General features: G+C 36.4%; 1 long non-coding RNA gene and 1 pseudogene across 2 annotated transcripts; both read right to left on the reverse strand.

Annotated features, from left to right (window-relative positions):
* Positions 1-98,378: 98,378 nt before the first annotated feature.
* On the reverse strand, positions 98,379-203,449 carry LOC123330063. Of its 2 annotated transcripts, none has more exons than XR_006545771.1 (3): positions 203,113-203,449; positions 116,732-116,807; positions 98,379-99,027 (listed from the first exon to the last, which is right to left on the reverse strand). It is a non-coding gene; the product is annotated as an uncharacterized LOC123330063 (long non-coding RNA). The 2 variants fall into 2 exon arrangements; XR_006545770.1 differs by lacking the exon at positions 98,379-99,027 and adding an exon at positions 107,403-107,721 and having other exon boundaries at positions 203,113-203,447.
* On the reverse strand, positions 162,773-163,699 carry LOC123465040 (annotated as a pseudogene).
* Positions 203,450-288,358: the final 84,909 nt, after the last annotated feature.

Raw genomic sequence — 288,358 nt, forward strand, 5'->3', positions numbered from 1 at the left:
ATGAGTCACTCTAGGGATTATTATGATATTTGCCTATTATATATCCAGGAAATATCTTAAACAGTGCTTTCTATGTCATATTACAATTTAAAGCCCACTGTGTACATTGTTGTTTGACTCATCAATATAGCCCATGAATCTAGGAGGGAGCCTGGCATGTAAATGGCTACAATATTAATTAAACAAATGAAGGAATCTACTATGAACTGAATTCTGGCTATTTTCATTAATACTGTGGAGTGTTAGAGCTTATTTTCTTCTCAGGATGTCCAAATCATCTATGTCTATATATTCTGTCACAAACACAACAGGGGTCAGTTTTAAACATCTAGTGAGGGTACATTTTTAGGCATTAAAAGAGGAGATGGACAGGTATTGAGAACTTAGTAAGAAAAGGAAGGAGACTGAAAAGATAGCAGTGAATAATTCTAAGTAGAATGAGCTCTGAACACTCTAAGTAGAATGCAAATCAGTAAAGCTTGCTCAGTGCCTGCTCTTGCCTTTCTTGCCTTTCATTTTCTCATAATTCTAACCCTTCATGTTCACAGTCCTCTTCAAGAAAAGTGAATTCTCTGTCATTTTTAGACAGCCAGAGAGACTTAAAACAAAAATGATTGACTCTTTATCCCTTTTATTCCAAGAATGCACTCTCATTTTTATTATTATTGCCTATTATTCTGAACATATTCAGCTCTAGATTTTCTGTTATAAATCTCACTGTGTGTATTTTTAAATTCAAATGACTGAAACTTTGATCAAATCTACAACTTGTACACCAGAACATTAAGATGTTAGCTGATGTCTCTTCTCTTGGAGACTTCATATATATAATTTAAGAAAAAGAACAAAGCATTCTTATCTAAAGGGACATGTTTTTTATATACAAATCCTATTACTCTGAATAAGGGTTAATTGTATTTTTTCCTATTTGAAATTTAAAATGGAATCAACTATTAAGATGGGAAAAAATTATTCCTAGAAATGAAATACAACTAACATTAAAATGAACTTGAAATATGTGAATAAAACCTTAAAGGAAAAAATTACCTCCTTCTGATATCAAATATTATATAGACATCATGTGGAGCATTGAGATTAAATTAGAACAAATTAATGTAGCTTGATAAACAATTTGAATGGAAGCTGTATGTGTGTGGAAAACTGTACAATGCAAAAGGTTATTCTATTTTTTGACATTTTAGACATCTCTCTATTTGGCAGTTTTTATCATTTAAATTTTTTGCATTATTATCAACTAGACAATTAAGGAGAAGGCAATGGCACCCCACTCCAGTTCTCTTGCCTGGAAAATCCTGTGGACGGAGGAGCCTGGTAGGCTGCAGTCCATGGGGTCGCTCGAGTCGGACACGACTGCGCAACTTCACTTTCACTTTTCACTTTCATGCATTGGAGAAGGAAATGGCAACCCACTCCAGTGTTCTTGCCTGGAGAATCCCAGGGACGTGGAAGCCTGGTTGGCTGCCATCTATGGCACATCTATTGCACAGAGTCGGACACGACTGAAGCGACTTAGCAGCAGCAGGACAATTAAGAGTGTTATGATGCTTCCTGCAGGGGGATGCTAGCATGAAACAGCAGTTAGAAATAACATGAGTGAAAGGGTACTTCAGGCTTCTGAATAAAATTCCTTTCTGCTAGTTCAGCTCAGTCACTCAGTGGCATCCGACTCTTTGCGTCCCCATGGACTGCAGCACGACAGGCCTCCCTGTCCATCACCAACTCCCAGAATTTACTCAAACCAATGTCCATTGATTCGGTGATGCCATCCAACCATCTCATCCTCTGTCATCCCCTTCTCCTCCTGCCTTCAATCTTTCCCAGCATTAAGTGAAAGTGAAGTGAAATTGCTCAGTCATGTCTGACTCTTTGCGATCCATGGACTGTAGCCCACCAAGCTCCTCTGTCCATGGGATTCTCCAGGCCAAGAATATTGGGGTGGGTTGCCATTTCCTTCTCCAGAGTCAGGGTCTTTTCAAATGAGTCAGTTCTTCACATCAGGTGGCCAAAGTATTGGCGTTTCAGCTTCAGCATCATTCCTTCCAAAGAACACCCAGGACTGATCTCCTTTAGGATGGACTGGTTGGATCTCCTTGCAGTCCAAGGGACTCTCAAGAGTCTTCTCCAACACCACAGTTTAAAAGCATCACTTCTTCGGCGCTCAGCTTTCTTTATAGTCCAACTTTCACATTTGTACATGACTACTGGAAAAACAAGAGCTTTGACTAGATGGAAATTTGTTGGCAAAGTAATATCTCTGCTTTTTAATATGCTGTCTAGGTTGGTTATATGGAGAAGGCAATGGCACCCCACTCTAGTACTCTTGCCTGGAAAATCCCATAGACGGAGGAGCCTAGTAGGCTGCAGTCCATGGGGTTGCTAAGAGTCGGACACTACTGGGTGACTTCACTTTCACTTTTCACTTTCATGTATTGGGGAAGGAAATGGCAACCCACTCCAGTGTTCTTGCCTGGAGAATCCCAGGGACCGGGGAGCCTGGTGGGCTGCTGTCTATGGGGTCGCACAGAGTCGGACACGACTGAAGCAACTTAGCAGCAGCAGGTTGGTTATAGCTTTCCTTCCAAGGAGCAAGCATCTTTTTATTTCATGGCTGCAGTCACCATCTTGCAGTGATTTTGGAGCCCCCAAAATAAAGTCTCTCACTGTTTCCATTGCTTCCCATTTATTTGCCATGAAGTGATGGGACCAGATGCCATGGTCTTAGTTTTCTGAATTTTGAACTTTAAGCCAACTTTTTCACTTTTCTCTTTCACTTTCATCAAGAGGCTCTTTAGTTCTTCTTCACTTTCTGCCATAAGGGTGGTGTCATCTGCATATCTGAGATTATTGATATTTCTCCCAGCAATCTTGATTCCAGCTTGTGCTTCATCCAGCCCAGCTGGTTCAGAGTAGGCATCAAAGCTCTGCCTTGAGAAATGTATCTTTGAAATGCTACTCTACATGAAGTAAAAAGAGACTGACCTTAAATGGATTTAGTTCTCAAAGAAAAGTTAACATAGAAATAGAATCATCCACAAATCTCTAAATCAAGTTCTGTCATATAATTCTCTCACTTTTAAATGAATTAAAACCGTCTTGTATTCACAAATAGTTATGTTCACAGAATGCAAAGTAATAATGAAGGGACTATATAAGATGGATTAAAACTTATTTTGAAAACTAATTAAATAACAATAAACTTCAAAGTTTTAAATGTGAATTATCTTTGTCAAAAATTCAGACACTTAAAACAGCATTTTAACTTTCTCTGTATGTGCTATGTGGATTTATTTGATAATTATTTATCTGTGGTGTTAGAAAAATAATATAGTTTTAAAATTATGTAACTCACTTTGCCCACATACCAAATTATGCTCCATTAACCATTTTTCATTATTTTGATTTTTGTTACTTGTTGACGTTGGAGTTTTCTAGTCATCAACATCTCTCAAGTGTATGTTGCTGCTGTTGCTGCTGCTAAGTCACTTCAGTTGTGTCCGACTCTGTGTGACCCCATAGACGGCAGCCCACCAGGCTCCCCCATCCCTGGGATTCTCCAGGTAAGAACACTGGAGTGGGTTGTCATTTCCTTCTCCAATGCATGAAAGTGAAAAGTCAAAGTGAAGTCACTCAGTCGTGTCCGACTCTTAGCAACCTCATGGACTGCAGCCTACCAGGCTCCTCCATCCATGGGATTTTCCAGGCAAGAGAACTGGAGTGGGGTGCCATTGCCTTCTCCCTCAAGTGTATGAGAGCCTGTTAAATTCCAGACCAGCACATCTAACTGGCTTGTTAAGCATTTACAAACTTGAATGTCTGAAAACTAAAACTCACCTACAAATCTGGGCTCATTATCTTTTCCATACAACCAGTGTTTGCTCTCTTCTGTTCAGAAGTTGAAGCCAAAATGCAAAATATGGTGCTAATTCTTGCCAGTTCACTTTCCTTTGTAGACTAATATTTAATCCTAGATTGTATTTCCAGTTTTATCCCAAATGTATGAACTCTCCATTTCCACCTTCATTATTTGTGATCCACTTACCATACCATTTTTCCTGTACTGATGCAACATTATCCTCCATCCTTACCTTCACTCTTATCCTTTTCATTATATATATTACAGCTTGAGTTATTTTTCAAAATGAAAATCAGAGTATGTCACCCCATTGTGAAAACTTTAACTAGATCTCAATGCTATTAATATAAAGAGAAAGACCAAAAATTTTAACTTGCAAGGTTCTGCATGATATGGTAACTATGTAATGTATTAAATTAGGTCTCCTCACTATATATTACTACAATGTTCTGGATTTCCTTAATACAATATGTGAAAAGTTATACATACATAGCTGTGTGACTGTCTCATCTAACACTCTTATCACTTTCTGGGCAGACAATCCAGTCTAACTCAGCCTACTTTGTTTGGCATCTAGCCTGGCTGGTTCTGAATGAATCCACAAATCATAGGAAAATGAAGGAGGCCATGCATAAATGTAAAAATAAAAATAATAAAACAGTAGTTAATACTGACAGCATCAACTATGAGGAAATGAATAAAACATTTTATCTGACAATTAAACAAAGGTAACTTGGTAATGAGAAATTTATTTATTCGTTTATATTTGATGTCAACATACATTCCTTAGTAGTCTATAGTATTTTAGAAATGCAGTTGCTGACAAAGAACTCACCACTAGAATTGTATATAAATATGTAACTGAACTGAAATGAGAGATATTTTAATACAGAAATTCAGAAGAGGCATTAGAAACACAAATGAGAATTAGGGAAATAAGCACAAGTATTTGGGAAATGGTTCAGAATTTGACCACGGAACTTTTAGCAGTAAGTTCTTAAGAAAAAATTCCCAATACTGCTTGATGGTAATAACAATAAATATTCATGAATAGAGATTATTAACTTCAGCATGCTCTGGTCATACTAGAAGACACTCTGGAGCCATTAAACAGAACAAGGTTGATGGGTAGCACTGACCTAGAAATATATCAACGGCTTTTCTGTTGTTGAGAAGGTCGAGTTGCAAAAATATATATATGTGTGTGTGTGTGTCAAATATTCTAAAAGATATACAGAAGGAAAAAAAGTTTGAGTGCACCTTTGAGTCTTCTGGTTATAAAATTAAGAGAACTAAACTTTACTTTGATCAAAAATCAGTCTCTCTCTCTTTCTTTTTCTTTATTCATCCACCTATCCATTCATTCATCTATCCATCCATCTAACTGCAATGAACAGTAAACAAGTTATCAAACATGTTGTTCAAATATGTTGGAATTGTGTCTAGGAGCAAAAATTTGTATAGGGGATGAAGTTACCTTGTGAAATTAATGCTCAAAATCTATGCATGTCTTTAAAACTCAAATTTAAATTAAAACTACAAACAAAGGTATTTATACGTTATGATAAAATGAAGAAGTATTACATTTGAAAAATAAACTGGGAAAAATGATTACCAACAGAATATAGACATTATTTTGAAAAAAATAAGCTTATCTTGGAATATGTACCTAGAAAGCTTTATAAATATAATTTTTATTTATATTGGGATCATAGTTTAGTAACAATGTTACATTAATTTCAGATGTATAGTAAAGTGATTCAGTTATACATGCAAATATATTCATTCCTTTTAAGATTATTTTCCAATATTTTATAACAGATTAATACAAAATATTGAGTAGAGTTCCCTGTGCTATACACTGTGTGTTCTTAGTAGCAACAAGGACCTACTGAATAGCACCAAAAAAAGAAAATTAATAATAATTCTTAAATTACTAAGCCAATCTAAAGCATGGACTTAGAATATAAAGAAAGAATTAGTTAGAAATAAGTAAGTAAATCCTCTTCACAGACCACTGCCTTGATTTGGGAAGGCGCTGGTATAACCCAGTGAAGCTATGAGCCATGCCATGTAGGGCTACCCAAGACGGACAGGTCATAGCAGAGAGTTCTGGCAAAATGTGATCTACTGGAGAAGGGAATGGTAAACCACCCCCAGTATATTTGCCATGAGAACTTCATGAACTGTGTAGAAGAACCAAAATATATGGCACCAAAAGATGAGTCCTCCAGGTCTGAAGGTGTCCAATATACTACTGGGGAAGAGTGGAGGAGAACTACTAAGAGTCCCAGAAAGAATGAAGCAACTGGGCCAAAGCAGAAACAACACTCTGTTGTGGATGTGTCCTGTGATGAAAGTAAAGTCCAATGCTTCAGATAACAATATTGCATAGGAACCTGTAATGTTAGGGTCTATGAATCAAGGTAAACTGGACATGGCCAAGCAGGAGACGGTAAGAATAAACATACACATCTCAGGAATCAGTGAGCTAAGATGAATTAGAATGGGCAAGTTTAATTCTGATGATCTACTATTTAATTCTGATGTACTACTGTGGACAATAACCCTGTAGAAGGAATGGAGTAGCCCTCATAATCAACAAGAGTACAAAATACAGTACTTGGGTTCAACCTCAAAAATGACAGAATGATCTCAGTTTGTTTCCAAGGCAAGCCATTCAACATCTCCATAATTCAAGTCTATGCCACTACCATTGATGCCAAAGAAGTGGATCAGTTCTATGAAGACATAGAAGACCTCCTAAAACTAACACCAAAAAAAAAAAAAAGATGTTCTATTCGTCATTGGGAATTGGAATGCAAAAGTAGGAAGTCAAGAGATATCTGGAGAAACAGGCAAGTTTGGCCTTAGAGAACAAAATGACACAGGGCAAAGGCTAAATGAATTCTGTCAAGAGAATGCACTGGTCACAGCAAATACCTTTTTACAAAAACACAAGAGATGACCTTACACATGGACATAGTTAAATGGCCAATACCGAAATCAAATTGATTACATTGTTTGCAGCCAAAGATGGAGAAGCTGTATACGGTCAGCAAAAACAAGACCTGGAGCTGAATGTGGCTCAGATCATCAGCTTATGATAGCAAAATTAAGCCTTAAACCAAAGAAAGCAGGGAAAACCAGTAGGCCAGCCAGATATGATTTAAATCAAATCCCCTATGAATATGCAGTAGAGGTGACAAATAGATTCAAGGGATTAGATATAGTAAACGGTATGCCTGAAGAACTATGGACAGAGGTCCATAACACTGCACAGGAGGCAGTGAACAAAACCATCCCAAAGATAAAGAAAAGAAAGAAGGCAAGTGGTTATCTGAGGAGGCTTTACAAATAGCTAAAGAAAGAAAGAGAAGCAAAAAGTAAGGAAGAAAGGGAAAGGTACATCCAAATAAAAGCAGAGTTCCAAAGAAGAGCACGGCAGACAAGAAGGCCTTCTTCAATGAACAGTGTATAAAACTAGAAGAAAATATCAGAAGGGGAGAGACTAGAGATCTCTTCAGGAAAATTGGAGATATCAAGGGAACAATTTGCCCAAAGATGGGCACAATAAAGGACAGAAACAGTAGAGATCTAGTAGACACTGAAGAGATCAAGAAGAGATGGAAAGAATACATGGAAGAACTGTACAAAAAAAGACCTTAATGAACTGGAGTAGGATGGTGTGGTCAGTCAACCAGAGCCAGACATTCTGGAGAGCGAAGTCAAGTGGGCCTTAGGAAGCACTGCTGTTAATAAAACTAATGGATGCTATGGAATTCTAGTAAAACTATTCAAAATCCTAAAGGATGATGGAGTCTAGGTGTTGCATTCAATATGTCAGCAAATCTGGAAGACCCAGCAGTGGCCACAGGACTGGAAAAGGTCAATTCTCATTCCAGTTCCCAAGAAGGGTAGGGCTAAAGTATGTGCTAACTATCAGACGATTGTACTCATCTCCCATGCAGTAAGGCTGTGCTTAAAATCTTGCATGCTAGGTATCAGCATTATGTGAAACAAGAACTTCCAGATGTCCAAGCTGGGTTTAGAAGAGGAAGAGAAACCAGAGATCAAATTCTCAACATTTGCTGGATCATAGAGAAAAACTAGGGAATTCCATAAAAATATCTACCTCTATTTCATCGACTATGCCAAAGCCTTTTACTGTGTGGATCATAGTAAACTGTGGAAAGCTCTTAAAGAGACAGGAATATCAGGCCATCTTATCCGTCTCCTGAGAAATCTGTATGTAGGTCAAGAAGCAATAGTTAGAACCCAGGAACAACTGACTGGTTCAAGATTGAGAAAGGAGTACAACAGGGCTGTCTGCTGTCACCCTGTTTGTTTAACCTATATACTAAGTACATCATGAGAAATACAGGTTTGGATGAGTTACAAGCTGGAATCAAGATACGCCGGACAAACATCAACAACCTCAGGGGAAATGCAGATGATACCACTCTAATGGCAGAAAGAGAAGAGGAACTAAAGAGCCTCTTGATGAGGCTGAAGGAGGAGAGTGAAAGAGCTGGCTTAAAACTAAATATTAAAAAACTAAGATCATGGCATCCAGCCCCGTTACTTCATGGCAAATAGAAGGGGAAACGGTGGAAGAAGTGACAGATTTCCTCTTCTTAGGCTCTAAAATCATTGCAGATGGTGACTGCAGCCATGAAATCAGAAGACAATAGCCTCTTGGCAGGAAAGCTATGACAAACCTAGACAGTGTGTTGAAAAGCAGAGACATTACTCTGCTGACAAAGCTCTGTATAGTCAAGGCTATGGTTTTTCCAATGGTCACGTACGGTTCTGAGAGCTGGACGGTAAAAAAGGCAGAGCACCAAAGCACTGATGCCTCTGAACTGTGGTACTGGAGAAGACTCCTGAAAGTCCCTTGGACAGCAAGGAGATTAAATCAATTAATCTTAAGGGAAAACAACTCTGAATACTCATTGGAAGGACTGATGCTGAAGCTTCAGTATTTTGGTCATCTGATGCAAACAGCTGGCTCACTGAGAGTCCCTGATGCTGGGAAAGATTAGAGTAGAAGGAGAAGAGGGCATCAGAGGAAGAGATGACTGGATGGCATCACAGATGCAATGGACATGAATTTGGGCAAAATTCGGGAGATGGTGAGGGACTGCGAGGCCGGCCATGCTGCAGTCCATGGCGTTGCAAAAAGTCAGACATGACAGGGCAACTGAACAACAACAAATACATTTTAAAAAGCAGGATAATCTCATGTGGAATAAAGACCTAAAGATCTTTTTAAAGATCTTTTAAAAGAAGCCAGGAATCTCTATTACAAGGATTTCAAAATTAATCTTTGATATAATTACTGGTAGTTTATGCACATGTGCTCAGTCACTCAGTCATGCCTGACTCTTTGCAACCTTATAGAGTGTAGCTTGCTTGGCTCATCTGTCCATGAGATTTCCCAGGCAAGAATACCGGAGTGGGTTGCCATTTCCTCTTCATTGATAGCTTATATCTATATTAAAACTATGTAAGAGATTTGCTGATTATTAAAGTGAAAACTATTTCTCTTTATAAGTAAAAAACCAAATAATCAACCATGATTCAATCTAACCATGCTCAGAAGAAATACTTTAGTAAAATGTTGAGAATTATAAACCAGCTCTGTGGCTAATAATAACTTATTTTATTATGGAATTCATTCTTAGAAAATGGTACTATGCATTCATTTATACACACATATAACTTACCATATATCATATATTGATAACATAATTCCCTATCTATAATAAAAAATTAAGTCATTCTAATACTGTTTTCTTTCACCTTCTCTTTTCATTTGTTTTTACCTTCAAGCTAATAGCTGAATTTATTCTGTTTACTTTTTTTTTTTTTTTCGTTGAAGATTAAAGACTCACATAGCTTTGTACTGCAGTTGCCTGGGCAGTTGACAGCCCATTAAACTAAAATCTTACAAGCTGTACATTTTAACGTCTTGACTCCAAAGTGTAACCAAAGTGCCTTTTCTATATGTAAGAGCAGTGCATTTCTGAAACATTTTGATATGGATACATAACAGTTTCATAAGACTCTCTCGGCCTTTTGCCTTTTTTAAAAACATTGAAGTCAACTAAGCTGATTAAAGTCTTTTTTCAGTTGGAAACTCTGAAGACATTTTGGTGCATATAGAACATGTAATTCTGGTTTATAACTCTGGAATAACTTTGGAAATACCGTATATATAATTGCATAATCCTGAATTGACTATGGAACTGCCTTTTATGACTGAATGTAACTAAATCAAAAAAGTAAAATATCAAAACAAATAAACCTGGAGATGATCTAGCCTAATCACTTTATGTGATGATAAGTGTCATCATTCCAAATTCATGGTATTATTTGTTGTTTTCTTGTGAATTGAGAGAATCACAAGAAAATTGCCATTTTACATACATACTCGAGACTCCTTAAGTCATATTTGAATTAGTGGGGAATGTATTTCTCCACTCCATGTCCTAACACCTCACAGGAACTAATAGATCAAGATACTTGTAAAAGCACTATCCTATTGTATGATACTGTTCAAACTACCGCACAGTTGCACTCATCTCACATGCTAGTAAAGTAATGCGCAAAATTCTCCAAGCCAGGCTTCAGCAATATGTGAACCGTGAACTTCCTGATGTTCAAGCTGGTTTTAGAAAAGGCAGAGGAACCAGAGATCAAATTGTCAACATCCGCTGGATCATGGAAAAAGCAAGAGAGTTCCAGAAAAACATCTATTTCTGCTTTATTGACTATGCCAAAGCCTTTGACTGTGTGGATCACAATAAACTGGAAAATTCTTCAAGAGATGGGAATACCAGACCACCTGACCTGCCTCTTGAGAAATTTCTATGCAGGTCAGGAAGCAACAGTTAGAACTGGACATGGAACAACAGACTGGTTCCAAATAGGAAAAGGAGTACTTCAAGGCTGTATATTGTCACCCTGTTTATTTAACTTATATGCAGAGTACATCATGAGAAACGCTGGACTGGAAGAAACACAAGCTGGAGTCAAGATTGCTGGGGGAAATATCAATAACCTCAGATATGCAGATGACACCACCCGTATAGCAGAAAGTGAAGAGGAACTCAAAAGCCTCTTGATGAAAGTGAAAATGGAGAGTGAAAAAGTTGGCTTAAAGCTCAACATTCAGAAAATGAAGATCATGGCATCTGGTCCCATCAGTTCATGGGAAATAGATGGGGAAACAGTGGAAACAGTGTCAAACTTTATTTTTCTGGGTCCAAAATCACTGCAGATGGTGACTGCAGCCATGAAATTAAAAGATGCTTACTCCTTGGAAGGAAAGTTATGACCAACCTAGATAGCATATTCAAAAGCAGAGACATAACTTTGCTAACAAAGGTCCGTCTAGTCAAGGCTATGGTTTTTCCTGTGGTCATGTATGGATGTGAGAGTTGGACTGTGAAGAAGACTGAGCACCGAAGAATTGATGCTTTTGAACTGTGGTGTTGGAGAAGACTCTTGAGAGTCCCTTGGACTGCAAGGAGATCCAACCAGTCCATTCTGAAGATCAGCCCTGGGATTTCTTTGGAAGGAATGATGCAAAAGCTGAAACTCCAGTACTTTGGCCACCTCATGCGAAGAGTTGACTCATTGGAAAAGACTCTGATGCTGGGAGGGATTGGGGGCAGGAGGAGAAGGGGATGACAGAGGATGAGATGGCTGATTGGCATCACTGACTCGATGGACATGAGTCTGAGTGAACTCTGGGAGTTGGTGATGGACAGGGAAGCCTGGTGTGCTGTGATTCATTGGGTCGCAAAGAGTCGGACACGACTGAGCAACTGATCTGATCTGATCTGATTGTATGATAAGTAGCTTGCTTCCTGGCATATCTTTTATTCCCTTTAGCCATGCTTCACCTCAAAATAAAATCAACAATAGAAAATTTAAAAAGTCACATTTCCACAATTCTGAAGTGTTCCTGAAGCAACAACAGTTTTTCAACAGTGGGAACTTCAAGTGGTGCCAGTGGTATAAAATCCCCTTGCCAGTGCAAGTGATGCAAGAGATACGGGTTTGACCCCTGGGTTAGGAATATTCCCTGGAGTAGGAAATGGCAACCCACTCCAGTATTCTTGCCTGGAAAGTTCCCTGGGCTGAGGAGCTTAGCAGGCTACAGTCTGTGAGGCCTGCAAAGAGTCAGACATGACCGAGTACACATACACTCATTAAGATATCCCCATTTTTTCATATTTATTTTTAAAATGGGGGAAAATTGCTCCACAATGTTGTGTTAGTTTCTGTCATACAACAGTCGAAATCAGCCATAATCATACATTTATCACCTCACTCTTGAGTCTTCTTCACTTCCCCCCATCCTACCCCTCTGGGTCCTCAGAGAGTACCATGCTGGGCTCCCTGTGTTATACAGCAACTTATCACCAGCTATCTCTTTTACGCATGGGAGTGTATATATGTTGATGGTACTTTCTCCATTTGTACCACTCTCTCCCTCCTGCACTGTGTCCACAAGTCGATTCTCTATATCTGAGTTTCCATTCCTTCCCTATTCCTATTTTAAAGATTTCCAAAGTGTACATCCTGAACAAGAGCTGGCCTGATTGTGTAGAGCAGTGATGGATGCTTGTTGTCATGTGGTCAGATTGCTTATTCAGATCTGAACAAAATAGCAGTATTTCCCACCTCTCTTCCACTTAAACTTTCTCAATGAAGAATAAATTGCTTTGCCCTTTATGTGCATATTTTCCACTTGGAAGCAGCCTGCATCAATTCAAAAGTGTTAAATTTTTATGCTTTGGCACTACATAGATGAAAATTTAAATAAGTGGATAAAAGAAGCTGTTTGTTTTTTATTTAAATAAAGAAGTGCTAAGGAAACAAGCAAATTTGACATAAATAGCAACACTTGTAAATACAGATTTAACAAGACAAAATTATAATAGCATATTTTCCAAAGCAATTGAATGTAGAAATCATTTTTTTACAAATGCTCAAAGTAAAGTGAGGACTTGAAAAAATAAGCTAAATATTTTACAAAGAATGATCAAAGTAGCGGGCATCTATTTTCATTTTTATTTATTAAATGAATCAAATGGCAATGATGTAAAACTGTTAAACACTAAGTAGAGTTTAGTATATATGCTAATCACCACATGTTACTTTTGGCTTTGAAATTTCATTCAGAGAGACAGTATGTTTTTGCAGAGTAATTTTTTTTTCTTATTTGTTTTGTTTTGTTTTGTTTTTAATTTTATTTTTAAACTTTACATAATTGTATTAGTTTTGCCAAATATCAAAATGAATCTGCCACAGGTATACATGTGTTCCCCATCCTGAACCCTCCTCCCTCCTCCCTCCCCATTCCATCCCTCTGGGTCGTCCCAGTGCACCAGCCCCAAGCATCCAGTATCGTGCATCAAACCTGGACTGGCAACTCGTTTCATACATGATATTTTACATGTTTCAATGCCATTCTCCCAAATCTTCCCACCCTCTCCCTCTCTCACAGAGTCCATAAGACTGTTCTATACCACAATCCCACTGCTGGGCATACACACTGAGGAAATCGGAATTGAAAGAGACACGTGTACCCCAATGTTCATCGCAGCACTGTTTATAATAGCCAGGACATGGAAGCAACCTAGATGTCCATCAGCAGATGAATGGATAAGAAAGCTGTGGTACATATACACAATGGAGTATTACTCAGCCATTAAAAAGAATACATTTGAATCAGTTCTAATGAGGTGGATGAAACTGGAGCCTATTATACAGAGTGAAGTAAGCCAGAAAGAAAAACACCGATACAGTATACTAACACATATATATGGAATTTAGAAAGATGGTAACAATAACCCTGTGTACGAGACAGCAAAAGAGACACTGATGTATAGAACAGAGTAATTTTTAAAAGCAGTCAAATTCCTTTGTTTCCTTCAGTGCATTGACATTCATATATATTTTCATATCAATTCATTATATTAAGCTCAATTTAGGAATATTTTCTGAGCTGTTACTTTATGTATAAGATATAACATTCAGAAAATGCACTACCAAAATAGTTTTCCTATTTTCTCATTTCTGTTACAAATTAGGTAGCAGTTGCAATTAATGTCAAACATACTTGTGAGTCCACATTTTTGTGTGCAAAGAACAACATATCGCATTCTCCCTAGGTTATAAAATCACTTAGATTTTTTAAAATTAATATTTGTATTGTGACCACATTTTATATGTTAAAAGTAAATTTAAGTTTAAAAAAAAATGTATTGAACATCCTGGGATAATATATTTTCAAAATATTTATGGGAAGACTTTAGTAAATTTCTTAATTTTTATATGACTAGCAAATTAGATGCTACTAGTTGTTCATAATCATTTCCAAATGTTGAGACAAAAGCCCCCAATACAATAACTCATTACTTAAATTGATCACTTTGACATTATTTGATATACCTGTTTAATGCTATTTAATCGAATATATTTATTAATTACACAACTTTATGATTGTAATTTTGGTTATTTTTCCTCTATAATTATTATAGTTAGTGGTCACTGGTAACTATATCCTAAATTCATTCTTTTTTTTTTTTTTAATTTTATTTTATTTTTAAACTTTACATAACTGTATTAGTTTTGCCAAATATCAAAATGAATCCGCCACAGGTATACATGTGTTCCCCATCCTGAACCCTCCTCCCTCCTCCCTCCCCATTCCATCCCTCTGGGTCATCCCAGTGCACCAGCCCCAAGCATCCAGTATCGTGCATTCTTTTTAAACTCAAATCCTAACTTCATGTATTCTAAACTATTCAGCATTTTTTCCCTCAATTTTTAGGAATTTGACAAACCAACCAACTCAGTGATCAGTGCTTCTTTTAATGATGTATAAATTTACTTGCTAACACATTTCCTCCACAAGAAAAGCTAAAAACAATGTTTTAACAGATAACAGTAACTACTGTAGTTTGTGTGTTCATGTATACATTTCACCATGTCATCAGTTCATGACACGCACATAACTTATTAATTCAACTGAGCTATCTATTACCTACTGTTTGATCTCAAAGCTGCTCATTCTCTCACTTTATCATGAGGCTTTTGTGAGTTCTCTCATTTTCTTACATGATGCTGCTCCCTATACACCCATTACTTTCATCTACCATGGATAAGTCCTACCACTGCTAGAACATTACCCAAAGTTCATCTTCTCACTTTTTTTTTTTTTTTAATGAAACAAAGTAAAAGATAGGTCACTGTCTCTGTCTCTCTACTGGAATTTAAGGTATACAAAATGTGTCCAGTCTGAGGCCCTAAACCATCCAAGATAGGGAAGCTACAGAAAAACAGTGAGAGAGTTTTTAATCCATTTTGAGTTTATCCTTCTTAGGATAAACTAGGATAGGTGTTAGGAAATGTTCTAATTTCAATCTTTTACATGATTCCAGTTTTCCCAGTACTACTTATTGAAGAGATTATTTTTTTCTCCATTATATAGCCTTGCCTCCTTTATCAAAGATAGGGTACTCATAGATATGTGGGGTTATCGCTGGGCTTTCTATCTTGTTCCATTGGTCTATTTTTCTGTTTTATATCAGTACTATACTGTCTTCATGACTGTACCTTTGTAGTATAGTTTGAAGTCACGAAGTTTGATTCCTCCAGCTCCATTCTTCTTCCTCAAGATTGCTTTGGCTCTTTGGGGTCTTTTGTGTTTCCATAAAAATTGTTAATTTGTTCTTGTTGCTGTTCAAGTTCTGTGAAAAATGGCATTGATAGTTTTATAGGGATTACATGGAATCTTTGGGCTTCGCTGGTGGCTCAGATGGTAAAGAATCCGCCTGCAATGTGGGAGACCTGGGTTCGATCCCTAGGTTGGGAAGAGCCCCTGTACGAAGGCATGGAACCTACTCCAGTATTCTTGCCTGGAGAATCCCCATGGACAGAGAAATCTGGTGAACTACAGTCCACAGGCTCACAAAGAGTCAGACATGACTAAGTGACTAAGCACACACATATTGAATCTACAGATTGCTTTGGGTAGTACAGTCATTTTCACAATATTGATTCTTTTTTATTTGATTTCTTATTGATTCTCCATCTTTTTATGTCATATTTGATTTCTTTCATCAGTGTCTAATAGTTTTCAGCATATAGCTCTTTTGTCTCTTTAGGGACCAGAAATTCTTTGATACAAGTCACAACAAGATCCTCTATGACCCACCTCCTGCTGCTGCTGCTGCAGCTAAGTCACTTCAGTTGTGTCCGACTCTGTGTGACCCCATAGACGGCAGCCCACCAGGCTCCCCCATCCCTGGGATTCTCCAGGCAAAAATACTGGAGGACCTACCTCCTAGAGTAATGGAAATACAAACAAAAAGGACACAGTTAAACTTAAAAGTTTTTTCACAGCAAAGGAACACATGAACAAGATTAAAACATAGCCCTCAGAATGGGAGAAAATAATTTCAAATAAAGCTACTGACAAAGGATTAATCTACAAAATATATAAGCAGTTCATGCAGCTCAATATCAGAAAACTAACAACCCAATCACAAAATGGACAGAAGAAATAAACAGACATTTCGCTGAAGAAAACTTACAGATGGCTAATAAACACATGAAATAATGCTCAATATTGCTTATTATTAGACAAATGCAAATCAAAACTACAATGAGGTATTGCCTCACACCGGTCAAAATGGCCATCAGCAAAAAAATTTACAAACAATAAGTGCTGGAGAGGATGTGGAATAAAAGGGACCCTCTTCACATTGGTGGGAATGTAAACTGATACAGCCACTTGGAGAACAGTATGGAGATTTCTTTAAAAAAGGGCTAAAACTACCATATGATCCAACAAATCCACCACTGGGCATATACACTGAGAAAACCATAACTGAAAAAGAAACAGGTACCCCAATGTTCACTGCAGCTTTATTTACAACAGCCAGGACATGGAAGCCATAAAATGAATGAATTTGAGTCAATTCTAATGAAGTGGATGAACCTAGAACCTGTTATACAGAATGAAGTCAGAAAGAGAAAAACAAATATTGTATATTAACACACACATATACATACATATATATGTATGGAATGTAGAAAAATGGTATTGATGAACCCATTTACAGGGCAGGAATAGAGATACGGATATATAGAACTGACTATGGACACAGCAGTGGCAGAAGAGGATTGAATTGATTGAGAAAGTAGCAATAAATATATATACATTATTATATGTAAAATAGATAGCTAATGAGAAGTTGCTGTATAATATAGGAAGCTCAATCTGATGCTCTGTGACAACCTAGAGGGGTGGGATGGGGTGGGAGGTAGGGAGGAGGTTCAAGAGGGAGGGAACATATATATACTTATGAATGAATTATGTTGAGGTATGGAAACCAACACAACATGGCCAAGCAATCATCCTCCAATTAAAAATAAATAAATTAAAAGAAAAGAAAGAAACACTGAGACAGCAGGGTTTTGATAAGCAACAGAGAAGTAGGGGGTGAGAAACTAAAATTCTTGGTGTTGTAGAAGTCCTAGAGACCAACGATTGCTGAAACCAAGATGAATTCCTGACCTTTCCATAAATGTGCAAACTTTCCTGGCAATTCATAGGCATTTATGTCTAGGCTCATTTGAATTAGGTTTCTGTCACTTTTAGTATACCTACTATAACTTTTTCTATCCAAGTATTCTACTAACCGATTAATATCCCTAAAATATCTCCTTGATGGTGATGATTTTCTAAAATCAAACATTGATGATGGTTGCAAACTCTGAATATACTAAAAGTTGTGAATTTCACACTTAAAAGTGTGAATTTTTGGCAGAGTAATTTTATTTCACACACACACACACACACACATATATATACACATATACAAATATACATATCTCCACTTCACTACTTTGTTTCCTTAAGCTTGATATTTATCAGAACTTCACCTTTTCAGATAGGATTCAGAATTTTAATTTTGTCTTTTAATGCTCTTCTCCACAAATTTGATGTAACCTCCAAGTGCATATTTCTCTACTGTCCATTATGACCTTTCTTATTATCTTATAAGAACCAGATGCTATTTCCCATACCCTTTCTGGTCTCCCCACCAAACTTTATCCAGATGTTCAAGCTGGATTTAGAAAAGGCAGAGGAACCAGATCAAATTGCAAACATCTGTTGGATCATTGAAACAGCAAGAGAGCTCCAGAAAAACATCTCCTTCTGCTATTGACTACATCAAACCCTTTGACTGTGTGGATTACAACAAACTGTAGAAAATTCTTAAAGAGAAGGGAATACCAGACTACCTCACCTGTCTTCTGAGAAATCTGTATGCAGGTCAAGCAGCAACAGTTAGAACTGGACATGGAAAAACAGACTGGTTCCAAATCGGGAAAGGAGTATGTCAAGCCTGTATACTGTCACCCTACTTACTTAACTTATATGCAGAGTACATCAATTGCCAAGAGAAATATCAATAAACCCAGATACACAGATAACACCACCCTTATAGCAGAAAGTGAAGAACTAAAGAGCCTCTTGATGAAAGTGAAAGAGGAGAGTGAAAAAGTTGGTTTAAAACTCAACATTCAGAAAACTAAGATCATAGCATCTGGTCCCATCACTTCATAGCAAATAGATGGGGAAAAAAATGGAAGCAGTGAGAGACTTTATTTTTTTGGTGACTGCAGCCATGAAATTAAAAGATGCTTGCTCTTCAGAAGAAAAGTTATGACCAACTTAGCACATTAAAAAAGCAAAGTCATTACTTGCCAACAAAGGTCTAGTCAAAGCTATGGTTTTTCCTGTGGTCATGTATGGATGGGAAAGTTGGACTATAAAGAAAGCTAAGTGCCTAAGAATTGATGCTTTTGAACTGTGGTGTTGGAGGAGACTCTTGAGAGTCCCTTGGACTGCAAAAAGATCAAACCAATCAACCCTAAAGGAAATCAGCCCTGAATATTCACTGGAAGTACTGATGCTGAAGGTGAAACTCCAATACTTTGGCTACCTGATGCGTGTCCAAATGACTCATTGGAAAAGACCCTGTTGCTGGGAAAGACTGAAAGCAGGAGGAGAAAGGGATGACAGAGGATGGATGAGATGGTTGGATGGCATCACCGACTCGTGACATGAGTTTGAGCAAGCTCCGGGATTTGGTGAAGGACAGGTAAGCCTGGCGTGCTGCAGTGCATGGGGTCGCAAAGAGTCAGACACAACTGAGCGACTGAACTGAACCAAATCTTACTGATTTTCTATGATATTTACAATTATCAAAACATTAGGCACTTCTATGTCCATTTTTATTTATTAAATATATTTGACAGCAATAATTGAACTCCTGAACACTAAGTGTAATTTAGTTTAATTCTTACATGTTATTTTTGACTCTGAAATTTCATTGAAGGAAACTATTTTTTGGTTGAATAATTTAAAGTCAGTCATAGTCTCTTGATTTCACTAATACATTGACATTCAAATATAGTTTTATATAATTTCTTTTTGCTAAGCTCAACTTATAGATATTTACAAAATATTTCTAAGTTATACTACTTCACATTCATTTTTCTGTACTTTAACTGCAAAAGTACATTTATCTGTGACAATGTGTCTTGATAAAATGTAATTTATTATTTTTTAAAATAAGTGAAATCAATATGAGGAATTAATTTATTCCTCTATTTTTATCTCAGAAATTATTGTTAGACTCTTGTGACTAAGAGGGAGTTGGTTCCAGGTCAAATGCCTATGTGTGATTTTTTTCAGACTCCACTGTGGGCAATTAACAAAGGTTTTACCTGGCAAGTCTCATGGGGAAAAACTGGCTTCCCACATCAGGTTTTGTGCACAACCAGTGAAGTGAACTCTTAAGAAGTCAGTAGCAAACAAGAACTAAGGTCCTCCTGGCCCATAATCTTCTCATATGTATCTGTATTCCAAGCCCATTTGCCTCTATTTGGAATTCTCCTTATTTGAAGGCACTTGGCCAAAGTCTTTCTCAGGCGTCTCTTCTGATACCTTCTCATGTGGGAAAGGTGGGGAATCTAAAAGACACTATTTTCCACTCTATTTAAGTTTCCCCTCTGAGCCCTTCCTCTCCCTCCTGTTCTCTGAGCTGAAATCCATAAAATGAGAGGAGGCTTTTTCTTTTTCCCCCCAGGGTTGCTTCATCAGGGCAATGTTCTCCAGCTGTGCCCAGATCTTTAGCAATAGCTTTGCACTATTTCATGGAGGAAAATGAAATGATGGAGGAGGAGCTTTTTCCAGTTAAGCCTCTTATACTCCCACAGTGATTAAGAGCTTGACTGTTCTTTCCATTTTGACTTGTTGTTTAATCAGCTATCCCAACTCTCTCCAGCTCAGCTCTGTCTTGACAGTATCTTTCCATGATAGTTAATTTTATTTCCCAGGGTCCAAACAATAGCTGGTACTTAGCAAAATTAAAAAAAAAAAAAAAAAAACTTTCCAAAAAAAGTGAATGGAGAGTTTTCTAATTCTCTTTGTAAAGTCTTGCCAGGTAAAACCTTTGTAATTGCTAATCTTTCCCTGATTTTGTATTAGCTAGGCTTGTATATGGAGAAGGCAATGGCAACCCACTCCAGTACTCTTGCCTGAAAAATCCCATGGGCGGAGGAGCCTGGTAGGCTGCCGTCTATGGGGTTGCACAGAGTTGGACACGACTAAAGCGACTTAGCAGCAGCAGCAGCAGCAGGCTTGTATATCAGAGAAGGCGATGGCACCCCACTCCAGCACTCTTGCCTGGAAAATCCCGTGGATGGAGGAGCTTGGTAGGCTGCAGTCCATGGGGTCGCGAAGAGTCGGACACGACTGAGCGACTTCACTTTCACTTTTCACTTTCATGCATTGGAGAAGGAAATGGCAACCCACTCCAGTGTTCTTGGCTGGAGAATCCCAGGGACGGGGGAGCCTGGTGGGCTGCCGTCTGTGGGATCGCACAGAGTCGGACACGACTGAAGTGACTTAGCAGCGGCAGGCTTGTATATATAATACTGCTAAAGATAATATTATAAATTTCTTCCTTTCTACTATAAACACAAGTCTTAGTTGTGCTGCTAACTGCTACTGCTAAGTCGCTTCAGTCGTGTCCGACTCTGTGCGACCCCACAGACTGCAGCCCACCAGGCTCCCCCGTCCCTGGGATTCTCCAGGCAAGAACACTGGAGTGGGTTGCCATTTCCTTCTCCAATGCATGAAAGTGAAAAGTCAAAGTGAAATAGCTCAGTTGTGTCCAACCCTCAGAGATCGCATGGACTGCAGCCTACCAGGCTCCTCCTTCCATGGGATTTTCGGCAGGAGTACTGGAGTGGGGTGCCTTTGCCTTCTCAAATTGAGTTTTTAAAAATAATTTTGGATGCTATTTTAAGGAAATTAATTTATATTTGGTAAGTTACATATTAAATCTTATTTCATCTAAATAATTTAAAAGCTCTTATTTAATTAAAAAAATTTTAAATTTTGGTCTTCCAGTTTTTTTGAGATATTACTGATATATAGCACTGTGTAATTTTAGGGAATCCAGTATAATGATTTGACTTACATGCATCAAGAAATGATTACCATGGTAAGTTTAATTGACATCCATAACTTCATAGAGACACAAAATTAAAGAAAAAATATATTTTGCTTTGTGATAAGAACATTTAGCATTACTCTAACTTTCATATATAACATACAGTAGTATTGGTTATATTAAGCACATTGTACATTACATCCCTAGTATTACTTTATAACTGGAAGTTTGTATTTTTTGACTACTTTTACCATTATTTTATATAGCTAATATTAACTCAAGTAACCCAAATTAACTTATGTCCACTTATGATTGATGATGATTTTACAATTAAAATTATTTTGGTTTATGTTATTTATACAAAATATTTTAGTGCAGTTCAGTTATTAATTCTTTCAGAAATGTGTTGAACTAAATGTGTGATAGACCTGTACTTAATTGTGATCTACATATGATAGAAATAAAAAATTTACCTAAGAACACTACTGTTAGAGTTTTCTAAAATATATCTATCAAATTCTGGCTTTCACTCAGAATTGAAAGTTTTTTAAGTTGACAGTTCTGGATGGCTTACCAAGGGAAATAAAGTTTGAAGTGCCTTTGGTTAACACTTCAAGTTGAAAACTGAATGATACATCAATTGGTGCTATGCTTCGATAACTTGCCCAAATTCAACAAGAAACTGAATGTGAATAACTGCAAAGAAAATCTTTCAAAGAATCATTCAGTTATGTTGTTTTTAGCTCAACATGGCATGTGCTAAATAAAATCTTTGTGTCAAGCAAAATATATCCTGTCATCCACTTACTCAGTAATTCTACTAATCATGCAACATTTATCAAAACACAGCCACCAGTTCACTGCTGGCGCGTGTGTGCACACACACAATATCTAAAAACTCACAAAGCTTTACATATGCTCTCAAGCTCTTTGAAGCCTTTAAATTCTGCTTCATCTAAGCATTTAGGACAACTTTCCAATGAAGATTGTTCCCAGTTCTCGAGCTGACACCATAATGTGCACCTTATTTTGTGTGCTATTCAGCTGCCAGCACTGAGAAAAAAATCCCTGATTTCAAGAATTTCTTTTTTAACATTTGTTTGGCAATAGTTATGACAAGTTATCTTTGCCCTGGTTTATTTGATGTGAGCAGTTTTTTCATATATATGAAAAGCAATAGCAAAAATACTAATTAGAATTACATGATCACGTGTCATCCTTCCATCTTCATTATGTTTTAGATATTACTGAAAAAAAGAAAATTTATAACTAAATTTACTTTAAACATTTCTGATAAAGAATCTTTTGCTGTTCCTATATGTAAGTTCTGGAAAAATGAATGATCAAAGGCTGCATGTAAAATTATAACCATACAGTAATTTTTATAACTGAGTAATTGCTCATTCAGAATGAACTCTCATAAAATCAAATATTCTGAGTCCTAAGAAAGTATTTATTTCTTAATTGTTTCTCAGTGTTCCTCACTGAATGACATTAAAATGTTGACTTTTAAACATTAGACCTAGAGATCAAACTTAGAAAATAACTAAATTAAAAAATATTATTTAATACATATGAAATCTTGATGTCAAAAGTAATTGCAAACAGAACTTTTGTTCAAGATTCAGACATCAAACTGTACATATATTTTGAACTGTATACTTTCAGATTTTGTTTTATTCAGCCAATAACTATATATAATTTTTCTTTAAAATTAGTTAAGGGTAGAGTATATTAAGTATTACTTTTACACTTATACAAATTTGAGTCAGTACTTAGTATTTGTTAAATGATACACTCCACACAAGAAAGAATATACATTTGGATTTCCAATCACAACTTTGCCCCTTGGCCCTGTGTCACTTAAGCAAATTACTTTTGACATCTCCATGACTCAGTTTCCTCACCTATAGCTTTTTAAAACCAGCTATTTATTCTGACAAATAAAATACCACCTTTGTTCATTTATGCTGATACAGTCTAGAAATAACAACATAAAATGCTAAGACATAAGATTTCCTGTTTCCTTTACCATGCTTAAGATCTTTATACATACACACACACACACACACACACACACACACATACTGATCTAAACTAAACTTTTATCCAATAAACGCTAGGTGCTGTAATTGAACCCCTTTACCATACCCAAAGCAATGTGGCATTTCCAACAGTTTGTGGCCTAAACTGTAGCCTATGTACCATCTAACTGTAGAGAAAGAAAAAAATAAAACTATTGGATAAACATATTTATCTGGGCTTTAGCTAATTTTCCTGCTACCAAATATATCATACAATAAATACACTTTAGAAAACTAATGGACATTAGGTCTACTCACTGTGAGAAATACCCTACTTATAATAAATTAAAGTGTATCTTATAAATGACAGATTCCTAACTAAATATAGTTCATGAAATTCCATAGCATAATTCATAATTTTAGGACAAAGAAACTCATGATGAGAAAGAAAGCAGGGAATTTAGAACAACAACCAAAAAAAAAAGGATAGAGTAGGTAGACAACTAAGTGGTTATGATTTCTGTATGAGATGAACAGTAGAAAGGAATGGGATAAGTATATAACTAGTACTTTCAGAAAAAAAAGAAGAGATCACATGTAGTTACTCATGTTTGTAGCAATGAGCATCAGTCTGGAGCATCAGTTGCAAAATACATGGAAAGTGCAGTGACAATATGAATTCTTGCACTCTATCCCTAGTTGAATACACAAAAATAGATAATATGGACAAACTCCTTATGTAAAGCCTGAAAATTAAAAATTTAATTTATGTTCCAAAGTGAGTTGTTTCTTTAGGTATTACTGTGAATTGACAAAAAAAAAAAAAAAAAAAAAAAAACCTAACAGGTTAAAAAAATCAGAGAAATGTCTTAGCTAGCATTATTTTATTTTTTCTAAATGAACTTGTTTTTTGTCTAAGGCAACCAAAGAAAAAATAAAGGCAGTTTTGAACATTTGGTACTATACATAGTGGCTTATAAAAATCACAATTAATATACAGATAATGAGACCACCAAACTAAACTACTGCCTTTTGATTTAAAAGTCTGGTCAAGAAACAGGAAATCATCGAACTAATTAATAATAATTTCAGGAAGGCTGTGGATGATTTCATGTTTTTTAATCTGTGGATTAACTTAATTTAATTAAGTTAAATTCTAGATAGATGCTTTCTTGATGGTGTGATATTTTTAAAATGCACTTCATGGCCACCGATCACACATAATCTGACTCAGCAGATTTTATGTGGTTCTTAAGACCTGGGGAATTCTGATACTCTGGGTGATTTACATCTAGAAATCATAAATGTGTTAGCTGATCATACAGTAAAAATATTTCAGAGATTCTGGATATTAATGAATTATCTTTAATATGAATAGATATGAAGCTTTTGTTTCATTAGTTTTTGCTTTGTTTTTGTTTCTAAAGAAAGTGCTTATCGTAGGAAGAGTGACACAAATTTGTGTCATTCAAAGGTATGTCTAGATGAGGTAAAAAACATTACCATGAATAATTATTACCCTCAAATTTTGTGAGATTAGACCATAATCATCAACGCTTAGACTCTGACAAAGTTAGAAAATTTAAGCGGGGATCTAGAAGATGATCCACATTTTGAAATATGAAAATCAGTTCAGTTTAGTTAAATCACTCAGTCATGTCCAACTCTTTGCGACCCCATGGAATGCAGCATCCCAGGCTGCATCCTGTCCATCACCAACTCCCAGAGCTTACTCAAACTCATGTCCATCGAGTCGGTGATGCCATCCAGCCATCTCATCCTCTGTCGTCTCCTTCTCCTCTTAATGAAAATCAAGAGAGACAAAATTATCCTGTATTCAATTTTTTAAAGAAAGAGACTGAAGGAAAATGTAAACGGTCTTCAAATGGTGGGGGGGTGGGGGCGGAGGGGTGGCTATAAGAAGCTAAGCCTTTATTCTGAGTCTAAATTTTTCTTCACTTATGAAGTGAGATAATTGAAATAGGCAATCAATAGAACATTAATGATTGAGGGTAGGAGTCTGTTTTTCACTTTTGTAGTATCAGAGCCTAGTATATGGATAACACATCAGTTCAGTTCAGTTAGTTCAGTCGCTCAATTGTGTCTGACCTCTTTGCAACCCCATGAACTGCAGCACGCCAGGCCTCCCTGTCCATCACCAACTCCCAGAGTTCACCAAAACCCATGTCCATTGAGTCGGTGATGCCATCCAACCATCTCATGCTCTTTCGTCCCCTTCTCTTTCTGCCCTCAATCTTTCCCAGCATCAGGGTCTTTTCAAATGAGTCAGCTCTTCACATCAGGTGGCCAAAGTATTGGAGTTTCAGCTTCAGCACAAATCCCTCCAATGAACACCCAGGACTGATCTCCTTTAAGATGTACTGGTTGGATCTCCTTGCAGTCCAAGGGACTCTCAAGAGACTTCTCCAACACCACAGGTCAAAAGCATCAATTTTTTGGTGCTCAGCCTTCTTCATAGTTCAACTCTCACATCCATACATGACCACTGGAAAAACCAGAGCCTTGACCAGATGGACCTTTGTTGACAAAGTAATGTCTCTGCTTTTTAATATGCTATCTAGGTTGGTCATAATTTTCCTTCAAAGGAGCAAACTTTTTTTTTTTTTATAATTTCATGGCTGCAATCATCATCTGCAGTGATTTTGGAGCCCAGAAAAATAAAGTCAGCCACTGTGTCCACTGTTTCCCCATCTATTTGCCATGAAGTGATGGGACCAGATGCCATGATCTTAGTTTTCTGAATGTTGAGCTTTAAGCCAACTTTTTCACTCTTCTCTTTCACTTCCATCAAGAGGCTTTTTAGTTCCTCTTCACTTTCTGCCATAAGGGTGGTGCCATCTGCATATCTGAGGTTATTGATATTTCTCCCAGAAATCTTGATTCCAGCTTGTGCTTCCTCCAGCCCAGCATTTCTCATGATGTACTCTGCATAGAAGTTAAATAAGCAGGGTGACAATATACAGCCTTGACGTACTCCTTTTCCCATTTGGAACCAGTCTGTTGTTCCCTGTCCAGTTCTAACTGTTGCTTCCTGACCTGCATACAGGTTTCTCAAGAGGCAGGTCAGGTGGTCTGGTATTCCCATCTCTTTCAGAATTTTCCACAGTTTATTATGATCCACACAGTCAAAGGCTTTGGCATAGTCAATAAAGCAGAAATAGATGTTTTTCTGAAACTCTCTTGCTTTTTCGATGATCCTGCAGATGCTGGCAATTTAATCTCTGGTTCCTCTGCCTTTTCTAATATGAGCTTGAACATCTGGAAGTTCACGGTTCACGAATTGCTGAAGCCTGGCTTGGAGAATTTTAAGCATTACTTTACTAGCATGTGAGATGAGTAATATGTTCTTGACAAATATTTATTGAATAAGTGAAACTGTATATTGCTTAAGTACTAAAATATATGGTTCCATGTCTATCCAATGTGAGCTAAGGAAAAATGTATATATATTTGTTCTACATTTTGAAGATTTAACTTCTAGTCTAGTCTCTTCTAAGACAGAGTAATATAATTATTAATTATTTTATTGGCATTATAAAATTTAATATTAAGTGTTTCTTTCACAAAATATTTTGACATCCTTTCCTTGAAAGTTAATGAGATAAACGTTTGGAGGAGATATAAATTTATGTATTTATTTATATGTTTAACAACCTCATGTATTTATTGTTCATTCTATTAAAAATATTGACATTTTAAATGCCATTGATATTTGAAAGTACATTTAGAAAAGTCATTTGAATAAGATGTTTAAGCTAATATATTTACTTATTTCCAAATATTAAGTTTTACTAAGTAAACAAAATCTATATGCATATATTACAATTTCTAGTGAAATGATTAGAGAATTTGATCAGAAACTGATGAAGGATACCAATATTGCACATGCTCTGAAGGGTACCCCTCCGAATTCTTTCTAATGGCATTATTGTTAGCATTCTTTTTGAAAAACTGAATTTTTGCCTAGGTTAATTACTATAATGCTCTCAAGGAATAGCATATATTCTTTCACTGCCTGTCCATTAGCATGTTGAGGAACTGGGGCATGCGTAGACAGCTCAGTTGTATCGGGAGGAGTGGGTACCATTGCTGCTAAAGGATCTTTAAAGAAATTGTTCACTCTTTCCCAGTGCAGGAGACGTGGGCTCAATTTCTGGGTTGAGAAGATTCCCCTGGTGAAGGGAAAGCCTACCCATTCCAGTATTCTGGCCTAGAGAATTCCATGGACTGTACAGTCCATGGGGTCACAAAGAGTCAGACAGGACTGAGCAACTTTCACTTTTCCCATGCTTCCCAGGGCAAGCACAAATTTGGTTTATTTATAGAAATGTGTGTACTAGCAAATGTTTTAACATTTGATTCTCTGAAAGATAAGCCATGATTTATAGTGTTTGCCAATTTCCATGGTGAAAATATTCCCGCTATTCTTCCAAATCAGCCTCTGTCAAGCAAGCTTGCTTAAATTATGAACTTTTTTTTTTTTTGCAAATGATTGTTAATGTCTGTTTCTTATGCTACAGTACAAATGCTAAGCCCCAAGGTGGCACAACACAGACAACAAATGAAGAAGCACAATTTCATTTTATAAGAATTTCAATTAAGTGCTCATACATGTACATTATTATTTTACAGTAAGTTTTCCTTAAAGGTATTACTGAAAGAAATACAATTCTAGAAAAATATCCTGCAACACCAGCAGTACCTGAAGGAGATGGTATTAAAATGAAGAAAAGACTACACTATAGAATTTTCTACATATTAACTACAATAAATGTTTTCACTCAAGAAAAAAAATGTTATAAAAGAAAATCAAATAATTACTGAGCTGAAAACTTGTAGGCCATTTTTTAGCTGGGAGCAAACATGTAATACAGAGATACAGATCTCTCCAAAAGGGTGTTTAATGATGCAAACCCTTGGGGAAAACCTGCTGCACTGCATCATATTTTTAACAAATAGTGTCTAAAACGTTCAGACTTTTGTGAATGAAATGAGAAAAAAATAAGGAGACAGAAGTATATTTCCTTGGAATTCTATATAATTTATTACCTTTACCTCAGTATATAATAGTTTTGTCTTTATTATCTCTTTCTAAAGAAATTATCAAGAAAATTCTGGAGAGAAAATATGTAGACTTTGTGAAAAAACATACTAGCTTGAAATTCAGTCTAAATTATTTGCTTTATTACTTTGGCAAATTGTCTGACATCTTTGAAGTTGCATTTCCTTAACTGTAGAATATGGACAATAATAAAATGAATTACTACATGTTATGAGTATGTTTTTTGAGTTATGAAAAATAATTTTTCTTTTTAGACAGTAAGTGATCCAGGTCCTATTATGCCATTTGTAGCAGAAGAAAAATCCTGGAGGGAGAGGAGCTAAATTCCTTACTGAAAGTCACAGAGCAAACAAGTGCCATAGAAGAGACTGAATTTAGAAATCTGATTCTTAACCTCAGGCTCTTAATCCCCTCACCTACCTCATAATATCTGCTAGCAAATTAAAGGGATGTAAAAAGCTAGCATTGTGCTTAGTATGAAATTAATAACTTAAATCATTCATATGTTTCTAAAGGTTTTATGCTGTAAGGATGAATAGCAATTTTATTTTAAATAATCAAAATACTCTGCTGGCTCTTTTTGACCCTGTTCATGAGTTTCCCTTATGGATGGGGTGGAGAAAAGTAAAGGGATACAAGATAAAGAGAGAAAATAAAGTTGTAAATTGAACTTACATAAATAGTAGGATCTGTCCTTAGCACCAAGCCTGCTATTAAACTAAAAAGGTGCACAATGGATGCCCATCGATCTTTACTGTCACCTTCTACAAACTATGATTGAGTAATAGATGAGTATTTGCATAGAGAACTGTACTCCATCATTGAATGTCAACCCACAGTGCTGACTAAGTGAATTGTGTTGCTCACTGATTAACTTGAAATAAAGAGGACAATCATTCTCATCAACATTTATCAGAGCTTTGTCGTTCAGGCTAAATGGTTGGTGCCACAACTATTCTTGGAGGAAGTTTGTGAAATTCGACTATTTCAGCAGAATTAGTTTCCCAGTTTTTTTTTTTTTTATTTTCCACAGTTGGATTTTTGAGTATGTTTTCTGATAACTTCTGCAGAATATTTTTAAGTATGTTTGATAAAAACTTCCTCTTGATATAAAAAAAATACCTTCAAATTTTTACCAAGAACTAAATTATGCCCTTTTGCTTTTCTGATCATTTTATACTAATGAAGTTCTCAAAATAGTTAGCAAAGTATTTGCATGTTGCACTGATGTGAAGAGAACGGGAAAAAGTAAATGTGACCAAAGCTGATCTGTGTATTTGCTAACATCATCTGCTACTGCTGCTGCTAAGTCACTTCAGTCGTGTCCAACTCTGTGCGACCCCATAGACGGCAGCCCACCAGGCTCCCCCAACCCTGGGATTCTCCAGGCAAGAACACTGGATTGGGTTGCCATCTCCTTCTCCAATGCATGAAAGTGAAAAGTGAAAGGGAAGTTGCTCAGTCGTGTCCGACTCTAGTGACCCCATGGACTGCAGCCTACCAGGCTCCCCCGCCCCTGGGATTTTCCAGGCAAGAGTACTGGAGTGGGGTGCCATTGCCTTCTCCGGCTAACATCATCTAACAAAAGATAAAACACAGAATGCAATTTCAACTATAAAGAAACAATTTTCTTCTTACCTTTTCCAAATGCCTTATATACATGGTTTGTATGCCTATTTTGAAAGCAAAGTAAAGATAATACTGGGAGATATTTTCAAGATGGAAAGTGGGGATATGCACATTCTTCACATTAAGAGGTTTATGTTTCAGATAAAACAATATGCCCAATTAGAATCATAAAGTTGGGAATACTCCAAAATTCAATGTAGTTTCATAATAAATGATTAACTAAATTAAAGCCTTTTGTGATATATTTTTGAATTTTTTATTCTAGAATAATTAAATTAAATCTTCCTCCACTTAAGTCCTATGAACAATTCCTTTCTTTATAACTGTGAGGTACATCAGCTGAAGTCTGTATCATTTGTGGCTCTCAGTAGTAAAGAATCCCGGAGAAGGCAATGGCACCCCACTCCAGTACTCTTACCTGGAAAATCCCATGGATGGAGGAGCCCGGTAGGCTGCAGTCCATGGGGTCACAAAGAGTCAGACACGACTGAGTGACTTCACTTTCACTTTTCACTTTCATGCATTGGAGAAGGAAATGGCAACCCACTCCAGTGTTCTTGCCTGGAGAATCCCAGGGACAGAGGAGCCTGGTGGGCTGCCGTCTATGGGGTCACACAGAGTCAGACACGACTGAAGCGACTTAGCAGCAGCAGCAGCAGCAGTAGAGAATCCACCTGCAATGCGGGAGACTGAGGTTTGATCCCTGTGTCAGGAAGATCCCCTGCAGGAGGAAATAGCAACCCATTCCAATATTTTTGCCTGGAAAATCCTATGGGCAGAGGAGCCTTGAAGGCTGCAGTCCACAGGGTCACAGAGAGTTGTACATGATCAAATGACTAAGCACACACACACAAAAAGTAGGGTAAAGGACTTTTAAAAAATCATCTGATTAAATCCTTGTTAAATTTTTATAAATGCAATATTTCACAACAGGCCTGATATTGGCAATGAAGAGGTCTGGTTTATAATGAGGGATAAGATCTGCCTGTTAAGATCAGTGACAGCAAACAACTGGAAACAGTGGGAACCACTGAAGAAGAGAGTGCCCCATCTGAAGAGGATAATTATACTCAGGACTTGTCAATTGTTGGAAGAATCCAGATTCAGGCTATCCACTGTGGGATAAGCTATCTGAACTTCTCTTATGAGTATGATGCTGTATTAGACTGATTGTAATACAGTTTTAATTACACTAACAGGACTAAACCACACTTTAAAAACTCTAATTTACAGTAAATCTATTAACACCAGCTAAATAGAATAACACTATATACATATTCTAGCATAGATCAATATTGTGATATATTGTCATTTTTCTTGAATAAGAAAGTCAATATTGAATCTTTGGTTAAAAATAAGTTTAAAAGTAGATTTCTTTTAATGAGAGAGCAAAAAACAAAATTCACAGCATGATAATCCCTGTGCTATTGAAAACAAACAAAAAATGTTAACAATTGTCTGTGCTGCCCAAAGTATTTGACACACATTATGTAATTTAATCCTATAAGAACCCCAAGTGATTGGTTCTATTGTTATCTCCAATTGATGTATGAGAAAAGTAAGGCCCAAGTAAGACAAATGATTTGCCCAAGACTCAGTTCAGTCCAGTTCAGTCACTCAGTCGTGTCCCACTCTTTGCAACTGCATGAATTGCAGCACGCCAGGCCTCCCTGTCCATCACCAACTCCCAGAGTTCACCCAAATTCACGTCCATCGAGTCGGTGATGCCATCCAATCATCTCATCCTCTGTCGTCCCCTTCTCCTCCTGCCCCCAATCCCTCCCAGCATCAGAGTCTTTCCCAATGAGTCAACTCTTCACATGAGGTGGCCAAAGTACTGGAGTTTCAGCTTTAGCATCAGTCCTTCCAAAGAACACCCAGGACTGATCTCCTTTAGAATGGACTGGTTGATCTCCTTGCAGTCCAAGGGACTCTCAAGCATCTTCTCCAACACCACAGCTCAAATGCATCAATTCTTTGGCGCTCAGCTTTCTTCACAGTCCAACTCTCACATCCATACATGACCACTGGAAAAACCATAGCCTTGACTAGACGGACCTTTGTTGGCAAAGTAATGTCTCTGCTTTTGAATATGCTATCTAGGTTGGTCATAACTTTCCATCCAAGGAGTAAGCATCTTTTAATTTCATGGCTGCAGTCACCATCTGCAGTGATTTTGGAGCCCCCCAAAATAAACTCTGACACTGTTTCCACTGTTTCCCCATCTATTTGCCATGAAGTGATGAGACCAGATGCCATGATCTTAGTTTTCTGGATGTTGCGCTTTAAGCCAACTTTTTCACTCTCCTCTTTCAATTTCATCAATAGGCCTTTTAGTTCCTCTTCACTTTCGGCCATAAGGATAGTAGTCAAGTTCTAAACTAGAACTGGCGAGTGCTCCCTCTTTCTTTCCTCTCTCTACCCTCCTAGTCACTTACATCTCTCTTTCCCTCTCTCCAATTTAACATTAATCATCTTGTTCATATTATACACACATACCTGTACCTTGCTTTTACACATGGTAGTGAGTTTCAGAACTATTTATCCACATATTCAGAATTCCTTACATCTACCTAATATTATACCACTGTTAAATGGATGAATCATTATTGACCACCTCTTTAGAGAAGCAGCATAGTAGTAGTTTAGCACACAGCCTCTAGAGTCAGATTCCTGGGGTTTGAATCTAAAGACTGTATTCTGTAAGTCATTACCACACTCAATAGTTCAATGACCATGATGTAAAACAGGGGCAGGAGGAGAAGGGGACGATAGAGGATGAGATGGCTGGATGGCATCACTGACTCAATGGACATGAATTTGGGTGTTGGTGATGGACAGGGAGGCCTGGCATGCTCCAATTCATGGGGTCGCAAAGAGTCGGACACGACTGAGCGACTGAACTAAACTGAACTGAACAGCAAGTACCTCATGATGTTGTTATGAGTGTTAAATGAATGAATATTTCAAAAGCATACAGTGTCTGATGTAAGTAATAATCTATATAAAGATTATAAATAAGTATTGAGGAGTGTTTTCTTATTTCTAAGGTGTTAATACTACAAACAATGGACATTTATCAAAGGATGTAGCATTTCTAATTTTAACATTGTAAAATGATACTCCTGAAAGTATGTCACCTTATATGAGAAGCATTATTAACATTTTTGTCTGGATTAATTTTTAGGTAAAAAAATGAATTCTCACTTTAAATTTTATTGATTTATTTATGAGTGTGGTTGAGGGACTTTTCAGAAGTTTGTTGACTGGTTATGAAAAGTCAAAATTGGTCAGTTGTGTCCAACTCTTTCCAACCTCATGGACTGTAGCCCACCAGCCTCCAAATCCATGAAGTCTCTAGGCCAGAATACTGGAGTGGGTAGCCATTCCCTTTTCCAGGGGATCTTCCCAACCCAGGGATTGAACCCAAGTCTCCTGCACTGAAGGTGGATTCTTTGCTGTCTGAGCCACCAGGGAAGTCTGTCTACATTTACATAACAAAAATTACCCTATTTATCCATTTCTCACTTAAAAAAAAAACATATATTTATTTATTTTTGGCTGCATTAGGTCTTAGTTGTGGCATGTGGGCTTCTCTAGCTGTGGCATGGGCTCTCTAGCTGTGACTCATGCTTATTTACCCCATGGCATATGGGATATTAGTTTCCCAACCAGTGATTGAACCCATGTCCCCTGCACTGGAAGGGGAATTCCTAACCACTGGAACACAGAAAAGTCCATATTTCTCCCTTTTATAAAGGATTGCTTTTCTTTTCCTTAATATTCAGCATGAATTTTTTTTTTTCAAATTTGTATCTTATTTCCCCAATTTACTCTTTAGATATACTGTAATTATGTTTTCCATATTGAATTTTTTAAATGTACTCAATTTATAAAATTGCTTTTATTTATTCTGGAAAGAAGAATTTTAAAACATTTTACTAAAGATTATAAAAATGTATTTCAAGATAACCATAATTATTATACAGCAGTATTATTTATAATTAGTACTTTATATTAACAGAACTTAAATGGCCATGCATTATATTTTAATTTATTGCTGCTGCTAAGTCGCTTCAGTCGTGTCCGACTCTGTGTGACCCCATAGACAGCAGTGTACTAGGCTCCCCCATTCCTGGGATTCTCCAGCCAAAAACACTGGAGTGGGTTGCCATTTCCTTCCCCAATGCATGAAAGTGAAAAGTGAAAGTGAAGTCATTCAGTGGTGTCTGACTCTTTGCGACCCCAGGGACTGCAGCCTACCAGGCTCCTCCATCCATGGGATTTCCCAGGCAAGAGTACTGGAGTGGGGTGCCATTGCCTTCTCCATTTAATTTACTGGTTATATATAATCATGGAGAAGGAAATGGCAAACCACTCCAGTATTCTTGCCTTGGAGAGTCCCATGGACACAGAAGCCTATAGTCTATGGAGTCACAAGAGTCAGACATGACTGAGTGACTAAACCTAACCTAACCTATATATAATCAACTAAGTGTAAAAGACAAATATTTCATATCCAAGCCCTTAAAAATATATGCTTTTAAAAATACATATACTAAGAATTAAAATAAATAAGTTTTCTTTAGTTTCTTTTACTTTTAACCTTATGGAGATAAAGTAATTATCTTTTAGGGAATCCAAAATTGTGGATGAGATATTTGGATATCAAAGAGTATAACATTTTCTTTTCTCTAACATGGTAAAATAACATCACTCAGCTGAAAAAACAAATGTATTACAAACAGTTCTGGTCATTTTTCACTTGCCAGTGAGCCATTAGACACTGCATTATTTTATTAGAGTATGTTGTTGTTATTCTATGATACTCAGATTCCTAATATTCTTTTTTTATTGCAGTTGACAGTGTCATCATTTTCTGAAACAAATGATATCATTTCTCTTTTGTTAATATACCCCTCCTTTGCATTGTATTACCAGAACACAAAAGAAGAATCATTTTAGGTTTATGAAGCATAATTTTAAGGAAAAGAACTGCTTGTTATATATTCAGCACTAATTGAAGCTACAACAATTTCTTTGTATTTAGAATCATATTCCTACTGTTACAAAGGGCAGCATTATGGTAAAACACTGTATTGAAACTATCCATAAAACCAGTCTTAAAATATATAAGATATCATTAAATATCTCAAGATGTGAAGAACAATATGGAAGTTCCTTTAAAAACTAAAAATAGAGCAACCATATAATCCTCCAATCCCACTCCTGGGATTATATATATATATATATATATATATATATCCAGAAAAAAACAACTGTAACTTTAAAAAAATACATGCATCCCAATGTTCATTGCAGCACTGTTCACAACAGCCAAGATATGGAAGAAACCTAAATATTCATTGACAGATGAATGAATAAAGATGGGGTTTATATATACTGTGGAATATTACTCATTATTATTCATTAACAATGAAATATGGCCATTTGCAGCAACATGGATGGACATAGAAATTGTCATACTGAGTAAAGTAAATCATAAAGAGAAAGAGAAATATCATATGATATTACTTGTATGTAATACAAATGAAATTATTTACAAGATAGAAACAGGCTCACAGTCTTAGAGAATGGACTTACGCTTACCAGGAGGAAGGGTGTGTGGGAGGGATAGCTAGGAAGTTTGCGATTGACATGTACACACTGCTATATTTAAAATCGATAAACAATGAGGGCCTACTGTATAGCACAGGGAGCTCTGCTCAATATTATTTAACAACTTAAATGGAAGAGAACATGAAAAAGAATATGTACATGTATATGAATAATTGAATCACTTTGCTGTGCACCTGAAACTAACACAACATTGTTAATCAATATAAAATATAAAACATATATATAAATGGAAAAATACAGAAATTTACAAAAAAAAATTGTACTGACTACGTATTTACTATAAGATAGTGTGAAGGTTAAATTTAAGTATCAACTTGGCTAGGCAACAGCACCCAGATATTTTGTCAAACACCAGTCTGGTTGTTCCTGTGAAAGTACTTTTTAGAAGAGATTAACATTCAGATCAGTAGACTGAGTAAAGCAGATTACTTCTATAATGTGTTTGGGTCTCATCTAGTCAGTTGAAGGCCTTAAGAGAAGAAGACCGAGGTCCCCAGAAGATGGGAAAATTCTGCCTCCAGACTGACGTTGGACTCAAGCTCAATATCAACCCTTCCCTGGGTCACCAGTCTGCCAGCCTACCCTGCAGATAGTGGAGGACTCAGCAACCTCCACAATCACATGGACCAGTTCCTAAAAATAAATCTTTCTTTATGTCTTTCTCTCATTCTGATTCATATTCCCCCCTCCTTCTCTCTTCCTCCCTCTCTTCCTCCCTCCCCACCCCTTTATCTTTTATTGATTCTGTTTCTCTCTAGAATCCTAATACACTCAGATGAAATATTTGATTTGTGGTGACATTACAGGTGACAAATTTAAATGGAACCCTGGTTCCCTCTCTTTTGATTTTCAAGTTTTTAGGGGACAGATGCCTATACAACTTTGCTCTCTATGTTATAAACAGTCAATAACAGTTATACAATAAACAAAAATTTTAAAAGATTATGCAGTTTCTCAAGATAATATTCTAATAGCTTAGTATGGCAGATTATGGGGACCTGAATTCAGATAAGAGCAGTAAAAAAGGCAAAGAGAACATCTACTTAGTACCTTAATACTTAGAATATAGGCAGAGTCTACCAGATTTTTTATAAACTATACAGAAGATGAAAAGTATGTGTGTTATAAAATATCCAAGAGGTAGTGACCAACTGAACTTAGGAAGAAGGAAAGTACTGGAAGTTAGGATGATTCCATTTCTAACTTAGGAAAGTTCAGGTATGAGAGGAAGATAATGAGCACACACACACAAATATACAAAGATACATAGAGGTTTGTGTCTAATCACAAAAAGTAAATCTTTTCTAAAGATAGATATTTTATCATCAAAATGCAGAGATATCTGAAGCCATATGCATTTGAAATTTCCTTGGGTAAGAGGAGTATATATGAAGAAGGACTATGAACAGAAATCCATTTAAATGGTAGACAAAGATCCCACTATATATATTAAAAAAAAAAAAAGATAAACCAGCAAGACATGGAACAAGTTGACTCAAATTTTGAAATATTACAGGAGACAAAGGAAGGGAAATTATCAGAAGGAATGGAATAATGAACGCTGTAAAATATCACAGAGAGATCAATAAAATAAAAGTCAAAAGGTGCTCAGAGGGATGGGCAGATTTCCAAGTTTTCTGGAAGCTTTAGCAAGAATAGTTTTAGCAGAGTGATGAGGACAGAAGCCAAGCTGCAATGGATGTACAGAGGCTGAAATGTTATGAGGAAAAACAATAGTAAAGCATACTACTTGTTGAAGAAGCTTGTTTTTAAAGAGAAAGGAATAGATAAGATAGCCACAAAATTTCACAAAAGGTCCTGGACATGTGTGTATAAGTAAAAAGAAGGAACAGCTGGGAAGGAAGAAGTTGAAAAAAAAAAAAGTGATAATTGATAAGGCAAGGATTTCTAAGTGATAACACAATTAGAAGGAAAAGCTTTGAACAGAATACGTTTATCTATCTAATGGAGGCAAGGAAAATGAGGTAAATATGAATCTGTGAAGAAAAATATATTTGAATAGACAGAAACTGAAATAATGTGTATCATATAAACAAAAGAAAAAGAATTCCAGAGATAATCTCCTTCTTTTTGACATGTTTTGTTGCAGATGTTATTCCACCTCTCATATGCTTCTACATTGTAATTAAATGCAGATTAATAGCAGGGGCTGAGAGAAAAAAGAAACAGAAATCTAAGACTGTCTTATTTCATAAGACTGACTGAATCCTAAAAGAGAGTAGAGAGCCATTTAAGAAGGCAGACAAGGGCCCTGAGGGCAGCTTCACCAAATTAACATCAGGTTGGCTTGGGATCCTTTAGCTCTTTTCAAATTCCATTTCCAGCTGAAATGCATATGTTTGCTCTATCACTATTTTCTTCCATCTTTTCTATGTCTTCAATACGTTCTCATATTAAACTTCCTAACTGGTCTATAACTGACATCTGCTGGGACATTCCTGAATGGATCTGGATTTGATTACTACATGTTGTTTTTCTTCTTTTTAATGCTTATTGTGTATAACATCAAATGAAGTGTGGAGTAGATATCTTGAGACAAATAACGCCGGATGCTTGGACACACTTGCCTTTGTACAGATCCAAGTTATGAGCTTGTCTCTTGACGAGAAGATAAATCTCAGTGAAGTAAAACATTATAAAGAAATCTGCCTTATAATGAAAAACTGGATATCTTATATTTAAGAAGGTACAAGAAATATATTGCAATTATTCATAATGATGGAACATCAAAGCAATAAAAGATGTTTTAAGTATACATTTTCTAGTAAAATATCAATAATTATGTCATCTTTCTTTCCTTTTTTTTTCATTGTTTTCCTCTAGATTTTGACAACTGTTCCAAAGATTTGGAAAAAAAAGTCTGTGTGTTCAAAAGTACCCAAATAATATATGCCATGCCAGTCTGACACAACAGATGGACCCCTGACAGAGTCTGGCAACTATCCAAAATATAATGCCAGTATGCTTTGTGTGTGTGTGTGTGTGCAGCTTCAGAAAATAAATAAAACTTATACAGGACTTTTCGTATCTTTGCACTTTGTTATAGTACACTATCATCTATAACTTCAGCAATTTAGCTTAAGTAATTTCAAAGTATCAACTTTTTAGATTTAAACTAATAGCAAGAAATAAAAAGCTTGTTGATGATAAGCTAAACAAAAACTATTCTATAGTCTTGATATAATCATCAGAATCATATTTCAACATACTGAGTAAAAAAAATGTCCTTGAATGAATGAACCTCGATGAAACAGCAAATAAAATGTTAATAATCATTAATATAGAACTTTCAAAGTCATTGAATTGATCAATGAATGACAGAGAAACAAAGAATATTTAAGATGAAACAGTTAAGAATATAGATTGCATTTTTATGTAAACTACAGTTTAATATCAGCATGTTTTAACATATGCTTACACATTAGGTAAAATGTAGAAAAACATAGAAAAATATAAATCTTTAATCAAATATAAAGATTTGTCTTGAATTATCTGAAGTATCTGAGATTTGGCCTTCACATGTGCATGGAATGCTTATAAAGATGATTATATTAATGAAATACTATTTCAGGTAGTACAAGTTTAACAAAAGCATCATCTGCTAAGCCCAAACTGAAGATCATTTGATAATAAACAAAAATAACACACTTAGTTACCATAAATCAGATATTTTATTCCACAGAGTGTTTATAAAATTAATAAAAGCAAATACTGAAGACAATTATTTAGTTAGTTGGAAGTCATATTTTACCAAGTATATAATCATTAAATATCAAGGCTAATCTTTCTTCTGCTTATTCTTTGAAATTAATATGACATTCTGGGCTTCCCTGGTTGCTGAGAAGGTAGAGTCTGCTTGCAAGGCAGGAGACCTAGATTCTATCCCAGGGTCGGGAAGATCCCCTGGAGAAGAGAATGGCAGCTCACTCCAGTATTCTTGGCTGGGGAATTCCATGGTGCCTGGTGGGCTACATACAGTCCATGGGTTCCCAAAGAGGCGGACTCGACTGAGAGACTAAGGCTTTCATTTTCAATCTTCCACATGAGCATTAGGCACTTTGCTCTTCCAATCTTAACTTTTCCGTGCAAAGTTAAGAATTTTGTTGAGCCATATGAACTTTGTCCAGTGTTACCAGTACTTCCCTGGTGGCTCAGATGGTAAAGTATCTGTCTACAATGTGGGAGACCCAGGTTCGATCCCTGGGTTGGGAAGATCCCCTGGAGAAGGAAATGGCAATCCATTCCAGTACTATTGCCTGTAAAGTCCCATGGACAGAGGAGCCTGGTAGGCTACAGTCCATCGGGTCCCAAAAAGTTGGACACAACTGAGCGACTTCACTTTCACTTTCTTTCACCAATACTTGAGCCTGTTACAAAGTATTATTTTTCTTTGAGTTACTTTGTAATTGTTTATCTTTGTAGAGTTTGGTATACTTTTTTTTTTTTTCGCTGACCCAAGGCTTATGGAATCCCAAGCAGGAATTGAATCCATCTCTTAGGCAGTGAGAGCATGGCACTCTAACCACTGGACTGCCAGGGAATTCCCTGTTTTTCTCATTTTTAATTCATAGCAATAAACTACCTGAGGACAGGGAGTCTATTTTGTAAACTCTATTTCAGGCAGTGTTAGCAAATTTAACTAAAAACAGAGAGTTCTACTAAGTTCACTCATTTTAAATGAGTGAATTTATGACCTTTGGAAATGCCAGTAAGCATTTCATGAAGTACTTTTCTATCTTGGGAACTTGTAGGTTGTAATGATGTAGACATAATTAATAACTGAACTATTTCTCTGAAGAAACTTCTAGTAAAGGGAGTATGCAAAAACTGAAAACATACAAGTGAATGTTGTTAGTATTGAGACAAACATATAAAATATGCTATGGAAGAACAGAGGAGGAATTGTCTTGGTTTCTTGCAGGACCAAGGTAGACTTACTTGAGGAAATCACTCCTACCCTGAGACTTGAAGGATGAATACAAGCACACCAAATGTACCCAGATAGTGTGAATAAGGGGAAAGTTCATGTCAGATTATAGAAATGTGACAGGACACAGATGGCTCAAATCTTGAATCTTTGGGACCCTATAGACTGAAGCCCACCAGGTTCCTCTGTCCCTGGGATTGTCCAGGTAAGAATACTGGAGTGGGTTGCCATACCCTCCTCTAGGGAATTTTTTAGATTTAGCGACTGAACACACATCTCTTGTGCATCCTGCATTGGCAGACAAGTCCTTTTCCACTAGTATCAACTGGGAAGCTGTACTGTTTGATAGGAATGCTCCACAAATGTTACTATGGCAAAACTGGAAGACTCTACAATGTTACCCAGCATACTGTTGCCATCTTTGTAAACAAACAAGGACAAGATTCTTGCCAACAGAATTAATGTGGGTATCGAGCCTATTAAGCACTGTAAGAGCTAAGATACCATCCTGAAACGTGTGAAGGAAAAATGATAAGAAAAAGAAGGAAGCCAAAGACAAAGGGACTTGGGCTCATCTGAAGCACCAGTCTGCTCCACCAAGCAAGCACACTTCATGAGAATCAATGGAAAGGAGCCTGAACTATCGGAGCCCCTCTTCAATGAATTCATAGCATGGTAGGTGTAAAGAAAAAAAAGACCTGGACTATTAAAAAAAAAAAAAAAGGAAGAATCACTGAAAGAAAAGAGAGGAATCAGGTCCACAAATGGCACAGGGCCACAAAGGATAAAATAAGTAGTTAGCATTAATAAACACTTTGAGATACATATAGAAAATTTCCAAATGAAAAACAGCAAAAAAGCAGTTATTTACATTAAGACTAACATTTTAAAGATGGTTAAAGAGACAGATGGTGACTGCAGCCATGAAATTAAAAGACACTTGCTCCTTGGAAGAAAAGCTACGACCAACCTAGACAACACATTAAAAAGCAGAGACATTACTTTACCAACAAAGGTCTAGGCAAGGCTATGGTTTTTCTAGTAGTCATGTATGGATGTTAAGAGTTGGACCATAAAGAAAGCTAAGTGTCGAAGAATTGATGCTTTTGAACTGTGGTGTTGGAGAAGACTCTTGAGAGTCCCTTGGACTGCAAAGAGATCCAACCAGTCAATCCTAAAGGAAATCAGTCCTGAATGTTCATTGGAAGGACTGATGCTAAAGCTGAAACTCCAATACTTTGGCTACCTGATGTGAAGAGCTGACTCACTGGAAAAGACCCTGATGTTGGGAAAGATTGAAGGTGGGAGGAGAAGGGGACAACAGAGTATGAGATGGTTAGATGGCATCACCAACTTGATGGACCTGAATTTGAGCAAGCTCTGGGTGATGGACAGGGAAGCCTGGCGTGCTGCAGTCCTTGGGGTTGAAGAGTTGGACATGACTGAGAGACTGAACTGAACTGAAAGAGACAGAAAAGAGTAGGTTCTTTATAAAAATACTTATTTAATTATTTTCTGACAAGTTGATTCTTACAAATTCCTTCAACGCATAATCTAGTGATAAGACTCTGTAAATCAGTGGCCTAATTTACATCTTAATCTAAATATGTGAACAGAAACTGCTGAACTAAGTTGAGGCTAAAGTTTAAAGATCTGTTGATCTAATGAATACTTTCCGTGGTATTGTAGGCTACAGAGTTGGTTGGTATGGTGTTACAGGCAATTTTCCAGAAACACATATAAACCGAAATACTTTCTAGTCTGAGGTTTGGCTATATTTATATCACCACTGCCCTTTCTGCAAAACGTGCTGTCTGCCATTCTGCAATCACGTAAAAGCTCTGGAAAGGTTTTAGCATCATCAAAGCAAAGCTGAGAGGATGCTTATAAAATGTGTTACCTTTTGATCTCTGTTTTTTGAATAGTTCTGTCACCATTTTTTTCCTCTGCTTATCTGAACTTTTGAAACAAGAGAAAAATTTTACTCATGTTTCAGCATGTGATGCAGACTGCTAATTATGAACTGGGAATCTCTAACTACACATGTGCTCAGCAATTTATACAAGTTGCTAGAGACCACAGCTATAACCTACTTCATCTATTAAAGCACATGACATATGATCAAAAAGGAAAAACAACATAAACCAAATACAACTACTAAGATAAAGAATCTTAAGCAGCTATCTTCAGGGTGTATAATCTGAACTCTTTAATATATCTGGCTTTCATGCTAGCTAAGGGAACAAACACCTGCATGTCCATATTCATATTATACATTCAAAATTAAAACTCCAGTAAAAAGGAGCATATTTTTCTACTGTGTAATCTAAGTTTTCCTTACCTGAGTATTTATGCTAGTTTTAGAGACAGACTCACTGAGTTTCAACTGTGAAAAATAAATGAGATGCACATCACTATTTGGTGTGCAATGTTATTTGGTTCTGCTGTTTGGACTTTTAGAACTAGTTTTGAAAGTAAGGACTCCAGGTATAAAACACAGCTTTTAGAAGTTATAATTGGTAAACAAGAAATTTCTTCATTATGATGTCACTAAGCCTGATGTCATTAAGTGATTTTAGTCTTCTTTAGTTCATTTTAGTGCTTCTGATATGAAACTTATGTCTCTTCATCTTAAATGATAGCTTTACTGCTACCCTGGTCATGCATGTGTTCAGATGCCAGGAAGATACAGAGCAATGAGTGAAGGAATGTCCACTCTGCCATAATAAGCACCCAGTAATCTACATAATGAATATATTCTGCTGAAGTTAAAGGTTTATAGCACAGTATAAAGTTTGGATTTATTAATAAAAACCAAAAGGATAAAGGAAATTCATTAGTAATTTTATCATTTCTTTCTAAATGAAAAATTCTGCTATTCTCCAATATCTGCTTTTTCCTTCCACTCAAGGAGGAATTCACTATGAGCCATGTACTTTTCCCCATTAACCACAGAATTAGAACCAGGCTTTCTTCTAATGTGGTTTCTACCAACTGATCGTAATTAGGACATGGTTTAAAACCCATTTTCTATCTTTATTCTGCTTGGTAGTATTTAAAACACATTTTCTATCTTTATTCTGCACGGTAGAATTTGCCAACAAAGGTCCATCTAGTTAAAGCTATGTTTTTTCCAGTAGTCATGTATGGATGTGAGAGTTGGATATAAATAAAGCTGAGCACCAAAGAACTGATGCTTTTTTACTGTGGTGTTGGAGAAGACTCCTGAGTCCCCTGAACTGCAAAGAGATCCAAGCAGTTGATCCTAAAGGAAATCAGTCCTAAATATTCATTGAAAGGACTGATGCTAAAGCTGAAACTCCAATACTTTGGCCACCTGATGCAAAGAACTTACTCATTTTAAAAGACCCTGATGTTGGGAAAGGTTTGAAGGAAGGAGGAGAAAGGGATGACAGAGGATGAGATGGTTGGATGGCATCACCAACTTGATAGAAATGAGTTTGAGCAGGCTCTGGGAGCTGGTGATGGACAGGGAAGCCTGACATTCTATAGTCCAGGGGGTCACAAAGAGTTAGACACAACTGAGCGACCGAACTGACTGAGAAATAACCAACTTAAAACTATAGCTTCTATTTAAAGCAAGCCTGTGAAAAACTGGAAAATAAAGTTGATAGCAATTTCTGATTTTTTCCTGCTCTTTATTATATAGATTTACTTTTAGCATAGTTTATCTTAAAATTTCATCCCTCTTGCCATGTATACTACTTGGATGCGTTTTTATCACTTCTTTTTTTAGCTGGTAATCTTCATGTTGGGAGCTTCCCTGGTGGCTCAGCAGTCAGGAATCCGAATGCCAGTACAGGAGACACAGGTTTGATACTTCGGTTAGGAAGATCCCTTGGGGAAGGAAATGGCAACCCCTTCCAGTATTTTTGCTTGGGAAACCCTATGGACAGAGGAGCCCCAAGGACTTCTGGAGGAGTTCTTGGAGTCACCAAGAGTTGGGAAGGACTTAACAAACGTAACAACAAAAATCTTCAGGTCAAATGCAAGACTGTTTAGGGAAGTGGATACTTTAAAGTCAGCATATTATACTTTAAAGTCAGCACAGCATTTTATGAAAATGTGTGTTCTCAGGTCACAGTCTCCAGACTTTGATTTAGCAGATTGGGTTCCACAGTAAGATGTAAAGATGGCATATGTATGCAAGAAAGATAGGTGGTAATGCCCTTGGGTATGACAAGTGTAAGAAAGGGAAGGAAGCAGGATGGGCAGAGGGAGAAACTAAGTGGATGCATTGTGGTTGGTATTACTCCTCAAAGTTATCCCCAAATGAAGCATGGGGCTTTGGCCCACAAAGACTGTGGATGATACTTGCCTCAAGAAGGGGCATGACTTAAGGTGAAGCAACACCTTTGGCTGAGAGCAATTCTCAGAGCTTCTAACCCTCTCCATTGTTGTGTGTCTCAGCCAGCAACCATGATTATTTGCTCTGTTGGAACTATAACACGTAAGAATCTCATATACCTCAAGCCAGGATATGAACTGTTAACTTTGTTTCAGATCTCTGAAGATTTGTCCATGTAAATGAGGCTACAAGCATATGTTTATTTAAAAGGGTCTTTTTTTTTTTAAAACCCTTCAGCTCATGGGTCTCACATATCAGCTGATCCCCTCTTTGCAGAACTGGTAAAATTTTGAAGTATAGAAGACAGCTTGCACCTGTAGGTGAGAGTTCTCAAAGGTATCAAAGCCACTTGAGCTGCTAACAGAGTGAAAGCAAGACATTGAAAATGATTCACGTCTCTGGCCTCAGGTTTTAAAAGTGAGAAGTGAAGATTAAATCTTGAGCAGGCTAAAAGATTAAGAGTTAAAACATTTGTTTTCTATGAGCTACAATGCATCCCCCCACCCCCGCCCTGCCCTGGCCTGGTTAAAGTGGGATTATGTGCTTTTTATAGTATCAAGTTTAAGAACACCATCTTTAGGTCAGTCTGACTTCTCCAAGCTGTTCTTACCAGCTGTGTGACCTTGAGTATGTTCTGTATGATTGTGAATGCTGCTTCACCTCTTTAAATCTGTTTTCTTTTTTTTTTTTTTTAAATCTGTTTTCTTATTGCATAGTGAGTACTGATACAACATCTGTTTTATGAATGTTGTGAGAATTAAATGAGGTAATTTAAGAGATGTAAATAACCCAGTTACTCTCTAGTAAATTTTTAGTCATTGATTCACTTCTATTATCATTAATGAAGTAATTTTTATTAGCATATTTATTGGGCTTATTGATTTATTAATTAAAACAGCATATGATTTCCAGCTATACTTGAATTTATTACAAATTTGGTTAAAATAGAGCATTTCCAATCATTTCTGATTTTTCCAGCAAATTCTCATTTCTTTTAAATAGATGTAAGATACTTCTTTCCCTTCTTTTGTAGCATTTTCTCCCTGCAGCAGGAGAGAATTATCCATAAGAGGAAAGATACTATGGCTACCTGCAGTGGATCTTCCCAGATGCCATGAGCGTTCATATGGAAAACAGAAGAGGTGGTGTGTCCACGATCTGGTCCTTTCCTGAGTTTTTCCTTTTCTTTCTTTTTTTTCTTTTAATGAGTATGTGGTTTAAGTAAGCTTGTTCTCTATTCAAAGTACTAACTGAGTGGATGATAAAATGCTGTCTAAGAGATGTTTCAAATTCATAAAACTATTTTTGTAAGGAAAAATATGTCTTCCCAAAACAATAAGTCTGGTAGCCTTCAATAATCATTCATTATTAAGTCAAATTAACAAGTTATAGAATAAAACTTTGTCTTAGAAGAGAAAGGTAATTACTGAACACCTAAAGCTTTTCTTACCAAGCTCGAATACTCAATGTCTAATATTGAAGTTTCTTCCTCAGAAAATAAGATAACTGGTTTTAAGTCTCCTAAAAATTCCTCCTACAAATGCTTTCTAAATTAAACTATAATCCCTGCCACGCCTTTCCCCAAACCATTTTTCTTCTTTGTAGAATTAGAAGGGGAAAACTGATGCACTTATATACACATGCTAAGATATAATTTTCCAAAGTCTGTGCCTTGCCCAATTTTTCTAATAGCTCTGAGAGCCTAATATAGTTCCTATATTCAGTGTATATAAAGCCTGTCAACATTTAAGTCGTCTCTTTCTTTCTCTGTCTGCCTTTTACCCCAACCTAACCTCCCTCTCCATTCTTGTTTAAAATGTATTTAGCTCTTAGGACATTTATTAGAATTTTATTCTTCTCAGTAGCCTGGAGCCAAAGGTTTAGATCTTTAAAATATTAAACTTATTTAGCTCACATTTACTTCACATTGTAAAATAAATCACTGAAGAACATATTTAGATTTTTTTTTATTAAAGTACAATATTAAAGATGCTTTTCCTCATTGTGTGTGTGTTAGTCACTCAGTTATGACTGACTCTGTGCGACCCCATGGACTGAGCCTGCCAGGCTCCTCTGTCCCTGGGATTCTCCAAGCAATAATACTGGAGCAGGTTGCCATTCTCTTCTCTAGGGGATCTTCCTGACCCACGGATCAAACCCGGGTCTCCTGACTGCAGGCAGATTCTTTACCAACAACCACAAGGAAAGCCCTTTTCCTCATATTAATATAAACATTTTAGAGTATTCTGAATTCTATCCTGCTAGTTTAATAAATCAGAGAAGGCAATGGCACCCCACTCCAGCACTTTTGCCTGGAAAATCCCATGGATGGAGGAGCCTGGTAGGGTGCAGTCCATGGGATCGCTAGAGTCGGACACGACTAAGCGACTTCACTTTCCCTTTTCACTTTCATGCATTGGAGAAGGAAATGGCAACCCACTCCAGTGTTCTTGCCTGGAGAATCCCAGGGACGAGGGAGCCTGGTGGGCTGCCGTCTATGTGGTCACACAGAGTCGGACACAACTGAAGCGATGCAGCAGCAGCAGCAGCAGTTTAATAAATATATTTTTGCTTAAGTAAGTCATCCTCAAAAAACATATTTCTTTAGTATATAATCAATACCAAACATATTATGAAATTTTATAGGAAATGTTATATATGTGCTTCTATAGTACATATATACTTATTAAGTATAATGATTATTTTAAAATACATCTTTACTTACTTTTCTTTTCTGGATTTCTTTTGTAGTCCTCAACAAAAATAGCAATGTATTTTTTCACTAAACATTTTATTTATCACACAGTTGATGAGTAATTCCAAGTCTTTCTTTATCAGAATAATAGTGTCAAGAAATGTACCACAAAACACAGGCTTTGTGACCAAGTAAGAGTGAGAAATACCTTCAAATTATATAATGCACTCTGGCATTTTAGAGGCTCTGTGAATAATGTCAATTATGATGTCAATTGACTCTTGTTCACCTCAAAGTTTTGTAACCTTATTTTAGTAAGTGCTGACTTTATTAATTTATAAATAAATAATATTTATTATTTAACTAATATTTTTAACAATTATTTTGTGCTATGCAGTATTCTAGGGAGGAGAAACATAGGAATCTGTAAAAAATATTATTCTCATCCTTAGAGTGATAATAATGAAAAAAGTGGTCTTCTTAATATGAATAATATCAATCAGTAAAACTCAGTTTCAAACATTTTTAAAGACACCATTTTTATATTGATTTAAAAAAAAAAACCTCAATTTTATATTGGATAATGAATTAACAATGTTGTGATAGTTTCAGGTGGACAGCAAAGGGACTCAGCCATACATATACATGTATCCATCCATTATCCCCCAGATTCCCTCCCATCCAAGCTGCCAAATAATACTGGGCAGAGTTCCCTGAAAGATATCATTTTTTAGATTAAAAAACCAAAAAATTCTAAGGCAGAAAGCATGTAAATTCTCAAGGCAACAAATTTTATAATTAATATAGGTAGAGTTCAAAGCCAGGTGTTCTCTTCCAAACCTTGTGTTGCTAAACGCTGGACTATGGCTACTCACAGAGCATGACTTTGCAAATATTGCAATGGATTATAGGTTGCTTGAGATCAGAGGCCTGTTCTATCCTATTAACCTTATTCTTTTTCTTAACACAGTTCCTAACATGTTGCCATAGACACTGTACAATAAATAGATGAATAAGTGAACAAACACATGTTCATTACTGATCTAAAAGATGAGTTGCTGCTGCTGCCAAGTCGCTTCAGTCGTGTCCAACTCTGTGCAACCCCATAGATGGCAGCCCACCAGGCTCCACTGCCCCTGGGATTCTCCAGGCAAGAACACTGGAGTGGGTTGCCATTTCCTTCTCCAATGCATAAAAGTGAAAAGTGAAAGTGAAGCCGCTCAGTTGTTTTCAACTCTTAGCCACCCAATGGACTGCAGCCTACCAGGCTCCTCCATCCATGGGATTTTCCAGGCAAGAGTACTGGAGTGGGGCGCCATTGCCTTCTCCAAAAAGATGAGTAAGTGCTTCTAAATTACTGCTTCCTACTGCATAGTGATAAATAGGTCAAGATTAGCACCTTTCATATGCTTACTTCTTTTTCATCTCTAGGCCTATGAAATACACACCTATTAGCTATGAGTCGGACATGACTGAGCATCTTCACTTTCACTTTTCACTTTTAAAAATTAGGGGTTAGCGTTAGGGTTAGGGTTAGGGTAAAGTGAAAAGTGAAAGTGAAGGAAATGGCAACCCACTCCAGTGTTCTTGCTGGGAGAATCCCAGGGATGGGGGAGCCTTGTGGGCTGCCGTCTATGGGGTCGCACAGTCGGACACAACTGAAGCAACTTAGCAGCAGCGGCATTAAAACCAAAACCTGTTCAAGATCCATTCCTTCCCCTTCCCATATACTGATCATTGGCTATTCTTTACTGTCTTGTTCTTTTCATCATAGACAATCTCCAAATCTAAAATCACAGTTCATTCACTATAAACTTCTCTCTTTATGTAAACTTCTAAACGGGTTAGTCCATATTTTATTCTATTAACATCCACTTCCAATCAAACCTCAACTTGTGATAACTTCATATTTTTAAATATTTCACAATCTAAGCATCTATTCATTCACTCACCCAACTGACCAAATAATACTCTTTGAGAGTTTCAGTCCTTCTCTCCCTTGTTAGATGAAATTAATCAGCATGCTCTGTCTCTCTCTCTCTCATTCTCATACTGAATCCTTCTACTTTTCTCTAATTTAAATGTTCCATTCTCTTTAAAGCCATTCATGTTTCTCCCCTGATTACTGCCATAGTTTTGCATTTCCCTCCCATGTTTTCATTACATTTTCTCTTTCCACCTTTTCACCCATTCTTCTCACTCTAGCCAGAAGGATATGTGTGGGGATGTGACTGAGACACCTCTGCTATTCCTGTCCGAGGAACAAGTAGAAAGTATAGCTACATAGTAAAAATAATTCATAGCTGCAGAGAAAGGCACCATGCTCCTTATGGTCCTGTTTTTGGTGCCAGACCCATATAATCCACATCAACCTCCCTACTAAACCGATTTTTTTTGGTTTTTGCAAGAAGTAAAAGAAGGGAATTGGCATCTTGAGAAGAATATTTTATGAAGCATTAATACTCTTCATCCTCTTTTTCTATAAGGAAAAGAGGAAGAAAAGTTGAACCAAATGTTCCCATTACCTTTAGAATCTCTTTGACACCTAAGTTGAGAAAACACCACTGAATTTTGATAAGCCTTCACACTGCTGATGGGTATCTTACAGTACAAGCATGCAAAAGGAAGAAGAATCATAGTAAGGCTGAGAATACAGCAGCCATGATTCCCACTTCTTGGTGTGTGAGGGTACATGCTTTTCTCTTAGGGGAAGAGGGAATGAAGAAGCAATGAGCACCTGCAGTAGGGGGGTATAAAACAGAGGAAAAGTTCTACGAAGGTGTTTTAAAAAAGCATCTCAACCTTGATAGGCTCACCAAAATTAGAGAACTCTATGGCAGGAGAGGCAGTATTTGGGGCCAGTCTTTAAAAAAAAAAAAAAAAAAAACAGCAAGTGCGTCACTTGGGAGAAAGAGCATTGGATACAAACAGTTCTCTGAAAGCCAATGGCAAAACAGTTTGAAGAAAAATGTACCTATACCAAACAAATCATGGGCCCCTAAATTTGCAGCTAATGTGTGCTTTTCTTATCTGGGCAAGTATTTTCTTTGCCTTTCTCCCTCCATTCCCTGCTTCTGCAAATAGGAGGCACAGGCAAAGAAAAAATGGGTAGAGAATCAAGAGAGAACAAAGTCTGACCACACTCCCCACCTCTGCCCTTTTGGTAACTTACTGAAGCTAACAATAAATGGACCTTCTTCTGGAGAAGAGGTCAACATGACATAGGCAAGAAATTTAATGAGAGTGTTATAAAGTCTGAAAAATTCCTGGATATAACTATATTTTTCGTTAAGTACTGATTCCTTTGGTTGGCACATTTAAGTTCCCTTGTATCTGCTACAGTCAATGAAGCTTCAAAGATTAATGTTGTTCTCCCTTACTGGTTTAAATACTATGGCATCACTGAATTGAAATTAATTAATTTATATCTGTTAGTTCTTCCTCAAAAAAGCAAATCTGTGTGATTCATCCCCTTTCTTAAAAACCTTCAAAGGCTTTCTACTGAAGTTATGATAAATACCTAAGGTTCTTTTTTCTTAAAAACCCCTCCATAATTTATCCCAGGCTTTTTCATAAGCTTCACATTTCTATATCTCCTACTTGCCTTTGTGTTCTAACTTTATTGGTTTCTAACAGTGTCTTGAATATGCCTTGTCCTCTTGCCTGAGGCTATCACACATACATTTCCTTTTGCTTAGAATACTACTTTTTATCCAATCTACATTTTTCCAATTTAAAAGTCTTTCCTTATTTTCACTTGCACAAGAAAAGAAGAACTTCCCTGAAACTCCAGGCTAGTTTAGTTTCTCATTTTAAGTTCCCCTATAGAATGAAGTACATCCCTATTTGTAAAATTCATCACATTTGAAATTACTACGTCTTTCTTCCCAACCAAAGAGTGAAGCAAAGGAATAATGTCAGCATTCTTTACTATAAATTCCCACTGCCTAGCACAGTTTCTAGTAGATAGTAAGCATTTAATTAATCTCCTATTTGACAAATTTATTAACTGTGGATATTTGAATGGTACTACTTAACTTAGGCTGCCTTTGTTTTCTATCTCAACTTCTACCACACAAGTTGAGATAGAAAACAAAGCAAAACAATCAAACATTATCATCTGTGGCTCACAAATAAGAAGCTGTCCAGTGAATGTTCATTAAAGCAACCTTGTAGAAGGAAGATCACCATTATTTCTTAATACAAAGTGTCACTTATCTTTTCAAAATGAAGGAATACATAGGCAGTAGCATTCTTCTTGTTTTAAAGGATTCATAATTAGAAAATATCCAAGTCATACTACCTCTTGGGTAAATATATCACATTAAGAGAGATTGCATTAAAGGAAATAATTAAAATTGTCCTCGATGCTTGGACACATATGCATAAGAGAGATTTGTGGATTTTTTCTCTCAAGTCTCCAAGTTGTGGTTGTTCATGAATAGTCCCTATACATTATTTTACTTCTTCAGTCCTCCTGATTGACATCTATTTATCCATGAGGCCATTTCAGAACAGAGCTCATACAGCTACAGAGGACTATCCCCTTCATGGGAAAAAGAAGAACTTGTCCCTTTATCTTTGGCCTTAAGACACTTTTTCTAAAGGGACAGATATAGATGGATATACATTATTTGGGCAGCAAATATATATTAACATACATACATTTGCATATATATTCTACATATGTATAATATGTATATGATTTAGATAATAACATCACAATACCCCTCTTGTTCTCTGTATTGGTCCTGTTTGCCAAAATATAAAATCTACTAAAAGGCCACTTCTTCTCGAGCCCTATATATGAATAGATATCTTCTCAAGCTGCTTATTGTGATAACTCACCAAACAAACCAGGACACATCTGAATCTTAGTTTTACTCAGTTGTATACATCATGAGAAACGCTGGGCTGGAAGAAGCACAACCTGGAATCAAGATTGCTGGGAGAAATATCAATAACCTCAGATATGCAGATGACACTATCCTTAAGGCAGAAAGTGAAGAGGAACTAAAAAACCTCTTGATGAAAGTGAAAGAGGAGAGTGAAAAATTTGGCTTAAAACTCAACATTCAGAAAACTAAGATCATGGCATCTGGTCCCATCATTTCATGGAAAATAGATGGGGAAACAGTGTCAGACTTTATTTTTGGGGACTCCAAAATCACTGCAGATGGTGATTGCAGCCATGAAATTAAAAGACGCTTACTCCTTGGAAGGAAAGTTATGACCAACCTAGACAGCATATTAAAAAGCAGAGACATTACTTTGCCAACAAAGGTCCATCTAGTCAAGGCTATGGTTTTTCCAGTGGTCATGTATGGATGTGAGAGTTGGACTGTGAAGAAAGCTGAACACTGAAGAATTGATGCTTTTGAACTGTGGTGTTGGAGAAGACTCTTGAGAGTCCCTTGGACTGCAAGGAGATCCAACCAGTCCATTCTAAAGGAGATCAGTCCTGGGTGTTCTTTGGAAGGAATGATGCTAAAGCTGAAACTCCAGTACTTTGGCCACCTCATGTGAAGAGTTGACTCATTGGAAAAGACTCTGATGCTGGGAGGGATTGGGGGCAGGAGAAGGGGACGACAGAGGATGAGATGTCTGGATGGCATCACTGACTCGATGGACATGAGTTTGAGTGAACTCCAGAAGTTGGTGATGGACAGGGAGGCCTGGTGTGCTACAATTCATGAGGTCTCAAAGAGTCGGACACAACTGAGTGACTGAACTGAACTATCTACCACATTACAAGTGTTAAATGTATTAACTGTACACAATCATAAAGATATAGTTAAATATAAATACCCCAAATATATTTAATGAATCATGATTTAATGCAAAAAAGTCTTCACTGAAAATAAATATCAAAGGAAATATTAGCTGAACATTATTTTTTATATTGGTATTGGGTTGTAATCAATTTATTTTCTTTTCTGACATGTGATATTCATGTAGCTTTTTAATCTTGATGACACTACCTGAAAATTTGAGATAAAAACCAAACATCCTCTATCATATAGTGGAATTAACATTTCCAAGTATCATTTTGCCCTAAGTATTCTGATGGTACTTACCACAACAATACAATACAATAAGTGTTATACCATTTTAAAATGAAGAAACTAAAGTTCAAGGGGTTTAAAATCTCAATGCAGAGTAAGATAATTCTCCAGGAAAATACTTCTGACAATTTATTTTTTTCAAGCTACAGTTTTAGAATCACATTTGATTAAAATTCACATTTCCATAGATAGATTAGGTGGGAGAAGGCTTACATATACTTAGATTATATTACACTTCTTTCGAGGCATGGATGGCAGTGATTTTAAGCTTGGTTGCTTTTGGACATGCTATTCAATGCTCTGACCAGGGCCCACTCCATGTAATCTTATGTATGCCCAATTCTTGAGGCATTCGACTTTTTCCCCTTAACAAGTACTGCTCCTGGTCAGAAACAAGTACAGCAAGGTCAGAAACGACTTGCCCTTTAAAGGTCTAATAATGTTATCTACTTTATGACATATAATGTGGAACTTCAAATCCCAAGATATTTCACTGTTTTTATAGAATTCTGAGTTATTAATGCTAATACTCAAGATTTGATCTATTCTTCCTTATCATGCATGCATGTTTCTCTGTGTATGTATGTTGTGTGTGTTCAGGAAGGAGGACCTCTGTGTTTTATATGGGTAAAATTTTTCAAAGTATATGGTATAAAGATGTCCCTCTTTCTGTATTTGTAACTCTAAATTTTTGGTTTTCTGTTTTTCTTTATTTTTTTTAACCTTTATTGGTGTGTGTGTGTTTCATTAGGTATTATGGAAGAATGGTTCAATCCACTATTTTCACATTCATTAATATTACATCATAGAGTAGAAAGAACAGAAGAAATGGAAAGAAACTCAAAAATAACCTGATGGAAGTGGGGGACGAAGGACAGTGGGGTGGGGGAAGTAAAGAATTCCCTATATAACCAGTGTAAAACCTCTTTATGTTCTAGGAAAAAAAAACAAAAAAACAAAAAACTAGTGAATGACTTACTTTAAAAAGTCACTTTATTGATTTGGCTAATAAAACAGAGGAAAGGAAAAGGCTAAGTGCCTTGAAGCCATTATTAAATAACTGCAAGTTATATTAAGAAGCTATCTGAAGAGAGCTAAGAGGCCCTTTATTTTGTGTGTGAGCAATTAGACTTAAAGGAGTCTTTCCTATTAAAAGGGCCATCAAAAGGGAGATTTACCAGTAACACACAATCATGCCTGGGAAAAAAATCTCTGCCCCAGCTTGTTTCTAAAAGTCAGTTTTTCCTTTAGACAAAGGAAAAAAAGAAAAAAAATACAGAATTGGAGAGTTGATTTTCAAGTTTAAATTAAGGATGATCTAAATGCAACTTAATGCTTTCCCTCAATTAATTGTATACAGACTGGTTTCACTGATAGCTCAGTTGGTAAAGAATTTGCCTGAAATGCTGGAGACCCCGGTTCTATTCCTGCATCTGGTAGATCCACTGGAGAAGGGATAGGCTACCCACTCTAGTATTCTTGGGCTTCCCTTGTGGCTCAGCTGGTAAAGTATCCGCCCACAATGCGGGAGGCCTGGGTTTGATCCCTGGGTTAGGAAGATCCCCCTAGAGAAGGGGAAGGCTACCCACTCCAGTATTCTGGCCTGGAGAATTCCATGGACTGTAAAGTCCGTGGGGTTGCAAAGAGTCAGACACGACTGAGCGACTTTCACTTTCAGACTGTTTAAAGGCTTAAAAAATTAAATCATCTAATACATGAAGCTTTCCTGAAACACATCATTGCTTCTATTCAAGATCCATGTAGGTACTTGTTATGTTTGTGAAGCCAAGAAGACATTGAAGAATACAGATTGCTGTTGTTGCTCCTGTTGTTGTTGTTTTAATTTTAAGCCTTGAATCTGGAAGAGTACAATAAGAGTTAGAATAAGTCAATTTTCTTTTTTTGCTTTTGCTAGCTACATATATTCAATTCCATTCAGTCATGAATTCCAATGACATGGAAAACATTCTGTTTCATATTTTAGAGAGAAAAAAAGCCATTATGTGTCATCTGCACAAATGCCTGCTTTAATATCCTTATATTATCTTTTTCTCTTGAATTGTCCAGCACATGAAACCAAAATTCCTTCCCCAAATTTGTAGAGATAATTGGAAAGGGTGTGGAAAATATGAATAGTTAGGTTCAGTATGAAATTTTGCATTTTTAATTGTTGATACCATAGTTTGTTCCTACCTTGAAGATTTCTACTCCATTTGAGATGATGCCAGAATAAAGATCTTCACTCTGGGAAAAAATTTTGTCAAGACCAAATCCATGGCAAGGCATTTTGATTATGATAACACTAATGATAATAATAATATAAAAGCTGATATTTATTGTGTGATTATGGACTAGGACTTTACAGATTATGTAACTGGATCTTCATAGAAACTTCACGGACATAAGTTCTACTACCATCATTCTAGAAATAAGGAAACTGAGACACAAGGAAGTTGTCATGCTTCCCTAAGTTAGCTAGCCCTGACACACTTTTCTAATGTGTTTTAATATTGTCAATCACAGAATTCTCAATCTAGACCTTTAGCGAAGTCCAGATTGACCTGCTGAAAAACTGTGACCATGTTGCTATTGCTGTTGCTGTTAAGTAGCTTCAGTCGTGTCCAACTCTGCGACCCCATAGACGGCAGCCCACCAGGCTCCCCCGTCCCTGGGATTCTCCAGGCAAGAACACTGGAGTGGGTTGCCATTTCCTTCTCCAATGCATGAAAGTGAAAAGTGAAAGTGAAGTCACTCAGTCGTGTCCGACTCCAGCGACCCCATGGACTGCAGCCTACCAGGCTCGTTACCCTTGCTTTTCTCCTCATTATGGTACTGCATGATAAGTCACTCCAGTAATACCTGACTCTTTGCAGCCCATGGACTATAGCCCTCCAGGTTCCTCTGTTCATGGGATTTCTCAGGCAAGAATACTGGAGTGGGTTGCCCTGCCATCCTCCAGGGGATCTTCCCCAGCTAGGGATTGAACCCTGAGTCTCTTAATTTTCTTGCACTAGCAATTGGATTCTTTACTTCTAGCACCACCTGGGAAGCAATGTATCAGTCATATGTAAATAACATAATAAAAGTCTCTTATTCTACTGACATGGACAGATATATTAAGTTATATAAACCTTCCCTTCGGATCCTGTAGATTCGATATTTTTAGCTTATCTGCAATAAAACAGAGAATACCTATCACTACAAATACTAAAGGTATTTTGATTTTACAACTTATTTGTAGAAAGAAACATGCAAATGACATTACTTATCCTTATTTTAAAAATGTAACTTTTAAATACGATCTATGCAGTGAAGGTATTTTTATTTCAGATAAGAAAACCATATCGTTATTACATGAGCAATTGGTAAGGTAAAGTAAGCTTTGTCTTAAACTTCAGTTCAGTTTACTTCAGTTGCTCAGTCGTGTCCGACTCTTGCAACCCCATGGATTGCAGCATGCCAGGCCTCCCTGTCCATTGCCAACTCCCGGAGTTTACCCAAACTCATGTCCATTGAGTCAGTGATGCCATTCAACCATCTCATCCTCTGTCGTCCCCTTCTCCTCGTGCCTTCAATCTTTCCCAGCATCAGGGTCTTTTCAAATGAGTCAGTTCTTCGCATCAGGTTGCCAAAGTATTGGAGTTTCGGCATCAGCATCAGTCCTTCCAAGGAACACTCAGGACAGATCTCCTTTAGGATGGACTGGTTGGATCTCCTTGCAGTCCAAGGAACTCTCAATAGTCTTCTTCAACACCAACAGTTCAAAAGCATCAATTCTTCAGTGCTCAGCTTTGTTTTGGAGAAAGCAATGGACCCCACTCCAGCACTCTTGCCTGGAAAATCCCATGGATGGAGGAGCCTGGTGGGCTGCAGTCCATGGGGTCACTAAGAGTCGGACACGACTGAGCGACTTCACTTTCACTTTTTCACTTTCATGCATTGGAGAAGCAAATGGCAACCCACTCCAGTGTTCTTGCCTGGAGAATCCCAGGGGCAGGAGAGCCTGATGGGCTGACGTCTATGGGGTCACACAGAGTCGGACACGACTGAAGCGACTTAGCAGCAGCAGCTTTGTTTATGGTCCAACTCTAACATCCATATATGACTACTGGAAAAACCATAGCTTTGACTAGATGGACCTTTGTTGGCAAAGTAATGTCTCTGCTTTTTAATATGCTGTCTAGGTTGGTCATAACTTTCCTTCCAAGGAGTAAGCGTCTTTTAATTTTATGGCTGCAGTCACCATATGCAGTGATTTTGGAATCCCCCAAAATAAAGTCTGTCACTGTTTCCACTGTTTCCCCATCTATTTGCCATAAGGTGATGGGACTAGATACCATGATCTTAGTTTTTGGAATGTTGTCTTAAACTTTATTTAATACAGAGTTGAGAATTGGTAGCACTGAAGTGGCCCTTAACATATGGGCTAGAATAATAACTCCCTTCCTTTATTTATAGAAAATGCTCATTCAATTGCCATTGCATTAAACTTCTAAAGCATGAACCCAATATGGAGCATTATGGCTTATTAATTTTAATTCAATCCCTTTCACTTTTGATGAATAATACAGCTTCTTGTCTACTCTAATACACATAAAACAGAATCTGAAAATACTACAACAGTGAAGTTTAATTCTTATACTTTATCATATATTTTCTTAATTTATATTTCCCCTTCATTTATTTTTCTTTGTTCATTTATCTTTCTAATACTCTTGAATGGAGTTTTAAAGTATTCTAAAATTGATGCTTCAGTCAAACTCTGTGCTTCTTTCAGCTAATATTTCACATGTACAACTTTCTAAACCAGCGTCCTTTTGCTTCAACTGTCACATTTTAAAATAACTTAGAGATTCACCATCCACTGGCCATTGAAGTTCATGAATTAATTGACTTGAATGTTTTGGCTTTCTTTGATCTAAGCTATTTTCTCTGTAATACTGTGATTTACCTGACATTAAAGGGCAAACTGAGCAGTGAGTTTCTGGAACTACATTCCTAAAAAAACAGCACCAGTATACCAATGAATGGCATTAATTGCACTTGGGATATTTATATAGAAGGAAGATGCTAATATAACATTTCTACTATATATCAAGTGTCAGATATTATAATCAGTGCTATTTCAATGGTCAACATGATCATTTGGTTCTATTCAGCAGATGTAGTTAATATCTACTATCTGCAGTATTTTGGAGGATATCAGGAAACATCTATTAGGTATACTTAAAGACTCTTGCCTGGGAAGTCCCATGGACAAAGGAGCCTAGTAGGCTACAATCCATGAGGTTGCGAAGTCGGACACGATTGAGCGACTTCACTTTCACTTTTCATTGTCATACACTAGAGAGGGAAATGGCAACCCACTCCAGTGTTCTTTCCTGGAGAATCCCAGAGTCAGGAGCCTGGTGGGCTGCCATCTATGGGGTCGCACAGAGTCGGACACGACTGATGTGACTTAGCAGCAGCAGCAGACAATACAAGTGAATATAGTCTGATTTTAGAATATATCCCTTCCTATCCCCAAGCTCAATCAGCTTGTCAGCTGTACCCAGCTGGTTATAGGATAGTGGCCACTATTTTCTTCCTGGCTCTCAATTAGGGGCTACTCATAATCCCTAGGGACTTCCCAGGTGGCACTAGTGATAAAGAACTCAGCTGCCAGTGCAGGAGACATAAGAGACTGGGGTTTGATCCCTGGGTTTGGAAGATCCCCTGGAGGAGGGCATGGCAACCCCCTCAGTATTCCTGCCTGGAGAATCCCATGGACAGAGGAACTTGGTGGGCTACAGTCCCTGGAGTCACAAAGAGTCAGACACAAGTGAAGTAATTTAGCATGCACCCATGCTTCATCCTAAGAGGCCTCAGTCTCATCCTTGCAAATAGCACCCCACATCTCAGAACCAACAAAGGCAGGTCTTAACGTTCTTAAACTTAAAATCTCTCCGATTTTCCCTCCTCTGTTACTTTTTCCTTCAGTTATGAAAAGTTCTCTGATTTTTTTTTTTTAAAGGCTCTTGTAGATTGGAACCCTTGGATAATTCAAGCTACTCTCCTTAAAGTAGGTCGATAGCCTAAACTACCTTCTCAGGTGGCACTAGCAGTAAAGAACCCACCCACCAATGCAAGAGATTTAAGGGTGTGATCCCTGGGTGGGGAAGATCCCCTGGAGGAGGGCACAGCAACCCACTCCAGGAATCTTGCCTGGAGAATCCCATGGACAGAGGAGCCTGGCAGGCTAAGGTCCATCAGGTCCCAAAGACTCAGACACAACTGAAGCAACAGCATGAATGCAACCAAAATCACAACTACAAAGTTCCTTTTGCCATGTAATGCAATATATTAACAGGGTCTATGAATTAAAGCATGGACATTTTGAGGGGACCCTTTTGCCTACCACACTAGGTACTCTTTAGCTTTTTTCTCTAACTCATACAATGCTAAAATAATTTTTTGAATGAGCATTGAAGCTTATGTCCAAACAGCTAAAATATTTTTTGTAACACTAGAGTACATGGGAGTGAAAAGTAGCTGTTGCTAAATAATATATATAGTAAGTCTACTATCAGTTCAACTTTTTTAAAAAAGAAAACATTTCTGAGAAAAAGGCATGCCATCTCAATTGAAAAATAAAACTTGTTAAAATACTAGGAAAATATTTTATTTGTAAAGAAAGAATGTCAAGTGTTTAATGCTATTTTAAGACATTTTTCTAAAGGTTTTCCTCTCAAAGTAAAAACTTAATAAACTAACTTTTATAAACAGAGTTCAGTCTATTTTGACATTTATTAAATACCTTGACTGTATGAAGTAAAGAAAACACTAACATTTAGAGACATAACTCTCAATGAACTTAAATAGTTACAAAGGAAGTCAAACAAAAAGCCATTAGGGCCTTAATACCAAACAAAAGATAAAATATTCATTTTATGACTTTTAAAAATTTTCCTAAGCCTTCCCTTTCCTTCATTAGAAGTGCCTGTATCATTCTTTCACCCTGCCCACCTCTTTTATCCAACCAGTCCATTCTAAAGGAGAGCAGTCCTGGGTGTTCATTGGAAGGACTGATGCTAAAGCTGAAATTCCAATATGCTGGCCACATCATGTGAAGAGTTGACTCATTGGAAAAGACTCTGATGCTGGGAGGGATTGAAGGCAAGAGGAGAAGGGGACAACAGAGGATGAGATGACTGGATGGCATTACCGACTGGATGGACATGAGTTTGAGTGAACTCCGGGAGTTGATGATGGACAGGGAGGCCTGGCGTGCTGCAATTCATGGGGTCTCAAAGAGTCAGACATGACTGAGCGACTGAACTGAACTGAACCCCTTTTATAAGTCTACTTCTGGCCACAGCTATGTTAAGAGTATAAGATCTTAGAGTCAGCAGAGACTATAGATCCTGCAGGTCCAACCCCCTCAATTTAGAGGGCATGACTGAAACTTTTTCCAGCTTTTAAGTTCTTTAAAGAAAACTTTTCTAAGAACAAAAGGTTTGTCCAACCTAGTCAGATTCAAGAGCTTTTTAACACATTATAACATCTCTAAAAAGACAGTTTAAAAAGAACATGATCACAATTCAGTCACAATTTCTGTATCAAAATACAGTTATCCACTAAATTTCAAAGATTTGGCAGATGTTACTTAGGGTAAAATATTCTTTAATTTAGCATATAATGCAACAGTTAATATACCTTAGGTGGATTTTAGTCGTATGAGGTTTCCATCTGAATTAAGGAAATTAAGAGAATTGGGAAATTAAAAAAATTCAGAAGGTAAGTCTTCCTTATATTTTTGTACATTTAATAAAATATTTAGCTGGATCTCATCCAATACATGTCACTAAATACAAAAAAAAAGGAAAGAAAAAAGAAAAAGTGACCTATATACTTTTCCAAGAGACCACAGGTAGATGGATACTAATAATATCAACTGACTAGAAAGGAATTAAATTGTGTTTTACTATTAATGATTGAGAATATTTTTCATAACAGAGAAAAATCTAAACTGGAATTTACCTATGTTTAATTAAATTCATCATTGAGGACAGAGCCTAATAAATAATGATTAAAGGAGGTGCAGGTGGCACAGTGATAAAGAATCTGTCTGCCAATGCAGGAAACACTGGAGAAGCAGGTTCAATCCCTAGTTGAGGAAGATCCCCTGGAGTAGCAAATGGCAATCCACTCTGGTATTCTTGCCTGGAAAATTCCATGGAGAGAGGAGCCTGACAGGTTATAATCCATGGGGTTGCAAAGAGTTGACATGACTGAGCAACTGAGTACATGCACACACACACACGCACACACACACACACACACACACACACACACAAGTGACTACTATCATGAGCCCAGTTTTTGAGTTTGACAGAACACTCTACTTAAAGATGCAGTGAGACTGACTATACATTACTAATTTCCAACTCCAGAAAGATACTTCAAGAATGCCAAATGCCACTGCAAGTATTATTTTGATATTCCTTCTTATCTACTCCTTTCTTATAAATTACCAGTGAAGAAAGAGTAGAAGTTTCTAGAGTTGAGATAGTGAGATAGTTTAGTTTAGGGTTTTTGTGTTTTTTTTTTTTTTTTTCTAAGGCAAGCAAATATGATGTTTTGTTTCTTGGCTTTTATTCATATCAGGTAGGTGCTCGCCCACTTGACAAAAAGTTATAGCACAACAGCCTATTCACAACATATGGTTTTGAGCATCAAGGTTCAAGATCAGAATGAAACCAATCATAAGGGTGCCCTCGTACTGAACCACCAAGTTGGTACCACAGGGCAGATAAAAACCTAGTAAATGGGCTGATTTCAGAGCTTGGGCTAAGTTAGCTGAGTTAGCAGCTGGTAGTTTTTTGTTTTGCCTTGTTTACTGTTATTTTCATTTCACCTGCAAAACCAAAAGTTTATTAGGGCATAGTGGTAGCCAGTGTATTACAGTTCCAAATTGTTCTTAATGATTGTTTCAGCTTTGTGTGCATGTTTATGGGCATCCGTGTGTGTGTAGCTGAATATTTTGATGCTTAATTTCCTTTAAGACTTAAGTTTCCAGCTTAAAGATCATTTTTATTATGGAGAGGAAAGATCCTAAAAGTCTGCTTTGTCAGCCATCACTTAACAAAACAAAACAGAAACAAAATGTTCTCTAGACAGAGAACATTCTTTCTCTAATTATCAAATAATAGGAAACAGAACAAAACAACTGTTTTTGTTGGCATTTGTTACAAACCCCAGTCCATTCTATGTCTCCTTCTTTTTACATTATCCAGAGTTCATATAAAGCTTTGGATTCATTTTTTTAATTTCTCCAAGTTTATGAATCTTCCCTTTTGTAAGTATGATTAAAATAAATCCATGGTCACCTAAGAAGCCTTTCTTTCCTTCTCATTTGAATTAAAGTTGTCAAGATTAATTTTAAAGAACTTACATTCCCATGAGTCACAGTGTAAAAAGACTTTTATATTTAACTTAAATCCATCCAACAAAAGAGAAACTGGTGAGTGACAGGAAAGTCATAAGAGTTTTTAGTGTCTGAATGAAGCTTTGATATTATCTAGTTGAATCTGAACATTTTATACTTAAGAAAACTGAAGTTTAGAGATACTTGGATCAAATCATAGATAGCATATGGACTGATGATCAGCTATTTGACTTAACATTTAATATTTCTGGTGAAAAATTGTTATGATTCAGTCATTAATAGGGATCAAAAGAAATACTAGCCATATTTAGAATTTAGAAAATCATATTTTACAAACTTGAGAAAATCTATATAAATCGACCTTACGTCTACAAATGAAAATAAATATAGCAATTATTAGGTTGTCATGTTCAAGAATTTGGGAAGAAATTTGAAATATTTATGAAATGGGGAAAGCAGTTAAGTATACCTGATTGAAAAAGGAAAAAAACAAAAAAGAGAGAAAGAAAACAGGATGGGTTTTAAAAGTCAACAAAAACAAGTCTGAAGATCTATTATAGAGTTAATTCCACAAAAACTATTATTAAGGCCTACTATTCTCAAGGCTATTCTATCTAGACATTGTTTGATAGAATTTCCAGGCTGGTATTGTCTTTAAAACACTTATGCCAAAATATAAAATCCTACACTTAGCATACTTGACGAAATGAAATTCCCATTTGCTTCTCATTAGCTCCAACATGAGCACATGCAGCTACAGGATGTCTATTGCAATTATGACTAGAATTTCAAAAATAAACAAGGAAAATTTCCATACTAACTAGGAAATGTTGAAAAACCATATGCCACAAAATTTGAGATATTTACCATTTAAAAAACTATACTGAAAACTCAATCCCAAAAGTCATACTTGAGACAAAGATTGATCCAGAATATGCGAAAGAGCCCTTTATAGAACCAAGTAAACAGGTCATAGTAGAATTAGAGCATACATGGATTCGAATATGATGTTTAAGAACCTCATGAGACCTCAAAAACTAAACAGAGTGATGAAGCCATGGGAAGTTTATTCCGAGTTTATATTAATAGTTCACTTGGACAGTTTTACAAGAATAGAACTGGAACATTGTGATAGCTCATTTTGAACTTGGAAAACTGAGCCAGGCAAAGAACTGGATCACTGTTTCACCTAAGTGGTTGGATTCATGTAAACGAATAACAAAGATGTTAAAAATCAGGCACTGACTGACTTCAGCTCTGATGCATTATGCAGGTTACTGGGTACCTGGAGTAACAAAGTATAACCCAAGTAAATTTAAATCTAGTTTGGTCTCTTTGATTGAAGTGGAGTCCTGGAAGAAAATCTAAAAATCTTACACTGCATTCCAAATCCTAATACTGAACCATTTACAGACAAACAGAACAAATTTATACCAACTCTATGGAAAAAGGTATATTTCAGCTGAAAAGGCTACTCTGAAGTCTCTAAATGTATACAACAACAGTAAAATAATAGAAGAAAGTTTCCATTACATAAAGTGAAGAAAGTGAAAGTGAAGTCACTCAGTTGTGTCTGACTCTTTGGGACCCTATGGACGGTAGCCTACCAGGCTCCTCCGTCCATAGGATTTTCCAGGCAAGAGTACTGGAGTGGGGTGCCATTTCCTTCTCCAGGGGATCTTCCCAACCCAGGGATCGAACCTGGGTCTCCCACATTGTAGGCAGATGCTTTACTGTGTGAGCTACCAGGGAAGTCTCCATTACATAAAGAAACACTTAAATCTTCAGACCAACAGTATTCAAGCAATGCAAAAAAAAAATATAATTAAGAGTCACAAAATAATCCATCAAGTACTCATTTATTCTACAAATACTTTATTTGTTGGAAATGTCAGGAAGCAAACAGATCAAATTTCCTACCTTCATGGAGCTTAAATTCTAGTAAGTGAAAGTTACTCAGTAGTGTCTGACTTTTTGCAACCCCATGGACTATACAGTCCATGGAATTCTCCAGGCTAGAATACTAGAGTTGGTAGCCTTTCCCTTCTCCAGGAAATCTTTGCAACCCAGGCCTCCGGCATTGCAGGAGGACTTTACCAGCTGAGCCACCAGGGAAGCCCAAGAATAAAGGGGTGGGTAGTCTATCCTTCCTCCAGCAGATCTTCCTGACCCAGGAATTGAACCAGAGTCTCCTGCATTGCAGGTGATTCTTTACAAACATGCTATCAGGGAAGATGAAATTCTAGTAAAGGCAAACATAATATATTAGGTAAGCTACATATTAAAAGATAATAAATGCTCAGGAGAACAGCAAATAAAGAAAATGTTAGAGGGGAAAGGTTGGTTTCTACTTTTAAATAATATGGTTGAGAAGGATCTCCTTACAAATGTAATACCGGGGCTATGACTGAAAAATGTGATGGAGGGGCAGTTTAATATCTAGGGAAAAGTATTCCATGTAGAAACATAACCTGTTTGCTCTATTTCAAAATATACTTCCATCTTAAAGTTTTTAATGTCAACAAAAATTATAAAAATAAAAAAGCCAGGCAGAAAAGCAAAATTCCTAACAAAGGGTAAATAAAATATCATACTTCCCTTCTCAAGTACTGGTAACAGAACACTATACAAAAATTTTTACCACGTCTAGAAGAAGAAAATTTTGTGTACAAAACTCTAAATGATCCAAAACTGTCTTTCACTTTTGACAAATCTGAAAGTCATTTTTGCTCATGCTTGAGTTCAGGAATTGTGTTATTAAAAATGCTAAAAAATTACCAAATATCTAAAATTACCTAAAGAATAAAAATTACGTATTGAAGAAATAGAGTGCAAGTGTAATCTAATTAGAGATCTGAAGAATGAAAAACTTATGGTTTGGGGAAAAACTAGTGTGGAAGGTGAAACAATCTTTCAATTTTTACTAAATAATTACTGTGACTATATAATACAACAATGCAAGGTCAAATTATTTTTAAAGTGAAAACGTTTATTTCTGTCACCACTTGGTTCTCTGGTGGCACTTATTTATGAAGAATATTTCCTTAAGTTCCTGATTATAACTGTCTTTGTTTGATTTTTTTTACTTGAAGAAAAAAAAATATTGTCGTTGTTCACTCGTTAAGTCCTCTCCTACTTTTTGTAACCTATGGACTGCAGCACCCCAGGCTCTTCTGTCCCCCACTGTCTCCTGAATCATGTGATGCTAACTAACCATTTCATCTTCAGTCATCCCCTTCTCCTTTTGTCTTCAATCTTTCACAGCATCAGGGTCTTTTCCAAGTAAGCTCTTGGCATTAGGTGGCCAAAGTATGGGAGATTCAGCTTCAGCATCAATCCTTCCAATGAATATTCAAGGTTAATTTCCTTTAGCACTGACTGCCTTGATCTCCTTGCTGTCCAAGGGACACTCAAGAGTTTTCTCAAAAACCACAATTTGAAAGCATAAGCTTTTCATTGCTCAGCCTTCTTTATACTCCAACTCTCACATCCATATATTACTGGGAAAACTATGGCTTTAACTATACGGGCCTTTGTCAGCAAACTTATGTCTCTGCTTTTTAATATGCTATGTTTCTTATAGCTTTTCTTCCAAGGAACAAGTGTCCTTTAATTTCACACCTGCAGTCACTATCTGCGGTGATTTTGGAGCATCAGTCAGACAGTTCAGTCGCTCAGTCATGTCTGACTCTTTGAGACCGCATGGACTGCAGCACGCCAGGCTTCCCTGTCCATCACCAACTCCTGAAGCCTACTCACACTCATGTGCACCGCATCGGCATTGCCATCCAAGTATCTCATCCTCTGCCGTCCCCTTCTCCTCCCACCTTCAGTCTTTCCCAGCATCAGGGTCTTTTCCAATGAGTTTGTTCTTCATATCAGGTGGCCAAAATATTGCAGTTTCAGCTTCAGGATAGGTCCTTCCAATGAAAATTCAGGAATGATTTCCTTTAGGATTGACTGGCTAGATCTCCTTGTAGTGAAAGGGACTCAAGATTCTCCAACACCACGTTCAAAAGCATCAATTATTCAGTGCTCAGCTTTCTTTATAGTACAACTCTGACATCCACATGTGACTACTGGAAAAACCATAGCCTTGACTAGACGGACCTTGCTGGGAGCCACCATGGGAGATCCCACCCATGACAAAGGTCATGCGGAAGAGCCCTGACAGGCAAGGGCGGATCAGGCCTCGAGGGACTCCCTGAATCTGCTCGAGCATCCACCCCAAAACCAGAATCTGTCTGTCTTACTATTTTTTGCCTTTCACCAACTCTTCTGACATTAACAGGGGGCTATCCCCGACCACATTTCTCTGGAAAATGTCAACTTAGGGCTTTAGTTAGTAAGTCTCCTGGGCATGAAAGGAATATTTCTATTTTAACCCCTCTGTTGGCTTTCTAGCTTGCTTGACAGGTTTATCCATACTCTTGCAATTAACACACATGATTGTTCACAACTCCCCAGACTTGAAAGGCACGGGAAGCCAAAACATTCTAAAAGTCCTGATGAGCATAGAGTCCTTTAAGGGATGAAAAATTATTAGAATAGATAGTACTGCTAAAGGGCTTCATTATTGGGCCAATGCTTGCTGCCAAGTGCCCATATCCCTTATCCATTGTGCACCTGGGAGTGCATTAGTTAACATAGTTGAAATGTAAGAAAAACAAGTAGCAGCCTTGGATTTAACCACATCAGACCTTTGAGCTAATTGGTTCTTTCTTTGTTGTGACCCACTGCACCTTCGCTCCATGAGAATGTAACTCTCTTTAGTACTTTCTGAGGCTGGGAGAAATAAAGAAGAAACACTTTAAGGGAAAACAAGTTTTCTGGTTGAGCAGCCTTTATCAAAAAAGGGTCATAAAATGTCCACAGGCCTCCAAGGCCAGAAGATAATGTACACAACATTGTTTATGGGAAAGGTATGCAGAAAAAATCCTGGTTTTGATAAAGACAAAACAGATGTAAGGTTTGGGCTGACTCTGTATGACTTTGCATCTTTCATTTCCCTCTAGTACAAGTTAAGGTATAAAAGTTCCTTTTGAAAATAAAGTTATGGGCCTTGCTCACGGAAGCTTGGTCTCCCTGTGTCATTCTTTTTTTTCCTTTTCCCTCCTTTTCTCTCTCTGTTCTTCCTTCAGGATGACTCCTTGGGGCACAGGGGCTCTCGGAGTTCACTTTTTTGCCTGGGCTTCTAAGACCTGATCGGGAAGGCGCCCTGCATCTTCACTAGGGAGGGGACGTCCTGCGTCCTCACCCCACCGAGAGGGCGCCTGCGGCCTCCGTGAACAGAGCAAGTTCCATGCCAGGAGCTTTATTGGCTTTCTGTGTTTATCAAGGAAGATCAAGCCCTGCTCTCTGCTTTGCTATCCTTTCACCTAGGTCGTCATCCTGAGGGTAACCCTGGATCCTGCTGGGGCTGGACCCCTGCAAGACCTTTGTTGGTAAAGCAACGTCTTTGCTTTTTAATACTCTGCCTAGGTTGGTCTTAGCTTTTTCCAAGGAGTAAGCATCTTTTAATTTCATGGCTGCAGTCATTTTCTGCAGTGATTTTGGAGCCCCCCAAAATAAAGTCTCTCAATGTTTCTATTGTTTCCCCATCTATTTGCCATGAAGTGATGGGACTGGATGCTATGGTCTTAGTTCTCTGAATGTTGAGTTTTAAGCCAACATTTTCATTCTCCTCTTTCATTTTCATCAAGAGGCTCTTTAGTGCTTCGTCACTTTCTGCCATAAAGGTGGTATCATCGGCGAATCTAAGGTATTGATATTTCTCCCGGCAATCTTGATTCCAGCTTGTGCTTCTTCCAGCCCAGCGTTTCTCATGATGTACTCTGCATACAAGTTAAATAAGCAGGGTGACAATATATAGCCTTGACATACTCATTTCCCAACTTGGAACCAGTCTGTTGTTCCATGTCCAGATCTAACTGTTGCTTCTTGACCTACATATGGATTTCTCAGGAGGCAGGTCAGGTGGTCTGGTATTTCCATCTTTTAAAGAATTTTCCACAGTTTGATGTGATCCACACAGTCAAAGGTTTTGGCCAAATAAATAAAGCAGAAAGATGTTTTTTCTTCAATTCTCTTGCTTTTTTGATGATCCAGCAGATGTTGGCCATTTGATCTGTGGTTCCTCTGCCTTTTCTAAATCCATCTTGAACATCTGGAAGTTCACAGTTCACATGTTGAAGCCTGACTTGAAGAATTTTGACCATTTCTTTGCTAGTGTGTGAGATGAGTGCGATTGTGTGGTAGTTTGAACATTATTTGGCATTGCCTTTCTTTGGGATCAGAATGAAAACTGACCTTTTCTAGTCCTGTAGCCACTGCTGAGATTTCCAGATTTGCTGGCATATTGAGTGGAGCACTTTCACAGCATCATCTTTAGAATTTGAACTAGCTCAACTGGAATTCCATCACTTCCACTAGCTTTGTTTGTAGTGAGGCTTCCTAAGGTCCACTTGACTTCCCATTCCAGGATGTCTGGCTCTGGGTGAGGGATCACACTATCGTGGTTATCTGGGTCATGAAGATCTTTTTCATACAGTTCTTCTGTGTATTCTTGCCACCTCTTCTTAATATCTTCTGCTTCTGTTAAGTCTGTAACATTTCTGTCCTTTATTATGTTCATCTTTCTAAGAAATATTCCCTTGGTATTTCTAATTGTCTTGAAAAGAACTTTAGTCTTTCCAATTCTATTGTTTTCCTCTATTTCTTCACATTGGTCACTGAGGAAGGCTTTCTTGTCTCTCCTTGCTATTCTCTGGAACTCTGCATTCAAATGGGTATATCTTTCTTTTTCTCCTTTGATTTTTGTTTCTCTTCTTTTCACAGCTATTTGTAAGGCCTCCTCAGCAACCATTTTTCCTTTTTTCATTTCTTTTTCTTGGGGATGGTCTTGATCACTGCCTCCTGTACAATGTCATGAACCTCCATCCATAGTTCTTTAGGCACTCTATCATATCTAATCTCCCGAATCTATTTGTCACTTCCACTGTATAATCATAAGGGATTTGATTTAGGTTATTCCTGAATGGTATAGTGGTTTTCCCTACTTTCTTCAACTTAAGTCTGAATTTGGCAATACGGAGTTCATGATCTGAGCCACAGTCAGCTCCTAGTCTTGTTTTTGTTGACTGTATAGAGCTTCTCCATCTTTGGCTGCAAAGAATATAATCAATCTGGTTTCTGTGTTGACCATCTGGTTATGTCCATGTGTACAGTCTCTTGTGTTGTTGGAAGAGGGTATTTGCTATGACCAGTGCATTCTCTTGGCAAAACTCTGTTAGCCTTTGACCTGCTTCGTTTTGTACTCCAAGGCCAAATTTGCCTGTTACTCCAGGTAGCTCTTGACTTCCTACTTTTGCTTTCCAGTCCCCTATAATGAAGAGGACATCTTTTTTGGGTTTTAGTTCTAGAAGGCCTTGTAGATCTTCATAGAAAAGGTCAACTCAGCTTCCTCAGCATTACTGGTCAGGGCATAGACTTGGATTACTGTGATATTGAATGGCTTGCCTTTGAAACGAACAGAGACCATTTTGGGTCTTTTGAGACTGCCTCCAATAGTGCATTTTGGACCCTTTTGTTGCCTATGATGGCTACTCCATTTCTTCTAAGGGATTCTTGCCCCCGGTAGTAGATATAATGGTCATCTGAGTTAAATTCACCCATTGCAGGCCATTTTAGTTCACTGATTCCTAAAATATTGATGTTCACTCTTGCCATCTCCTGTCTGACCACTTCCAGCATGCCTTGATTCATGGACCTAACATTCCAGATTCCTATGCAATATCATTCTTTACAGCATCAGACTTTATTTCCTTCACCAGTCACATCCACAACTGGTTTTTTTTTGTTTTTTGTTTTTGCTTTGACTCCATCTTGTCATTCTTTCTGGAGTTATTTCTCCACTCTTCTCCAGTGTCATATTTGGCACCTATCAACCTGGGGGAGTTCATCTTTCAGTGTCCTACTTTTTTGCCTTTTCATACTGTTCATGGGGTTCTCAAGCCAAGAATACTGAAGTGGTTTGTCATTCCCTTCTCCAGTGGGCCACGTTTTGTCAGAACTGTCTGCTATGACTCATCTGTCTTGTGTGGCCCTCCCGGACATGATTCATAGTTTCACTGAGCTATACAAGGCCGTGGTCCACGTGATCACTTTGGTTAATTTTCTGTGATTGTGGTTTTCATTCTGTCTGCCGTCTGATGGATAATGATAAGAGGCTTATGGAAGTTTCCTGATGGGGAGACTGACTGAAGGGGAAACTGGGTCTTGTTCTCATGGGCAGGGCCATGTTCAGCAAATCTTTAATCCAGTTTCCATTGATAGGCGGGGCTGTGCTCCTTCCCTGTTGCTTGACCTGAGGGGAAACTATGGTGGAGTTAATGAAGATAATGGAGACTCCTTCAAAAGGTCCCAGGTATGCACTGCTGCACTCAGTGCCCCTGCCCCTGCAGCAGGCCACCGCTGACCCACGCCTTTGCCGGAGACTCCTGGACACTCATGGGCATGTCTGGGTCAGTCTCTTGTGGGGTCACTGCTCCTTTCTCCTGGGTCCTAGTGTGCACAAAAGCCTAAGTATATAAAATCTGTCACTGATTCCAGGTTTCCTCTCTATTTGCCATAAAGTAATGAGACCTGATACCATGATCTTAGTTTTTTGTTTGCTTGTTTGTTTTTTAAGTGTTGAGCTTTAACTAATATTTTTAATTCTTAATTAAATGCCTGTTTTTGTAATATCTTCCTTCTATAGAAATTTCAATAAATTATTTTTGTGCATTATGTCACTACCAGTCTTTGCACCCTTAAACCAAATCTAATGCTTGAGATTGCTTGGAACACCCGAATAATTTAAAGCCCAAATGACAAGAAACCAGGATGCTCATCTCTTCAAGGACTGTTTTGTCTTCTTTGTTTCTGAACCCTTAATCTGCTGATAAATACACACATGTACAGACACACAGATGTGTGTGTGTGTGTGTGCGCGTGTGTGTGTTATGTAGTTTCTTTAACAAGTTACTGTAAGCTTAGTGGCTTACAGCAATACAAATTTATTATCTTGAGGACAGAAATCTAAGTAAATCTGCAAGGACCCCTTCACTTTGAAGGCCCTAGGAGAGAATCTATTTTCTCATATTTCTAACTTCTGGGGTTGCTTAAATTCCTTGGCTTGTGCTTCCCTCTACCATATTTGAAGCCAGCAGAATAGCATATTCAACCTCTAACTCTGCTTCCATTATCATACCTCCTTCTATAATTGACACTCATGCCTCCTTTCATAAAGACTCTTGATCACAGTATGCTCATACAAATAATCCAGGATAATCGAAATCCTTAATTTAGTTATATATGCAACATCCTTTTGCCATGTAAGCTAATATATATTCACAGGTTATGGAGATTAAGACATGGAGTTTTGGGGGTCATTATTCAGCCAAATGTGTGTGTTCATGGGGACATGCATATCAAGGTATCCTAGTTGCAATGAAAAATGCATTATTTCAGTCTGTTTTCTCTCTCTCTTTTTTTTTTTTTTTTTTTTTTTTTTTTTTTGCTGTTAGGCTATAGCCTATTTTACAGATTAAAAATTAAGTGAACATTGATTTCTTGTTATCTTGTGAAGAACTGCCACTAGGAAATTCATAGGACAATTACTCAATGAATATGGTCAATTAGCTATTCTACACAGATTGTAAGCTTTACAAATTTCTAATGGTGGAGTTAATTAATATAGATACATACAATACCTCAACTTTTACCTATAAAAGTAAAAAAAAGATCTAAGCAATAAAAATCACTGAGAGCTTAGAGGAGAATTTATCTGAGAGAGAAGATATAAACATTTCAGAACATATTTTAGTTCTTTCTTAGCTTTTAGAAACCTCCAAATCCCCTACTCGCATACAGAAAGTGCTCCTTGAGTAATTTCAAATTCTCAGGTGCTTTCATTCAAGAGAAGTTTGGGAAGATTTTTGCCTGCGGGCCTTAAGAGCACTAAATCCTATAGTACAAAATACCACCTAGGCTTCTGAGCTTACTACTGTCTTCAAAAAGCTCTCTCATTGGGGAGCATTCTAAAATAATTTTAGGCAGCATGACATATTATTTAAACACACATAGACATTGCTGCTTTAAAAAGCTTTCAAAAGCAGCTGATTCTAATTACTAACACCAACAAAGTAAATATTACCTATAATCATGGTGATAATATGTAAGAGGAAATAGATACTAAGACAAATACTGCTATGCTGCTGTAACACAAAGGAGAAGCAGACTCAAGGGCAAAGGAAGTTGTGGTTTAGTTTGATATCCTCAAACACATATAGTTATTATTGTCATCATCAGGATGGTGGTGATATCATAAATCAATTTCCTGAATGACAGATACGGACAATCATGAGCTAGAGCCTAAGAGTTTGAATGCTCTTGTGTAGTCATGTGTAGTGAATTATGGGGATAGGATATTACACCAATAGCTTGCATTGTAAAGGCAACACTGCAGCATTTTGTATATCATGAGCTGAAAGTAGTTATCAGTAGAGATGGGAGTGCAAGTGATGGAGGGAAATAAAAGAATGCATTCTGAACACACAGTATTTCTGCATTATGAGGAAAAGGCAGAAGATTAGAAAATAGCAGTAACTGTGAACGTGCAGATTTTCCTTTACATCTGGGGAAAGAACTCTCTTATTTCTTTTTATTTTTTGTAGAATACATGGGAGGAAAAAAAGCCCAAGGGAATGTAGAATAAATGAGAAAAATAAAATGACAGAAAGAATTAAGTCTCAAGTGGCTTGGCTAAGCAAATTTAAATGCCTGGCTACATTCTTTAAAAATGTGCGTTTGTTTTGTGTTTGCTTCCTTTCATTAGGATATTGGTCAGTATCTGTTATTTATTCTCTACTACTGAGCACAGTTTTTGCTTAATTATTTTTATTTAAGTGAGTGAATTCTTCTAGGGTCAATCTTTAGACATTCACATTAATATGTCTTGTGATGCACAGATGACTTTATCCCAAAGCATACTGCCAGAGATGATGAACATTTTCTTTTTCTTTAGGTCATTTAATAGCTACCTTGCAGAATTAGATAGTTCTTAACACATTGTCTGACTCTCACAACATAACAGTTACACATGACATGATTAGGGATCATTCACTAAGGAAAGAGACTGTCAAATTACATTCTCCTAAGATGCCCCTTATTGATTTTACAATTTTTGTGGTGAATTTTTAGCACAACCTTTTCTAGTATTGGTGAGCTTGGACATGAGAATAATCTGACTTCCTACTTGTATGCATATCATCCTGACACCTGCTTTTCCTAAGGGGATTCAAGATTGCACAAGGCTGCCATGTTATTATAGTTTTCATGAAAGACTGCCTGAAGTGGTGTCACAACATCAGACATTCAGCTCTAGTTGACACTGAAACATCACTTACAGAAAACAGTTGCTTTGGGCATATTTTTACTTGAGCTGTGGCAACTCCATCTGATCATCTAAATGACACACCTGTGGAAATAACATTAATCAATATCTTATTCTATTACTGTTGTTATTTATTTAATTATTCATGACTTATCCAGTTTTCTACTTTGTTTTTTAGATTGCCACTTTGGCATTTATGTTTAAAATTGATATAGAATGATTTCATTTCTTATCTTCAATAGAAGAGTAAGAGAGACTCTTCATTTTCAAGATCAACATAAATACCCTATGAGAGAATTTTGAAAGCTTCCTATAACGACTACAGTTTAAGTCAACTTCTATAACAAAAGAAACTAACATGTATTTTAATGATCAAAATGTTTACCAAGAGCAATATAAAGAATTAAAGAGGAAATTTAGAGAGGACAAAACAGTTGAAGAGAAACAAAGGTTTAAATGTAGTACATTTATTTATATACTGAGGTAATGGGTGCAGTGGTAAAGAATCCACCTGGATGGGAAGGTCCCCTGGAGAAGAAAATGACAAACAGAACTCCAGTATTCTTGTCTGGGAAATCATATGACAGAGAAGCCTGGTGGACAGAGGATCCCTAGTGAGTCCATGGGATCATGAAAGAGTTGGACACAACTTAGTAGCTAAAAAATAAAACTGCATTTACATTTCTTGTCATTACTATAGGACATAAGGAAGGTGGAGGCAATACTCATGAAATATTGGCCTCTCAAATCATTTCTTACAGACTTTGTTTCCTTCAAAACATTGGTTTTCAAAAACTCTGAAGTGTAGTGCTGTACCATTTCTTACTAAACAAGTTTTGAGAATATTTCATGTAATATAGCTCCTTATGATTGTATTATATATCTTCTAGGTGATAAGCCCTTTACTGCCTTATTCTAAGAAAGAGAAAAAAAAAAAGTTTCTGACATCCTCATCACTATGTCTCTTTCTGACAGTTCCAGTAGAGCCTCACAGTGCTGCTTGATTTTCTCTCCTGACAGCAAGCCAAGCCAGTCACCAATTCAAGTGACAGAGAAGGTGGTGGAACGGGGGAGGGAGAGAAAGGTGAAAGTTAGATTTAAATAATAGCTTGAACATATTTCTCATAGCTTAAAATATATCATAGATCAAAACAATACATATTTTGGCTAAAATATCCAATTCTAGCCAACCTTAGTCTAATTCTTATTCCTCCATGTAACCTCAGATTATTGCTTCTTCCAATATCTTATATAATCCTGCCTATTATTATTTGAAATTACAGATATTATCACTTCATTTTAGGAAGAAATAAACTGCAGACTGTACCCTTATGATTTTAATTTATGGAGATGACTGAGTGATGACAGGGAGATGCCAATGCCATTGGCAGATTTTCATTTATCACTTGTATTTCCTGAGAAAAGAGAGCATGCTACACCATGCAGAGTCATATAGAGAGCCACTGAGTCTAGTCAGGAGGCAGACACAGGAGCAAGGAGGAAACTGAGGTCAGAACTTCTAGTACTGGGGTTTCTGTGGAAATGCAAGGCAGAGCATACAGTTTAGGGTTGGCTAGTTTGAACAATTCCTTTCAACTCTGGGCTCTTGTTGACTGGTGCCTTGTCTTTGAATGATTTAGGGCTGGGTATAGAACACTGATTTGTGTGTTAAAGTTAGGTAAGAAGTTTCTTTGGAGAAGGCAATGGCACCCCACTCCAGTACTCTTGACTGGAAAATCTCATGGACGGAGGAGCCTGGTAGGCTGCAGTCCATGGGGTCACTAAGAGTTGGACACGAGTGAGCGACTTCACTTTCACTTTTCACTTTCATGCATTGGAGAAGGAAATGGCAACCCACTCCAGTGTTCTTGCCTGGAAAATCCCAGGGATGGGGGAGCCTGATGGGCTGCCGTCTATGGGGTCGTACAGAGTTGGACACGACTGAAGCGACTTAGCAGCAAGAAGTTTCTTGGGGCTATAGATTCAGGATTGATTGGTTTGCATGCAAAAGACTTGCTTATAGACATGTTGTTATTATCTTTAGGAATTAGGTAGCCTTAGGAGGGAACTCTCTCCTCAGGTCTATAAAGTCCCCAAATGCCAAAGCACCAAGAATACAGAAAATGAGAAAATTTTGTTGTTAATGTAATTGACCATGTGATGAATGGATACCAAATAAATAAATGCTGAATCAAAATCACAGAAAGCAGGACTTAGCAAAACATAAGACATTGGAAATGTCTCTATGAAAGGCAGGTTTTTGGTTGGATACTAGAGCCAGAGTTGGTGGTTTCTACAATGATTAATATATCAGTGCAACATCAGGCAAAATAAGGATCTTTTTTTTTTCTTTTTCTTTTTCACATTTAAAGGAGGCATAACTAAAGAAAGTAAGTGACCTAAAAATAGTTACCTCTGTTGAATGGTTACAATTGGAAAGCATATGTATTTCACTTCATAAAAGTCATGGATGCACGAACACTCACTTCCAGTTCTCAAAAAGGAATAATACAAACAAAAAGCTTATATTAGTCTCTGAGCTTAGAACTGTTAATATATATTAGGGAAAACTTTTCATTTGGTAATACTTTTAATATTAAAGTACTTATTCCCTCAGCTTTCTGTTTTTCCAGTGTCATACCTATAAATACCTGCCCACACTCCATGGTTATTCTTTTTCCCCTGTTCCACATTAGAAAAATAGGTAAAACTTCATTCCAAAGCAGCCTTCACCATCTACGCTATAGATCTCATCAGGATTTTTGCTGTTGATAACTTCCCCTCTATTCTGAGTCTCATGTATCATTCATATAGTCTATACAGGTTTATTCAGTGCTTATTTTGTTACTGGGTCTATCTAGGTTTTAGGGCAATGGCGACTGGACAACAACAAGTTTCAGGGACATGGCATCTGTAAATGCAACCTTTTTTTTGAAAAAGTGTCTTTGCAGATATCATTAAGAATCTCAAAATAAGATTATTCTAGATTACCAGAGTGGGTCCTACATTGAATAACACTTGTCTTTGTAAGGGAAGAGAAGACCCAGATAGAGGAGGAAGGGAAGACCAAGGAGGAGGCAGAAATGGGAACTATGCTGTGATAAACTAAAGAAGGTCTGGAGTCACAGAAGGCAGAAGAAGCAAAGAAGGATTGTCTCCAAGGGTCTTTGGAAGGGCGTGGATATCTTTAGGATGAACTATACGAAAATGTTGATTCTATCATTTTGTCCACAGAAATGTCAATTTCTTCTTGCTTGAACACAATACAAGCTTCCAGAACTCTAATTTTAGTAGGTTTGGCTACAGATATAAATACTTTGAATCATCAGGCTGTTTAAATGTTTTAAATACAAAGGGAAAAAATTTCATAATGTGAAAAGAGATTTGGAAAACACAGGTATTGAGGATAAATATAAAGGAGGAGATAGAGCTATCTGAGATGCTGAGAAGGAATAGTCAACCTCATCAGCCAGAACTATAATAGACTTAACTGGTCCCATAAATAGGGTAAAATAATACGAATTTCAAATATATTCTAGCTATGAACAACGTATCTGTATTATACAAGAAATCAATAATTTAACATACATCACTATAAACAAAAGACAAATTATGAAAACAGAAAGTAAAGTATTTTCCAACTTACAAAGGAAAACATCTGTGCACAAAATGTTTACATTTTACAAAATCAAAACTTTATATTTAAGGATATTAGCTATCAAGGCAATATATACATTCTTTTAAGATATAGATCGCCATATGCTTAATGGTCTACTCTCTCATACATGGTTTTGCTATTGGTATAGATAAATCTAGATCTACATCAATACATTATAGATGGTAGCTAGAAGTTATTCTTTCAGCAAGTTCTATTACCCATCCCCTTATTCTTTTCCATCTTGTTTCTGGTAACCATCCACATTCTTCATGATAAACTCATCTACTAAGGAAAACAATTCATTTAGCCAAATAAAGGAATAAAAAGATAAAACCATGAAGGGAGACTTTAATATATGTTTCTACATTGTGTGTGGGAATACTTTCTTAAAGAAACCAGAAGTTTTCAAAATAAAAATAATCAAGTAGTTTTAACATATTTTATTTAAATATATTTTAATTATTTACCTTTATAGTATAATAAATATAATAATTACATTTTTAAAATTTCATATTTTTTAACAAAGAAAAATTTTTGAATCATGTATTGCTATAAGATCAGAAGTTAACATAATTCTAGCAAGGTTATTGATGTTTAGCTTTTGCAACAGGAATTTGAAAGGCTGAAGAATTAATAAAGTGTGTTCAAGAGAAAGTTCTCAGAGATCATTTGAAAGCAAATGGAGACAGATGCCAGAGACAGTCACAACTTTATGTGCATGTATATGTGTTAGTCACTCAGTTGTGTCCAACTCTTGAGCCACCAGGGAAGTCCAACTTTATAGCAAGGGTTAATGAAACAGATAAACAAACAAAAAATGTTCCTTACAAGCTCAGAAATCTGTAGAGAGGAATTAACATGAAAGGTGAACCCCCTCACCACCAACTAGGAACTTTAAAATCACAGAATAGATTATAGTTTCAAGTTTTATGCCCAGATATTTTGTCTCTAATTGGTGAATTTCTCTAATATAGATTTCAGATGAACTGAATTCTATATTATGTGGTCTTTTCTGACTGGCTTTCACTATGTATAGTGCTTTTAAGGTTCATTCATGCCATAGTATGACCAGTATTTTGTTCCATTTTATGCACAAACAATACTCCATCATAGGGAAACACTGCATTGTGTATCCAGTCTTCTGTCAACAGACACTTTGGTTGTCTTCACCCTTTGCTATCATGAATATTGCAACCATAAACATTCACACACGTTTCTGTTTGGAAATATGGTTTCATTTTTCCTGGGCATGTGCCTAGCAGTAGAATTACTGAGTCATACAGTTATATCTATGTTTAATACTTTGAGAATCTGACAGACTGTATTCCAAAACAGTTGTACCATCTTACATTCCCACTAGCAGAACACAAGGGTTCTGATTTTGCCACATTTTTGCCAATGCTATGTTATGTGACTTTCTGATTCTAGCATCCTATAGGATGCGAGGTGACATTTCACTGTGATTTTTCTTGCCCTTCTTGATGACCAATTATTATGACTATCCCTTTCCAAGCAGACTGGCCAGTTGTATATTTTCCATGGAAAGATGCTTACTTAGATCCTGCTAACTATTTTTTAATTGGGTTATTTATCTTTGTGTTATTGTGCTGTTAAGAGTTCTTTATATATCCTAGATGAAAATACTTTATAATACATACAACTGAAAAATATTCACTCATATTCTGTGGGCTGTCTTTTTACTTTCTTGATGGTGTCCTCTGAAGCACAAAACTTAATTTTTTTTAAGACTAAATTCAATGTATCTATCTTTCATTTGTTGCCAGTTCTCTTGGTGTCATAGATAGGATGTGAAAAGTGAAAGTGTTAGTCCCTCAGTTCTGTTCAACTCTTTGCAACCCCATGGACTATAACCCACTAGATCCCTCTGTCCATGGAATTCTCCAGGCAAGAATACTGGAGTGAGTAGCCATCCCCTTCACTAGGGGATCTTCCCCACCCAGGGATTGAACCCAGGTTTCTTGCATTGTGGGCAGATTCTTTATCATCTGAGCCAGCAGGGAAGCCCCATAGTAAGGATATTTTTGCCAAAATCAATGTCATGAGTATAATCCCTCTTTATTTCTAAAAACCTTATACTCTCTGCTATTATATTAGGCATTTGATTTCTCTTGAGCCCTTTTTCTTTATATGTGGGGTAAAAGGACCAATGTCATTCCTTCACACATCAATCCAGTGTCCCAGCAACATTAATTGAAAATACTATTTTTCTTCATTGGATAGTTTTGGTGTTCTTGTCAATATTTACAATAGCTAGGACATGGAAGCAACCTAGATGTCCATCGACAGATGAATGGACAAGGAAGTCGTGGTACATATACACAATGGAATTTTGCTCAGCTATAATAAGGAACACATTTGAGTCAGTTCTAATGAGGTGGATGAACCCAGAGCCTAGATAGACTACTATATAGAGTAAAGCAAGTTAGAAAGAGAAAGACAAATAATGTATATTAATGTATATATATATGTGTATATATATATATATATATATATATGTATGTATATGGGATCTAGAAAGATGGTATGGATGATCCTACATGAAGGGCAACAAAGGAGACACAGATGTAAAGAATAGACTTTTTGATCCAGTGGGAGAAGAAAAGGGTGGATGATTTGAGAGAATAGCATTGAAACATACATTACCATATGTAAAGTAGATAAACAGTGCGAGTTTGATGTATGATGCAGGGAACCCAAAGCTGGTGCTCTGTGACAACATGGAGGGATAAGGTGTGGAAGGAGGTGGGCAGAGGGATCAGGATGGAGGAGCCACATGTATACCTTGGCTGATTCATATTGATGTATGGCAAAAAACCATCACAATATTGTAAAGTGATTATTTTCCAATTAAAATTAATAAATTCTTAAAAAATCAATTGACTGCAGATATGTTATTTTTAATTCCTAATTCTAATCTGTTAATCTTTATCTCTGTCCTTGTGCCAATACCATCCTGACTTGATTATCATTTTTTGGTAATAACTTTTGAAATGAGGACTATGAGTCTTCCTACTTCTAGTTACACTGCTTACAAATTTTACTATTATAAGTAATACTTTGATGAAAATTCTTTTATTTTTGATAGCTTTTTGAAAAATTTCATTTTTAAGTATGACACAAGTAAAATTATTGAGCCTAACATATAAAAATATTTTATTTTAAAAATATAACTGTTTCTATATTTAACTGAAGTATGTACTCCTTCAAACTTAGTTAAACTTTAAATACTTCCAAGGTTCTAGTTTTCAGATTCTTTTATTTAGAATTTTCTCCTTCATATGTCCAATATAAATAAAGTATCTATCATTTTCTATGTATTTTCAACATTTTCTTGTATCTTTGCTGATTATTACTCTTGTTACATTGCCTTTCTCCTATGTTGTATCCTATCTTCAAAGTCTTTAAAAAAAAAAAAAAAAAAAACCCTCTGCTACAAAATTTTCCATGATGTTCTTTGCCCTAAATAGCCTCTGTAACACTTTTCTCTCTCTCTATCCTGACTTGAGTTATCCAGGCCTATTTGTTTTATCCATCATCAAACCATAATTTCCACAGTATTTGTATCATTATCAATGCACACTTTATGCATAAAAGAATTTCGAGTAATTGCTACACAAATAAATTACATTTGTATGTTACGGAAAACTGCAAAGAGCTTTGATCTCACAGCACATCCGACTCATGATTAATTCATTCTGCAGCAAGAAAACAACTTGCAAAAAAAGCAAAATCTGTGAATTGATTTTGGTAATGTGAACCATGTGAATTTTAGTACATGTTCACTGAATTGTTTGTAATGATGTTCTCAAATATTAGGACACTGTGAAATCAAGCACAGTAAGATGCTCAGTATTTAAATCTCACTATAGAATTATGATTTATTCATGTTTGAATATTAACTTAATAATATCTGAACATCTATATTGAAATAATTTAGTATATGCATAATTAATTACAGAAGAGGAGGAGATTAGAAATTAATATTTATAAACTACAAATTTCCTGTTTCTCTGCAAATATCATCAATAAATTTGTGATAGGAAATCCATCTTGAACTAATGATTTGAAAGAGAAAAAAATCCATCCCTATTATTTCACTTCCAAGAGCAGGAAATTGTTTTAAGAAAGTAATGTAGATTTTTTTTTAAGCTTTCATTTATGTATAATTTTGTTCTGAGTTTTGCTACATCAGTTATTCCTCCCTAACTTCTATTTGCGGAATTTATCCTCAGGTGGAAAGAAGCAATTAATTTGAAGAGGAAATACATTCAAAATCATAATTTCATAAGATGAAGTTTCTTTACTCATCTGTAAAATTGCTCCCTTTATCGAAAAAGAGAAGAGGCGTAAACAATCCAGGAGACAGCTCCATGGGGAGTGAAGATACATTCTAGAATACAACTTTAAAAATAAACACAGTAGAAAAGTGTTTCCTACCTGTAACATTTAACAAGCCTTATAGATATACATTCGAGAATACCAAATAACACAAAGGATATAATATTCTTGATTCCAGTTCTGTTCTTGTTAGTTTCTAACTTCTACCACTCATTTATTAGCCTCTTCCTTTTACTCTATTTTATACTTTAAGGATAAGGATTTTTATATATAATGAAAATAGCAGTTATCCTATGCTTGTTTTATAGACATCAATTCCAATGCTTCCTTTCTGAGCACATACAAATCCGCACTAATTCATTTGCTATTAATAAAAGGAAGAAATAGTACAAGTTATGAAAAAAAGAAGATACATAAATACACAAAGAAAAACCAGAACTGTATACATTATTGGGAAAGGAGGCACCTACATGCATAGGTCTGACTTCTAAATGTCCAGTGGCCAAACACAGATCCCTTCTTTGTAAAATACACTATGTACAAATTTTATCTCATATTTTTCCCTTTAAATCCCCAAAAACCCCCACAGATTTATCTATATTTATTTATATTAGTATTGTTTAGATTTATCTCTTTTAAAGCATAGTCAGGTCAATTATGCCAACCTTTTTTCAATTGAAATACATTTGACATATCACATGCCAACTAAGGTGTACATGTTAATTAGATGTATTAGCATATTATAATATGATTCAGGTGTCTAATAAGTAGTAATTCACTACAGTTTTTATATAGATCCCCAAGGTTTTTGCTATATTTTTTCTATTAGCATATCATGAAAACTCACACATTTAAAATATGAACTTTTAAAATATCCCATAATTTATATCTGTGAACTTAAGTTCCAGGGAGTCAATGCAGTTTACATTTTGAAATGTAAAAATTCCCTAAAAACATTTAATAAATATAACATTTATCACACGTTAATATTTGTTTTCTTTTCTGGGTTTCTTTTTTTTTCTGCACTAAATTAAAAGATTCTTGATGTAAGGGATTATACTTTTTATCATGGTGAATTATATGACTCAGCCAATTTTCAACTATTTTTTACCTACTAAAAATGACAATGCCATATGATTGAACTTAATATACCTATCTCCTAGGTGCCTAACTCTATTTAAGAGCAGAGTACGCGCTCTATAAATATTTGATAGATAAATGAAAAAAATTTGTGATAGTTTGTAAGATCCTCTGTCCATGAGATTTCCCAGGCAAGTAGACTGAGCAGTTTTCCATTTCTTTCTCCAGTATATAAGAGCTCGTGAAACTACCTGAGTACATGTACTTACATTGTTTCCCAGTTCTTATTCACTGAAAAGGAAAAATCAAAACTAGAACTCCTGCTTGCTAGTCAGGTAATATATAAAAGAAGTGGCCATTTCCTCCCTGACTACACACACACTGCCCCTCCCCCCTCCACACACACACACACACACACACACACACACACACACAGAGCCCAAAGAGTCACACAGACTCTTTGCATACTAATTTCCATTATACACTCTACCCCTGCATGCTCAGCCAGGAAGCTTGTATTGTGTTCAATCACACATGTAAACAAAGGAGAAAAGGGTACCAATGTAGCTTCATGTAGTAAACGTCTGGATCTTTTTCCTGAATGGAACTATCTGACTAAGTGCAGTCCTCTCTGAATTAACCTCCCACTATTCTTTGCTGCTGCTGCTGCTGCTAAGTCGCGTCAGTCGTGTCCGACTCTGTGCGACCCCATAGACGGAAGCCCACTAGGCTCCCCCGTCCCTGGGATTCTCCAGGCAAGAACACTGGAGTGGGTTGCCATTGCCTTCTCCAATGCATGAAAGTGAAAAGTGAAAGTGAAGTCGCTCAGTCGTTCCCGACTCTTAGCGACCCCATGGACTGTAGCCCACCAGGCTCCTCCGTCCATGGGATTTTCCAGGCAAGAGTACTGGAGTGGGTTGCCATTGCCTTCTCCGTCCACTATTCTCTACTCTCTTAGAAATCCTGTGCCCACATTAGTAATCTGCATTAAATCTTCATCCTTTTTCTTAGGGGATCTTTTCCTCTATCCTTTTCTTTTCATTGATGAAATTTCACGCCCAACTCAAAAGCCCTCTCTGGAGAGGTTGCCAGACCCAGAAAAGGCATTCCAAGTTTATGTTGATGAAAAAGAAGGAATAGCATTGGGAGTGTTAATTCAAAGGTTGGGATCTGAGCCCCAGCCTGTAGCTTACTTATCCAAGAGGCTCAAGCCAACCACCCTAGGCTGGCCTCCCTTCCTTTGAAAACTTGGAGCTATTGCAATCCTGATAGAAGATGCTTTAAAACTCTCTTTCGGGGGAAAGCTATTTTTTATCAGCCACCAAGTAAAACAACTTCTAAATGGGAGAGGCCATTTATGGATGTCTGATCAAAGAATCCTCAGATATCAAGTAGTGCTGATGGAAAATCCAGGACTGACTATATCCCCTTGTGAGGTTCTTAATCTAGCCACCCTCCTGCCTATCCCCAAGGGCTCTCTCCCCTTTCACTCTTGCCTAGAAACCTTGGACCACTGCGCAAAAACCCGGAAGGGATTGTCAGAAGATCCTCTGACCAATTCTGAGGAAATCTGGTACACGGATGGAAGCAGCTTTGTCTTGGATGGAAAAAGAAGAGCTGGATATGCAGTAGTCTCCAATTTTGAGGCCATAGAGGTTAAACTTTTGCCACCAGGTACTTCAGCCCAATTAGCTGAGCTCATAGCCCTGATTTGAACTTTAGAACTGGGAAAAGGAAAAAGAGTAGCCATTGACACTGACTCCAAGTATGCCTTTCTGGTGCTACATGCACAAGCTGCTTTTGGAAAGAAAGAGGCCACTTGAGCACCCGAGGTTCCCCAATCAAATATGGTGACAAAATCCTTAGGCTTTTGGAGGCAGTCCATCTGCCCACTGAGGTTTCAGTCTCCCACTGTAAAGGACACCAAAAAGGGAGCACAGAAGTGGCATGAGGGAACCAAGCAGCTGATTGGGCAGCTAAGAGAGCAGCATTACAGAACAATTACCCTATAGGGGTTGCCATCTTAGTTCCACAGACTAATTTGCCAGAAACTTCTTCATATACTGAAGGTGAGACTCTTAAAAGCTAAGAGTGTGGGCTTTCAAGAAGATCATATGGGGTGGTTCCACAAGGAGGGACTCCTTTCTCTGCCTGGGAACCTCCAATAAAGTCGGTTAGCTCCTTACATGCCACCACTCATTTAGGTGAAAAGGCCCTCCAAAGATTACTATAAAGGTCCTTCAGAAGAACAGGCCTCCAAATGACTATAAGCCAAGTGGTCTCCTCTTGTCCCACTTGCCAATTAAATAACCCCCAAGGAGCTTGAAGACCCCAGCTGGCCCAGCCTGTCCAATGAGGTGGGACCTACCCAGGAGAGGACTGGCAGATGGACTTCACCCAGATGCCAGTTTCTCAAGGGCATAAATACCTATTAGTCATGATAGATACATTCACACGATGGATTGAAGGCTTTCCCACACAGACTGAGAAGGCTGAGGAGGTGGTAAACAAACAAACAAAAAAACACCTGCTCCATGAAATCATTCCAAGATTTCGTCTGCCCAGGTCATTACAAAGTGGCAATGGGACATCATTTACTTATAAGGTTACCCAAGGGGTCTCTAAAGCATTGAGCATTACTTATTATCTCCATTGTGCCTGGAAGCCTCAGTCTTCAAGAGAAGTAGAAAGAGCCAACCAATTCTTAAAATCAGTGATAAAAAAGATAATCCAGGAGAGCTCCCTGGGATGGATGGAGGCTTTACCAATAGCTATCCTCTGCACCCATTTTGCCCCTAAGGGACAGGTTGGTCTTAGACTTTATGAGATGGTATATGGGAGACGTTTTGTTTATGCCAATGACCTTTTCCTAGATCCAGGGGCTCAGATCCTCTGGTCTTATATCATGACCATTGGACATTTCCACAGGATATAGGCTTGTGGTGTGTCAACCTAGACCCAAAAGATTCTAAGGAGTTACCACTATATGCTTCAGTGACTCAAGTCCTAATTAAAGTCTGGAAAGATGGATCTCCAAAGGCTCAACTTCAGCCAACATGGAAGGGCCTTACACTGTAATACTTTCTACACCACCACCCCCCCCCCCCAACCCCACAGCAGTCAAGATACTAGAAAACAACTCCTGGATTCACTACTCACGAGTCAAGACATGGAAGTAAACAGAAGAGGACACTCAATACACCTGTGAGCCCCTGGGAGATCTCAGATACCTATTCAGAACTACAAATGCATGCCATTCTAATGAACACCCCCCAAATTAAAATTTCATTGGATAAGATTTCTCAGGATAGCTCAAAAGAGCCAGCACAGGTTTGCAGGGGTTGTACTCCAAAACAGACAAGAACTAGATTTCCTGATCCCTAAACAAGGAAGGATTTGAGCCACTTGGATGAGACGTGCTGTTTCTGGGTAACTACCTCCAGTTAAGTTAAAGAAAGTCTCACAATCCTCAAGAAAAACATTCGGATCCTACAGGATCTCAAAGAACGAGCTGGAGTGTTCTTGGGGTGGCTACAATCTCTCTTTGGGCATCCTCCTGGTGATGGGAAATTTGTAGTTGGCTAATGCTCAGACGGTAAAACGTCTGCCTGTAATTCAGGAGACCCAGGTTCGATCCCCGAGTCAGGAAGATCCCCTGGAGAAGTAAATGGCAACCCACTCCAGTACTCTTGCCTAGAAAAGTCCATGGATGGAGGAGCCTGGTGGGCTACAGTCCATGGGGTCACATAGAGTCGGACACGACTGAGCGACTTTGCTTCGCTTTAATGCCCCTACTAGTTTCTGTCATTACCATATTAATGCTGCTTATGATTGCTCCATGTATTATCAATAGTCTAACCAATTTTGTCTCTGCCGAGGTCAACAAGCTACAACATGTGCCAGTTCAACAAGGATATATAAAACTACAGCCGACCACAGAAAATATCACTCACCCTTAGATGGACACCACTATAAGGACTCTGAGGCTTGAGACTAGCAAGAGGGGGAGGCCCAATGCCTCCCACAGTCCCAGGTCAGCAGGAAGCAGCCAGAGGGACCTCAAAGCCCCTATTCCCAGAGAATTGAGTCTCCCATCTCTTGAGGGGGGAATGTTAGACAGTTAGAATACGGAAAGGGAGTCCTGAATGGCAGTGGCTAAAACACAAAGAAGGGAAAACCCCGTGAAAATAGAACCAAGGAAGGTCCGAGGACTGGAGTGAGAACCTCAGGTAAAACAAACAGTCCTCCTGGCTAGCCCAGTTTACATAGGGCAGGCTCAGGGGGAAGAGAAAAAACATATAAAAAGAGGAGCCAAAATTGGGGCAGGGCTTCTCTTCATTTCAAGGTCTTTTGGGTCGGCACGCCTTCACGCCTCGAGGATGTATTTTCCTTTGCTTTCTAAATAAAACTGAGCTGTAATACAGAGCTGTAACACTAGTCTGTGCAAGGTCTGTAACACCGGTCCATCCATCACTTCAAACTTTTGTTGCGATGAGACAGAACTGAGGAAATTATCAACTCCCCTGACAAATCACACCAAATTTATTTCATCTAGTCACTCTCCCATTCTTGATAATTATTTGCTCCCAATAAGTATTTTGCCATTTTCCTCCTTTCTCAAATCCCTTTCTAAATTTATTCAGAATATAAATTCTTCTCACTTTGACTTCTATCACTTTGGTCCAGGACACACCATCTCTCATCTGGATACTGCTGTAACCTCATACTTCTTTCCAACTGCTATGGTCTGAATGTTTGTGTTCCCTAAAGTTCATATGGTGAAACTTCACAACTATTGCGAAGTCATGAAGAGGAGGAGGTGGGCCCTTTGGGAGGGAATTAGGTCATTAGTTCCCTCATAAAAGATGCCTAAGAGAGCTCCCTTGATCCTTCTGGCATGTGAGGATACAATGAGAAGTTGGAAGTCTACCACTAAGAAAAGGGCTCTGCTATCAATCATGCTGGGATGTGATTGTGGGCTTCCAGCCTCAGAACTGTGAGCAATGTTTCTATTATGTATAAGCTACCCGGTCTATGATATTTTGTTATAGAAACCTAAGCACACTAAGACATCAACTTCTCTCCCAAATATCTTTTCTCAACCCAGAAGATATTACTATAACATAAAAATATAAATAATAAATATAAATCTTACTCCTATTAATCCATTTAATGTTTCTCTACTAAATGGGGTAAATTCCAAAGTCTTTTGACAGTCTACAAGACTCTACATAATTGGATGAATCTTTATTTTTTGGCCTCTCTCTACTCTCAGTTTTGTTTTCTCTGTTCCAGCCATACTAGGTCCCTTTCAAAGGATCTCTGCCATAGTTACTTTCTATGCTTGAGATTATCTTCCTACAGATATTTTAGTGGCTAAATTTCTCACCTTATCTTTTCATAAAAGGCTACACAGTAACAATTTCTTTTTAATTTGGAGTAGACTTACAATATTATATTAGTTTCAGGTGAACAGCAAAGTGATTCTATATCTTTATACATTTTGTACCATACAAAGTTATTATATTGTTTACTCTATTTCCTGTGCTGTACATTTCTGTGACTTATTTTATAGCAGGTAGTTCATATGTCTTAATAATCTTCACCTATTTTACCCATCTCCCCACTCACCTTCCTACTGGCAACAACTAGTTTGTTCATGGTACTTATGAATCTGTCTCATTTTTTAAATTTTTTGTTTTGTTTTGTTAGATTTCACATATAGGTAAGAACACAGTATTTGTCCTTCCCTGTCTGACTTATTTCATTTAGCCTAATACCCTTTGGTTCTATCCATGTACTTGCAAATGGAAAGATTTCATTATTTTTATAGCTGGGTAATACTTCATTTTATGCACACACACACACACATACATACCACCATATATATGTGAAAGCACTCTTTTTATGCCTCTGCTGTTAAGGCAAAGCTCCCTGAACCTCTTTTCTCTATGTGCTCAATTGGTTTAAAATAAGACAATATTATGATATTTTGCTCCATCATGTTATTTTTTTTTAGTTACTCCTTAAATGAAAACAAAATACTACATACATACATATATATATATATACATACACACATATACACATACATATATACACATCACTTCTTTATACATTCACTTGTCAGTGAGTACTTAGATTGCTTGCATATCTTGGCTACTGTAAATTACAATGAACACTGGGGTTCATATATCTCTTCAAATAAGTGACTTTGTTTTCTTCAGAAAAATACCTAGAAGTAGAATTAATGGCTGCTGCTGGATAATATGGTAATTATATTTTTTTATTTTATTTTTATTATTTATTTATTTACTTTATTTTTTAACTTTACAATATTGTATATATGGTAAAACCAATACAATATTGTAAGGTAATTCTATTTTTAATTTTAATTTTTAGAGGAACCTCCATGTTGTTTGCCATTAGTAGTTGTACTAATTTACATTCCCACTAACAGTGCACAGGGGTACCCCTTTCTCCTCATCCTTGACAACACTTGTTGTCATTTCCTGTCTTCGCAATGATAGCCAATATAACAGGTGTGAGGTAGTATCTCACTATGGTTTTGATATGCACTCTGTGATGATGATTGATATTGATGCCAGGACCCAGAGCTGGGTTGTTCAATGTGGAGCTTGGGCCCATGTTCCTTAGGGAGAACCTCCAAGCCTATGCTATTCCCTTCTTTTAGGTCATCCATCCAGGATGTGGGTCTGGATAACATGATACTGTTTTATATCCTTGATTGTGGTAGAGCTGTTCAGCTAGCCTTCAAGTCATTCTCAGAGAGGGTTATTCTCTATGTAGTTGTATTCTCTATGTAGTTGTTTTTGTGTGTCCATGAGAGCTGATGGGCTCAGGGTATTCCTACTCTGCCATCTTGATTCCTCCTTTCTATTTTATTTGTTGCACAATGACCTAATTTTTAAGTACAAACCCATGCTCAGTTTTCTTGATCCCCCTTATACGTTTTATTTTTCCATATCATTTTGTTATTTATAACACACTGGTTTATTATGCTATTACTAGTTTATTATGCTATGATCAATTTTATTTTTCTCTTTTCCACTTAACCAATATAATGAAACTTCTGTTTTTAACTTTTATATCTGAAAAGCCTAGAACAGACCCTGATAAAATAATACTTAAGTAGCTGATGACATAATGAATTAACTAGTAAAATCTATCCGTCTACATTCGCTCACAATCCCATGTATCTTATCACCCACTGACTGTGTTAAATTTTGTACTAAATTTTGTATCTGTTTCATTCTGTATCTTCTACTTCTCCCTTTGTGCTCATTCTCATAGCCATTTACAGCTCAAGTGTTCATAAGCTTAAAAATAACTCAGCTTTGACCTTAAGCCAACTTTATCTTCAGTATTAGCATATCCTATACTATGATATCAAAATTTTTTAGAGAAATATCAATAACTGTTGACTCCATTTCCTCATACTTAAACCCCTATTCCCACTGCTTGCATTGAACCTCTTCATATTTATTTGGAACACTTTTTACCATGATTTCTAAACCAAAAGTTCTCTTGAGTTTCCTACCACACTCCCATCCATTTCAGGGGAAGCTTTCTATACTACACTATTAGTATTTGAGCCTTGCAGAAATCTGCCCTAGACCCTCTCACATAATCACCCTTCACTTTCTCCCTAGATATCTTGTCCACCCCATATCTTCAACTATACCAGATACTAACACCTTCTGAATTCATATCTCCCTCTCTCCTGAAGTCTGGAGACCACATTTTCCATATAAATGCACCAAAGCTGTCTAAAATATGTTAAAACTAAATATTCATCTTCTCTACAAACCTCTGCTCTTTCTTCCATATTTCCTATCATAATATACCATATAACCAATCATTAGCTCTAATGTTCAATCAGCGAGAACTGTCAACTCTACATTTTTAATTACCTTGTGACCATTACCATTATCTTTCGCTGTGACTATAATTTCCTTATTGGATAATTTTTTTTTCTCACTATAAGTCATGATACAATTCTATAAAGAGTTGTCTTAAACAATCAAAACTTATGACTATATTCTCCAGTTAAATTATTTTCAGTTCAGTTCAATCGCTCAGTTGTGTCCGACTTTTTGCGACCCAATGAACTGCAGCACGCCAGGCCTCCCTGTCCATCACCATCTCCCGGAGTTCACTCAAACTCATGTCCATTGAGTCGGTATTGTCATCCAGCCATCTTATCCTCTGTCGTCCCCTTTTCCCCCTGCCCATAATCCTTCTCAGCATCCGAGTCTTTTCCAATGAGTCAACTCTTCGCATGAGGCAGCCAAAGTACTGGAGTTTCAGCTTTAACATCATTCCCTCCAAAGAACACCCAGGGCTGATCTCCTTTAGATTGGACTGGCTGGATCTCCTTGCAGTCCAAGGGACTCTCAAGAGTCTTCTCCAACACCAGAGTTCGCAAGCATCAATTCTTTGGTGCTCAGCTTTCTTCACAGTCCAACTCTCACATCCATACATGACCACTGGAAAAACCATAGCCTTGACTAAATGGACCTTTACTGGCCAAGTAATGTCTCTGCTTTTCAATATGCTATCTAGATTGGTCATAACTTTTCTTCCAAGGAGTAAGCATCTTTTAAGTTCATGGCTGCAGTCACAATCTGCAGTGATTTTGGAGCCCAAAAAGATAAAGTCTGAACTGTTTCCACTGTTTCCCCATCTATTTCTCATGAAGTGATGGGACTGACCCCACATTTATGGCAGAAAGTGAAGAGGAACTAAAAAGCCTCTTGATGAAGGTGAAAGAGGAGAGTGAAAAAGTTGGCTTAAAGCTTGACATTCAGAAAACGAAGATCATGGCATCTGGTCCCATCACTTCATGGGAAATAGATGGGGAAACAGTGGAAACAGTGTCAGACTTTATTTTTTGGGGCTCCAAAATCACTGCAGATGGTGACTGCAGCCATGAACTTAAAAGACGCTTACTCCTTGGAAGAAAAGTTATGACCAACCTAGATAGCATATTGAAAAGCAGATACATTACTTTGCCAACAAAGGTCCATCTCATCAAGGCTTTGATTTTTCCTGTGGTCAGGTATGGTTGTGAGAGTTGGACTGTGAAGAAGGCCGAGTGCTGAAGAATTGATGCCTTTGAACTGTGGTGTTGGAGAAGACTCTTGAGAGTCCCTTGGACTACAAGGAGATCCAACCAGTCCATTCTGAAGGAGATCAACCCTGGGATTTCTTTGGAAGGACTGATGCTAAAGCTGAAACTCCAGTACTTTGGCCACCTCATGCGAAGAGTTGACTCATTGGAAAAGACTCTGATGCTGGGAGGGATTGGGGGCAGGAGGAGAAGGGGACGACAGAGGATGAGATGGCTGGATGGCATTACTGACTCAATGAATGTGAGTTTGAGTGAACTCCGAGAGTTGGTGATGGACAGGGAGGCCTGGTGTGCTGCGATTCATGGGGTTCCAAAGAGTTGGACACAACTGAGCGACTGAACTGAACTGATGGGACCAAATGCTATGATCTTCGTTTTCTGAATGTTTAGCTTTAAGCCAACTTTTTCACTCTCCTCTGTCACTTTCATCAAGAGGCTTTTTAGTTCCTCTTTACTTTCTGCCATAAGGGTGGTGTCATCTGCATATCCAAGATTATTGATATTTCTCCTGGAAATCTTGATTCCAGCTTGTGCTTCTTCCACCCCAGCATTTCTCATGATGTACTCTGCATAGAAGTTAAATAAGCAGGGCGACAATATACAGCCTTAATGTACTCCTTTTCCAATTTGGAACCAGTCTGTTGTTCCATGTCCAGTTCTAACTGTTGTTCCTGACCTGCATATAGGTTTCTCAAGAGGCAGGTCAGGTGGTCTGATATGCCCATCTCTTTCAGAATTTTCCACAGTTTATTGTGATCCACACAGTCAAAGGCTTTTGCATAGTCAATAAAGCAGAAGTAGATGTTTTCTGGCACTCTCTTGCTTTTTCAATGATCCAGCAGATGTTGGCAATTTGATCTCTGCCTTTCTCTGCCAATTTTCCTCTGCCTTTTCTAAAACCATCTTGAACATTTGGAAGTTCACAGTTCATGTATTGCTGAAGCCTGGCTTGGAGAATTTTGAGCATTACTTTACTAGTGTGTGAGATGAGTGCAATTGTGTTGTAGTTTGAGCATTCTCTGACATTGCCTTTCTGATAGTGACTCCATATTCCCCAGTTGGTGTAATGTAAAGAATCACTTAGATTAGAATCTGTTCTCTGCTTCAGTTTCAAGTCTCATTTTTCTTTATTACCTATACTCCTCCTTACAGTGTTTCTCTCATTCTGAACTACTTGCTGCTGCTGCTGCTGCTAAGTCACTTTAGTGGTGTCCAACTCTGTGCGACTCCATAGACGGCAGCCCTCCAGGCTCCCCTGTCCCTGGGATTCTCCAGGCAAGAACACTGGAGTGTGTTGCTATTTCCTTCTCCAATGCAGGAAAGTAAAAAGTGAAAGTGAAGTCGCTCAGTCATGTTCAACCTTCAGCGACCCCATGGACTGCAGCCTTCCAGGCTCCTCCATCCATGGGATTTTCCAGGCAAGAGTACTGGAGTAGGGTGCCATTGCCTTCTCCGAACTACTTGCAGTTTCCTGGATATAACAGATTTCTTCACTCTTAACTCTGGTCCTTAGCACATAATCTTGCCTCTTATGGGATATATTTTCCTCAACATATAAAATCTCCCCTGGTACTCTCCACCCATATTTTCATTGAATTTACACATTTACCTTCACGTCTTAGATTAGACTTTGTATTAATTGTGAATTCCAAGTGAGTTTTTCTTCTTTATGCTACTGTATCACACTGTGCTTATTGTTGACATCACTTTCACATTAATTATAATCACTATATGAAATGTGTTCTTTCTCTAAACTGACAAAGCAAGCAGAAAATGTACATATGTATAGTGCCTAGTATATATTACCTGGCAAGTTTGCTTTTTGTTAACTTAAAAAGTTAGTATGGTGATTATTATGCTTCAGGTATAATAAATTAATCTTCATAAAAATACTATGATTTAGGTGGCATTATTATTATAATTTCATGGATGAGAAAACTGAAGCTGAGAAAAGTTAAGAAACTATGAAAGATCAAACAATTATAAATTGGTAAAGCTAAGAATCGATGCTTTTGAACTGCGGTGTTGGAGAAGACTTGAGAGTCCCTTGGACAGCAAGGAGATCAAACCAGTCACTCCTAAAGGAAATCAACCTTGAATATTCATTGGAAGGACTGATGCTGAAGCTCCAATACTTTGGCCACCTGATATGAAAAGCTGCCTCATTGGAAAAGACTCTGATGCTGGGAAAGATTGAAGGCAAAAGGAGAAGAGTGTGGCAGAGGATGAGATGGCATGACTCAATGGACATGAATTTGAACAAACTCTGGGAGATAGTGAAGGCCAGGGAAGTCTACAGTGCTGCAGTCCAGGGGGTCGCAAAGAGTCAGACATAACTTACAGACTGAACAACAACAATTAAGGTTAAATATTATTGCCATGCAATTATTGCTCAATCAATGAAAATATGAATAACTTAGGGAATAAGTGCATGAATTTTCCTTTCCCCAGATCACCAAGCATTTGTTACCAGTAACTGGGGTATACGTTTTACAATGCAGTCTGTGTTTTCTTTGGAGGATTTTTTTTTTTTTTTTCCTCCAGAAAGTTACTCAGTCTCTCAAGCAAACATATTCTGGTAATCCATCTGCCAGTATGTGTCTTAATCTGAACAGCAGACACAATTGACAAAAATGAGACATTGATTACACTAAGTTGAAGAGGTCCCTTAATAACTTGAAGAGGCTTTTTCTGTGAACAGTTGTACAGATTGTGTCCACAACGAGGGCCTCTGGCCAATGGGGCTAAAATCCAGCCCAGAATGTACTGTCATTTTGGAGGAAGAAATGACATTTTAACTAATTAATTTTTCCAGCAAGCAGGGGTACATTTTTCAATTAGTCTGCCAGATTGGATGTTTTTTTTTTTTTTTTTCCCTAATTCTAATTATTTTCTATTTTTTATTTTTTTAAACAAAGTCATCACTAGCAGTCATCACTAGTCATATGCTAGCGGAGAGCCTGCCCAGGAGGGTTTAGACATTTAAGTATATATTCTTTTCTAAGTCATATGATTTTATCAAATTTCCTCAACATTATTTTTCTCATCTGAAGAATGGAGGTAATAAAATCTAACTCAAAGTTTTGTTAAGAATATTGAATGATATAATTCATACACATCACCAATACTTTGTGTTGCATACAGTAATTACTCCATAAATATTGGATTTTATGTTAAAATTTTTATTCCATTTAATATCATTACTATTTCTTCTTAAAAGTTTTCTTAGAATGATTGCATCTTCTTTGGATTCTGATAGCTAATGAAGCTTAGTGAGATAAAACAACCTTTGAAATTTTGTTGGAACAAATGTTAAGACAGCAATCTTGAACACCATTCCCTAAATATTAGAATACAAGAAAAACTGTTTATGCATGTACATTTTCTACTCAAAGTTATCAGAAGTACTATTAAAATTACAGAATTACTCTTGTCATACAAAATCAAAGATGTTTCAGCATAGAGTATAGTAAAAAGTGAAGGTACTTTCTGTTCCTAACTTGGCAAATTCAGATAAATTTATGAACACTATGTTATAAACTGTTCTAGACCAAGGGCAATCATCAGGATGAATCTGTAGCAAAGTCTCAGGTTATGTAACTTATTTGTGTTATATGGTAAGATGAATAATTCCTCAAAAATGTCTAGGACTTACTCGTAGGTGACTATGTTACCTTAAGTGGTAAAAGAGACTGGCAGCTTGAATAAATTAAATATCACAGGTTAAAGAGATTATCCTAAACTATCTGGGTGGGTCAAACTCAGTCACAAATATCCTTACAAGTTGGGGTCAGTAGAAGAAAATATGACAGTGGAATCAAAGGGATAGAGTGATGCTAACTAGAATATCACCAGTCAAGGACTGAAGATGACTTCTAAACACTAACAAAGGCAAGGAAACACATCTCCCCTAAAGCCTCCAGATGGAACAGACTGTCTAACACCTTGAGTTTAGTCAAGTAAAACTGATTTTGGATTTCTGACTTCCTAAACTATAAAAATAATAAATTTTTATTGTTTTAAGCTACTAAATGTGTTTCAATTTGTTATAGTAGCAATACGAAACTAATATAGGCAGGTGATCTTATAACAGTGAGTGGGGAATTGAGATAGGAAAAGAGGAAAAATCAGTATCATCATCAATTAAATATATATATATATATATATATATACACACACATACATACATATATAGTCTTTTGGATAAATTTGAGAATGGTGTGGAATATATAGATACCTCTGAAATTCTCTACTCCTCACCAAAGTATGAAAAATCTGGGGATTTTATACACAAATTTCCATCAGTCATCTTTTTAGGGCTAATTCTGAAAGTATTAGTTTCCTGTCACTTCTGGACTGCAACGTGGGCCAATAAAGCAGAGTCTAGCGGCCAGAGAGAACCCATGGGCAAAGAACTGCAGTGCTGATGCCTGGAAGTCTACCTGTTGTGCGCTGACGCGTAATTAGGAGGATGGAAACAGGACACTGATAGCATCTACAGAGGTTTCCAACGCGTGTTTACTCATGGTGAGTGAACTAAAAAATGCAATGAAATTAGGAACTGCTTATTTGTTTTAGTGTTGCATACACACATCTTTGAAACATGATGCACTAAAGTAAGCCAAATAATTCCTTTTGAAATTAGCAATCTAAAGGGAAAAGTGAAGTATTATCCTTAGTAAAACTGAATAATCTATCTGAAATTTAAACATTCAAAGATTGGCCAAACATATCATCATGTACACCTTATCAAAACATGAACCTAAAATCAGATTGCTTTAATATTAACCTTCTCCAAAAGTGCCTCACAGAAAGAAATTGTTACCAACGTCACACAAATAATATTTTAAATATTAAATTAGTCTTATGCTGCAGTAACTTATGTTCAGTTCATTTCAGTCACTCAGTCGTGTCTGACTCTTCGCGACCTCATGAATCGCAGCACGCCAGGCCTCCCTGTCCATCACCAACTCCTGGAGTTCACTCAGACTCACGTCCATTGAGTCAGTGATGCCATCCAGCCATCTCATCCTCTGTCGTCCCCTTTTCCTCCTGCCCCCAATCCCTCTCAGCATCAGAGTCTTTTCCAATGAATCAACTCTTCGCATGAGGTGGCCAAAGTACTGGAGTTTCAGCTTTAGCATCATTGCTTCCAAAGAAATCCCAGGGCTGATATCCTTCAGAATGGACTAGCTGGATCTCCTTGCAGTCCAAGGGATACCTACTTAACAAATATGAGTTTTGAGCCCACATTTGAATGATTTATTGATCACTCATTCATTTTATATTGAAGAAACATTTTAAAAACACATATTATGCACTAGACACAACTCTAGGTACTAGAGATATAGAGCTTACACTATAGAAAATACAGACAATAAAAAATACATAATTAAACATATAATATGTAAAAGTGATCAGTTTCATAGAGAAAGATAAAACTGTAACAGTGGACATAAAGTTCCAGGAGTAGGAGGAGATATAAAAAATTTAAGTGTTATTTAAAGAAGTTTTTTATGAGTATAATTTAAGGGACATTTGAGATTGGATTTACACATTTGATATTTGTCAATGAGTAAATGTTATTGAAAAACACAGACTATAAGAAATAGGCAAATGGATCAAGTACCTATAGAATATTATATCTGAGGACAGAATTCTGCAGCAACCAAGATTTTATATGTTGGGGAAATGAGAAAACTCAGCACTGAGATGGAGAAGCAGCAGTAACAGAAGTAGAACAAACAACAGAATTAGGACAAAGTGTAGTATACTTAAAGCCAAGTTAAAAAAGAAAAGAGTCTCAAGGAGAAGTGAGAGACCTCTTGTATGAAATATTGATTTCCTACAAGGGATGAACACTATCCAGTGGATTTACCAATGTGCAATGGACGTAAATTTGGGAAAACTCCAGGAGATACTGAAGGACAGAGGAGCCTGATGTGCTGCAGTCCTTGGGGTCTCAAAGAGTCAGACATGACTTCATCACTGAACAGCAAGGAACAAGTTTAATGGTGCTCTTCAAAAGACCTGTTTGTTGAAAAGAGGAGGCTTACTGGAGAGGTTTTAACAAAGTGTCAGGAAGGGACCTGTCCTTCAGTTCTATATCATATATTCTTCACTGTAATTTCACTCATTAAACTCTTCTCTAGTGGATACCATATAATTCATATTCCTTTTTGGAGACAATTCTGTCTTTTTCATCCATTCCTTTTGTGTGATCCATCAGCTATCTCTCATAGATATTATCATATCTATTTTGAAATTATGAACTTCTGATTTCAGTGTTATTTCCTATCTTTGGTATTGGTTAAATTCCTTTGAATTCAAGCTGGGGTGAAGATCCCACATTGCTTTCTTTCATGTCTTTCTGTATGAATCTATGTATGTTGGAGCAGGGATATACTAATGTTAACGTAGTAAAATGTTTTAATTATTTTTCTCTTTTTACACTATTTTTAAATGAGAGCTGTATTATTTTAAAATATATGTTATTTACATTGAAATGTCTTAAAACAGTAGACAATTCAAAATGGAGTAAGTATAGATGTTTTGGGTAATTAATTTGGATTCAGTTTGTGTATGTCTTATTCTGCTTTCACCCCTAGGTATATTTAATGAAAATGCACCTTCACTTTGGTAGTATATTGTGTGTTATGTACATTTCCTCTGAATCTCTGATATCATCATTCTTTAGTAGCATTCATACTTTACTGCTACCATACTTATGAGGAACACCTTCCCCTCTGTGTTCCTTTTTCCTTTCCCAGAAGTAATGTCTATGCAAGAATGACAATAGTTTATTCTTTGATCCACTAGATCTCAGAACTATTTTGGCTATTTTATAATCAATGTAAATTGCATCACTGACTCAATGGACATGAGTTTGAGCAAACTCTGGGAGCTGGTGATGGACAGGGAAGCCTGGAGAGCTGCAGTCCATGGGGTCGCAAAGAGCTGGACACGACTGAGTGACTGAACTGAACTGAATCAATGTAAAAACCCTCTCCTGGGATGTGTGTGTGTGTGTGTGTGTGTGTGTGTGTGTGTGTGTGTGCTCCGTAGCTCAGTTGTGTCTGACACTTTGCAGCTATAGTAACTTTGCAGCTATATAACAACAACAGTCCCTCAGGCTCCTCTGCCAATGGAATTTTCCAGGCAAGAATACAAGAGTGGGGTGCTATTTCCTACTCCAGGGGTTCTTCCTGATGAGGAATAGAACTCCTGCCTCTTGCATCTCTTGCATTGGCAGGAAGATTCTTTACCACTAGCACAGTCTGGGAAGCCTTCTCTTAGGATAACCCTTGTTATTGCTTTCTGTTCCCCTCCACCATGAGGATTCTACTCCTCTCTCTCCTGTCCAATCCCTACCTAGTTCTACACTCTTTCTTAGACTTAACAGAAAACTCTGCCGGTCAGATATCTGTATTTCCCCATATACACAGAAGCTACAGTTTGTTGTATGCTTTGCTGATAAGTATAGGCTATAGGAGTATAGGCTATAGGTGGTTTGATTGTATTTGTTTTCTGTTTGGACTTATATGTGGGTGTTTTTTCTTTTTTTTTGTTTTGTTTTTGGTTAAGAATATGTAGAGAAATTTGTCGATTTCCATGATCACCAGGATAGTTAAAACTGCCTCTCAATGTAGTATTGTTAGTCCTTCCTCTTACCAATAAATATTGATATAGATAAAAACTTTGTTGAAAGACTGGGGGGACATTACTGTGTCTTATTAATGATCATATCCAATTTTAAATAATCAAAACTTGGAACTTATAGTCTATGAATCTAAAGGATTCAAAAGAATAGTAACAAGCAAAAAGAAACAACTATGTATAAATGGAAAGAAACAACTCTTTGTTTGTTGAGAAAAATGGGGATTTTCAAAACAACTATTACATCAAAGACATATTAAAGAACACTACAAAGAATTCAAGTTAACTTTCACAGTAATAAGTTTTAATAATCTGCATAAATATAGTAATCATACATTTGAATAAATGGCTGTGGGGAGCAATGTGGAAGTTCATTTCTGGAAATCATCAAAGATAAAAGTAGCATATTTTTTTTGTTTTTATGGGAGACTTAAATGAAATATTTCCTGACCAATAAGAAATGAAATATTTTACTTTTCAGTGTTCCTTTCAGCCATAAGATCAGTCTCTATGATCCAACTGTATTTCTCACCTATTACCTTGATAGCTTTATTCTTTGTGGTATTATGTCCCTTTCTTCTTTCTATCGTAAGAGGAGAAAGATACAACGTGGAGTCCTTATACCATCCCATATACTACTTTTGAAGAAAAATAAAAGCTGAAGGGGTTGGGGAAATACTATAGAAGTGTTGAGCAGCTGGAAACAAGAACACAATTTCTGCAAATGTTCACAGCTTCAATTGCATACTTAATTTATCTATATGACTCAACAAAATCACTTAACCACACAAAAATACTTAACATTTGGAATTCGAAAATTACCGCACTAATATCATTAGTAAGAACTATCATCAGCAACATGGAAAACACTCAAATATCTCTAATCCAGAAAATTTTAATTTCCCAGCTATGCTAAAAGTAACAAAATCATTTTCCTAGCTGCTTTTCTACTGCTTATAAAATCAACCCTTGAGAACAATGGTAAGTTAAATGCTACTTTCTTATTCATGAAAAAGGAAGCAGGCTGAAAAGAGCACAGCTGCCCCAATACCTTCAAGAACACCTTTCATCGTTTGCAGAATCACACACATATTTATATATTTGTGAGTGCATATACACACACACTGCCACAAACTTCAAGAGGTTAGAATAATTTTTATCCTGTTTCACATTCTATCTACTAAAGCATTTTGATGTATTAATTGATGATAGGTAAACTGACAGAATAGAAATAACATTTTTGAATTAAAAACATCTTTTTCTAATTACATAATTTTAGCATTTGACACTGTTTTTGAGACATGATTTGTTTTATATAAATGCTATGAATGTAGTATTTTAAAAACCTCATCTCAGTAGCACTAGTATTTTCACTGCACTCAACTGAAAACAATCCATTACCATTAGAAGCCTATTTATATTAATCTGTGTCAAGGTTTAAAAAGAGAAAGGAATATTGCTAAAGTTGCTACTGTCCAAGTCTATGAAAATTCTCAAAATTTTAGCTATAAAGTTAGGGTATAGTGACAATGTATTTAAAGACATTTAAACAAAAAATTTAAAGACTTTTTGTGATTCTTTGTCTAGGAAATTCTCCTATGTCTTTCCCCAGAATAAAGTTAATCTGTCAGAGAGATTTTTATTTTTATTTTAAAATAACTGTTACCTCATCTTCTTGCAACAACTTACTTATATACAAGCAAACCATATTTAAGAAATTAATTTCCACTAAAGAAACTACTTCCATAGCTTTCAAGCTCTATAATATTTAATACATTATGAACACTCATCATTTCACTCCTATGAAATTTTCTCCTTAATTGAATTAGTTGTTTTATTTCTTCTTTACCTGTTTTTCCCGGTATTTTTCTTCAGCTCCTTTATACTCCTGAGATGTTTGTGTCCTTTCCTTCTCCCATCTTTCTAGAATCTCAGTATTTGTATCTAAGCCCATAGCTTTGTTTTTTACACATCAATAAATTTACTATTGAATTAATAAAGTTTAAGCTTTAGAAATCATTTCTCATGGCTCTATTTAAAGACACTGTACCAAACACTGTATTACAAAATTTATACATTTTAAAAGATCTCCAAAAATTGTACCAGTTTCCCACATGTAAAACTAGCATAACTCCCTGCTCTTGACTGTATACACCTGATCTGAGACCCAGATGCATCTGTGATTTCCTTTAGCTATGTCCACTTAGATATGCTTTCCAACAGAAAATAATTTTCATACCAAACAGTATATATACATCTAAATTTATACCTATATTCTAACATTCTTCACTGTTAATCCCTATATTAGTAACCTAATTTTCACTCGGCTAGCCATCCAAGTATGAACATGACAGGCATCCTTAATCTCCTGCATATTTCAGCCCCCAAAACACAGAATGAAGTTCATTTTAAGTGTGGTAAACAAAATCTTGAATGTGACCACCACTGGCCTGTCCTGCTCACCTACCATACATGCACCATAATCCATTAACATTATTTACAGAACTACTAAACCTGTAGAACATTAAACCTGTAAAAATCCATATTTTTATGGAATTTACTATGTGTTGTGTCTAAAACAGTCTTTCTCCATCTTTCATTCTAACTGAGTCATCATTAAAACCTGGACTTTACTACAATGTCTTTTTCTGAACCCTCCTTCATCATCATGCACTCATTCTCTTAGAGAGTTCAGTCATTTTCTCCATCATGATAGCACTGTACTTTGAAACTTTTAACACTAAAATTGAATCTTTTTAAACTAAAATTTACTAAAATGGATTTTGCTCACTACTAGCTCCATGATGGGACTTTAATCCCCATGATGAAATCTCTATTTTATTCATTTTTATATCTGTATTGTCTTACAAAATAATAGCATAAACAATAGTACCTGGCAAATGTGGTGAATGAATTAATTTACTGATTATTTTGGATTAACCATTTATGTTCCAATCTAACACCAAACCCTCCACTTGTGCCCATGACTATGGTTACTCCTTTTACTTATGAAGAACATCACTTGAATAATTGTCTCATCTGTCTTATATTTCTTGTATCATTTTTCTCCTCTCTACTAGATCATTTCCATTGACTTCATACCTGCTTTAATATTTTCTTAATCCTTTCTACAACAAAACTCTTAGAAAAGGATTGCTGAAATGTGTCTCTAATTCCTTTTGTGTTATTTTGGCTTGAATTTTGTGTATTCAGACTTTGTTCTTACCTTCCATTCCACGGTTTCTGTTCATGCCAAGGGCACCAGTGATATCCACTTTTTTAGGTGTTCACGTTTTGCCCCTATCTTCCTGGACTTATTAAGTGCATTTGACACAGGTAATAAAATTCCTCTCCTTAAAGTATTTTCTTCACTTAGTTTCTCTTTTTACCTCATTAGTTGCTCCTTCTTGGTCTCCTTTGCTCTGAATCCCTGCCCTCTTAATTTGGAATATTACAGACCTCTCTATATAAAAAGCCTCTAATATTTTGCCTGTGTGTATGTATATGTTATCTCAGTCTTTCTTTCCCTACACGCCCTGCAATGCTGTAGAAGACTTTTCCTGCTTCTCAAAATGCCCTTCATCTACTCATTTTCTGACCTTATATCTTACTATTTCCTACTTCCCCATCTCCTGGACCTTACTCAAGCTCGTGTCCATCAAGTCAGTGATGCCGTCCAACCATCTTGTCCTCTGTCATCCCCTTCTCCTCCTGCCTTCAGTCTTTCCCAGCCTCAGGATCTTTTCCCATGGGTTGGCTTTTCCCATCAGGTGGCCAAAGTATCGTAGCTTCAGCTTCAACATCAGTCCTTCCAATGAATATTCAGGATTGCTTTATTTTAGGATTGACTAGTTTGATTTCCTTGCTGTCAAAGTGACTCTCAAGAGTCTTCTCCAACACCACAGTTCAAGAGGATGAATTCTTATGCATTCAGCTCTCATCATGGTCCAACTCGCACATCCATACATGACTACTGGAAAAACCATAGTTTTGACTATGCAGACTTTTGTCGGCAAAAGTAATGTCTCTGCTTTTTAATATGCTGTCTAGATGGTCATAACTTTCCTTCCAAGGAACATCTTTTAATTTCATGGCTGCAGTCACCATCTGCAGTGATATTGGAGCCTAAGAAAATAAAGTGTGTCACTGTTTCCATTGTTTCCCCATCTATTTGCCATGAAGTAATGGTACCAGAGAAGGCAATGTATTGGAGAAGGTATCGCAGAGGGCAATGGCACCCCACTCCAGTACTTTGCCTGGAAAATCCCATGGATGGAGAAGCCTGGTGGGCTGCAGTCCATGGGGTCGCTGGGGGTCGGATATGACTGAGTGACTTCATTTTCACTTTTCACTTTCATGCATTGGAGAAGGAAATGGCAACCCACTCCACTGTTCTTGCCTGGAGAATCCCAGGGACAGGGGAGCCTGGTGGCTGTCGTCTGTGGGGTCACACAGAGTCAGACACGACTGAAGTGACTTAGCAGCAATGGTACTGGATGCCATGATCTTAGTTATCTGAATGTTGAAATTTAAGCCAGTTTTTTCACTCTCCTCTTTCAGCTTCATCAAGAGGCTCCGTAGTTTCTCTTTGCTTTATGCCATAAGGGCAGTGTCAACTGCATGTGTCAGTTGCTCAGTCGTGTCTGACTTTTTGTGACCCCATGGACTGTAGTGCTCAAGGCTCCTCCATCATCTGTATATATGAGATTATTGATATTTCTCTTGGCAATCTTGATTCCAGCTTGTGCTTCATCTACCCCAACAATTTTCATGATAGCCTCTAGCCATTTTATTTTGTTTTCTAGGCTTTACAGGGCCCATATTAGAAAGAAAATCACATGCATGTATACACATATACAAACACAAGTTAATTTTTGTGAAAGGACTTTCTGATTTTCCCACTATCCAATATTACTTAAAAATTTTCTACTGTAAGATTTGACAATTTCCATATAAAATGACAGCTAAACAGAAATGTTCATGATGGTCTCATTTAATTAATTTCTACCAAAGTTATCCACCATTTTTTTCTGATATGTTTTTGAAAAGTGTTATTTCCACATGTAATGATTTATATGCATGTATGCTCAGTTGCTAAGTTGTGTCCAACTCTTTGTAACCCCATGGTCTGTAATCTGACAAGCTTCTCTATTCATTTGAATCTCAAGTTAAGAATACTTGAATGGGTTGCCAGAGATCAAATCCTTGTCTCCTGCACTGCAGACACATTTTTTAACCATTGAGCTACCACTACCCATCAGTTGGTACAATGGAAGAAATATGTAAAAAAAAAAAACACAACAAAATAATATGTATAAAAAACAAAGTAATAAAAAGTATAAAGTTTTTATGTAAAACCTTTGTGTAAAGTTCTAAATACAACTGAACATTAAGTTTAAAATAAGTAACAATTTATTATATGCAGGCAAAAGCATATTCAGTTCAGTGCAGTGCAGTTCAGTCACTCAGTCATATCCAGCTCTTTGCAACCCCATGAATCGCAGCATGCCAGGCCTCCCTGTCCATCACCAACTCCCCGAGTTCACCCAAACACATGTCCATCGAGTCGGTGATGCCATCCAGCCATCTCATGAGCCTCTGTCGTCCCCTTCTCCTCCTGCCCCCAATCCCTCCCAGCATCAGAGTCTTTCCCAATGAGTCAACTCTTCACATGAAGTGGCCAAAGTACTGGAGTTTCAGCTTTAGTATCATTCCTTCCAAATAATCCCAGGGCTGATCTCCTTCAGAATGGACTGGTTGGATCTCCTTGCAGTCCAAGGGACTCTCAAGAGTCTTCTCCAACACCACAGTTTAAAAGCATCAATTCTTCGGCGCTCAGCCTTCTTCACAGTCCAACTCTCACATCCATACATGACCACAGGAAAAACCATAGCCTTGACTAGATGAACCTTTGTTGGCAAAGTAATGTCTCTGCTTTTGAATATGCTATCTAGGTTGGTCATAACTTAATCACTGACATAAAGATCTCTAAAGAGAGAAATCTCAGATTTCATGGGTATATATGCCAGAAAAATAGGAATACATGAAATGTTAAATTTATATTTTATAATGTGCTTTAAAAATATATGTTATAGAACAGTCTTATGGACTCTGTGGGAGAGGGAGAGGGTGGGAAGATTTGGGAGAATGGCATTGAAACATGTAAAATATCATGTATGAAACGAGTTGCCAGTCCAGGTTCGATGCACGATACTGGATGCTTGGGTCTGGTGCACTGGGACGACCCAGGGAGGAGGGTTCAGGATGGGGAACACATGTATACCTGTGGCGGATTCATTTTGATATTTGGCAAAACTAATACAATTATGTAAAGTTTAAAAATAAAATAAAATTTAAAAAAAAAAGAAGGAAATGGCAACCCATTCCAGCATTCTTGCCTGGAGAATCCCAGGGAGAGAGGAGCCTGGTGGGCTGCCTTCTATGGGGTTGCACAGATTCAGACACGACTGAAACAACTTAGCAGCAGCAGCAGTAGCAGCTGCAGGAATATAATGTACAAGATGATAAATAGAATTAACATTTCTATATATTTTACAAGAAAGTTGTTAATAGAGTAAATCTGAAGAGTCCTCATAAAAAATAAGTTTTCATCACAAGGAAAAGATTTTTTCTATTTCTTTAATTTTGTATTTTTATAAGATGATGAATATTCACTAAACGTGATAATCATTTAAAGAAGTATGTAAATAAAATAATTATGCTGTAAAAAAAAACAAAAAAATAAAAATATATGTTATTACAACAATCATTCTTTCTTCGTTCAATTCTATACTGAGTCAAACAGTGGTTTTATATAGAAAAGAGAACTCTGAATTTAACTTAGGTGAATGCTGGTCTTTATTCATCGTGCATTGATTCCTTAATATTACATTGTATTTCCATAGATTAAGTGCAGGCCTCCTTCCAAATAGAGACCACATGTTTGTGGAATGTCCAGGCCATATTGCTGTGCCAAAGGTAATAATTACAACAGTATTTATCAAAGTGGTTGTCCACAAAAGAGCCATGTGTAACTTCTCCTTTTCAATTGTTGTAAATGGAAGGAGACTAGAAAATTAAAAATAAAATTTCAAGGATGAAGGAGCAGAACAAAATATTAATCAGTTTCCAGCTGAGTTAGTAGAACCACTAAGTCTTACTTTGAAGTAAATAAAGAGCCTGTCTTTGGGGAGAAAAGAATGAACATAAAGGGAGCATTTAAAAAGTCTTTCATCTTTGGAATATTTGTTGCTTAAATTACCCATTCTTCTCAGTACTAGATTTTAAAGGCTTCCAACTAGGCTTTGAAACTGATATGCTCCTGAAGTTGTTAGGCTGAAGTGGAGGAACTGACATCTTCATTAAAGCATTTTTTTAATTATGATAAATAATTCCTATAAATTGCTATCGTACCTTTATTACCAAATATCCACAAATATATTTCATTTCTTTGTTTCATTTCAAAGAATATATTTCATTCACACTTCCCTGCCAAAATATTTACTTTTAACAAAAATATTCATATTTCATATCAAAATTTTTAATTCAATGCCTAATGCCAATATATTATTTAATATTTTAAATATGTAATTATTAAATTAAATAAATGTTCAGACTCAACTATCTTCTTTGAATGAACTTTTGCTATTAATCAAAAAAGTATGCATTTAAAAAATTGTTCTGCCTTTGGAAGATTAAATTATCAGGGAAATAACTTTACAGACTTTTTTTAACTTATTCTAATTTTTATGAGTACAATCTTTCTTATAAATTTATGACAAACACAAACAAACCCAATGGTAGAAACTTAATGCCTAATCTCTCCATTAGTGTTTTCTATTACCTCTATTGTATAGTTTGAATTTTGACACTTAAATCATGTATTCACACACACACACACACACAAACACACACACACACACTCCCTTTTAGCTTATAACTGGAGCTAAAGCAATCTAATTATATACTATCAAATTTAAGTGGACATGTTTTCTAGAAATTAGACTTTGAAAGTTCAATTATAAGTGTATGAAATAGTCATTTCAGTTTTCACCAAATATTGGCAAAGTTCTCTCATTTGAATGATGCTACTGTTCTAAAGAGAAGCAGCAGCCAGCAAACTGCCCTAGGAGAGGGCAGCACCGTGTCTCTAACATCTCTGTGGCTTATTGAGGTGGGCTAGATGGGTTCTAACACCAAAGCAACAGAAATTATCATGTATATTTTACTTATAGACTGTGGAACTTTATTAACCCCCTTTTTTAATCTATGAAATAAAACAAGAGTGCATTTTGAGTTTTTAAAATTATATAAAATTAGCTTTCATTTTTTTTAATGCAACAAAATGCAGGTTAGTCCAGTTCTCTGCATGCAAATATTTTATATTTAAAAATACTTTATAAAAGCCTATTCATATATTCCTTCCCTTTCTTATTTCTTCTTCTTCATTTATGAAAATCTTACTCTTAGGCATCTGTTTTATAGCAAATGAGAAAAATGAGATTGTTATGTCTCCACTTGTTTTCAATTTGTCCACCTCAGACATAATAGCATGATGTTGACTAAGCTTAACTACTTTACTTGGTGTGTAGGAAAATTAATGTCTGTCTTTATAAAAAAAAATACTCCTATTATATTAGGATTTGTAAAATATTTGCCATTATACAATCAATCATGTTTTTGAAAATGTGGAACTAGTAAATTTTAATTACTCTTTCTAAAGCCATGTATAATAAGACCTTTTCCATTTCTTTTCAAAATGTCATCACTACTGAAATACTCATGAGAACTTTGTGCAATACATATGCTAGCTTGCAATTTTATTATTTTTAATAAATAGGGAAGATGGGAAAATAAGGATCCTTAGTGCCTTGAATAAAGTGAAAAAGTGCTTAATACTTATCACTGTGACCAGACCTTTCTCCCTCAGTGAAGGTAATAAAAGAAGTCAGATCACCCTCCTTGCTTTTAACTATTCCCAAGCAGCTGTCATGGTGTTTGGCTATGAAAAGCACTCATGGGTCCTAAGTCGTTAGACATTTGGGACATTTGGAATGAAAACGAAACTTCATAAGCAGGAGGCTGCAGGTAATATTTGAAATTGTTTAACACTGTCTCAGGTAGAAAATAAAAGGGATGTCAAAATAATATCTTTAAAGGTCTCTTCATAACAAGAAACTTTTATCTCATTCTTTAAAAAAAAATGTAACCCATTTGGACGTAACTCAGAAAAAGGAATGAAATTATTTTTTTTCCACATGGTTTTAAAGTACTACCTCCTAGGGTTCTTTTGGATAGCTCATGATATAAGTGAAAACATCTAACTTATGCTTGACACATAGAAAGCACTCAATATTAGTTTTCTTTTCAAGATAAACTAGTATGTATATCCAGGGAATATGATTTTATCATTTATTAATTTTATAATATATATCATCATTTTATTCTAGAGTCAGAAATCACCTTAAAACTGTATGGTTTGAGCCAATTATTTTATAAATGAAAGGAAAAAAAAAAAAGGAAAGCCAAAATAATCTTATGGGAACTCTGAGTTAGAAGAATAGTTGTTTTTTTTTTTTTTTTCTCTAACTTTAGTCTGTGTTCTTTCAATCATTTTTTTTTAGCTTTGTCTCTTTCCCTTGATTTATCAATTTCATGACCATAGGAAATCTTTCTGTCTGGACTGCATATAGTGTCCAGTACAGTTGTCAATACATATGTACACTGGATATTTTCTGCCAAGTTGTAAATTAACAGAGTGTATGACAATGTCAACATGGTCAGAAGAATTGAGTATATTCAGCAGTAATAGATACAGTAAAAATATGAATATCATGCCAATTTGAAAAAAAAATAGTGCTTCTGTCCAAATTTGATATTATATATACAGTTGAGCTATTTCAAATTCTGAAAGATGATGCTGTGAAAGTGCTGCAGTCAATATGCCAGCAAATTTGGAAAACTCAGCAGCGGCCACAGGACTGGAAAAGGTCAGTTTTCATTCCAATCCCAAAGAAAGGCAATGCCAAAGAATGCTCAAACTACTGCACAATTGTACTCATCTAACACTCTAGTAAAGTAATGCTCAAAATTCTCCAAGCCAGGCTTCAGCAATATGTGAACCGTGAACTTCCAGTTGTTCAAGCTGGTTTTAGAAAAGGCAGAGGAACCAGAGATCAAATTGCCAACATCCACTGGGTCATCAAAAAAAACAAGAGAGTTTCAGAAAAATATCTACTTCTGCTTTATTGACTATGCCAAAGCCTTTGACTGTGTGGATCACAATAAACTGTGGAAAATTCTGAAAGAGATGGGAATACCAGACCACCTGACCTGCCTCTTGAGAAACCAATATGCGGTTAGAACTGGACATGGAACAACAGACTGGTTCCAAATAGGAAAAGGAGTATGTCATGGCTGTATATTGTCACCCTGCTTATTTAACTTCTATGCAGAGTACATCATGAGAAACGCTGGGCTGGAAGAAGCATAAGCTGGAATCAAGATTGCCGGGAGAAATATCGATACCCTCAGATATGCAGATGACACCAGGGTTACTGCAGAAAGTGAAGAGGAGCTAAAAAGCCTCTTGATGAAAGTGAAAGAGGAGAGTGAAAAGTTGGCTTAAAGCTCAACATTCAGAAAACGAAGATCATGGCATCCGGTCCCATCACTTCATGGGAAATAGATGGGGAAACAGTGGAAACAGTGTCAGACTTTATTTTGGGGGGCTCCAAAATCACTGCAGATGGTGATTGCAGCCATGAAATTAAAAGACGCTTACTCCTTGGAAGGAAAGTTATGACCAACCTAGATAGCATATTCAAAAGCAGAGACATTACTTTGCCCACAAAGGTCCATCTCATCAAGGCTATGGTTTTTCCAGTGGTCATGTATGGATGTGGGAGTTGGACTGTGAAGAAAGCTGAGTGCCAAAGAATTGATGCTTTTGAACTGTGGTGTTGGAGAAGACTCTTGAGAGTCCCTTGGACTGCAAGGAGATCAACCAGTCCATTCTAAAGGAGACCAGTCCTGGGTGTTCATTTGAAGGACTGATGCTGAAGATGAAACTCCAGTACTTGGCCACCTCATGCGAAGAGTTGACTCATTGGAAAAGACCCTGATGTTGGGAGGGATTGGAGGCAGGAGGAAAAAGGGATTACAGAGGATGAGATGGCTGGATGGCATCACCGACTCGATGCACATGGGTTTGGGAGGCCTGGTGTCCTGCGATTCATGGGGTCGCAAAGAGTTGGACATGACTGAGCAACTGAATTGACTGGCTGACTGATATTTATTACTTATTATATATCAGTTCAGTTCAGTTCATCCAGACTCATGTATAGGGTGACAATATACAGCCTTGACGTACTCCTTTCTATTGCTTTTTCCATGATCCACCAGATGTTGGCAATTTGATCTCTGGTTCTTCTGCCTTGTCTAAAACCAGCTTGAACATCTTGGAAGTTCACAGTTCACTTGCTGAAGCCTGGCTTGGAGAAATTTGAGCATTACTTTACTAGCGTGTGAGATGAGTACAATTGTGTGATAGTTTGAGCATTCTTTGGCATTGCCTTTCTTTGGGCTTGGAATGAAAACTGACCTTTTCCAGTCCTGTGGCCACTGCTGAGTTTTCCAAATTTGCTGGCATATTGAGTGTAGCACTTTAACAGCATCATCTTCCAGGATTTGAAATAGCTCAACTGGAATCCCATCACCTCTACTAGCTTTGTTCGTAGTGATGTTTTCTAAGGCCCAGCTTGACTTCACATTCCAGGATGTCTGGCTCTAGGTGAGTGATTACACCATCATGATTATCTTGGTCATGAAGATCTTTTTTTGTACAGTTCTTCTGTGTATTCTTGCCACCTCTTCTTAATATCTTTTGCTTCTGTTAAGTTCATACCATTTCTGTCCTTTATTGAGCCCATCTTTGCATGAAATGTTCCCTTAAATATACATAATTGTGATATGGTTATATACATATATATTGTGATATATATATCATTAGGAAAATTGAGTATTCCTCTTTATGCCTCTTTAGCATATAGACATGTCTTTCTGTAAATGATACACCCAGAGTTATTTCTATAAAGCAATAAACTAAGTCATAGATATTAAAGCTTTCCTTAGACCCTCCTAGTTGATCCTCATATATAATGTTCCCTTGTTTCTTTTAAGAACCTCAGCATGTAAGTAATGATTTGTTGATCTTTTATAATAAAAAAAAAATTAATTAAAATAATCATGTTCAGCAAAAAGGTAATGCATGCCTACTCACCTATATTAGGATCTATTTAGTATTTTACTTATTTTTTATTTTTTAAATCTTATAGAAATATAGTTGATCTTCAATGTTGTGTTTAATTTCTGTTGCAGAGAAACATGACTGAGTTTAATATATATATATATATTCTTATTTTTTCCGACTGTGGTTTTTGCACAGGACACTGAATATATTTCTCTGTGCTATACAGCAGGACCTTGCTATCTATCCATCCTATATGTAATATATCACATCTGCTAATTCCAAACTCTCAGTACTTCTCTCCCCTGTGGCCTCCCCCTTGGTAATCACAGCACTTCTCTCTATATCTGTAAGTATGTTTTTGTTTCATAAATATGTTCATCTGTGTCATGTATAGATTCCATATATAAAAGATATATGATATTTCTCTGACTAACTTAATTTTGTGTAATAAACTCTAGGTCCATCCATGTTACTGTAAATGGCAATATTTCATTATTTTTTAAGGTTGAAAAATATTGTATCTGTATGCCATATCTTCTTTATGCATTCATCTGTTAAAGGACATTTAGTTTGTTTCCATGTCTTATTGTAAATAGTGCTGTTATGAACCTAAGGGTGCATGGAATTCTTTGAATTATGGTTTTTCTGGGTATATGCCCAGGAGTGGGATTGCTGGATCATATAGCAACTCTATTTTTAGTTTTTTTATGAACCTTCATACTGTTCTCAATAGTGACTACACCAATTCACATTCCCACTAACAGTGTAGGAGGGCTTCCTTTTCTCCACAATCTACACAAAAATAAACTCAAAATGGTTTAAAGACTTAAACTTAAAACAAGACACCTAAAACTCCTAGAAGAGGACATAGCCAAAATATTCTCCTACACAAACTATACCAATGTTTTCTTAGGTCAGTCTCCCAAGGCAACAGATAGAAAAGTATAAATAAACAAATGGGACCTAATCAAACTCAAAACTTTTTCACAGCAAAGGAAACCATAAACAAAACAAAAAGGTATCCTATGGACTGGGAGAAAATGTTTGCAAACGATGTGACTGACAAAGGCTTAATTTCCGAAATATATAAACAGCTCTTACAATTTAATAACAAAAGGGAAAAGCAACCCAATTGAAAAATGGTGAGAAGACCTAAATAAATATTTCTCCAAAGAGGAAATACAGAGAGCCAATAGGCACATCCAAAACCGTTCATCATTGCTAATTATTAGAGAAATGCAAATCAAAACTACAATGAAGTACTGCCTCATACAGGTCAGAATGGCCATACCTAAAATGTTTAACCATATGTAATACCCAATGAACATAAAAAATACTGACTTAAATCACTTTATATATTTTTTTTCAGTTTTGTCGGTCAGTCGTGTCTGATTCTTTGTGCCCCATGGACTGCAGCATGCCAGGCTTCCCTGTCCATCACCAACTCCTGGAACCTGCTCAAACTCATGTCCATTGAGTCAGTGATATAATCCACCCCTCTCATCCTCTGTTATCCCCTTCTCCTCCTGCCTTCAATCTTTCCAGCATCAAGGTCTTTTCTAATGAGCCAGTTCTTTGCATCAGGTGGCCAAATTATTGGAGCTTCATTTTCAGAATCTGTCCCTCCAGTGAATATTCAGGACTGATTTCCTTTAGGGTTGACTGGTTTGAATTCCTTATGGTTCAAGGGGCTCTCAAGAGTCTTCTCCAACACCACAGTTCAAAAGTGCTCAGCTTTCTTTATAGTTCAACTCTCACATCCATACATGACTACTGGAAAAACTAAACATTACCCAGACAGACCTTTGTTGGCGAAGTAATGTCTCTGATTTTTAATATGCTGTCTAGGTTGGTCATAGCTTTTCTTCTAAGGAGCAAGTGCCTTTTAATTTCATGGCTGCAGTTAACATCTACAGTGATTTTGGAGCCCCCCAAAATAAAGTCTCTCACTGTTTCCATTGTTTCCCCATCTATTTGCCATGACGTGATGGGACCATATACCAAGATCTTAGTTTTCTGAATGTTGAGTTTTAAGCCAACCTTTTCACTCTCCTCTTTCACTTTCCTCAAGAAGCTCTTTAGTTCTTCTTCACTTTCTGCCATAAGGGTGGTGTCATCTGCATATCTGAGGTTATTGATATTTCTCCCAGCAATTGTTTTAAATACTTAAAACAAGTCCAATTTTTAGTGAAACTGTAAGTTCTTTGAAATTGAAGAATTTAATAAAATACTTCTAGTGCTACACTGCTTAGAACAAAGTTATTTTCTAACTATTCAGTTATTAGAGGATGGTGGAGATTTCTAAAGAAATAAATGCCAATATTCTGATTCAAATTGGTGGGAAAATACCTTCTGCTTTGAACACCATGCCTAAGTGATTAGAGGCAAAAATGGCATTTTGTATTCTTGGCTCTTGAGATCCTCTCAAGTGAACATATGGAACTGAATTTGGGATTAAATCAAATGCTGAGTGCACTAACTTCTCTACCTCAGTTTTCTCTTTCAATTTATTTTCTTTTTCCTTTTAACCCAGATCAAATCTCTCCATATGTTGGTTCCTATTTAGACTAGCAACAATTTTCCCTACATTGCTTTTATGTTACATTACACCCTGGGGTAAATGTCATTAACTATAGTTTCAGCCATTAGTCTCATCCCATCATTATATAATTGACTTTCCAGAGAATCTTCTCTGTATGTGTAATTTTGACTAATTCAACCCGCAATTTGGAAAACTTTTCAGAATCCTTTCAATTCAATGATTTATCTTAAGCAATATAATCAGCAAGGTGCACTTTAAAGAAGTAATGTTTGAAAGCAAGCCTATTTAATTTCCGTATTTTTATCTTTTAAAAAAAGGTAATAAAAAAGAATCTATATTTAAGAGTTACATCTCTGTTTAAAGTATGGATATCTGTGAGAAGAGAGAAATATAAACAAGGAGCATGACAAAAGGATGGTTACTTTGAATATTATATACAAAATAGATCATATAACATTGAAATAAAATTAGCAACTTTGAAAATATTGTTTGAATATGTAACTTTGCTATATTAATGTAAAACACAGATTATATATTTATATATTCATAATATTTCTACATATTTATATTTTAAATGCAATCATTTAAAAAGTATATTTTAAATGTTTACTACTTTGAAAAACATTTACAGCTACTAACTTCTAAACAAGAATCAATGAGTCTTTATAAGTTTAAGTCCTCCCACAGTTGTTAAGGATACCCTGGAGAAGGGAACAGCTACCCCCACTCCAGTACTCTGGCCTGGAGAATTCCACTGACTGTATAGTCCATGGGGTAGCAAAGAGTCAGACACGACTGAGTGACTTTCACTTCATTTCACTTCACAGGTGTTAAAAGGGGACCCAGGGTTCTTCCACAAAAATCATTTCTGTCTAGGCCTTAGATCCTGTAAATATCAGCTCCCAGGAGAATAGAATAAAATATAATCTATTGAAATACCAGACCCAGAGAGTTAACTAGAAAAGTTTCATGGAATTTGTTGCTCAAACAAAGCCATCATACCACCATAAATATCAAGCAAACAATCAAATAGTTATGAAATACTGACAGTAAACAAAATGCATGAACTTATTTGGCAGAAATGACAGATTCTTTAACTCAACAAATAAATAATCCTACAATGATCATTCAATGGCTAAAGGAATTCAGAATATGTGATGCAGTTTATCCCACTTTTCTTATCCCATCTACACAGGTCAAATTGAATACTCAATGCTAGACCCTGACAAATAAACTCTAGCCTACACTTGAATACAGAAAAGGTAAAAGTTTAAACATTTACCTACATCTTTTATTCTTGATTTCTTGATCCAAAGGCAAGAGAGCCCCAGACTTGACTGCAGTATTCCTCAGAACCAAGATCTGTGGAAAACAGTGAGGTATTAACAATGTTAGGTTAATGTCATATCTTGAAGTATAAGTTTTGCTACTGGAATCCCATTTTTCATGAGTTGGCTGTGCAGTGACTGAGTTAGATTGACTTTTGCCATCAAAGTTTACACGCTGCACCCCATAGCTGCTCTATTTCCTGGCCAGAGCTCAGCCCTCCTATAGAGTTGTTCTCCTGTCTGTCAGACTAAGGCACTGACTTCACTGGTTCATATTCCCAGGTGCTATTACCTACACAGGAGACCAAACCAACTTCTCTTTGGCTTATTTATTCAGAGAAGCAGACTGTATGGATGCTTGCATGTGTCTTTTACGTGTGTGTAAACTAAGATTTCTATTCAAAATGTTCAAAATGCTTAAAGATGTTAAGTAATTCTAAAATATAAAAATGTTTTTATAACTAGAAAACTTTACCTGGTATGAAATTAATTCTAACAACTCTCTACCAAAACATACTGGCATCTCAATATTAATATATTTAGTATGTTTTAAATTTCCAAGCTGAAATAATAATAAACATTGATCTGCTGGAATGTATCTGTGCCTAGGTTAGTGTGGGCATTACTTTGTCATCATATAAGATGAAATCATCAGAAAGAGAAGATGAAGATCTTTTCTATTTTAATAAATGCACTTTAAAAATAGATTAAAATTTCACTTTTTAGTATTAGGGAAAATTCTCATAGAGAATACATGTAACCTCTTATTATCACACACAACTGAAGTTTTAAAGTTAAAGGCATGTTTTAAGAAGAAAGTAGGGTAACAGAAAATAGAACAAACCATTAGTTCAAAACTATTCACTTGACTGGAAACCTAGAACTCTTGAGTTAAATACTTCCTTTTGGGGTTTACCAAGCACACTTTTTCAGAATTTGAAATTACTTCCACACTCTGTATATGATGAAACTAGCTTTATCACATGGCCATTCTGAAAACAAACAATAGATGCATTTTGTCTTAAGGCAGAATTTGTTTTTTCTGAACAATAAACAATTATAAAACCTTCATCATATTCTTATAGAAGCCATTAGCGATGCTGAATATTTTTGACTCAGAAGTCTTTAGGAAACCTTGCATCATTTCCAAAAATACATCTCAGAGTATCTGTTCTGCAAAATACTCTATAGAAAAATAATGATGATGATGGCTAGGGGAGTTATATGGTTGAATATGTTTTGAAAAGTTAAAAAAGTGAAGCTGCTCAGTCGTGACCGACTCCTTGCAATCCCATGGGCTGTAGCCTACTGGGCTCATCCATCCATGGAATTTTCCAGGCAAAAGTAGTGTTGGAAGCTGCAAATAGTATCTCTTGGCAATTTATAAAGCATATTAGAATGCTAAAACCAAAAATTTGTTCAGAAGAGCATGTTAGACACTTAGAAACCAGTGTTCAACAAAATATTTTTCAACTTAATCTGCCTTCAAAACAACCTACTCTAACACTTCCCTATCCCAATTGTATTTTTTAAATTTATTTTTAATTGAAGGATAATTGCTTTACAGTATTGTGTTGGTTTCTGCCATACATCAACATGAATCAACCATGTTGATTCAATACATGTATCCACATGTATAGCCAACTGTATTTTTTAAGCAGATTTCTCTGATGTCTTTCTCACTGAGTCCTAAGTCAGGACAATTATAAAGTTGTAGGAAGCCTTCCACTGTTAGTGTTTTAAAAAAAAAAAAAAAGGCTGTGAATAATTTATATTAAAATAAACACAGGTAAAGCAGATTTTAGGTTTTCCTCTTGTTTTCATTTCTATATCTTAATATCTTAATCTGAAGAGAAATGACTGAAGTTATATCTAACTTGTAAACTGTGCAGTCTTCTGTGCATTCATTGGCATGACTGAGAGATGGTTTTTTCCACATAATAATGACAGTCCTCAGTATTATTGAGAAGACAAAGTTGAGAACCTCTGGTGTCCATACATAGCTTAATGGTCTGAGAGTAAAGTATACTTCACATGCAAGTATATTTACATACTTCTTAGAAATGTCCATGGCAAAAAAAAAAAAAATGTATTGGCAATAACAACTGCAAGATAATTTAATAATTTCTGGAAAGACATGCAAGGCAAAAGGACAAGCAAAGTAACTCCTTTGTCCCAGAAAATCTTAACCAGAATGATCTGACATTACCTCAAGATATACTAATGAAATTTTAACTGGTATTTACAGTTAATTTGTTGTGTTGCTGAACTTTCAATCTTTACTTAGTGTTTTATAAAGCTTCCAGACAGTCTGTACTGAAATTACAAGACTTTCCTCTTAGAATTCATCAGAATTATTTGTCAAAATACCATTTTTATTGTCAACAACATTTATGATAAGTAAAAATATGGTTAAAATCAGTATTTTATTTGTTTTAAACAAAAATGGAATTGCCTCTATTTTGAAATTTAATGATTTATTTTTCTGGCAAAGTAAAAATTGTGCTTTTGGGGCTCTTATTAATAATAGATACACATAGGTGCACAACTACACTTTAATCTATAGACATGGATTTGATACTTGTGTGTGTATATGTTTGTGCAAATATGCATTTCTGTAAATAGATATGGATAGCCTTCTTTCTTGTCTCTTCCTGTGTTGGCCTATAATAACATTTTACTCTAACATTAGGATATCTAAATGGCAATTAGCTTATCTAAATCTAACTTAAATAACCAGACTTTGTTCTATAGTTGAGGGATCAGTATTTGTATGTAAAAAGTTTGGGCTTAAATTAAGGCTTAGATGTTTGCTATCACACATTTCCCAAAATACATTGTTAAAAAATTAATGAGTAAATGAGAAGAAATAAATGAATCAAGCAGTTTTTTTTTTTTGATTCAAGTAAAAAAGTTAAAAACTAATAGTGTATTAATCTCTTTTCATTTATTCCTCATTTTATTGATTAAAGGTATGAAAACTGGCACTAAAGTTTTATTGATTAATATTTAAGCAAGCAGATGTATATTGTTAAAGACAAAACTTCTTTTAGATATTTTATGCCAATAATCACCAAAAAATGTAACAGAATTAACTATAGTCCTTTGAAATGTACTGATCATTTCCTCTATACCACAAAAAATGTTTAAAAAGTTTTTTAAGTCATAATAATGTGATTTTAATAATTATAAAATATTTTTCACATTTTAAAATACATATTTATATTGTTTTTAAAATGTTATCCATTTTTATGATTATTCCAAGGCCAAGAAACAGACTTTTTAATATATGTCACTATATGTGATATATTGTGTATTATATAGCATGTACGACACATATTTAAATAATATTTAGATAATAAAGTCATTTGTTCATATTTTCATTTCAGGTCTCAATTGATTTAAGTTTTATCAAGATTACCTGAACATGTTACATTGCTTATGAGATAATACACAGCATTTTAAATGATATTTTAGAGGTAAATTAAAAAGAAATTTATTTTTCATTGTTATTAGTATATGTTCTGTGATACTTTTAAAGTACTAAAATTTTAAGGTTGTCTCAAGATAATATTCTTTATTATATCAATTTTTACTACCTTTCATAGCATATAGTCCAACTGGGTTCATCTTTCTTTCTACTACAAATTTTTGCCCTAATATGTTCCTTTTTTTAAATTTGTCTAATATATATCTGCATCCTACTACCTGGATCAGTTAGACTATTAAAACTGGACAATACAAAACTTACTTTGATTCTTTGTTTTTGTGTAACAACAGAAAACAACAGAATGGGAAAGATTAGAGATCTCTTCAAGAAAATTAGAGATATCAAGGGAACATTTCATGCAAAGATGGGCTCAATAAAGGACAGAAATGGTATACACCTAACAGAAGCAGAAGATATTAAGAAGAGGTGGCAAGAATACACAGAAGAACTGTACAAAAAAGATCTTCACGACCCAGATAATCATGATGGTGTAATCACTCACCTAGAGCCAGACATACTGGAATGTGAAGTCAAGTGGGCCTTGGAAAGCATCACTACGAACAAAGCTAGTGGATGTGATGGAATTCCAGTTGAGCTATTTCAAATCTTGAAAGAAGATGCTGTGAAAATGCTGCACTCAGTATGCCAGCAAATTTGGAAAACTCAGCAGTGGCCACAGGACTGGAAAGGTCAGTTTTCATTCCAATCCCAAAGAAAGGCAATGCCAAAGAATGCTCAAACTACCACACAATTGCACTCATCTCACATGCTAGTAAAGTAATGCTCAAAATTCTCCAAGCCATGCTTCAGCAATACGTGAACTGTGAACTTCCTGATGTTCAAGCTGGTTTTAGAAAAGGCAGAGGAACCAGAGATCAAATTGCCAACATCCGCTGGATCATGGAAAAAGCAAGAGAGTTCCAGACAAACATCTATTTCTGCTTTATTGACTATGCCAAAGCCTTTGACTGTGTGGATCACAATCAACTGTGGAAAATTCTGAAAGAGATGGGAATACCAGACCACCTCACCTGCCTCTTGAGACACCTGTATGTAGGTCAGGAAGCAAGAGTTACAACTGGACATGGAACAACAGACTGGTTCCAAATAGGAAAAGGAGTATGTCAAGGCTGTATACTGTCACCCTGCTTATTTAACTTCTATGCAGAGTACATCATGAGAAACGCTGGACTGGAAGAAACACAAGCTGGAATCAAGATTGCCAGGAGAAATATCAATAACCTCAGATATGCAGATGACACCACTCTTATGGCAGAAAGTGAAGAAGAACTAAAAAGCCTCTTGATGAAAGTGAAAGTGGAGAGTGAAAAAGTTGGCTTAAAGCTGAACATTCAGAAAACGAAGATCATGGCATCTGGTCCCATCACTTCATGGGAAATAGATGGGGAAACAGTGGAAACAGTGTTAGACTTTATTTTTGGGGCTCCAAAATCACTGCAGATGGTGACTGCAGCCATGAAATTCAAAGATGCTTACTCCTTGGAAGGAAAGTTATGACCAACCTAGATAGCATATTCAAAAGCAGAGACATTACTTTGCCCACAAAGGTCCGTCTAGTCAAGGCTATGGTTTTTCCTGTGGTCATGTATGGATGTGAGAGTTGGACTGTGAAGAAGGCTGAGTGCCGAAGAATTGATGCTTTTGAACTGTGGTGCTGGAGAAGACTCTTGAGGGTCCCTTAGACTGCAAGGAGATCCAACTGGTCCATTCTGAAGAAGATCAGTCCTGGGTGTTCTTTGGAAGGAATGATGCTTAAGCTGAAACTCCAGTACTTTGGCCACCTCATGCGAAGAGTTGACTCATTGGAAAAGACTCTGATGCTGGGAGGGATTGGGGGCAGGAGGAGAAGGGGACGACAGAGGATGAGATGGCTGGATGGCATCACTGACTCAATGGACGTGAGTCTGAGTGAACTCTGGGAGTTGGTGATGGACAGGGAGGCCTGGTGTGCTGCGATTCATGGGGTCTTAAAGAGTCGGACACGCCTGAGGGACTGAACTGAACTGAACAAAGTGTGCCAAAGCTTAGTGCTTTAAAACAGCTACCATTATATTACATTTCATATTTTGGAGGGTTGAGAATTTGGACAGATTTCAGTCTCATGATTCTTCTGCTCAAAATTACATTGCCTAGAGTCAGTGGTATTCAGTTGACATGTGCACTGGTCTGAAAGATCCAACTGAGCTTCACACTCATGCCTCGTGCCCTGGTAGAAAGACTAGAAACTGAGCTTAACTAGCGTTCTTCCCGTCTCCATACATCTTAGGGCCTCTCTCTGATCTCCTCCACATGGGTGACTATTTATATATGGTGGTTCTTTGAGACTAATGCTGACACTGCCATGATGCTACTTCTGCCATATTAATCAAAGAAGTTCCAGTTCAGCCCAAATTCAAAAGAAGGGGAAGAGATTCACTCCTCTATGGGAAGTAGGAGAAAAAATCCTTTACCATTGTTATTATTCCACAGCACCATTGCCAAAGAAATTGATGGCTTACATTATTCAAATTCTTAAGTCTCATTTCTATGTACTGCAATATTTGGCTTAGGGAAAATAATGAATATGTATCATAGTTTCTATTATAATTTAGCAATAAAATTATATATATAGATCTGAAAGTGAGGCCCTGCACACTAGAAAATATATGATACAATTTTGTGAAGATGTTGATAATTAATCATATTGCCTTTAATAATTATAAAATAATAATTGCTATTATTTTAGGATAATGGGAAAAAAACAGGCAATGTGTTAAGTGTTATTTTTACAGTTATTTAATTCTCCAGGAAGGGCTCTATTATCATTCTTCTTTTTATAGATAAAGAAACTGAAGCACAGAAGTATTGAGACAAATTTCTTAAATTTATAAAGCTAGTAAGATGTATACCTGGGATTCAAATGTCATCAGTCTAGGCTTAAAATCTGTACTACTGCCTTTTTACTTATTCTTTCAAGATATAATGATTCCAAACTGTTTCCACAGAAAGATATATAAAGGCTGTCAATTGTAAAGAAGTTACAAGGCTTTTCCTATCTCTCAACTGGCTAGTAATATGGTAGCAATATCAGCAATCTATTCTCAGTTTCATTCCCTTCTAGATTATTTTGGGTTTGTTCTGTTTTTAAAAACACCCAGATAGGTCCCTATGGAACCTTATGAATTAATCAGTTGTATGGCTATTTAGAATTAAAATAACTCATAGTAAATATAGAAATTGTTATATGTGAACAGTTTTAACTAGATGTATGTTAAACATGATTATCTTCAAGTCATAAAATATTTGTCACTTATATTTTATTGCTTATCATTTTACTCACATTGTTCAATGAGTGCAATTTTACTAGTACAATATTATTACTATTATAACAAAAATATATTTTGAAACTGTCTTCTCAGAGTATACTTTAATTATAAATTCCTCTAGAAGTTAATTTCTCATTGATAGTTTACAGAAATATATGACATAAATGAAAACATTGCTATTTAGAGAAAGTTAATTTCCTTGTGTATTTTATAATTTGAGTAAATATAAAAATAATTTTTTAATTTCTCAATCAGAGATGATATTTAATCTCTTTCAGAAATTAAAACTGCTTCTGGTTAGATATAAACATCTGGGATCCAAAGACATACAATAAACTTGAAGTCATTCTCTATTCTTTTTCTTACAAAATTGTTTTGACATTTGGAAAACAATCTAAGCAAAAAGTAGAAGCACAGGAATTCAATCAAGTCAATGATTAGCAAAATAAAAGCATAAGTATTCAATCAAATCAGTGATTAATATTTATCCAAGCCATGACAGAAGTAATTCTAGACCATCAGAATGTGAATTCCCATAATTTGTATGAGGCACTTATTCTGAAATAACTCAGATATACAGTTTGTTGTAGAGGAATCATGCTTATTGTTAAAAATCTTAAACAGGACTCTTCTAACTTGTGTCAAGGAAAAAGAAAGGAATATATTAAGGAGCCTTCTCTGAACATTCACAGAACACACTAGCATGATAAAGTCCTTATAAGACATGTTGTTTAGAAATCTTTAAATGTTAATCTAACATCTCCCAACCTCATTTTCTAAAAATTTTCTAAAAATCTCCTCATGCCTTAATCTGTAACTAACACTTTAGGAAATGCAACTTAAAATACAATATAATTTCTGTAAATATTTCAGGCCCTTCTTGTAAAAAGTATATTTGAGAATAGTACAGCTATAGTTTTAGAGGGATTATTTACTTTCTTTAAATGTATAGCTAGTTGCTTGGTTAAAAATACAAGTCAAATGGTACTCCAAATAAAATCCAAAAGAAACAGATGAAATAATTTATAAAACATATAATATCTTTAACATATTGAATATGAATGATATTGAATATTGATTGATATAATTTACCTACTATACCCTGCTGCTGCTAAGTCACTTCAGTCATGTACAACTCTGTGCGATCCCATAGACGGCAGCCCACCAGGCTCCCTAGTCCCTGGGATTCTCCAGGCAAGAACACCTGAGCGGGTTGCCATTTCCTTCTCCAATGCATGAAAGTGAAAGTGAAGTCACTCAGTTGTGTCCGACTCTTAAAGACCCCATGGACTGCAGCCCACCAGGCTCCTCCGTCCATGGGATTTTCCAGGCAAGAGTATTGGAGTAGGGTGCCATTGCCTTCTCCTTACTATACCCAAATATTATCATTTAAATGTGAAATCAATATAATGTGATTTTAATGACATATTTACAATTTTTTAGGTACTGCGTCTTAGATATCTGGTATTTATTTTTATACCTACAGCACATGAAAATGGAAAAGCCATATATCAAGGTTTTCATAGCCAGTTTTGGCTAGTGACTACCCAATCAGGCAGCCAAGTTCTACTTCATGAAGTTATCTATTTTATTTACACATGTCTAAATTTTAATTTCACAACTTCTCCCACCATCACATTTGTTTTGATACATTGAAAGTTATATACTTCACTATATTTATATTACTATAAATGCACTATAAAATATAAATATATTTATACTTATAAATAAATGTATACTTAGAAAATGCATCATGCAAAGAGTATAGTTTTATGATATTTAACCAACATTTACAGGCAGGTAACCCAAACCACAATGAATATAAAAATTGTTTATCACCCTAAAAACTTCTTTTGTGTATCCTTTCAGTTACCTTCCTCCCTGAGTCCAGACAACCGCCAAAAGGTCTTCTGTCTACTAAAGATTAATATGCCTGAAGCAGAGTTATAGATACATGAAATTATGTATTATATATTCTTTCTTTCTAGCTTACTTTGCTCAGCCTAATGCTTTATGAGATTCGCTCCAAATTACATGTAGCAACATTAAAATGCTGAATAATCTTTCAGTGTATGAAAATATCACAACTCGTTTACCTGCTATTGAACATTTGTGTTGTATCCAGGTTTAGGCTATTATGAATAAACCCACTAAAGACATTCTTGTACTAGTCTTTTTGTGGACATACATTTTTATTTCTTTTGGAAAAATATATTGGCTTGGTATTTCTGGAACATGTTGCAGTTTTCAAAGTGGAATCTGTTCTCTGAAGTAGTTGAGCCATTTTATAAAACAAAGAGTCATGTATTATTCTAGTTGTTCCATATCCCTGGCATCCCTTGATATGGTCAGCCTTTATAATTTTAGCTATTCTATTGGGTTTATAGTGGTAATCCACAGTGATTAAAGATATTAATGATCCCTTCATTTATTTATTAATCATTTAATGTCCTGTTTGGGGATATATCTGTTCAAATAGCTTGTCCATTTTCTTAACTGGGCTGTTCCTTTATAATTTCTAGATATAAGTTTCTTACCAAATACATATATGCATATTGCTAATATTTTCCCCCAGTTTATGGTCTGTTTTTTATGTGCCTAATGCTAACTGCTGTCTTTCAGAAACTAGAAATTTGATGAAGTTCAATTTATGAATTTTTTTCATGTTATATGCTTTTTGTGTTCCAAGAAATCTATGGACTCTTAGAAACTGTTCTAAAGTATCATTTTCTTATATATTTTCTTCTATGTGTTACATTTTTAGCTTATATGTTCAGGCTTATAATCAATTTTAAATTAATTTCTGACTTTATTGTGAGGTACAAATTTAGATTTTTTTTTTTCCCAAATATATATACACTTGCATTAGAACCTTACAACTTCCCAGGTGGCACAGTGGTAAATAAGCCACCTGCCAATGCAAAGGACACAAGAGTCACAAGTTTGATCCCTGAGTGGGGGAAGATCCCTTGGAATCTGAAATGGCAACCCACTCTAGTATTCTTGCTGGAAAATTCCATGGACAGGAAACCCTGACAAGCAGCAGTCCATTGGGTCACTAAGAGTCAGACAGGACTGAGTTACTGAGCACACACATATGCATATTAGCACCTTGCTATTGCCCTAGGTAACTGAAACTTTGTTAATTCATTTTTCTACCTTTTTTTCAGTTTAATTATCTATGTGCTTCAGTTCAGGCATTGCTATAGACTGAACTGTGTCTCCTCAAAACTCATCTATTGAAGCTCTAACTTTCAGTGTGACTAAATTTTGAGACAGAGCCTATTAGAGATAATTAAGGTTAAACGAGGCCATAAGGGTGGGGCCCTGATTAGAATCACTGTCCTTTTATGAAGAAACACCAGAGAGTTCCTTAACTCTCTCTCCATGTAAGCACAGAAGAAAAACAATCTGAGGACATAGCAAGAAGTAGCTGCCTGTAAGCCAGAAAGAGGGCTCTCACCAGAACCTGCCTGTGCTGGCGTCCTGATCCCTCATTTCTGGCCTCCATAACTATGGGAAAATAAATTTTAGTTGTCTAAGCCACCCAGTCTATAGTGTACTGTTATGGCAGCTTGAACTAACACAGGTATTCTCGATAGTTATTTCTTGGCATTTACTACTATTTTGACCTTCAGTACCATATCAGCTGCTAACCTCACCCAGTGGATAATATATATATTAATTTAGATGCATTTTTTATCTCTAGAAGTTCCATCTGGTTCCTACCTATATATCTTCTATTTTTTGTATTATGCTTTCCTCTAAAATCTTGAATAGTCAAGATTTTTCTTATGTGGTTCACAATTCTACTTCTCTGCATGTTTAGTGATTGTTTTGTTAGATCCAAGACATTGCATATGCCATGTTTTTGAGTGTTCATATTTTGTTAACTTTCTTTAAAGAGTATTGATATTTGCTCTGGGAGGCAGTTAAGTTACATTGTAAGACTTTAAAAATTGTTGTTTTTTAAGGTAGGAATGGAATACTCTTCTCTCAAGGGTTAATAGAGACTTACTACTCAGTTGTGACTCTTTGAGGTTTCTATTGATGTACAAGAGTTAAACAAGGTTTCTTTACTCTCTCTGGGTAAAATCTGAACAACTTCTATCTCTATGTGTGGCCTGGGAATTAGTCCAGTTCAGTCACTCAGTTGTGGCCAACACTTTGTTATCCCATGGACTGCAGCACGCCAGGCTTCCCTGTCCATCACCAACTCCTGGAACTTACTCAAACTCATGTCCATTGAGTCAGGGATGCCATCCATCTCATCCTCTGTCATCCCCTTCTCCTCCTGCCTTCAATCATTCCCAGCATCAGAGTCTTTTCAAATGAGTCAGTTCTTTGCATCAGGTGACCAAAGTATTGGAGTTTCAGTTTCAGCATCGGTCCCTCCAATGAATATTCAGCACTGATTTCCTTTAAAATGGACTGGTTGGATCTCCTTGCTGTCCAAGGGACTCTCAAGAGTCTTCTCCAACACCACAGTTCAAAAGCATTCTTGCAGTTGGTTTTGCTTGGCTTTGGGGATTCACCATATGTAGATGCAGATTAACATTCAGCCAAGAAAAAAAAGAGGACTACTGTATGCATTTTTTCCAAACTCCCTTCTTTCTGATAATCTACCCTGTAAATTATAACAGCCTTAGTCTCTCAAACTCCAATGTGTCTCTGCGATTGACCTCAGGTTCTGCTTTGCTTCTCTTTCTTACACAGTAATCCAGAATGTGTGTCCCCTTCATACAAAAAAGCAGAGCAATTGTGGGACTCACCTCATTCTCTCATGAACCATAATGCTGTAATTTCCATCACTGCAATTAGTGAAAACATTGTTTCATATATTGTCCAGATTTCTAGCTGTTTGTATGGCAAGACAAGCTGCATACCAGCTATTGCTTTATAGGATTTGCAATAAACACTGATTAAGAGAACATATAAATATATTCACTTCTGGGTGTCTGTTTTGTTTCAAAAATAGGGATTAACAGTGGATGGAAATGAGAAAACAAGCATGAACATGAGAGAAGGAATTTTTCTCAAAGGCAAGAGAGTTGTTGCAGGTACTGCATATCTAAGAGGTGGATAGTGAAGAAGAAGTATTTTAAAATAATGAAATAGGGATTAAAAAACAGGTGGCTTATGCACAGGCATTAACCACTTTATTTTTTTCCCCAACATCCCACTAAAAATATGGTCGGGCTCCCCTGGTGGCTCATACAGTAAAAATATGGTACAAGAATATAAAAAGTAGAAAGGTCTATAGGAGAGAAGGGAAAAGCAAAGGTTTCAATGATTTTTTTTTAATTATACAAAGCAGGAGAATCATTAACTAATTTAAAGAATAAGGAAATGTTTAACACAGAAACCTTTTGAGAAGAATAGCTGCAAACAACTGAATTAATTTACCCCGCTGAATCTCAGAGAAACTTAGCATTTGAAGAGACCATTTCAAAGATAAAATCATTGAAGTAAATGTTATATTAATTTGTCAGTTTTTGTTATAGAAAATAAATTTAAATATACTTGGGAAACTTGTGTAAAAATTATTTAACTTCTAAAGTTATATGTAAAATTCTTACTTGTATGAAGAGCTTGACTTTAAATGTTGCTAAAGCTGGTCCACATATTTTCATTATCCCCTAACCTGAACATATATAAACTAAGGAAAAACTCATATACTTACTGGTGTTTTGAAAGATGTGTGGATGAGTAATAAAATATTTTCTTGTTATTTTCTTTAATATTGCCAAGTTAACATTTACTTGTTTTCTTTTTATACCATATACAATTTCATTTCTTAGAGGAAGTTAAGGTATTGTGATATTTGAATAGATAATTATATTTTCAATCAACTAGAAACATGAATATCACTTTATGATTGTTTTATACCCATCTTAATAAATAGTCTGGCTACCTCTGGATAAATAATGTATCTTTGACTAAACATCTATCAAATGACATAGAATCAGATAGCATTGTAAACTTGCAAAAGGAGGAGGAGTTGAATATAATTAAACATGAATATTGTGGCTTGCTCAGAAATGTAGCAATATAAGATAACTACATAAAATTTAGGATTTCTTTCATTAGTAATTTTAAAATATCTCATGGACATTATAAAACATATCCTGCCACACTAATGGCAGAAAGAGGAACTAAAAAGCCTCTTGATGAGGGTGAAAGAGGAAAGTGAACAAGCTGGTTTAAAACTCAACATCCAGAAAACTAAGATCATGTCATTCAGTACCACCACTGCATGGCAAATAGTTGGGTAAAAATGTAAACAGCGACAGACTTTATTTTCTTAGGCTCCCAAATCACTGTGGACAGTGACTGCAGCCATGAAATTAAAAGACACTTGCTTTTTGGAAGAAAAGTTAAGACAAACCTAGACAGCGTATTAAAAAGCAAAGACATCACTTTGCTGACAAAGGTCCATCTAGTCCAAGCTATGATTTTTCCCGTAGTAGTGTATGGATGTGAGAGATGGACCATAAAGAAGCCTGAGGACCAAAGAATTGATGCTTTCGATTTGTGGCATTGGAGAAGACTCTTGAGAGTCCCTTGGACAGCAAGGAGATCAAACCAGTCAATCCTAAAGGAAATCAACCCTGAATATTCATTGGAAGGACTGATGCTGAAGCTGAATTTCCAATACTTTGGATACCTGATGCAAAGAGCTGACTCATTGGAAAAGATCCTGATGCTGGGAAGACTGAGGATAGGCGGAAAAGGAGGCAACAGAGGATATGATGGTTGGATGACATCACCTACTCAATGGGTATGAGTTTGAGCAAGTTCTAGGAGATAGTGAAGGACAGGTTAGCCTGGTGTACTGCAGTTCATAGGATGCAAAGAGGTGAACATGACAGCCACTGAACAACAACAATCTGGGGGAGAAGAATTAAAATCTCATAAAATATTTAATGGCTATAATTGTATAGACAACAAAAGACATCTAATTGTTCCTATTCGGTCCTTCACATGAGCAACAGCAAGATTTCATGAATTAATCACTTCAGGCTGATTAAAAAGCATTATAAAACTCCAGCCTTTATAAAAATATTGACTTCTAACTCATCATCAAAAAAAGGAATATGAAAATGAATAGTTGTTAACTTTAAAAACGTAGGTATCACATTCTCTTCTGAGATGTAGTCAGAAATACTGGTCAGAGGAACTGTTCCATAGGTTGATAATTTGTCCTTAATGATAGATGTTTATAGCTATAACCAGCAGAGTCCACTCCCTTTCCCTCTAACCCCCCAGAAAGGATTTGAAAAATATTTCTGTAGCTGCTATAAAATTGTTGACTTATAGGAACAAGAAAGTTCTAATAGAATGCTGTTCTCACAGTAATGGATGAAACAATGCAACGAATGGAACTTCTGGTGTTTATAGTAATAAAACCCCTTGGACAGGGTCCAAAATCCATTTGCCTAATACTGAATTGTATGTTCCTAATGCTGTTATAGTGGCATTTTAGCTTATTCTGGAAGAACAGATGCCCACTGTTTTGGTTTTGCAGATTTTCACAGGAGATTGGCTATGTCTACTCACTAAATGACAGAACAATTTAGAAAATATCTTTGGCCATAATTTCCTCATTTAAATTGATTAAGAGTGCAATCTATGTAGTAACAATTAGAACTATGTATAATCCAGTCTTTCCAAACTGTATTGCCAGCTGATGAAGAAACTGAATTTGACTAAAAGTCAAAACCAGAATTACAGTATTTTATGCAACCACATATGCCAACATTTAATTTTCATTAATTTTGATACATATTGAGATATAGATGTTAAAACTTAATGCATTTAAAGTGCCACATTTCTTTTTAAATCTGTCAAATTCTTTTCAAAATATCAGTGTTCAAAATAATGTTTTTATACTTCAATTGTGATATGTTCTGATTTAGGTATCAAAAAGCTATATATAGTTAACTTTTATGTATCCATAGATACAGTAGATATATAAAAAGTTTATATACAAAGTTTCTGCTAGTTATTAAAGAATTTGATTCTAATCCAAAAAGGCATAGATCTGTTGGAAGTATCAGTAGCCCATGGTGACACTGCATTTATTGCTCGAAAGTGTTGAAAAACAGTGCAAAACTGATCATTACAAATTCAATTCCATTCAATTTCAATTGTGTTCTTGATGCTATTTATCAAGCCTATCATTAATTTGTTTTTGGTTCCCTAGCTAATTCACCACATGGGATTTTCTCTCTTCCCTTTTCAATGCCCTACAAAATTTAAAGTAGAGGAAAGATTATACAATTTGATATCAGAAACTTAGTTTGAAATTAATGCTGTGTTGATTTAAGTCATAGCACTGTGTCTCTTTGTTCTCACTCATAAATAAAAATAGTAGCTGTGTGTACATGCCAAATTGCTTCAGTCAAGTCTGAATCTTGACAATTCTAGGGGCTATAGCCCTCCAGGCTCCTCTGTCCATAGGGATTCTCCAGGCAAGAATACTGGAGTGGGTTGCTGTGCCCTTCTCCAGTGGATTTTCCCAACCCAAGGATTGAATGCACAGTCTCTTGCATTACATTTCCTGCACTGGCATGTGGGTTCTTTACCACTAGCCACCTGGGAAGCCCCAAATAGCACCTAACTCACAACAACTCTGTGGAAAAAAGAATGTGAACATGAACATTGAAGTTTTATGGGCAGCCTGTTGTGAATAAATTACTGTTTAAGACTAAGACCCATTGTGTAAGAAGTGGTTCTCAAAGCTTTGTCCTGGAAGGAATAACATCAGCATAACAGAGAACTTGTTAGAAATACGAAGCAATTAAATCCCATTCCAGATTTACTAAATCAGAAACTCCAGGGATAGAGCCTAGGAGTCTGTTTTAACAAGCCCTCCAGGTAGTTCCTGTGCTTAGTTAAGTTTGAGAAACAGCAGTATAATGAATCCTACTTGTCTTTCCACTTGGCATCAGTCTTGCCTGCTATAGTCTTTGGGGAACCCCATGTAAATTGTCGGAGAAGGCAATGGCACCCCACTCCAGTAATCTTTCCTGGAAAATCCCATGGACGGAGCAGCCTGGTAGGCTGCAGTCCATGGGGTCACAAAGAGTCAGACACGACTGAGAGACTTCACTTTCACTTTTTACTTTCATGCATTGGAGAAGGAAATGGCAACCCACTCCAGTGTTCTTGCCTGGAGAATCCCAGGGATGGGGGAGCCTGGTGGGCTGCCATCTATGGGGTAGCACAGAGTTGGACACAACTGAAGCGACTTAGCAGCAGCAGCAGCAGCATGTAAATTGTATTTAATGATTTGTCAAAGAGTCACTGATAAAGACACAGGTCTTTCACACATGGCTTTATGACATGCATTATTAAATATCTAATATGTAATAAAAATCTCCAGACATGGTTTTAAACATAATTATATAAAGCACAATATAACTCATGTAGATATCTATTTTGATATTAGTTTTAAAATTCATATAACTATAGTAAGAGGAAATCATCATACATCACATTTAGAATTAGGAAATACAATTAGAATTCAGAAAATAACACCATTTGCTCCAATTTTTATTTCTGTTTATACATGCTCAAATTGTAGTGACTTTTTTATTCCCCTCTCTCTTCTCTTTTTTCTTTCTTTTTGTCTCAATTTCTGCCTTTCTCTCTTTCCCTCTATCTTTCTTTCATAAATATCATTGCATCATCCTCTAACACATTCAGTTCAGTTCAGTTGCTCAGTCGTGTCCGACTCTTTCCAATCCTACGGACTTCCAACCCTCGCTGTCCATCACCAACTCCCAGAGTTTACCCAAACTCATGTCCATTGAGTTGGTGATGCCATCCAACCATCTCATCCTCTGTCGTCCCCTTCTCCTCCTGCCCCCAATCTTTCCCAGCATCAGGGTCTTTTCCAATGAGTCAGATCTTTGCATCAGGTGGCCAAAGTATTGGAGTTTCAGCTTCAACATCAGTCCTTCCAATGAACACTCAGGACTGATCTCCTTTAGGATGGACTGGTTGGATCTCCTTGCAGTCCGAAAGACTCTCAAGAGTCTTCTCCAACACCACAGTTCAAAAGCAGCAATTCTTCTGTGCTCAGATTTCTTTATAGTCCAAGTCTCACATCCATACATGACCACTGGAAAAATCATCGCCTTGACTAGACGGACCTTTGTTGGCAAAGTAATGTCTCTGCTTTTTAATATACTGTCTAGGCTGGTCATAACTTTCCAAGGAACAAGCATCTTTTAATTTCATGGCTGCAATCACCATCTGCAGTGATTTTGGAGCCCCCCAAAATAAAGTCTCTCACTGTTTCCACTGTTTCCCCATCTATCTGCCATGAAGGGATAAGACCAGATGCCATGATCTTAGTTTTCAGAATTTTGAGCTTTAAAACAACTTTTTCACTCTCCTCTTTCACTTTCATCAAGAGCCTCTTTAGTTCTTCTTTGCTTTCTGCCCTAAGGGTGATGTCATCTTCATATCTGATGTTATTGATATTTCTCCCAGCAATCTTGATTCTAGCTTGTGCTTCTTCCAGCCCAGCGTTTCTCATGATGTACTCTGCATAGAAGTTAAATAAGCAGGGTGACAATATGCAGCCTTGAAGTACTCCTTTTCCTATTTGGAACCAGTCTGTTGTTCCATGTCCAGTTCTAACTGTTGCTTCCTGACCTTCATACAGATTTTTCAAGAGGAAAGTCAGGTGGTCTGGTATTCCCATCTCTTTCAAATTTTCCACAGTTTGTTGTGATCCACACAGTCAAAGGCTTTGGCATAGTCAATAAAGCAAAAGTAGATATTTTTCTGAAACTCTCATTTTTTTGATGATCCAGTGGATGTTGGCAATTTGTTCTCTGGTTCGTCTGTCTTTTCTAAAACCAGCTTGACCATCTGGAAGTTCTTGGTTCACATACTGTTGAAGCCTGCCGTGGAGAATTTTGAGCATTTCTTTGCCAGCATGTGAAATAAGTGTGATTGTGTGGTAGTTTGAACATTCTTTGGCATTGCCTTTCTTTGGGATTGGAATGAAAACTGACATTTTCCAGTCCTGTAGCCACTGCTGAGTTTTCCAAATTTGCTGGCATATTGAGTGCAGCATTTTCACAGTATCTTTTAGGATTTGAAATAGCTCAACTGGAATACCGTCACCTCCACTAGCTTTGTTTGTAGTGATGCTTCCTAAGGTCCACTTGACTTCACATTCCAGGATGTCTGGCTCTAGGTGAGTGATCACACCATCGTGATCATCTGGGTCATGAAGATCTTTTTTGTATAGTTCTTCTGTGTATTCTTGCCACCTGTTCTTAATATCTTCTGTTTCTGTTAGGTCCATACCATTTCTGTCCTTTATTGACCCCATCTTTGCATGAAATGTTCCTTGGTATCTCTAACTTTCTTGAAGAGATCTCTAGTCTTTCCCATTCTATTGTTTTCCTCTATTTTTTTGCACTGATCATTGAGGAAAGCTTTCTTATCTCTCCTTGCTATTCTTTGGAAATCTGCATTCAAATGGGTATATCTTTCCTTTTCTCCTTTGATTTTTGCTTCTCTTCTTTTCACAGCTATCTGTAAGGCCTCCTCAGAGAGCCATTTTGCTTTTTTGCATTTCTTTTTCTTGGGGATGGATGGTCTTGATCCCTGTCTCCTATACAATGTCACAAACCTCTGTCCATAGTTCATCAGATACTCTATCACATCTAGTCCCTTAAATTTATTTCCCACATGTTAGCTTTTTAAAAATAGTGCTTTGGGGACACTATTGCAACTGCATAGAATGTCTTCATATATTTGTATTTAATTCAATTTAGAGAACAATTTCTCTTAGAACAGCACAGAAGACAAAAGTAAAGGGTGGAAGAGCAGAGAACAAAAGTAATAAAAATGTTACTTAAGGAAATTATTTTTGTGTGTCTCTGGAGAAGGCAATGGCACCCCACTCCAGTACTCTTGCCTGGAAACTCCCATGGACGGAGGAGCCTGGTGGGCTGTAGTCTGTGGGGTTGCTAAGAGTCGGACACGACTGAGCCACTTCCCTTTCACTTTTCACTTTCATGCATTGGAGAAGGAAATGGCAGCCCACTCCAGTGCTCTTGCCTGGAGAATCCCAGGGACAGGGGAGACTGGTGGGCTGTCGTCTATGGGGTCACACAGAGTCGGACACGACTGAAGCGACTTAGCAGCAGCAGCAGCAGCAGCAGTACTTAGTTACAACATAGAATACTTTCCTACTCTGGGTTGTAGAAAAAAACCCCCAAAACTGTCATGTAAAATGCTTGCCTTAGTTACAACGTAGAATATTTTCCTACTCTGGGTTGTAGGAAAAAAAACAAAAACTGTCATGTATAATGTCTGCCTTCAATACATGTTTTTTTTTCTCTTTTCCTCTCCCTCAAGTCTAATACTTTTGTGTTTTGTCTTCTGCCAACACTGCTTTAATGGTTTTATGTTGTATGTTCATTCCTTTGGGCAAAAAGAGTAAATCCAAATTGTTTACAAGCTAAAAGACGGACTTACTATCAGAAAAAAATGTATCTTTATTAAACATGTCTGGCTGTAGTTGTTCAAAGTATAGCCTTGATCAACAACAACAGCCATTCCTAGCCCACTGCTTGGTAATTAGCAAAAACATTCTTATACTATAAAAAGTATATATATTTTTGCAATTAAAATTATATCCCATTTTAACAATCTTCATAATAACATAATGATTTATTATAAATATAATGCAGTTTATAAAATTACTTATTACTTAAATGCCAGATAGAAGTGCTACATGCTTTAATTCATTTAATATTAATTATAATTTTATATAAATAAATACTATTATTAATCCCATTTTAGAGATGAGTGACCTGAAAAGAAAAAGTTTAAAAATTGACATATATGCACTACTATATTTAACCTGTTCTGTAATAACCTAAGTGGGAAAAAGAATTTGTAAAAGAGTATATATACTTACACACACATACACATATATATATGTAACTGAATTACTGTACACCTGAAACAACACTGTAAATTAACTATGTGCTGTGTTACTCATTGGCTGTTTTTTATTTTATATTTTTTAATTAATCATATTTATTTAAAAAAAAATCTGATATTTACCAAGCAGAAATGAAGTTCAAAGAAGCTTCAGCCTTGGGGCACAGTATTTAAGAGGACAGGAAAAGCCAATAATCAAAATACATAATATTTTCAAGCAGTGTTTTTTTAAATCAATGGCTACTCATCTCTTTATTGTAAATAAAGTTTTATTGGAATAAGCACTGTGATTAGATGAGGTGAGTTAGACATATCTATGCAAGTGCAGGGTCAAATTTTGTCCTTACTTAAATTTTTGCAATTTTTTATCATGGGTTTGTGTTACTCTTATTTTTTATATACTGCATTAAAATATTTATATTGATTATATACTTACCTTGTACTCTCTTGACTTTTCTACCCTGAGGCAATGGTTTCACTCATATTACCCTTGTCCTAACATAAGAATATGAGGTGTTTAATTGTTACCATAGTTTTTTGTAAACCTGGAGTCACTTTCTTACTCTAGTTATTGTTTTCTCTATGAGATCTACAAGTAAATGCTTTTGCCCCACAATGATACTTTATATAGGTATTACTGATGGATTAGTAGGTTTTATTAAGTATTTAACATATGTCAAACTATGTAATGAATAGCCTACTACACAAATTCAGAGCGTGATTTCCATGGCTCTCTTTTCTTTTTCAAATAAAACATAATAAAGTTTTCACATATCAAATTGGGATGAATTCAAGTAACTAGTTTTGTCATCAGAGAAGGCAGTGGCACCCCACTCCAGTACTCTTGCCTGGAGAATCCCATGGATGGAGGAGCCTGGAAGGCTGCAGTCCATGGGGTTGCTGGGAGTCAGACACGACTGAGCGACTTCACTTTCACTTTTCACTTTCATGCATTGGAGAGGGAAACGGCAATCCACTCCAGTGTTCTTGCCTGGAGAATCCCAGGGACGGGGGAGCCTGTTGGGCTGCTGTCTCTGGGGTCGCACAGAGTCAGACATGACTGAAGTGACTTAGCATAGCATAGCATAGTTTTGTCATGCTTTACAGATTTTTCCAAAACTATGGAGAATTATGGAATCCATAATGGTCATTTGGATGACTTTCACACTTAAATTGGAAATATCATTTCACGCCAATCAGAATGGCTGCGATCCAAAAGTCTACAAGCAATAAATGCTGGAGAGGGTGTGGAGAAAAAGGAACCCTCTTACACTGTTTGTGGGAATACAAACTAGCACAGCCACTATGGAGAACAGTGTGGAGATTCCTTAAAAAACTGGAAATAAAACTGCCATATGACCCAAGAATCCCACTGCTGGGCATACACACTGAGGAAACCAGAAGGGAAAGCGACACGTGTACCCCAATGTTCATCGCAGCACTGTTTATCATAGCCAGGACATGGAAGCAACCTAGATGTTCATCAGCAGACGAATGGATAAGAAAGCCGTGGTACATATACACAATGGAGTATTATTCAGCCATTAAAAAGAATACATTTGAATCAGTTCTAATGAGGTGGGTGAAACTGGAGACAATTATGCAGAGTGAAGTAAGCCAGAAAGGAAAACACCAATACAGTATACTAAACATATATATGGAATTTAGAAAGATGTTAATGATACCCCTGTATCCAAGATAGCAAAAGAGACACAGATGTATAGAACAGTCTTTTGGACTCTGCGGGAGAGGGCAAGGGTGGGATGATTTGGGAGAATGGCATTGAAACATGTATAATATCATATGTGAAATGAATCGCCAGTCCAGGTTTGATGCTCGGGGCTGGTGCACTGGGATGACCCAGAGGGATGGTATGGGGAGGTTGGTTCACGATGGGGAACACGTGTACACCCGTGGAGGATTCATGATGATGTATGGCAAAACCAATATTGGAAAGCATTTAGCCTCCAAATAAAACAAATAAATGTATATTAAAAAATATATAAGATTATAAAAAAAAGAATAAAAATAATGGAACTTTCCTGTATTGCTTTCACTTCCTGGTGTCACATGGTGCCCCTGTTGAATTTCAGTCCTCCACAGACAACAGCTGTAGCTCCTCCACTTTATAACAAACATTTTTCTGGTCTGAGATTTAGCACAGACTGCTATAATCCTACATAGCAAAGAGATCTCAATTCTTTACAGGGCAAATACAATTAAGTTTTTTTGTATTGGCCTCCCTTCTCTGTTTGTTTACCTCATCTCAGTCTTTATTCTTAGAACTCAAACTATTCACTAGGTCTTCTAGTAATAGCTTCATGCAAAGAAGATGGTAGCTAACCTCCACAGAAGCTGTATTCCTTGTCTTGAGATTAATTCAGCAGCTTGACTCACTGCCTTCAAATAACCAGCATTAGGATTCTTGTTGTGCTTTTATGTTCTGGGCCAACCTGTCCACCAGTACATGTCTCCTGACTTTGATTCCCAGTGATCTAGTAGAGAATTCTATTTGCTTACCTCCAGGAAGGTACTTAGATTTTATGCATATTGGATCCTCTTCTAATTTATTTTCTATTGTAGCAGTGCCATTAGTACAGAATCACAAAGGAAAATAAATTCTAAGATAGTAGTTTTCAATAAAGATTTACAGAACCAAGAAGGTAAATTTTTCCAAAATAATGGATGACAATGAATCAATGAATTAAATTTGTTCCCTGTAGTGAGGAATACTGGTTTTTCTTCCATTGCTTGCTTCCCTGGTGGCTTAGATGGTAAAGCATCTGCCTGCAGTGCAGTAGACCCAGGCTCAGTCCCTGGGTTAGGAAGATCCCCTGGAGAAGGAACTTGACAACCCACTCCAGTACTCTTGCCTGGAAAATTCCATGGATGGAGGAGCCTGGTAGGCTACAGTCCATGGGATTGAAAGAGTCAGACACGACTGAGCAACTTCACTTTCTTCTCTCACTTATCTCAAACTATAGAAAAAGGAACTTGGTACATCTGTCCTCTAGGACATTCTATTTCTCGAGAAAGGAAGCATATTTCAGCTAACACAGGGGATGATATTGAGCCACATTTTCTGGAGGATGTCAGTTGCCTGTTTTTTTTTTTTTTTTTTTGCTCTTTCCTCCACATGACACAGTTGGCTCCCATTACTGGTTTTTTAATTTTTATCAGTCTTCAAATACTTGGCATCTCCTGCCTGTCTCTACCCTTCCACCCCTTGATAATCTCTCTTCTCTGCCTGATGGTAGAGGGCCTTTAGTCCAGCATCAACAAAATTAGATCTGTAGACTGCCTGCAGGGACCAAAACAAATGTGGGGAGAGAATGAGAGGTTTAGGCTTTACATCTAAAGAACACTTACATTTATAATTTCATAAAACATAAACTTAACCATTTAATATTTTGAATGCCATTTAATTTCCTATTTTTAAATTGTCTCTATTGGTAAATCCCAAGAGACAGCAAGAAGAGATTTATATTTTATAACTTCAAAACATTATTTTATATGATCATATATATATCATATATATGATCATATATTATTTTATATGATCATTTTATATATAAAAATTTCTATTGGTTAGTTGATCAGTTGTTTCGTCAGTTCAGTTCAGTTCAGTCACTCAGTCGTGCCGGACTCTTCCTGACCCCATAAAACACAGCACACCAGGCCTCCCTGTCCATCACCAACTCCTGGAGTTCACTCAGATTCACATCCACTGAGTCAGTGATGCCATCCAGCCACCTCATCCTCTGTCGTCCCCTTCTCCTCCTGCCCCCAATCCCTCCCAGCATCAAAGTTTTTTCCAATGAGTCAACTCTTCACATGAGGTGGCCAAAGTACTGGAGTTTGATCTTCAGCATCATTACTTCCAAAGAACTCCCAGGGCTGATCTGCTTCAGAATGGACTGGTCGGATCTCCTTGCAGTCCAAGGGACTCTCAAGAGTCTTCTCCAACACCACAGTTCAAAAGCATCAATTCTTCAGGGCTCAGCCTTCTTCACAGTCCAACTCTCACATCCATACATGACCACTGGAAAAACCATAGCCTTGACTAGACGGACCTTTGTTGGCAAAGTAATGTCTCTGCTTTTGAACATGCTATCTAAGTTGGTCATAACTTTCCTTTCAAGGAGTAAGCGTCTTTTAATTTCATGGCTGCAGTCACCATGTGCAATGATTTTGGAGCCCTCCCAAAATGAAGTCTGACACTGTTTCCACTGTTTCCCCATCTATTTCCCATGAAGTGATGGGACCGGATGCCATGATCTTCGTTTTCTGAATGTTGAGCTTTAAGCCAACTTTTTCACTCTCCTCTTTCACTTTCATCAAGAGGCTTTTTAGTTCCTCTTTACTTTCTGCCATAAGGGTGGTGTCATCTGCATATTTGAGGTTATTGATATTTCTCCTGGTAATCTTGGTTCCAGCTTGTGCTTCTTCCAGCCCAGTGTTTCTCATGATGTACTCTGCACATAAGTTAAATAAGCAGGGTGACAATATAGAGCCTTGACGTACTCCTTTTCCTATTTGGAACCAGTCTGTTGTTCTATGTCCAGTTCTAACTATTGCTTCCTGACCTGCATATAGGTTTCTCAAGAAGCAGGTCAGGTGATCTGGTATTCCCATCTCTTTCAGAATTTTCCACAGTTGATTGTGATACACACAGTCAAAGGCTTTGGCATAGTCAAGAAAGCAGAAATAGATGTTTTTCTGGAACTCTCTTGCTTTTTTGATGATCCAGCAGATGTTGGCAATTTGATCTCTGGTTCCTCTGCCTTTTCTAAAACCAGCTTGAACATCTGGAAGTTCACGGTTCATGTAGTGCTGAAGCCCGGCTTGGAGAATTTTGAGCATTACTTTACTAGCGTGTGAGATGAGTGCAATTGTGCAGTAGTTTGAGCATTCTTTGGCTTTGCCTTTCTTTGTGAGTAATTACAAGTTTAGAGAGTTTAATCATTTATAAAATTGCATGGATTGGTAGAGGTAGGACTAGAATCTAGGTTTCTTCAGTCCAGGTGCTGGCCCCTTAATCCCTGTGTGGGAGCATATTAGCCTTTCAGAAGTCCCTGCAAGGTCCTCTGACATTTCAGCATCAAGTCATCATTTCTTTATTCTATATAGGTAACATTTCACTTCTAAGGCAGGCTCTAAGTTTTGTTACATAAAAAGTGGGTAGGGATTTTAGGACTGAGGACCAAGGCTCATTCCCTTTCCTCTTTTACTGTCTCTCAAGAGCAAGAATCAGCTGAAAATCAGTGTTTGTGTTACAAGATTCATTGTGCCTAATAACACAAATATCCTTCCAATGAAATAAGAAAGTGGGCAATTTTCTGAAACAGTTCATTTAAGAATGGTGTAAAAATATACCAGTTTACTAAACACAAAGGACAATAATATGGGATATACAAAAGGAATCAGGGAAAAATTTTCCACTCTTAGGTTAAAGAAGTCCTTTAAGCAATTAATTTGCCTGAACTTTAATTATTTTCTATGTCAAATTACTATGTTAGGTAGAAGCAGCCAGTAACAACTCACATGTATTAAAGTTATAACAGTATTCCTTACAACAGTTGCCAAACTCAGGATATTTATTTCCCTGAGGAATAATTAAAAATAGCACATTATTTAGTACAATCAAAGGTGAAGTTGAACCAGTGAGTGAAGCAAACTATAGGCTTCAGTGTGACTACACTCATGTGAAGATATTTCTAACATTACTGTACAGTGTCATGAATTTGATTTGATAATCATCACAGGTTTGAGTATAGGCTTCCCTGGTGGCTCAGATGGCAAAGAATCTGTCTGCAACACAGGAGCCCTGGGTTCAATCCCTCTGTTGGGAAGATCCCCTGTAGGAGCCCATGGGAACCCACTTCAGTATTCTTGCCTGGAGAATGCCTAAGGACTGAGGTGACTGGTGGGCTACACAGTCCATGGGGTTGCAAAGTGTCAGACAAGACTGAGAGATTAAGCACAGCACAGCACAGGTCTGAATATATACGATTGGTCTAAATGACAAAATAACGCAAAGGAAAGGGCCAAATTTAAACCCTCTCCGGTCACTGTCCTGGTTTGTGGATTATATCAATACCACTGCAAGGCAGGATAAAGTCCCTCCCAGTGTGTTTTTTTTTTTTTTTTTTCTATTTAAGTCCCTACATGCAACAACCATAAAACTACTTCAAAAAAGTGACAAAAGGAAGTGATTCATTAATTTGTAAATATCTATTAAACCTTTTCTGCCTTAATAATTGGACATCCTGGAATGTGAAGTCAAGTGGGCCTTAGAAAGCATCACTACGAACAAAGCTGGTGGAGGTGATGGAACCCCAATTGAGCTATTTCAAATCCTGAAAGAAGATGCTGTGAAAGTGCTACACTCAATATGCCAGCAAATTTGGAAAACTCAGCAGTGGCCACAGGACTGGAAAAGGTCAGTTTTCATTCCAAGCCCAAAGAAAGGCAATGCCAAAGAATGCTCAAACTACTGCACAATTGCACTCATCTCACACGCTAGTAAAGTAATGCTCAAAATTCTCCAAGCCAGGCTTCAGCAATACGTGAACTGTGAACTTCAGATTTTCAAGCTGGTTTTAGAAAAGGCAGAGGAACCAGAGATCAAATTGCCAACATCTGCTGGATCATCAAAAAAGCAAGAGAGTTCCGGAAAACATCTATTTCTGCTTTATTGACTATGCCAAAGCCTTTGATTGTGTGGATCACAATAAATAGTGGAAAATTCTGAAAGAGATGGGAACACCAGACCACCTGACCTGCTTCTTGAGAAACCTATATACAGGTAAGGAAGCAACAGTTAGAACTGGACATGGAACAACAGACTGTTCCAAATAGGAAAAGGAGTAATGTCAAGGCTGTATATTGCCACCCTGCTTATTTAACTTATATGCAGAGTACATCATAAGAAGCTGGGCTGGAAGAAGCACAAGCTGGAACCAAGATTGCCAGGACAAATATTAATAACCTCAGATATGCAGATGACACTACCCTTATGGCAGAAAGTAAAGAGGAACTAAAAAGTCTCTTGATGAAAGTGAAAGAGGAGAGTGAAAAAGTTGGCTTAAAGCTTAACATTCAGAAAACGAAGCTCATGGCATCCGGTCCCATCACTTCATGGGAAATAGAAGGGGAAACAGTGGAAACAGTGTCAGACTTCATTTTTGGGGGGCTCCAAAATCGCTGTAAATTGTGATTGCAGCCATGAAATTAAAAGACACTTACTCCTTGGAAGGAAAGTTATGACCAACCTAGATAGCATGTTCAAAAGCAGAGACATTACTTTGCCAACAAAGGTCCATCTAATCAGGCTATGGTTTTTCCTGTGGTCATGTATGGATGTGAGAGTTGGACTGTGAAGAAGGCTGAGTGCCAAAGAATTGATGCTTTTGAACTGTGGTGTTGGAGAAGACTCTTGAAAGTCCCTTGGACTGCAAGGAGATCCAATCAGTCCATTCAAAGGAGATCAGCCCTGGATGTTCACTGGACGGACTGATGCTAAAGCTGAAACTCCAGTACTTTGGCCACCTCATGTGAAGAGTTGACTCATTGGAAAAGACTCTGATGCTGGGAGGGATTGGGGGCAGGAGGAGAAGGGGATGACAGAGGATGAGATGGCTGGATGGCATCATTGACTCGATGGACGTGAGTTTGAGTGAACTCCAGGAGTTGGTGATGGACAGGGAGGCCTGGCATGCTGCGATTCATGGGGTCGCAAAGAGTCGGACACGACTGAGCGACTGAAATGAACTGAACTGAACTGAAAGGGCAAATTGTTATGACTATCTAGATTTTGATGGTTTCATTTTATAAAAATATTTTATATATATTTTATCTTAAAATCAGATAGTTGGACCTTTTCAAACTTCATTTATAAATGAGAGAGCGAGAGAGAAAAGTAAATTAATTCCCAGAGAGTATTGTGCAGAGGTAGAGTTGCACATCATGACCCCAAGTCCCAGTTCTAGGCCTGTTAGTGTATCCTGGTAGAAGGCTACTGGTAACACCACCATTTTTTCAGGGGCCAAGAATAAAGACAGTTGTCTGTGTTTGAGGAAAAGAGGCAAAGGGAATTTTTTGCTTTTCCATATTAATAAATAAACATCACTAACATTTTTAAAGATGTGAAGCATGGAATAAAACCAGCTACTATTTAGGGAAAATGTACTATATATTTTTAAGTTTTGTTTTGGTTTATGGTTGAAGATTTATTTAATTTGGTATTTAGTGAGTAATTCTACTGTCTTTATTGACTTTCATTCTTCTGAAAAACACAGGGAGGCGATTAAATCAAAGTTGACAGGACTACTTTTCCTCCATTAATTGAATAGCATGATTTATTCAAATATGCAGGCAGTAAACATTTTTACGTGTATTTACTTTTCATGCCTTTCATGAGACATTCCTATTAAAGTATTAACATTTTCAAATGCAAAATAAATATGTCTTTGATTGGCTGAGTGAATTCTATCAAGAGAATTTCATAGAACAGCTCATTTTGTGTTGTTAGAATAATCTGATGAACACCATTGTTCCTGTTATTCTAGAAGTAGCTGGCTTTTCCCAGAACAAAGATGCTATGACTGTAGCTACAATTTTATTTTTTTCCAGATTACAAATTGTAACTATCCTATCTCTCTACCTAATATATTATATTCAAATAGGTTGTCTTCCATATTATTTTCTGTCAAGAATAAAGAAGTATTTCCATGAAAGAATCCAAAAATTGTGCTGAAATCACACAAATGTGGAATTAGTTACCAATTTATTCTATAAAGAAACTGGGAATTGTAGCCTGTTCTTTACTGAAATAAGAAACTTAAAGTTAGAAGTTGGCATATGAGAAGTTCTGTCCATAAGAGTACCTATTACATTTTTAACGTTACTTACTCCTTGCTGCTGCTGCTAAGTCGCTTCAGTAGTGTCCGACTCTGTGCGACCCCATAGATGGCAGCCCACCAGGCTCCCCCATCCCTGGGATTCTCGAGGCAAGAACACTGGAGTGGGTTGGCATTTCCTTCTCCAATGCATGAAAGTGAAAAGTGAAAGGGAAGTCGCTCAGTCGTATCCGACTCTTAGCGACCCCACGGACTCCAGCCTACCAGGCTCCTCTGTCCATGGGAGTTTCCAGGAAAGAGTACTGGAGTGGGTTGCCAGTGCCTTCTCCTAACAGAGATGCTAAATTACCTGCTAAGAAATCTAGGATAAAAAATTGCAAAATAATTTCATTTTAAATTTTTTGTCTTTTCCTTTCTATTTTTGTTAAAATTAAGAATAAACAGAATTAGGAATATCATTCTATTATCATACAGTCACTAAGTCAGGGACCTAAGAAATACTGGATAAATGTTTATTAATGATTAATAAAAAGATGAAGAAGGAAATGGCAACTCAATCCAGTATTCTTGCCTGATAAATCCTATGGAGATACACAGGGTCACAAAAGGATCAGACACAACTTAGCGACTAAACAACCACTGAAACTAAAAGACTGTGTACACATATGAAAATATTGCCCAGTTTTGCTAATCTCACTTAAATGTTTTTGCTTAATAAAAAGTTCTTTTAAAAAATCATAATAAAAAGACATATTGTCCAGAAGAGAACTGGATTCAGAAAAGAAAAATTTTACTCTAGTGCAATGAGCTTGGAAATACTGAAATATTTTTCCTCAAAAGAATGTTCTGCTGAGTAAAATTCGCATTTCATGTTTCAAACGAAAGCAATAACAACAGTAACAACAAAAAATAAAGTTATCAGGGTGTGAGCATATTGAGGTCTCTGAAAGTCAGGGGTATGCATCAAAAGAGAACATAATTGTGATTAAGATCTGTGCAAGTGGCATGTATTCATATACTTCTGTGGTATATTTTCTCTTGAAGTACAAGGCAAGGTGATCTCTTGAGAGAAAAAGGGGAAGAGCAGGACTAGCAGGTTTAGGAGAGGAGAAGTTTAAAATAATTATTGGATTATATACACCCTCTGCACACAGTGAATGTTGTCCAATTGACTTGAAATTACAGATAGCATTTACAGAGCCTAAGACTGTTTGTGATCCTGCCATCTCAACTGAACAGTTGAATCAATTTGGTCAAATATCATGTTAATAAGGTCAAAAAGTCAGTCAAACTGGCTGTCTGACTTGAATGATTGTATGACTAAAGTGATTAGTGAAAACAGCCTTAAACTCATATTAATCCCCAAACCTTTTCTTCTGAAGAACTGTCCTGTTTAGATGTTGGGCTGTTACTATAGAGGTTTTCTGTTTACATTAATGTTTCTCAACATTTTAGATCACATACCTCCTGTTGAAAGCACACTCAATTCTACACCCTCTTTTAAAGTCTCTCAAAATCAACACAATTTAGTTAAGAATCCTGAAACAAAAAATGATTTTCAATTAGTTCTTCAAAATAAATATACATTTTCTTCATCTTTCAGCATTAATGTCTATTTTGCAGGAAAATGTAAGTTTAGCAGGGGATTTAAAATGTCACTTGTCCAATTATCTTCATAAGCTTATTAGAGAAACTGTGTGTTAGTAAATGTCTTTTGAAGTAAGCCAGAAAGAAAAACACCAATACAGTATACTAACACATATATATGGAATTTAGAAAGATGGTAACAATAACCCTATGTACGAGACAGCAAAAGAGACACTGATGTATAGAACAGTCTTATGGACTCTGTGGGAGAGGGAGAGGGTGGAAAGATTTGGGAGAATGACATTGAAACATGTAAAATATCATGTATGAAACGAGTTGCCAGTCCAGGTTCAATGCACAATACTGGATGCTTGGGGCTGGTGCACTGGGACGACCCAGAGGGAGGGTATGGGGAGGGAGGAGGGAGGAGGGTTCAGGATGGGGAACATATGTATACCTGTGGCGGATTCATTTTGATATTTGGCAAAACTAATACAATTATGTAAAGTTTAAAAATAAAATAAAATTAAAAAAATAAAAATAAATTAATAAATAAATTTATTCAAGATTCTCCAAAAAATAATAATAATAATAATAAAAACATTCCTATTTTCCAAAATCTAATTCTTGTTAACTGTACATTGATACTTTATATACTGAACTCACTGGATATTAATACCACTGGATATTAATTCTATATTTACTGCACACCATCCACCATAGTTATCATTAGTGCAGACACCGTGGAAAGTAGGTTATGGCATTTATCAACTTGAGTCAGTAAAGTCTCATTTGTGGCTTCCCACTGTTTACATATAAAATCAGTCTTTCTGTTAAGATGTTGGGATAAATCAAGCCCTGATCTACAACGTAATTTGTTGTTTCAAGAATATTTTTGTAGGGCAAAAGGGATCTACTTGAAATTCTTTTTTGGTAAAATTATTAACCTGCTGAAAGGACAAAAATCATTAACTAATTGAAAAGACTCAATATAATCACACATGAAAAAATATACAATGAGCATTTTTCTATGAGCCCTTAGTAACTTTACAGAAAAGATTAAAATTTGATAATGTCTGTAAAGCAGATTAAATGTCAGCACCATACAGTGTACTCCTATGCATTATGCCCATCATGTCCAAGGTAGGCGCCACTCCTTTTGTCTGATCTAAGAAATGTGCCTGACACTAAGTGTCCTTGAGGATTTTAATATAAAAAAATAATAATTTTATATTTTCTCCATTCTCACATATTACAAGCGAAGGCAGTCAAGAGCGGTGCATGTTGGAGAGGGAATATTGTACTGAAATAGGGATCACTGATTAAGAAGGAAATAATATTGTTACAATTTATGTCAAAGAGTATTCTGCCTATATTGTCCTCTAGGAGTTGCATGGTTTCTGGGCTTACATTTAGGTATGATATCACTTACATGTGGAATCTAAAAAATAAGACAAACTAGTGAACATAACAGGAAAGAAGCGGACTAACAGATACAGAGAACAACTAGTGGTTACCACTGGGGAACGGGACTCAGGGAGGGGCAATTTAGAAGGTGATTAAAAAGTACAAACTTTATATACAAATAAGTTACAAGTATATACTGTATGTCAAAGGCAATGTAGTCAATATTTTATCACAGTAAACAGAATTTAATCTTTATAAACTGCAAATCACCATATTGTACACCCATAACATATAATACTGTACATCAAACTATAATTTAAAAAAATATATACAGGATAATGTGTGTGGGTTATATGCAAATACTACAACATTAGATCTAAGGAACTTGAGCATCTTTGAATTTTGGTATATGAGGGGTTCCTGGAACAAATTTCTCAGGGATACAGAGATAACTGTACTTGATCACAGTAAATCAAGGAGAAGGGGTATTTGGTCTGTGTGAAATACAAATAAATATCACTTACTACTCAGAAAAGAAAAAGAGGGAAATAACAATGTGTTAAAGACTATGATATTGGTACGCCACTGTGCCGTGCTCAGTCATGCCTGACTCTTTATGACCCTATGGACTGTAGCCCACAAGGCTCCTCTGTCCATGGGGAATCTCCAGGCAAGAATACTGGAGTAGGTTGCCATGCCCTTCTCCAGGGGATCTTCCCAACCCAGGGATCAAATCCAGGTCTCCCACATTGCAGGAGGATTATTTATCTGCTGAGGTACCAGGGAAGCCCATGAGATCAGTTTACATTTAATGAATTCAAGATAACTCTGAGAGAGTTAAGTGCAGATGTTGAGTAACCAGTTACATACAGAAATTGGAAGTGTGAAGTGTTTTGATCTCAAAATAAAAATTTTAGAATACTCACAGTTGTTACTGTCCATGGAGAACCACTGTCAGAAAGCTGTTATATATATCTTAGAATCATAGTCTCCTTTGCAACAATCTCTATCCTTTTGAAAAATCCTGGTCTTATAACCTCCAATTTCCCTCAAAGATACCAACTTCTCTCTATCTCTCCATTCAAATCAATAATATATCTCTGCCAGTCTCCAGAAATAGTCTCACATGCTTATAATTTCTACTCTTGTCTCCTTTTCTAAATATAGCTCCACAGTCTCCAAAATTTATGTTTATACAAGAATGAGACCCTATAAATCATAATTTTGACTCTGTCACTCTATGTGCTACACTTAAAAGGCATTGTTCATTGCTCATGAGTAGTACCTGGGCCTTTCATGCTCTGGCCCTTGCCTATAGTGCCCACCTTATCTTGTTGCATGCTCCTTCTGTGTTCCATCAATACTGCTTTCAGTGCTTTCCATGTAGAAGTTGTCTTCCCTTGCAGGGATTTCTGTACATTTTTCTAAGTAAGTCATTCCATTAACTTCCATAAAATTATGGCTCAACTATTTACAGTAGCTAAGACATGGAAACAATCTAAATGCCCATCAGCAGATAAATGTATATAAAAGATCTGGTATAATATATATATATGTGGTGGTTTAGTCACTGAGTTGTGTCCAACTCTTGAGACCCTAAGGATTGTAGCCCTCAGGCTCCTCTGCCCATGGGATTTCCCAGCCAAGAATTTATACATACACACACACACACACATACAGAATAATATATATGTACACACACACACACACACACACACATATATATATATACATATAAAACGGAGTGTTGTTCAGCCATGAAAAGAATGAAATAATGTCATTTACAGCAGCATGTATGGACTTAAGAGATTATCATACTAAGTAAATCAGAAAAACAAATACCATATGATACTACTTATATGTGGAATCTAAAATATGACACAAATAAACACAGCTATGAAAAAGAAACAGATATATAGACATAGAGGACAGACTTTTAGTTTCCAATGGGGTGGGGGTTGGGGCAGGGAGGCAGTGGGGTTTTGGGATTAACAGATGCAAAATATTATATATAGGATGGATAAATAAGATCCTACTGTATAGCACAGGGGGCAATGTCAATATTCTGTGGTAAACCATAATGGAAAAGAATATATGTAACTGAATCACTTGTCTATACAGAAGAAATTAACACAACACTAAACCAACTATACCTCAATAAAAAAAAATATGTAACATAAAACATGACCCAGTACAGTTTCATCAAATCATTTCAGTTACTACATGCATTTTCTAAAGGGAGAAAAAGGAGTAAATAAGAAGTACATGGTCATTCAAGTATGAATGAAAGAGTCTCAGTGTAGCCACAAAATAAAATAGTTTGAAAAGATATTTCTGATATTCTGACAAGAAATTATTGTAGTCAGTTACATCTTGGTAGCACTAACTTTCTTCACTAAGGGAACAGTTATGAAATAATCTCTAGTCCTTTATTTTTGGTTCAATTACCCAGTTTTATTTATCTTTTAGTCTTTAAATGTTAGATTGTTGGGTTTGGTTACATATGCATGACGTACTATTTTTCCTGTTATACTTGAAAAAATATCTACTTCATCTAATTTAAGGCAGTCTCTTGCAATAGAAATAAAATGAATGTTACCTTTATAATTACATCCTTTGGTCTTTAGGTAAACAAGTAAAATGATTTCTAGATTACTTAAATGAACAAAACTAGATGCAATTGAAGAGATTAGATTTCTTAAAAAAAAAAAAAATCTGAGCTAGTTGTGCTGCTTCATAAAAATTAGCTGCCTAAATGAACAAAAGGACTTTTGAACCATTTATGTTTTTTCCAATTTGGGAGCTTTAAAGGTTCCTTAACTATTTTTAAAGTACTACAATCCTGTGTTTATAAGCATTCAGTCAGTTGAGTCATTCAGTCGTGTTTGACTATTTGCGACCCTATGGACTGCAGCACGCCAGGCCTCCCTCTCCATAACCAACTCCCGGAATTTACCCAAACTCATGTCCATTGAGTCGGTGATGCCATGCAAACATCTCATCCTCTGTTGTCCACTTCTTCTCCCGCCTTCAATCTTTTCCAACATCAGGGTCTTTTCAAATCAGTCAGTTCTTTGCATAAGATGGCCAAAGTATTGGAGTATCATCTTCAATATCAGTTCTTCCAATGAATATTCAGGGCTGATTTCCTTTAGGATGGACTGGTTGGATCTCCTTATGGCTCAAAAACTGTTAAGAGCCTTCTCGAATACCATAGTTCAAAAGCATCAATTATTCGGTGCTCAGCTTTCTTTATAGTCCAACTCTCACATCCATACCCAACTACTGGAAAAACCATAGTCTTGATTAGATGGACCTTTGTTGGCAAAGTAATGTCTCTGCTTTTTTATATTGTCTAGTTTGGTCATAACTTTTCTCCCAAGGAGTAAGTGTCTTTAATTTCATAGTAGCAGTAATCATCTGCAGTGATTTGGGAGTCCAAAGAAATAAAGTCTGTCACTGTTTCCACTGTTTCCCTATCTATTTCCCATGAAGGGATGAGACCAGATGCCATGATATTAGTTTTCTGAAGGTAGAAGTTTAGGCCAACTTTTTCACTCTCCTCTTTCACATTCATCAAGAAAGCTCTTTAGTTCTTCTTCACTTTCTGCCCTAAGGGTGGTGTCATCTGCATATCTGAGGTTATTGATATTTCTTCCAGTAATCTTGATTCCAGCTTGTGCTTATCCACCCCAGCATTTCTCATGATGTACACTGCATATACGTTAAATAAGCAGGGTGACAATATACAGCCTTGACGTACTCCTTTCCTGATATGGAACCAGTCTGTTCCATATCCAGTTCTAACTGCTGCTTCTTGACCTGCATACAGATTTCTCAAAAGGCAGATGAGGTGGTCTGGTATTCCCATCTTTTTAAGAATTTTCCATAATTTGTTGTCATCCACACAGGCAAAGGCTTTGGTATAGTCAATAAAGCAGAAATAGATGCGTTCTGGAACTCTCTTCCTTTTTCGATGATCCAGGAAGCCTGACCTTTTCCAGTCCTGTGCCACTGCTGAGTTTTCCAAATTTGCTGGCATATTGAGTGCAGCATTTTCACAGTATCATCTTTTAGGATTTGACATAGCTCAAATGAATCCCATCACCTCTACTAACTTTGTTTGTAGTGATGCTTCCTAAGGTCCACTTGACTTCTCATTCCAGTATGTCTGGCTCTAGGTGAGTGATCACACCATCATGATCATCTGGGTAGTGAAGATCTTTTTTGTACAGTTCTTTTGTATATTCTTGCCACTTCTTCTTAATAACTTCTGCTTCTGTTAGGTCCATAGCATTTCTGTCCTTTATTAAGCCCATCTTTGTGTGAAAAATTCTATTGGTATCTCTAATTTTCTTGAAGAGCTAGTATTTCTCTATTATTTCCCATTCTCTTGTTTTCCTCTATTTCTTTGTACTGATCATTGAGGAGGGCTTACTTATCTTTCTTTGCTATTCTTTGGAACTCTACATTCAAATGGGTATATCTATCCTTTTCTCCTTTGTTTTTTACTTCTCTTCTTTCCACAGCTATTTGTAAGGCCTCCTCAGACAGCCATTTTGCTTTTTTGCATTTCTTTTCCATGGGGATGGTCTTGATCCCTGTCTCCTGTACAATGTCACAAACCTCCATCCATAGTTCATCAGGCACTCTATCAGACCTAATCCCTTGAATCTATTTCTCACTTCCACTCTATAATCATAACGGATATGATTTAGGTCATACCTGAATGGTTTAGTGGTTTCCCTATTTTCTTCACTTTAAGTCTGAATTTGCCAATAAGGAGTTCATGATCTGAGCCACAGTCAGCTCCTGGTCTTGTTTTTGCTGACTGTATAGAGCTTCTCCATCTTTGGCTGCAAGAATATAATCAATCTGATTTCCATATTGACCATCTGGTGATGTTCATGTGTACAGTCTCTTGTGTTGTTGGAAGAGGGTGTTTCCTATGACCAGGGCATTCTCTTGGCAAAACTCTGTTAGCCTTTTCCCTACTTCATTCTGTACACCAAGGCCAAATTTGCCTGTTACTCCAGGTGTTTCTTGACTTCCTACTTTTGCATTCCATTCCCCTATAAGGAAAAGGACATCGCTTTGGGGTGTTAGTTCCTGAAGGTCTTCTAGGTCTTGAGAGAACCTTTCAACTTCAGCTTCTTCAGCATTACTGGTTGGGGCATAGACTTGGATTACTATGATATTGCATGGTTCCTTGGAAACAAACAGAGATCATTCTGTCCTTTTTAAGACTGCATCCAAGTACTGCATTTCAGACTCTTTCATTGACTATGATGGCTACTCCATTTCTTCTAAGGGATTCTTGCCCACAGTAGTAGATATAATGGTCATCTGAGTTAAATTCACCCATTCTAATCCATTTTAGTTTGCTGATTCCTAAAATATTGATGTTCAATCTTGCCATCTCCTATTTGACCACTTTCAATTTGACTTGATTTTTGGACCTAACATTCCAGGTTCCTATGCAATATTGCTCTCTATAGCTTTGGACGGCGCTTCTATCACCAGTTACATCCACAACTAGGTGTTGTTTTTGCTTTGACTCCATCTCTTCATTCTTTCTGGAGTTATTTCTCCACTGATCTCTAATAGTATTTTGGGCATGTAACAACCTGGGGAGTTCATCTCTCAGTGTCCTATCTTTTCATACTGTTCATGGGGTTCTCAAGGCATGAACACTGAAGTGGTTTGCCATTCCCTTCTCCAGTGAACCACATTTTGTCAGGACGCCACGCCATGAGACATCCATTTTGGGTAGTGTTACATGGCATGGCTCATGGTTTCATTGAGTTAGACAAGGCTGTGGTCCATGTGATCAGATTGGTTTGTTTTCTGTGATTGTGGATTTCAGTCTGTCTGCCCTATGATGGAGAAGGATAAGAGGCTTATGGAAGCTTTCTGGTGGGAGAGATTGAATGAGGAAAACTGAGTCTTGTTCTAATGGGTGGGGCTATGCTCAGTATATCTTTAATCCAATTTTCTGCTGATGGGTGGAACTGTGTTCCTTTCCTGCTATTTACCTGTGCTAAGGAGATGCTCCATGTCCACAGTCAGAGAAACCCCAGCAAGATGGTAGGAGAGGCGAATTTGCATTCAGAATCAAACCTCATACCCGCCAGAGACACTCATAGGGCTCAAACAGACCTTGTGTGCACCAGGACCCAGGGACTCCACAGAGAATGAGACAGAACTGTGTTTGAGCATCTCCTGTGGTGGTATGGGTCAGCAGTGGACTGCCACAGGAACAGGGCCTCTGGGTGTAGCAGACTTGGGTATGGCATAAGCCTTCTTGGATGAGGTCGTGATTAACCCCACCATAGAGCTGCCAGAACTTACACAGGACTGGGAAACAGACTCTTGGAGGGCACAGACAGAACCTTGTGTGCACAAGGACCCATAAGAAAGCAGCAGTGACCCCAGAAGAGATTAACCCAGACTTGCCCAGGAGTGTCCTAGAGTCTCCAGTGGAGGTGTGGGTTGGTGGTGGCCTGCTTCGTGGTTGGGGCACTGAGTACATGCATGGGATCTTTTGAAGGAGGCCACCATTATCTTCATTAGAAGCATTAGGAATAAGCTAATTTTCAAGCTAATAGTTTCATTTATCTCAGGCTGAATATTTTAAAAAATAATTCCAGTATACTAGACAGACTAATAGTTTGAAAAACCTAATAGGATTCTTGGATAAATATGCTCAGAAAATTTAGAATATATATTTTGATATTACCAACTTAAAATATGTATTATGGTAATTGGATAGTTGTTTTCTATCCAACAAAAAGCAACATTGGTTGCAACATTCTTTAATGCTTCTACATTTTTTCCCTATTATATTATGTATGTCCAAAATCCATAAAGTAGAAATTAGATACAGAAAACAAAAACCACTTATTAGAACTCAAATTAATGTATCACTATTTTTATGATGTTTCTGAGTTCCCTGTGATTCTAAATATATCTATCATTTAGATAGTACTTCTAATTAATTGAAAAGTTTTTCAAAGTTTTCTCCAAATCTGCTGCACTATTAGGTGCAGACCCAACAATGATGTGGGGGACTAACTTTTGCATAATGTTGTATCCACGGTATATTGCCTAGTAGCTGAAAATATTAAAAATGGACTAACTTATTTGTTTTGCTTAATTAATTGCCTATCTGTGATATAGCTATCCAGACAACCAACAATAGGGCAAAAATAAAGTATCAACATTATTTCCATATATACATACCTATAGATTTAGTTTGAGCAAAATTATAGAGAGTTCATTTTATTAAAATAAGAGGATGATGGTTATATAAAATTGATTTTCACTTACTAAATAGACAAATGCTGAAAATGTATTTGAAAATAGCCACTGACTGTCTTTAACAATTATCTTAACCTGCAGATATAAAAATAATGGGCTTCCCAGGTGGCATTACTGTCAAAGAACCCCACTGCAAACACAGGAGACATAAGAGATATGGGTTTGATCCCTGGGTGGGGAATATGCCCTGGCCAAGGACATGGCAACCCACTCCAGTATTTCTGCCTGCAGAATCCCAAGGACAGAGGAGCCTGGTGGGCTATAGTCCATGGGGTTGCAAAGAGCTTGACATAACTGAAGCAACTTTGTACAGACACATGAAAATAATGCCTTCTCAATCCCAGACTAAAGTGCTTTTCTGTATACATTAAAGTTTGTTGATGACTGAAAAACTTATTATATATATATATATATATACACATATCAGATATATATATCAGAAATTAGTAAGTAGAACTGAAAGTTTGTTGCTGAACCACAAAAGATGCCGGGATTCTTGTCCTCCAGAGGAGAAGAATTCAATCCAGGGCCAGAGACGAGGCTTGATCGCTCAGAGCTTTTGTGTAATAAAGTTTTATTAAAGTATAAAAGGGATAGAGAAAGCTTCTGACATAGACATCACAAGGGGACAGAAAGAGTGTCCCCTTCACTAGTGTTAGCAATGGAGTTATATACTTTTAATTAGCTATTACAATGAATCAAAAGAACGTCTGGAGGTTGTAAAGACCTTACTAGACCCACTCTCATAATTTGCATTTTAAGATAACAGGATTAGCCAGAATGTTTTTTCCAGAAACTGTCCTCAAGCAGGATACATTATTGTTATATAATCCTAAGGAATGTAGAGGAAAAAAAAAAAAGTTTGTCCTTTCCTCCTCCTTGAGAATTCCAGACCCCTATCTCCTTGGGGACCCCAGGACTTCTTATCAACCTGCCTAGGAATTGACTCTCAGAACCTTACAGAATATTTTGTGATCTCATCTAGTAATGAACGGAGTGTCTTTTATCCAACTGCCAAGTATTCAGCAGCAAAACAGGATGAGCATAGTTTATGAGGCCATTAACAAACATTTTAGGATACTTCCAAATGCCTGAGATAGCTCTGGGCCTTTTATAAATCACTCCACGAAACAAACTCTGAAGCATCCTTAGGATCTTATAACATGACCACCTGACTTAGTCATTTTAAAAGAGAAGGGAATAAAATGTAAACATTTCTGTGATAAATAAGAATAAATAAACATATATTAAAATAAGGAAGTGTTCCAACTGCTGTTCCTAATTTTTCCATTAGATATACTCATTGTCATTTAAAACTAGGGATAATGTTTCATTTAAACAACTCGAATTTTTTAAAAAAATAAGCTTTGGGCATTTTGTTCGCTTTTCAATTTAAATCCTTTTTACATTGGCATGGCTGTTCTTTTCAACTGCCCTTTACTGACACCAAAGTTTTTTTTTTTTTATTTTGTATTGGAAAAACCCACTTCAGACTGGCATTCCATTACAATCACTGTGTCATGTGAATTATTTTTTAAATGCAAATTACACAGTATGAATCTTCTGCTTAAAACCCTTCAGTAGCTTTCCATTTTCCAATGAATAAAAATTCTAATTACTTAGGCTAGCTCTTAAGTATATCTGAACCTTGCCTGCTTTCCATTCTTCCTCTTGGTCCTCCAATCACATTTCTCTCATTCAGTAACCATTTCAGAGCATTCCATGTCCACATTTCCCCTTCCTGCCATAATTCATCTGAAACTCTAAGGCTGATAGGTGAGGTGGTCTGGTATTCCCATCTCTTTAAGAATTTTCCACAGTTTGTCATAATCTACACAGTAAAAGGCTTTGGCGTAATCAATAAGGCAGAAGTAGATGTTTTTCTGGAACTCTTTTCCTTTTTTAATTATCCAATAGATGGCAATTTGATCTCTGGTTCCTCTGCCTTTTCTAAATCCATCTTGAACATCTGGAAGTTCATGCTTCATGTACTGTTGAAGCCTGGCTTGGAGAATTTTGAGCATTACTTTGCTAGCATGTGAGATGAGTGCAATTATGTGGTGGGCTGAACATTCTTTGGCATTGCCCTTTGGGATTGAAATGAAAACTGACCTTTTCCAGTCCTGTGGCCATTGCTGAGATTTCCAAATTTGCTGGCATATTGAGTGCAGCACTTTAACATCATCTTTTACGATTTGAAATAGCTCATTTAATACTGAAAAAAATTATTTTCAAAAGATTAAAAGATACTAAAATGAAATTTTCATATCAGTTTTAAAACTAGGCCGTATTCATTGGTTATTAAATTGAACTGACTGCTACAGTTTAAGTGTAGAGGAAAAAGATGTTCAATGTTCACTTTCTCAAGTTTATATATGTATGACAGTCACTTACTCATGTCCACCTCTTTTGAATCCATGGACTGTAGCCCATCAGGCTCCTCTGTGGCTGCTGCTGAGTTTTCCAAATTTGCTGGAATATTGAGTGCAGCACTATACACTCCATGGAATTTCCCAGGCAAGAATACTGGAGGGGCCAGCCATTCCCGTCTCCAGAGGATCTTTCTGACTCAGGAATAGAACATAGGTTTCCTGCATTGCAGGTGGATTCTTTACTACCTATGCCACCAGGGAAACCAAGTTTACATTTCTACAAATAAATTGGAAGAGAGATATGAGAAGGCAGCTAAACTACTTCATAATATCGCACTTTGGCATCCATTCTGTGTTGCCAAGCTTTTGCCAAGGATCCCTTAAACTAACTCCCCACTGCCCTTGTTATATGCATTCTACCTCTAAGGCACAGGACCTTCCCTTTCTGCCTGCCTCAGATTACCAATCCCTCCAATTTACCAAGCACCATTCTATTTGGTTTGAATTAACCAATCCAGCCCTAGCCTGGAAATGCCAAAGCACTCCACACTTGGGCCCTAATCAAGTCATGTACCCCAGGTCCTGGAACTCTCTCTCTCTCTCTGCCTGAATTCTGCCCTTACTTCACTGTGGGTGCTGTGCCAGTGTTCTTCCTACAGGAGGTGTGAATAACAAAGGTCTCTATTTCCTTTGCCTTGCACTTTTATGTTAAAATGGCTTACCATCCGACTCCTGGGGCTCTACCTAACAAATGTTAACCTAATAAAGTCAAAACATTAGATTATATTAAATTTCTAGTATATGTAACCTAATTTCTTTTATGCCTATGTATATGGTTAAAATGATTTTTTTGTTACAAAGTATGACTAGAGATGGTATTTCACTTTAAGTAATTCATGATGTGAGGGATAAGCACAGTTAAATAGACATTAAAAAGAGATATTAAATCATTGTATTTTAAAATGTACATGCCACAAATATTTGCAAGATGAAAGCAATAAATGGAGGCTCTTAGAAATGCAATGTATAAGGGACTATCACATTTTTTTGATCAAATCTAAGACAACCTCAGGAGAAGGCAATGGCAACCCACTCCAGTACTCTTGCCTGGAAAATCCCATGGACGGAGGAGCCTGGTAGGCTGCAGTCCATGGGGTTGCACAAAGTCGGACACGACAGAAGCGACTTAGCAGTAGCAGCAAGACAACCTCAATTGAAAAATGCATCACTCTTGCATATATGAACACACACACACATTGCCAATTAAGCAATGACAGAACGCCTAAACTCTCAAGATATCTCACCCCAGACTAATGTTGTTTCAAATTTACTTTCAAAAGATTTTTGAGAATTTGTCTATCTTTTTGCCTTCAATTTGATTGCCTGGCATGTTCTGTCCAATCTCTTTAGAGGTATGTCAGTAACAAAACATACAATGATTTCAACTACTTCTCAATATTGTCCTTTTTAAGTTCTATAAACCATATTGTTGCTTTGCAAGTAAATATGGAATTGTACTTATTATCCATTGGCATGTATTGATATTTTCTTTACTAATATATCAAATTATATAGTGTTGCTTTTTTCCCCATTACTTTATGTATACCCTGGAGAAGGAAATGGCAACCCACCCCAGTATTCTTGATTGTAGAATTCCATGGACAGAGGAGCCTGGTGGGCTACAGTCCATGGGGTCATAAAGAATTGGACACTACTGAGTGACTAACACTTTATGTATACCCACTATTGGTTTGAATGCCCAATCACTTTCCATAAGACATTTAAAGAGCAATTAAATCCAAAATTATGTAGTAAAAATTGCATGTAAGTTACCTGAAGTGAAAAAAAGAATGAAAATACTATGGCTAACTTCATATATATGCAGGCAATTTCAAGTTTTTCATAATGGCTGCCCAGGAAAAACACAATTATTAAGTGTCATCAACTGTACATATACCAAATTCAGCAAATTCAGAGCTAACACAGAGAGAGAAGTATGGCTTGAGAAAATTAAACATTAAGGAAGTGAGTTGGTAAAAAATCCAGGGACGAAAGTGTTATATTCACATCCTTTAATGCTTTTTTCTTCTGGACAATTAATATTTTCAATAAATACTTTCATGAAAAACAAAAAATAAATATTTCAAATATTTTGCTTTGTTTTTACACAATATATGTAAGAGAATAAAAATCATTTGAATTATTGAGCTAATATCATACACAGATTTATAAACAAACAGCTGTAAATTTGACAATAATAATAAGCAACTGCATCAAATTTAGCTTTTTTTTTTTCAGTACCAATAAGTTTTTATTCATTGTATATTCCTAAGGAAAACAAAGGAAAGGGAAAAGGGTCAGCGTGTGTGTTACAAAATGATAGCAAATGGGAAAGGAAGTACCTGGCACAGCAAAATCAGCCATCAAATAAACACTGCCCAGATGGGGTCGCCAAAGCCCAAGGGGCTATGTCTCCTGCAGTTCAGGAATGAGAAGGGATGAGGAAAAGAACAGATGGGTACATGTTTTTCTACCCTCCCTCCTTCCCTCCCCATAAATTCAAGATTTCATACAAAGCTTTGGTTTCTAGCAGTAAACATGGAGTTACATTCGTCCGTCTGCTATTAAACAATCTTGTGGCTACTTTGACATAAGTTTCTTGCACCTGCATAAAAGTTCCTGAGTGACTTGGATATACATTCATCTTTCCTTTTGTGGTCTCACAGCCCCACCTTCTACATGGAAGGCCCCCTTCATTGCTCCTCTCTACCCTTGGAGTTGGTCTTAATCCAACCAAATACATCAGTCCGTTTAGCATGAATCACATCAAGGAATGGACAGGACTCGAAATTGGGAACAAGGGATGGAGCAATCTTAGCTTTTTCAGGATTTTTGCACAAATCACTTAATCACAGATACCCCACAAATTAAATGTATAGGTATATGGTCTATTTCGGCGGGGCACAAAGGTGGAAAGAAGAGGGGGTAGGAATCTAATTTTCAGGACACATCTTGTTTGAAATAGGAAATAGAGGAAGGGGAACACAAAAGAAAGTGTAGTTCAAGACCCCCCCCCAACTTCAAGAGGGGCCCCCAAGCTTATGTTTCAGATCTCTTTGCCTGGTGCAGAACATTTTGTCAAAGATGCTTTGGCTATTTTTCTCAATATAAAAAGAAGTTTGTAAACAATAAAACCCCAAAAGAACATGGAGAAGACCAACACATTATATTTACACAAACTAGGCCACCTAGCAATCACCAAATCAGCTACATGTGAAGCCCTACAAAGCCCAGACAGATATAATAACTAGAGGGGGCAGCAGCTGGGGGAGACAGGATCAGACACACGTCACCCAATGCGTTCTATTGCATTTGCCCCGTGACAACAGTGAGGTAGGTCTGCAGTGATCTCACAGCTTGTAAACGAACCCGCCGTCCCCACCGCCCTTTCTTCTGTAGCTGCCATGATACTAATCACTGCTGCAGCAGAGTAGGACCCTGGCTCTGGGAACCACAAAGAAGCCATTGCTGATGGTCTCTCCAGAAGCCAAGAAGGAAAAGCCCAGAATCGTTAAAGATCTTGTCCTTGCTTCACATATCCATCCCTGGGCAGCTCAAGATGGGTACAGAGGCGTTGTTCTTAAAAACCTCTCCTTACCAACTTTCATTTTTTATAAAAACACACACACCCTGTTGTGCATGGTCAGCCTAGCCCAGTCAGATGAAGGATGGATCTGGTATATAAAGCGAGTAATGTGCCCTAGGATTATAGATCTGGAACAGGAATCCTTTGTCACACATACAGACAACTTTTGCCTAATCTGGGCTTCCCCTCTCTGCACTTCTTACCTGGCCCAGCCTCTCCTAACCTCTCTGCACCACGTTTTCCTGTTCAGACCAATTTCCAATCTTTCAGTAGGAAGGAGACCAAGTCATGGGGCAACCCAGTTAAAACCTAGTCTCTCATGAAACGCTGAAGATGGAGGGGTTTCAAGAGGACACTATGGCAGAAGAGCCAGCTGTAATTGGCAAAAATGAGGTAGTTCAATAGGCTATACACTCCAAATAGTTGTTCTCTCTGATGATACAGCAACAAAAAGCATTCCTGCTGTGCAGACCTGGAGCTGCTGCTGACTTATCCCTGAGATTGCTCACGTACCTGAGAACACAGTGCAGGAATGAGGGCCTTAGATTAAAATACACAAAAATACAAAACCAGAATATTTATATTACGAAGAAAAAAAAAGTTAAAATGCACAAGATACGTCATTCGCACACTAGTGCAGTTGGCATCCTGGAGAAAGTGGGACCCAAGGTACAGTCACCCAAGGCAGCAAATAAATAAAATTGAGTTGGCCCAGAATGGGGTGAGAGTGACCTTAGAAGCAGCAAGTCTGCAGCTGTTCCCTCAATCACCCCTTTACCTGTCATCATAACCCATTACTTGGGACAGTTCTTAGCATTCTGTCCCAAGAGGGGGTTATGAGGAGAGAAGACGAGGAAAACCCTGCCGCCCCCCGAGATGTTTCCTCCCATGGAATGTAGTGGCTTGTTGGTTGGCTCCATCAACCTGTTCTCTTCTTAATCTTTACACTCTGATATGGGAAATATTATTCCACATTCTTCTTTAAGAGTAAAACAACTTCCCTACCCAGGCCACTTTCAAAAGCTGGAGATTCTGGGGGTGGAGACTCAGATAAAGCATGCAGGGAGGGTTAACCCTCAAAGCCCTCATATGCATTTGGAAAGAGCTAATTGGAGTTTCTTTGCCTCACCCCTTCTTCCCACCAAGAGGGAAGAGGGGGTGATGCCTTGGACTCCAGCCTCAGATATATGGCAGTGCCAGCTGCCCCCTACCCACCCTGTCCCCACTTTCTCCACTCTGCCGATTGATGCCTGCTCCTCAAAGCTTTCTGATCACAAAAGGATAGCCCCCACCCACTGTGGCTTCAATTCTGGGCCTCTGGGAGCATGGCAGAGCTATGGATCTCTTCTTTCTCTTCCCGAAAGTAGGCTGGCTTTCCCTGGGAGCTGGGAGCTTGCTGGGCCTTCAGTGGGCACGAGGCTACCATATGGTTGATGCTCTGGCAGAAATGGCACTTCTTGGGCTGCGGTGGCAGTTTGCATTCCTTGGCATGATGGTCTAGACCTCCACAGTTGTAGCACCTGTCTCCCTTTGATCTGCGTTTCTGCATATTCTTCCCTTTGGGCCGCCTTTCACTCCCAATACAGAACACCCCCCCAGGGCCGGTGACTCGGATAGATTCCAGGCCCTTGGCGGACTTCTTAAAGGTGAACTCCACGGCCTCCCCTTCCTTCAGGCTCCGGAAGCCCTCCATGTGCAGCTTACTCTGGTGCACAAAGACATCCACCGGGGGCTAGAGCGCGACCCCTGCGCGGGCGGTCATGGACAGGAAGCCGAACCCCATGCGCACGTTGAACCACTCACAGATGCCGGCACCGTGCAGCAGCTGCGGCTCCTCCGCCGCGCGGGCGGCGTCCTCCGGCGCCTCCTCCGGCGCCTTAGCGCAGCCACCTGCAAACTGCTGGTTTGACACAGAGCCCATGGTAGTCGGCTGAGCCCGCGGCCCCGGGCCCCTGCTTGGGCGGCTGCTGGCCCCAGAGAAGTCTGGAGGCCCAAATTTAGCTTTATAAATTAACAGTCTACATTTAGCTCATAAAATACACAAGTGCAAACACTTGCATAAAATTAAAAACCTCATCAGGAGAAATTAGGTAAAACTGTACAATTTAACATGCTTACATTTTTTTTTTTCTCAAGAGCAAATACGGACTTCAAATATGCAAATTCACATTGCTCTGATTACTTTGTTGCATGTTCACTGAAAGAATTTATGAGGCAATTAGAGTAACTTGTTTCCATTATACAAAAATCAATACATATGACTAAACTTGGTCATATCTTTGATTCTAAACAGATTATTGCCTATTGATAGTGAATGATTATGGAGCACTACTTCATGAAGAAGAGTGAATACAACACACTACACTTGCTGATTGCTAGCATAAATATATATTAAACTTACAAAATCAACTCTTCAATAGAGAATTCTTCCTTTCATCCTGAACTCTGTCTCATAGGTCACAACTATGCTTGTTTTTCTGAGAATTACTGCCCTGCACTCTCTTTCATTAAGTTTTCAGTGAGACGAAGTACTCAATATTTAATATCTCTTTCAAATAACTTCATATCTTACTGTTTATTCTGAAATATGTTAAATATTTTCTATTGCCAAGAGAGGAAATAAAGTTCTATATTTTTAAACACAGGATAAAATTACTTTTCTAAATGCTTCTAGAAAGTATGATGAAGCTTAACAAACACTTTTAAAAATAAATCATTTTATTCACAAATGCTTCTATTTTATTATTATCTTTTACAATATCACATATACTCTTACAATACAATTTTACTTGGATTTGTATTCACTTTTTACAACTCTTACTTTGGGGGAATATTATTCAAATTGTTCAATCCAGTAGATCAGAAATATTAGCAAGTATTGAAAAATAATCCAGAACCAAATAATTTTTGCAAAATATTTAACCACAACAAATGGATTATTTGCCAAAATATTTTTCATATTTAAGTTATAGTATCAACTATGAATATCTACAAAAGGGATATACTGGAGTTACATTTCCAAAACACTTTTGCCCACAAGATTACTTTTTCATTGATAAATCTCATGTAATTGTTCTTTGTAGTCTGGTATGAAAATTCTAAAATGTGTTACTTCTAAAATTTGAATAACATTTAAAATATATTATGCTATCATCTGTAAAATCTAACCTAAAATTTGCACACATTAACAGGTACACTACAAAATAATTTCTATTTTCAATTAGGTATTTCAAGAGTTCATTTTGAGGTTTATTTATCAGTTGAATGATAAGTTATAATTTTTGTAAATATGTTACATTTAAAAAAGAATAAACAATAATAAAATAGCAAGAGAAAGCCTGAGATATTATATATATCTCCAAGAATGCTGAGTAAATGGAAAATAAATGGCACATCAGCAAATACATAAAATAGAGAATAAAGCTATAAAATCTGACATATAGTTAAAAGAAGTCCCAGAGAAGTCAGGAAGTGTACACTAGACAAAATCGAGGGCTTCCCTGATGGTTCAGTTGGTAAAGAATCTGCCTACAATGTGGGAGACCCCAGTTTGATTCCTGGATCAGAAAGATCTCCTGGAGAAGGGATAAGCTATCCATTCTAGTATTCTGGCCTAAGGAATTCCAAGGGGGTCTCAAAGAGTTAGACATGACTGACGAGGCCTTAAAAATAGCTGAGAAAAGAAGAGAAGCTAAAGGCAAAGGAAAAAAGGAAAGGTATATATACCCATTTGAATTCAGAGTTTCAAAGAATAGCAAGGAGACAAAAGAAAGCCTTCCTCAATGATCAATGCAAATAGAGGAAAAAAATAGGATGGGAAGGATTAGAGATCTCTTCAAGAAAATTAGAGATACCAAGGGAACATTTCATGCAAAATGAGTACAATAAAGGACAGAAATAGTATGGGTCTAAGAGAAGCAGAAGATATTAAGAAGAGGTGGCAAGAATACACAGAAGAACTGTACAAAAAAGATCTTCACGACCCAGATACCCACGATGGTGTGATCCCTCACCTAGAGCCAGACATCCTGGAACGCGAAGTCAAGTGGGCCATAGGAAGCATCACTACAAACAAAGCTAGTGGAGGTGATGGAATTCCAGTTGAGCTAGTTCAAATTCTAAAAGATGATGCTGTGAAAGTGCTGTATTCAATATGCCAGCAAATTTGAAAAACTCAGCAATGGCCACAGGACTGGAAAAGGTCCTGTGGTCCAATCCCAAAGGTCCAATCCCAAAGAAGGGCAACGCCAAAGAATGTTCAGATTACCACACAATTGCACTCATCTCACACGCTAGCAAAGTAATGCTCAAAATTCTCTAAGCCAGGCTTCAACAGTATGTGAACCATGAACTTCCAGATGTTCAAGTGTGATTTATAAAGGACAGAGGAACCAGAGATCAAATTGGCAACATCTGTTGGATCATTACAAAAGCAATAGAGTTTCAGAAAACATCTACTTCTGCCTTATTGACTATGCCAAAGCCTTTGACTGTGTGGATCACAACAAACTGTGGATAATTCTGAAAGAGATGGGAATACCAGACCACTTGACCTGCCACGTGAGAAATCTGTATGCAGGTCAGGAAGCAACAGTTAGAACTGGACATGGAACAACAAACTATTTCCAAAAAGGGAAAGAAGTACAACAAGGCTGTATACTGTCATGCTGCTTACTTAAATTATATGCAGAGAACATCATGTGAAATGCCAGGCTGAATGAAGCACAAGCTGGAGTCAAGACTGCCAGGAGAAATATCAATACCCTCAGATACACAGATGACACCACCCTTATTGCAGAAAGTGAAGAGGAATAAACAGCTTCTTGATGAAAGTGAAAGAGGAGAGTGAAAAATTTGGCTTAAACCTCAACATTCAGAAAACTAAGATCATGGCATCCAGTCCCATCACTTTATGGCAAATAGATAGGGAAACCACGGAAACAGTGAGGGACTTTATTTTTGGGGGCTCCAAAATCACTGCAGATGGTGACTGCTCCTTGGAAGCAAACCTATGCCCAACATAGACAGCATATTAAAAAGCAGAGACATTACTTTACCAACAAAGGTCCTCTAGTCAAAGGTATGGTTTTTCCAGTAGTCACGTATGGATGTGAGAGTTGGACTATAAAGAAAGCTGAGCACAGAAGAATTGATGCGTTTGAACTGTGGTGTTGGAGAAGACTCTTGAGAGTCCCTTGGACTACAAGGAGATCCAACCAGTCAATCCTAAAGTAAATCAGCCCTGATAATTCATTAGAGGGATTGATGCTGAAGCTGAAACTCCAGTACTTTGGCCCTCTGATGCCAAGAACCTACTCTTTGGAAAAGACCCTGATGCTGGGAAAGACTGAAGGCGGGAGGAGAATCGGACGACACGAGATGAGATGGTTGGATGGCATCCCCAATGCTATGGACATGAGATTGGATAGGCTCTGGGAGTTGGTGATGGACAGGGAATACTAGCGTGCTGCATTTCCATGGGGTCTCAAAGAGTTGGACACGACTGAGCAACTGAATTGAACTGAGACAAAATCATCAAGCAAACAATGAAAAAATATTTTCCAAGTCACAGAAAGATTTGAATATGTAGGAAAACAAGACAGCCTGGTATCTATCATGATGAATTAAACAATATCAATATTTTCTACATACTGAAATCTGAATTTCCAAATATACATAACTAAAAAAATCATCACATCCTCAAAGATGGAAATATATATACATATACATATATATAGAAAAGAAATAATAATTGGAATGGCATCAGACCTGATACCAGACAAATCAAACAGAAAAAAAAATGAACTAATAATTTAAGAGAAAGTTATTTTGAACTTACAGGTCAATAAACTTAGTCAAAATTAACAATCAAATATGTCCCAATGAAGATATCTTTAGACATAAGGCTTGGGTAATTAAGTTCTATAGGATGCTTTTCATAAAGCGAGAAAACTGGAAAGCAGAACACATGTATTACAAAGATAGAGCACCTGATCTGGAATACAATGAAACAAAATCTGAGGATGACAGCTTTGAAATAATCCTTAAAGTAATGTTTCTAAATTAGAACAAGAATGTAACTGATAGATAATTTTGTTTTTTAAATGTACAATAAAATAAATTGTACTGACTAGATATACTAAAGTCAAGTTCTGGAAAATTTTCATAATATGGTGAATAAAACATCTCTTTTCTTAACAAAGAAAAAGTCAACTGAAATTCCACAGTAGGACAAAAAGAAATATCATATTATCAAGCGATGGTCCAAATATAAAGCAGATAATATATGGCATCGTTTTTGAACTGTTGAGAATTCAATAGATAGATATGTCATTTATGCTTAAATAATTTTGAACTTTCAGAATCATAATCTAACAAAAGAAACCATGGTAACTGACCAGCTTGTAAATATTGTAATCACTGACAAAGCATACAGTGCATTACGATCCCTTAGTCTTCATTGTCCTTCCTAATTCACATGACCATTGAAGGCAATTGCAATATTGCTTAAATAACATTTTTGTATGTTTATGATGACTCTTAAAAACACCAGTTGGATGAACTTTCGAAGTCCTCTCTCCAACTATCCCTTGTCATCATTCCCAACCTCTATGCAAACTCCCTTGGTTTTGTGACCTACTGCAGCATCCATCCTTTGTACCAATAATGAAGTTATTATACACTAAATAGTTATGATACATTGAACAGTAGAGTCTTTTTATAACACCTCCAAACCACAGAAAGATAAATGACAGGTTTTTCCAGGCAGGGTTGGAAATCAAGTGATAAGTATATGCATTTGTTTATAGAAAGTTTATAGAAATGGTCGATACTTCCATTTGACCACTTCTATAAAAGTGGTCATAACTTCTATTTATATAAGTAGTTCATAACCTCCATAATCCCCATTAAATCTAAATTGAGATTTAAATTTCAGCCCAGCCACTTATTACATACTTCATTTTGTCAGCTTGCATACTGTCTGTGAGCGTCAATTTCCTTCTTTGGAAAATGAACTAAGACAGCAATAATATAAAGTTTTCATGAAGATGTTATAAAACACTGGCACCTGCCCTAGTGTCTGGCACAGTGTAGATGATTCACAAAATATCATTGCTTTTACATCCACTACAATTATTAAGGAATTATAAGTTGCAGGCATAAAGTGAAGAAAAATGTTATGTGGCACAAATTAAAACCAATACTTTGGCCACCTCATGCGAAGAGCTGACTCATTGGAAAAGACTCTGATGCTGGGAGGGATTGGGGGCAGGAGGAGAAGGGGACGACAGAGTATGAGATGGCTGGATGGCATCACCGACTCGATGGACATGAGTTTGGGTGAACTCCGGGAGTTGGTGATGGACAGGGAGGCCTGGTGTGCTGCGATTCATGGGGTCGCAAAGAGTCGGAACGACTGAACGACTGAACTGAACTGAAAATAATATTAAAATATATTTGAATGTGTTACATTAAAAAAAACACACCTTTAATATAGTTTTCTATTTGCCACAATAAAAATGTGAGAAAGATATTTTTTTAATTCATAGATCTAATTATAACATGAGTAAAATATGTGGATTTGGTTAACTAAGTTTTTGTAGGATACCTGCACATTTCCAGTTACCAAAGACAACTGTGACTTAAATTGCACACTTTTTTTGCTGATATAGCATTATTTTGGTTATTCTACCACTTTTCAGAGTAAAGTTTATTACCCCTCTGGGACGTTAATGGGAGCATGTGTGCATCCTAGTGGTTCCCCTACTTTGGCTGTTTTTCCTGACAATGTACTTATGTCTGATGCTTCTCTGGTCATGTAACAAGCCAGAATGCTATTGACTTTCTCCTTAAAAATTATTCAAAGTAGAATGGCATTCTTAAACCTCTTTTTAAGATAGTTCAGTATCAGGTTTAATGAAACAAACTAAACACAGTGAGACCAAGCTTGACCCCAAGCTTGTTCTTCCCTGGTGGCTCAGAGGGTAAAGAAACTGCCTGCAGTGCTAGAGCCCTGGGTTCAGTCCCTGGGTCAGGAAGATCCCCTGGAGGAGGAAATGGCAATCCACTCCAGTGTTCTTGCCTGGAGAAGCCCATGGACAGAGGAGCCTGGCGGGCTACAGTCCATGGGGTCACAAAGAGTCAGACACAACGGAGCAACTAACACACTAAACACAGTGAGAAAGCATAATGTTCAAATTGTGTTAAGATCCATGTTTATACGCATTTTTTTTATTTTTAAGATTTTAAAAAATCATCCTGCAGTGCAACTATAAATTATGTTTTTCTTAAGTATTTATCTTAAACCTTTTCTGCTTCAGCTTCTCCTATATCTGATGTGAGATCAGCCTCTTGAACAGTTGACCTCAGGGGCAATGGATATGTCAGGGATGTGGTAAGGAGAAACAATACCATGAATTAAGATGAAAGTGTATACAAATATATACTTCCTTTTCCATGATATCCTTTTGTTTTATTTCATGAGAAAATATGTGTTTTTATGTGAAATAAAGTTCTTTATGTACTTATTAAGGCAGAGATGGTGTTATTAATAATTAAAATTCTAAGAAGTTAATAACTCATTAAAGTGTAATATTAACACTTTGACAAAGTAAATGTGAATATAACTATTTAAAATTACATTAATAGAGAGACATAGGGAGTGGGAATAAATGAATTCAAAATTTTCCTGTTCTTACGGTATAGAAACAAATACACAGAAAACACTGATTTACACTTCCTTTTCTTATGGAAGAAACATTTGTTACAAAGAATAAAAAAAACAGTTATTGTTAAAAATACTGTCTGAAATGACACTCTAAAATACTTACTAATTATGTATAAACAACAGGAAGAAGAATATATCAAAATATATCAGTACAAACTATCCTGACAATGCACCTAATATCAGAATCTGGAAAAGTATTTTCACTGAATGTAAGACTGACATGCCAAAAATGATAGTTAAGGAATTTATGCTCTGTAAGTCAGAATTTGATTTTAAGTCTAGGAAAAGATTAGAGATTTTGTCACTTCAAATGGTAGAATGTAGTGAAAGTAGGCCAAAAGGCTATAAACATTATAAAAAATGGGGGACTAGCAAAAATCAAAACTGTTGAGACAATGATAATTAGAACTGATACAGTGCTGAAAAATACAAATTTTAAAATGTCTCCCAGAATGGGCAGAATATTATAAAGAATATTTTTAAGATTTTTCTTGGAAAATGATGTCACTAAAATTTTTATACCTAAATTTTTCTTATTGTTTGAAAGCCACTAAATCACACATTCAGATACTTAAGGTCAAGAGAACTATGCAATTTTTCTATGCTTTAGAAAAATGTTAAAATCCTAGAGGACTGGGAGGCAAAGGAGACTGAAGACAGTCTCTTAGAAAGTCTCAATTGTTTGCCTCTGCTACTCCTGTATAACCTCCTCCCATCAAGTGTACACAGGATTTACACACATTGAGTGAAAAAAATCTTGCAGTTATGATGTTATATCATTACCAAGATTAGGCTAAGAAAGACTATGTCTTCTCTACTTGAATTCTTTATGCTAAATGAAACAAATGTCATTCTGTGAGTAGATCTCTGGCTATGGAGAAGCCCAGGTGGTACAGTGAAAAAATGAGGCTCAGTCCAAAAGCCTGAAAGGAACAAATATGTGCCCCATGTGAATGACTTTGGGAGCTAATTTTTCAGCTCTTGTCGATCTTCCAATAGCTACAGCTCTGGCCAACAATTTGACTGCAGACATGATGAGAAATCTTGAGTGAGATGTACTTAGCTCAGCTACATCTAGATTCTTTGTTCACACATGTGGGATAATAAATGTTCATTGGTTTAAGCCATTAAATTTTGGAATAACTTGCTACTCAGTAATAGATAACTAAAACAAGGTCCCAAAATGGACTCAAATTGTGATTGGTTTCAAATAAAATATTTGGTAGTGAACGTTGAAAGCAGTTAAAATAATACATCTACTTTGTAGCTACAATTGTAATTATTCATATAGATTTTACGTAAAATACAAATTTTAATCATTTAAATAGTGGTTTAAAATTCTGATAATTATATATTAATTCAATTATTTCTATTTTAATGAGAAGTTTTCATCTTTATGTACATACTTTGTTCTTGAAGAATTTCATATTTTTACTACTTTATTTTTAAAAATACTATAAAAACAAATGGGCTGTGTGTTGTATTTATATATTTGTAGTGACACAATACTTCTTGACTATTGAAAATTTCTAAATTGAGGTTAGTAATAATGACCATTTGGAAAAGAATACTTTGTACCTTTTTTAAGTAAGGAATTGAAGAAATCAGTTAATATGTCACATGAAAAGATTTTAAGTATATTACTTTTAGACTGCTGCTGTTCTATTAGTATACATGAACAACTCAAAATAGTGTTTATTCAAAATTGTAAAATATATAATATAAAAATCCATTTTATTTATGAATTTGGGAATTTGTGCACCAGTTTTCTCCTACAAAAATAATAAATTCAAACAAATGTGTGCATATCACAAAATATAAACTCTAATAATTCAGCATTACATTGAGTGTCATGTAATAGCTCTATTTTAGCTTATTAGCACTGTGAATTGAGAGCTATCATGCAGTCACATAGTTATATCACCAGTCTGTATGACATCAAATTGTTGCTTACTTTATTGTAGATAATCTCTTACACAGTATGTTATCTCTTAATAATATCTCTTGTATTTACTATTCTGTTCAGCATTAAAGAAAAAAACTTATTTTTCTATGCCTTCTTTGCTAACTATTTCTATGCCTAACTTCGCTAACTTCTTTGGTAAATAATTACATACTATTTAAACATCTTTAAGGTTTTTGAATATTTAATGCTAAAATGTTTTTATGACCAAACTTATGCATTTCATTTATGCATGAATCAAGAAGAAAGGAATATAGGAAAAATATGTTATACATAATGGAAGATTAGATTGACTTTTTCCTCAGAAAATTATTTAACATCATTCATAATTGCTTCAAATCACCCCTCCTAATGTATTTATGAAAAGCCTAAAATGAAGTTCACATAGTGAACATTTAGCTAAAACATTTGAATTGACCCACAGAGCTCTATAATATACTTTGTAAAATATAAGTTTATTGTAATACAGTTATATGAAAAGCATTTTGAGTATTTATATTTTAACCACAAAGTAAAATATTGACATAGACATAATTTTAATGTATTTTCTACTGAAGTGCTTTACAAGTAAATTACATACTGGGCACTCAGCAAGTTTCTAATGAAAGGAATAATATGTAGCCAGTTAGAGTCTGATTTAATTTTTTATTATGTAAATATTCTGCATAAAGCAATGTGCAATATTACCAAAAATTTTTAATGTTTTATATCTTAAACTTAAAATAATCCAGAGACACATGGTTGACCCCAAATAAGCCAATTGAATACCAAGGCAAATAGCAACTACTTCAAGAAACATATGCTTTTAAATATTAATAACATTTCTTATTATATACTGCTTTTAACCTAAAGGAAAAATTCCCAAACAAAGCAGTATAAGGTAAAATAGTTCACTTTATTATTTCATCAAATTACAGTAATTAATGAATTAAAATATTCATTATTTTTTAAAAGACTGTATTTCCTGAGAACAATTAGACCTAGTCCACATGTTACTGATAGAAAAAAATTAAGAATACTAAATTCTGAAATACTTCTGTAGCCATGAATTTGGAAGAAGTAGAGCAATAACAATTTGATACCTTATACTATTTTATTTAAGTATGACTATAATTGTTAAAGTCAGAATGATAGAAATGAATTTGAAATTTAAAATCAAAAAGAGTTACCCAGGAAATCTGACTTTAAAACATTGTTTTTCTTATAAAACTTACTCTTGGTATTACACTTTGTGATGCAATTGGATATTTAGCAAAAGTCTAAAAGGTTGATTTTAACCATTCCAATAGTGAAATTTAGAGAAATATAAACAAAAGGAAATGAGGTTTTAAAAGAATGCTGTAGCCTTTATATTTTCTATTTTCATCAGTTTAATAAAGTTGTCAAAGTTATATGAATGGCAGCATGTGAAACAGAAGCAACATGTCTAATAGGTTTTGAAGACAGGTCAATAAGAATGTTGCTTTTATCCAGATCAGCCCAAAGTGAGCTGATGATAATTATTTTATAATCAGTGGGTATTTGGTGCTAGTGAGACATTATTTTGGGCATTAAATTATGCTTTTCACAATTTTTTAGAGATTTATCTAGGTAACATATGTTTCTGTATCATGTCCTCTTAGCAGTTTAATTCACAAACAATGGCAAATCTCCTGCCATGATAATGTAATAATTTTGGTTTTGTTGAATATTTACCCCAGCCCCTTTTCAAAATACAATAAATTAAAACACTTTCATAAAAGATTATATATATTTAATCAAAAGCATAAAAAATAAATTCTAAAGGACTTAACAGTTTTCTTTCATCTTTGCAAACTTCCCCAGAAACTATTTACTTATTATGCATTTTAAGTCATTACCACTGCATTTATTTACATTTGTATGTGCATGTACAAAACTCTTTATATGCAAAATAGGTTTTACTATATATTTATCTGTCATTATTTTTTCAAACAAAATTTCTTGATGACCTTTTTGTAAAATATCTCATTTTATCTTAAAGTCTGCATGATGTTCCAGGGCTATTTTTAATGAATTTGCTGAATCAATATACATATCAGATCAGATTAGATCAGTCGCTCAGTCGTGTCCGACTCTTTGCGACCCCATGAATCGCAGCACGCCAGGCCTCCCTGTCCATCACCAACTCCCGGAGTTCACTCAGACTCACGTCCATCGAGTCAGTGATGCCATCCAGCCATCTCATCCAATGTCGCCCCCTTCTCCTCCTGCCCCCAATCCCTCCCAGCATCAGAGTCTTTTCCAATGAGTCAACTCTTTGCATGAGGTGGCCAAAGTACTGGAGCTTCAGCTTTAGCATCATTCCTTCCAAAGAAATCCCAGGGCTGATCTCCTTCAGAACGGACTCGTTGGATCTCCTTGTAGCCCAAGGGACTCCCAAGAGTCTTCTCCAACACCACAGTTCAAAAGCATCAATTCTTCAGGGCTCAGCTTTCTTCACAGTCCAATTCTCACATCCATACATGACCACAGGAAAAACCATAGCCTTGACTAGATGAACCTTTGTTGGCAAAGTAATGTCTCTGCTTTTGAATATGCTATCTAGGTTGGTCATAACTTTCCTTCCAAGGAGTAAGCGTCTTTTAATTTCATGGCTGCAGTCACCATCTGTAGTGATTTTGGAGCCCAGAAAAATAAAAAGTCTGACACTGTTTCCACTGTTTCCCCATCTATTTCCCATGAAGTGGTGGGACCGGATGCCATGATCTTCATCTTCTGAATGTTGAGCTTTAAGCCAACTTTTTCACTCTCCACTTTCACTTTCATCAAGAGGCTTTTTAGTTCCTCTTCACTTTCTGCCGTAAGGGTGGTGTCATCTGCATATCTGAGGTTATTGATATTTCTCCCGGCAATCTTGATTCCAGCTTGTGTTTCTTCCAGTCCAGCGTTTCTCATGATGTACTTTGCATATAAGTTAAATAAACAGGGTGACAATATACAGCCTTGATGAACTCCTTTTCCTATTTGGAACCAGTCTCTTGTTCCATGTCCAGTTCTAACTGTTGCTTCCTGACCTGCATACAAATTTCTCAAGAGGCAGGTCAGGTGGTCTGGTATTCCCATCTCTTTCAGAATTTTCCACAGTTTATTGTGATCTACACAGTCAAAGGCTTTGGCATAGTCAATAAAGCAGAAATAGATGTTTTTCTGGAACTCTCTTGCTTCTTCGATGATCAAGCGGATGTTGGCAATTTGATCTCTGGTTCCTCTGCCTTTTCTAAAACCAGCTTGAACATCATGAAGTTCACGGTTCACATATTGCTGAAGCCTGGCTTGGAGAATTTTGAGCATTACTTTACCTGTGTGCGAGATAAGTGCAATTGTGTGGTAGTTTGAGCATTCTTTGGCATTGCCTTAAAGTGAAAAAATCTTAAGCGAATTTATACAAACTGAATATATTCATGGAATGACCCATATGTATAAAAATAGGTAACATTTTCAGCTTTTCAGAATTCACCCCCCTGTCCCATTATAGTTACTACACAATTTCCCACCCAAGGTAAACACACTTCTGATTTCTTAGATAGGTAATACGTTATCAAAATTGATATAGATATAATTATACTATTGTGTTCTATTATGTTAGGTTTTTTGACTGACATTGTATTTGTGAGATTTACTTGTCATTAAATTTATTAGAATTTATCTTAATTGCTCATGTATTCCTTTATATAAATATATACCTATTTATTTAGCCATTTTATCATTGAAGGGATTTTCTGTTTTCTCTAGTTTCTATCTATTATGAGTAATGCTGCTGCAAAAATTCTTGTATATGAACTTTGTTGCCTATTTGTAAGTGTTCAGTTCTGTATATATCCATACACAAGTAAAATCACTAAGCTATAAGTTCAGATTAAATAGATATTTCCAAAGATATTTCCAAAGTCATTTTATCAATTTATTTTCTCACCTTCCTAGTGGCTCAGATGGTGAAGATTCTGCCTGCAATGTAGGAGACCTGGGTTCAATCTCTGAGTAGGGAAGTCCACTGGAGAAGAGTATGGCAACCCACTCCAGTATTCTTACCTGTAGAATTTCATAGACAGAGGAGACTGACAGGCTATAGACCACGGGGTTGCAAAGAGCTGGACACGACTGAGTGACTAACAGACATACTCTTACAAGCAATGATGTGTAGAAATTCTTTATTCAATTTGTAAGTATTGGAAATATATATTATGTTGTTGTCCAGTTGCTCAGTCATGTCCAACTCTTAGCATCCCCATGGAATGCAGCATGCCAGGCTTCCCTGTCTTTCACAATCTCCCAGAGTTTGCATAAACTTATCCATTGAGTAGGTGATGCCATCCAAACATCTTGTCCTCTGTCGCCCCCTTCTCTTCCTGCCCTCAATCTTTCCCAGAATCAAGATCTTTTCTAATGAGTCAGGTGGCCAAAGTACTGAAGCTTCAATATGAGTCCTTCCAATGAATATTCAGGGTTGATTTCCTTTAGGATTGACTTGTTTGATCTCCTTGCAGTCCAAGGAACTCTCAGGTCTTCTCCAACTCCACAGTTCAAAGGCATCAATTCTTAGGCTCTCAGCCTCCTTAATGGTCCAACTCTTACATCCATACATGCCTACTGGAAGAACCATAGTTTTGACTATTGGAAATATATTTATATACATATATATGTATTTTTAAAAATTCCTTGATTTTTTAGCTTGCTTGGTCACTGACTTAATGGAGATTTTTGATGACCACTTTTTAAAATTTAATGTACTATATCTAATCTTTTCCATTATTTTTTCTTTTTTCCTATATTCCAGGAGACATCTTTACCTGCTCTAAATCAGGATCAAATTCCCATTTCTTATTTTCTAGAATAGTGGTTCTCAACACAACCTCAACTACACATGCAAGGTCTGGAGACACTTTTGACTTTCACACTGGCTGTCTGTGCTCTCAGTTAATGTCCTACAATGCACAGGGCTGTCACACAAAATAATTATCCAGTCCAGAATGTAAATAATGTTGCTATTCAGAAATCCTAAAGTTCTGAATTTCAGCTCTCATAAGGCAGCTTTTTGTAAAATCTAGATTTTATTCTTTGTCCAGATAACTTTGGTTTCCCTGTGTAGATATACCCAATCACTTACTGAGTTGGCCATACTTTATCCACTTCTCTAAGTTTCACCTTTGTCTTAGATCAAGTGTCTATGTACTGGAGGATGCCTGTCTTTGGACTCTAAATTTTTATCATTTCTCTATTTTTCAAAGTCTATACCAATGACACTATCTTAATTACAACAGTTTCTTAAAAATAGGTTATATGTGGTGGTGTATGTCTCAAATTTCCTTCTCCTCTCACTTCTTCCCTTTCTTTACTTCTCCCTTCTTTTCCCCTTCTCTTTTTCCCTATTCCTCTCCCCTTTTTCTTCTTCTTGAATGTCTTTATTTCTTTCCACTTTTTTTGTTAAGTTGCTAAGTTGTGACTGACTCTTTTTGACCCCATGGACTGCAGCATGCCAGGCTCCTCTGTCCGTGGGATTCCTGAGGCAAGAATACTGGAGTGGGTTGCCATTTCCTTCTCCAAATTGAATTGTAGAACAACTCAATTCTACTCATACTACCTCAGATTCCAAAGGCTATCTGCTCCTCCTCCACTCCCCACTTCAGATGCCAGTGGAAAATCCATGTTATCACCTGTGTTTCTGACCAACTCTAGATCAGGCTATAGATTAAAGGTTCCAAGGACCTTCTCCTTGAGTTCAATTAATTTGTTAGCTATATGAAAGGGTATAACTCAAGAATAGCCAGATAAAAGAGATGCATAGGTCATGATTTCTGGAAAAGGCATGGAACTTCCATGCCCTCTGAGTATACCACTGTCCCCAAATTCACCAACTGGGATGCTCTATGAACCTCCATCTTTTTGGTTTTCTAAGACTTCATTACACAGGCATGATTGATTGAAAAACTGGCTATTGATAACTGATTCAACCTTTACAACTTACAGGCCCACTTCTTTTCCCTGGAGGTGAGGGTCTGAGAAGGAAAGTATCAATAATCTAATCTCCTGATACAGCCTCCATATTTAGGTGAGTCCAAGTCACCTCATTAACATAACAAAAACCATCTTTATTGTTCTTCTTCCTAGGAGATTTGATTCCAAAGGTTTTAGGAGCTCTGTACCAAAAACTGGAATGAAGATCAAATATAAATTTCTATTAAGAAACACAATGTCACATTTCAGTAGAATTTTGAATAGAAATAAGTATGGCAATTAAAAAAGTTTTCAATATTTCATGATTAAACTAGTTATTTGCTAAGGATTTTTATATTTATTATATTTTAATATTTATTCTTTGTTAGTTTAAATACAATAATTAAATCCTTTTAAAGCATTTATTAAAAATAACATGATTTTTTTAAATCTATTAATGTGATGAATTTCATTGCTATCTTTAAACTTTCTGGAAAAATCTCAATTTTGACATCATATATTATCTTTTTATATACTGATAAATTTGTTTTGCTAATTTTTAAATTAATTGTGAATCTCTATAAATAAATATCATTTATATTAATGTCAGTTTTGCTACTAAATTGTGATTTGATAGAATGCATTGAAAGTATTTCTTTTCTCTTCTATAAAGGAGTTTATGTGATTGAAGTTACTATTTCTTAAATGTTTGTTTGAAATCATGAGTAAACCTATATGAGTCTTGAGTTTTATTTATGAGATTTTTAAGAACTTCAATTTCTTTAATAGTTATTGGATTAGCCATATTATTTTTTTCTTTGTTAGTTCTGTTTATCTAGGAAAAGCTAATTTTATATAAATTTTAAAATTTATCACTATGCTGCTGCTGCTAAGTCCCTTCAGTCGTGTCTGACTCTGTGAGACCCCATAGACGGCAGCCCACCAGGCTCCCCAGTCCCTGGGATTCTCCAGGCAAGAACACTGGAGTGGGTTGCTATTTCCTTCTCCAGTGTATGAAAGTGAAAAGTGAAAGTGAAGTCACTCAGTTGTGTCTGACGCTTAGCGACCCCATGGACTGAGGAGCCTACCAGGCAAGAGTACTGGAGTGGGGTGCCATTGCCTTCTCTGAAAATGTATCACTATCAGATCAGATCAGATCAGATCAGTGGCTCAGTTGTGTCCGACTCTTTGCAACCCCATGAATCGCAGCACACCAGGCCTCCCTGTCCATCACCAACTCCCGGAGTTCACTCAGACCCACGTCCATTGAGTCAGTGATGCCATCCAGCCATCTCATCCTCTGGCGTCCCCTTCTCCTCTTGCTCCCAATCCCTCCCAGCATCAGAGTCTTTTCCAATGAGTCAACTCTTCGCATGAGGTGGCCAAAAAGTTATATAAATATTATGCTCACAATTTTAATGACTATAGTAGCTGTAGTGATGCTTTTTTTTCCATAATATTTAATCACTCGACAGCAGTTTACATTTTTTTCAGTATTTAAAATAACTAATTTTAGTAGTATAGTAGTCCCCCGTTATCCATAGAGAATATGATCTAAGACCCCCAGGGAATCCCTAAAACCTCAGATATAATACCAAACTCTATATACACTATGTGTTATCCTATACATACATAACTATGATAAAGTTTAATTTATAAATTAGACACTGTAAGATTAACAGTAAAATACAATTATAACATATTATAATAAAAATTATGTGAATGTCGTCTCTCTTTTTCCCTCAAAATATCTTGCTGTACAAATATAATATATTTTACATCTTAACTAAGCACTTACCACACATACTGTGGTTATAGCTTTTCCAGCTATCTTTGTTGGAAGATCCATAGCAAAACTAGCACAAATTTATTTTTCCTTCTTCACAATTTCAAATAGAAGTTTCATTTTTACTTCAGATTGTAGCAATCTCAGCATAAGTTTTTTTTTTCTTTATCAAACCAAGAGCTTTCACCTTTTCACTTAAAGGAAGCACTCTACAGCTTTTCTTTATCTGAATTGCCAGCATCACTATTTCTGTGCTTTGGGGACATTATTAAGTAAAATAAAGATTACTTGAATATAAGCACTGCATCCTGTGACAGTCAATGGTATAAGCAGAAGGCTACAAGGTGACTAATGGGCAGTATATGCTGGATAAAGGCATGATTCACATTGCAACCGGGATGGAGTGGGCTTAGCACAACCACATCATGCTATTTAAAATGGTACACAATTCAAAACTTACAAATTATTTATTTCTGGAATTTTCTATTTAATGTTTCCAGACTAAGGTTGACCACAGGTAATTAAAATTTCAGAAAATAAGGGGAGACTACTATATTCATTATCTTTGCTATATACTTATCTTCTATTTTATACATTTCTGCTTATACTTTATTATTTTTTTCTTCTTTTTTTTAATTTCAATTATCATTTGTACTTTAATTTATTCAGCTAGATTCTCGGTATGTGGGGTTTTACACTTTCTTCTTATATGTATTTAAGGGCACAAATTTCTGTTAAAGCATAGTTTAATCACATTTACTAATTGATGTAACTATTTCTTTGATCTAAGAGATACTTAGAAATGCATAGCCTAATTTACAAACTTTAAAAAAAATTGTCGTTTTGCATTTTTTCTAGTTCAATTTCACAATGATATAATGGCATATTCTGTAAGATTTCAATATAAAATTATTAAAATTTACTTTAGATTTGGGGAAAATATAGGAAACATGCTTTAGAGCTTAATATTCAAGCAATAAGACTTTGAGTGTTAAGAATTAAATATTAATTACAACCCTTATCACTGTAATTATAGTGCTCTCCATGTTTGAAGTGATGAGAGTAACCCATATTGTCTTTGTCATAACTAGTTAACTCTGTCATTGCAGTGTGAAAGTCAGCATAGATATTAAGTAAATAAATCAGGTGACTGCCCCAATAAAACTTTATTTATGGACAGTGCTATCGGAGTTTCATGATTTTTATTTTTCACAATGTACTATTACTCTTTCAATATTTTTAGTATTTTAATTTATTTTTTAATTGGAGGAAAATTGCTTTAAAATGTTGTGATGCTATTCTGAATTTGTGGGTCACATAAACACAAATGGTTGGCCAGATTTGACCCATAGTTTGCAATCTGCCAACCATTAGCTTATTTAGCCTTACCTACTTTTCTTCTGTTTTGTAGTGTACTACAGAAGCTGATTTAAAGTTTTTATTATGGTTTTTGATATATCTATTTCTGCTTTGTCAGATTTACTTCATACATTTTAAGGTTATATTAAATATACATAAAAAATGTAGTAGGTTTCTTATATATTCCACTGGGTTACTCCTTTAACATTAAAAATGTTTCTGGTTATCTTTAATGCTCTTTGCGTTATATTGTACTGATCTGGTGTTACTATAGCTAAATCACCTTCCTTTTGGTTAACATTTTAAAGAATATTTTTGTATCCTTTTATCTGTTTATTTTATGGAATATTTTTCTATATTTTTATTTTTAGTCTTTTTGTATTCATATTTCATATTACTTTGTAAGCAGCATGCTGCTGCTAAGTCGCTTCAGTCGTGTCCGACTCTGTGCGACCCCGTAGACAGTGGCCCACCAGGCTCTCCCGTCCCTGGGATTCTCCAGGCAAGAAAATTGGAGTGGGTTGACATTTCCTTCTCCAATGCATGAAAGGGAAAAGTCAAAGTGAAGTTGCTCAGTCGTGTCCGACTCTTCGCGACCCCATGGTCTGCAGCCTACCAGGCTCCTCCGTCCATGGGATTTTCCAGGCAAGAGTACTGGAGTGGGGTGCCATTGCCTTCTCCTGTAAGCAGCATGTAGTTGGACTTTTTGTGAAATACATTTTGAAAGCTACTTGAGTGCTTACTCCTTACCATATTGCAATTCAGTACTGGTTTTGCATTTAATGTAGACAATGATATATTTAAGTAAGGATTTGAATTTACCACCTTACTATTGTTTTCTATTTGCATCACCCATTCTATGTCTCTTTTCTTTTAGTGCCATCTTTTGTTTTATTGAAGTACTTTTTCAATCTGTATTCTCTTTTAGTTTGTGAGTGTTATTCTTTTAGTGGTTATTTCAGAAATTTTAACAAAAGTCTTTGAATTAGAGGAGTTTAACATAAATTAGTATGGCTTTTACTTCACAGGTAATGTAATTTCATGAACACCCTTAATATTATCTCTTTAAAGACATCTATTTTGTTTTGTTTTATTCCTCCATTGTTTCTGCTGGATTCATACCCTTAAGTCTTCTTTGTGCTCTGATAAGATACTATGTCCTTTTTGTAATCTGTCTGCTTTTAAGATAGTTTCCCTGTCTTTGGTGGCTTTTACAGTTTTATTATAATGCATCTAGACATTTTTCTTTGTATTTCTTCTACCTGAGGATATATTGAGCTTTTTTAATCTGTGGATTAACATTTTTCATCATTTTCAGAGAATTTGGGCAGGTCTCTCTTCTCACATTGCCACTTTTACACATTCTTACTACTGCCCTTCTGGGTTTCCAAATAAATATTAACACAAACTGCTTTTTATATTCAACTTCTTTTGATTCATATTTTTTATCCATGCCTCCATCTGAAAATTTTTCATCATTATATATTCTAAGATCCTCTTTTCTATTGCTTCCAATATCCTCTTCAGCCTTTTCTTCAACATTTAATTTTAGGTAATATTTTGTTTTCTAGTTTTAGAAACATCCTTAATTCTTTTTTTAAGTTCAAAGTAAAATTATTTTGAAATATTTTCTATTTCTAATTTATGATTGTTCCTACTATGTTCCTCTAAGGCTCTATTTGGGCATTTTAATATAACTTTTATTCCTTGGCTTGACTTCTGATTTTCATCTAACCAGATTCATGTGCCATATTGGTGGTTCTTTCTTTTCTGATTCTTATTTTCTTGGATTCTTATGATTGGATGATGTTTTGAAGTTGAGTAGTAGAGAAGGTTGGAATCACTTTAATGCACTCTCTCTCAAGAATCATGGTCTGTGAAGTGCTAGCTGCCTCAGTAGATATAAACACTAAGTTTGGCTCAGACCTATGTTGCTGCTAAAAGTCCAACAAATTTTCTCAGTCTCTTGTATGCTACACTCTGCTCAACCTTTTAGTCACTGATTCCATGCCACATTTAACTGGCAAATATCTTGAGGGAAATTGCCAAAAAATATTGAGCTTCTGTCAGTCTGTTTCCTTACTCTTTGGGACCCTGGTTCCTCTCATCCTGACTTGCACATGCTTTTTAGTATATTTGTCCATGTTTTTCTACCTGTATTTCTGAGAAAGAATGATACTATCTGTCTCTAGAAGTTAAACCAGTGGTTGTACATAAATCTTTAGGGCATTTACTGTACTATTCAACAAACATATTGAGCCAATTTACAATTCTCAGTTTCTCTTACCTTAAGAGAAATAGACAATTTGCAGGCAAGTTTTTAAAGCCCATTCTCTGAACTTGCCTTACAATTCCCAGAAAATTTTATAAACAGTGAAAATAATTTTTTTTATCAATCTTGAGATCAAAAAATAGAAACTGACCATAAACAGAATCCGGGAGGATATAATAATAAGCCAATACTGATAGCACTAGGCAAGAAAACTGTTAATTGCCAAAATCTGCTTTACTGACTCTGTAGGTATGTTTTCTATAAAACAGACTAGCAATTTATTAATACCTGTTAGGACTCTTTTGTCAATAAGACTGATTGTAAGTGAGCAAAGATAATCTAGATATCAGTCAGATAATCCAGACAGTTTTATCTGCAGCTATCCATGTGAAATTGTTAGTTGCTCAGTCATGTCCAACTCTTTGCAACCCCATTATAACCCTCCAGGATCCTCTGTCCATTGGATTTTTCAGGCAGAATTATTGAAGTGGGCTGCCATTCTCTTCTCCAAGGGATCGTCCCAACCCAGGGATCGAATGCAGGTCTCCTGAATTGCAAGGAGATTCTTTACCATCTCAGCTACCTGTGGCTTACTCCATTTCCTCCTACAGACTTTGGCCCAAATACCATAAAGCCCTAATTTGAGTATTCGTAAGAGTCACCATCACAAAATTTTTGTACTTTTAAAGGAGAATTTGACAAATAGTATGAGGACACAAACTTTGAGAAAGATAAATGAATAAACAGAAAACAGCAAAAATTTTAAAAATAAATAAAATTTAAGAACACATGCATACATATTCTCAGTCCCTCTTTAGTCTACCTTGTATCTTTCTCAAAAACAAAACAAAACAAGGGATCTTTATCCCATGTAATTAAAAAAGGAAAACCATAAAAGGACAGTTATATCTAAGCTTTAAGTTAATACAAATTCCTAGGAAGACAAAATTTAAGTGAAGCTCACTGTATAAAATGGGCATTGTGAGGAGTAAGGTGAAAATTTAAATTCTATCAAAATTTGTCTTGCATTAATTACATTGAGTTTCTAAATCCAATGTGATATTTTTATCAATCCCTGAGTTTATAAGTGGAATGGGATATTTGACACATAAAAGGACTTAGACTTTGGCTACTTGATTAGGAGTCTAGTCAATATGATAGAATGAATCCACTCATGCTCATAATAATATAAACAAATTTTTGCCATTTTCTATCCCTGAGGGACTTGAAGCTTTGTGTAAACTTCAAAAACTTAAGAGATGGCCCTATGATTCATAGCATTCCCCTATTCTTTTGACTACCTTGATTACTGTAAGAAAACTGATAAATTTTAATAATTACTATAAAGTTATCATTTTATATATCCAACTATGCATAACACTCAGATGTCTTCTTATTAGAGAATACAAATATATCACTTGGCAAGTGGTTTGCTTTTACTGATCTAGAAATTACATTGGCAATGGAACACAAATTAAAACAGTAACTTGCCTGCACCTGATAGGAACCACCTCAGGAATATTCTGCCTCTAGGATATACCAGCCTTCTATTTCTGTGCCATAATAGAGTTTACAGGAATTTTACCTGATTCATTATTCTGTAGGATGTCATACTATTCTACTATATTGTTAATATCATGTTGACAGAATCTAAAGCTATAACAGTGACACCAATTAATACACATTGTTTACTACTGTCAATTCTCAGCATAAACCTTATAAAAGAGCTACGATTATATTTTTCATTTTATAATGGAGGAGAGTCGCAGCACTCTTAATTTGCCCCCAGTCACAGCTAAGGAGGAGTTGAGTGGGATTTAGCCCCAGATAGTCTGAAACCAAGCTAGACACTTACTCACTGTGATAACTAATAGTGGAAGCATGGTTAGCAAACTCTCTTCATGCCTTGACAAATACACACATGAGGGAAAAAGAAAGATATATTTCTTGAAAATGTAAGTACTCTCAGTGGTCTAGTGATATGCATTACTTTTCTGTTGCTGTGTGACAAATTAATACAAACCCAGAAGCTTAAAACAACACACATATATGATGTAACCATTTCCATGGGTCAGAAGTCTGGGAATGGCTTTTCTGGGTCTTCTGCTTGAAATCTTATCAGGGTGAAATGAAAGTGTCTAAAGTATGTCATTTTCATCAGAACTTCAGGGTCCTCTTCTAAACTCACCGGTTTTCAGAAGAAATCATCTCCTTATATATAATTGATGTTTCTGTTTTTTTGCTAGATATTACTGTTAATAGATCCTAGAGGCCACCTGTACTTCTTTGCCACATGGCCCCCATCAGCAGTTCACAACCTGGCTACTGCTTTCCTTAAGGCTATAAGGAAAACATCTCTCAGACTGTTTCCCTGTATTCAGCCAGAGAAAACTACTTTTAAATGTCTCATCTGATTAGGTTATGCTCACACTTTTGCCACAGAATGACAGTGATATCTCACACTTACAATTTCCGTCCACAGAAACAGCTGAAAATGTTGATGGCAGATCAATACCATGAGGAACACACTGATAAGAGTATAATAGCAAGTAGAAGAGATCAATATGGTGAAGTAGGAGGACTTGGAGCTCACCTCCCCCATGAACACATAAAAAATGCATTTATATAGACACATTACTATTATACAATAGAAAACCAACAAGTGCCTACTGTATAGCACTGCCCCAGCTGTCTAGTCCAGCATTGAGAACCCATACCTGATCTGAAAACCAGTGGAATTAACCTAAGGGTAATAAGAAATCTAGACTCCACTCATGAAGAGCATGCACACACTTGCTCACTCCTTAAAGGAAGTAGACTGAAACTGCACAGGACTCTGTCTAGTTTGTAGAGATCACCCTGGCGTGCCCTCTCTGTCTCCACTTGCTCTGTGACACTAGGGTTAGGACTGCCACAGCCAATAGGAAGGCTCTGTTGTTATGGACAGAGCCAGCTCAGATCTGGAAGCATATCTGAAAGGGGTGTGGTCAGCCATTACTGGCACCTATAGAAACAGCACATCTAGAGTGCTCCAGCACCCTGACTCGGGCTGGGACTTCCAAAGCCTACATCCTGATACACAGAGTGTCCAACCCAGCCCCTCTTGCACCAAGGCTCTTCTCCTCTGGGTGTGAGGGTTTTAGTAACGGAAGCCAGAAGATCACACTCTAAGAGCGAAAGTCAACTCAGACCCAACCCTCAAGTCTTCTGCACCAGCAACTTGGGATATACTCCCAGCAGGGTGGTGTTGGTCAAAGAGCAGAGGAGAAGCCATGACTCACACCTGGATCTGGCTCTAGCCCCCCCACCTCCAGCCCCACCTCTTGCCAAAGTGATAGCGGCCAGCACATAGTGGGGGAAGATGTGACTCCTAAGCATAAGAATCCTGATCAAAGTCTTTGAGCAAATATAGATTATATAGGGATGCTCCCACCCAAGGACACCACTTCAAGACTAGAATAGGTAACTGTTCCACCTGATTTCATAGGGACAGAGACAGTTAAAGGAAATAGGAAGACAGGCTAATTTGCTTCAATTGAAAGAATAAGAAAAAGTCCCGAAACAACAACTAATGAAACAGAAGTGAAAATTTGCTAAGTAATGTGTTCAAAGCATTAGAAATTAGGGAAATTAGGGGAAATTAGAATACATAGAAATTTAAATATTTAGAAATCTAAATATTAAATATTTAGAAATCTAAATAATTAGAAATTAGGGAAAAGAGTAGGTGAACAAAGCAGGAATTAAGAAAAAGAGAGAGAACTAAAATCAGAAAAATGAACCAATCAGAATTGAAGAAAACAACCACTTGAATGTAGAAGAATAGAAAGCACAAGTCAATCAATGTGACACATCATATTAACATTTTGAAGAATAAAAACCACATGATCATCTCAAAAGATGCAAAAAAAGGCTTTTGACAAAATTCAATATTCATTTATGATGAAAACTCCACTGTAAGTGGTCACAAAGGGAACACATCTCAACCTAATAAAGGCCATATATGACAAGCTCACAGCTAATGACATACTCAATGGTGAAAAGCTGAAAGCACTTCCTCTAAGGTCAAGAACAAGACAAGGATTCCAAACTTCACAATTTTATTTGATATAGTATTAGAAGTTCTAGCCACAGCAATGAGATAAGAAAAATAAAAATAAATGAAATCAAAATTGAAAAGGAAAACATAAAACTGTCACTGTTTGCAGAAGATATATAAGATACATAGAAAATCCTGAAGATACTACCAAAAAAATTGAGCTCATCAATGAATTCAGTAAATTTTCAGGATACAAAATTAGCATACATAAATCTGTTGCTTTTCTATACACTAATAATTAACTATTAGAAAGAAAAAGCAAGAAAACAATCCTATTTAAAATACAAACAAAATAATAAAATACCTAGGAATAAACTTCATCAAAAAAGTGAAAACTATGCACTGAAAACTAAAAAACACTGATTAAGGAAGCTGAGGATGATAAAAAGAAATGGGAAGGTATTATATATTCATAGATTGGAAATTATATCATTAAAATGATCATATTATCCAAAACAATTTACAGATTTAATGCAATTCTTATCAAAATATCTTAGACATTTTGCATAGAACTAGAACATATAAACCTAAAACTTATATGGAATCACAAATGACCTTGAATTGCCAAAGTAATCTTGTGAAAAAAAAAAAAAAAGATGGAGGTAATATGCTCTCTGACTTCAGACTATACTATAAAGCTAGCAATGGCACCCCACTCCAGTACTCTTGCCTGGAAAATCCCATGGACGGAGGAGCCTGGTAGGCTGCAGTCCATGGGGTCGCTGAGGGTTGGACACGACTGAGCGACTTCACATAAAGCTACAAGAGTCTAAATACAGTATTTAGTCAAATGCTACAATAGTAAAAACAGCATTATCTTCGCACAAAAACAGACACACAGATGAACAGAACAGAATAGAGAACCCAGAAATAAATCAAAATACTTATAGTCAATTAATCTATGACAAAGGAGGTGATTATAAACAAAGGGGAAAAGCCAATCTCTTCAGTAAGTGGTAAAGTGGGAAAATTGGACAGCTACATGTAAAATGAAATTAAAACATCTTCTCACACTATATACAAAAATAAACTCAAGATGGATTAAAGAGCTAAAATCACAATCATAAACCTCCTGGCACATGGGTGGACTGCTCTGACATAAATTGCAGCAATATTTTTAGACCTGTCTCCTAAGGCAAAAGGAAAAAGAAAGCAAAAATAAACAAATGGTACATCATTAAGATTAAAAGCTTTTGCACAGCAAAGGTAGCCATCAATAAAACAAAAAGCCAGTCTACTGAATAGGAGAAAATATTTGCAAATGATATGACTGATAAGGGGTTAATACCCAAGATACATGAGCAGCTCATACAACTCAACAGCAAAAAACAAACAAACAACCCAATTTAAAAATGGGTGAAGACCTGAATAGTCTTTTTTCAAAAAGGACATACAGGTGGCCAACAGACATGAGAAGAGATGCTCAACATTGCTAAATTTTCAGAGAAATGGAAATCAAAACCATAATGAGGTATCATCTCATACCTGTCAAAATGGCTACCATTAAAATGTCTACAAATAACAAGTTCTGGCAAGGTTGTGGAGAAAAAGAAAGCCCTGTACACTGTTTGTAGGAATGTAAATTGTTTCAGCCAATATAGAAAACAGTATAGAGTTTCCTCAAATACTAAAAATAAAATTATCTTATGATCTAGCAATTCTAGTTTGGAGCATATGTCTGAAGAAAACAAAAACACTAATTGAAAAAGATAACTGCATCTCAATGTTCACAGTAGTCTTATTTATAAGACTTCTTTATAAGACTCCAAAGATATGGAAGCAACTGAAGTGTCCACCAACAGATGAATGGATAAAGTTGTGGTGATATATACAATGGAATATTACTCAATCATAAAAAATGAAATTCTGCCATTTGCAACAAGATGGATGGACCTAGATGTTATGGTGAATAAGTCAGACAGAGAAAGAAAAATGCTGTTAACACTTATGTGTAGAATCTAAAAAATGAAATGAATGAATATAGTAAAAGAGAAACAGACTCACAGGTATATTAAAAAAAAAACAAAAAAAAACCAGATCGGTGGTTACCAGTGGGTAGAGGAAGGGTAGAGGACTGAGAACTACATACTTCTATATATAAAATGGATAGGCTACATGATGTATTGTAAAGCACAAAGAAATATAGCCATTATTTTGTGGTGATTTCAAATGGAGTAAAAGCTATACAAATGCTCAGGTGCCATGTTGTATACCTGAAACTGCTGCTGCTGCTGCTGCTAAGTCACTTCAGTCGTGTCCGACTCTGTGCGACCCCATAGACAGCAGCCCACCAGGCTCCCCCGTCCCTGGGATTCTCCAGGCAAGAACACTTGAGTGGGTTGCCATTTCCTTCTCCAATGCAGGAAAGTGAAAAGTGAAAGTGAAGTCGCTCAGTCGTGTCTGACTCCTAGAGACCCCATGGACTGCAGCCCACCAGGCTCCTCCGTCCATGGGATTTTCCAGGCAAGAGTGCTGGAGTGGGGTGCCATTGCCCTCTCCAATACCTGAAACTAAGATGCTATAAATCAACTATATTTCTCTTAAAGAAAGAATCATAGCAATTAATCCTGAGACTTTTATTTTTAAAATATCTCTTTAATAAGAATATTTTTAATTTAATAAGGGATATTTAGAAACAAAATGAAAGCAAAAATAATACTTTGAGCTATCAGAAGAACTTAGTATGTGCACTTGGGATAATAAGTAACCTGTGGATATAAGTTTATATGGTGTTCTCAGTGTTTTTTGATCTGTCTAACTGTAAATTTAGGCATGCCCAGGTGCTCCAATATTATATGGTCGCAATATATACAAAACAGTCCACATGACCCAAAGGAGCAAGTGAGTAATGTAAACAGGTTTCTTGCACTTTCATGGTACCATATCCTGTTAGAATATCTTTCCTCCCTCAAACTTCATTGTCTGATTATCAGTAACCAGACAATGAAGAATTAAAACTTGCAAATATAATACATAATGTTGTGTGTTTCTATTACATAAACCAGCACTATCTACAGTCATGAAACTACCACTCTTGGGAGTGGCTGTGACCATGAATGGAGAAGGGAACTTCTTATAAGAGGCAGAACTCTGAACTCTATATTCACTAGGTCTAAATGAAGTCATGCCAACGGTAAAAATCCATGTTGATTCTGAGATAATGCTTTAGCTGGAAAACTTGAAGAGAAAATGATTAAATAAGGGGTCACTGAATATAATATGGAGGAATATCATAAAGATACTGTTGAATTAAACAAGTCCAGTATGAAAGGGAAGCTGCTATTTGATTCAAATTATATAAGGTTCAAAACCATGCAAAACCAATCTATGGCAACAGGAATCAGATGGGTTATTACTCTTGTGTTTATAGAGACTAGAAGAAAGCATACCAGGTGTCTTCTAAAATATGTGTAATATTTTATTTCTTGATCTCATTACTGTCTGTGCAGATGTGTCCAGTTTGTGAAAATGCATTGAGCTGTGCCCAGATGGTCTGTATAGTATCCTAAATGTATGTTATTATTAAATAAAAAGTCAAATAATTTAAATAAATAATTTATCCTGAGAATTATTTTTCAAGAAACCTATAGTTCCTATAGTTGGAACTCTGAGAATGGGCCCAGAACATGAAAATATTTTCTCCCTAATGTAGAAAAGATACACTAATAATCAGGTATATAAGATAATAGAATTCTTAGATGTCAGCTAAATGTTTTCCCAGGTAGCCCACAACTTGCATAATGAATTCACAATTAAACTGTACATGATGGAGAGAGGAACTTTAAAAATACAGTTTTCCTCTCCTTAAGGTGATCAAGCAACAGATAGTTATAAATGTGCTGCTGCTGCTGCTGCTAAGTCGCTTCAGTCGTGTCCGACTCTGTGCAACCCAATAGACGGCAGCCCACCAGGCTTCCCCATCCCTGGGATTCTCCAGGTAAGAACACTAGAGTGGGTTGCCATTTCCTTCTCCAATGCATGAAAGTGAAAAGTGAAAGTGAAGTCGCTCAGTCGTGTCCTACTCTTTGCAACCCCATGGACTGTAGCCTACCAGGCTCCTCTGTCCATATAAATGTGCAATTTCTAACAAAAATATATAATTATTATTCCTCAATACAGCTAGCCAGCAACAAGGTGTCTTCAAGATATTTACATTAGAATTTTTCCCTGGGTGAGGAACATGGTAAAGAATTTTCTTTAACAGATAGAAATTTATTCAAGATGTGGATTTTCTTTTAAGACTAATTGTGCTTGGTCAGGGACCACTAACCTTGGATTACCTAAATGCCTCATAAGTTAACATACTATTCAACATGCACTGCCTCCAATTAAGAATTTTTCCTGAAGTAAAAGAAACAATGCATTGACAACCATTAATTTTGCTGCCCCAATGACAGATGTAATTGATTTTTAAAAAATAATGTAGACTCAGCTCTAGCTCCAAGAGAAACAACATCCCATGAAGTTGGCTTTTCTGCACAATTATCATATATATAACCTATACTCATGACAATATATGTTGCTCTCCTTTCTTAAGCCACAATGCTAAATCTTTGAACAGATGAATCCAGAAAAAAAAAAAGGGTAGAAGGTGGCTTTGGTACTTCTTACTCTTACACCTAATGCTGCTGCTGCTGCTAAGTTGCTTCAGTCATGTCCGACTCTGTAAGACTCCATAGACGGCAGCCCACCAGGCTTCCCCATCCCTGGGAGTCTCCAGGCAAGAACACTGGAGTAGGTTGCCATTTCCTTCTCCAATGCATGAAAGTGAAAAGTGAAAGTGAAGTCACTCAGTCGTGTCCGACTCTTCGAGACCCCATGAACTGCTGAGGATGACGTACTCCTTTTCCTATTTGGAACCAGTCCAGTTCTAACTGTTGCTTCCTGACCTGCATACAGGTTTCTCAAGAGGCAGGTCAGGTGGTCTGGTATTCCCATCTCTTTCAGAATTTTCCACAGTTTATTGTCATCCACAAGGTAAAGGCTTTGGCATAGTCCATAAAGCAGAAATAGATGTTTTTCTGGAACTCTCTTGCTTTTTCCATGATCCAGTGGATGTTGGCAATTTGATCTCTGGTTCCTCTGCCTTTTCTAAAACCAGCTTGAACATCTGGAAGTTCACGGTCCACATATTGCTGAAGCCTGGCTTGGAGAATTTTGAGCATTACTTTACTAGCGTGTGAGATGAGTGCAATTGTGCGGTGGTTTGAGCATTCTTTGGCATTGCCTTTCTCTGGGATTGGAATGAAAACTGACCTTTTCCAGTCCTGTGGCCAGTGCTGAGTTTTCCAAATTTGCTGGCATATTGAATACAGCACTTTCACACCATCATCTTTCAGGATTTGAAATAGCTCAACTGCAATTCCATCACCTCCACTACCTTTGTTCATAGTGATGCTTTCTAAGGCCCACTTGACTTCACATTCCAGGATGTCTGGCTCTAGGTCAGTGATCACAGCATAGTGATTATCTGGGTCGTGAAGCTCTTTTTTGTACAGTTCTTCTGTGTATTCTTGCCACCTCTTCTTAATATCTTCTGCCTCTGTTAGGTCCATGCCATTTCTGTCCTTTATCAAGCCCATATTTGCATGAAATGTTCCCTTGGTATCTCTAATTTTCTTGAAGAGATCTCTAGTCTTTCCCATTCTGTTGTTTTCCTCTATTTGCATTGATCGCTGAGGAAGGCTTTCTTATCTCTCCTTGCTATTCTTTGGAACTCTGCATTCAGATGGGAATATCTTTCCTTTTCTCCTTAGCTTTTCACTTCTCTTCTTTTCACAGCTATTTGTAAGGCCTCCCCAGACAGCCATTTTACTTTTTTGCATTTCTTTTTCATGGGGATGGTCCTGATCCCTGTCTCCTGTACAATGTCACCAACCTCCGTCCATAGTTCATCAGGCATTCTGTCTATCAGATCTAGTCCCTTAAATCTATTTTTCACTTCCACTGTATAATCATAAGGGATTTGATTTAGGTCATACCTGAATGGTCTAGTGGTTTTCCCCACTTTCTTCAATTTAAGTCTGAATTTGGCAATACTACTCTCCTTTATAAAAATTCTTTATTTATTTAAGTTAGTCTTTCTTTGGTAGTTGTCAATATTGCAACTAAACAATAAGAGCTACCAAATTAGAGCAGCATCCACAGAAATTTGATTTTAGCATTTTTCAACCAAGACTTTTAACAAAAATTAGTTTTTCAAATATTTAGAAAAGCAAAAAAAAAAAAAAAAGATCAAGTATACAAGTCTCATTGTAAGTTTTTTTTATATTTCATTGGAAGATAAATTAAAATTTGATGTTACTGAGAGCAGTCATTATGTTGGGGAAATTTTGGTCATGAACAGTAAAAACAATTGAAAAGACTGAAATAAACACACAGAGTTTCAGATACAAACTACAATTCTACTACAGTTATTGAGTGAGTAAAAGCTACTTTATCACCAGCTTTCTATTTCCCCAAAGCAGTGGGTAGAAAAGTAAGATGATTATTTTAATTAAACAGACTAATGTCAAAATGAAAGGATCATTAATATTGCTATGACAGAGGAATGATGGACTACTTTGTGCATAAGAGTTCTTATTTAGGAGTAGAAAAAGTCTTTCCAAAGGCCTAGCACAGTTCCAATCACACAATGGATGCTCATTATATAATTTCTGATTGTGTAAATTAAAGAGTTAATACAAATTAAGCTTTATAGGATTTTCTTTGGTGTGACATAATCAAAAATATCTGAAACAAAAGATTAATTTTATTATCTAAGGAAAATAGGATCAAAATGAAAATATAAATTTGTAAGACAAGTAATAGTATTGAGAAAACAGTCATAAGCATATTTAAGAGAAAATATCTTCAACAATACATGATTATATAGCATTTTCCCATTTCAGACATTCACTGATAAGCAGGAAGTGTATTTTGTGTTATATTTTAAAAAAAAGAAAAAACTGACAGACGTATTGGAAAGTATTTTATGTTCTCTGATGTTCTTTCTATCAATGTCAAAATAAGGAAATGCAAATCAAGCCAACAATGAGATTGCCATTTTTAAACACTTTTTACAATAAAATCTTGAATGATGATAACTAAAGGACAACATTGTTTTGAAAGAATTTTAAAAATTTAAGAATCCTTTTTTATTCCTTACCCCTAGGTCTCCCCTTTAAACAGTAGTAGTAGTAGTGAAAGTGAAAGTCACTCAGTCATGTCTGACTCTTGCGACCCCATGGACTGTAGCCTGCAAGGTTCCTCTGTCCATGGGATTCTCCAGGCAAGAATACTGGGCAGTAGTTAAATAGAATTCATTCTGCCATTCTCTATAATCTCTACTCTTCTCCAATGCCCACAGCTGCCACTTCAGTTTAGTTTTAACATCATAGGTACCTGAATTCCCACAATTACCTTCTATTTTGTCCTTCAGGCCCCAGTCTTATTTCCCTTAATGCATTCTCTTCTTTCAGCCACAAAGCAATTTTGATCATGTCACTCCTCTGTTTAAAACAATTGTTATAGCCATCTCTTTGCCCTTACTTAAAGTCAAATTGATTAATATGTTTTCAAGACACTTCATTTACTTTTATGTTGCTGTTCAATTACTTATCCAACTTCATTTTCCCTTTTCCCTGTCCTTCAACCCATCTCCCTTTCTATAGTTCCAGAACCTTCCATCTGCCCATGTTCTCACTTACCTCTTAACCTTGGCCTAGGTATTCTCTTCACAAAACATGCTTCCTTTCATGTGACTGACCTCCAAGCATCCTAGACATGGACTCGGTTTTGACAGCAATCACTCTATCATTACTGATAGATAGCCAAACATCTGGCTAGTTTCCAGAGCAACTTATAATTACCCAATTACAGCATTGCACTGCAGACAGGCAGTTGTTTTTTCCAAATGAAGTTTGTTCATTTGGGTATCTGAAGTACAACTATACTTGATTATTGAAAAAAATGAGTCAATCAAAATTCATTGAATGTGCAATATTTGGCACAATATTATTAATTCTAGAACCCTATCTAAAATATGTAATCCCAAGAGTAGAAAATATAGGTACATAATAGTATTTATAGTAACACTATTTTACAAGTTTAAATATAGGATATCAGGTAAATGCATTAGGGCAGCACTAGTCATTTGCTATTTGTGTTTACTTTCAAAATTTATTCTCCTGAAAACATTTTTCCCTTTTTACCATCATGTTTATAAGGAATAGGCCCCCCTCTCAAGGAGTGGACCTTCATCAGCTTAAACTAATCAGCATATTCCATTCTTCTTGAACCAGTAATTAGCTCACAAATTAACTAAGAAGCCATCTAGAGCCAATATAGCTCTGAAAGATAATTACTAGGGCTTCAAAAGAAGGAAAAGTCATTTTCCTTTTCCACTAGACAGGATTGAATGCTGTTATAGTTAAAAGATATGGAGTCTGATAGAGAGACATTTTTAATTAAAATTTTAATAAGATAATTGTAGGTTCATATGCATATATAAGAAATAATAGATCCCATGTGTCTCAGCAATAACAAAGTATCATATGCTGGGTGCTTATAAACAAAAGAAATTTATTTGTCACAGTTCTAAAAGCTGAAGCTCAAGATTACGGCCGCAGCACAGTTGAGTTCTGGTGAGACTCCTCTATCAGGCTGCAGATGCCACCTTCTGGTTTTATCCTCATGTGACAAAGTGCAGAGACAGGAAGCAAGCTCTCTTGTGCCTCTCACACAGCACTAACCCCATTCAGTAGGGCCCCACCCCCATGGCCTAATTCTATTACCTCCCCAAAGCTTAACCTCCTAATACCATCACATGGGAGTTAGAGTTTCAACATACAAATTTGAGGGGGTGGACACAAACATTCAGTTCGTAACACTGCATCCCTTTCATCTAATGTCCCCCAATATCTTACAAAAAGACCATATCACCACCAAGAAACTGACATTGACAGAGTTAAATTACTAATCATTTCCATTTTACAAAGCTTTTTGACATCCTTTTATAACATACCAACTTCCCTCTTATCCAAGCGCTCTGACACCAATCCTGACCCCTGGCAACCATTAACTAAAATGCTCTCCATTTCTGTAATTTTGTCAACCTAAGAATTATATAAATTGAATCATAAAGTTTATAACCTTTTAGATTGGTCTTTCCACAGCATAATTCTGTGAAGATTCACTCAAGTTGCTGCACGTATCAGTAGTCCATTCATTTTTATTGGTGAACAGTATTCCATATTATAGATGTACCATAGTTTGTGTTATATATTCATCCATTAAAGGACATCTGAGGTGGTTCTACTCTATGTCTGTTTTGACATATATACACTACTATATATAAAATGTATAACTAGTAAGTACTGACTGTATAGCACAGTGAATTTTACAATACTCAGTAATGACTTGCATGGGAAAGGATTTAAAAAAGAGTGATGTATATCTGATTCACTTTGCTATACAGTAGAAAGTAACACAATATTGTAAATTAAATATATTCCAATAAAAAAATTTAAAAATAAACTAATGCTACTATATATATTCAAATGCAAGCTTCTGGATGAACATAATTTTTTTATTTCTCTGGCATTATGCTGAAAAATACAATTGCTGATTTTTTATGGTAGTAACATAGTTTGATTAAGAAACTGCCAAACTGTTTTTCAGAGTGGCTGTATCATTTCACATTTATACCAGCAATGTGTGAATAATCAATTTTCTTTGCACCTTAACAGCATTTAGTAGTGCACTATTTTATATCTTAGCCTTTCTATAAAGGTATCTAGTGTTATTTTACTGAAATTTTAGTTTATGTTTCCCTGTTAGGTTATGACCCTATTCATCTGTTCTTGTGGTCATTTACCATTTACATTCTTTTTAGTGAAACGTCTTCTGCCTATTTTCTGTTTGTATTCCTCTTTCATTTTTCTTGCTTGCTTCCTTCCTTTCCTTCATTCTTTTTACTATTGAGTTGAACATTGTATATTTTCTAGATGCTAGTCTTTTTTTGGATAAGTGGTTTGCAAATATTTTCTCCCAGGGCTTAATTTGTGATTTCATATACGGTCTTCAACTGAGCAGATCAGTTAATTTTGATGAAGCACAACTTATCACAATTATTCTTTTTATGAATCACAGTTTTTATATAAAGTCTAAGAACTCTTTACCTACCCCTAGATTCTTAAGTTCCTTTTATTTTTCCTTTAAATTTTTTTCCTAGTTTTATATTTAAGTTTATGATGCAGTTGGGGTTATTTTTTCACATTAGGTAGTCAGACATCCATTTTAGTTACAAGTCACCTGTGGAAAGTTGATGAATCAATGGGAGAACCTGTGAATGAGTCTGTCACTACAAAGGGTAGTGAAAATATTGTCTGTGCCTAACTCTGAAGGTCTTAAGCTAATGATTTTCTTTATATTGCCTTAAACACGTTAATTTTTGTTTGCTAACCATAAAAGAATTTTAACATGCCAATATTAGTATGAAAAACTTTACAATGGAATCTGGAAGAAATACAAATTAGTAAGTAAATTGTTGCTGATGTAAAGAGAAATGCTGGTTTAAGGAAACAAGATGTAATTCTTTATGTAGGATGGTCACAACTGTTTAGAAAACAAGCAAAACTCCCTCATATACTAATAATTAAAAGGAAATAAGTGAAATTATTTGCATGTCATTGACCTTTAGATGATGTTCCTTAATACATAATATTTTTTTAAAAAGATATTATTTCATCTTAGCAGCACATTCTTCCAGTCTTTCAAATATTGGAAAGATGTTCATGAGATAATTGACACAACAGTTACAGTTTTTAAATTATCTTTAAATTTATGTGTCCAAATAATTTATTTCAAATAAAAACCCAAGAAAAGTATCTACTGTGAGTTTAGTATGCATAAAAAACATATGACATTCAACTATGCAAAACTACAATATTTATTTCTTTAGAATAAGAACATTTAATATGAACATAAAACTAAATCATGTTAAAAATGTAATGAAAATATCAAAGAAAGACTATTTCTTATTTATTTGTATAAATTACTACAAAACAGTAACCAGAATATTCAATTACTATTCACTAATTTACCATGAGTCATGTAATTTTTTTCCTATAAATGTGCTTCAAAATCTTTTACTCTTTGTTATTGTATTTAGGTATTTGATTCCTTTTGAGCTTTTTCTTTTCTTTTTTTTTTTTTGGTTTGTGGGTAAAGTAAAGGTCCAATGTCATTCTTACACACATAAATCCAGTGTACCAGCAACATCAGCTGAAAATACTAGTTTTTCCCCATTGGATAGTCTTGCTGCTCTTGCCAATATTTACAATAGCTAGGACAGGGAAGCAGTCTAGATGTCCATCGACAGATGAATGGATAAGGAAGTTGTGGTACACATACACAATGGAATATTACTCAGCTATGAAAAGGAAGACATGTGAGTCAGTTCTAATGAGGTGGATGAACCCAGAGACTATTATACAGAGTGAAGTAAATCAGAAAGAGAAAGATAAATATCATATACTAATACATATATATGGAATCTAGAAAGATGGTACTGATGAATTTATTTGCAAGGCAGCAATGAAGAAACAGACATAGAGAACAAACTTACAGACACAGGGGAGAGGGAAGGAGAGAGTGAGATGTATGGAGAGAGTAACATGGAAACTTACATTACCATATGTAAAATATATAGCCAATGGGAATTTTCTATATGACACAAGGAACTCAAACAGAGGCTCTGTATCAACCTAGAGGGGTGGGATGGGAAGAGAGATGGGAGGGAAGTATAAGAGGGAGGAAATATATGTATACTTATGGCTGATTCATGTCGATGTTTGATAGAAAACAAAAACATTCTGTAAAGTAATTATCCTTCAATTAAAAAATAAACAAAAAACACATTTCAGTAGATAATTTTTTAAATTCCTATTTAACCTAAATAAAGTGCCAATTTTAAAATTGTATTAAACTTTAAGTCCACATTAAACTTAAGTCCATTTTAAAATGATTTTTAAAATCCCTTTCCTCCCTTTCATTTTAATGTATTCTCTACAAATTTAATCTTTTCTCATTTGTAGTTTGTGTTGCCATCTCTGCTTTCTGCTTTTTGTCTTCTTGTTTGTGATTTTTAATTGTTTAAAGATATGCTTTAAAAATTTAAAGTTTTTTCTAGTGTGTAAGCAGGTTTATCAGCTCATACCCTGAAAATGCCAAATGTTTATCATACCTTATTGGAAGACTACAGATATTTTTGACCCTGTAACATTTAAACAAAAACACCTTAGTTTAAAAAAAAGTTTCCTTTTCTGTGATATATATTAACATAATTTTAAATAAAAAGAGGCATTTCATGAATGTCAGCTTTTTCCCAAAAATATACTGAAAAAACCCAGAATATACTGGCATTATATTTTATTATTGGTACTGATAGAAATAGATGACATAGCAATGTAAAATGGCCTAGTTACTATTTTCCTCATTGGATATAATGGCAATTGTTTTATTCTAACATTATTTAGAACAATCGTTCGTTGAAAGCATCCAGAAAAAAAGTAACAATAGGACACTATTCACAACTAATCCAACATGCATAATTTTCTGTTTTTATTTAGTACAATAGATTTAATTTAAGGAAGAATGAACGAATGAAATACTTTGTCTTCTAAATATTCCAAGCTCATAGTCTTAGGGCTTTGAGTTTTTTTTGTTTTTTAAGATGATAAAGTTTCTCCTGAAATGTTCCATAAAGAACACTGTCAGCCAAATTTTTTCCAGAAAGATTTAAGGGTAATATACTTTTATTGAGAGGAATTTTAAATGTTAAAAAATTCTTAAATCAAAAATGAAAACAAAATGTACAGTAAAATTCTATTCAAACTTAAAGGGTCAGATGTCACCTACAAATTCTGTCATGTAGGGCCCATTAGATGACATAACATGGGGATGAGGAAAGGGGCATTTAAAAATATAATCTCAGTTTCATAAGTAAAGCAATGAAAGTTTAGATGATTTTTAATCCCACATAGAGTTAGCTTGGTATAGGAGTAATATTCAAACTTGTATCTGTCCAGGTCTATAGCCTGTGATTTGAAAAGCCATACTGTACTTTCCAACAATGCTTACACACATAATAATTCTATTGTCATACTTGACTAAAAAATCACATCCATCATACTTTATAACTTATTACTATATTATTAAGAGAAACTCAATAGTTAGCTAACAACTTCCAGGAGCATTTAATTATCTTGGAATATCTACTCGAAATTCAAGGCAAATAAGTAATTAAATGTTTCTAGGAAAAAAATTAAAACAGTTAAAGTAAAATCTCTAAGACTGCTATGTCTAGCCAGTGCATGTGGACACAATGTTGGGTCACAGGCAGAGGACCAGAAAGGAAACAGGGTCCTGGAGGCATCCTCCTACCTAGGCTTTACTTTTTGTTGCTGTACTGAAGGGAAATCGAGATGCTTTGTAGGGGAGACACCTATGTAGTAGGGAGGACACTCAAAGCCATTTGGGAAACTAGCTATTTACCACAGGGGTAGGAAATTTTACTACTTTAATAAATGGTATGCCTGTATACAAAAGCATGCTGAATCTATCATCTTGGTTCTTAGTGCCGAGATGTGCTGAGACACTGACCCATGCAGCCAGTAGCAGTGGTCAAGAGGGCCAGGTAAGGTTACCTCACTGAACCATACTAATGCTGTTTTCTGCGTCTCTTCTAGTGTCATAAGCTGTGGAGCACTTTTCTAGTAGAGCTATCTATCATCCACTTAACTGTTTCCACTTAAAGAATCATCTTTTAAAATAAAGTAGCATGCTTTCTTATGTTTATCTATATTTGTGGTATTGTCGCTGTTGTTGTTCATTAATAATGTTAACTGGAAAAGGGCCCATTGAGGCAAGAATTTCAGATTAAAAATCTGGCTTCCATGATAAACTGTGTGAATGTGGAATACAATCCAAATTTCTTTTAGAGCCACAAGTTGCCTTAGCAGTAAATTATGAGATGGGAAGAGATTTGTTCATCCAATTAAGTGTTGGAGTCATTGCTAATCTTTAAAATACTCTCTATGAAATAAAAACTTACACATTTAGAAAATATAGCTAAATGCAAGAGAGGCATCTGAAGAAACTTTTGAGAATCTTACATTGAAAAGTGGCTGTAAATCCATTCTCTATGTCTGTGTCTCTAGAGTAACACTGAAATATACACACTGCATGCTCAGTTGCTTCAGTCATGTCTGACTCTTTGTGACCCTATGGACCCTATGGACCCTATAGCCCATGGCTTCTCTGTCCATGAGATTTCCCAAGCAAGAATACTAAAAGAAAGAAAAGTGAAGTCACTCAGTCATGTCCAACTCTTTGCAACTCCATGGACTGTACCCTACCAGGCTCCTCTGTCCATGGGATTTTCCAGGTAAGAATACTGGAGTTGGTCGCCATTTCCTTCTCCAGGAGATCTTCCTGACCCAGGGAGTGAACCCGGGTATCCCACATTGTAGACAGGCGCTTTACTGCCTGAGCCATCAAGGAAGTCAAGAATACTAAACTGGGTTGCTATTTCCACCTCCAGGGGGTTTTCCTTATTCAGTGATGGAACCTGCTGTCTGCTGCATTATAATAGGTGGATTCTTTAGAGCTTAGCCACCAGGGGAGCCTAAGTAAGTAAGTGTTAGTCGCTCTGTCCTGCCGGACTCGTTGGGATCCTGTGGATTGCAGCCCACCAGGCTCCTCTGTCCATGAGATTTTCCAGGCAAGGATACTGGAGTGAGTTGCCATTTCATGTGTAAAGTGGATAGCTAATGAGAAGCTGCCATATAGCACAGAGAGTTCAGTCTGGTCTCTGAAACGACCTAGAGGGGTGGAATGGCGGGGAGGGTGGGATAATGACTCAAGAGGGAGTGGATATATTTATACTTAAGGTTGATTTATATAGTTGTAGGGAAGAAATCAACACAACATTGTAAAACAATTATCCTTCAATTAAAAAAAAAAAAACAAACGTAAAAAGTGTCAGGAGGTCAGCAGGATTATATTTGAAGAACAGAATTAAGAAAACAAGATGCTGGAATCAAGCAAATCTCACGTGAATCAAGTGTGAACACATATTCCCCAGAGCAACAGAGTTCATACAATATTTGATTTGCTTAGAAATAAACTGATAACAAGGAGTACATACGTGTTGCTGTTTGGGCCGACAATCTAGGCCAGTCGCTTGGTCTGGCTTTCACAGGATGGAGGGCTCCCTTGCCCAGGGAAGCAGCCGGCCCTTGCTGTCTCCTTCCATGTAGCCATGAATCTGGTGGCCCACCCAGGCCAAGCCAGCCCCATATGGCTGCAACACCTTCCAGGGCAGGTATGCCGCCCCCTCGGAGAATGCTGCCTTAGTGATTGGCAGGCCACTGTGTTTCTTCCCATAATGCAGCGCGGTGCTGGTGCTGCGCATCCGCATCCTTAAAGGGAACCCTTTGAGGCAGTGGCATTGTTTTTACCCCAATACAGGGTTCGCGGCTCAAAGGCTGTCAAGTCAAAACATACAACTAAGACAAAGAGCGGGAGAAGGAAGGATTTATTACTTGAAGTAAGTAAGGAGAACACGCGGGATCTTTCCTAAAGCAGTGTCTCCTCGAATAGCAAAACTGTGGGTGTTTTAAGCTAAAGGTACATGTGTGTTTGTGGAGGGGCTTGAGGTGAGGAGAATTCAACACAGAATTGGGACAGAAGTTGACAGAATCCAAGCTTTAGTCCATTGAGTGAGGAGGGTCAGAAAAGTCTTTGCCATCTTCTCTTTTGTTCTGGTTGATCCTGTGGTTGAGAGCTTAAGGGGTTTTAAATTTGGCAAAATATGTCAATAAAGTGTTTCAGGCTAAACCGGAACTGGGGTCCTTACAACTTAATATCTTTGCTATTGTTACTTCTCTTGCCTGATGAAATTATTTGTATTGTTTTCTTAAGATTATTATCGTAGGACCTGTTCAAGGGCAAGCATTGTGTCCGGGTTTGGATCACAAATGTAATTGCTTACCTCTAAAAGGCTTCTCATGTGTCAAAAAACTATATCTAGTTCTTTTCCGAATCCCAGGGACAGGGGAGCCTTGTGGGCTGCCGTCTGTGGGGTCGCACAGAATCGGACACGACAGAAGCGACTTAGCAGCAGCAGCAGTTCTTTTCCTATGGACACCCCCTACCCTATCTGCATACACTGGGGCCCCCCAAAGTGATGGCTCAGCTGGAGAAAGTGGGTAGAGTTCTGATGGCACCACCTTCCATGTTTGCTATTGGACAACTCCAGTGTGCAGAGCATGTAGTGTTCTTATAGGAAATTAACATCACCATTTGAAGTTTGCAAGTATATTTGGGTTCTTTACTTGGTTCTATGGAAGTCATAGTTGAAGACAGATGGGAAAAGTTTGTGAAAATTGTGATTGGTAATTAGCTGCCACCTGCCTAAGGTGTCTTTGGAGAGGAATAAACATCTTTATGGCTTTAGAGTCAGTCACTAGGTTAAAAAATAAAGAATGGAATAAAGTGGACTATGTCCCCTTTCAAGCTGCCACATCCATAGCAAAAGCAATATTTGTCTGAAAATGATTTTTTTTTTTGAAAAGGTAACGTCAAGTCAAGATGAACATTCCTTCTAACCTAAGTTTTACAAAAGTCAAACCTCCATAAGTATGTTGGGGAACAGATTCAATTAATGGTGGTGGTGGTGGTTTAGTTACTAAGTCATGTCCAACTCTTAATTGTTTAAAAAAAATCCTTAGATAAATCAATTAACTACAAAAGTATTTTTTATGAAGACAGCCAGCTGATAATTTTGGTGAAAAATTATTCAGTTGATCTAAGAATAAACCAATTATATAATATACCAGTTATATATAATATACCAAATATATAATAAACCAGTTATAACTGAGGATTAAAACTCTGGGAATAGCATCTCAGAAAGCTCTGAGAACTGTTCCACCCATTAGAAGTCAAAACGCAGTTATGAAAGTTTTTTTTTTTTCCCAACAGTCCATTAAATGATGTACTATTGACACAGCCTGGCAAGTAGTGGGTAATGGGTCATCCTGGCCTCTTGTAAGATTAAACAAGAATGTTATCTTTTAAGGAGTTGTCTTGTTGGTGCTAGGAGAATGTTGCTCTTTATATTTAAATAGTATTTCTGAGGATGAGGAGGTTTGATTGATGCATAAAGCTGATACACAATGCACAGTAGAGAAGAGGCCAAAGGACAGAGGCAAACAAAAAAAAAAAAGTTTATGTTTAAATTGTGCTTGTCTTGCCATAAGGTATGAATTTTATTTCAAAATAAGTAGTGCCAATCTTGGTATGCAAAATATGGCTTCTATTCTAACTGCGCTGTGGATTGAATTGCCAAATTCAAGTAAAGCTAGCTGTGTTTGACTGAGTTTAGAATTCTGTGGTAATTGCAAAAGAGTTTTTAAAGAAAAAAGAAAAAACCTTCTAATCTTCATGTTAGCTGTTGAAGTTCTGCAGTTCGCCTGAAGGGAATATCTCAGTGCTCAGGTATCTTTAGTATTTCATCATTACCTTGCACTTGCTTATCAAGCCTTGAGCTGAAACTTTCTTCCTTTTGTCCTCATGGAGCAAATATCTGTTCACATTCCCTGCAGAGTTTCCATGTTGGAATCTTCCCTGTCACTTTTGTTGCTTAAGAAAAGAGCTAAGTTTAAGCTTGGTGAATGAAAATATTTCAATTGTGTGGTGGACCTAACAATATTAGGTGTCTTACTGTGCCTGAATTCCAAACAGCCTTCTTAAATGCACTTTAAACGACATCCACAAGTAGAGGCTGATTTAACCTTTAATCGTGAATAGTTACATAAAAAATTAAACTAGCTAAACTATATTATATAAACTCTAAAAAGAAGATGTAATAGCTTAGAATTATCACTTGACATATTTTATTACTCCTTTCCATTCCCAATAGGTAATTACTCTATTGTAATGTTAAAATTCAGGCTTATAAATGCTGTTTATAAGACTATAAAGACTCTTTTTCTTTCTGTAATCTGTCTTCTCTGTCTTGGCAGCCAGTTCAGTCTCTCACTATGAAAAAGAGACAGACATCAGCAATATGTGGTGAAACAAGATTTAAAAAATAGAATACTCTAAAATTAAATAAGATAGTTTTAGTGTTGATTACTCATAATTACTCCAATTTTTTTGTTGAAATTCATCCAATGAATTGAAGAAGAGTTGGCTTGAAAATATAGTGTTTGAGTGTTCGATCTTAAAAATATATTTACGTATTTACATGTTTTTTTCTTGTAGATTACATTGGCTGTGCCTAAATTTACCAGTATAATTTAGCTAAACAGTTCTAAAATGATTGTGTTGTTATAAATTTATTCCTATTATAGATTGTCAGAAGTTTCTTCATCCCTCTCTCTGCTGCTCCCCCCCCAACTAGGTTACATGACCTTGACAAAAATCTATCTGCTTGGTCATTATGCAGATACTTCTTAAGAGTCTTCAAATTGGAGGAAGATAGTCTCTGAGGTATAGACAAAAAAAAAAAAAAAAAAAAAGATTTTAAGCTCTAGCAATTACTAGCTATGTGGTTTTGACTGAGATAAAATCTGAACCTCATCTTTTGCATTTTAAAAATAGAAAATAAATTTTGTGCACAAAGACAATATATATATTACATTGGATAATGTTAATGCCTTTTTCACAGAACCTTATACATAGTACTATATGTTTCCTACTGTTCTGTTAATGAGGGTACAAGTAAGTCTACGTCTAAGAGGGTAGCAATTTAGGGATTTTTAAGGGTGGATATTATGACTATCATGGTGTTGATTATATTCTGAGTGATAATTGGAGATTAACCAGGAGTATCTGCCACTTCTGATGTGGGATATGGATGAAGTGCTTAGTTTTCATGTTTAGCTATGCTGTCGTTTAACGTTATCGGTTCAGTTCAATTACTCAGTTGTGGCCAACTCTTTGCAACCCAATACAGTGTAGCACGCCAAGCCTCCTTGTCCTTCACCAACTCCCAGAGCTTGCTCAAGCTCCTGTCCATCGATTCAGTGATGTCATCCAACCATCTCATCCTCTGTTATCCCCTTCTCTTCCTGCCCTCAATCTTTCCCAGCATCAGGGTCTTTTCTAGTGAGTCAGTTCTTCTCATCAGATGGCCACAGTATTGGAGCTTCATCTTCAGCATCAGTCCTTGCAATGAATATTCAGGACCAATTTCGGTTAGGATTGACTGGTTTGATCTCTTTACAGCCCAAGGGACTCTCAAGAGTCTTCTCCAATACCACAGTTCAAAAACATCAATTACGGAGCTCAGCTTTCTTTATGGTCCAACTCTCACATCCATACATGGCTACTGGAAAAATCATAACTTTGACTAGATGCACCTTTGTTGGCAAAGTAATGTCTCTAATTTTTAATATGCTGTCTAGGTTGGTCATAGCTTTTCTTCCAAGGAGCAAGTGTCTTTTAATTTCATGGCTGCAGCCACCATCTGCAGTGATTTTGGAGCCCAAGAAAATAAAGTCTGTCACTGTTTTAATTGTTTTCTCATCTATTTACCATGAAGTGATAAACCAGATGCCATGATCTTTGTTTTTTGAATGTTGAGTTTCAAGCCAGATTTTTCACTCTCCTCTTTTACTTTCATCAAGAGGCTCTTTAGTTCTTCTTCACTTTCTGTCATAAGGGTGATATCATCTGCATATCTGAGGTTATTGATATTTCTCCCAGCAGTCTTGATTTTGTGCTTCATCCAGCCTGGCATTTTGCATGATGTATTCTGTATATACGTTAAATAAGCAGGGTGACAATATACAGCTTTGGTATACTCCTTTCCCAATTTGGAACCAGTCCATTATTCCGTGTCTGGTTTTCTCTGTTGCTTCTTGACCTGCATACAGATTTATCAGGAGAGAGGTAAGGTGGTCTGGTATTCCCATCTCTTTAAGAATTTTTCAGTTTGTTATGATCTGCACAGTCAAAGGTTTTAGGGTACTCAATGAAGCAGAATACCCTAAATTCAATCCAGAATTCAGTGGTTTTCTGGAATTCTCTTGCTTTTTCTATGATCTCCATTCTGGAGAATTATGAAAATTGAAATATCTATTTCTGAATTTTTAAATTAGGGGTTAAAAGGATTATTACCTCACCATAGAGTTATATATTATTGAGTGTATTGTGACCCTTTATATTCATTAATTGATGTTATATAATTCCATTCCCATAGCAGTTAATATCCTTGAACCCATGATGAGTTTTGAAAATCACTCTTATCTTTTCTTAAGTACACCTGCAATCTATGACTATGGATAATTTTTGTGTATGAACAGTTTGTTCCTTTCTATTACTGAGTAGCATTTCTTTATTGATATACCACTGTTTATCCATTCCCTGGATGAAAAGCATTTGGATTGTTTTCAGATGTTGGTGATTTAACCAAAGCTGTAATATAGATATAAATATCTTTGTGAATATAGAATTTTATTTCTCTTGGATAAATATATAGGAGTAAGGTGGCTGAAAAGTATAGGAAGTGCATGTGTAACTTTATAAGAAACTACCATAGTTTATTCCCAATGGCTGTATCATTTCGCATATTAGCCAATTATATGTGTGCTTGTAGCTCAGTCAGTAAAGAATCTGCCTGCAATGCAGGATACCTGGCTTTGATTCCTGGGTGGGGAAGTTCCCCTGAAGAAGGAAATGGCAACCCACTCCAGTATTCTTGCCTGGAGAATCCCATGGACAGAGGAGCCTTGCAGGCTATAGTCCATGGGGTCCCAAGAGTCGAATATGACTTAATGACTAAGCCACCACCATATTGTGCTCAGTTGCTCAATCATGTCCAGATCTTTGTGGCCCACCAGACTTCTCTTGTCCATGGAGGATTTCCCAGGCAAGAATTCTGGAGTGTGTTGCCACTCCCTTTTCAAGGAGGTCATCCTGACCCAGGGATTAAACCCATGACTCCTGCATTAACAGGCAGATTCCTTACCACTAAACACCTGTGAAATCCAGTTATATGTGACATTTCCAGTTTTGAATTATTTTCTAGCCCTTTGTTCTTGGTACAGTGAGTTTTTCACCCTCATTCTAAGTGCATGTTAAGTGGAATTTTTGCATGGTTGTAACTTACTTACCTAAAGACTAATGATATTGAGCATCTTTTCATATGCTTATTTGCCATCTGTACATCTTCTCTCATGAAGTTTTTGGTCAAGTGTGACAACTTTTTTTTTTCTTATTGTTGAGTTTTGAGAGTTCATTATATATTCTAGATACAAGTCATTTATAAGATGTGATTAGCAAATACTTCTTTGTAATATGTGTTTTAATATTTTAGTTCTCTCAGATTCTTTTACAGAGCAGTTTCTCAGTTTTTATTTTATGTATAGTATTCTTTAGTTGTTGTACCTTAAAGCACTTTGTATTAATATAACCAGTGTCACAAAGATTTTCCTGGTGTGTTTTCTGCCAGAAGTTTTATAATTATGTGTTCTGCATTTAGATTTATAATCTTATTTGAATTAATTTTGTATAAAGTTTGAAGTGTAAGTTTGAGACACAGGTTGAGTTTCTTTTTATTTTTTCAAATTAAAGTCCAGATATTTCAGGGTTGTTTAAAATACTATCCTTTTTACTTTAAATTTCTGTTGATTCTTTGTCCAAAATTAATTAGCCATGTTTGTGTGGACTGAAAGAGAGAAAAACAGACAGAGGGAAGGAAGGCATGAAAGATGGAAAAAAAGGGAGAGAGAGAGAAAACTAAAAAGACCAGTGTTTCCTTGAAAAATATGTGATTAAATATCTGCATTAGGATTTTCTGGAAATTTCTCAAGTGCGCATTATATTCTTGAGCAGGTACACAAAACAATGAAAACAAATAAATCAGAATTACAAATTTGTACAGGTAATTTGACAAATGTGAGCTGTCTTGCACATGTAAATAACTGAGGGTAAATTGGGCAATTCAATTGTGCTGTCTCTTGTGTAACATCTCTATCTTAAATAGAAGATAAATTACACTTTAAGGTTTCTAAAAATGTCCTAGATTTCAATTTTACTGAAAGATTGAAATTAGTGTATTACTTTAAAAATATTACACTTTACAAAAATCTCTTCTGCAAATATTCAAAATAGCAAGTATGTCACATACTTTACATATCGTTTTAAATCTTGGCATCATTTGTCTCCTGATCATTAGCTCCTTAGCTGAAAAGTAAGGTAAATAAGGCTGAGGTCTTGTTCCCAGATGAAGTCTGGTTGGCAGAAAGAAAAGTAAACAGATGTTAAAATGACTTAATTCATCCCACAAAGAATTAGGATGTGCCTACCACACTTAAGGTTTCTAAGATATATCAGTGGACAAAAAAAAAAAATATATATATATATATTTTAATAACTACCTTTGTAGGGCTCACATTCAAGTAAGGAAAACAGGTAATAAAACATTAAACATAGCAAAAGAAAATAATTGTAAGAAGTGGATAAGGACAATAGGAAACAATAAAGCAGAGTAAGGGTGTCAAAAGTGGCAATTTAAACTATGTTCATAAGATTTATTTGATGAGTGGTTTTAGCAAAGACTTGAAAAACATGATGTAGCTAGCTGTATAGATATCTCAGAAGAGAGTATTCTAGGAAAAGGGAAAAGTCAGTGCAAAGTCAATAAGACATCCAACCTGGTGAATACACTGAACACTAAGGAAGTCAGGGTAACTGTAGCAAAATGAACAAGTGAAAGGGGGAAAAAAAATGGAGATGAGATCATGGAGAAACTTGATGGCAACTGTAAGGCTTTGGCATGTTCTTGGATTAAAATGGGAGCCATCATGGGATTTTGCGTAGAGATGTAGTTTTCTGACTTCTGTTTTAAAGTGGCTGTGGTACTGAAAGCAGACTGAACAGCAGCAGAAGCAGAGGGTGCATCATAGAGTCCCGTGTAACTAGGGGGTTCATAGGCTGGCAGAGTCAGGGAAAACCTCCTAATGGAGGTTACCTTTGCTTGTCATGAAATCTGGATTTAATTTTGGTACCTCTGGATAGAAAATGAGTCACTGGTAGATGAGTTCAATAAGATAGATGAGGTCATCAAGCCTTTAGTGGGCTTACACAAAAGGGAGAATTTGAGTTATTTTCACTCTAAGAATAATAGAGATTAATATTGGAAGTCTCAAAAGAGTCAAATTTGCATAAATTTTATTAGCTATATAACTTGTTTATTTTCTTTCTACCAATATCATTTGGAACTCTAGGATCAGCTAATTCTATCCATGTTTCTTGTCCTTAGGTACTGAACAAAAGTACAGTTTCCCATCTGTGCTTCCTTTCACAGCCTAAATTATTCCATTTCAGCCCTTCATCCAAATGCCACCCCATTAGGTCTTTTGAAACTTCCTTTTTTATACAGATAAATTACTAAATAAAGCTTGTAGCATGAAAGTGTCTGCATCTTATTTCCTAATTGAATTGTGAAAGTGAAGTCGCTCAGTTGTGTCGGACTCTTTGTGACCCCATAGACTGTAGCTACCAGGTTCCTCCACCCATGGGATTTTCCAGGCACGAGTACTGGAGTGGGTTGTCATTGCTTTCTCCAGAGGATCTTCCAAACCCAGGGATCGAACCTGGGTCTCCCACATTGTAGGCAGACACTTTACCATCTGAGCGACCAGGGAAGTCCCCTAAAGCTGTGACTTACATTAACAGCCCTCTTTAATACAGGGTACTCACCCACACTATCAGAGTAACCTGGTCAGGAGTGTGTTGAGGCGAGGAAGAAGTCAACATTACCTTTGTCATTTAATGCCACTTTCAAACTTTTCTCTGCTCTTAGGTAAAACACTATCATGCTTTTGAAGCTTATCTCATCTGGTCTATTCCAATGTCTACACGCCTAATCATTTTCCCATAGTAAGCCAGGTCTTGTACATCTCTCTTATAGTTTCCTTCTCTTGAATTCTATTACCACAAATTTCATTGTTGTCATTAACATTAATCACCAAATATTTCTGGCTCTCCTTCTGGGCACATGTTAGGATCACATGCCAGTCACTCTTGTTCTGACCAGAGCTGTGAATAGTGATCTGTGTCTCTTCTTAGAGAATTTAATTGCTGGTTTGAGATCCTTAACACAGTGGTCCCCAACCTTTTTGGCACCAGGGACCAGTTTCTTGGAATACAGTTTTTCCACAGACTTGGGGAGGGGAGATGGTTTCAGGATGATTCAAGTGCATTATATTTATTGTGTACTTTATTTATATCATTATTACATCATCTCCACCTCAGATTGTCAGGCATTAAATACCAGAGGCTGGGGACCCCTGCTAGCATATTCTTTTCCATTGGTAACCAATCAATATTTGAGATGGTGAATACTGCTTCAGCCTAGATCCCTAAATGATTATGAAAAACAGAGCACATAAGCAGACTTGTCAAGGACTAGTGGCGTGAGTACAATATTAACCTTTGTTTTTTAAACCACTGAGATATGGATACATTGATTAGGCTGCATAAATTAGCCTATTCTGCCACTGAGTAATGTAAAAGTTGTTATGTAATTTAGAAAACAAGACAATTGAATTAACATATGTAGTATTGGCTTGTGAGCTGGCTACAGGTGTAGGAAACTGTTATAGTAATCTGGAAGGATGATAATTCATATTAAGTAGTGACAGAACAGTTAAATTCTCACCTGTTATAATTATATGACAGGAAATGTGTTTGTGAACTTACAGATCTATAAAAGCCATTGAGAAACAAAATGCTTGTAGTATATGTTGGCCATAGTTGACTAATTGCTACAAAGAGATGATCTCAGATAGTGTATGTATGGTAGCAAGCAGAAAGAAAGAAAACAAAGAATTCAGAAATTCAGAGATGTACAGGTTTGGAAGAAGCCTGAAGAAATAAACTTTTACCTTTATTTTGATTAATTTAAATTTAAATTCTCAGCTGTGGGGTGAGGCCATTTGAGAACCAATGACTTATACATTGAAATGACTTGTGTCACTTCTGAACTGGAATATTCCTCTGATATCCACTAACCAAAATTTTGTTGAGGGCTGCTGCTCCATCAGCCTGCATACTTAAGAGGCTATGTGAACTGAGCCCCTCTGCTAAACCATGGTAGACACAACAGGAGCAGGAAATAAACTTTTATTATTTTAAGGCACTGGGGCTATCTGCTATCTCAGCTTATATCCTAGCCTAGCCCAACAGACATTCTTGACAAATTCAATGTCCTATTATATAATCCATTCAACACACTTGTCTTCATTCGGCAAACCATTCCCGTGGCCTTACACTGCTCTTTCTATAAGCCACATTTGTTTTACCTCTAAAGTTTTAAACTTCATCTTGTTTTCCTATTAAACATGACTTTATTGTTTGAAAGGCTTACATTTCCAGTGATTTTCATTTTGCAGAATCATTCTTTTTACATTGTAGAATCCCATGCTGCTGATAAATTTGTCCTTTGATTCTCTTAAGAAACTGGATCTATTTATTCTGTTATTTTGTGAAATTCACAACCCTGATCTGTCACCTAAATGCAGGAGCTTCCAATCTAGACCTCTATAAAAATCTGTTTTCATTTGTCACATTTGTCTGTCTCCTCTTCCACAATCCCACCAACATAGAAATTACAGTTTTGAAGTTTATCAAGCCTGTGATCCTAGAAAACATTGACATTTGAATAAATCCCCGCATCTCTTTTTTTTTTTCAGAAATGGATTATAGCAGGATCATTCTTTCCCATAATTGATGGGGTCAAGAATACTTCTGTTATTTACCAATGAGAAGCCTAGACACAGACCCTCTAAATTACCTTCTTTGCCACATAAATGATTAGTTAAAATGTTAGGACATATCAGTCAGTCTGGATAAAATACCTGCTACCCTGACTTGACTAAACTCTAGATAAGCTTTTTCCTCCCTCCAGGTTGACACCCCTGCCTCAGCATACAGCTTCTCTTCAACAGCCCCTCCAGAACATAAACTGACTTCTCCAGGAAAAAATATTACCTGATGAATTGCTTTTAGTATTATTCTATCATCCCACTTCTCCACACCCATTTTTCTAATTTTGTTCAACTCCTCCCTATTTAAAAAAGCCCCTTTTGTCTTACCTTTGAGAGATTTACAGATCTCATGGTCAATGCATTCTCCATGCTGTAATAATGTGTCCCCAAACACCATTTGCAGTTATCCCTTTGAATATATTATTTTCTTACAAACATCCTGATTTTTTTTGACATGAAATACATCTTATGGCAAGCAAAATTATTACAGTCTCTGAACTGTTATTTGTCTATCAAGGCAATTTAAGCATTATTACCAGTAATAAATATATGAAATGTAAATTCTCAAACTTAGCATGCTACATCCCTGCAGAGATTCTCTGATACTAGCCCTTCTCATCTTGGCAGCTGCAATTTTTGATAGTATCTTTCCCAAATTTGTGATCCAGATTCATGTCCTTCCCTTTTCTCATTTGCAGAGCATTATAATCACACTTGTCTGTGGACTTTCGTGTACACTGTCACCTCAGCTGGTAATGTTGTCCACACACTCTTCATCTATCTTTTTTCCGTTGTTACACTAGACCCTCAGTTTGAAAGTCAATTCCTCTGAGAAACCTTCCTCAAATCCCTTAAATCTGTTTGCAGTCTGCATTTATGCATCCCTTCTTTATCAAATTCTTATACTCGTACATATATTCCTTCATTACCAAACACTTCTCCCATCAAATCATCATAACCCTAAATTGTAATTGTGCCCTACTTGACAGATCAAATGGTCATTTCTTTGGGGATGGAGGGACCAATCTGTCTAAAAATATGCTGACAGTAATGCATTTTGCAAAGCCTGAATTATTCAAAATTTTGAGTGCCATATAAAAAGTATAGCAGAAAAGGCTAGAGTGGTTTGACATTACCAGTCTGGAAAACTCTTATGTGCCCCAGTAATATGTGTTCAAGATAAGCCATTTCCTATGGATCTGCTCCTCATCTCTTAGAATATAATTGCTTCTAATAACAATTTGCATGGGTAGTGAAATACAAATCTATATCAAGGTGGAAAAGCTCCTAAAGGCAATCACATTTGAAAGATGTTACCTATTACCAGGCACACAATAAAGAAATCTTTTTATATTATTATGCAAGCAGTTAGAATCCTATTGAACAGTCCTGAATAGAAGCTTGATTTTAATTTTGAACAGAGAAGACCCATTGAAATGTTTAATTCAAACAGGGGATCTCTTTACTCCAGAGGTGAATTCAAGCAATACAGAGAGGTTACATTCCTTTTTTCCCCATCCTTCTCTCTCTTTTAAGAAGCTTTTTCTCAACCCAACTTCTAAATGTTGACAAATCTTGATCCTAGGCTCTCTTCTACCTGTGCTATTTACTAATATGATCCAACTCAAGACTATGTGTTATAATAGATATCCAGACTCTTATGTTTAAACAAAAATAACTGATATCTCCATTTAATGTGTATCAAAGTAAATGAATGTGCTCAAATCAAACTTGTGACTTCAGATCTCCAAATTCTTTCTCTCCCCATCATTCACATAAAGATAAATAGCACCAATGATCTAATTGTACAAGTCAGAATCTTTAAACAGAAATACACACAAAGATTTGGATTTGAGGCTTTTAAACTTAGGAGTTGGGCTTTTGGGGACATACTATACAAAATTACGAATATAAAAGTAAGATATACAATATAGTATTTAGTATTTACAAAGAGAAAATAATCACAACAAATTATAAATTTAAAGAAGTTGATGGATACTGTAAATGTCATAGCAAAATATAAAATGTTATCAGGGTAAGATGCATCAGGAATCAATGCATTTGAACATTTTTGGATGTGCAAAATGGGACTCTGGACCCAGGCATATTCTTTATGGTCCTGAGAGACTTAATATATAAAAGGATAATAGATAATATATATAAATAAAAATTTGACCCATAATCTTCAGTAACCATACCAGGAAGCCACTTTACTATGTAAAATAACAAGACCAAGAAGTCACAGTACTCTCACTCACAAACAGTCCAGGAAGTTAAACAATAACCCTATATCATGTGACCGCAAACAACTGGTTTCTAGTTTATAATTGACAGCTCCTAATTTTTGCTCTATTTTCCAACTTAGGACCAATTGGAAAAAGCCACCAATGTACCTCCTAATTAATCACATATAATACCCTGCAACTGCTTAGCCTTCCTTCTGCTGTTTCTCCATGTCAATAGCCTATAATCAGGATATACTTAGTCTTCTCACTAAATGCTTTCCCACTACCTTTGAGTCTCTGCCAAACTCTAGAATAGTGGCTGATGCCCTGCTATTGCAATATCTGAAAAAACAGCCCATTCTTGTTCTTGTTTGTGTGGTCTTTATTTCTATAGTACTGCTACCATTTGTTCCCTAAAAACATAGAAATTCTACAAAAAAAAAAAAAGTTACACACACTTCTAATTAAAAAAAAATGTTAATTTTTAAATTCATTCATTACAATGCCAAGTATGTTCTTGAGAAGTGAAAACTTTAGATTTGGTTATGCATTAGAAAAAATTATATACATATTCATATTTATCTGATGATTGGAAAGCTTTTCTGCTGTCTATATTCTGACTCTGTTTATCTCAAATTTGTTTCTCTTTCATAAGTTTGTACCTCCTTTGGATCCCATGGCACAATGCTAGGTGACTTGGAGCAGTGGGACCTGGGAAATTCCTAGTTTTCCCACATGAATAGAGTTGGTGATAAATATGTATTTATGTGGCACTGGGCTGAATTCAAGTTAATTATATCTATCAGTTTCCTCCAAGCTAGATGCCCCCACTACAAAAAAAAGGCCTATTATTTCCACATCACCATACATAAGAAGAAGTGTGATAGAGGCAAAAAAAACAAAAAAACAAAAAAAAAAAAGGGAAAGTGGTGGTGAATTTAGTCAATCAAATGTTACACAGATTTATGGACACATTGCTAGGATTCCTTCCCAAACCTTGCAACATGAAAGAAGGTACCCAAAGTCTTAAATTTCACTACTTTCATAGTAAGTATATCTCTTACATACCACAGTCATCTTTAACTTTTGGCTTTTTTTCCTCTACTAACATACGATCATCAAGACTGGACTGTCAAAGAGAATTCACATAGATCTAAAATGGAAAATTCAGACTAGTGAAACTATGGGCAGAAAACTGGAGAAATTCTTCTGGGAAGAGTAGACAAAGAAGGCAAACGAGGCAGTGCATTAGACAAGAATTAGACTGGAAATGAGAAATAAGGATTTCTGCAGAAGATTTCATCCCTGAACTCTGAGGGTTTATATCTTTACGTTTTAGGTTTTTTTTAGTTTCTTTTTGTAGTACTCTTCCTGCCTTTTAGCACAAAGACAATGATAACTATGGTTTGGGGAAATTAAGAAATGGGTTTATATTCTCCTTGGAGACAGGATAATGAAGAGCATTATATTTTTCCTCATGTCATTTCTATAAAACGAGTGTACTGGAGCATTGTTCTCCAAGAAGTGAATAGAACTAATGCAAGAGATGTTGCATTCATCTCTAGTGCTGAGGCAGGGAAGGATGGGAAAGTATACAGATGCTGACAGGAAAGACATGAGCAAGGGAGAAAATAGCAAGAGAGGAGATGAGAAAAATCTCTCTCTTGATATAATATTCTATGGAGTTTTCTGGGGAAACAAGAAATGAAGACCCAAAGGAACATGCTAATTCCAAATATAGAATTAGCTAGGCTTGGTATTGATAAATCACAGTGAATGTTTGTAGGTAGCCCACAAATGAGTACAAAGTCATAGTGGATTTTCTGTACTATTTATCTGGAATTAAATCTACTTTTAAACTTGCAGGAAATAGAAGTTATTCTATTTACATCTGTAGATGCATTTTCACTTTGATATTATGTTTGTGTAACTCGTCATCAGTACCTCCTGGGGTTGCCCCTGACAGTACATTTACTGATAGTACATATGATTATTTGCCTTCTTCAACATTCCTACGTTAGGTTAAGATTGTTTCTATATTCTATACTATATTCTTCTGCAGTGAGCATCAGTACTTCAGAACTTGTTAAAATTGTAACTTCAGGAGTCCCATTTCACACCTGCTGTATCACAATTCTGGGAGTGGGTCCCGGTAAACAGGAATTTACCAAGCCTTCGAGTGATCTCATCACACTCTTAAGTTTAAGAAGCTTTCAGTTCAGTTCAGTTCAGTCGCTCAGTCGTGTCAGACTCTTTGCGACCCCATGAATCGCAGCACGCCAGGCCTCCCTGTCCATCACCAACTCCCGGAGTTCACTCAAACTCACGTCAGTGATGCCATCTAGCCATCTTATCCTCTGTCGTCCCCTTCTCCTCCTGCCCCCAATCCCTTCCAGCATCAGAGTCTTTTCCAATGAGTCAGCTCTTCGCATGAGGTGGCCAAAGTACTGGAGTTTCAGCTTCAGCATCATTCCTTCCAAAGAAATCCCAGGGCTGATCTTCAGAATGGACTGGTTGGATCTCCTTGCAGTCCAAGGGACTCTCAAGAGTTCCACAAGAACTCTGTGGTTCTCAAGAGAACCACAGTTCAAAAGCATCAATTCTTCAGGGCTCAGGCTTCTTCACAGTCCAACTCTCACATCCGTACATGACCACAGGAAAAACCATAGCCTTGACTAGATGGACCTTTGTTGGCAAAGTAATGTTTCTGCTTTTGAATATGCTATCTAGGTTGGTCATAACTTTCCTTCCAAGGAGTAAGCATCTTTTAATTTCATGGTGGCAGTCACCATCTGCAGTGATTTTGGAGCCCCCAAAAATATAGTCTGACACTGTTTCCACTGTTTCCCCATCTATTTCCCATGAAGTGATGGGACCGGATGCCATGATCTTCGTTTTCTGAATGCTGAGCTTTAAGCAAACTTTTTCACTCTCCACTTTCACTTTCATCAAGAGGCTTTTTAGTTCCTCTTCACTTTCTGCCATAAGGGTGGTGTCATCTGCATATCTGAGGTTATTGATATTTCTCCCAGCAATCTTGATTCCAGCTTGTGTTTCTTCCAGTCCAGCGTTTCTCATGATGTACTCTGCATAGAAGTTAAATAAGCAGGGTGACAATATACAGGCTTGACGTACTCCTTTCCCTATTTGGAACCAGTCTGTTGTTCCATGTCCAATTCTAACTGTTGCTTGCCAGGAGCCAGCGTGAGGAACTCTGCCTGTGGCAAAGGTCATGAGGAAGGAGGCTCGGTGTTCGCAAAGGCGGGATCGAGCCTCAGGAGTCCCCCTGGAAATTCTCGAGCATCTACTCCCAAAACCAGAGTCTGCCTACTTTACTGCTTTGTGCTCTCACCTACACCTCTGACTTTACGGGGGGCTGTCCCCCACCACCTCCCTCTGAAAAAGAGTTAACTTACAGCTCCAGTTAATAAAGTTCCTGGGCGTGAAAAGAGTGTTTCAACCTACAAACTCCTTTGGAAGTCCTCTAGCCTGCCTGAATAGGTTCTTCCGGCCACATGTGATTGTTCAGAGCCTCCCAAACATGAGAGGCATGAGATGTTCTAAACTGTCTAAATACAGATTCCTTTGAGCAGTTAAAAGATTGATTAGAAATTGTATTGGTGAAGGGTTTTTCACTTGTTGGGCAAATGTTTGCTGCTAAGTTTCCATATCCCTTACCTACTGTGTCCCTGGGAGTGTATTGATTAATATAATTGGTGTATAGGAATGTAAGTAGTAGCTTAATGTTTGTAACCTTGGACCCTTGAGTTAATTCTTTTCTTGTTATAGCCCACCACACCTTTGTCCTATAGGAATGCAACTTTAATGCTTTCAGAGGGTGGTGCCTGACTTTAGCATAATCACCTTTAGAGAAAAATAAGTTTTCTGAAGAAAGGGTCATAAAATGTTAAAAGGCCTCCTGGCCAGAAGATGATGTAAACCACCTAAACTTTTGCATATGATAAGTTTGCAGGTAGAAAGCCTGGCTTTGATTAGGATCAAGGACTGCTATCCTTGCATGACTCTACCCCTTCCCCCATTATCCTCTATGCACAATTTAAGGTATAAAAACTACTTTGGAAAATAAAGTGCGGGGCCTTGTTCACCGAAGCTTTGTTTCCCCATGTCGTTCTTTCTCTCACCTTCTGGCTGAATTCCCATCTGGAGAGTGGAGGCTTGTCAAGCCTCCTAATTATGCCTGGGCTTCTAAGATCTTACTGGGGAGGCCTTTGTGTCTCCTCTCCATTGGGAGAACGGGAGGATGGCTGCAGCCTACGTAGGTGACACAAATTCCTTGTCTTGGAATTTTATTAGCTTTCCCTGTAAACCGAGTTATTCAGCCTCTTATCACCACTGAATTTTCTCATTGAGCTATCCTTATTTAACCACTCTTTATATCTTTAATTCTATCGTATCCTGATCACAGAAGCCATCTCCCCTTTGAATTCCCTGGATCAACTGGGGCTGGACCCCGGCAGTTGCTTCCTGACCTGCATACAAATTTCTCAAGAGGCAGGTCAGGTGGTCTGGTATTCCCATCTCTTTCAGAATTTTCCACAGTTGATTGTGATACACACAGTCAAAGGCTTTGGCATAGTCAAGAAAGCAGAAATAGATGTTTTTCTGGAACTCTCTTGCTTTTTCCATGATCCAGCGGTTGTTGGCAATTTGATCTCTGGTTCCTCTGCCTTTTTAAAACCAGCTTGAACATCAGGAAGTTCACAGTTCACGTATTGCTGAAGCCTTGCTTGGAGAATTTTGAGCATTACTTTACTGGCCTGTGAGATGAGTGCAATTGTACGGTAGTTTGAGCATTCTTTGGCATTGCTTTTCTTTGGGATTGGAATGAAAATTGACCTTTTCCAGTCCTGTGGCCACTGCTGAGTTTTCCAAATTTGCTGGCATATTGAGTGCAGCACTTTCACAGCATCATCTTTCAGGATTTGAAATAGCTCAACTGGAATTCCATCACCTCCACTAGCTTTGTTCATAGTGATGCTTTCTAAGGCCCACTTGACTTCACATTCCAGGATGTCTGGCTCTACGTCAGTGATCGCACCATCGTGATTATCTGGGCTGTGAAGATCTTATTTGTACAGTTCTTCTGTGTATTCTTGCCACCTCTTCTTAATATCTTCTGCTTCTGTTAGGTCCATACCATTTCTGTCCTTTATCGAGCGCATCTTTGCATGAAATGTTCCCTTGGTATCTCTAATTTTCTTGAAGAGATCTCTAGTCTTTCCCATTCTGTTGTTTTCCTCTATTTCTTTGCATTGATGGCTGAGGAAGGCTTTCTTATCTCTCCTTGCTATTCTTTGGAACTCTGCATTCAGATGCTTATATCTTTCCTTTTCTCCTTTGCTTTTCGCTTCTCTTATTTTCACAGCTATTTGTAAGGCCTCCCCAGACAGCCATCTTGCTTTTTTGCATTTCTTTTCCATGGGGATGGTCTTGATCCCTGTCTCCTGTACAATGTCATGAACATCATTCCATAGTTCATCAGGCACTATATCTATCAGATCTAGGCCCTTAAATCTATTTCTCACTTCTACTGTATAATCATAAGGGATTTGATTTAGGTCATACCTGAATGGTCTAGTGGTTTTCCCTACTTTCTTCAATTTCAGTCTGAATTTGGCAATAAGGAGTTCATGATATGAGCCACAGTCAGCTCCTGGTCTTGTTTTTGTTGACTGTATAGAGCTTCTCCATCTTTTGCTGCAAAGAATATAATTAGTCTGATTTCGGTGTTGACCATCTGGTGATGTCCATGTGTAGAGTCTTCTCTTGTGTTGTTGGAAGAGGGTGTTTGTTATGACCAGTGCATTTTCTTGGCAAAACTCTATTAGTCTTTGCCCTCCTTCATTCCATATTCCAAGGCCAAATTTGCCTGTTACTCCAGGTTTTTCTTGACTTCCTACTTGTGCATTCCAGTCCCCTATAATGAAAAGGACATCTTTTTTGGGTGTTATTTCTAAAAGGTCTTGTAGGTATTCATAGATTTTAGTCTACTTTAACTATTCAGACAGGTATTGAAATACCACTTTTATTACTGTATTATTTCAATAAACGTCACACTATAGTCAACTTGATTTTCCCACATGATAATCTAACCACATCACCAACCTGAAGGCTCTAAGCATAAACTATAATCTTCACATCAGGTTACATTGCAGTGTCATTAATGCAGAAATGCATGGAAATAGAAATAGGTTTTCAAAATAGATAAATTTTGTTTTCATTTTGGTCAGTTGAAAAGATGGTAAAAGAATTTCTATATTATAACTTGATTTAAGTTTAATAACAGATTACAAACAAATTTTTATTAAGGCAACATATACATACTTTGAACTTCCACATGTTCAAACTGGTTTTAGAAAAGGCAGAGGAACCAGAGATCAAATTGCCAACATCCACTGGATCATTGAAAAAGCAAGAGAGCTCCAGAAAAACATCTATTTCTGCTTTAGTGACTATGCCAAAGACTTGACTGTGTGGATCACAATAAACTGTGGAAAATTCTGAAAGAGATGGGAACACCAGATCACCTGACCTGCCTCTTGAAAAACCTATATGCAGGTCAGGAGGCAACAGTGAGAACTGGACATGGAACAACAGACTGGTTCCAAATAGGAAAAGGAGTACATCAAGGATGTATACTGTCACCGTGCTAATTTGCTTATATGCAGAGTACCTGATGAGAAACGCTGGGCTGGAAGAAGCACAGGCTGGAATCAAGATTGCCAGGAGAAATATCAATAACCTCAGATATGCAGATGAGACCACCCTTATTGCAGAAAGTGAAGAGGAACTAAAAACCCTCTTGCTGAAAGTTAAAGAGGAGAGGGAAAAGTTGGCTTAAAGCTCAACATTCAGAAAGTGAAGATCATGGCGTCTGGTCCCATCACATCATTGGAAATAGATGGGGAAACAGTGCCAGACTTTATTTTGGAGGGCTCCAAAATCAGTGCAAATGGTGACTGCAGCCATGAAATTAAGACACTTACTCCTTGGAAGGCAAGTTATGACCAACCTAGACAGCATATTCAAAAGCAGAAACATTACTTTGCCAACAAACGTCCGTCTAGTCAAGGCTATGGTTTTTCCTGTGGTCATGTATGGATGTGAGAGTTGGACCACGAAGAAAGCTGAGCACCGAAGAATTGATGCTTTTGAACTGTGGTGTTGGAGAAGACTCTTGAGAGTCCCTTGGACTGCGAGGAGATTCAACCAGTCCATTCTGAAGGAGATCAGCCCTGGGATTTCTTTGGAAGGAATGATGCTAAAGCTGAAACTCCAGTACTTTGGCCACCTCATGTGAAGAGTTGACTCATTGGAAAAACTCTGATGCTGGAAGGGATTGTGGGCAGTAGGAAAAGGGGACAACAGAGGATGAGATGCCTGGATGGCATCACCGACTCGATGAATGTGGGTTTGGGTGAACTCCGGGAGATGGTGATGGACAGGGAGGCGTGGCATGCTGTGATTCATGGGGTCGCAAAAAGTCAGACACGACTGAGCGGCTGAACTGACCCTAGAGTTGGATCCAGAAAATGGAAATTTCCTTTCTCCTCCCCTGTTCTTGGAATGTGTGTTCCATATGCCTCCCTGTTCCCAGAAGCTTCCCCAAGGATACAGCTTTGAGATAAAATTACAGTATTAATACTGTCTGGATGATATATGTGGAGAATCAAGGCTTAAAGGAGGATGCCCCTTCAGATGGAAGCCACACTAAAATTACCCTGTATCAAGATAAATGGGAAACCATCCCAATAAACACATTTTGGATGCATCCTATTTATTGTCTTGTTATACTGCAAGGAAGTTCCTACCTCTCGTATTCAGAGGCAATCGGAAGAGTGGACTCTAGAGTCATTTGGGGCAATTTGTGAAATGAAGGAAGTTTCCAAGTCTAAAGTCCACAGTGCTAAATATAAGGACTGCTTACCTAGAAAGAGGAAAGCTGTTGATGCCAGTGCCACAAAAAGGGCGAAGAGGGGAAACTGGGTAGAACGAGAACTTCTGGAGGACACCTGAATCTTCACATTGATCTAGGTGTTAGCAGGATAAAAATAGACAGTTATTTCACACATGTAGGACAGATGCTGCATTTAAAATTTTGTGTGGTCCTGAGAGTATCTTCATGGTGTCTTCCCTGCTGACTCAGTGGTAAAGAACACACCTGCAATGCAGGAGATGAGGATTCAATCATTGGGTCAGGAAGATCCCCTGCAGGAGGAAATGGAAACTGGCTTCAGGGCTGGCATAAAAGTTGGGAGGGCAAGATAAATTGGAGACCTTAGTGGACTGTTTTGCAGAGCTAAGAGGGCAAAGGCTGCCATGGATTAAGGTCTGAGCACCTACAATCAGCCCGATTAGGATTATAACTGGTAGAATCCCTCGAAAAATGAGAGAGAATGGGAGAATGTTGTGGTAACTGACAATGAAATGGACAAAATACCTCATGCTGACCAACCCCGAACACAATGAAAAAATTTAAACAGCAATCATCCTAGACTTTTGGTAATAGAGAAATACACTCCAAACTCCTAGGAGAAAACTTGTACTCTTTATCTCTTGAAGTTGTAAAATTTGTCTTGTCTTTGAAATGTAAACACCCCAGAAGATAGCTAAAACCCTGCCTGCAAAAACTGAAAGAAAATGGGGAAGAGACTTTTTAAAGTACAGACAACTGTAGATGTTCCCATCCCTTAAAATCTAGTCCACAGACTTTATAAAACCACAGATATCTGTAAAAAACTAGCCATCTGAGTGGAGTGACTGATTCATGCTTAAAGTTTTAGAGTGAAAGCTATAGGGTTTCAGTTTGTGTCTATCTGCATGTTTATGTATATCTATAGATATATATTGTGTATGTGTGATGTTTTTCTTCCCCAAGAAGGTATTGCCAAAAGTGATTTGTTTAAGAACTAAAGTTTTTTACACAACCATTAGAAATAATGTGTGAGAGAAAATAACTGTACATGAAAAGTGATAAGGAAAATATAATTTTTTTCACATAAGGAAAAATATGAAGGATATTGGGTGAAAAAGTAATTCAGTCCTAAAGTAAAATGATGTTCCAGAATGAAAAACTAACAAAAAAGATTGGATAAAAGCTGAATGATATAGAATGTTGCAAATGTTTGTGAAATAAGAATATTTATTGAGAAAGGAATTTAATGTGTAGTCAAGCTGAGATTGGAATGAATTTAATTTATAAAAGAAGAATCTTAATTTATAAAAGAAGAATCTTAAGTACATTGTTGCAAATTTTGATTTTGTTTTTTGTTTTTGTTTTTTTTTCTGTTAGAAGGACAAACTTTTCTTTTATTATTGGTCTCCTCTTAATAAATTGTTTTTAAAAAGTTTTTCTTTACCTTTAATGTAATTTCCATAGAAAACAAAGATTCTGCATTTTTTTCTTTATTAACTCTGTTTACTTAAGAAAACTTACTCTTTTTTATTAAAAGAACTAAGTTATGTATGTGTGTGTGTGTTTTACAACCACATGACTTCCTATATTTGCCTTACAAGTTTCTTTGTCAGTGTGTTTAAGTGGATAACTAACCACCCTTTCACAGATCTGTGATCCTATTTAATCAAGTATTTTAAACTTTATGATATTTTTCATAAAATTTCCTAAAATCAAATGCTAAGTAATGTCTTGAACTGTCTTTAGAATTTTTCCGAGGGTCCCTAGATATCTCAAATGATGTGTTCTCTCTCCTTGTAAAAGAAAGATGTTAAACTAATCTGGCTTATTTGGTATGTTTAATCACATGGGAAGTACTGCTAATACCAAGTGCTACTAAACTTTCTTTAGGTTATATTTGTGTATTTGTATGAAATTCCTAAAATTCTGATACGTCCTGGTATGTTATCAGTTATAATTTTAGAAGGTACATCACGGAAAAAATTTCCTTGTTAATTGCTTTATAATGAACTCTCATCAGATCTTTCAGTTCAGTTCAGTTGCTCAGTCATGTCTGACTTTTTGCGACCCCATGAAATGCAGCATGCCAGGACTCCCTGTCCATCACCAACTCCCGGAGTCTACCCAAACCCATGTCCATTGTGTCAGTGATGCCATCCAATCATCTCATCCTCTGTCATCCCCTTCTCCTCCTGCCCTCAGTCTTCCCCAGCATCAGGGTCTTTTTAAATGAGTCAGCTCTCCGCATCAGGTGGCCAAAGTATTGAAGTTTCAACTTCAACATCAGTCCCTCCAATGAACACCCAGGACTGATCTCCTTTAGGATGGACTGGTTGGATCTCCTTGCAGTCCAAGGGACTCTCAAGAGTCTTCTCTAACACCACAGTTCAAAAGCATAAATTCTTCAGTGCTCAGCTTTTTTTATAGTCCAACTCTCACATCCATACATGACTACGGAAAAAACCATAGCCTTGACTAGATGGATCTTTGTTGGCAAAGTAATGTCTTGGCTTTTTAATATGCTATCTAGGTTGGTCATAACTTTCCTTCCAAGGAGTAAGCGTCTTTTAATTTCATGGCTACAGTCACCATCCTCAGTGATTTTGGAGCCCAGAAAAATAAAGTCTGACACTGTTTCCACTGTTTCCCCATCTACCTGCCATGAAGTGATGGGACCAGATGCCATGATCTTAGTTTTCTGAATGTTGAGCTTTAAGCCAACTTTTTCACTCTCCTCTTTCACTTTCATCAAGAGGCTCTTTAGTTCTTCCCTTTCTGCCATAAGTGTGGTGTCATCTGCATATCTGAGGTTATTGATATTTCTCCCGGCAGTCTTGATTCCAGCTTGTGCTTCCTCCAGCCCAGCGTTTCTCATGATGTACTCTGCATAGAAGTTAAATAAGCAGGGTGACAATATACAGCCTTGACATACTCCTTTTCCTATTTGGAACCGGTCTGTTGTTCCATGTCCAGTTCTAACTGTTGCTTCCTGACCTGCATACAGATTTCTCAAGAGGCAGGTCAGGTGGTCTGGTGTTCCCATCTCTTTCAGAATTTTCCACAGTTTATTGTGATCCACACAGTCAAAGACTTTGGTAGAGTCAACATCAGATCTTTAAACATGGCCAAATTTAAGTCTTTTGTCACTTGAAGTTATTGTTTTTTTCTGGTACTTTTGCAAAAGTGCTTCATTTTCAAAGAAATTCATGGAAAGACTCTGACAAGTACAGGTTTCTGACAAATATGATTGATTTGCTGTCACATAGGAGGGGCAATAATGGACCTTTCAAGTTCTTCCCCAAGGCTACCTGTGTAATCCCATGACAGGTCATGGGATGATAATGTGGACACCAATAGTGAACACTAAAGTAAACTATAGGCTGTGCATGATAACGTGTCAGTGTAGACTTAGCAATTCTAACAAATATACCACTCTGCTGATGGATATTGATAATGAGGGAGGCTATGCATGTGTGGGAGCAGGAGGTATATGGGAAATCTCTACCTTCTGCTCAATTTTGCTGTGGAAGAAAAACTGCTCTTAAAGTGTATTAAAAATCACTAAAGATATGAACAACCTAAATAACAGAAATAACAGTCTTCATCTAATGTTTAATATCTCTTTAATAATGTATAGGAATAAAATATATAATGAATAACTTAAGGAAACACTCTTTTTATTTATACAGAAAGCATTTTAGAATATTGACAACATACAAGATCCTAAAACAAACTCAACAAATGTCAAAAGTTTGAAATCATGACATCTTACGTTCAGCTACAATGTGATTTAAGCAAAATACCAATTTATTCAAACTCCCATCCCCATAGAACACATACAGTGTTTAAGATTAAGGTCCATAATTGAGAAATTCATCTAAATGTACTCTCCCTATTCTCATTTCAATTACAGTAATTCATAAGTGGAGCAGAAATACAAATACAGGTTTTATATTGCTTATAATATCTCTAGTTTTTGTTCTTTTATCTTTGTTATAGTTCTTTTTTTTTTAGCTTAAATATCCTTGTGCACCTAGGTATGGATTTTTGCATGTACTTGTCTCATTTTGCCCTTATTTCATATAAATTAAAATATTTATGCTTTAAAAATCAGAGCTTTGTAAACTAAATATAAAATATATTTGTGAAGGGGATTTTATGAAAGTATTTTCATCATTGCAATGAGCAATTCTATGAATTGAAATCGTCTATGCTTTATTTTCTTTCTTAAAAAAAAAAATAAGCTCTTTGTGCATTTTTAAAAAAAGTAACATTAGCCTTTTTGCTTTTTCTTAAGCTTCAGCCATATGCCATCAATTCTCATTGAGGCTAGTTTTTTAGCCAGGATCATATTAAAGTATTGATTTTAGATGTTATCTTATTATCTTGCCAGATGGCATGAGAGTGAAATCTCATCTTGGGACCTTAAGAAATGAAATAACCTATTTTCTAGAAATAGAAGGCCATTGCATGAGGATGTTCTTTATAGGTGTTTAATTTCTAATGATGTGAAAACATGAATAAGAAAATACAGTTTAAATCTACTAAAAATAAGGTATTTTAAATATATCCCTGATATCTGATAAGGTTGAAGTCACATTGATACTACTTATTTTATCATGGAGAAGCTTAAAAACATAAATGATATTATTTTACAATAGGGTAACAAAGTCAATTAGACTACCAGTTTAAAGTGTCATTTGGTTTCAGGATCCTTCAGAGATTTTTCTTTTCTAACATCTACCTAAATATACATAAATAAAGATACAAATATGACCCAGACTAGCATTGATAATATGCCAGATTTATTCAGTATATCCCACTAATATAAGGAAGGAGTTGACTATTTGTATAAAATAGAAGCAGGCTAACCCCTTGACAGAATAGCACTTCTTTGTGTGTTTGTAATCATAGATTAATGTATCAAATACTAATATTACCTTAAAATTAGGTTCTTAACTTAAAGGAGCACACAGTTACTTATCTCTACTGTAACTGTATTTTAAAATTCTAAGCAGCAAAGGGTGGGAAAGAGAGCAACTCATAATGGGTGCTTAAGGTCTCAGATATATAGTGTTCCAAAAATAATTAATAAGGGGAGTTAGCATCATGTTTGGTGGGCACATTTTTTTAACAGTTCAAATGATCAGAACATAATAAAACCATTTCTATAAAGCAGAGGTACTTCAATAGCTTATATTTACCAAGAAAGTCCTTATAAGGCACCAGGTCCTGCCAGCTCTTTGGTTAAGTAAACACATTTGCTCCTCCCAACAAATTCATGAATCAGGAACTACTTCTGTCACTAAAATACAGATGGAAAACTTTAAGTAGAGATTACATAATACCTATTGGATACTGAGAATTAATATTTGTGTACAGATCAAACCGTTACCCAACACTAGATCTCATGTAGAAATAAGCCAGCATCAAGTGGACAGAGCATAGAGGTATGATGAAACCAAATAGACTAGCAATTGGCAAAAGTATTTCTCAATAGAAAAATAAGTATTTATAAAGGGAAAGAGATTTTCATTTTGAACATTCCAAAGTGGAGCATCCCTCTGGTAATGTATATAACAAAAGAACACTAAAAATTGGTGGCATCCACTTGGAGGTGCAAGAAAACATAGCCTCTTTGAAACAACACAAAGATCATAAACACAAAATCAAAAGCCTTAATGAAAACATATGTAATTATCTACTAGAAAATGTTCTAATAACAGTGTAAAACATATATTGTATTTATGACATTCTAAGTAATTTCCCAGTGCATTTCCAATAATATTAATAGTATTTTCTTTATTTTTCAACAGTTCAAAATCATTCATAATACTGATGTTTTTGGATATCTCTCTCATGTATAAAATGTTGCATATTATTGTTAAAAACAATTCTAGATTAATCATTTTTAAGTTGATAATTTTGGTACTGAATAATTGATAATACTTAAAAAAATTATTATTAACACAAGAGACATGTAAATTCTAAGTAAACAACACTTTAAAAACATGGCTAGCCTTCAACTGCCCACAGCAGTCGTCTGTTAACAAGATTGTTTTATATAAATAATACTTATCTATATAGATATAAGATAAACATTATCCCTTGTATTTTTCCTTTCTTATGTGTTCCCTTATCATATATCCTTGAACTTAGTAATCAGAAAGATCTGCTTGTTATTGTTCAGGCATTCAGTGGTGTCTGACTTTTTTGCCCATGGACTGCAGCGCACCAGGCTTCTGAACAACAAGATCTCTCTGTTTCTCAATCATCCTTAGCTTCAGCTTTCTGATCTCTAAAATATGTCTACTTCTTAAATCACTGGCCTGTAATCACCACTAAATGACACGATAGAAGTTAAAATTCAGAGACCTACAGCTTGTTGGATTCTGTCACATTGGTTTATTTCTCTCCCTCAGTTCTTGTCTCATCACAATAAAGATTTGGAAAGAGGAACCAAGGGGGTTTACAACAACAAACAAGTCACAGCTTAGCTACAGCTCAAGCAAGCAGCTTATATTAAACAGACACCTCCAAGGCACGGGAGCAGACAGACCCTAAAGAAGTCATGATAATCCCTCTTGGCTTCCCCCTTTTATACTTCCTGTCTCCTCCTCTTGGTTGTGCCCTGTGCAAAATAAGGCTTGTACCCACCACCAATCAGGAAAGGGAATGCAAATAGCATACGCTCAAGGAAGACTGACAGTTGCAGGTTACATAAAACAGACTCTGTTGCACAGTCTTCCCATAATACAGTCAGTTATAATTCGATGTATGTATGTATAGAATATTTATGAACACTTAATGGGCTCCTCGGAGAAGGCAATGGCATCCCACTCCAGTACTCTTGCCTGGAAAATCCCATGGACAGAGGAGCCTGGTAGGCTACAGTCCATGAGGTCGCTGAGTCAGACATGACTGAGCGACTTCACTTTCACTTTTCACTTTCATGCATTGGAGAGGGAAATGGCAACCCACTCCAGTGTTCTTGCCTGGAGAATCCCAGGGACGGGGGGAGCTTCGTGGGCTGCCATCTATCGGGTCGCACAGAATCGGACACGACTGAAGCGACTCAGCAGTAGCAGCAATGGGCTCCTAGCCGCCTAACGTTAGTTGAGGAAGCCCCTGCTGCGGTTAGTTTGTATCCATTATGTGCCTAGGGTTCATGTGCAGGAGTTGGAAAAGTCTGGTTATTTTGTAGCTATCTGTGAGCTCTCCTGGGTGTGTCTGGGATGAGGTTTACAGATCAGTTTACATCCTTTTTGGCTAGGGGCATTGCTCATGTCTACTTCCTACCTAATAGCTCTATCCAAGAAAAGCATTGATAGTTCTTTAGAGTGCTCTGTGTGAGGAGATCTTTGGATTCCCCAGAGTAGAGCATCTATAAAGTAAACATTTGTTATCTCAGTAAAAAAAAAAAAATAAGTGCTTCTCATGGGATTTTATGAGGCTTAGGGAAAAATCTTCCTATCAGGATAAGAAGTGGCAAAGTTGAGAGAGAATCCTATCTTGTTACAATATATGAATATAAACTAAACAGTAAAATGGGCTTTAGAATTCATACAGGTTAGATCTGATATTTTATATTAGAAGAAGATAAGCTAATGAAAATAATAGGTTATTAAGCATTTAATTATGTGCTAATATGTAATCTCATTTTACCATTAAACAAATAAAAACACAAAGATATGATTGATACTCCATTTTTGTGTGTTACAATTGAGGCCAAAAGAATTTAAAAACTTGCGCATAAAAGCACAACTAGTAAGTGGGGGAGTATGATTTAAATCCCATTGCTATTACCCATTCTGTACTTTCCCTAATTCTCAATTGAATAAGAGACAGTAACAACAATATCCAGTAGTTTTAGGATATAATGCCATCAACAGCACAAGTATGATAACAGCTCATTGTGAAAGACTATTTTAGAGTCTGGAGATGCAACTGAGGTAATTTCAATAATTTTTGTCTGTAATGAATAAGGAAAAGGAAAAAGTATTCTTAATGAGAAAATATTATAAAAGAGGGATGAGACCAACGCTTGAAGGCAAAGAAATGTGTGTATAGTTGAGAATAATGGATTAGGTCATAAAAAAATAAAAGCTTAGGGGTTGAACAATAAAGAGCATGTTTATTAAAAAAAAAAAATGACTAGGCAAATTCAAGCAATTAGAGTTTGAAATCAGGATGGCGAATCTCAACACTTTGCCCTCTTATAAATTTCTATCCTTTAAACTTCATTCATCAGGCTAACTCTTGCTCATGCTTTAGACTTAGGTTATATGTCACATCCCAAGGTCATATTTCCTTGTAACTGATTACATTGAATATTTATCTATAGTAAGATTACCACAGTTATAATTAAATAAGTCTTTGTGTAATAAAGTGAACCTTTGGGATATTATGTCTTTTTACCCCCAGTATGTTCATTATGAAAAGAGCTATCCACAAAGTGCTGGAGCATGGTTTCTTCATCTAGTACCTGACACATTTTATATCTAAAAACATTATTTTTTCAAGAACCAAAGTATTTTCTGAAAAATAAAAAGACCACATAAGAAAGGTAGGGGGTAAAAATATTTTAAAACTGAAAAGTAATAGCATCTAATATCTATTGATTGCTTTCATTGTATTAAGCATTATTTCACAAGTCTATAAGAATAATGAGCTTCCCTGGTGGTTCAGTCAGTAAAGATTCTGCCTGCAACTGGGGAGACCTGGGTTGGGAAGATCCCCTGGAGGAGGGCATGGCAACCCACTCCAGTATTCTTCCCTGGAGAATCCCCATAGACAGAGAAACTTGGCAGGCTGCAGTCAAAGTGGTCACAAAGAGTTGGACACAAATGAGTGACTAAACATAGCACATAAAAAGAATTATTTCATTCTCATTATTCAAATTAGGAAATAGTTTTTCAGTTGCTCAGTCCTGTCCAACTCTTTATGACCCCATGGATTGTAGTACGCCAGGGTTCCCGGTCCTTCACCATCTCCCAAAATTTGCTCAAACTCATGTCGATTAAATCGGTGATACCATCCAGAATCTCATCTTCTGTCATCCCTTTCTCCTCCTGCCTTCAATCTTTCCCAGCATCAGGGTCTTTTCCAATGAGTTGGCTCTTCTCATCAGGTGGCCAAAGTATTGGAGCTTCAGCTTCAGTATTCAGGGCTGATTTCCTTTAGGACTGACTGGTTTGATCTCCTTGCAATCAATAGGAAATAGGTGAAGTAACAACTCATTGAAGGGAATTTGTCCACAAAGAATGGCCTCTGAACCACTGTGCTATACTGTTTCTGAGACGTGTAGCTCTAAAAGAGAATAGCGGTCAGATCTTTTAGGCTCTGTATCAGGATATAAAGTTGGATATTATTCTCTGTCCAGCGCCATCCAATGTATATAAGAGAGTGGCATTACTCAACTTACATATTAGTAATATATTATGATGCTTTTGAACTGTGGTGTTGGAGAAGACTCTTGAGAGTCCCTTGGACCGCAGGCGAGCAAACCAGTCAATCCTAAAGGAAATCCGTCCTGACTATTCATTGGAAGGATTGATGCTGAAGCTGAAACTCCAATACTTTGGCCACCTGATGCAAAGAACTGACTCATTGGAAAAGACCCTGATGCTGGGAAAGATTGGAGGCAGGTGGAAAAGGGGATAACAGAGGATGAGATGGTTGGATGGCATCACAGACTCGAGGGACATGAGTTGGAGCAAGCTCTGGGAGTTGGTGATAGACAGGGAAGGCTGGCGTGCTCCAGTCCTTGGGGTTGCAAAGAGTTGGACACTACTGAGCAACTGAACTGAACTGAACATATGCTTTTAAAGAGAAGATAAAGATTTCAGGGGAAATCAAACATTAGAATATTAATGAGAAAAAAGTTGGGGAAAACAAGTAAAAGTTTTGGAAAGTTTTGTTTCTGTGATTTCTCATATAGTTATAAGTGATCTGTCTCCTTTTTGAATATAAATCTTTTGGAGAAGGGATTTATGATGGCTATATTTTAAGGGAGACTTTGTTTATGTTAGCAAAAGATTTTTAAGTTAGACTTTTCTTTTTCCCTTGTGGTTGCTGATTTTTCCATTTAGGGGGCCAAGTAGATCCCATCACTGAAGGCTTAATAGTTTATGTATTTCAAATTTGTGCCTCCCTAATTTTTTTTGCTATACAATATAATAAATACAGAGCATTAAGATAGTTTAAAATCATTTATTTCTTTGTACATCTTTAAAAATTTTAATGACTTCACATTTAATTTATAATAAACTTCATTCTCTTTTCTGTACAATTAAATAGAACTCAGTTTGACTACAACCAACATTTATTGTTCCCAAATCCTACTTCTACCATTTCACACTGTATGTTCTAGTTACAAAAAGCAATGAGTGATAACACCCTTCATTGTTAATCTGTATCTTTAAAAGTATTTCTTTTGTCTGGATTAATCTTCCTCTCATATCCTTCTCCAGAGAAGGCAATGGCACCCTACTCCAGTATTCTTGCCTGGAAACTCCCATGGAGGGAGGAGCCTGGTAGGCTGCAGTTTATGGGGTCACTAAGAGTCGGACACTACTGAGCGACTTCCCTTTCACTTTTCACTTTGATGCATTGGAGAAGGAAATGGCAACCCACTCCAGTGTACTTGCCTGGAGAATCCCAGGTATGGGGGAACCTGATGGGCTGCCTTCTATGGGGTCACACAGAGTTGGACATGACTGAAGCGACTTAGCGGCAGCAGCAGCAGCAGCATAACCTTCTAAAAGAAAAGCTTATATGAGAAAATCTGCAAAAGGAAAAATTTGCCAATTTACCCCCATTGAAACATTTTGGTGCTTATTGTTCAATTTGAGGCTTTTCTTTATTTGCATCCATATTTGTGGTTAAAGGGCTTCCGTGGTGGCTCAGATGGTAAAGCATCTGTCTGCAATGCAGGAGACCCACGTTTGATCCCTGGGTGGGGAAGATCCCCTGGAGAAGGAAATGGCCACCTGCTCCAGTACTCTTGCCTGGAAAATTCCATGGACAGAGAACCCTGGTGGGCTATAGTCAATGGGGTCACAAAGACTCAGACACTATTGAGCGACTTCACTTTCTTTCACTTTGGGGTTAAAAGATTTGGCTATGGGATCAATGCATAAGGGTTCAAATCCTGGTTCTAATTTAATGACATAGATTCTAATGAGTGATTTTAACACTGGTTGCTTCAAATTCCTCATCTTTAAAATGGTGAGATTAAAAAAAAATGGTGAGATTAATAGTACCTATCTCATATCAATATTATGAGGATTTAATAAGAAAATTTATATAGAACCTTTGGCAAAGGTAAGCATTTAAAAATATTAGACATTATTATGTCATGCAAATTATTAACTCTTAAAGACAAATATCTCATTTCATTCTTTTTGTCATATAAGACAGCTATATAAAGCCATCAGAAATTATGAAAAGATTACTCATACTTACTTATGTAAGTATGTAAAAGTACCTACTGATACTTTTTCACATAAGAAACTTGTCAAATTCTTAACTTTGAAGAAATATTGCAATTAGCCAAAAGTAAAAGTTGCTCAGTCATGTCTGACTCTTTGGGACCCCATGGACTGTAACCTACCAGGCTCCTCTGTCCATGGAATTCTTCAGTCAAAAAGACTAGAATTTTGAAAATAATAAAAATGTATAAAATTATAAGCTCCAATTTTATACATTTATAAATTGTTCTAATTCTCTAACAGGTTTTTTAAAAGGGTATCCTAAATAATTATTGAAATGATCTAAATTGCCCAAACATCAAAGTTTTGGAATAACAGCATGCTGTCATTGAGGGGAATGAAATATATTACAATTTGAATTACATTTAGATTCTGCTAATTTAACTAACTGTATTATTACTATTATATTTCACTGTAAGGAATGTAAAATCATATGACAGATGGAAAATTTAAGGGTAACATTTTTTCCTACAGCCAAAGAGAGAGTTTTCAAAGCAAATTGATACTTTAAAAATATTCTTTGTTTGTCTGTCTAAAGCAATTAGAAAATATTTTTTCAAATATCATCAGTTAATTTCAAAGTGTGTTCTTTCTAATAAAATATTGATAAGGTAACTACATTTGCCTGTTTTTCCTAAAGCTCTTTTGCATCCATACATATTTTAAAATGAAAATATTTTATGAGATAGGTGTAAAACATTGTATATTCAGAAACTAGTTCAAGAAATATTTTATTAAAAGGGATATGTATAAGTAATTGTTTAAATAATAATACAATTATGCACCGCCTGGGAAGACTCAAATTATATATCTTTTATTCATTATTTTTTCGTAATAGTGAATGAGGTTTACGTTTACTGTTTTAATTTTTGATTTTGACATTTTAAGTATTATTAAAGTATATTTATGTATATTTATGGTATTAGCTTTGCATGCATTCATGCTAAATTGCTTCAGTTGTGTCCAACTCTTTGTGACCCTATTGACTGTAGCCTACCAGGCTCCACTGTCCATGGGGTTCACCAGGCAAGAACACTAGAGCTAGTTGCTGTGCTCTCCTCTAGGGGATCTTCCAGACCCAGGGACTGAACCCACATCTCTATGTTTCCTACACTGACAGGCAGATTCTTTACCCCTAGTGCCACCTAGAAAGCCTGGCCTTAGCTTTATTGAGATATAATTCATGTACCATACACATTACCACTCCCCTCCTCTCTACTTGTAGCCACTAGTTTGTTCTTTATGTCTGTTAATCTGCTTTTTTGTTTTATTTGCTAGTTTGTTGTATTTTTAGATTCCACATTTAAGTGATACTGAATAGTATTTTTCTTTTTCTGTATGACTTATTTAATTTAGCATAATGTCCTCCCAGTCCATCTATATTGCTGAAAATGATAAAATCTCAATCTTTTTATGGCAGAGTGGTATTCCATTGGATGTATATGTCATTTTTTCTTTACTCATTAATCTGTTAATATATACTTAGATTGATTCCATATCTTGGCAATTGTAAATGATGCTGCTATGAATATTGGTGTGTATAAATCTTTTCAAATTAGTATTTTTGTTTTTGTTTTTTGGAATATTTGCAGAAGTGCAATTACTGGGCCATACGGTAGTTCTATTTTTAGTTTTTTGAGAAGCTTCCATATTGTTTTCCACAGTGGATGCACCAATTTACATTACCACCAATGTGCACAAAAGTTTCCTTTCCTCCATATGCTCACCAATATTTGTTATTTGTATTCCTTTTCATTCAACCACTCTGACTATCAACCATAATGTGATAGCTCAGTGTGGTTTAGACTTACATTTCCCTGGTAATTAGCAATGTTGAGCACCTTTTCATGTGTCATCTGCATATATTATTTGAAAAAAATGCTTATTTGATTCTTCTGCCCACTTTTTAACTGAGGTTTTTTTCTTGTTGTTGTTTGATGTTGAGTTGTATGAGCTATTTATATATGTTGAATATTAATCTCCTATTGGTCATATCATTAACAAATATTTCCCCCCATTCAGTAAGTTCTCTTTTCATTTTGTTTATGGTTTTCTTTGCTATGTAAAAGCTTTTAAGTTTATTTGTCTCTCATTGGTTTATTCTTGCTTTTATTTCTTTATTTTAGAAGATGGATTCAAAAAAATTATTGCAGCTATTTATATCAAAAGAGTGTTCTGTGTATGTTTCCTCTAGGAGTTTTATAGTATCCAGTCTTGCATTTAGGTCTTCAATGCATTTTGTGTTTCTATTTTGTATAAAAGCTTAAAATTGAAAAAATTATAACATTTTATAATTTTAGGTGAAAATGACCCTTTAAATCATTAAGAGTTAATGAATTGGTACTAAAGTCAAAAATCTATAAATCTATGTAGAATCTATATCATGCTTCTCTGAGAATTTGCTAACATATAGAAGAAAGTTTAGTTATTAAAATGAATAGAATTGTTAAAAGGTTTGAAAAATGGTTGAAAATTTGGGGTTTTCATTCTTACTTTATATAAGATAATTAATGAATTTATGTTCTTTAGTATTTATAAGTATAGAAAAATAGCTAAATTGTTTTATTGTTTTTTAAAAGTAATCAGTAGTCACATTTAACCATAGAGATTAAAGAGTAGACTGTGATAATAGAATGTAATTATAACCTTATGTCATTTTCATTTTAAAAGCAGTAACTTTTTTATATTCTTTGCAGGAAAAGTTGTTCTTTGGGAAAATATGGTAGGAATTCTGTGTGAAATTCCAATGAAATAAAATTAAAAATGAAATTTAATAAGACATGATGAAAGATAAGATTCCATTAGCAAAGGAACCTTAGTATGAGGACAAGAAACTAGATATCTCTGCTGCTTCCAAAAGATATGGAAAGCATTTTATATTTTTAAAATGAGAAATAATATGATGTTTAGTTTCATACTTTATATATGCAATGGATTTATATAATCAATCATTTCAAATAAAGTATGATTTTAGAACATATCTTAAAGCAGACAAGTTAAAAACCAGGATTTTGATTGTTTACTTTCAAAAAGTAGCAGCCTATTTACTTCAGGAATCTTTATGACTAGCATTTTTTTTTTTTGCAAATTAAATGAAATATAGTAAATAGATCTTGTAAAGTTCTCTAGAGATGAATTTTCACATTTGCTAAGGATTTCCATGAAAATGATTAATTTTTAGATAAACAGCATGCCAGAGTTCTTCAAAGTCATAAAAATCCTGATTGCAGGGTGTCTCAGTGTGATAATAGACATAACCAGACACAAAGGCGTACAGAAAGGTAGCAACCCGTAAAACTTTTCATAAATATTTATGTTCATGAACTGAGGCAATTTAAAAGTACTGTGAAGTTCTTGAAAGTATATAATAATGTTAATAATTATTTATAACACACTTGAGAAAAAATTTTAGGGAACTAAGAAAAGAACATACTTTTTGAGTTAATAGTAGGCTTATTTTTCAAGCCTTTAAAATATGGATATTGTTGAAGAATTTTAATGAATTAAAAAATATAAAGTCAAATAAATAGCAGGAGTCAGATTCCATTGTAGGGAAAATAAAAAGTTCTAATTGAATTTAGATTCATATGGAACTACCTTTGTTATAAAAGTTTTTCACAAGGACTGTGCAGAAAGAATAACACTATTTGGGGCATATGTTCTAGTGTAAGTGCCAGAATTTTTCAGAGAACAGACATGGAATCTGAGGAGAAGACATAGCTGCTAAATTTCACTAAAGATGGTTATTACTACACCTAGCTTTAGAAGACTTATAAGTATTGAAGGTAATCTTTTGGGATATAGGAAATTTAAAAAACTAAAAAGTAAACTCAAGCAATGAGATTGTCTGGCATAAATGCTTCAATGCACCTGAACAGAATAAAAAGTCAAAGCACAAAAACCAAGCAAACAAAACCCAAAATATCTTGAGCTGGGAAAAGTCTCAAAAGTCTCTGAAAGTTAAGAGAAAAGAAAAGAAATCCTATTTTCAAGATAGTTTTCTTTTTTTTTTTTAAGAAATTAACTTTCAAAGACTTGCAAAGTTGTTTTTTCCCCTTAAATGACAGCAGCCAGGAGTATGTATAATGCATATAATCTCACCTATCCTTGCCAAATATAATATCACCTTTACTTGCCAAAAATAAAAGACTTTGAGAATTACTGTTGACAAAGTGTCTTAGAGATGGTAGTAACTGAAATTTTATCATACCATTAAATTTTAACTCAGCAAAGAAATGAACACATTTAGGCAAGTTGGGCAGTTTTAATCATGAAAATGTAGCATGCAGTGATCTGAGTTAATTATGTGGCCTTGAAGCCACACAGTTTAAGTTTACAGAGACTCATTGTTCCTTTTTTATAAACTTGATTGTGGAAGTCAGGAATAGTTATGGTAGGGGCAAGATTAACCAGGCTATCTTCTATCCACAGTGAAAATGCAAAATATAAAGCTGTCTCACATATTATATATTTTTAAAGAAATTTAGAATAGTTATATTCAACTTAGAAGAAAACTGACTCTGTTCATTCAAGATAAGATATCATGCTCAACATCACTTATTATCAGAGAAATGCAAATCAAAACCACAATGAGGTACCATTTCATGCCAGTCAGAATGGCTGCGATCCAAAAGTCTACAAGCAATAAATGCTGGAGAGGGTATGGAGAAAAGGGAACCCTCTTACGCTGTTGGTGGGAATGCAAACTAGTACAGCCACTATGGAGAACAGTGTGGAGATTCCTTAAAAAACTGGAAATAGAACTGCCATATGACCCAGCAATCCCACTGCTGGGTATACACACCGAGGAAAGCAGAATTGAAAGAGACACGTGCAGCACTGTTTATAATAGCCAGGGCATGGACCTAGATGTCCATCAGCAGACAAATGGATAAGAAAGCTGTGGTACATATACACAATGGAGTATTACTCAGCCATTAAAAAGAATACATTTGAATCAGTTCTAATGAGGTGAATGAAACTGGAGCCAATTATACAGAGTGAAGTAAGCCAGAAAGAAAAACACCAATACAGTATACTAACGCATATATATGGAATTTAGAAAGATGGTAATGATAACCCTGTATACAAGACAGCGAAAGAGACACAGATGTATAGAACAGTCTTTTGGACTCTGTGGGAGAGGGAGGTGGGGATGATTTGGGAGAATGGCATTGAAACATGTATAATATCATATAAGAAACAATCGCCAGTCCAGGTTCGATGCAGGATACAGGAAGCTTGGGGCTGGTGCACTGGGATGACCCAGAGGGATGGTATGGGGAGGGAGGTGGGTAGGGGTTCAGGATTTGGAACATGTGTATACCTGTGGCGGATTCATGTTGATGTATGGCAAAACCAATACAATATCGTAAAGTAATTAACCTCTAATTAAAATAAATAAATTTAAATTTACAAAAAAGATATCAATAAAAATAATTGGAAGTCTCCTGCTGGCTTCAGTTATATTACTCCTTTATTTTACAGGTAAACTTTCAGAATGGATATATTTTTTCCTTCCTTTCCTCTCATTCTAACCATGCAATGGACACTGTTTTTATCAGTGATCACCATGATTTTATACCCAGTGGGCATTTTCCAATAACCATCTTCTTTAACATCACCATACTTCCTATTTTTTAAAAGTTTTCCTCTTTTATTTCTTTACATACTCATGAAAATTGCCAAGATGAATTCCTGGAATTTCTGGATGTATAATATTTTAAAATCATGTATAAAGTACTTATTCAGGGCATTCTCTAGTTATTTGGTGGGTGGGGGTGGGGAGGATACAATAAACAGAGAGTGGTATTGAGGAAAGTTCAACTATCTACAAAGACTGATCTCCAAAGGGAGGCTTTTCTCCCCCTGACTTTTCCACAAACAAAAGCATTGTCTCATTCTTATATCTGTGAAGGATGATTTTCCAAACTGCAATTTTCTCTTAGCACAAAATTCATGTTTGGTGGTTAAACACTTTTCTAGTACATTGATTAGAAAGTGAAATACAACAGCTGAGGAGAAAATTCACTCAGACCATCTTCTTTACTTTTTCCTTTCCCATAATGTAGGATATATTAGAAATTCATTTTAATGAGAATGGCAGCTCTTAATGTAAATGGAAAGAAAACCATTGCAAGATGATTAGATATCCACATTATGTTATTCTGTGCTATCCATTATCTTCTTAGATGGAACACTTGGTGTATAATGGGAGGTTTTCTCTGATCTAAGCAGAAAAAAAAAAAAAAAACATAAATGACAACTTTTTTTTAATGTTACTTGTTTGATTTTAAAACTAGCATAGAATTTGATTTGACAATTTAGTTTCAATACTTTCCTGCACTTTTCATTGGTTCTGTGACTTTCCCAATCCTCTTAAGTTGTAAAAGTAGCAGTTTCATTATGTGCAGAACCAGGATAAGTAAACCCAGTCATAAAGAAGCCTGAAAGCCAAAGAATTGATGCTTTCAAATTGTGGTGCTGGAGAAGACTCTTAAGCATCTCTTGGACCTCAAGGAGATCGAACCAGTCAATCCTAAAGGAAATTAACCCTGAATATTCATTCAAAAATACAAATGCTGAAGCTGAAGCTCCAATACTTTGGCCACCTGATGAGAAGAGCTGATTCATTGAAATCAGCTATATTAAATTTAGTTACAGCTATAACTGGGATGCTGGGAAAGATTGAAGGCAGCAGAAGGGGATCACAGAGGTTGATATGGTTGGATGGCATCACCAACTCAACTGACATGAATTTGAGCAAACCTGGGAAATGGTGAAGGACAGGGAAACCTGGCGTGATGCAGTCCGTGGAGTTGCAGAGTCAGACATGACTTAGCAACTAAACAACAACAACATACCCAGCCTGAAATACATCTAAATGTTATTCTGAGGATCAGGTGTAGCAATGTATGAGAAGCATTATATAACCTAGAAAATTACATGAAAATATGACTGTATATTTTTCCCCAAAGATAAAGCAATTGTTACATTTACCATTAGCTAAGCTGTTGTAACTATTATGAACTAGGTGACTTTAACAACAGAAATGTATTGTCTCACTGTTCTAGAGTCTCAGATCAAAGTTTTGGCAGGATTAATTCTTTCTGAGGGCAGTGAGGGAGAATCTCTTGCATGCCTCTTTCCTAGTTTCAGATGGTGTATTGGCAATCTTTGACATTCTTGGCTTGTTGGACATATCACATAATATTCTTCCTGTGTGTATATCTGTGTTTAAATATTCCTTTTTAGAAGGACATCTGTCCTATAGGATTAGCTTCCCACCCTACTCGACAATGACTTTATCTTAGTGTAAATAATTGCCTCTGCAAAGTTTTATTTCTAAGCAAAATTATTATTTTGACACATGGATTTTGGAAAGACAAACTTCAGCCCAAAACATCATCATATCAAAAAAAAAAAAAAAAGGCTTAGTGTTTATTCTTGATCCTTTAGTCAATAGCACTCACTTCACCATAGAGCCTCCAGAACCTACACAGGACTGGGAAACAGACACTTGGAGGGCACAAACAGAAACTTGTGCACACTAGGACCCAGGAGAAGGAATAGTGACCCCAAAAGAGACTGACCCAGACATGCCTATGAGTGTCCAGGAGTCTCTGGCGGGGGCGTGGGTCAGCGGTGGCCTGCTGCAGGGTCAGGGGGACTGAGTGAAGCAGTGAGTGCGTGGGACCTTTTGAAGGAGGTCTCCATTATCATCATTACCTCCACCATAGATTGGCATCAGGTCAAATAACAAGGATGAACACAGCCCCACCCATCGACAGAAAATTGGATTAAAGATTTGCTAAGCATGGCCCCGCCCATCAGAAAAAGACCCAGTTCCCCCCAGGCATCCCTGGTAGTTCAGAGGTTAAAGCCTCTGCCTGTAATGCGGGAGACCCAGCTTTGATTCCTGTGTTGGGACAATCCCCTAGAGAAGCAAATGGCAACCCACTCCAGTATTCTTGCCTAGAGAATCCAATGGATGGAGGAGCCTGGTAGGCTATAGTCCACGGGGTCGCAAAGAGTTGGACACGACTGAGCGACTTCACTTCACTTCACTTCCCCCTCAGTCAGTCTCTCTCATCAGGAAGCTTCCATAAACCTCTTTTCCTTCTCCATCAGAGGGCATACAGACTGAAAACCAGTCACAGAAAACTAACCAATTTGATCACATGGACCACAGCCTTGTTTAACTCAGAGAAACTATGAACCATGCCGTGTAGGGCCACCCAAGATGGATGGGTCATGGTGGAGAGTTCTAACAAAACGTGGTCCACTAGAGAAGAGAATGGAAAACCACTTGAGTATTCTTGCCTTAAGAACCCCATGAACAGTATAAAAAGGCAAAAAGATAGGACACTGAAAGATGAACTCCCCAGGTCGGTAGGTGCCCTATATGCTACTGGAGATCAGTGGAGAAATAACTCCAGAAAGATTGAAGAGATGGAGCCAAAGCAAAAGCAACACCCAGTTGTGGATGTGACTGGGGATGGAAGTAAAGTCCGATGATATAAAGAGAAATGTTGCATAGGAACCTGGAATGTCAGGTCCATGAATCAAGGCAAATTGGAAGTGGTCAAACAGGAGATGGCAAGAGTGAACGTGGATATTTTAGGAATCAGCAAACTAAAATTGACTGGAATGGATGAATTTAACTCAGATGACATTGTATATACTACTGTGGGCAAAAATCCCTTAGAAAAAATGGAGTGGCCATTATAGTCAACAAAAGAGTCTGAAATGCAATACTTGGATGCAATCTCAAAAGTGATAGAATGATCTCTGCTCGTTTCCAAGGCAAACCATTCATTATCACAGTAACCCAAGTCTATGCCCTCAGCAGTAATGCTAAAGAAGCTGAAGTTGAAATGGTTCTATGAATACATACAAGACCTTCTAGAACTAACACCCAAAAAAGATGTCCTTTTCATTATAGGGGACTGGAATGCAAAAGTAGGAAGTCAAGAGATACTTGGAGTAACAGGTAAATTTGGCCTTGGAGTACAGAAAGAAGCAGGGCATAGGCTAATAGAGTTTTGCCAAGAGAACACACTGGTCATAGCAAACACCCTCTTCCAACAACAGAAGACTCTATACATGGACAACACCAGATGGTCAACACCGAAAAGAGATTGATTATATTCTTTGCAGCCAAAGATGAAGAAGCTATATACAGTCAGCAAAAACAAGACCAGGGGCTGACTGTGGCCCAGATCATGAACTCCATATTGCCAAATCCAGACTGAAATTGAAGAAAATAGGGAAAACCACTAGACCATTCAGGAATGACCTTAATCAAATCCCTTACGATTATACAGTGGAAGTGACAAATAGATTCAAAGGATTAGATCTGATAGACAGAGTGCCTGAAGAACTATGGATGGAGGTTCATGACATTGTACAGGAGGCAGTGATCAAGATCATCCCCAAGAAAAAGAAATGCAAAAAGGCAAAATGGTTGTCGGAGGTAGCATTACAAATAGCTGTGGAAAAAAAAAGAAGCAAAAGGCAGAGGAGAAAAGGAAAGATATACCCATTTGAATGCAGAGTTCAACAGAGTAACAAAGAGAGATAAGAAAGCCTTCCTCAGTGATCAGAGCAAAGAAATAGAGGAAAATAATAGAATGGGAAGATTAGCAATGTCTTCAAGAAAATTAGCGACACCAAGGGGACATTTCATTCAAATATGGACACAATTAGGACAGCAATAGTATGGACCTAACAGAAGCAGAAAATATTAAGAAGAGGTGGCAAGAATACACAGAAGAACTATACAAAAAAGGTCTTCATAACCCAGATAATCATGAAGGTGTGATCCTTCACCTAGAGCCAGACATCCTGGAATGTGAAGTCAAGTGGGCCTTAGAAAGCATCACTACAAACAAAGCTAGTGGAGGTGATGGAATTCCAGCTGAGCTATTTCAAATCCTGAAAGATGATGCTGTGAAAGTGCTGCACTCAATATGCCAGCAGCCATAGGACTGAAACAGGTCAGTTTTCACTCCAATCCCAAAGAAATACAATGGCAAAGAATGCTCAAACTACCGCCCAATTGCACTCATCTCACATACTAGCAAAGTGATGCTCAAAATTCTCCAAGCCAGGCTTCAACAGTATGTGAACCATGAAATTCCAGATGTTTAAGCTGTATTTAGAAAAGGTAGAGGAACCAGAAATCAAATCGTCAACATCAGTTGGATCATCAAAAATCAAGAGAGTTCCAGAGAAACATAATTTTGCTTTATTGTCTATGCCAAAAGCTTTGACTATGTGGATGACAATAAACTGTGGAAAATTCTTAAAGAGATGGGAATACCAGACCAACTCACCTGCCTCTTGAGAAATCTGTATGCAGGTCGGGAAGCAACAGTTAGAATTGGACATGGAACAAATTGGTTCCAGATCAGGAAAGGAGTACGTCAGGGCTGTGTATTATCACCCTGCTTATTTTACTTATATGAACAGTACATCATGAGAAACGCTGGGCTGTATGAAGCACAAGCTGGAATCAGGGTTATCAGGAGAAATATCAATAACCTCAGCTATACAGATGACACCACCCTTATGGCAGAAAGTGAAGAAAAACTAAAGAGCCTCATGATGAAAGTGAATGAGGAGAGTGAAAAAGTTGGCTTTAAAAGTCAACATACAGAAAACTAAAATAATGGCATCTGGTCCCATCACCTCATCACAAATAGATGGGGAAACAGTGGAAGCAGTGGCAGATGTATTTTAGGGGGCTCCAAATCAGAGCAGATGGTGGCTGTCAGATCAGTTGCTCAGTCGTGTCCAACTCTTTGTGACCCCATGAATCGCAGCACGCCAGGCCTCCCTGTCCATCACCAACTCCCGGAGTTCACCCAGACTCACGTCCATCGAGTCAGTGATGCCATCCAGCCATCTCATCCTCTGTCGTCCCCTTCTCCTCCTGCCCCCAATCCCTCCCAGCATCAGAGTCTTTTCCAATGAGTCAACTCTTCGCATGAGGTGGCCAAAGTACTGGAGTTTCAGCTTTAGCATCATTCCTTCCAAAGAACACCCAGGGCTGATCTCCTTCAGAATGGACTGGTTGGATCTCCTTGTAGTCCAAGGGACTCTCAAAGAGTCTTCTCCAACACCACACTTCAAAAGCATGAATTCTTCGGCGCTCAGCCTTCTTCACAGTCCAACTCTCACATCCATACATGACCACAGGAAAAACCATAGCCTTGACTAGACGAACCTTTGTTTTCAAAGTAATGTCTCTGCTTTTGAATATGCTATCTCGGTTGGTCATAACTTTCCTTCCAAGGAGTAAGCGTCTTTTAATTTCATGGCTGCAGTCACCATCTGTAGTGATTTTGGAGCCCAGAAAAATAAAGTCTGACACTGTTTCCACTGTTTCCCCATCTATTTCCCATGAAGTGATGGGACCGATGCCATGATCTTTGTTTTCTGAATGTTGAGCTTTAAGCCCACTTTTTCACTCTCCACTTTCACTTTCATCAAGAGGCTTTTTAGTTCCTCTTCACTTTCTGCCATAAGGGTGGTGTCATCTGCATATGTGAGGTTATTGATATTTCTCCCAGCAATCTTGATTCCAGCTTGTGTTTCTTCCAGTCCAGCATTTCTCATGATGTACTCTGCATATAAGTGAGTATATGCATATAATGTGGAGAAGGCAATGGCACCCCACTCCAGTACTTTGCCTGGAAAATCCCATGGATGGAGGAGCCTGGTAGGCTGCAGTCCATGGGGTCGCAAAGAGTCGGACACGACTGAACGACTTCGCTTTCACTTTTCACTTTCATGCATTGGAGAAGGAAATGGCAACCCGCTCCAGTGTTCTTGCCTGGAGAATCCCAGGGAGGGGGAGCCTGGTGGGCTGCCGTCTCTGGGGTTGCACAGAGTCGGACACGACTGAAGCGACTTAGCATGTATATAATGATGTATCTCATGATGTACTCTGCATATAAGTGAGTACATGGTGACTGTAGCCATTGAATTAAAAGACACTTAGTCCTTGGAAGGAAAGTTATGACCAACCTAGATGGCATATTAAAAAGCAGAGGCATTACTTTGCCTACAATAGTCTGTCTAGTCGAGGCTATGATTTTTCCAGTAGTCATGTATGGGTATGAGAGTTAGACTATAAAGAAAGCTGAGTGCCAAAGAATTGATGCTTTTTAACTGTAGTGTTGGAGAAGACTCTTGAGAGTCCCTTGGACTGCAAGGAGATCCAACCAGTCCATCCTAAAGGAAATCAGTGCTGAATACTCATTGGAAGGACTGAAGCTGAACCTGAAACTCTATTACTTTGGTCATCTGATGTGAAGAACTGACTCCTTGGAAAAGACCCTGATGGTGGAAACGATTGAAGGAGGGAGAAGAAGGGGACGACAGAGGATGAAATGGTTGGATGGCATCACCAACTCAATGGACATGAGTCTGAGTAAACTCCGGGAGTTGGTGATGGACAGGGAGGCCTGGCGTGCTGCACTCCATGTGGTCACAAAGAGTTGGAGACGACAGAACAACTGAACTGAACTTGTTTGTCACCTGGAAATCACAAGTTTTCTATCTATGCTCTTTGAAACATCACTATTAATATAAAAAGGGTAAAACAACTTTCCTAACTCCTTACTTATTTACTAAACTTCCTACTTATTTAGGTTATTAAATTTCTTCAACTTTAATTTCCATTAAAATCACTTTTAGTTAAAATTTTTCTCTCCATAAATCTATTTTTTCAATAAATTTTGAGAGCTATACTACGTTAAAAGATGTTTGTCATGCCTTCCAAAATGAAAATTTTTTTAAAAGCAATTGAAGCATTTCATATCCAAAATTTTCAACTATAGTAAAAATGGGAGAAATTAAGGTTTTCCTCATTTTATAAAACTTCAGAGAGACAAAAAAGCATTTTTTTAGCGGAAGCATTTATAGCTGAATCTCTCACACATACACATATCAATTACAATGGCTCTATTTCTTATTTGATGTTTAAAAAAATCAGAATTAAATATTTAGAAAATGTTAAACATTTTAAACTAGAGTTCAGGCAATATATTGTGGAATAAACTTGTTTTTCTCTCAGAAACACATGTTAATTGATAACATTAAATGGTTTATTCTTTGAGATATATTGAACTCTCCCTATGTATCTATCAGGTTCAATTTAGATTATGGAGCAGGACTTGTTTGCTTTATAGTCTTTGATTATATAACACATGTTCCCGTAGAATTGAGTGCATTCTGATATAAAGTAGTAACAGAGCAAGTAGGTATTATATGGCACAACCCAGGTAAACAGGAGTGGCTAATTTAATTTCCAAGGTGACAAATTATCTTATCATGAGTGAGCAGGTAATTTCTTCCTTGAAATAAACCGAGTAGCTAAGGACAGCTTTAACTAGATGAAATCATTATCCTTTTAAAGACACAAGTGTTGAATAAAGTTAATTTTCTCTGCTTTAGTGCCTTGGTAGAAAATGGCATAAGAAAATAGTGCTGCCCTTAGGTTAATGTTAAGCTGTTTAAACTGTTAAGTAAGAGAATAAAAATAGTATTACTTTAGAATAAAATGCATAGGCACACACACATGTCTCTGAATTAGATTGCAATAATAGACTGTTAAAGAGACAAATGCCCTTACACCTTCACCTTTCTAAAGGACAAGCTCATAAATAGTATTTATTTATACCTCAGATTTTTAAAACCATTTTAAAAACTATTTAACAAGCAATAGCTTTAATCATCTTCTGACCATGGCCTAGAGTGTGAATATGTGCAAGGCAGGCGTATTGGAAACATTTCTTTCAATTCAGAATTGTGGTAACAAAGCTCTTCCCAATAATAACCTCTCAGATCTTCCTTTTTATTTTTCTCTTCTTATGTAGGCAAAAAGTTATAGATAATTCTTAATACCTCGATGATGGTGAATCATCTCTAATGTGGAAATCAAATGTTCCATATTTTTTAATGTTTCTTAAACTCTTTCATGCAGTTCAAAAGACCAGAATTTATCTTGAGAGTCATGTTTATGAAGTCTAAGAACTTGTAGATTTTAAATTTTATTAAAATCTAATAGAAATTACCAATGAAGTACTCAGAGAGGCAACTGCCATGACCGTGAATAAGCCCCCTTACATTTTTCTTAACATAGCATCCACCTGCAAAGCAGGAGACCTGGGTTTAGTCCCTGGGTTGGGAAGATCCCCTGGAGGAGAACATGGCAACCCACTCCAGGATTCTTGCTGCAGAATTCCCGCTGCAGAATTCCCATGGACAGAGGAGCCTAGTGGGCTATAGTCCATGGGTCTGAAAGAGTCGGACACAACTGAGTGATTAAACACAGCCTGACTCTTTAAGTAAAGCATTTTTCATGGTTAGTTACACCACGTACATTTGAAAGAGGACTTCTCTAGTAGATCAGATGGTAAAGAATCTGCCTGCAGTGCAGGAGACCTGGGTTTGATCCCTGGAGAAGATCCCTTGAAGAAGGGAATGGCTACCTACTCCAGTGTTCTTGCCTGCAAGGAAATCCCAAGGATAGAGGAGCCTGTCAGGCTACAGTCCACAGGATCACAAAGAGTCCAACAGGACTGAGAGACTAACAATTTCACTTTTCACTTCTAACTTGAGAGTTGAAGTAAGCCCTCACTTCTCAGGTCTGAAACAGTTGAAGAGCAGACTCACTCCCACTTACTAAAAAAGCAAGCTCACATATTTCCTTCAAAACAGCCTATTGAATTTGCAAGGATCCTTGATGAGCATCACCTCTGTGAAATTTGGGGGACAGATGGAACTGGCACAGAACATCATGAAGCTCCAGCTACTGCTTTGGCTGTGACTTATGAAGTCTTCTGTCTGTCACCCAGGAGTCTTAGGTCTTCCCTCGAAGTCTATCCAATGAACAGAAATAAAAAACTCACTTATTAACTTGTAAATAATATAAAATCTTAGATCCTGCAGAGTTCTTGACAGATAGATATTAGGGCACTCACTTTCTCTTTGTTTCTGCAGTTAAATTAGTAGATAGATAAATAACTCATGTATTTGTATTTCTTGAATAACAATCTTTTTTTTTCACTTCTGCCCACATAATCTTGAAGAGGTAAGAATACAAAACAATACTGGTCTCTTGCATTATTTCTTAATAAGACCTTAGGATTTCTAATACTAAAACTAATTTTCTTTCTTTTTTTGTGTGTGTGCTTTCTTTATTTTTTTTTTAATTTAATTTTATTTTTAAACTTTACATAATTGTATTAGTTTTGCCAAATATCAAAATTTCAGGATGGGGAACACATGTATACCTGTGGCGGATAAAACTAATTTTCTATTTACAGCTGGACAAAAATAGATTTATGTGTCTTTAGGGGGCTGGAAAAAGAAGACACAGAGAGATAGTCTAAAGAGAAAAGAGGGCAGAGAAACAGAAGAGATTGATTTTAAATATCCAGTCAAAAGAATGTTGAATGTTTACAATGGCCATCACAATTGAAAATACAAAATTTAATAAAACAGTTTGGACAAGTTACAAATATAAAAACAAGTAAATGGAGCACCGTAAAGCAAGAATGTTTCATAAGGTATGATGGCTTATAAAAAGACAAAATGAAATTTTATTCACATAATCTAATATAAACATCTTCACAATTATTAACCATTGCACATTACAACATATTAAATCAGGAAACCTGGTACAAATGTGAAAACTATTATAAATGTGCTTTGTATTCAGATACTGTGGCCTCCTAGGTAAGATGAATCATATTTTTTTCAAATCTCAGCCTTTACCCAGCTCCACAGACATTCCCTAGGTGTAAATTTAATTCTTCTGGGATGTTTGTACTTTCAACACTCATTTCACCTAAACCTACTACATGATGTATATGAGGAAAGGGCATATACATGAAATATGTTTGTCTCAGAGTCTGTTGAGTTGAGATTTCCTAGCGGGGGAAAACAAACTAGTGGCACTTTTCAGCATTTGATCCTTATGTAGATGTGAATTCTATATATGCACATCTGTGCATAGCTGTACACAATTTGGTTATACATCACAACAGATAGGTGATATTTTAAATGGATTTGATCCATAAATATAGGTACTGGTGAATAGACACATTTTCCCTCATAAATACTATAATTACTCTTTATAATCACCATATGATGTTATCTAAAATTATTAGTGTTCTTTATACCTATTAGTGCCTAGGCTTTCATTCTAACTGTCCATACATCTTTAGAAGTTCATGGGCTTCTCTGGTGGCTCAGTGGTAAAGAATTGCTTGCAATGCAGAAGACAACTGGCAATGCAGGAGATACGGATTCAATCCCTGGGTTGGGAAGATCCCCTGGAGAAGGAAATGGCAATCCACTCCAGTATTCTTGCCTGGGAAACTTCATGGACAGAGGCCTAGTGGGCTACAGTCCACGGAGTCTCAAAAAGTTGGACACACACAATTTAGTGAATGAGCAACAAAAACAATAACTTTAGAAGATCAATAACCATAATAATAGCTCAATAGGTAAGTATCCACCCACAAAGCAGGAGACCCTGCTTCAATTCCTGGGTGGGGAAGATTCACTGGAGAAGGGATAAGCTGCCCACTCCAATATCCTTGGGTTTCCCTTGTGGCTCAGCTGGTAAAGAGTCTACCTGCAATGCAGGAGACCTGGGTTTGATTCCTGGGTTGGGAAGATCCCCTGGAAAAGGGAAAGGCTACCCCAGGCCAGTATTCTGGCCTGGAGAATGCTGTGGGGCCGCAAAGAGTCAGAAACCACTGAGCAACTTTCACTTTTATTCTTCACTTTCAGCCATAATAAGGAAGAAACCATTTATATCAGAGTTATATCATAAGACACTTCTTTTTTTTTTCACCAGCAGTGAGTCACCAAATATGATTTTAATGTGTAAAAATCCCTTCAGAACAATTTTAAATAAGCTTTTGAAAATAATAAAAGACAAAATGTTGAGATAGTGTTACTGATCACACTACGTTTTAAGAATTATTTAACACTCAGATTTACATTTTAATAGAACAAACTCTTATTTATATTTGATATTCAGAGATGAGAGCAAAAAAGGTGACAGCAAAGATGTCATCTTTGTTGAACATATTTCATATTCAGAGATGACAGCAAAGAAGAAAGACTGACCATCTTGTTGACAGAGTTTCCAAATTCAGATAAAGGGACCACTAAGTCATGGAAAGCATATCTTTGCCTCCATGGGACATCTAGTATAAAGTCTGTGAAAGTGAAAGTGTTAGTCGATCAGTCATGTCCAACTATTTGTGACCCCATGGACTATAGCCCACCAGGCTTTTCTGCCCATGGAATTCTCCAGGCAAAAATACTGGAGTAGGTTGCCATTTCCTTCTCTAGGGGATCTTCCTGACCCAGGGATTGAACCCAGGTCTCCTGCATTACAGGCAGACTCTACCAACTGAATCACCAGGGAAGCATACAGTTTTTGACTAACATCTAAATCTATAAGATATGACAAATATTTCTTATGGTGTAATTTGTGCTGTGTTCTAAGATAGGTCATTTAACATAGGGAATATAACAAAATGATATTAGGAAAGCACATTCTGTGCTTGTCAGAAAATGTGAGTTCTAATTTCATCTCAACCTAGTTAGCTCTATGACTTAAGACATTTACTTCATTTTTCAGGCTCTGAATTTTCTTATCTGTAAAATGAATATGGTCTAATTTCTAAAACCCTTCCAATATCAATTCTTGTGATCTATGTGGTAGACATTCTGAATCTATTTGAGACATTTAACAATGAAAAAATGAGTTACATATGCATTTATAGAGCACAACAATTATTTGAACATCCTCCGTGAAAGGACATATGACCAAATAAAAGAGAAGATTATATTTAGAAAGAACTTTTTTTTTTTTTTTTTTTTTAGAAAGAGCTTTAATGAATGGCTTCCCCAACAGCTCAGTGGGTAAAGAATCTCCCTGCAATTCAGGAAACACATGTTCAATCCTTGGGTTGGGAATATCCCCTGGAGCATGAAATGGCAACCCACTCTAGTATTCTTGACTAGAAAATCCCATGAACAGAGGAACTTGGCTGACTATAGTCCATGAGTCAAAAGAGAGTTGGACATGACTGAGCAAAAAAGCACAGGTTGATGAATGGCAGGATGGAAGGCATTCCAGGTAGAAAGAAATCCTGAAGAAAGGATTCAAGTGTACTTCTTTAGATGACAGGGCAGAATGGAGGTGGTTTGCTATTGTCGATGGTAGTGATATTAACAACTGATATTCGGGTTTAAATTGTAGGGTATTTAAAGGTCTTTTGGGCTAACAGCGCAGCAAAAAGGGAATATGATTAAAAGCACAAACTAGAAAAATTAGTCTTGTAAAGCATCTTTAGCTGATCAAGGAAGCAAATCTATAGCCATCAAGTAAGATAAATAAAGTAAGGTATTAAATAAATAAAGTAAGGTATTATTTACCTTACAAAAATTCAGGTAAATAAACTGGGTATGTTTGTATGGAGCAAAGTTGAAGAAATTTAGATTTCTAGCACCATACATCGCATATCTTCCCATATGCCTTGCTATAATGAGTAGGAGTTATTAAACCTTTTTGAAATTATTCAGTCAGCTCTAAAATGAGTTATTTCTTGAATTCATAATCTCTTCAAAGTCTACCATAATGAAAACATATACATAGTTTATGAGAAAAGAAAGTTATTACAAATAACTCATAAAGGTTTAAAATATTTTTAGTACTCATATCGTCTTAAATATTTAAAATGATTTTTGAGTTTTTCCATGCTTGAATATATAATATATAAAATCAAAATTAAGTACTTTCAAAGTATTATTTAATGTGATCAGTTTACTTCAATAGGTATTTCATTACTGTTGCTAATAAAAATGAAGGTTTTATTGCTAAATACCTGTAGTATCCTTTTCATAGTGCTTTTTGTTTTTGATTTTATACTAGATTTTCCACTTATTTTTTTCCTCTACTTGAAAAAGAAAAGTAAACAATTTTGTATAAAGAAATTTCTTTTGTATTGTTTCAAGACAAGACTCTTCAACCTAGAATTTCCTACATTAGCTTCAGGTTTTAGTGTTGATAGATAAGAAAAACATGTTACCTAGGTATTATGAAGAAATGTGGAACACTGCAAAGTTACATTGCTACCTACCATGTTGGGCAAAATCAGGTTCAACAATATCCTAGCTTGCTGCTGCTGCTGCTAAGTCGCTTCAGTCGTGTCCGACTCTGTGCGACCCCATAGACGGCAGCCTACCAGTCTCCCCCGTCCCTGGCTTAGGGCTGCATTAATTTTCCCCCTCAGAACCCTATTACTTGCCTGAAAGAGTATTGACTCTGAAGGGCAGAGAGCTGCATAAAGAATTCTTTTAGCATTTTGCTTATTTCTCAGCCTTGAATACATTTGTGATATATAAAAAATATGTATGCATGAGATAAATTGTTTTTTTGATAATGTTTTGCATAAAATGCACGGTAAGTGTTTTACAAAGAAAATATTAGGCTATGCTTTCTCTTTTTTGAGTTGCTAAGCAAGAATCTTTGGCATTGATTGATGCATCATTTTGAAATTTGCAAGGGTCTTTATGGTTTTAGTTATGAATATGTATGAAAAATCAGTTTTAGTAACTGTGCTATTAGAGATGGTCTAAGACTATAATTCAACAGCAATTTCCTTAAAGGACAAAGGAACTTGAATTACAATAGTAGAAGTGTTGATAACTGAACATCTTATTGAAAAATAGCTTCTTGTATTCAAGCATATTTTCAAAGGGTGACAAGAAGTAATGACTGAAGGAGAGCATCCTTAAAGATATGTCAACTCCTAGTTGAATTACTAAAAATAGAAATACTTTAACTTTCTGTCTACCTATGTCACATTATTTATAGAAATATTAAAAATCATGATCAACACAGAACTATTATATTTCTGATAAAGAAACTGCTATATTTCTCCTATATACACATATCCATCCTGATTGGAAAACAGAATATGTATTGAGATTATTAAAGTATGGTAGTCCTTGAACTTTTAATCCTTTTCCCCCCTAACAAAGCAACAACAATTTTACATATATTCTGTTGTCAGATCAGCCTTTTCTTCACATTTATATGCCTTGTTTTCAGGATTAATCCAAGGAAACAAAGTTCAAGTTAGAATTCACACATAGACAACCTTAGTGCTGCTGTCCAAATGTGGTTATTATTATGGTTATTTTTTTTTTTAATCACAGATTTGTTGTGTTGATTTAGGGTTTTTTTTTTTTTTTGGACTAATTAAAAGTTATTTGATATATACACAAGCATACATAAACACAGAGCTTCTGGATCCAAATTTCTGACATAATGTTTAGTTAAAACTCCTATCACATCCTATAATCACTTCTTTACTAATATCCTATAGGCAAAAAGAGTATTATGTTTACAGAATAATTGACCTTTTTAGTTTCCTGTTTTATGAGCAATAATGTCATACACTGGACTTAAGTTATATAAATTGCCATGTATGGTAATATATAGAAGTGGAATAACATCCTGTTCACATGCTCAAATCCTGATAGAATAGGAAAAAAGGAGAATTTCTTTTTAATTGTGGAAGTCCCAGAGTTCTTCTAAGGCATTTGTAAGGAAATAAAGAAAACATATATCATACATCCAGGTGGTCACAGTGAAGATCACTGTTACACAGTAACTGAGGAGACTGGCTGCATTTTTGCCATGGCTAGGCCAGCTAAACTGCATCGTTATTTAGGAAACATCATAAAATGTTAGAGCTACATAATGGAAAACTGTAAATGAGTCAACCTTCTTGACACTCAGACTCTCAGGCACCAGGTTATTGTCACAGAAGCAAGCTGGTCAGCATCCAGGGCAAAGTGCCAGATGTAGTAACAACTACAGTCTCTGAAAGAATGTAGCTCACAGAGAAAATGGAGCAGATGCAGGAGGCTATGAGAATGTAATTTATCATAGAATCACATGGTGGCAGTTCGGGCCTATTCTGACCAGATAAGTCTATGGAAGCGCTCATAGCAGCTGACAGTAACTAGAATTACAGGATATATTGACTGCAAGTTAATACAAACTACACGTTTCTCTGAAAGCAATTCTAATGCATTACCCAATATGCTATTAGTTTTCTTATGTACATATGCAATTTTGATCCTATTCTTGTCTCCTAAGCCCATTTGATGTTTTTTAACCTATAATATTATTGTAGTTTAGTTGCTAAGTCGTGTCTGACTCTTTTGTGACCCTGTGGACTATAGCCCGCCAGGTTCCCTTGTCCATGGAGTTTTCCAAGCAAAATTACTGGAGTGGGTTTCCATTTCCTTCTCCAGGGGTTCTTGCCAAACCAGGGATCAAACCCAGGTCTCCTGCATTGGCAGGCAGATTCTTTACCACTGGGCCACCTGGGAAGCCCTACTAAAAGAACAAAACACACGCTTATCTTTTTCAATGAATTTTATAAAGGCTGTAAATGGCATGTTTTTAAAACAGGTTTTAACCTCACTTTTCAGAATAATAACATGTGTACTGGCCATTCTAAACTTGCTCTATCCTTAAATACAGAAGAAATAAGCTTGTTTATTTCTTACAAATTTTCATTATTAATATCAGACTATTCTATGATTATTGATAAATGCATTGTTCTTGAGGCAAGATAAAGCAACTGGAAAAAAAAAATATTTATTCAGTGTCTTCTAGGTGACAGCCCTAATTCTAACTGTGACCCAGACAGACCTTTGCTCTCATGAACTATTCATTCTGGTGGTAGACGAGCAACAATGACCAGGAAAACAGAATAATGGGACATTTTCAGACAGTGATAAATTGTATGAAGAAAACAAAACTGAGAAGAGGGAATGAGTACACTGAGCACAGTTTGTCTTTCACAGAAATCTCATTTATTCTGATGATTTAATCCACAGGTTTACAATGACTTCTCAACCAGTGCATACTTTACACATTCTGGAATGCATACTGAGATATTGTCATGTTGGTATTTTACACAGAACTTAGCAAAATACAATCAAAACTCACTTCAGGTGGACTTTTAACTATACATATATTTCAGGTTAGAAGATTATTATTCTGTATATAATACCTTACGTTAGTAAATTTAACTCTATTTGTATTCAGTTTCTGCTATGAACTGGGTACCGGTACAGGAATCACAGATGCATTTGAAAAAAACAAAAAGAATGTAGTCCTTTCTCTTCAAAGAACTTCTAACAATCTACTATGAAAGAAGAAGAGATAATTGCAATATAAGTTAATGATTTCTATGGAGAAATTTTAAATATATGACTCTTGAGGGCATTGGATATAACACATTTTAGATGAGTTAAGATGTTCGACACAGCTTTCTAAAGGAAAATACACTCAAATTAATTTTGAAGTATGAATAGGATATAGCAAGCCAATGGATAAAGAGAGGAGAATGATCAAGACACAAAAAAACATAATAACCTATGTGTTTGACTATATTAAATATGTCAGTAAATGCAAAACATAGTTAAAGAACAGTGGTTAAATATGAGACTAGAGATTAACTGTGAATCTAATCATGAAAAGCTGTGAATGTTATGATAATTGTGTGCCAAATTCATGAAGTAGAAAATGAAATGACAAGAATAGATTGTCACTGGAAACTATTTAAAGCCATGCCTTTTTTGTCATGATAGTCACTTAGACTGATTAATCAAGATGGAAAATAAGGCACTGCACTAAACCTTAGGCAGTGGAATATAAACTTAGCACTATTTATTTGGTGGAATTAATGAGATCTATGGATCTTTGGGGCCAAAGTGAAGTGGGAGGGTAACAACTAGGTTATTCTGGATTATTTATTAATAGAATGGTAAAACCATGAATGGTGGTTTCATCCTCAAAAATAGTGAGTTCAAGATGAGAAATCTACAGGTCTCTGTGGTTTTCAAAGACTTCGAATTTGGCATATATTTATCTTGCACATTTTATCTCCCATTGCCTTCAGATATAGTCCCCTGTTCATTTCAGCATCCTTAACACATTAGTGACCAGAGATGTATTATGGCCACAGGTGGTAGTTTCTGAAAAAATCTCCTGGTCAAGTATGTGTTAATAGCCCTTGCCAGGCCACCTTATTAGTTATTGAGAGTGTTATTGGGCTCCTTCCTTGTTTTGACCACAGTTCTAGATACTGGAAATTAAGCTATAAAGAAAACAGACAAACACTTTCAGGGAGCATACATTCTCTTTTGTTGAAACAATAAACTACATATATAAGTAAAATGCAGTAGGAGTGCTAGATACTGGTGCTGAGGCAAGAAAATCAAGGAAGTGGCATGGGAACTGTGGGTGTGAGAGGGGAATAATTTTAGATAAGCTGACTGTAGCCTAAGTGAAAAGATGACATTTTTTTAAAGGAAAAACAAAGAAGTGATGAAGCTATGATATACATAGGGAAGAATACGACATGAAATGTGAAATACCTGAAAATTTATCCTACAAATATCTAACACGTTAGCCTGCCATAGTTTCATGGATTCTGGCAGAATACACAATAAATTTGAGTTAGAGACAAAGAATAGTTTATTTCTCATAGCACTTGCAGTCATCACAGTTTCAAAATTTTATGTACCAGTTCCCAGAACTCTGAGCTTAGAAACTCAAATCTTTTATAATTGGCTTTATGCAAGCCTTTTTTATTAACGTTTTTTTTTTAACCAGAGATCACTGCAGATGGTGACTGCAGCCATGAAATTAAAAGATGCTTACTCCTTGGAAGGAAAGTTTTGACCAACCTAGATAGTATATTGGAAAGCAGAGACATACATTACTTTGCCAACAAAGGTCCGTCTAGTCAAGGCTATGGTTTTTCCAGTGGTCATGTATGGATGTGAGAGTTGGACTGTGAAGAAAGTTGAGCGCCAAAGAATTGATGCTTTTGAATTGTGGTGTTGGAGAAGACTCCTGAGAGTCCCTTGGACTGCAAGGAGATCCAACTAGTCCATTCTGAAGGAGATCAGCCCTGGGTGTTCTTTGGAAGGAATGATGCTAAAGCTGAAGCTCCAGTACTTTGGCCACCTCATGCAAAGAGTTGGCTCATTGGAAAAGACTCTGATGCTGGGAGGCATTGGGGGCAGGAGGAAAAGGGGACAACGGAGGATGAGATGGCTGGAAGGCATCACCGACTCCATGGACGTGAGTCTCAGTGAACTCCAGGAGTTGGTGATGGACAGGAGGCCTGGCATGCTGCGATTCATGGGGTAGCAAAGAGTCGGATACGACTGAGCAACTGAACTAAACTGAAAGATTATTATATTAGACAGTAAAGCTAGCCTGCTAAATGCTATGAGAAGAGACACTATCTCTATCCTTCAAGGCTAATTGTTTTACAAAAAGTTTTGAAAAGATAATCTAGAATAAAAGTACAGTTAGTACTTTGTTCATAAGATATGTGAAAACATGATAGACAGATGGAGTATTGTTTCTCAACTCTATCCACCCTTGTCTATACCTCAGTTTGGTTTCTCGGCAAATTATCCATAAGCACATCCTTCTGTCTGTCAGTCTGCAACAGAGGCTGAGACGAAACACATCTGCTTTAATTAAGGCTTTTGGTTAGGCTGTGACCAAGGCTTTGAGCAGAAAGATGAGAGCAACCTGCAGTGTTCTTCTCAGTTATGCCACAAAGGGACCTTGACCCAATTAGTTCCACAAATCCTGCAAATCATTACAGTTTATCTTAGAAAGCCAGGTAGTTTTGTTTTGCTTTTCCTTAATTTTCTGAATTAATCTCTTCACTTGGCCTGAGGCATTAGCTCAGGTAAACAGGATGTATCAGGAAATACATTCTCCCTTGGTTCTACCAGGAGTAAGCAGGGGTAAACCCTATGCTATTTGATCTCCCTCACAATAAGCAACTACATCAGTTTGCTAAAGTGTTACAAATCTAACATGCAGTGGTAGCCTTTTCCAGAAATATGGAATCCTTTCCCTTGTGCCCAGTCTTTGATAGTGGATATATTGCCATGAATATCAAAAGAGAAAGAGTGGCAATGAGTTTCCCTGGTGTTCAATCAGCTACTATGATCTGTTTCCAAAGTTTGTCGTCCTTAAGAAGGGTGCATTTTATTTGCCATTCTTAAGGCTTCCAAGTGATAGGCTAAAGAGACAGGCTATAAACAATAGTTCAAGTGTCAGTAAAAATGTAACAAGGTGCATCAGGGAAAGAATTTTTCACAGCTATCAGAATAGTCTTGATTTTTATTCATTGAGCAGAGTGATCATATCCCTTTCTAGCTCTGCATCACTAGTGCTGAGGTTGAATATCAGCAGGAATGCAGTGGACACATCACGTTTCAGCCTAACCCACTTATCAGTGAGCCATATTCCAGGTAGTTGAGAACTTTGTGAATCAATGTCCCTAGAGAGCCAGGAACTTTAAGGGGACAGAATGGGAAACAACACCCCCCTCACCCAGACCCCAACAACATAGCGTCTCCTTTTTCACATAAAGTAAATGTGCTACTGAGTCAGGTCTACTGAATTCTTACAATATATTATTTCCAATTTCCACTGACAACTGAGGTTTATTGGACCTTTCCTGCATTATTAGTTGTTAATTCCAACTGAACCATCCCAAAATGAGAGTATCCTAAGCTGGAAGAGAGAGCTTAGTTTTCTGGTGTCTAAGTAGCCTGTCAAAGAAACAATGAGTCAAAAATGAGAGTTAAAATTTTAATGCCTTACTGTGATGATATAAGCAAGAGTCTAAAGCCAGAGAAGGTGCAGACTCTCCCTATTCCATTTTCCCCTCTGGAATCGTGCACTGGTCAATGGTCAGGTAGATTAGCACAAACATGGTGGTCATCTCACTGTTGAGGAAGACCTAAAGGAAAGGTCTCAGAAAAAGACAAAAGAATGTAGGCACCAAGGCTTGGACTGTAAATATGTGAAGAGTATATCAGCCAGGGAGTGCTGAGTTCTTTAGGCAGCTTTCTTCATAGACTGTAATACCTTGGCTGTGGGTGAAGTCTGGTTAGCAGGGGGAAGATTTTCCCCATGAGACCCATCTTGGAGATTGCCTATGGTCAGATCTCTGTGTGTGTGCGTGTGCTCAGTTGTGTCCTATTTTTTGTGATCACATTGACTGAGCCCACGAGGCTTCTCTGTCCATGGGGTTTTCCAGACAAGATTATTGGAATGAGTTGCCATTTCCTCCTCCAATAGTCCAATTTGAAAATCATGCAAAGGCTTTATAATCAGGAGCTGAAGTCTTCAAGAGTTACAAAGCCTTCATGACTTAAATATTTAGTTTTGACAAAAGCTTATTAGCAAGCTAATATTAATAACTGCTTTGTAAAATGGAGTATGGCTATTAACCACAAGGACAACAAGCTGAAAATCTCAAGGGATACCATTAGATAAAGGCTGCCTCCTTTTAACAGAGGTCCCAGTCAGCAAAATCATTAAAGAGGCTTGTAACTCAAAAGTGTTTATAGAGTAGAGTTTATAGAGTTTATATGTAGCTCTTTCTAAATAAATGGCATTTATATGTAGCTCTTTCTAAATAGGCTAATATTCTATGGCACTTATGAACATTCATAATACAAACATGTAAAACATCCCCACTGAACATAATTTCAGTAGTAGAAATCACAACAATACCATAGTAAATAAACACAAAGGCTATACACACAAGTTCACATGAGCTTCTCTTCCCACCTTGAATCTTCTCATAACCCTGTATGTTGAATTCAGGTATTCTTTCACCCATGGTATAGCTACTTGAAAACCTATGTACAGCAGATGTCCCAAATTTAGATCTTCTCCCTCCCCAGTACTCCTTAGAGTACTGACATGTGTGTCTATGATCTTTGATTCCTTTGGGGCATAAGCAACTCTAAAACATTATTTGGACAGATCTTTGCTGATTCAGGTATGCTGACTCTTCAATTAAGTGATAAAGCTTCTCTTATGAGTATGTCCTCTTCCTTTATGTTTCCCAGTGTCTAGGGTTTCAATAGTGTTGCCATAAGTACATTTGGCCTCAGAAAATATAAATCAACAATATAAAAAAGAAAAGTAAAACAGAATTAGAAATAATAATTAAAATCATTTCATTTCATTCAGTGAAATCATGTTCACAAGATTTTTTGCTGTTTTCTCAAGTCAGCTTCATGTCCTAGCTCTCCCAGAGCATGAACATCTGAATGGGATGAGAGAGATTCCAGTGCTTAAATGAAACTTTTTTTCTCTTTTCATTTTAGCAAGTGTCTTATGCTTATAGAAAAAAAAAAGAAAAAGAGCCATCTGTTCTAGTACTGAGAAAATATAACATAGCACTGGCTTATGGAGAGAGAACATACTTATTTCTAATATATTGCTCTTAGAAGGAATTTTTCAGAAGTCATTGTGAACAATGTATTAGGTTCGCATGCTGACTTTAAGGCCAGACTTTCCGTAAGCTCTGAACTAGTGACGGTAGGATATTTAGCAATTTTGATCTATAAATAGAATTAGTACACCAATTTTTCTTTAGAGGTTTCTGATATAAATCCTTGTAATTTGCACTACACCAGTTTCAAAGTAAAAATCTCATATTTCATTGATTTCTAAATGTCATCAACTCTAGGTAAAACACACCATTAATTTAATAACACTTGATGGAGGGAGAGGAATACTACATTAAATATTAAGATATATCCCTTTTTTATTAACCTACCATATATTGCTGATTTGAACATTAATTTTAAGCATAGAAATATAATTTGTCATACATTCATTCAATGGCTTTAACACATTTAGGTCATAACAAAGTACACTAAGTTCGGACATACTTCTGTTACTGTTTTCTCCACAGGTAATTATTACTTTGATTTGTAAACTCCCAAGTTGCCTTTAAAAAATCAATAATATTGCATTCACATAAAATAAATACCTCTTTTGAACAATGACCTTTTTAAAGAAAATTGAATTCATGGATGTGTAACTAATATAGTGTGTGTTAGATGCATATATATCCATTTTTCACTAATAGCCTACCAGGCTCCTCTGCCCATGAAATTCTCCAGTCAAGAAGACTGGAGTGGGTTGCCACTCCCTTCTCCAGGGGATCTTCCTGATCCAGGGATCAAACTGAGGTCTCTGGCACTGCAGGCAGAATCTTTACCACCTGAGCTACCAGGGAAGCCCCATATTATATGTTTATTGACCATTTGGATTTTCTATCCTATGCACTGCCTTTCTGCACCCTTAACTTTATTCTATTGTGTCAGTCACCTTGGGCTGCTATAACAAAATATCAAAAACTGGCTGGCTTATCAACAACATAAGTTTATTTCTCACAGTTTTTGAGGCTGGATATCTGAGATCAGGGTGAGAGCATGAGCTGGTTCTGGTGAAAGCTATCTTGTAGATTGCAGAAATCTGACTTCTATATCATTGCTCTTGGAAAAGGAGCAAGCTAGCTGTCTGGAACTTTTTTATCTTTTTAATTAATTTATTTATTTTAATTGGGAGGCTAATTACTTTACAATTAGTTGTAGTTGTTTTTGCCATACATTGATATGAATCAGCCATGGGTGTACACGTGTCCCCCATCCTCAACCCCGCTCCCACCTCCCTCCCCATCCCATCCCTCTGGCCTCTTTTTATAGGGGCACTAATTTCATAAGGGTTCCACTTCATGGTAATCAACTTTCAAAGGTCACATTCCAAACACTATTACATTGGGGATTAGATTTTAGCATGTGAATTGGGGTTGGGGTATAAATATTCACTCCATAATGTCTATTAATTATAAAGATTATTCTTATACTTTGTTTATATTAATAACTATGGTTAACCACACATGAAGTTTTTATGATAATTTAGTTTTAAGGATAATTTAGTTTTCTCTAAATGCTGCAAATATTGGCTTTCAGCTTGCTATTTCTTTTAATTTTTTATAATATATTTTTACATAACAAACATTTGAATAAAATTTTAATTTTGATGCACTGAAATTCATCAACAATTTTCTTTCTTTCATTACCAGATTTTTCCCACTTCACTTTTTTTAAAATATTCTTTAACATTTTCTGTAATAATTTTAAAGCTTTCTTTGGTTTTTGAGCTAAAACTTGCTTTAGTTATTGAACCATCTGGATTTTTTTATATATGTTTTGATATTGGAGTTTTATTTTCACAGTTCTATTTATGAACAAGTCCTTGTTGTGTCCCTTTTAAATTGTCACATCTGCAGAAAGCCAAAGCCAAAAGTCCATGAACCTCTTTCAGGATTTTGATCTATATGTCTTTTTCTCTGCCAAATCGCACTGTTTAAATTCATATACATTTCAGTATGTCTTGATATTTGGTATGATTTTTCCTACTCTTATTTTTTTTTTCCTCTCTAGATTTGTACATTAAATTTTTATATGAATTTAGCAAGCAGCGTGTTAGCTTCCATGAATAATCTCTTTGAAATTGTCATTTGATGTACAGTGAGTTTATATACTAATTTAAAGAGCTCTAAAGAATTAGCAATATAGATAATATCATATACCTCTCCAAACTTGCAGGTTTTTAAAAAATATTATCATAATGTCATATAGTTTTATTCATAAAATATCATGAAGTGAAGTGAAGTCACTCATTCATGTCCAAATCTTTGCGACCCCATGGACTGTAGCCCACCAGGCTTCTCCATCCGTGGAATTTTCTAGGCAAGAATACTGGAGTGGGTTGCCATTTCCTTCTCCAGGGTATCTTCCCAACCCGGGGATTGAACCTGGGTCTCCCGCATTGCAGACAGATGCTTTACCATCTGAGCCACCAGGGAATCCCATAAAATATTATATTTTTTGCTTTATTGCTAAACACTTTGTATTTTATTTCACATATGTATTCATTTCTTCACTTATTAATCAAATGTTTATTTAGTGCCTGATATGTGTCAGACATTCTTTTAGGTACTACAGTTATAACTGTGGAAATTAAAACAAAAACAAGGAAAAAAGCCTCAATTCACAGTTTAGTCTAATGGGGAAGACATAGACAATAAAGCAACAATCAAAAAAAACCAAAACATTTGTATGTTTTTAACTGCTATGGAGAAAAATACAATGGTATGGTAAACAAGGAATGTTCAGGTGAGCAGTTGGGGTTGCAATTTTATATAGGTTGATTTGGAAAATCTTTAATAATATTTGAGCAAGAACCTGAAGTGAAAAATTAAACTATGCAGGTGTCTGAGGGACAATATTTGTAGGAAAAAAAAAAAAAATGGAGAAGCAAGTGTAAATCCTCTGAAGCAGAAAAATGCTTGGCTTGTTGGAAGGACAGCAAGGTTATTGAGCCCGAAGTGGATTTCAGGAATGAGAGAGACATATAGGAGATGAGATCAGAGAGGAATTGTCCAAATTATATAACTAATTCTTAGAAATTTTAAGGATTTGTAATTTGGCCTGAAAGGGATAAGAATCAAAGGATATTCTGAGCTAACATCTCTTTTAAAGAAGGAGTTGACTCCTTACTTGAGAATACAATAAAGAAGATAAGACCAAGAGAGAAACCAGTAAGGAGGCTATGGAATTAATGCTGGTGATTAATTATGTTATCCTGGATCAAAGTGGTAACCATGAAGATGAAAAGAAGTGGTTTGATTTTGTATTAATTAATGGAATGTAGTAGAATATGGAAGAAAGAAATCAAGGATAGCTTCAAGTGTGTTGCTTTGTGTAGCTAGATGATTGGCATTACCATTTACTCTGATAGGAAGACTAAAAGAGAAATAGGTCAGTGGTGGATAATTATATTTTGGGACATACTGATGGGATCTTTATTCCATTTTTAATTAGTAAAGTTGCTGTCTAAAAACTATTGTTTTTTGAACTTCCATCTGACAATATTTCAGATCTCTGATTAGTTACATTTACCTCTTGGTTCTTAACTCTTTCCTCATAATGTTTATATTCCCTGTAGACCGGGGTTCAGTCCCTGCGTTGGAAAGATCCTCTGGGGAAGGAAATGGCAACTCACTCCAGTACTCTTGTCTGGAATATCCCATGGACGGAGAAGCCTGGTAGGCTACAGTCCATGGGGTCACAAAGAGTCGGACTCGACTGAGCGACTTCATTTCACTTTCACTTGGTTCTTAACTCTTTCCTCGTAATGTTTATATTCCCTGTAAGTATTGAAAATATAATTAAGAACTTATGCAGTATTTACTATGAAAAGTACCTATTATAAGCCACAAGACTGACTTTATTCTCTATGAATTTTTGTAGTTTTATTTTAAATTTTATTGATTTTTATTTTTAAAAATTTGTGTAATTAAAAAAAAAGTGACTATAACTTCTTTCTGGTCCACTTGATAAACATTTAAAAATTTTATATGTTGAGCACATATGACAGTATTTGTTCTTGCCTTAAGTCAGTGGTGTTTCTGCTCTAATATCTAGGAAGTAAAGTGAAGTGAAATGAAGTCGCTCAGTTGAGTCCAGCTCTTTGCGACCCCATGGACTGTAGCCTATCAGGCTGTTCTGTCCATGGGATTTTCCAGGCAAGAATACTGGAGTGGGTTGCCATTTCCTTCTCCAGTATCTAGGAAGATGTTCCCTATCTGGTCTTACTGAAGCATGATTACTGACTGAATGACCATGTGTTTTCCTAACTGCATATTCTTATGCATGAATCTACATTTCTGTTTCTTACAAAATCTATATTCTCATTTAGTGTAGCCCAGATTTATAGTCACGAATTTTTCTTTATAGCCTTGAAGTCGTTGCTGCAGTTAGATTGTATTATATCCTATCTCTGCTTTCTTGTTCTGGAAGTAAATATTTATTAAGCCACAAAATTAAATCCTATTGTTTCCTTAGTACCTCAGTACAGCTTTGCACCTATTCTTTCACTATCTGAAAGATTTTCTGTCTTTTTAAACTCTTAGGAATTATTTTGGTTGTTTTGGTGTCATGTAGCTTTCTATAACCCATAGTAACAGTCACAGTAATCTTAAGATTTGTCATGATCAGTATTTTTAAGACTGACAGTATAATTTTAAGGCACATGGTCTATATAGGATGTATTTAAACTTACGGGACTTACTACTAGCACTTGTCATAACTGCCCCTTCAACAGTGCGTTTTACCTAATTGTAATATTTAGAATGTCAGTCTACTGCCACTGTAGTTGATTAATCTTAGGATGATACTTTATTTCAACAAAGTTAGTCACAGCCCTTTTGCCTTTGTCATGGTTGATTGATCTAGGGTTGGACACTTCACTTAAGATGGGTGAAAGAGATCCCTAAGGATCTTAAGCTGCAAATCATGTTTTGAAACTTCTTGCTCTTGGTTAAAAAAAAAAAAGTGCATATTTTTCTCAAAGAAGACTGAGAGATGAAGGAAACAGTCATGAAAACAGAGAACAGAATCAGTTGCACAGGAAAGCAGAAATGAGACAAGGAAATGGATGTTCTCAAGTGTTCACATACCAGATCAAGCTGTATCCCTTATTTTCCCAAGCTTAAGTCTGCGAGATAGCTAGTGATTCTATTTTAATGATTTCTATCACTTGCAAAAAAAATAGACCTAAATAATGTTTTGTCTGTCTCTTCTAGTTCTTTTGAATTAGAGTTTATCTAATTGTCTATTTATTTATTTTGTAGATCCTCCAATAAATTTCTTTATTTAAAAAAAAATTATTATTATTATTTTTTTTACTTTACAATATTGTATTGGTTTTGCCATACATCAACATGCATCTGCCACAGGTGTACACGTGTTCCCCATCCTGAACCCCCCTCCCACCTCCCTCCCCATACCATCCCATTGTCTTTATTTATATTTTCTAGTATGTGTCAAGAAATTTTGTGTCCTGTATTGAATTTCACCATAATATATTTTAATATATTTTAAGTTAAAAGAGTTAAAAGAAGCTTAAGTTGAAAGAAGAAGACTATTTTAAATAAAACTGCTTTCAATAAAAATAATTCAATGATGATTCCAATACAAATAATTCAACAAAGTTGGTTATTAGGTGATTGGACCATTTAAAACTGCCAAGTTTGCACATGTACAGATAATGATAATGTAATGAAATTACAATATACCTGACTACCTAGTAGCTACAAAGTTTCATTGAATATTTATTCCAAGTTGTATTATAATTTCAGATTCTTCAAAATGTAAAGAAAAAAGATCTCTGTCTATACTTGTGAAAATGTGTTAGTCTTTTAGAGTGGCCAACATACATGTCTATATTCAAGACCAATTAATGGATTTAGGCTAACTGTAATAAGATTAGTTTGAGAAATCAGTAAATATCATAGCTACAGAGCACTAATACAATAAAACACTGTGTTTTCTTGAGTCAGTATGAAAACAAAGGAGAAATGTGTAATTTTAATATTTTTGCCCCTTTAAAATTTAGCAATACTTCAAATTATTCAAAATTAAAATCATTAGTCTCCTTTTAGTTGTCAGTTCTTTCTTCTCTCAGGAATTCAGCTAGTTAAGCACATCAAACCAGTAGTCTTTGTTCTTCAATCAGAATTAATCATTACACATGCTGCAGAGGCGGTAAGTGGCCAATTGTAAAGCTATATATAACCCTCACTTTCTTGTCTTTGTTTCATTTTGTTCTGTCTCCCACAACTTTTAATTAGTTCCTTCAGTTTTAGAGTTTCTCTATGTTTTTATTCTACTTTTTCCTATTACTTTACTTAATATTCTTTACATTTATTCTGTGTATTTAGCAGTACACATTTATGAAGTTAGCATTATATACAGGTAATGAGAGATGGATAATGCTATAATTGATTTTAAGACACTTTGGAGACACTTTAAAAACACTTTAATTTCCTTTAGTTCATAAAAGTAACAATTTTCTATACCAAAATTTCACAGTATTTTGAAACTTTCTAAACTTTTTGAAGTTTTCTGAAAGAATACTTAAAATTTAAATAGCAGTATTTAAAATGTAAGCTGAATTTGTTGGGGTTTCAGTAAAATTATAATATTAACCAGGTATCACCTGAATTTTTAATAAATATACTCATTAAATTCATAATACTTCATCAAAAATTTACATGATTATAGTAAGTATAGTTCATAATAAACTAACAGTAAGGTATTTTGTAATTTGAGCTAAATTAAGGTAGTCAGAGTATGTCTGAAAACTGAAATTAAATTGTTGTTTAATTTAGTTTATTGTGTCATTCATATATCTATTATATACTATTATCTATATTTAATATGAACAATTCATTCAGAGTATCTTTAAGTACAATTAGTTTTGCCTGAAATTTTGAGAAATGTTAATGAATTTTAATTTTAATAAGATTTTAATAAATTTTAATTTTTAATACATATGTAATTTCTGTTTTCTTCAGATAACTTTTCTTTTTTTGTTTTTTTAAAAATCTATGTAACTAAATCAATGTGGCATGCTTTTCATTTAATCTGTGCATATTTGAATATATATGTAATTTATTTAATTTTTAATCATTTAAATTATATAGGGTGTAGAAAATTTATAACATAATGGAGATGTAGGTTTGAGGTTCTTGGTAGTTCCTTCAGTCACCTAAAATATAGCTAAGACAAGGTTAATCTGTGTGGGTAGAATGTAGCCTAATAACCTAATTTTCAAATTGGTTATCTCAAATCATGGAAACTTTCTCATAAGACATAGCTCCTTAAAGTTTGGCTTTCTTCCAAAAGACATGTTCTTAATCTCCATTCACTGCCTCTTTCTGACCTCTCCCTGTGGGCCAGCCTCTATCCCACTACTTCATCATCATTCTATGCAGGACAGATAAGTATTCCTGCCTATTCCCCTTCCCAAAGTAGACCTCAGATCTATATTTCAATATCTTAATGTTATTTAAACTCTGTGCTAAAGACCATTTATAACAGATCCCTATCCTCAGAAAAATTTATTTTTTTCCTCAGTAGGAAATTTCTACATCATTTCCAAACATTGGTAATAATAATAATTATGTAATGTTATGAATTTTTAAAATGGGATTCCTATATCTGCCATCCAGATTAGTTGTACGGATTTTGGTTGGGGATAGAGAATTTTTCTTGGTCTTGATTGATAATTAATTAGCTTATAATTCATTCCAGAAAGAGTTGCATGCCAACTCTATGCCAAGCATTGTATTTGGTTCTAAGCATTCAACAGCAAGCAAAATCTGCATAGTTCCTGCCCAAATAAAACTTGCAACTAAATATTAAAGAAAACATGATAATTTTTAATGAGTAAGAGTCATTGCCCCTGAATCTCCTTGCCAATAATTTTATAAAGAACATTTTGAGTAGAGAATTAAATAGATTTATTGCTCTAATATATAAATTATACGTAACAGCAGGAAAATGAAAAAAATCATAAATAAATCTTGGCTTTCTAGCAAAGATGATGAAGGAATGATATTTGACTTTAGAGATAAGAAAGGGAAGAAGTGAAGGTTCATGGAGAGTAGGACAGATTCAGGTTTTAGATGATAGGGTTTTATCTATATAGAAATGTCCATGTAGAAGTTAGAAATCTAAATCTTCATCTAAGTGTAAAGTTCAGTGCTAAGGAAAGGTTAAAAAGACAACTACACAAACCCTGTCCCTATGCAGGGTTTTCAGCTCAAATCCTATGAGTCGATTTCACTGGCAACCAATGTGGCCTAATTTTTTATTTCTCAAGCCTGCACTCACTAGAAATGAGTTTTTAATGTATCTTGCAGGCAAAGGTTCTTGGCATTCCGTTTGTATATGTGATTCAACCTGACTATTTTGAACTCTCTTCTCCCATTTCACTTCACCAAACTATCTGCATTGGAAGCAATAATTAAAAAAAAAATGAGATAAAGTTTCATCCATCAACCCCTGATATATAACAAGGACTTAGAATACAGCAGACCCTAGAATATTTTAGGCAAGAAAAAATAAAGGGAATATGAAGTGTGACTCTGAAAATAGTAAAGAAAGAGAGATAACAACAGAACATGGTCTAAGGGGAGGCAAGGGATGATGGCAATAATTGTGCAGAGAGAGTCATTATCCATGGGAAGGAATAAGGACATCTCAGAGAGAGCTTTTATATTTGAATGCCTTATTATAAAAATTATAATCACATAATATTCTCAAAATTCACCAATATTTTTCCTGCAGATTCCTTTGGGTTAAAGACAAGGTATAACATCCAACATTTCAATTTTCATTTGACTTATATGTTTTGCCTCAAGCTCTCATCCTGTAGTTATTTCATTTTGAAGCAAATCCCTTGTTTTAGCTCACTTAAGTGTGCCTCCTTATATATATATTTAAAGCCTCAGAAATGACTGTTTCTCTGCCTAATATTTTCTTTTATTAATATGACAGGAGAGGAAAATTAATTAAACACAGAAATAGTTTAGCACACAATATGTGGATGAGAAGTAAAGTTATTCAGTTTTTGAAGTAAAGACATATTAATATTTTATCATTGTTTAAAGATTCATATAAACACTAAAATTATCAAATACCTGAAGGAAAAAACATTTTTAATATTTCACAAATCAGGTAGCTTACATTTTAATTGCCTTTTTAGAAAATTAATATTTTTACAGAAAAATTGCACAGATACTTGTGGGTTCCCAGATACTCTCTCTGCAACAACTACACAGAATTCTCTGAATTATTACTGTCTTGCATTAGTGTGGAACATTTGTTAAAAACAGTAAACCAACATTGATATATTATTATTAACTTAAGCACATAATTTTCCTTAGGGTTTACTCTTTGTGTTGTAGAGTTATATGGGCTTTTCAAATGAATCATTGTTTCCACCATTAAGACAAACACATGAAAAGATGCTCAACATCACTCATTATCAGAGAAATGCAAATCAAAACCACTATGAGGTACCATTTCACACCAGTCAGAATGGCTGCGATCCAAAAGTCTACAAGTAATAAATGCTGGAGAGGGTGTGGAGAAAAGGGAACCCTCTTACACTGTTGGTGGGAATGCAAACTAGTACAGCCACTATGGAGAACAGTGTGGAGATTCCTTAAAAACTGGAAATAGAACTGCCTTATGATCCAGCAATCCCACTGCTGGGCATACACACTGAGGAAACCAGAAGGGAAAGAGACACGTGTACCCCAGTGTTCATCGCAGCATTGTTTATAATAGCCAGGACATGGAAGCAACCTAGATGCCCATCAGCAGATGAATGGATAAGAAAGTCATGGTACATATACACAATGGAGTATTACTCAGCCATTAAAAAGAATACATTTGAATCAGTTCTAATGAGGTGGATGAAACTGGAGCCTATTATACAGAGTGAAGTAAGCCAGAAAGAAAAACACCAATACAGTATACTGACGCATATATATGGAATTTAGAAAGATGGTAACAATAACCCTGTGTACGAGACAGCAGAAGAGACACTGATGTATAGAACAGTCTTACGGACTCTGAGAGAGAGGGAGAGGGTGGGAAGATTTGGGAGAATGGCATTGAAACATGTAAAATATCATGTATGAAACGAGTTGCCAGTCCAGGTTCGATGCACGATACTGGATTCTTGGGGCTGGTGCACTGGGACAACCCAGAGGGAGTGTATGGGGAGGGAGGAGGGAGGAGGGTTCAGGATGGGGAACACATGTATACCTGTGGTGGATTCATTTTGATATTTGGCAAAACTAATACAATTATGTAAAGTTTAAAAATAAAATAAAATTGAAGAACAACAACAACAAAAAAAGATATCATATGGAATAGTTTCACCACCCTAAAATCCTCTGTGTCACCTGTTCACCCCCTCTCTCTCCCCTTAAATCCTTGGAAACCACTGACCTTTTTACTAATTCTGTAGTTTTGCCTTTCCAGAATGGCATATTGTTGTTATCATACAATACAAAACATTTTCAGACTGGCTACTTTAAGTTAGCAATAAGCACTTAGGTTCTTCCATGTCTTTACACAGCTTGTTAGCTGTATTTTTTATATTGCTGAAAAACACTCTATTGACAATGTACGTAGTTTGTTTCTTCATTCACTTTTTGAAAACATCTTGCTTGCTTCCACTTATTGGAAATTATGACTAAAGCTTCTATAAACATTTGTGTTCAGGTTTTTTTTTTATGGAGAAATTTTTTAAAACATGACCTGAAGCTGATTGTATGGTTCAGATTATGAGTTCCTTATTGCAAAAGTCAGGCTTAAATTGAAGAAAATAAGGAAAACCACTAGGCCTTTCAGGTATGACCTAAATCAAATCCCTTATGATTATGCAGTGGAGGTGACAGACAGATTCAAGGGATTGGCTCTGGTAGACAGAGTGCCGGAAGAATTATGGACAGAAGTTCATAACATTCGACAAGAGGGAGTGACCACAACCATCCCAAAGAAAAATGTGAAAAGGCCAAGTGGTTGTCTGAGGAGGTTTTACACATAGATGAGAAAAGAAGAGAAGTGAAAGGCAAAGGAGTTAGGGAAATATAAAACCAATTGAATGTAGAGTTCCAGAGAATAGCAAGGAGAGAAAAGAAAGCCTACTTAAATGAACAATACAGAGAAATAGAAAAAAATTAATAGAATGGGAAAGACTAGAGATCATTTCAAGAAAATTGGACATATCAAGGGAACATTTCATGCAAGGATGAGCATGATAAGGGACAGGAATGGTAAGAACCTAACAGAAGCAGAAGAGAGTAAAAAGAGGCATCAAGAATGCACAGAAGAACTATACAAAAAAGGTCTTAATACCCCTAGATAAACACAATAGTGTGGTCACTCACCTAGAGCCAGACTTCCTGAAGTGTGAAGTCAAGTAAGCCTTAGGAAGCATTACTACAAGCAATTTTTAGTGGAGGTGATGGAATTCCAGCTGAATGATGCTGTTAAAGTGCTGCAGTCAATAGTCAGCAAATTTGGAAAACTCCACAGGGGCCACAGGACTGGAAAAGGTCAGTTTTCTTTGCAATCTCAAAGAAGAGCAATGGCAAAGAACGTTCAAATTACCATATAATTGTGCTTATCTCACATGATAGCAAGGTTATGCTCAAAATTCTATAAGCTAGGCTTCAGCACTATGTGAACCAAGAACTTCCAGGTGTACAAGCTGGGTTTCGAAGAGGCAGAGGAATCAGACATCAAATTTGTTGGATCAGGGAGAAAGCAAGGGAATTCCAGAAAAACATCTACTTCTGCTTCATTGACTAAAGTTTTTGACTGTGTGAATCACAGCAAATTGTAGAAAATTCTTAAAGAGATGGGAATACCAGACCACCATATCTGTCTCCTAAAAATCCTGTATGCAAGTCAAGAAACAACAATTAGATCTAGACATGGAACAACTGGCTAGTTCAAAATTGAGAAAGGTCCAACAAGGCAGCACATTGTCATCCAGCTTATTCAACTTCCATACAGGGTACATCATGCAAAATGCTGGGCTGGATAAATCACAAGCTGGAATCAAGATTGCTGGGAGAAATATCAACAACCTCAGATACGCAGATGATACCACTCTAGTGGTAGAAAGTGAGGAGGAAATAAAGAGCCTCTTGATAAGTGTGAAAGAGGAGAGTGGAAATGCTGACTTGAAACTCAATATTCAGAGAACCAAGATTATTCATCCAGGGGTATCACTTCATAGCAAACAGGAGGGGTAAAAGTGGAAACAGGGACAGATTTTCTTCACATGGGCTTCAAAATCACTGCAGATGGTGACTGCAGCCATGAAATTAAAGATGCCTGCTCTTTGCAAGGAAAAGAAAGGAAAGTCACTCAGTCATGTCTGACTCTTTGTGACCCCATGGACTGCAGCCTACCAGGCTTCTCTGTCCATGGGATTTTCCAGGGAATAGTACTGGAGTGGATTGCCATATCCTTCTCCAGGGTATCTTCCCGACCCAGGGATCGAACCCAGGTCTCCCACATTGGAGGCAGACGCTTTACCCTCTGAGCCACCAGAGATGTCCTTGCAAGGAAAACTATGAAAAACCTAGACAGCATATTAAAAATAAATAAATAAATAACAAAGACCTCACTCTGCCAACAAATGTCCATATAGTCAATGCTATGGTTTTTCCAGTTGTCATGTTTGGATGTGAGAGTTTGAACATAAAGAAAGTTGAGTGTGGAAGAATTGATTCTTCCCAGTTGTGGTGCTGGTGCTGGAGAAGACTCTTGAGAGTCCCTTGGACAGCAAGGAGATCAAAACTGTCTATCATAAAGGAAATCAACCCTGACTATTCATTGGAAGTACTGTTGCTGTAACTGAAGCTCCAATATTTTGGCACTAGATGCAAAGAACCAACTCATTGAAAAAGATGATGATGCTGGGAACAATTGAAGGCAAAATGAGAAGGAGGAGGCAGAGGATGAGATGTTTTGATTAGCATCACCAACTCAATGGATATGAATTTGAACAAACTCTGAGAGATTGTGGAGGACAGGATCCTGGCAAGCTGCAGTCCATGGTGTTGCAAAGAGAGGAGCAAGACTTAGTAACTAATCAAAAAAAAATTATATATATATTTAACTAAAGTGAGTTAATGTCTAGTATCTCTGTTGATGAAACATATAGTCAGTCTATGGTTACCTTTAGAAGAAACTATCAAACTGTCTTCCAAAATTGTTGTTCCATTTTGCATTGCCACCAACAATAAATGAAAGTTCTTGTTCTATATCCTTGCCAGCATTTGATGTTTTCAGTATTTTGGAGTTCAGTGATTCAAATCAGTATGTAAGTGATATCTTCTTGTTTTAATTTACAATAGCATAATGATGTGATATCAAACACTGTTTTATATGCATACTCAACATCTCTATGTCTTCTTTGGTGAGGTGTTCAGATCTTGTGCCCATGTTTTAACTAGGTTGTTTATGTCCATATATTGAGTTTTAAGAGTTCTTCATATCTTTTGGATACCAGTCCTTTAACAAATATGTGTTTTTCAAAAAATTTTCCTTTGTCTGTTGCTTAACTTTTATTCTCTTAACAGTTTTTTAATAGAGTAGAAAATTTTAATTTTAGAGAAGTCTAACACATCAATTATTTCTTTCATGGATAGTGCTTTGGATCTTTTATCAAATGAGTCATTGTGAAATCCAAAGTCACCTAGATACATGTCTAACTTACCTTTCAAAAGTTTTATACTTTTGTATACATTTACGTCTGAGGTCCCTAGGGAGATGACTTTTTTGCAAAAGATATAAGGTCTGTATCTAGATTCTTTCTTTTTTTAATGAATTCGGTTGTTAGTTGTTCCAGTATCATTTACTAAAAAGTTATATTCTGTTTATTGAATTACTTTTGCCCTTTGTCAAATGTAGTATGATTATATTAAATACTCTGTGTTGGTATTTCTATTCTATTCCATTATTTTTTGTTTATTCTTTTATTAATATCAGACAACTTTTGCTTATTTGTCTATTCTTTGATTAATTCCATGTCATTCCAATTTTGTAGTTTTATAGTAAGTCTTGAATTGGAGTAGTTTCAGTATGTTGACATTTTATTCTTTAGCATTTTGTTACCAATTCTGGCTCTTTTTATTTTCTATAAAAACATTATAATCAAATGACCATAGATAAACAACAAGAATTTACTCTATAGCACAGGGAACTGTATTCAATATCTTCTAATAACTTATAACAGAAAATGATCTGAAAAAGAACATGTTACAAATATATGTATATATTTAAAATTATGTATAATTGAACATATATAAAGCTGAAATCACTTTACTGTAACCTAAAATTATGCAACATTGTAAATCAACTACACTTCAATTAAAAAATAAATTTTATGTCATTTTGTTACATCCACTGAGATATTCATTGGGAAGCCATCAAATGTATAGGTCAGTTAAGAAAAATCTGATACATAATAGTATCCATTACCATGGTATATCTCTTAATTCATTTAGATAATCTTTAATTAATTATATTGGAGTTTTATGGTTATCATTTTACATAGTTTGTTAGATTTATACCTGAGTATTTCCTTTAGTTTGGTTCTGACATAAATGGTACTTTGTTTTTTATTTCAAAATATATTAACCTGTATCCTATAACCTTGCTGTAATCTCTTATTAGCTCTAGAATTTCCTTTTTGACTATTTATTGGAATTTTCTAGTGAGACCATCTTCTATATGCCAATGAAGTCTGTTTAGTTTCTTCTTCCTAAGTCTGTTACTTTTATTTCCTTTCCTTATCTTATTTTTTTAGCTAAGATTTCCAGTATTAAAATAGTAGTGCTGAAAGGATATTTTTGCTTTCTCCTTCATCTTTCAGGAAAAGTATCTATTTTCTCACCATTAAATATAGTTTTAGTTTCTGGGGTTTCATTTTTCCACTTTTTCTGCTTTATTTGTATTAATTGAGCGTTTTTATTATTCCACTTTAATAATCAATTTACTTCTTATCTATGATGATGACTTAGTCACTCAGTCTTATCTGACTCTTTGTGAACCCATGGACTTTAGCCAGCCCACCAGGCTCTTCTGTCCATGGGATTCTCTAGGCAAGAATACTCGAGTGGGTAGCCATTTCCTTCTCCACTTCTTTTATATATATATATATATATATATATATATATATATATATATATCTTTTAGATACTAGAAATATGTTAGTACTAAAATAGAAATTATTTTTAATTTTAGGAAAAAAGTTACAATTATGCCAAGCTTATATAAAAACCTACATTCTCTTCACCTCAAAGAAGAATGAACTTTGCAAAAGATATAAATAAAAGCAATATGATAAGTATATAATTTTCAGATATGTTTCCTTAGATATATAAAGAGTCTTAGACATTATGTGGTGGAGAAGTCAATGGCATCCCAATCCAGTACTCTTGCCTACAAACTCCCATGGATGGAGGAGCCTGGCGGGCTACAGTCCATGGGGTCGCTAAGAGTCAGACAAGACAGCGACTTCACTTTCACTTTTCACTTTCATGTATTGGAGAAGGAAATGGCAACTCACTCCAGTGTCCTTGCCTGGAGAATCCCAGGGACAGGGGAGTCTGGTGGGCTGCTGTCTATGGGGTCGCACAGAGTCGGACATGACTGAAGCGACTTAGCAGCAGCAGCAGCAGCAGCAGCAGCAGCAGCAGACATTATGTGGAGAAGGCAATGGCACCCTACTCCAGTACTCTTGCCTGGAAAATCCCATGCACGGAGGAGCCAGTCCATGAGGTCGCTAAGAGTCAGACATGACTGAGCGACTTCACTTTGACTTTTCACTTTCACGTATTGGAGAAGGAAATGGCAACCCACTCTAGTATTCTTGCCTGGAGAATCCCAGGGACAGGGGAGCCTGGTGGCCTGCTGTCTATGGGGTCGCACAGAGTCGGACACGACTGAAGGGACTTAGCAGCAGCAGCAGCAGACATTATGTAAAATATGAAATGTAGTAAAACTCTCACCATGAAACACTCTGCCTTATTTGTTTCTTCAGATTTCCTAGAGAACTTCAAAAATTATTTGAGGTAACCTACTATCTCCATATTCCCCTTGAAACCAAAGGAGTTATTTAGAATGCAGCTTAAGCTGTTTTAGTAAAGAATCTTAAAACGTACATTTTTAAATAGGTCAGAACTTTTTCTGCTTCTCACATAACCATTCAGAACAGAAGAAGCTATAGCTTCAAAAGCTCATTAAGGGCTTCAGACTTTCAATCTTGTGGTTTCACCTTGCTTCATAGTGCTGCTCTTGTCTACACAGTTAAGACTTCTGTCATTACCACATACTTATTGCAGGCCCCAGGAAGGAGAAAAGAGAGTAAGGGTCTGGGGTAAATGACCTGAATGTTACTTATGTAACTTTGAATCACATTTTATGACCTAATGACTAAATAAGAACTGCAAAGTCACATTTCACCAGCTGAGCCACAAGGGAAGCCGCCACATTTCACTAACAAGAATTTAATCATATGACCAGATGTAACTTCAAGAGAGACTGGGAAATACGATATTTAGTTGGGAAGTCATATGCACAACTAGGACTTACAAGCAGAGGGTGGGGAGTTCTTACAAGAAAAGAAAAATAAGAGGATGATAGAATAATACAGTTTTCATACCAAGCATTTAATTTTACAAATTAATGTATATTTGTATTTATACTGGTATTTTAATAATAGAAAAGCAGTAGAACTTCATCAATTAGCAGGCCTTGAAAGATTTAAATAGGTAAATCTCTATTTATTTGAGGGTAAAGATTAAATGTTTTTAATACTAAATTATATTATGTGTTTTAAGGTTTCTATGAAGTAGGAATCATAGACACATATGATTCCTATGTATATTAATATTATAGTATATATGTTTTTATTGTTTCCATTATATATATAAGTATTATATCTGATATCCAAGAACAGTAGTAGAATATTAGCATTACTGATATGATAAGAATATGAACAACATTTATAATGTCCACAGGAAGTACTCAACAGGTTTGAGTAAGGCATCATTTATTTATTTTCTGTAAAGTAGCTAAGGACTTCTGGCAAACTGGAAATTAAATATCAAATCTCTAAAATGAACCAAATTATACAGAACAATTTTATTCTTTTCTTTCTGTAAAATTATCTTAGTTTATAAGCTTATAACTTTAGCAAAGATTAAAGCTGAAAATACTTGAAGAAATATATATATATAATATATATACACATGTATATATCATTCATAAATATAATTCAGCATATATGTATACATTTACCCACCTGAAGACAAAATATCTGAACTAGTTTGTTCTAACATAGGTAAATGTGGCAAAGACTTAGAAGACTTAATGAGGCTAAATCAAATTAATTATAATTGTATCTATGACAGCAAGTCCCCCCAAACTGCCTCCTGGCATTGCAGAGACTTTGGCAAATATGAGCTTAGGTCACACTACTCAAAATTAAGGAGCTGACAGACCAAATTTTCTTCTTGAGATTTTGCTCATTAGCCAAACCGAAGTACTTAGTATATCAGGTAATGCTGCTTGAATTCTCGAACAACACTAGGCTTTGGGATATGATCCCATGTTAACTCATTGAAAAATATCTAAACACTTATACCTGGTATAATGGTCCACAGATGACAACTTGGGCAGAAGGATTTTTTCTTCTCTCTGTCATGTAATTTTGACAGTTTTACAAACTGTATAACAGCCACCTTCAGACTCCATCTTAACTGTTTGTTTATTGTACTGACATAAATTGTGTTTCTCTGACTTTTAAAGATTCTTGTAGATGTTATTATAACAGCCTGTGATAAGTTTCAAATTGGATGAAGATATTTACAGATTAATTTGTAGAAATAAAAAAAAAGCAAACATTTACATTAATTGGAAGATAAGGCAATGTTTTCTTAAGTAGCTGGTATTTGTTTCAGCAAGAAGACATGGCAAGAATACACAGAAGAACTGTACAAAAAAAGAGCTTCACGACCCAGATAATCACGATGGTGTGATAACTCACCTAGAGCCAGACATCCTGGAATGTGAAGTCAAGTGGGCCTTAGAAAGCATCACTACGAACAAAGCTAGTGGAGGTGATGGAATTCCAGTGGAGCTATTCCAAATCCTGAAAGATAATGCTGTGAAAGTGCTGCACTCAATATGCCAGCCAGTTTGGAAAACTCAGCAGTGGCCACAGGACTGGAAAAGGTCAATTTTCATTCCAATCCCAAAGAAAGGCAATGCCAAAGAATGCTCAAACTACCACACAGTTGCACTCATCTCACACACTGGTAAAGTAATGCTCAAAATTCTCCAAGCCAGGCTTCAGCAATATGTGAACCGTGAACTTCCTGATGTTCAAGCTGGTTTTAGAAAAGGCAGAGGAACCAGAGATCAAATTGCCAACATCAGCTGGATCATAGAAAAAGCAAGAGAGTTCCAGAAAAACATCTATTTCTGCTTTATTAACTATGCCAAAACCTTTGACTGTGTGGATCACAATCAACTCTGGGAAATTTTGAAAGAGATGGGAATACCAGGCCACCTGACCTGCCTCTTGAGAAATCTGTATGCAGGTCAGGAGGCAACAGTTAGAACTGGACATGGAACAACAGACCGGTTCCAAATAGGAAAAGGAGTCCGTCAAGGCTGTATATTGTCACCCTGCTTATTTAACTTATATGCAGAGTACATCATGAGAAACGCTGGACTGGAAGAAACACAAGCTGGAATGAAGATTGCTGGGAGAAATATCAATAACCTCAGATATGCAGATGACACCACCCTATGCCAGAAAGTGAAGAGGAACTAAAAAGCCTCTTGATGAAAGTGAAAGTGGAGAGTGAAAAAATTGGCTTAAAGCTCAACATTCAGAAAACGAAGATCATGGCATCTGGTCCCATCAGTTCATGGGAAATAGATGGGGAAGCAGTGGAAACAGTGTCAGACTTTATTTTTGGGGGCTCCAAAATCACTGCAGATGGTGATTTTAGCCATGAAATTAAAAGGCGCTTACTCCTTGGAAGGAAAGTTATGACCAACCTAGATAGCATATTCAAAAGCAGAGACATTACTTTGCCAACAAAGGTTCATCTAGTCAAGGCTATGGTTTTTCCTGTGGTCATGTATGGATGTGAGAGTTGGACTGTGAAGAAGGCTGAGCACCGAAGAACTGTTGCTTTTGAAGTGTGGTGTTGGAGAAGACTCTTGAGAGTCCCTTGGACTGCAAGGAGATCCAACCAGTCCATTCTGAAGGAGATCAGCCCTGGGATTTCTTTTGAAGGAATGATGCTAAAGCTGAAATTCCGGTACTTTGGCCACCTCATACGAAGAGTTGACTCATTGGAAAAGACTCTGATGCTGGGAGGGACTGGGGGCAAGAGGAGAAGGGGATGACAGAGGATGAGATGGCTGGATGGCATCACTGACTCGATGGACGTGAGTCTGAGTGAACTCCAGGAGTTGGTGATGGACAGGGAGGCCTGGGGTGCTGCAATTCATCGGGTCACGAAGAGTCGGACACGACTGAGCGACTGATCTGATCTGATCTGATTTGTTACACATATTTAATTATTTGTAATTGAAATATTATTTATTCAGATCAGTCGCTCAGTCGTTATTATTATTTATACCTCTATATTATAGTAAGGTTTTAAATTAACGTGCTATTTTTTCAGAATATGTCCAATGTTCCTTAATACCTATGAAAAAATGGCCTATTTAAGCATGTACACCATTTCTAAGCTCTATTATAAAGTGATAGAAATAAAAATATTCTGCATTTGTTAGAAGACATATAGGGTAATATATAGATAAAACCAAAATATATAGGACATTATAAAGATCATAGGTCTGTCTTCTAAACTGTATAAAATCAGCAGAAAGCCCTCATCCCTTCTTCCTTACTGTCAAGCAGTATATCCTCCCTTATTAAGTAAAGCAATCACGAGACCTAATTCAATTTCCCACTATTATAATAGTGAAATACATCTGTGTCATTGTATCCCTTCCATTCTTTTTCCAGTTGTAATAGAAGAAGTATTACTTCCCATGTCAGAAATAATTTTTCTATTTGTGTTTTGGGAGCTATTTTTTTTACTTCTCTGGCACAAAAGTTTCTCATATATAGTCAATTCTTTCTCTTTAGAGATGCCTTCCCTTTAACAATTAAAGAGATATATCAATCCACCAATATATCAACAAACAACAAAACAAATTCTACCCTATGTTCTCTTAAGCTGACTATCTCTTCACTCACAGTCATAATTATTAAGTTATTTATACTCCTTGGCCTTCCCTGGTGATTCAGTGGGAAAGAATCTGCCCACCTTCCAATGCAGGTGATACAGGTTCAATCCCTGGTTGGGAAGATCCTCTGGAGAAGAAAATGGTACCCCACTCAGTATTCTTGCCTGGGAAATCGCATGGATAGAGGAGCCTGATGAGCTACAGTCCAGGGGGTTGCAAAGAGTCAAATAGGACTTACTGACTAAACAGCAACAGCAACAACAGCATTTATACTTCATGCCTCCTTGACTTACTGCACAGTTCAATGTATTCTGAGATCTTTATCACCAAAATAATAAATTATTTATACAAAATCAAAAATGTTAAGTGTGGACTTTTTCAGTCATTTTCTAAGTTTCTCATTAGCAACATTTGAAATATTCTCGACCAGTGCTTCATGCTCTGATACCTTGACTCCTGTTATAGCATATTCTTTTTATTCATAGTCATATATTTAACTGTATATTGGAAGTATCCATTTGGACAGTTCTTAAAAATATGTCACCCTGCATTTTCCTATTCCCAACAAATCAATTTCTTTGTGTGTGTTTTTAGTTTACTGTCTATTCAGTTGCCCATAAAATATTTCTCATCTTTGATGACCATATCTTTTACTTCCCTGTGTGTGTGTGTGTGTGTGTGTGTGTGTGTCCTAAGTTGCTTCAGTCATGCCCAACTCTTTTGTGACCCTGGACTGTAGCCCACCAAGGCTCCTCTGTCCGTGGGGATTCTCCAGGCAAGAATATTGGAGTGGGTTGCCACTTCCCTAAATCATGTTAAATAATCCATCAGAATTCTTCTATTTCCTAAATATAGTTCAAATGTGTTCACTTATATCTATCACTTCAGCTGCCATTTCACTCAGCTCACAATTTCATGGTCTTGGCTAATCTTGTAGGACCTCCTACCATAGAGATTCTCAATAGCAATGTGTTTTTCTCATTGAACACCTGGTAATTTTTTTACATTTCAAATGAAGTCATATCATTCCACTATTTAGTGGCTTCCAATTTTCACCTTTTTATCATTGATCTCTATGAAGAATATATTGTTAAAATTTAACTAATTTTACTTAAATACAAAGTAGTAATACAAACATAATTCAAGAATACTTAAACACATCTCTTAGGTTAATTTTCCAATTATGAATTATTTGGTAATTTTTAGATATTGTAAATTAAGAATTTGAACCATTATATCATTAAATAAGAAGGAAACGTGTAGAATATTGCACATAGTATGATCCTACTGGTGATTTCATGTGGGGAAAAAAACTAACACCTTAAGTAAAAGATTCACAACTTTCAATAATATTTTTGATAATTTGCAATTGTATGTTCATTACAATATAAAACATTGTAAACAAACACAATATTAACTCTTATTTATCAGTTTCAACCTACTTAATTAACTTCCAAGGATACAAAACACCTTTTTTAAGATGAGGTATTTTAGGTTATTTGCTTTAAGTATTTCACTTGTTAAAAGATGTTTTTACCTCAAAGGGAATGAATATCATGTTCAAAGCAATAAATTTCTCACAAATAAATTCTAAAGGAGTTATATTTTCCATGGTGATGACATTCATGCTGCAGTACACTCTAAATGTCAAATATTTTTCACATTTCTATAACCCCCAAATACATGAAATACATATTTTTGAATATTAAAAATAAAATATTAAATTCTCTAGGGCTTCCCTGGTAGCTCAAAAGGTTAAAATTTCTGCCTGCAATGCAGGAGACCCGAATTCCATCCCTAGGTCAGGAAGAACCTCAAGAAGGAAATGGCAACCCCCTCTAGTATTCTTGCATGGACAGAGGAGTCTGGTAGACTACAGTCTATGGGTTGCAAAAGAGTTAGACATGACTTAGCAACTAACATCCTCTCACTCAAATATTTGAGTATTCAAAACAATAAAAATATTTTCTGTAATACAATCTTATTACCCAAGGAAAAAAAATCAATTATGTGTTTATCAAGAAATTTTCAAAAGTCAGTTTTATTTAGGAATTACTAATATATGCTCATCAGTCCTTTTAATTGCTTTTTATTTTATTTTTTAACTTTACAATATTGTATTGGTTTTGCCAAATATCAACATGAATCTGCCCCAGGTATACACGTGTTCCCCATCCTGAACCCTCCTCCCTCCTCCCTCCCTGTACCATCCCTTTGGGTCGTCCCAGTGCACCAGCCCCAAGCATCCAGTATCGTGCATCGAACCTGGACTGGCAACTCGTTTCATATTTGATATTATACATGTTTCAATGCCATTCTCCCAAATCATCCCATCCTCTCCCTCTCCCACAAGTCCAAAAGACTGTTCTATACATCAGTGTCTCTTTTGCTGTCTCATATACAGGGTTATTGTTACCATCTTTCTAAATTCCATATATATGTGTTAGTATACTGTATTGGTGTTTTTCTTTCTGGCTTACTTCACTCTGTATAATAGACTCCAGTTTCATCCACCTCATTAGAACTGATTCAAATGTATTTTTTTTAATGGCTGAATAATACTCCATTGTGTATATGTACCATGACTTTCTTATCCATTCATCTGCTGATGGACATCTAGGTTGTTTCCATGTCCTGGCTATTATAAACAGTGCTGCGATGAACATTGGGGTACATGTGTTTCTTTCCCTTCTGGTTTCCTCAGTGTGTATGCCCAGCAGTGGGATTGCTGGGTCGTATGGCAGTTCTATTTCCAGTTTTTTAAGGAATCTCCACACTGTTCTCCATAGTGGCTGTACTAGTTTGCATTCCCACCAACAGTGTAAGAGGGTTCCCTTTTCTCCACACCCTCTCCAGCATTTATTGCTTGTAGACTTTTGGATCGCAGCCATTCTGACTGGCATGAAATGGTACCTCACTGTGGTTTTGATTTGCATTTCTCTGATAATGAGTGATGTTGAGCATCTTTTCATGTGTTTGCTAGCCATCTGTATGTCTTCTTTGGAGCAATGTCTGTTTAGTTCTTTGGCCCATTTTTTGACTGGGTAGTTTATTTTTCTGAAATTAGGCTGCAGGAGTTGCTTGTATATTTTTGAGATTAGTTGTTTGTCAGTTGCTTCATTTGCTATTATTTTCTCCCATTCTGAATGCTGTCTTTTCACCTTGCTTATAGTTTCCTTTGTTGTGCAGAAGCTTTTAAGTTTAATTAGGTCCCATTTGTTTATTTTTGCTTTTATTTCCAATATTCTGGAAGGTGGGTCATAGAGGATCCTGCTGTGATGTATGTCAGAGAGTGTTTTGCCTATATTCTCCTCTAGGAGTTTTATAGTTTCTGGTCTTATGTTTAGATCTTTAGTACATTTTGAGTTTATTTTTGTGTATGGTGTTAGACAGTGTTCTAGTTTCATTGTTTTACAAGTGGTTGACCAGTTTTCCCAGCACCACTTTTTAAAGAGATTGTCTTTAACCCATTGTATATTTTTGCCTCCTTTGTCAAAATAACGTGTCCATATGTGCGTGAATTTATCTCTGGGCTTTCTATTTTGTTCCATTGATCTATATTTCTGTCTTTGTGCCAGTACCATACTGTCTTGATGACTGTGGCTTTGTAGTAGAGTCTGAAGTCAGGCAGACTGATTCCTCCAGTTCCATTCTTCTTTCTCAAGATTGCTTTGGCTATCTGAGGTTTTTTTTATTTCCATACAAATTGTGAAATTATTTGTTCCAGTTCTGTGAAGAATACCATTTTAATAGCTTTTTAAAGGAACATTATAGAAGAATGATGTAAGAAAGACCAAATAATTTTGTTGCTTAGAGAGGAAAATATTCTGCATAGTCACTGGCTTTATGTAGCTAATATGAATTTGTAATTACTTCAATAGACTTCCCTGGTGGCTCAGATGGTAAAGCACCTGCCTACAATGTGGGAGACCCAGGTTCGATCCCTGGGTTGGGAAGATCCTCTGGAGAAGGAAATGGCAACCCACTCCAGTACTCTTGCCTGGAAAATCCCATGGATAGAGGAGTGTGGTAGTCTACAGTCCATGGGGTCGCAAAGTGTCAGACATGACTGAGCAACGTCACTTTCTTTCACTTTTCAATTGGTCCTATTTTAGGAGTGAAATAACTGGCCAAAATTTTTTTTAATGTCTGAGTGAAATGTTATACTAGAACATTGCAGAGATCCAGAGGGTAAGTGGGGATACATTTAATGAAGCATTATTATAGCATGTTAAGTAAATTTCATTTTATTTGTCAATTTTGAAAGTTTTCCAAGACTCATAACATTGGAAAAAATTCAATTTAAAATCAGATACCTAGTCAATTTGCTGGTTTGTTTCTAGTACCCTCACAAACATAAAGAATATAAAAAGATTCATAAAGTAGTTTATTTCCACTTTAATTATTCCTGGTTTTCATTTTGTTTTTGAAAGGCTTTTATGATCATTGGAATTATTGAGTCCTTTTGATGTCTTCAGTAATCCCTGAAATGGATGAATATTAATACTGTCATACATATGTGTCATACATATACATACATTGTACATGTGTGTATATATATATATATCAAAATATTTTGAAATTCATTTTTGGTAAGAATTTTTAAATATAAATGCATAATATATTTTTAACACATTTGATTACATTTAATATCAACTCCCCCCCCCATCCTCTTTGAAATAGGGCAGAAGAATGTTTAAAATTTTCCATTTTCCTAGTGAACTATTTGGGAGTTAGAGAAATAATTAAAGATTATATTTTAGGCAGTATTGAGTCTGCATGAAGTGCTGGTCTCCTTATGCATCTTATTTGTCCCCCATAAAAATTACATCATTATTATGAAAAACTCATAGCATATGAGTCTGTAAATATAAATTCAAATATATGAACTACTGACTGTGTGACTTTGAACAAGTGACTTATCCTTCAGGCTCATATCCTTATTTGTAAAATGCATATTGCAAAATATAATACGTGCAATGATAACTCAGTAGTAGTTCACAGTAGGTCCTCATTAATCTTGTTGTCTTTTCTTTCTTCATATTTCTTTTAACTCTATGAAGTAAAACATGGTTACAAATAAAAATAAAGTATATGTATGTATTCCTATATGTGGTAGATGTGCACGTATATATATAATGTTTGTATATGTATATATCTAGAATAATATTGCATGTTCTTACAAAAAGTAGAAGCATCTTTTTTCTAAATACGTTAAGGATGATACTAAGATCATGTGTGCCACATCCTGCTGCTGCTA

Source organism: Bubalus bubalis, chromosome 17, assembly GCF_019923935.1.
Source record: "Bubalus bubalis isolate 160015118507 breed Murrah chromosome 17, NDDB_SH_1, whole genome shotgun sequence".
Classification (NCBI taxonomy): domain Eukaryota; kingdom Metazoa; phylum Chordata; class Mammalia; order Artiodactyla; family Bovidae; genus Bubalus; species Bubalus bubalis.